This window comes from Polypterus senegalus, chromosome 12, assembly GCF_016835505.1.
Source record: "Polypterus senegalus isolate Bchr_013 chromosome 12, ASM1683550v1, whole genome shotgun sequence".
Classification (NCBI taxonomy): domain Eukaryota; kingdom Metazoa; phylum Chordata; class Cladistia; order Polypteriformes; family Polypteridae; genus Polypterus; species Polypterus senegalus.
The window spans coordinates 12,906,872-13,113,785 of record NC_053165.1 but is presented as its reverse complement, the minus strand read 5'-3'; the positions used below and the strand labels follow the sequence as shown (position 1 = coordinate 13,113,785).

Sequence of the window (206,914 nt, the reverse complement as noted above, 5' to 3'; positions counted from 1 at the left end):
ATTAAAAAAATGACCCCCTTTCTCTGTGCCCGTCGATCCTTGACAGAAACCCGGATGGTACTTCGTTTCGTTAAACGAGCAAGGGTATTGAACTTCAGGATACACTCTTCGTGCATTTACGTGAAAGGTGACTGGGTGCTCGTTCGTGATCCCATTTTCCTCTGCAACCCTCAGTGGCCAAATCTTAATCTCCGGTACGAAACACACACGAAATAAAAGGCAAATCAAATGGTGGAGGATTGAACGCACTCTGTGTGGGAAACGGCGATGAATCCGGTCGCACAGTTCTCATTGATGAAAGAAAAAAAATGGACCTCAGGCGAATAAGGCTGCCTTCTTGCTATCCTGAAGAATTTAGAAACACGACTCCGACTCACCAAGGGGGGAGCACCCAGAGAACCACAAGCCCATATACCGCAACCCCCTGTCTCCTCTCGGGGATTCGCCTCAGTGTTTCCAACTTCTGGGTGGCTACCGACAAACAGCGGACGTCCCAGGGTGATGTCTGATCGCGCTGTATTCTTAGGTGTAGATAGCCGAGCTCTTGCCTTCTGCTTCTCTTACTCTCTCTCCCTTTTTTTTCTTTTCTCGGTCCGCCGTTCCCCTTAAAACGAAAGGTTTCCCGCGGAATTTCAAGCTTAGTTGTCATAGCAACATGACGCCTGCACTAAGCAGCTGAACTCATAGGCAGGAATCCTTACTGTGCGGGGTCCTACCAGACTTGGTCGTCCACAATAATGCCTGAAGGGATATTCTTTTGTCAAACTCCCGAGCACATAATAAATACAGTGACTGTCAGTCCAGAAAGCCAACCCGCTTGTAGTGTTATGTAGGCATTGCTACAACCTGTATAAACCTGTAGGTGTGACACAGTGAGGGATTGTTGTCCACTCGTGTCTTTGATTCACACGCAAGTACGCAGCAGCCAGAAGTAGAAAACGGTGGAAGCAGCCACAGAAGTCAAACTTCCTGAGGCAAATGCGCGAGCGATCGCATTGATTTCTTCTCCTGGTTGAACTTCTTGTCAATGAGCTGAATGTCACCGTGTCATTAATGAATCTGATCTAATCTAAGCGCTACAGCCCAATTTCGACATACAGACGCCAGGCTTTGTTTCTGGCCATTGCAGATGGACGTTTAACCTTTCGTTTTTATACATCATTAGCCATCCCCGCGTTTTACCAAAGCAGAGCTCCAGCTGTGGACTCGCACACGTAAAACACCTTATCCCCAATTTATGTGTGCATGTAGACGCACTCCATGTTGGCACATTACAAAAGCGTTTTTCAAATGACGGTTCAATGATGAAACTGCTGCGATGGCCATTTGTCCCCACAAGCACGTCAGCACCCCACCAGTAAAACAAAGCCAAACTCCAGCCTTGCGTTCTGGTCAGGCTGAAGTCATTTTCACTCTCGATGGTGTGCGCCATCTCATCTAATTAACTGGCAAGTCAGCTACCAGGCCAAATGAACACCGATGGGCAAGTTGCTGGGCTTTCTACAGCTGTAATGTGACATTTTATTTCAAATATAATAACGCAATGTTAGAGCTGCAAGATTTACTTTGGAGGAGGTGCCAGCACCAGCTGAGCACAACAGTCTGCGCCATGGACAGTTGGAAACAAACGCCAACATGTCATCAGTGGAGCAATCGAGAAAAAGACGAGATTAAGGACAAACTAAATAAATGTATTGTGAAATGTGACAATACACAGAGATACGCGAGCAGAAATACTTAAGTGTCAGGAAATGTTACTGGAAATTAATGATTTATTTAATCAGTGACACGCCCACCACCTAACATTTGGCTTGTTCACTTGTCAGAGTCAAGAGGGTGGGCTCTGGCGAACACCACCGGTGAATCGTTGGCAGCGGGGCCGCGCACAGTTCACCCGAGACAAGCCAAGTGCTGTGTGTGTCAGCGGTAGGCACGAGTGCAAGAAAAATGGGGCCTGGATTACTGCACACAATAGCCGCCTGAATTCCAGAAACCCTGCCATCCTCCTCCTTCTCCCGAGTCCACAACAGACTGTGGCGTGGCTAGAATAATAAATGTAGCACCTGATAGCCTAAGTTTTATGCGCCATACTCTGAAGACCAAAGCACAGTATGCAGCGACAGAGACCGAACATTTCATTTGGCCCCAGAGAGAGTTGTTTTTACAGAAGCTCAACGAGGACATTTTATCCAAAAAACAAACAATAAGATCTCAAACGTACATTACAAAGAAAGGACTTCTGACTCGGCTAGAGATAAAAGGGTCAGCAGATCCCACCCTCTGAGCTCGCAGGCAAGTAAACACGAGAGTTTTCATCTCCAGCCGTATTTGCATGTGGGGTCACTGAAATAAACACGCCGAGAAACACAGCAAGATTTTCCCCACCCTGAAGATTTTTCTTGACACATTGAATTCCGGACGTGCACATCGCAGCGTTTGTTTCATTTTGTCCAAACATCGCTCCGTCCACACTTAACTAAAGTAACGAAGCCAACAGGTTCTAAAATGCACACATTTGGCGTTTACCTGCCAAGCACTCTCGCTATCTGTGCCCCCGGGGGATATGCACTCGTGCCACCTACAGCACATTCACCCTTTACCCCCATTTTGTTACATTGTTACGTTTCACTTTTTTTTGTCTCGAGTAACACAAATTCTGGGGTATTGAGTGTTGCTTGATAAGAAAAAACATGAAATGATTCTACCGTAAGGCTAACTAATAAACAATAAAACGTGTAACTCGGTAAGGGGTCCGACTCCTTTTGAAGGTGCTATTTGTACGTAAAGCGGAGGCCCAATGAGGACCCACAGTACCGCCTGCAAACTACCCAGCGTCCTTTTCACAGATGTGAACTCTCATTACAAATTAAATTGGAAGATGTACATTTGAACAAGTGGATTTAATAGAAATATCCAGTTTTAGACAATGAAAATATAAAAAACAAAATTAAAAATTGGTAGCAAATATTGCCACCTGTGAACAGATAGCTTAAAAAAATCGTCCCAACAGTAAGGCTGTACATTTTCCAATCACAAACTTTACAGATCCAAAAAAGGGAAGGGGGATGGCCACAAATAAAAATTCAAATATTGACTAACAAAACAAATATAAACCTCAAGTGGTTTGCAGGGAGTCCAGAAGTAACATTCCATAGAATCCAACCTGTGGACAAATCACTGGCTTTTCCAAGTCGGCCCCCCCCCAGGCTCATTTATAGTGCTTTGCGTAGGGTTTGGATGGTGTGATGTTACCATGCCAGTTTTCAGTCCAGCTCTCAGACGAGAAGTCATCTGGGAAGAAGTCATCTGTGAAGAATTCCTCACAGCCATGATGTCCACTAGCCCAGCCATGACCCGTGTTCTGTCTGAAGTAATGGCTGTTTCCACGGGTAGCCCATCCACGGTAAGCGCTACCTCTGCTGGAGGGTCCCGGGAGACTGAAACCACGTCCTCTATTATAACCTCGATAGGAAATTCCTCCACCTCTGCCACGTACACTTCCACCGTGATTTGGATGGCTTGGTCGTTCCCCTGCAGTTTTCTTTTTCTGTGTCTCAGAGGCAACGCGAGAACAAGCGGCAGGGTTTATTTTCGGAGCTAGAACTCTGGGAGTCGTCAGCTTTCTTTGTACATGTGGAGGCTTCATCTCCCGATTTCTTTGTCTCGGACAAAATCTTGGACTCCTCTTGGTTTGCAGAAACCCCAGATGAAGCATCTTTACAATCGCTCTGACTGGATGCCTTAGGTGTGTCCACAGTTGTGGAGGCAGAACTTGAGTCATGAAGACCATTAGGGCCTCCACCTTCTGCAGAGCGCATCTCATTTGAAATGTCAGGTGGCGTGGACACCGTTATCGACGGATCAATTCCTGTGGAAAGGAAGCTCTGACGAGTATTCACGCTGAAAGTACTGTATGCCAAGACCCCAGCAGAATTCTCATCATCTTCAGGATGACCCTCTTCCTGGGGCTGTAGTGTTTCACTACTCTGATTTTTCTGAGAACCACGTGAAAATATAGATATAGCAGACCTCAGAGCTTCCAGATCCAGACCGGAAGGTCTACGTTCCACAGATGCCAGCTGCCCATCTGATGTATTGGGCTTTCCACCTTTGAGCTCCACAGCCCTGGACAAGAGGGGCACATCTTCAGGCCCTGCCTTTGACTTGGCCTGTATGGGCACTGTACCAGCAAGCGTAACTGGCGGTGGTGGAGAGTCAGCTCTGTCCAGCATTTTGCTACAAACTTCAATCTGACAGGACTCTTCACTTGAATCTAAAGACATATCCTCTTCATTCTGCCTGGTCACGTGTAATCCATCTGGAACAGAAGACGTTACTAAGGTACACAATCCAAACTGCTTGGGACTAACATGACTTTAGCATGCATTACGGCTTTACACTCCTAAGTGTTTAATCAAAGCTGAATGATTTTTAAACACAAAACTAAATCTTACAACATGATAAACATAACTTAATATTTTCTATCATTTGCATTTCTCCAGCTCTTTAACTGCTGCTTTCCTTAAACTGAAATCTACTCAGAGCTTCCCTCCCTTCAATTAAATCCTTTCTGCTACTGAACCCTTGGTAGCTACTAGCAGAGCTGCGGTTTCTAAACTTACAAAGTTCACAGGAGAAACCCTGCCACTGCCCCTGTAAATTATAACATGAAGCCACAGTGAGCTGGTATGATTGTGGTACGCAGCATCTTGCTAATGATATCTTGCACTGAATCCTGAATTTATCATTTTGTTAAAGTTGTTACCATACATTGGTTCGCTTAGATGCCATGCTTCCAAGCTAACGGCCGAGCTGAAGACACCATTTCCTCAGTTTCAGGCACTAGAATAAAATATGCACAACCAATCACAAAACAACGCTAATTACCTCTTAAGGTAAAATATTCAGATGGAAGAGTCAGAACACTACACATTTAAAACAATCAAAAATAAACCTGAAAGGTTGCCTGTCCAGTGTGAACATTCTACTACATGAAGAAATTATTCCTCTCAAGCACCTTGACCTTGTCATTTGCATTACACAGAATGACTGCTTCAAAGTTCAGCAGTGATGCACACCCTGGGTTACCCTTTTCAACTGCTGCTCACCAATCCTCCACAAGTCCGGCCGATTTGATTGGCTGCATTACATGGACATTCAGGAACAAACTATTTGATTTAAAAATACAAAAACTACCTTTTAAAAGGAATACTCCACACAAAAATAATACTTTGATTTTAAATGTTACTTACCGAGGCTGAGGGCATTTTCACAGAAATCATTAATCCAGCGAATGTGCTGGAGATGTGAATAAAATCAAAGAGTGGGGATCCCCTTGGAATTTAGTGTGCCTTGTGAATATGTACATGAAATCTAAAAAGCAGGACAGCTGCTAAATTTGGGGACGCAATGCATACAAATGGGACATTTGGTCAACCAATACTTACTACATGTAGTTTACGGCACGGACCAAGAAAAAAAAAATTAATCTCATGTTTTCAAGGAGGACAAAAAGTACGATATAGACGCCAAACCGTGACCAATTATGTAGAATGACAAACGATGTGAAAAATGCTCATAACCAAAAAAAAAAAACAAACACACACCAGGGTTACTTGCGCTGCACATTTCACATGTCAATTATCCAGTCTTATGCTCAAAACATGCACAAGCTTTTCTGCTAAAGTATCGTTAAATGGGCGTGTCCAAAATTATCAGTGCAGGATTCTTGACCAACAAATGCAATGCCAGTGGGGCTTGGGTGATGCCGAGTGGAGGGTCTGGTCTTCAATTCAAAATGTCATTCCCATGAGGCTTTAGTTTTTGGTTTATTATGTGTCCCGATTTTTGCCCTAGTAATATTTTAGCATAAAAGCATGTACCTTAAAGCATGCAAATGGATTACCGGCATGTAGATTATGCAACACCAGTAACGTGAGACTGCACTCCACACCCCTCAACTCCAAACATTTTTCACATCATCGTTTGCTGCTATACGGCATTAGTCACCGTTAGCCTCTATTATACCAAACACTTTTTTCTCCATTCTGTACAAAATCATGAGATTAAAAATTTTTACAAATTACACTGGGTGAAGTAACATATAAAAAAAAAAAAAAACAAACAATTTTTGGATGAAGTATTCCTGTAAAATCCCAATTAAAAAACCATCAAATAAAACCCAGCTCTGAACAGGCAGATTGACATACACAGATTTTACAAGTATGCAACATATGCTGTCAGGGCTTGGCTGGGCTTACCTCATATGTGAGTTAGACTTGTTAGTAGATTGAAATAATTATAAACAAACAACAAAGAAAACAAACATTTTAGCTCCTCACCAAATTCATCTTGATGAATTCCATGAAGCAAATGCTGGTCTTCCACACTAGATTGGTTGAAACCTATAATGCTATGAAAATTTTGCATGAAGTCATCCATGCAAGCTACCACGATCCCATTGTTATTAAAGAGCTTAATAAATGTTTCATATCTTCTTTCTGTGAAGAGGAAATATAATAATAAACAAAGGCCAAAACACTGTTTGAAAATAAGTGTCCTTACAAAGCCACATATTATATGTACCTGTGAGAAACACAACATGTCTCTGCTGTATATTCTGGGCCTGCAATTTAATGAGACACTCCAGCTCGGGGGCTTGTCGGGCCTGAGAGTCGCATTCATGATAGGACAGGAAGTCCACCAAATGTTTCTTCTGATACGAGTTAAGCAATACCAGGATGTTCAATGCTTTTGAATTCATTCTGGTAAAATAAAAGCACACCTGTAATTTAAGTCCACTTGTTTCAATATTGTCTACTTACTTCATCCAAAAATGATATTGTTTAAATACGTATCTTCTTTGGGTAGCATTTTCTGTTATATAAAGTACACTTATTTTTTTTTTTCCTTTTGCTTTAACTTCCTAACACAGCCTACTATCAAGATTGTCTGCTTGATCACGGCAAAATTTGTCATTTTACAATACTATAAAACAAGACATATGTCTCATTATATGTTGTATATACCTTCACTCATTTTTACATTTTTGAAATCAAAACCAAATACAGTAAAGACTGGAAAATAATAAAATCAATGATAGAAAGTTTTTTTTCAATTAGCAAACAAACAAATCAAATACTACACAAATGACACATTTAAATAGTCAACAATATTCCAGCATGTGTTACAATTTATTGTATCTACAGGACATTTTTTTCCTTTGAAGTGGGATTACAGAAGGGATAAGCAAATTGTTCAAGGTCAATAGTGGGAATGCAAATAGCAAACATTCAGGCAATGTTTTCCAATGTTGAATGAAATGCATTTCACCCTGAGGTATTTACTTCTTCTTTACAGGACCTTGTGAATCTACACAAGTAACACAAATAAAGAGACTCCTGTGTAAAAAGATAGCTCATCTGGACTGCTTCTTTTTCCTTTTTTTGATTATAGACCAAGAACAATCTCCAGTTAAGGTACCATCATTCAGAAAGCTTGCCAAGTTACCTGAAATATCTGTTTGTCCAGTAGGTTAATAAAACTCATTGTCACGGATATAGACAGTGAGAAGCAGAACTGTTAATACCATTGGTTCCCAACCTGTTTCATCTCATTTACCCCACGGCAAATTTTCAAACGTTAACTTCTGTTCAGTAATTTGAGTATATACTTCTACTATAATAAAACCATGTACAAAAAGGAATGTTTTAAGATAATCCAACCAAATTTGGAATGTGAAAATGAAGAATAAGTAACAGGAAACCATAAAAATTCAAATTTACCATACTACTCACCTTCCAATCTCCTTCAATTTCTTTTGTGTTTTACAATGAATTTTCCATTGCCATTTACTATCTGGAGTATTCCATTCCTCTAGACACTTCAGAAAAGTCTTCAATTTTTCTGAAATTTGTAACAAATGATGTACTTTTGTATCAACAACAGTAACCCTGAAAAACTTGTATGTATAACAGACAGAACAAACCCTCACCCCATCAACAACATTGTATTTTTCATGGTGTAGGGGATGGATCATTCAACATTTCACAGTGTAAAGTGATCACAGTATCTCTCTTGATTACCTGGCAGCTGTATAACAGCAACATGGACTGCCAATACAGAGTGTTTACGAAGCTGGGACAGAATCCCGACTCGGATACTTACCAATGGTGATAACGTCTAGATTAAGGACAGAATCATCCGAAACAATAAAACCGCCAGAAACAAAGAGCTCGTTGTAGGTGTGATTTTTAACATCATCCAGGCTGTCCACGCCAGCAAAATTGACAGAAGGCAACTTCTTCAAAGATACTAATGCTGGAATCTGTAGGAAAAGAATAAAATATGCAAACTAAAGCTAGAAATTTGCAAATATATTGCTGCTGTCTTCCTTACAAAATTACTTATTTCAAAGAAAACATTTTCATACCCAGCACAATGCTAAGACATGCAATAAGGTAAATACTTTCATTACCGTATGTATGTGAGCAGCAATGTCTTCATTCCGAATTATGATCAGTAGCTTATCTAGATTTCCGTTTACTTCTAAATACTGATGTGGATTACATTCTGCATTTCCTAACCGCATGAGATACTCCTGAGAAAAACAATTGGGTGGGGTTTGGAGGGGGAAAAAAGATTTTCATTCACATAGTACCACAGGGTTTGGCGGACCACAACTGTGTGAACAAAATATTTTCGCTAAATGTAGAATATTTTTCAAAGCAAGTGTTTATATTCTTCAAATTCAGGCAGCTAGCTTGGATTTGGCGATATACTGTAAAAACTTGTACATAACTAAAACAGGTCTGCATGACAACAGTACAATTACAGAAATTTGAAATACATCCCTGAAATAACTGACAAAAAAAGAAAAGCTGAAAGTAGTTTACCTTTATTTCAGTACATACAGTGCTTTCCTCTCTTTCATGGATGTAAAACTTCACTGTATTTTTTTGAACATCTTTAATAATTTTTACAAGACTAGAGAAGACCTCTGGCTTTAGTTGACTTATCAAGTTACTTATAGAGGCTGGAGCCTGAATTGCAAAGGAATTTTGAGGATCACCCCCCGATTCCGCCAACTGTGGATGATAATCATAGTTGCTGGAAGCAGAAGACGCAGATTCTTTTGACAGAGAATCCAAAGTCAACATGTTAAATGTAGTATCGGCTGATCTTTCATTAAAGTGTTCCGATTTTTCCAAAAAGTCTAGATGGGATGGTCCCAAAACTTCTTGAGGACTTCTAGGCCCATATTTGACAGAATCTGATTGAGTTCTGTTAGATTCTGATGGTTCATCAGACGGATTTCCTAAATTAGGATAAGTCTTGGCTTTTTCACTTTCAACCAAGTCATGAATTTTCTTTTGCAGGCTATTTACATATTTTTCAACATAAATATGCTTAAACTGGGAATGTAAACGATTAGAAAATCTTTTCAGCTGAAGTTTACTGGAAATGACCGACTCTGAATTGTATGGTATATTTTCACAACTTAACAGTCCTTGAATTTTTGAACAAAATTCATCAAACTCTTCATGCAACATATTCTGTGTATTCTTCGGTTCCGAATGTTGATTTTTGAGGGTATCAGAGGGATGCTGCACAGTTTCCGTGTCAGCTTGGCATTTCTCTTGAAAGCTGTCATTATTTTGTAATGGTAAGGAAGCAGAGGGTTGATTAAATTTGTCCGGAGAAAAGTTAACAGGCTGCCTGTGGTGAATTCTTGGATCATCAGGATGGGCCTCTTGTATCAAATGATAAGACAGCTGCTCAGGATGAGACTTAAGGCCTGGAGAAAACAAAGAAAACATTTAAAAGAGAAGTTAATTTAAAAATACATCATGTACATGAATGTGGTTATTGTAATGTAATTTAGATGTTCAATATACACTATATTTGTAATATGGACTAAGAGTGCATGTAACAATTAGAAAAAAAAATGCATATCTATAACCTAATGCAGAAAAAAATTAGGATAAGTACTAAATATTGAAGAAGTTTACAGATTTACTCTCTTAAATATGTTATGTACTCAATCTGAACTAGGAGTGGGCAGTACAACCTAAGATACAAATCACAGTGTAGCTGGCAATTTTGAAAGTTTTTCTAAATACTGTAAATAATGTATTTGTACATGCCCCTCAGCTTTAAACACAGACACACCTCCTCTTATCCATTGAAATGTTTATCAATGCTCTGCCACTCAAGTAGATTCGACTGCAGATTTTTACCTCTCTTAAACCGATAAAAGTACAAATCTGTTTTCTTGCTTGCTTGCTCTCTTCTCTCACTCACTCACCATCAAGCAAACACAGTACTAGACAAGGCTTCCTCCTGTACTGTCTTGTTTGCATCAACTCACCAATCAGGATGATCCACTTAGCATTCTGGGTCATTTTCTTAGAGGTTGACTCACTTATTACACAAAGCTCACATGCAAATCTGTACAGAACACACTAATACATCAACACAAAATCTGAAATGGTTTTCTTTCTTTAAGTCCATACCAGAAGAAGAATTTCATCTGGTTTGCCAGATCAACCGTTATATCGCTAACTACTACTACTACTTTGAACTTCGTGCAATTAAAACCATCTTCATCTGTGTAAAATTGTGATTGAGAAGTTTTGGACTGCATACTCATGTATTAAGATATATTTATGATCACAAACATTTTCCCTGTGTGCTTCACCATTAAAAAAAAAAACAAAAAAAAAAACAAAAAAACAGGGCACTAGATCTTAGACAATAAACATTTAATTAATGAAGGGGGAGGAATGCCCCTATGATCCTTACCAGTAATTGGAATTAATTTCCAAATCATTTCTCCCTCTCCTACATGTTCAGAAAAAAATTCTCTATGATGTGTTTGCTCCAGCTGTGTGCTTGAACAGGGACTGAATCCCTCAAAACTGCTAATGCTTCCAGCTGCCTCCTATGAAAATAGTTCAAAGTGCAGTTAAGCAAAGTTAGATTTAAAAACTGCCCCAAAAGCATTCACTTTAAAATATGAAAATATATAAAAACAATTAAAATCAATCGTTTCTAATCACATCACTGTACAACAACATTTTACAGAATGAGTTTTTTTGTTGTGTGCAATGGACTGCCTGTGTCACCTTGGTGCTAAAAAACCTTCCAAAGGTATCGATATTAACTCCTTATATACTGTGCTATCCTGGTAGTACAGAGCTGCTGTGGTGTTAAGGAGTGCGATTTGAAAAGCTTAAAATCAAACAAGGATATGGAAGATTACTGATCAGAACAATTATCTTTACTTTTTTTTTTATTAAATAAAATTTGGTTCATTGCTATCTTTAAAGCCTTGTTATACATTACTATTCCTTGTATAAAATGATTCACCCTATGAATGCTATTAAAACCATCACAATTGCAAGGTCTCAGATGTTTTACCTCAACATTTTCAGTCTTTGTACTTCTTTCATAGATGTTTGAATCTTCCCCCAAAGTCAGTCTCATGTTCGATTCAGTTGCACAGGATACATTTGTGGTTTCATAAGGAACTGCAGCATCATTCTTGGTCACATTTGCAGAACAATTTTCATAACACAATTCAGCTGACATTTCACAAGAGTCATCCCTAGAAAACTCCACTGGCTTGTCTATACTGGAATCTGTGGCAGACGCTGATGCTCCAGTGCTTGCTAAGGTGTCCAGAAGCAGCTTCAAGAGGGCTTGTGTGTCTGCTGTGACCAAATCTGAAGTATCCTGCTTCCTCACATTAGCATTTTGGTGATTAACAACAGAGGTAATAGGATCTGGAAACTGCTCCTCAACTCCTTTAAATAAATAGAAAAATAAACATTGTTTTATATTTCCAAATCATGCATCCTTCATCTGTCACACAATCTGGCAGACAGTAAAATGTAGATTTCTACAATGCTATAATTCTAAAGTGCTGGCTTTAAGTGGCCAAAAGTGACCTCTTGTGTACTCAAGTATGTGAATTATACTATTAAAGCATTTGTGTTGTTTCATGGCAAAATCAAGTATGCAATCTCTGATTTCCTAACGCTACATACATAACAATAAGCCTTTGGAGACTTGTTCTCGCCTAGTCAACGTGCAGCACAACCAGTCTCCTTTACAGTAAGAGGATGGGAATTTGCCAACCTTCAGCACAGTCAGCAGAAAAAAAAAATGCTTGCTACAGTAGAGAATCAAAGAGAAATAAAGCAGAATCACTACTACTTCAGATTGCTAACTCCCATAGCTTTTGCTATCAATTCATTGCGAAAAAAAATTTACACCTGGGCATGCTTTGATGTTTGTGGCTGTCAATCAGAGGCAAGCAGTTAGGAAAGCTGTCGACCATTTCTCTTCTGGTTCATGACAATGACGAAACGCTCACACAGTATGGGTCGTTAATGGCTAATCTGTGAAACTGCATATTCACAGAGAGGTCATACAAAACCCTCTTCTTCAAACATGGCCCTGCGGGACTTCACCAGTCTGAAAGTACTATCACTGTGGAGCCAATTTTACAAGAGGTAATATGACACATATTTGAATGGTACGGGAGACAATGGGATGCAGTCTCAAAACATAATAAATTTACTGCAGCAATGGTTAGCCCAGCTCAATGTACACAGGCAAAAAAGCAATAGCAAAATCTAAACTCACTTCTATAAGCACCCTGAAAACAGAACAAAGGCTGTTTTACAGGAGCTCAGAAATAATTATCTTTACTCGACAGGTCTGACTTCACTAAGGCAGCCTTAAAATGGGATAAAATGTACAAAATTTGAGTTGTCCATTATTCCAAAGGCAACTAACTCTCTCAAATTGCTGTTACATGGGGTAGCATCCTGCTACAAATAAAATTCAGGCCCTGGGGGGGTGCTAATGAGTCTACCACACGCCGTTCACTTCTGCAAACAAAACCAGTGCCCATATTTACCAAATGGCTCAACAATCTCAGAGTGAAGCAATTTTGGTCCTACTCTTAGGTAGATTTTTGGCATTTGGTACACTAAGGAGTTAATGTTCTTAAAAATATTGAAATCAAGCACTGTACTTCAATACTCATTTTTAATGGTATCGATTCTACAGCCTACATTACGAATATGGCTTGAGTTGCAACCCTGTTTCCATCCACTCACAAATGTTAATAAGATGGCAGTTTCAACAGTGTTGGAGCCTTCACCAGCATGCTCAACTGACAAAGAAGGGCAACCAGAGTGGTGTCCGGAAATACGCTTTATAGCAAATGGGGACAGCAAACCATGCAAGCCTGTTGACAGGGCTGTAGAGTGGGAGTCAGAAGCAATTATTGGGTTAGTGAAGACGTACAGCGTCCACAGCCTTGAGCCTGTATGCAAGCGAGTCAATACAAAAAATGGAAAAATATATTTCTAGATTACAGAAACATATAAACTACTGCATTTGAAGTAGGGATGTGACATTCATTTTTTTCTACAGGTTGTAACCTTTTTTGTAGCTAAACATCTGATGAATCTAGACTGGGGCTTCAACTGTGTTTACTTGTGGGTCACTTTTACTGTGTGCTGCTCATTCAGAGGCAACACTATATATCAATATGGTGCCCTGTCAGTCCCTTGATTTTTTAAATCCTTGCTGTAGAGCCTGCTGCAGTAACAGATTACTTTGTATTATTTTTTTTACGTGCCATTTTAAAATTATATTTTGTCACTTATTATAATTTAACTTTTCAGTGCTCAACTGCATAAACAATGGCACTACCCCCTGTGTGCTCATATACTTCCAGCTGTGCTTCAGGTCAAGTAGGGGAGCATGCACTGGTACAGTGTGTTGCCGCACCCACTACACGACAAACAACTCGGGATCCTGGTTTGCAACCCCCCAGGCAGACGCACGGTCCAGTCCTACCCTCTGGAAATGACCCTCTATCTGCCACAGCCAGGTGTTACATGGTGACGGTCCCCAACACTGAGGATCTTAAGAGCCGGATCACCCTCAGGGAAACGCGCCACATGACTGTAGTGCCGTAACTGACGCTCCCTCACAGGTCACTGGATAGTGTCCATGTCTCACAACCATATAGCAAGACAGACAGCACCAGGACTCTAAAGACTTGAACCTTTGTCCTTTTGCATAGATATTGGGAGCGCCACACACCCCTTTCCAGCAACCTCATGACACATCCCCCCCACATGGTCTTCCAATCCATCTATTGACTTCACAGGAAGAGTCACCAGAGGCATGAATGTCACTGCCAAGGTACTGTAAGTAAACCTCTCAACAAGGTCAACACTCTCTCCGCAAACAGACACAACTGCTGATGGCTGTGTCCAAGAGGTCATTAATGGCCTGGATCTTGTTTTTTATCAGGACACTCGCAAGCTCAGACACTCAGACTCCTCACTCAGTCTCTCGAGTGTCCCGATCAGAGCCTCCATCGACTCCGTGAAGATCACAGCATCGTCAGCCAAATCAAGATCTGTGAATCTTTTTTCACCAACAGATGCCCCACGGCTGCTGGACCTCACGACGTTGCCCAACACCCAGTCCATACAAGTACTGAACAGAGTAGGTGCAGAAAAGACCCCTGACGAATCCCAGAATCAAGTGGGAAAAACGCAGAGGTCCTGCCTCCACTCTGCACAGCACTCACAGTATCGGTGTACAGGCTGGCCATGATTTTCAGCAACCTCAAGGGGATCCCGCAAACCCTCAGGATGTCCCAAGGGCAGCTCAATCAACTGAGTCTCTGTGCTTCAGAGAGTGTATTTAGTACAACAGAGCTCAACAGCAGCCAAATAAAGCATACAGTGGTCTCACAGACACGCTAGTCTATCTTGCAATAAATAAATAAATAAATAAAATAAAAATAAATAAAATAAAATTTGGAACTTTCAAAGACATCCTAGTTTACTTAACACAAAAATGCCAGGTGCACAATTTGTATTTATCCAATCTTTATGTGTGTTACTGGTCAGTTTTGTATGCTGCTTTTCTTAAATATTGTTTCCAAAAGACCATATTAATGTTTTTATTAAGCTGAATGTTTATTTAATGTTTGTTTTAAATTTGTATGTATGCCGCTTACAAAAGATTGCAAAAATTGTTCAGCAGACACTATACCGCCAACAGTGAAAGAGCGATTTAAAAACGGAGATTTTACATTTTGTAAATATAAAAATTCCAAGTTGTGTTTAAGTACTACTGAAACACTGATCAGCTTTTTACTGCCGTAGTTAATTGTAAAAAGCATAAATGACATCTCCATATAATTAAATCTGATACGCCAACATAAAATTCTGACAGTTGAAATAGTATATGTATTTGAAGTTTAGAAATTAGCTCAAAACAGCATTCAGGTAAGGAAAGCCTTTACAGTATACTAAGGTATCACTGAAATGAGTAGGAGAGTTAAAAGCAGCAGACATATTTCAAAAGGACTCCACGGTTAAGTGTGCTTTAAGGCATTATTTAAGTACACAGAGTTTCTATGCTAAGTGCACACATTCTCTTCTCACATAAAAGCACTGACCTCTATCCTGGCCATTCTCAGCTGATGAAGACCTCATGTACTTGACAACATTTTCAGTGGTGTTATTTTCCAACTTTCTTTTAAGTCCTCTCATGCTACTGGATTCATCCATGTCCAATTCATCTCCTTCACCAATACATTTTTTTCTAATTTGAATTAAATTAATCAGTTCTTTAAGCTTTTCAGGGTCATAATCAGCAGTTAAACCACTTTTCTGTACAGGATGTGTGTGCTCTGAGCCATTTTCCTTGGTAGGTTTTTCACTTTCACATTTTCCTTCCGAGCCCTCCCAGTCTGAGATTGGACTGTACTCCTGAGTTTTATTCAGACTTTCCAGGATTTCTATGGCTCTTGCTTTAGGAAGCAGGTAACTGTCAGGATCACATATATATGAATGTAAGGCGGTGTCAATATTGGTCTTGATTCTTGGCGCAGAGAATAAAAACCTTCGGTCATCCAGTTTCTGTTCATATTCATACATCACAAACTCCCGTATTTTGCTCCTTACACCTTCTAGTCGGCTCTTCAAATATTCATGTGCATTCCTGTCCACCCCAGTATTCAGTGGTACTGATGTGTTGGTACGAGTCTTTATTAAACCAAAATGAAGAGCTGGGACAAAAGTCTTAAGATTTGGCATGCCCATCTCAGTATCATCAGGTAACCGGGGAACTACTGCACTGTTTCCTGTACAACCACAAAGAAAGTTCATGATGAATGTAATTTATGACACCAAAGCAAACACATTATATTAAAAGTAGACAAAGCGAACACTTGCCACATTTCTGAATATTTTTGCTCTCCTGAAACATGAACAGCACATGGAGATCCCTTGGCTTTGTGCTTTTGGTATCTGCAATCAAAACAAAACACACTATTGATAAATCATCTTGAAGAACTCGGGTCTTGCAAACTTCTCTGTGCGGGCAGACTACACCTACCATTCTGAATTGTCATTTGGGCAGAGGAAATCACAAACAGAAATCCTTTGTCATCCAAAGATTTAATAAGCACCTGTGCAACACAGACAAGTCAATTCAATATCAGAGACAAAAGAAAGATGCACAAAAAAGGCCACACACTTACCAGTCAAATAAGTGCCGAGCAAACAATATCCTAAGATTAAATGAACTCTCTAAAAGGTCTTACTTTCACAAAGGGAGATTTCTGTTTCTTTCAAACTGTATTTGGTCACTTCATAACTATTTTTATGAAGGATTTCTGAATTATCAATTTAATCATACAAAAGATTACCTGAAATAACATTTGAAATAAGTACGGAGAAGAAACAACATTTTAGAAACTGGTATAATCTTCAACTTAATTTAAGTAAATAAAAATCAATTACAAAAACCTTCTACGTGTAATAGACAAGGTTTGGTAAGGATTAATATAGTAGAGATTAATATAATAGACCAATCTATTAGGATCCTAATGAATTGTAATGGAAAGTAACAATCGTCACTTGAATTAAACATAAGCCAGGTTAAGATAAATTCAGTAAACTATAGAACAGTTCCAAAAATCTATAACCTAGACTTTCTGAATTGGGTTACACAAAAAAAAAAAAATAAATAAATTTGTATCTCTCACCAGAAGTTAAAATAATACTACACAGATAGTCATAAAAAACACAGCTAAAGTAACAGATAAAAACATGTTTGGTTGGAGTATTCTTTTACAAATCAAGAGCTAGGCAGAGGTTTATTATAGTAAAAACTGATTGCAAAATGTACTTTTTTTATCCAAGTGGAAAAACCATATCTGTACTTAAAACATGCCTTAACAGATTATTGTCAATCACTGGGTACTTTAAGTGTGCCAAATATCCCATTTATTCTTGTTCTACATTCAAGTTTACAACTATGACAGGAATAGAGATTTAACGCAGAATAGCAGTAGGAATGCAAAAAAAAAAACAAAAAAACAGTGTATTACTGGGCAAAATTTGTATTTGCGGACATGCACATTTTCATAAACTGATTCTTGCACCTTAAATTAAGCATTTAGCAGTACATTTATCATCATCTTTTATGTCTTCAATTAATATTTTGCTTATATAATTGAAGCTTTATGATTTAACTGCTGATTTAGCAAAGAAAACTTTTACAATAAGGCCTGAAAAAAATGTGTGGTCTTCAAGAAAAGTAAAACAATGTGGTATATGCAACTCAAACATTGTTATATATAAAAAAAAATTGACTAAATAATAAAAAAAAAAAAAAATTATATAGTACTTTAATAAAATTCCAATTAAATCACAATATTATAAAAAAAAAAAAAAAAAAGTGTTAAAAGGACACGTTTCCCCATACTGCATTGCTAATTTGTTTCTGAAAATTCCTTTGGAAGATGAGTTTTCATAATTAATGAAAATTCCATTCATTTAAAAGATACACATTTAAGAGTTCCTGTGCTCGAGAAAACAACTTCAAGCAACTTCATAACAAGTGACAAAATGAATTTACTAAAAATATGAAGTCGTGGTGTCACAATCACTCCTAACCCATTAACAGCTGTGTTCGGTGTACTCGCAGATGGGCTTAAATTGAAGAAGGGCAAACTGGAATGGCCTTTACCTCACTACTTGCATGTACACTTATCTTGCTAAACTGGAAAAATCCCACCTCACCTTTTTTTAAGTCAGTGGGTAACTGATGATCTCAATATTTGTAATTGGAAAAAAACTAATTCTCACTTATAGGATCTGTTCAAAACTTGTTTAAAATATGGCAAGATCTAATTAATAACATTTTAGAATATGCATATACTGTATATCAGGGAAAAGGATACTCTTCCTTCCTTGCTGATTTTGAAGATTTACTCAGGTTGTTGGCTCCTTCTCCTTGGTGGGGGTTGAATTTTGGTTTGTCAGGTTTGACTTGAATGTATGGAATGTTATTTGCTTTACATAAAACCAATAAAAATGGAAAAAAAATAAGTTGTGTAGTTTGGCATCACCTTATAGTCAGTGGGGATGTCATACTTGCCAACTGCAGTTGCTGATCTTGTCACTGCACCTCATCAGGTTACATGACTATGAATTGCTGGGCATACGAAATTATGTGACTGCATAACGAATTTCCAGCACAATTTCCCATTTCCAGAGTATTGTGAGCTCGCTCCTTTTTCTCTGACAACCAATAAATAACATGCACCAAATGGAGCTGGTGCCCATGCCAAGGGTTTACAGGCACATTGAGTTCAGCTGCAATCTCAGCCCTTTCCCTTACTATTGTGGTATGAAAAACATGAGACATCACACAGAAAAGTGTTTCTACCTGCTGCATTATGTGCATTGTATTTCGGGGTGGGTGCTTATTAGTTTTCAGCTCTCAGGCACACACAGCTCATCCCCAAAGACATTTGGGGGCATGTTGCAAACTAGCTGGAGCAAGTCACTAAGTATTTCACACGATGTACCTGGAGATCAAAGAAACGTGCCACAACTGCCTCCAACTTGCCAAGATTATGTAAATGAAGTCTACAACTGAAAATCACTGGCAAAGTCGTGGAATGTGGTGTGGCCTTTAGTCATCAAAATAAACTGTAATAAGGAAATACAGTAATCCCTCGCTACTTTGCGGTTCACTTTTTGCGGATTCACGACTTCGCGGGTTTTTAAATATAGTAGTAGTATTTCCTAGTCTAAGAACAACAAAACAAGTTCGGCGACTAAGTGCGTTGTAACACGGGCTGTGATTGGTACGTGGGAGGGAGACAACAAATCACAGCTTCCCACTTTCTAATCGGGCCTGTGATTGGTGCTTTGACTGATGCCCAGCTCCCACAGCACCTCCCCTTGTCTCTCTGTCACGGCCATTTCGCTTCAAGCTTTCTCGCCAAGCGGTTTACTTTACACTGTACTGTGTGTGATTTTATTATGGTTTCTTTGTGTTGAACTTCGCTTCAATTTTCACCCCCTGCAATGGCTCCCAAACATGCTCCTTCTTCCAAGGCTGGTGCTAAGCATAAACGGCAACGAAGAATGATGGCGATCGCTGAGAAGGTGAAACTTCTGGATATGTTGAAGGAATAGAGAACATTCGCGGCTGTGGCTGCAGACTGGCTAAGGATCTGCAAGAGCAGTCACAGGAATGGGACGACGATATGGTTCAATCGGTCCAATTTTGCAACAAGGTCGACGACGTCATGACCGCCTACAAGCTGCTCTTCGACCGGAAAAAGAACCAGCGGCAGCAACTGCATAGATACGTGTACTTCACTATACAGTAACTGTAAACTTATCTACCGATTTCATATTGCTTAACAGTTGTCCCTGATATTAATAGAGACAAGGGTGAGTTGTAAACAGTACAGGGAGGGTTTAAAAACATCCAAATACACATTAATTAAATAAATATGGTGTCCCTACTTCGCGGAAATTCAGTTATTGCGGCCGGCCTTGGAACCTATCTCCCACGATAAACGAGGGATTACTGTAATTTAAAATTATTGTTTAATAAGGTGGTGTGTTTCTGTGCTTTACTTCTTCAAATTTCATATTGAAAGGAAAGGCCATTCAGATAATGTGAAAGCACAGTACCTGAACACCACACAAGTTGACTGAACCAAACCACATGAACACAGCATCAGCTGTGAGAATGACTGACACTGTGATTGTGTCTCCAGATACTGTTCATTCCAAAAACTGTACTTGGAATGGCCTTGAAGATGATAGAGACTTGGGGCTAGTGCAATGCATCTGAAAACTGTCCTAATCTTGGTCTTCGTTACTAACTATAAAAATGAACCTTTATTGAGGCTCATAAGACAGAAAAGTGTAATAAATTTCTCCATATATCTAAGTGATTGTTTCCAAGTCAAGGGAAGCCCGTATTTCTATTTATTTTTAATACATTATTTTAACTAAGTATCTAACATTTTCTTCAAAATGAATTATCCATTACATATTTTTAGTATTATCCTGGGTGGCATTAATTACATGTTGAAAAATATAATGATTTACTTAAAGGGCATTTTAGTATATTCTTCTTGTTCTGCTTTAGAAAACTATATAAGAACATGATAAATTAGAAATACAAAACTGGCTAACTTTGTTTTTTTTCTAATTTCTTGTACTCTTGCAGTTCACCATAGAGATCCATTATTTCTCATTCTGAGATGTATTATTTTACACAGGCAACATGTTAAAAAAAAAAACAAAAAAAACACGTTGGCATACTTGAATGTTCCCCATATATTTGCCTTTATGTGAAATTAACTTACCGCCTTTTCTTTCTCTAGTTTCTGAATTATGCCTAAGAGATTGGTCCCAGATTTACTTTTTTCTTTCAGCTCAAAGAGGCTGCAATACATCCCACTTTTCATCACTGCAATAAAAGCACAACTTTTTATGTAATATGCAACACATTTTTCCTGAATACATCTGAACACTGTATTTACCTTCTCTTGAACCAAAATATGTGTCCTTGTAAAAGAGTACTATTGGCACCTGCCTCTTAACCTGTTCAAGACTCATTGCTGTACCAAGCTCAAGCATCTGGGGTCTAAAACAAACAAACAAACAAAAAAAGTACACTTCAATGGTTTACTAATTACATATGCAACATTTGGAAACTACTGTAACATTCTTAGAACTCTGCTCAATTAGAATCTCACTTTTCAAAGTAACTGCTTTGTAAATCAAGTTTTACAATCAAAATTGTATTTGGCAACAACAAATCTGCTGTGGGGCTGTTAAAATAACCAAAAGTGAGGATTCAGATACTCATTTGTTTAAAACAGGCAGGTGAACAGCAGCCTTAAAATAAATGCACCACTTGAAAACACTGCTATTCACAATGGGATTTTTTGTGTGCAAAAAGTGATACAGCTGTGGGTGACATATCCCACTAAGTTGGGTTTTTCTCAGCTACAACATCACTATTCAAAATTCCTGAATACTTGCTAAGATAAAAAAATGTACTTCCAACCTGTCATGCAAGATATTTAATAAAATTTTCATACTTAAATTATCAATTTAAGTACTCAATGAGGTATAACATTTTGAAATTCTATGCAGCTTTTCAGAATATTACTCCCTTCAAATAGTTATTTATTGAAACATTATAGTCGCATTAATATAAGTACATTAAAAGCCAAGTAATGGTTGACAATAAGAATGCAGAGCATTGCAACTAGCAATTGCATCTATCACTGCATACCTAAATAAAGAAATTATGCCATCTGCCTGTCAAATTTTGTAATACTGGAAATTGTGACCTCTGGATACCAGAGGAGAACAATATTTGTTGAAAAATGTCCTCTACATTACCCAAAAAAATCAAACCTTATAGCCCCAAGTCTGCAACTGTATATGATCTGCCATTTGGAATCTTGAGGGATGCATACTGGTCAGATTCTCCGTCCCCCTGTATTAACATCAATGCTATTCATTATTTGCAGGCTCACCAAAAGCTCCATTTTGCCTTAGTTGGTCAATATCTATGGAAGAACACAACAGCATACATCCCAAACAGCTCACTTCTCCTTGGACAGAGCTGAGAAAAAAGAGCTGGATGCTTCTCTCCCATTCACACTATAGATAGGCCAGGCCTTGTCCACAAGGCTATCCTTTGTTAAGGCTCTTAGAAGATCAAATATGACGCCAGAATTATGAAACCAATTTGGCTAAAGCTGTTCATGCAGCAGGACAATGCTATTTTCACCTGGCTGAACAGGTTTGTGACTTATAAAACCTTGGCGTAAACATAAATTAGGATGGTGATTTTGTACGAAAGCATAAACTGAGGTATGTATATTACGTTTGACCGACTGAGATGTAGTACTGTAATCCTCTTTTGATATCATAAAATATGCTCATTTACACTGTGGGGACTACCTGATTAATCAATACAATTTCCTGTGCAGTTTACTTTATAAGATTTAGGAGGAAAGAGAAATTATTAAAAATCTAAGCAAAAGATATAAAAACAATGCAGTTAGTACAAAACAAGCACTGGCGTTAAAAACAGTACATGTTAAATAGGGTGAACATCTCCTTTCATATCAAAGACGTCTAATATTAATAAAGAACTTTATTACTCTAACTTACGATGTGTAAATTGAAACAACCATTGATATGCAGAATCTAAGCTAGAATTCAGGGAAGATACAGCTGGGTCGGCTTCCAAGAGTACTGAAAACACAATTTTAAGCATAGCCTTTTAAAATGCAACACTATGCTCAGTAGACAAGAGGTTGATCTTCTACCAAGTAACTTACTAATAGAAGCATGAATGAGTGTCATATGTGTTCCTTAAAGTTGAATCACATGTTTATGATTAAAAAAATGACCACTTACAGTTTAAAAGGAAGAAACGGTTGGGAGGCAGACTTAATGTAAGCATGACACAAAGGAACACCCTTATTCAGAAGCTGACCACTCCAAACTGTATAGCTGCCTTTTTCTACAAAAAACCCAAAAAAATGATTAAAAAAAATCAAAACTTAAAGTTTGTTTACACAGCTCCAGACATTAATGCTCAACAAATGCACTTACCTGTAATCCCATCAGAGCTGTTGCTGATTGATCTGTAAGAAAAAACAAAAAAATCAATGTTAAAAAGAGATCACATTCAAATTAATGAAAGCTTGGCTATTAAATTCGCATACCTTGCTGGAGGCAAGGGCTTCAGCACTGGTGTATTTTCTTTATCCACATACATAAAAGACACCACAGCATAAGGGCATATATGTCTTGGTCGCTTCTTTATTTCATCAAAAGCATATTCATAGAAGTAGAGCTGTTAAATTAAGACAATGTGTTAAATAAGTCATATGATTTTTTTAAAATTTTTTTTTTAATTTGTTAAGGTATACTGTAAATAGGGGGGAAGGGGGAAAATGCTCTTACATCAGTTTCACATATGAATATCACACCATGGGCCAGTGAAAAAATAATAAAAAACAAATCAAAAACTTGTTTATAACATATTTTAACACTGGAAACCAGAAAAGTACTGTTATTGGAACCACAAGTATAAAACTGGTTTTGAGGAAGCTGATTACTACTTAAGTGATCATTCTAATCCCGGACTCACAGGGTCTGCTGGTTTACCTCCTCAAAATTCTCTTAATTTCCCATGTACTACATACTTGCTCCTTATGATAGATATGAAAAATTAACTGTGGGACTGGACAGGGGTTTTGAGGGCTAAGGACCACTCAAGCAGTAAGAAACATCTTTCGTAAATCACTGCATAGACCTCAACTGCCCATCATTTAAACAAATTAAAGCCTCTTTAGCTTGCTAGAAAAATACTACAGTATGCTTACACTTTTCTCACATTCATCAAATGTTTTGTAAACTTACAGAAAAATTGGAATGATGATATTAACAATCTAATTATAATTCTACTCTAAGGAAGACAATACACATTCACATCTTACCCTTTGAAAAATTACATTTATTGTGAAAAATGTATAGCACATTTCTGTGAAGTTCTCCATGACAATAGAAATGATCACAAACAATGTCTAGGACTACACTTTTCTAAGACAGTTTTATGGTTGTTACTTGAGTGGATTACACAATCCCACTCTATAAATGGGGTCTACTTGACAAGAGCAGCAAAGTCTTAATTATGTTAAATCTCTCCTGCAATAGTACTGTACATTATATGGTCATTTAAGTGGAAAACAAATAATTTTCTTACCTTGAGAAAAGTCTATATCAATTGTAAATTGTGCTTTTCATTTTGGTTATTATGTATTACAACCTTTATTTTTAAATTGTGCTTGATGTCTTTCCAATGGAAGTTATCCACTTTAAGACACTGTAAACAGAAAGGAAAAAACTCCATGCAGCACCTTCAAAGCCAGGTCATACAGCCAAATAAACCCATGTAAAGACATGTAAACCTATGTAAAAACTACAGGTTAAGAAATTAACAATGCATTGATACTTATCAATATCTGAAATGTAATTTTCCCTTCTATTGGTGCACTGTAATGAAGTCAGTTAAGTAAGGATTAGGTTTTTTGTGAAAAACAAACATTTGTTAAGTCTGTGCACCTGGACGGAGGCAGCAAATCTTTGCTACCCTAAAACAAAATAATCCACCACTTATCTAAAGGATATTTCATGACATGATGACAGATGCACTTGATAATAACATTTAGGCTTCAAATGCCATTATTTGGAAAAGTAGCTTCACTTTATGTAACACCTCCTACACAATGCAGAGATGTTTCATTGTAATTAATGACTTGGCTTCTTAGGTGCAGCATTTAGATTTCACCACTCTACAAACAGTGTGTTAAAGACTCTCACAGATTCAATAATGAGTTTAGGCCAAGTTCAAGAACATACTGAAAAGTGGGAATTCATTTCTCACAGAGACATTTCTCAAAATACAAAATATATTAGAAATGCAAAACAATATACCACAAAACTCATAAACAAGTGCCTCTTGAGATTTCCTTCAAAAAACAAAACTATACAACGGACTAAAGAAAATGCTAATTTTTGGTGGTGGTAGACAACTATGGCCAATGCATTTGTAAGCTGGCAAAATCAAAGATGTAACAGAACAAAATGAAAAATACCTGAGTCAGTTCGAAGGCTCTGTAGGACAGCAATGATGTCACTCTGGAAGAGTTTTTGGAAACATGACAGTCGAATCTTGGTGTTGGATCCAAAATATTTTTAGACATATTTTCATATATACTCTTTACTCTTCCCTGGGGACATATGGGGAAAATATTGTGAACATAACATAACAACTTTGACTTGTAACATCCTTATGAAATATTAGTGCAAATAAATGTTACCTTGATAACTTTAAATATTATTATTTCCCCAACTGTTCCAACATCAAATGGATTCATCTGCAGTAAGTCTGCGTGCTTACACACATAAACACCTAAACAGGACAAAATAAATCATAATTGAGTAAATTATACAGATACCTTGCTTACCCCCAAGTGTTTTTTTGTATTATTGTGCCAAAATTACATATCCAAAAATGAACAGCTACAATTCTGCTAATGTAATAAAGGAGCTTCATGTGAGTGAAAAATAATGTGTATTAAAATTCCAGTTTTTAAAAAGAGTCTTAATATGAACAAAAATCTTTGGTTCACACCAATATAAATAAAAAATAAAAAAAAAAGACATTTCAGGAATTTCTCTCCAAAATAAAAATATTTTACAATAACCAAGAGAGTTTATGATGCACAGCCTTGAAATCCATTTTCTTTTGCACACAACGTGTTTCAGTTTTTTGGAAACATTTAGTTTCTTGCACCTCAACTATAGCTCAAAACAAATACAGGTAAGTCCCCTGGTTACGGACATCCGACCTACGACATACGAACGGGGCCGCAGCTGTGACGCATGCGCCTCAGTAACTGCCGCTCCGTCATCTTCAGGCTGGGGACGATGCAAGTGGTGACTGGAGGGGGGCGATTTTACTGCTTGCGCAGTGTAGCGTCCCTTGGGTGGCTCCCAGCGGCAAGCGGTTTCACTACCCATCCACCACACACGGCTACTTGTTCATTCTCGGTGGGCGGCTGGTAATGCTGCAAGTGGTGACCCGGTTGTGGCTGAACGGAGGCCACTGAGGGTGAACGGGGTGGCGGGGGTAGCATTGTAGTGTGCCTCGGATGGCTGCGTGTTGAATGGGTGCGGCACACACTGCAGGCAGCATACTGTAGTGGAGGTGACTGAGGTGGGCTGGTGATGAACCGCCCCTCGCTGCCCCCATTCATTCTCAATAGCAAGCCTGCTCGTACTGTCACGCACATAGCAGGAAGTTGCCTCTTGTCAGTACAGGGTGGTCCAGATCTAATTATGCAGATCCAGATCGTCTGGATGACTTTGATTTATGTGGGGACGATTCCAGTCCGGCACAAAGACGATTCTTCATGTCATCAGTTCGCACACTTCTCGATGGTCTAGGATTTTTTGGGTGATTTTCTGTGTAATAAACTGAATAAGTTATAGTGTAATGAAAATTGCAGGATTAGATCTGGACCACCCTATGCATCAGACATGTTGACGACTGATGCCTTCCTGCTGTGATAGTGTGTAAAGTGCTGTGCAGAAGAGCTCATCTTAACCTTTTGTCTTCACCCTTCAAGAATGTCTCTGAAACACAAATCTGATGCAAGTGCTGGTGATATAGTAAAGAAGAGAAAAACCATCACCATTGAAAATAAAGTAGAAATAATAAAAAGGTCAGAAAGAGGTGAAATTCCATCATTCATTGGCAGAGCACTTGGTTACAGTTGGTCAACATTAGCATTTATTAAAATAATGTACCTGTTCCGACTTACATACAAATTCAACTTAATTACAAACCTACAGCCCCTATCTCGTACATAACCCGGGGACTGCCTGTATTGCAGTTGCAGTTACATTTTTATTTTTTAGAGAACAAAAAATACATACATATATACTAGGGCTGCAACGATTAGTTGACGTAATTGACGACGTCGTCTATAAAAAAATCTTTGACACAGATTTTTTTTTTTTTATTGTCGACACGTCATAAACAGAACCTTCAATAGAGACTCCAGTCAGAAAGAACCACATTGGTTTTTGGAACTGCAATGCAGTACATGAACGTCTGGGGGCAGTATCATTTGTTATTGTTTGTCAAGACTGCACACAGTCCTACCAACAAAGAACAACGTCTGAGGAGAAGAAGAATGTAGAGGAAAATAAACGTGGTTGCAATGGCGAGTTGGATAGAGGATGGGGAAGGAGATGAAAAAAATTGAGACAGAAACTTTCTAAAGTGTGGGAGCACTTCACAAAAAAGAAAAAATGTTGAATGCAGATTATGCAAATCGGAGCTTTCTTTTCACGGCAGCACCACCGCAATGCATGAGCATCTGAAACGCAAGCATCCTGGAGCTGTGATGCCACCGTCTCTTAGGTTTAAGTTTAAGCGAGTAAAGTTAGTGTCACATGTTAACGTCGATGTTTGTACTATAATGTGTACTGTATATCATGGTTTCGACAAGGATAGTTAACCCTTAAACCAACACATACTTGGGGGTTAATGCACCCCTGGACTCCAAATACTTTTTAGCTGCACTTTTATGTAAACGTCACAATTCACAAAGAAAATGTGAAATTTTAATGGAACATGTATTTTTTTTTCATGCAAAGAGCATCACAATTACTGCAACACTTACTTTACACACTGCAAATGAACTGCAAAAACTACTGTAACAATCTATTATATGTTCAAGGTGCAACTGAAGCCATTGATGAAATTTAGTAAATCAAAGAGCCAACTGCACTTGAAATGGCCACACACACACACACACACAGTGGTAAACGGTGATGACTGTAGGCTCATCTAGTGCAGTGGCTGAATACCAGACAGTGGTGCTGCAGTTCTGCCGGGGCCAGCAGTGGTCGTGAACTGGCTGCACAACGAATATACGGCACTGAATGATCAGCTCCGGCGTGCTGGCAAATTGCTCTGTGAAGCAAATATAGCTGGTTGCTGGTTTCAATGAATATACATCCCCAAATGTACTCGCCCCCTGCGTTCTGGCAAATTGCACTGAGACACGACTATAGCTGCTTGCAGCAATGAATGAATATACATCGCCGAATATACTCGGCTCCAGCCTGCTTCCAAATTGCACCGTGAAACAACTTTAGCCGGTTGTGGAGTTCAGTGAATGTACGCCGCTGCATATACTCAGCTTCGGCCTGCTTCTAAATTGCACTGGAAACTGACTCTAGCTGGTTGCGGCGTTCAACGAATGTACTTTTCCGAATATACTCTGCTCCAGCATGCTGCCAGTAATTAGCTTGTTACATATTTTAGTCCGTCATTCTTTTATATTGGCATAATATTGTACATGATGTGATAAACTAAAACACTTTTCCGTGACTAATTGGGGGGGAAAAAAAATTGAACGATTAGTCGACTACCAAAATAATCATTAGTTGCAGCCCTAATATATACACACATAAACATGTATATAAACACACACACACACACACTTTATACTGTAGGTGTAAGTCTGCTCTAGTAGTTAATGTCAAAGACATAAACAAGAGCATAAGAACATATTTAATCTCACCAGCTCACGAACTGCTGGTGAACAAATGCACTCTGTGACCTAGATAATGAATCACTTAGTCTTTTGCAAACAGCTTAAGAAGCAGCAGTTTCTCACAAAAGACAATATTTTAGATAACACTTTGTCTGCACAATCATAAAGTGCTTTGGGTCAAAGGCAGAACAAGTTTTATAAATTGAAACAAAGTTTTCTTAATACATTCAGTGTTCAGTGACGTTTGAGAAAGACAGTGGGAGACAAGATGAACAACGCTCATCTCCTTTAAGGTTTGGAACTCTTCTAGAAAAGTAACTCCTACTCCAATTGCAGCTTTGCTCACAAACCCAGCAAAGTCATTTGCCAAATAACATGCAAGTCCCTATAAAACTACAAAAGGAATTTGTCAACTCCTTACATTTATCAGTTGAGAATGATTCCTTTAGTTTCAGACATAATCTCCCCCAAAACCATACTGATCTTTCATGTAAAGATATACAGATAAGACTCCAGCTGCTGAAGTAAAGCCAAGAATGCTGCTGAAGTAAAGCCAAGAATCCACTAAACAGACTACAAAAATAAACTCATGCTAGTGACAATTAAGATAACTGGAGGTTAGATAAAGCTTAACATACCCATTGAAGGCTTTCCCAGTATTGTTATTCTAGAATGGCCAACGCAGAGTCCTTTTTCACAAATCACATTAATCTGCATAAAAAAAGAATGTAATTAGGCTAAAAAGTATTCAGTACCTTTGCTTAGGAACAATATAAAAGAAACTCTGCAAAGTTCACCTTTACAAAGTAAATGTGCATGGTAAAAAAAAAATCATTAAAATAAGCAACAAAATGTACACATTTAATACTACATTCTACTTTATTCATACATGAAAAACAAACCTACAAAAAAACGCTACTTCGTCACACGTGGTACACCTGTAATGCATGATGGATGCACGGTTGCTAAAGACACACGTCGGAGGGTGGAAAAGGGCACACATTCCACTGTCCCTTTCTATGTGTAATGCACAAAAATCACTTGTGATTGTTTAAATGTTAAACAGACATTAAGATACAAGATAACTTGTGAACTAATGGGCCAATAATTATCTTGGTCTTATTCAAAATTTTAAGACCTAATATGTTCTGAAAATTAAAAAAAAAAAAAAATCATGTAGCTGCAATCTGGTGGACAGAAATATCTTTTGTAATTAAAGCACAACCCCTACAAGCCCATCCACTGATAATTCACCAGAACACGGTACATACACTTGCTTATGAATTCTGAACCAGCAAGTCCTTATGTCTGTAAATTTAGGATGTAGAGTTTACTGTTTACATCTATCCTTTTGCATCATTTTATTATTGGACAGTAGGTCCACATGTTTCTCTACCAATTACTTGTTTTGCAGATGCCTTCTTTCAAAACATCTTAAATCAGATCTGCAACATCAGCCTGAGTGTTTAATTAGGAAATTACCAAGTTAATAAACAATACAAACAAACTTAAGGTAAAAAAACAAGTAGTATGGGCTATTCAAAAATGAAAACTTGTAATATAAAAATAAAAACACACCTAGTGGAAGATATAGTGGACATTTAACAGGGTAAAATATTTATATTGAATGAATGATATTTACCTACTCTATTTGTTTTGCTTTTATCAAAATCACTATATAACAAATGTATCTTTAACATGGGGAGAAATAGACAGAGAACACAGCAAAAACACTATACTAATGTTGTTATGCTTGAATGGCTATAACATTTTACACCTGCACCATCTTCATTTTGAAATGAAAATCTGAAGTGTTCTTTATGCATGTTTACATTCACTACCAGTGATGTCACATCACTGCTTTAAAGGATTTTTCCACCTAAAAATGGTATATTTTTCATGTTACTTACCCAATGTAGCTGGTAGTGATGGCAGAGAAAATGTTTTCTCTCATGTTTTCATAAAACGTTAATAATCCACATGTCTGTCAAGTCATCTAGGCACATACTCAAAAAGGAAAACTTGTATTTTTTGCCAAAATATTGTTAAATACCACTGGAAAATGGAAGTAATCTTCAAACAGTAAGCCCAGTCAATTCAAAAGCACAGTTTCATGTAAAGGGGCTTCCCGTTTGTTGGTTATTTTAATTTTTGTAGTTAGTTTAATTACAGAGGTTATAGGTGGGACTCAAAAAACTGATGTTGCCGATTAGTTGCACTGATCTGCAGCTGTCATAGACAAGAACTAAAATGGCCATTTACGAATATTAAATGCAAAAAAAAATCACTGGGGTTTTCCCCCTATTTTTTCACAGTCAAATTAAATTTACAGTATGGTTGGATTGTTCTTGGCCTCAGGGCATAGAGATTGATTAATTAGTGAGAACCATTTTTTCTTAGGTTGTCTATAAATAAACAAGAATTTCTAATCAATGTATGAATAAATATTTATGCATAATATGAATATTCATCTGTGGTGGGCTGGCACCCTGCCCGGGGTTTGTTTCCTGCCTTGTGCCCTGTGTTGGCTGGGATTGGCTCCAGCAGACCCCGTGACCCTGTAGTTAGGATATAGCGGGTTGGATAATGGATGGATGGATGAATATTCATACTTTAGTTTTTGGCTCAAAAATACATAAAAGTTATTAAGAAAGATCTCTCATCTTTCAAACTGTAAATTTGTATTTTTCTTAACACTGACAATAAAGGGTCAATTGACTATTTCACATTATATCTTTTTTTCCCCTCTTTGAAGCAATCAAACAAATTGCAAGTTTAAATGGTTACTCTCTAAGAACCACACTGATTTAAAAGATAACATGACAATTATCAATTGGAGTAGGTGTTCAACCCAGGATTGAACATGTTTAGTCTCACTGCACAATGATTTGGTGCTTGAGGCATCTTAAAACCATGAACACTGATAGCTTCCCAACTCTCCAAATATATTTTAAACATTGTAATAACAACAAGAATGATCAATGAGATGTAAACAGGAAAAACAGTTTCTATCTCTGTGCATGTGACAATAAAACAAATACTGTAAATAAATAGTATAAAGATACAATGTAGAGCTGCACAAGAACATGAAGCAACGACACTCAAGCTACACATTCTTTACAGCATTCATTTCAAAATAAGTAAAGGATATCTAAATAAGTGTGTCACTTAAAAAGTTGCTGTTTACTAACGTATATAAAATGCTAATTATTTTGTAGGATCTTCAATGATTTCCAAAGCAATGCATGCCACATTTAAATTACCTTTGCAGTTTTTTTTCCCCCTACAAGCTAAATGCATCTGCTGTGTTAAGTGTATCCTATAATTACTTCTGTAGAAAGGAAGAAAAGAGATGAAATACATGTGTACATTAAATGCACAAATAAAATTATTTTTGTCCATTGTTTGGTAAAAAGTTATTTGTTCCCCACACCCAGTCCTTTAATAAACCTTAACATTCAAACAATCATGAAGCATCTTTTGTTGGTTTAGAACACCTAAATATAACAGCAATATTCTGTAGACTGTTAGCATGTTGTTCTAGTAAATGTTCAGATAGAAACAGCTATTCCTTTTAATGACCCACCTTTGAACGATCAGCTAGCCAAAAAGCATAGGACTCTACAAGCTCCTTCTCTGAACGGCCATCTTGTTTCATCTCTCTTTTCTTTTCAACAAACTGTAGTTAGAGGAAACCTGAATGTCAATAAAGGTCAAAAGCAAACAGCTACGAATTCTATAACCAGAGGACAGCACTTTTACCTCTTTTTCCAATAGCTCACTGTGAATCAAACTAGCTTTTTTATAGGAGAACTTAGAAGCTGATGATGAATCTAAATAGGAAGAGTTCATGATCTTGACAATCTCTTCAAATTCTCTGGACTCCAGGGATACTGGCTGGAACAAAGCTGAAAAGCAAGCAAGCAGAAATGTTAAAACACAATATATGCTTTTAAAAAATACACATGAACCATTTGTAAAGCAATACAACATATACAAATCATATAAAAACTTTCTATATTAAATACAATCCCAAGTCTTGTAACGTAAATATTTATATTTACTACTTATTCAAGGTCACAGTTAGTTGGTATAGACTTAAATAGGCCACACTGTGTAATAAACAATACTAAAAGACACTAATCACGGCTCAAAGCAGACTATTTGAACAATCTTAAAATTGCAAATTTTTCAAAAACCTAGACACCAATACACTTGAGCTCATGTAAAACCTAAATAATTTGCTTGATGATTTATTTTTCTGAAGAAAATATTGTATAACTGAAAAATATAAATAAATAAAACTGCAAACTAACACACACCTAAATCTGGACAGATTTTCCATAAGTGCAACCATAAAATCTGGTATAATAAGAGAGAAGCCCTGGGCTATCATTTATTTCTGATTTTAAGTTCTGAAAAAGTTTCAGTGTATGACAACACTCAAATAAAAATATGATTTAAAGTCACCAGCATAAACAAAGACTAAATTTTAGGGGATTTTTTATTTTAAGACCATATAAACAAAAACTCTGCACATTTACAGTGATGTTTCTATTTTGACCAACATAAAAGGAGCTCAATGTCAGCAAGTGCTTTGCATTCCTCCTTCTAACCACTACTTAAGTGCAGACAGAATTAATGAGAATACCATAAAATAAACTGACAAGGATTTGTAAATGGTGGTGTAACTGAAGGCTCATATTTTAAAATCGGTCCATTGAGATGTGTACACAATGCTTCTAAGTTTGGTATCGGAGAAACACTGCACTGGAAAAGGGGCAAGGTAAATGAAATGCAATCATATGCAGTATGCCTGTTAGGTAACGAAGAGATGGGCCTTACATATGACCCAGGCTTGCAGTTCAGAATTGTTTACAATATGTTGAAAAAATAAAGAACCATATTTACTCATTCACATATAAATACAAAAGAAAAATTCCCCAAAAAACACTTGTCAAAAACTAAGCAGCAGCTTATCTTGCCAACACCTATTATATATGTTGATCTAAAAACGGATTTATTACAGTGCTAGAGTCTATCTAATAAAACTTAGCAAAAGAAAATTAAAAATAATTTAAAACGTAATTACACTTCTGAGACAACTGAAAGAGTAGAAGATACTGGTCTACTATATATTCTCATACACCTAGCATTACATATTAATTTTATATAAAAAAAAAAAAAAGCTTTCCATGATTACATCACAAAATATTCAAATCAAAAATTCAAATAAATATACCTGCTAAACTTAACATTTTGTTCATTAGCTGCATTTATCTCTTTTTTGCCTAATGAAATGCAGTTATTATTAGGGAATCCATTCCCGGACATTTTTCATTCCGATGTTCCCGACAATGAAACTGCTGTAATTCCCGGGAAAACGGGAACAGCCAAGCTCGCATATAGCGTGTAAATGTGTAAAAATCGATCAAGAAATAACAGTTATAGTTGAAAATAATTAAGGTGGCGCCACTGCCGCAGCTTGCACTTCAGACAATAGCTTTGAACAGCAACTTGAAATTGCAATGTGTCAGTCTGTTGCATCCGCATTATCTATGCCAAGAAACTTGCCATCACAGAATGATGACAAGAAACTGGATGCATGAGTAAAAGCTGAAATGGTGGTGTTTCAGAGCAACGGCAAGCGTGGGCATTGTTTAGAACAAGTGCATCAGTATCTGACGATTGTGCCACCTACTTCAGTGAGGCAGAGCGTGCTTTCTCAGCAGCTGGCGTACTTCTGCACGAAGGTGTGCTCTAGCCTGGATGACTGCACGCTGGACACAACAATAATAATAATTCATTACATTTATATAGCGCTTTTCTCAGTACTCAAAGTGTTATCCACTGAGGGAGGAAACGGGAATTGAACACACAATCTTCCACACTCTCTTTATTGCAAAGCAGCAGCACTACCACTGCGCCACCAGTGAGGACGTTGTGCTTTCTACACTCTTATTACCACAACTAAAGATACATGTACTTGTATGACAGCATGAACTGCTTGTAGATAAGGTTAGTCTTTTATTTGTGTCAACATATTGCAGTAGTTTTATTAAAAATAAGTGTTGGTCATTCTAAAACCGTTCAAATGCGAGATGCCCGTGCACTGTGTCATCCCCGGGAGCCCAGGATTCCTGGGAATGAAATGCGGGATTCCCGAATTCCCGGGAATGGATAAACCCTTCCGGGAATGGATTCCCTAGTTATTATACACCTTATACAGTCAAGTGGAGAAGGATCCTTGAAACACAAAAATCATTAAAAAATGGATTAGTTTTATAGAATTCAAAATCGGAAAAAATAGTAAAAGCTAGCAAATAAAAACGAGAGGCAAGAAAACTAATGTGCCAATTTAGTTTTAAAACTACCTCTGCAAAAGATGAGAACTGCTCAACTTTCTGGTTTCTTGTATAAATAATTCCAAGTAAAGCCTTTCACTGAATATATAACAATGTATAGATTTTACTTTGAAAGACTACAGGTATGCCTAGAAAACAGTAAGTTGCAATTAGGGAGCAAAGGGCAAAGTGTCTTTTAATGTATGGGGAAAAAAAATCAGATATATACTGAAAAAAATTGCTTTGGATTAATTCATGTATTTTTTGGTGCCTAATTCAAAAATGAAAATAATTTTTCTCTATCACATAATGCGTTTTTTAGAAAACACATTCTATCTGTTATAGATTTTAATTGTTTTTGCACTTTAATATTAATATTTAATAATCTGTATGAAATTAATTGAGTTGAGTAATCTATGTTTAAAGCAAAACAGTTATTTTTTTTTTTTTTTAACTACTTACTACAAATGAGTACTGTTGGTTCATATATGGGGTCCTGAAAGCTGTGCATTGACAGCAGTCAGGGCATTCAAAATTTCCACTGATTTTCTGCGAGTTAAATAGCAGAGCGAAGAATTTACATTGGCGTCAGAAGGTATGGCCAGCTTGAAAAAAAGCTACAGCGTGGTGGATGCAGATAATGTGTTGCTGTTTCATATTAAGCTTGGTTTAATGAAGCAGCTTATCAAAGCGTTATCAAAAGATGGAGCACGTTTTACGTATTTGTGCTGGAAGTTTCTGGGGTTGTCGAAGGCCAAATTGAAAGATGACATTTGTTGCTGGACCTGATATTCAAAACTGATTTCTGATGCCGAATGAACAACCTGGAATGAGTGGCTTGGGTATCATTCAAAGAAGCAACTTCCAAGTTTTTAAGTTACAATAAAGATCTAAATTATAACAAAAAAATAAAAAAAATCACAATGTTCTTAAGTTTAAGGAATCGAATTGCAACTCAAAGTTCATTTTTTGGATTTGCATTTTGAATTTTTCTCTGACTGGTGAGTGAAGAGCAAGGTAAAAACTTCTATCAGGATATCAAGTACATGGAAAGAAGGTTCCAGGGATAATGGGATGTCAGTATGACGGTAAACTATTTCTGTGCGATTCATAGAGACATACCAGAAAAAATGTGAAAACGAGGGACCAACAAAGAAAGTTTTGGATCCCAAAAAAAAAAAAAAACTACAAAAAGGTATATGCAAGTCAATGAATAGGCATTGTTTTTCTTTACATATTTTTACAAATATTAAACTGACTAAATATTTACATGATAAATTGATTTACAGCTATATTGTATACATAAAAAAATTGTGGTTTGTTAACTTTCTTTTAAATATTGTACTTACATATGTTGTGATGGAAACTTTCTAACTATACATTTTTTGTGTTAATGAATGCAAATCGAAATAAATTCACAATTAAAACATTTTTGAGGAGTTTAATTTTGCACACCAGTTTAATGTATCAACTGGTTAGGGTTGAGGGGGGACAACTTATGACCATGTTTAATTTCACCTAGCTGGAAGTCATGTACAGAACGTGCTAATGCCCAGAGAGTGAAGTAGGAAAATGTGATGTCACAAATGGCAACTCTGAATACAGCACAGTTCCTTTCTAGTGATAGAATGTAAACATGAAGGTGGCCTACATATTCCTTATGTAAAAATCTAATTTCATAAGCCTGGTTTGCCTGTTTAGTTGCTCGCATGTCACTTATGGGAATTCCCACCTATGGGAGGGGGATGAGTAATTTTGTAGCTTATTCAGTTTGGATTTTTTTTTTTTGGACTGAAACCAGTTCATGTCATTCTGCCTTGCCTATTCCATATGTACTAGCAACCTGATACATTCTGCTTTCTCAGATTTCACAAGAATTTAAAAAAACAAACTGCTTTTGTAAAATTAAAACTGATTCAAATAGATTCCTTACCCAAAGCCTTTTGGATAAGAAAAACAACATTCACCAGAGTATCAACATACAAAGTAATTAAAGCATCATTTGAGGGTTCAGTATAAATTGAAATGCTTGCAGAACTTTCATCTATCCCAAAAAAATTTGTGTGTTAAGTAGGTTACTAACTGTCATCCCAATGGTAATATAAACATGTAGTCAATATTTAAAAGTCTAATTATCTATATGATTAACAAACATTTTAGTATGTATAGTAATACATTATGAAAAAGGATTCAACTACTGTACATGTAAACTAATCAAAGGGTACTGGATCTACATCTGACATTGTGCTTTATTGTGAAAATGTATATTAATTGTTGTAAATCTGGATTATCCCATTTACCTAAGGTGATTTACAATACTACAATATGTATGTTTCACACAACTTTTCTACAAATGATACATGTAGGGGATTAAGTTACTTGCTCAGAGACAGGGATTAAACGTGCAGTTTTTGTATTTTTAAGGTTCATTGCCTTGGTTACTTTAGTACTATCTAATGGCCTGTATGCACTGCAAGATGCTCTCTAGCCACTTATCCATTCAATCAAAGTTGATGCAATACTCCAGTTCCCTTGAGGTTAGTGGTGCTTCCATCTATCACAGCACACACTATCCCAGACTTAGCAACAAATGCTATGCTGCAAGCTCACTTATGTTAACATGCCAGACACCTGTTCACCTTGGAGACCTACTTTAAATTCAAATAAAACACGCACATATTAATAACAACCACATACAAAGTACTTAAATATGGGGTCCATGGTCCAAACACACCTAATGAATTCCCATATGTCAACAATCCCCTAATGAGAAGAATAATTTGATTATTTGCGGTTTTGCTTCTCTGCTGCGGAGTACTCTTCATGAAGCATTACATTTAGAATTCATGTATTTTTTTAATTTAACTTTACAAAAAGCAACTATGATATTCCCTTATTCATATTGAGACTTCAAAGAAAATTTCTACTTTATGTGATAACAAAATTCTGTCAACTGTGGCTTTTGCACCAAAAGTCATTTTTCATATTTGCCAACCCTTTTGCTATGCACATGAAAAAGACCTAAATTTCCTATGTAAATAGCACATCTATGTTGGCTTCTTAAAAGGAGACACTCCGCTATCACAAGTGCAAGACTACATCAAAAAATGTTTTGACCCTCAAGTCTCTTATAGATAATATTAAGAACTGGACTGTTCACATAGAAGGGGTCTAATGGACGTCTCAGCCCTGTGGCTACTAAACTTCAGCAGTGGCATGTAAATTAAATAATTTAAAAGCATGGTTTAGAAATATGCAGTTTAGCAATGAATATTCCATCTGTCTGCCCACTCCCAAAAATCACTTATCTTCAAAGAAAGTCCTTTAAAATGTACACTTAGTATTACAATTGCTATTTTCACATTATGGATCACTATAATCACTAGTTCCAGTAAATGTTTCTTAATTTTAGACACTAAATGACAACACAATTTAATTTCGGTGACCCAACTTTACCTTAAAAACCCAAATTTTATTATAAAACACATGACATCCAGAGCATTAATAAAGGTTACATGAAATGGTGCTTCTTCGTGCACAAAAATATAGGCACACTTTATGAAAACTGCAACAATGCTCATAAGATTAGTGCTGCTCCCTGACAGATTTGGGATTTTTGAGTTCAGTATAGAGGACATTTATTGCTAATTGCATACTGCCGCATTCTTATCACGTGTTTTACACAGGAACTCTTTATTTTCTCATCACAGGTCTGTGTTTTACCAGTTGATTCTAATATTATCTGGTACGAGCATGTGTATGGGTATGTATCTATAAGTATGCCCTGTAATGGACTGTCATAAAATCCAGGATTAGTTACTCAACACACCCAGTTCTAGTCAGATATACTATTTATGACATGATGAGGGGATCTAATAAAGGAGCATGTAAAAAAATACAAAGAACTGGCATATTTTGTACTTTAATGGCAAATGAAAAGAAATAACTAAATAGAGCTGGATGCATTTGAACGTACCCTCCTTTTCACGCTTCAGATACTTTAAAAGTACACAGTAGCTAGGAACAATGTGAACCAAAATACCAACTAAGAATTCAGATAAAAAGGTTTCTCTTCTACTGAAATAATTTCTAATACAGAAAAAGGTGATTCTATATTTAATATGGCTGATAGAGCAAAGTTTCACTCAAAGACTATTCAGTGTTGCAGTTTTTGATTTTAAACTGTGTAAAACAAATCCCTTAAAAAAACAACTTTATCTATAAAAATATTAAATGTTCTCAGTAACACAGCTTTTTTTTATGGCTCCTTACAGATGTCTTAGGTGATGTCCAAGGTGAAAATGAAACAAGTGCTGTCAAAGATGGACTCTTATAGCGCAAAACCTACAATCTGCAAATGTAGAATTGTCTTCCAAACCTATGTAAATATGCCCTGCTTGTAAGACTAAACGGACCTAAACATTTACATAGTTCAAAACTGAATACAGACAGATTTGCATTGAAATATAAGCTACAATAAACCTCAGTTTCCAAGCCCAACAAAAGACACGGGACAGAATTACAAAAAAAAAGCAACACCTAAGATAGTACAACTTCACACGTCTAGCCCTGTGGCCTACTGATTTCATTCTCAACCTTGCACAATTTTTTTCTGTAATTTTCTGACGATAATCAAACAATGTAATGTTTCATGGAGGACCACCATAACAAACTGTAGTAAGGTCTCAAGACGAATAAAAACAAAATAATTTTTTAAAATGGCACAAATGAATTGAACTGAAATACCAGAAACAATAAATATAATAAAATATGCCCCCACCCCCACCCGATAACTACACTTTAAATATTAATGCTAAATGTAGCCACGCTTTAAAGAATTTTCACCTACAGCACACACTGCAAAGAATACTGCAACCAAACCACTTCAGAGCCATGTAGAGTCTTTGACCACCCCAAAAAAAAAGATTTATTGCTAGTTATTAGACAGAAAGTGCATAGTTTTACTTTCTGTATTTTTTTAAGAAAGAGCTGTATGTACAGTGTCTGCTTCCGAAATAAACACAAAAATAAAATCCCTAACCCTAATCAAAACATCTAGTTCTTAACCACTGAACCAATTAAATACTGTTAGGGTGTGTGGTTCATGAAATAAACTGTGTACAGTCTCCAGCATGATGGTTAGTTTAACTGTTAAGGAAAATTGGTTACAACTACTGATCCAGTCAGTTAAGCCACAGAACCCAACACTACTCAGTGCCCACTTCATTTAGCATTTTATTTTCAATATGGCGCATGACATGGCAAACCGTTAATAATTAACCAATACGATTTGTTCAACTGTTAAGAAAAACTGGTTCAATTGCCGATCCAGTCATTAATCCCCAGAATCCAACACCAACTGCCTATTTCATTTGGCATTTCATTTCCAATATCCCTGCATAATTTGTTATGCATTAAGTAATAGGTCTCGGCATGCAAGAAAAAAGTTATGTTATAAAAACTATGCATTAAAAGCCTGAATACTTTGTGAAATTCCATAAACAAATGTCCAAAATAATGTTGAGACCTAAACATTTGGAAAGTGTTATTTTTGTCTATACAACTTGGCTGTATATGTACAGTTCTTAATTAAAAAAGAAATGCGTAACATTTGGCTAAAACGTGTATTAACCACCATCTATGCTACAACTTTAATGGTGAAAAACAAGATTGATACTATTAACAACTAGCCTCAGCCTTATGTATTTCCTTCAGACATATGTAGTGTTTTACAAGCAGAAAGAATCGGAGATGAGTTTCAAAATATTTAAAATTTTGTAGAACCTCTATAAAAATATAAAGATGCTTGTATTTACATTCTCTTTTTAACTATTCAAGGAAATTATTTTAAAATATGACTAAGTCTACATTAAAACTGCAATCTGAATGGAACCTAAATCCCCATAAATGCCTTGGGCTCAACACTTGATAGGCCACTTTAAAGGAACTACTGTTTATTACTGTATTTTACAGTATATTGATGACTTAGATTTGCATAGCACCAAACTCGGATGAACCCACAATGAGATTTGTATTCAAGCTTTCAAACATCCTGCAGAAAAAATAATTGACAACACAGCCATTTTGCAAAAAACATTAAATAAAATCCTACTTGTTTTCAGCAGAGAGTGAGCTTTATTGCAGGAAACTTGGGCGGTGGGGGGTTGTGGTGAGGGTTTGGTAATCAATGGTTAATATTGCTGATATACAGTACTAGGAAACAAGGTGTGAATCCTTGTTCCACAACTGTATAGCTGGTATATTTTCCCAGTGGTTAGATATCTTGCTGGTATTCCAATGTCAATCACATTTCCAATAAATGGATGTAAATATAAAACAAGGAGTGAACCCGTGTTCCCCAACTGTGTACAATTTGTACATTCTCCCAATGCTTACATAAGATATTTCACTGGTACTCCAATGACCACATCCAATTTCCAATATATGGATGTATATATAAAGGATTAAAAATCGGACTCATGTAGGTAGGTGGTTGTGTACAAAACCGTGCACTGCAATAGACTTGCATCCTATCCAGGGATTGTTGTGTCTCATAACTACTGTTACAACTGCTCCACCCAAACAGCAAATGAAAAAACAGTCTTTGTAATATGAACGGGTCCAAATTACATAATGCAAATAGGAAGAATTGACTGCTGCTGTTGTTCAATACATTAGGCAAATAAATCTAAATTTATACGGGAACAAATGCACATAACATTTAAAGGAAAGAACCTCTGAAATGCTTATGTAGGGAAATCTAAACTTGAACAATAAATACAATTAAAAACTTCTAGGTCATAAACATATCTTTAAATTATTAATGTTGTGCCAGTAACTAAAATATTTAACCAGAAAAGTTGCCATTCTATTATGGCCCACATACTGTACAAGTACAGCTACACAATGCAAAAAAAGCACCCAAACAGGAAGGGACTCTGACGTGCTTGTAGTTCTTTTTACATTGGGTGCAAATTTGAAAATCCAAAAACTGCACATAACTGAACTGGCTTCCTTTGCTTAGGTACCAAGTATCGCTGGTGGAATGCAACTGAAGCATAAATGATATGCGGTAATAAAAATTCAAAAGTATAAAGCTGAATGTGGATACTAATAAACAAATGGAACGCTGTCACATTTCAAGTCATGTACGTGTCTTTTTTTCTTTTTGGTAACGTGAAGCGTTCTTGTTTAATCCGTAATTAGTTTGCATGTGAACGGAGCGAATCGGTTTCTGCACAGTTCAAATTTTACCCAACGGTATTTTACATCGATGGAGGCTTGGGCTTGAAAACTAATGAATTAAAGAGATGTGGGTCTGGGAAGGGAAAAAGTCGCATTCCAGAAGTCTAACTGCGAAACCACAGATTCGTATTTATACATCTGCTCGGTGTTGTTATGGCGACTAAGGGGTGAAGGTGGGCGCACGTTTGTGCTAAAACTTCAGCCACAATGTCCACGGCGATGGGCGCAAAACTGTTCACGGATGTGGTCGGGAACTTAAAGCCAAACATGTGAAGTTATATCTTTTACGGTGGACACTGTCATAACACGATCGTCGTCCTGAGCTGGCGGGTCCTCTTCACACCGTCCTCACGTGGAGTTCCTGCAGCGCCGCTTACCTTCCGAGCGCTGCAACACGCGTGCCGCTCGAACTAACTGTTACACTTTCAGAAAAGATGGGGCTGCCCAGGAGAAGGACAGAGGTAGTGGGAGCCACCTTCAGCGGCTCACTGACTCGCTTACAGACAGATGAAGCGACTGTTTGCTAGAAACAAACATTTGATATATTTTTTTTTTATTAGGAAGAGTGAATCTACAACCTTTCCTTTCTTTGTTCTTCAGGGGAATGTGGAAGTTTCTCCTTGTCTGCTCTTCGGTAGATTTCATGAAAGTCGGGGATTTGTCACTGCCCTTCGGCTCCGACGAGCCGCTACTCGGTCGCCGTTCTGTAGCGTCTTGTGCCGTTCCTGCCGCAGGTCCTTCTTGACATCCAGTCCGTTCGCCATCTTGTTTGGATGCGCGCAACATGCCTCGCGCTACGTGCTTGGGCAGATCGTTGTTATCCGCCGCGGCGTTTTTGTCGCGGCCCTGTCGCTCCCCCTTGGGCTCTTGGTGTTCATTCTGCATGCTGCTAGCCATCTTCATTCACGGAGAGCTGCTTCGGCTCGGGGTTTGAAGCGAGATACTCTCTTTACACTTTCCTCCTCAGCCGGCCACCGCCATTCTCCAGGTCTGACGCACTACTCCGCACTGCCTGCCTGACGTGCCGTGCGCTACGCGCCCTGCCTCCCCTCACCATTTATCACTTGCGCGCGCTCGCCTACCCGCCCCTCCTGCGGAAGGCCAACTGCACGTGCGCAGTGCCAGCGCGGGCCGGCTGGCTGGTCGGTTACGCGACACACTTTGAAAGCAACGTCAGCGCCGGTTGATGGTATACAGGGCAGCACCAGAGGTTCCACTAGGTTTGTAAGAAACTAACTACAAAACTTTTTAACACATCAGATATTCTGGTTAACGTTTTCCCCTGTTAAAACTAACACTGCAATGAAATGTTGCTTAATCTACACCTCGGACAGCCAACGGTGTTACCGAATTGATGGATGTCCTTGGGAATGTTGCTTGGCTTACGTACAGCATGCATGGCTAAAGAAGTACATTTTAGAATTTCGCGTGTATATCACGTGAAACAGTAAGTACACCCTGTTTAAGATCAATGACTTTAAATTTGAACCTATGAACATGATATGCTGTCCTCATCCACATAGGGACTCAAACAGTTCTGTGTTCTTTGACTCTTTTGTCCATCCTCTGTGCGAACGGCTGTCGCAGTAAATTTGAAAACTAATTCATCTTAAAATCTGCTGATGACTCAGTGATTCTTAGCCTACTGAATGAAAATGAAACCAGTCATGGTCCAGTAGAAGATGATTTTTCTTAAATGGTGTGTTGAGTCTTTTTTTAAACCTAAATGTTATAAAAACCTAGGAAAAAAATACCATTCAACCACAAGAAACAATCATTAAAAATCTGGCAGTAGAGACTGTTGACAGTTATATAAAAAAAGTGTGAGTTAGCATAAGCATTGCTAATTTGGGGTGATCGTAAGAAATGTAATGATTAACTTTATGAGGAATAAGTACATAGTAAATGAAAATAGTTGTGTTCACTATTTGAAATATTAATACGTGTGCTTCAATGTAAAAGTTTAAAGTGTAAATATTCTCAATTGTAATCGAAATTTGTCATTTGTTGCCCCCATGATAGAGGTCTATAGAGGGCTAGATCCCCAATAAAGGATCAAAAAATAACATATTTATAATCAATCAGTCAGTCATTCTCCAATATATCCTAACACAGGGTCATGGGGGTCTGCTGGAGCCAATCCCAGCCAGCACAGGGCGCAAGGCAGGAACAAACCCCGGGCAGGGCACCAGCCCACCGCAGTATTTATAATCACTGACCTTGAAATACTCTCAACAAGGGGTCCCCAACTCCGGTCCAAGAGGGCCCCAGTGGCTGCAGGTTTTCATTCGAACCCTTTTCTTAATTAGTGACCTGTTTTTGCTGCTAATTAACTCCTTTTAAATTAATTTTAATGACTTGTTTTTTAAGACTTGGTTCCCAGAATTTCTTCATTGTTCCTCTGAATTGTTTCATTTCTTTCCTGAAATAGAACTCAAAACAGAAATTAAAATGTGAAGTGAGTGAGCCAGCAGGAGACAAACTAATTAAGGGCCTGAAACTTCAACCAATTTCACTGCAACCAGTTGCTTAATTAGGTGCTGACTCTTGTCATTAATTAAACCCGTTCTTTAATTCCATGGCTTGTTCCTGCTCTCATTGTGTAATGGCAAACATTTTCGAAATTGTTGATTTTCTCTTTCTAAGAGCGCTGTTAAAGTGTTTTGGGGACCTTAGCAGATGAACCTTCATCTTTCTTTATTTTCAGATATTGTATCTCATTATTGTTTGTCTGCTGATTAAGGAAAATGAAACAAGGGGTCTGAGTCTTCAAGAGCAAGTCAGTTAAAATTAATTCAGAAGAAGTTAATCAGCAGCAAAAACAGGTCACCAATTAAGAAAAGGGTTAGAATGAAAACCTGCAGTCACTGGGGCCCTCTAGGATCGGTGTTGGGGACCTCTGGTCTAAAATGATACCCCACATGCTTGTGTTGGAAATTCGTCATTTTTAACCTTCTGTGAGTGGCTCTTAGAGGGTTACAACCACCAGTAAAAAAATCAAATATGCAGAATATTAAATTTATAATTAATTGGTAATCTCAAAATAGCTTTAAATGACACTCCATGTGCCTATTTTACAGATCCTTATTTTTATGGAGTAAATTTGACCCCTTCTATCCCACTTTGCATTCCCCAGGTCTCAATAGTGCACTATTCAGTCAAAATATTATTTTTGTCAATGTGTCCAATGTGCTTTTTTTTTTTTAATTTGTGTGAGGTCATGTCTTTTCAGATTTTAAAGGCATGAGGAATTCAGCTTCATGTTTGTGAGGTCAAACTTTCATTAAACATGTATGTAACTTTTAAAAAGTTTGAATGTTTATGTCTGAGTTAATGGTTTGATCATGTGGCATATAATGTCCACCAAAATCAGACCTCCTGCATCCCAACAACATTGGGTAACCTTTCAAACAGAAACTGGATATCATTCTCTTGATTATCTTCTGGTTTTGGGGTCAAAATGATAGATGCATGTTTCATTCACAGTAAACAATAGTCAAAAGAGATTTCTCTCTTACCTTAGGCTCATAATAGGTGAGCAAATTTGAATACATCTGTTTTTTCAGGCTCACTTCACTGAACCCAAAGTGCACTTATGCTTGAATATTATTATGTTTAGTAGGACATTGCAGATTAACCACAAAATAAGTTGCAGATATTTCCTGTTTATTTTGACTAATGTATAGAAAGTGTTGCAAACTTTATTTCTGCAGTGCTTTTGGATAAATCTTACCTAAGGAACAAATAACAAACAACTGGCTTAACTTTTAGATTTTTATTGAACAAACATAAACCAAAATGCTAAGCCATTTGTGAAAAAGTTTGCACATCTCACAATTCAGTAGTTATAGAACCTCGTTTAGCAGCAAATCTTGAAATACTTATTTTCTGTTTATCATTTTATCACATGATGTCAAAGGGATTTTTGGCCCACTCTTACTTACAACACTCCTTCAGTTCACTGGCATTTGAGGACACTTGTTTATGCACAGTTCTCTTATTGTTTGTTCCTAACAAAATAAAAGTCCCATTTGCTGACTAGCAAAGGCTTGGCCAAAGAACCAGATCTGTTCCACTGTGGACTGGCAATGCTCAATGCTAAAAAAAAACAAAACAAAAATTAATAAGATATTTTGGAAGTTCAGTTAAAGAGAGTAAAATCAAAGAAACCCTTCTTCAGAGAGTTCATTAAGAAATTTCTAATAGTTACCCTGAAAATAAAATGTGGAAAGTCATGAGGATAACATTCCTGATTTATGGCCTACAGCTTATTAAGCAAAACACTTCCACTCTTCTGTACTGTCATTTAATACTGAATTTGTCAATGGTTAACAAAATAAGTATGCTTTATAAAGTGGTTAAATAAGTTAAATAAACATTAGACAAGCAAGAAAATACAATTAAAAAGTAATAATGAAGCATACTCTTTATTGTATTTTACATATACTTTATTAAATTAAGGTTAAAAGTAAAGAAGCATTGAAGATTAATTACAGTAAAAAATGTCTTTAGCACAGTGTTGCTTTTAGACTAAAGAGATACTAAAAGTATATCATGAGTTAACACATTTGTCCAGAGGTGACACATAGAAAGAAGGTTATTGAATACGTTCCACAATAGAAAACTGAAGATATATACAGTATATAGACTCATATATTCTTCATATTGTATTTTACTGTGCCTGAGTAAGTAAGACAAAAATCTTTTTAACATTAATTGGGTCAGAATCTTAAATTTGACTTGTTTCAGAGGTTCAGGCGGGAGTGCCAACCCAGGGGTTTAATTGAAGGGTAAAGCAGGGCTTGGGACATGAACTACAGGATGACACGAACGTTAGGCCTAGAGAAGTTTATCATACCTAATAAAGCCCCATCACTAGATGCTAAGCCCAGAGGTCTAAAATTGCAGGAGGAATCGTACAAACCTCTCGTTCCGATGCCCAAGAAAGGAAGATGGAAAATATGGGTGGCCTCCCAGGCTTGGCTCAAGATGCCATGGCGTCTAAAAGGAGTTGGAGGTTGGACTTTGACTTACTGATTTTAAAACCTCAATTCACATCTTTTTGCTGCTATGTGTACAGCAATTGTCTGTTGCATGATCTGGCTTTTGCAATTAAAGAGATTGATTCACATATTTCTCTAGAACATTCTGGTATAAAGATGAGTTCAGGGTTTACTAAATGTCTGCAAAGATTTCCAGGTCATGAGGCTGCAAATCAACCCCCATTCATCACACCTCCATCACCATGCTTGGTGTTTGATATGAATTTACTGTGGTTTTCATCAAACATGATCTTTTAGGTCTCTTCTGTTTAGAGGAAATTGCTTCAGAATTCTTATGCTTTATTCAGATGCAGATTTACAAACTTAAGTCATTCTGTCATATTTTTGGAGAGAGATGGAACTTTCTCCTGGTTAACCCCTCAATGTAAGCCATAATTATACGAATTCAGTTGTTTTCAAATGGATGTGATATATAATATTTATCATGTTGAGAGTTAAGCTGATTTTATTATGGAAATGATGGTTATTTTGCAACTTTCAGAACACCATATGGTCTGATTTCTAGGTGAATTTGCTGGGACACCCACTCTGGGGAAGACAGTTACCAGTTTCACGTTTTCTTCATTTGTAAATAATCCTTTTCACTCTAGAATTATGAACTTATTTTTTTAAATGTCCTTCGAGTGCTTCCCAGATTGAGAAGCTGCAGCAGTTGCTTTACTGAGATCTTAACAGATGTCTTTTGGAATGTCATTACTATAAACTTGAATCCTGAAGAAAGATGATAGCTTGCACTTCTGTGAGGACTAAAGAGTACCAGGAATTTGTTTTGACCCCTGTGTCAGATTCATATTACACATCCCCCAACGCAATACTGGCCTTTTGTGGTGGATAGAAATAATACTGCTGTAAATATCATAAGACATGCAGGCTCAGTGGTGGTGTTTTTGGGGCTGGATGCCCTTTAATAGTCAACAGTTTTCTAGTGTTCATATGTTATGTAATATTAAGGACAAATGTGTAACATGCTGTGCAGAGATACCCTTAAATAGACAAGGCTCAAAATGTTCCAGTTACTGTACTCTGGTTTCCTCATTGTACTGTTTTCATTTTTCTCCATATGCCGCTGGCAGAGGTCAGTCTTTAAATCTTGAAACATTGCACTATTTTCTCCCCTTCTCTTCAAACATTTTTATGTTCTTTGTCTCACCTTACTAAGCCAGTCTTCTCATTGCACGCTGCTCTGTACACTGTGTATAGGCCTCTGCTAGTATATTCTGTCTGGCCACATCATCTCCTATCAACCTACGTCTCATCATAGAATACTAGTATCTAGTTTATACACAAGCTATACATCAAACTTTGTGAACATTATGTTGTAGTACTTGGTATTAACACTAGTTGCTGCCTCTGTCCCCTAAATGTCCCTTGTGCTGTCCCCCCTACATATTTTTGGAACAGACCTCCTGTTTCTTCCTTCTGTTATGTTCTCTCTAATTTTCTTTGCTTAACCCTTTCCTTTGATAGCCCTCTTTCACCCCACATTATTCACGTGCTGGACCTTTTTACTCTCCCTCTCGCTACAATACAGCAGAGGCTTTACTCCATGGGCACCGTGGTGGCATAGTTGCCTCTAGCATTTTACTTATAGCTCTCTGTCTTTTTCTGTTATTTTCTGGAAATCCTCTTTCTATAACCAGTTGTTCGTTAAACTTTATTTTTCATGGATTAACAAGTCGTTCATTTATAGATCAGAGATTGGCTGTCTTCTCTCCAGCTGGTTAGGGATTGGGTGACTAGTATGCGGTGACTTTAGGCTTTTATATTTCTTTAAGACTTTCCCCTTAGCTTTTTAATTTCTGGCTTGTTGGTGGGGCTGCTACTGTTTCTCATGGCTGTCCTGAGACATTATTTTTTCTCTTATTCTTGTTCTGATTGCACTGTACATGGCTGGAATGTGTTTAAAGTTTATTTTTTATATATTCACTTTAAAAAAGAAATATAAGATTTATTAACTCTGTTTGCATAATACAATAAAAATGTTCACAGGAAATGTGTAAGGCTTCACTTTGTGAGCAAATACAGGGGAATACCTGAACAGATGAAATGGGATTTTTATACATGGAATTTGTTGACTGGGTTAGAATAGGCAAGCCACTGTAACTAAGATTACATTTCTGTTACATGACGTCATGCATGGACCTCTGGGCTTTCTGGAGGCCCAAGGTGGGCACTGTGATGTCAAGGAACTTCATTTATCATCGGAGCTCATATATTAGCAGTGATTTACCTTTAATTTCCAGATAAAGGAAATGTAAGATTTACTTTTTTCTTTATTTTGCATGAGTGTCATGGTAACCCTATATGTTGTCATTTTTTGTACGTGTCCAAGCTTTTTCTATACGTAGTCATTGATACAAAATCAGTTCATTTTATTTTGTGTTCCTCCTTCTGAAACAACTTTTTTTTCCAGTATACAGCAGTTCCTAACTACATTTTTTTTAAATCTTATTTTCTTGCAGCTCCATTCTGTTTAAAATTCTTTACATTTCTCCATTGTCATCCACTGTCTTTCAGCCTCATGTTCATGCCATACACATTCCAAAAGATAATCACATTTCTAAAAGAAAAGCAGAGAAACGTGCTGGGAATCAGAAAGAGAAAATGTAACAAACCAAGAAGGAACCTGAGACCTGGTAGGGGCCATATTGGAGGCATGCTGGATGGTCTGTTAAGGGTTCTGCTGGTTTGAATCACTACCTCTTGCTTATGTATCCTAGCTTACTGCTTAATTTTTGTCTGTTCATGAGGTTTTTCTTACTTTTTTCCCTCTTGAGAAGTTTGGTAGATAACACATACAACACCTGTTAAAGTGAAGTAATCCTACTGGCTGCCAGAAAGTATATGTACAATACAGTATAAAAACATTACAGTAATCAAAAGTAACACTTTGTCTCTAATAAGCAGATCTTTGTGATTAGTTAAAGGCGAGTGACATTAAAATAGACAAGTGGACTCTTCAGGGGATAAGCTTGTGTGATAATAAAATCCCAAATGAAAAATACAGCACCTTTTGGAGTATTAGTTGAACACAATTAGCCACATATTCCAATGTACTTTGAGTAATAGCTTAATAATTTACTCCCAAAACCTATATCTTTGAAATCCCTGAATGTACACATCTAAAACCACTCTCCCAAATCCTGCAGGAAATTATAATTTGGGTAAACAAATGTTTCTTATACAGTTGGTCCTGGCAGAATAGGTCCTGTTTTAACCAACTACACTTTTATCTGGAAAATCTAAATTTTTTTTAATAAAAACCAAAAAAACATTCATGTCTCCATTTTTACTCACTCTTATTTCAGTCTGAGCTAGAAGCAAGGGATACAAGTGAATAAATATCCTGATGAAAATACCACCAAAAGAAGCTTGAAAGTGCTTATTTAATGTGGCTCTAAAATAAACCTAATAGTTCCCCTACTATCATTATCTACACCCACTTTCTCAAATTCAGGGTTGTGGATCTAAAAACCCGTGAAACCTTTTTCTGCTACACATTAAACCGTAGAGTTTTTCTTGGTGGCAAAAGTTTTTAATCTCAAATTGCGTGTTATTTGTCTATCAGATTAAAATATATTCTCTGTACTTTCTTCATAAGAAAAAAACCTGCCAAGAACACTACTGGTCACCTGTTTCAGGCTGTGGCAAAGGCCTGTGATCATGGACAAACACTTGGGACTTTTAGAAATATGTGCAAAGCTTGAGAGAGGCTTCATTCTGCAGCAATCCTGAAGAAGCAAAATGCTAGTGGTTAGCTAAAACACATACAAAGCAAGGTGCATTGCAGCTACAGTGCTGAACATGAGGGCAGTAGGAATAAATAAAAAGGTTTGTCTCAGCTCTTCATTTCTCATTTCACTTTCACAAAACAACACAATCAAATACTGCTCTCCAGTTTCCGGCAATTGGCTTGTTCCATCTGTTCACCGTCGGCACTCATTTCACTAGTGTCCATGCTACAGTCTGATTCGCTGTCTGATCGTTCCATTTGGCTGGGAAGTGATGTGTCCTTGGCTGTTCTGCTGCAGCCTAGTGAGGATATGAGTGGTTCACCTGGACAGTCAGTCATCTCCTGTGTATTTTCACAGTCTTGTAGGGAGGAGTCTTTTGCTTGTCGGATGCAGTTGAGCCATTGCTGCTTGTTGAATGAGTCACTGGCTTGGAACAAATATGACTGGTTTTGGAAGCCACTTCTGTATGTCACCCGAAAGAAATTTCTACCTGTTATTAAGAAAAGAAATAAATTCTGTAGAAGCCATCTGCAAAAGTAAGGGACTGTATTGAAGTAGATTTAAATTAGGGTTATAAATATTAAAACATTTCTTGTGATGCATAGACATTTAAGTTAAGTTTATTCCAAATTTTTAAAATTGAAAATTCAATGCATGAGTATACCTAACTTCTTCCAAGGATGTGACTATCCTGCCAAGGCATGAGAGAAACAATCCTGAGACAAAATTTTATCGCCACAAGATCCTTAGCCATCTTGGCCAGGGTGTTTGTCTCTCTCAAGTCGCAATCACAAAAACAATAAATCTCACTTCTGTGAGGCAAGTTTAGACAAAATCTTCCACCCCATACAGATAAGTGCAGACAAAGACCAAACCCATTTCTTTGGAGCTGTGAAGCAGCAGCTGTAAACACTGCGCCACTATGCTTTCCAAAATGCACTTATAGCAGCAACTCTTAAATACGTACTTATGCATTTCACTTTGGTAGAAACAGCTTTTAATGTTTAATGTTCAACTGTAATACTGTAAAGCAATTACAGACCTGCTCCCATTGAAAATTAGCTTTGCGCACAACAACCAACACAAGCTACCAGATTTTTTAAAAGGCCAAAAGATAGCCAAAAGATCCTGGAACTGTGAGGGTACCAGCACTAGCTGCTTTTGCTGGTTAAAATATTTGTTGAAAAAATGTTTTTCAATCACAGTAATAAAGCTAAAATACAACAAGACAAAAAAGGTTGTGAAAAATCTGTGTTGGTAGTATATTTTTGGTTTAAATAATGTTTTTTTTCCAATACGAAATTACAAAAACGAGGGCTCACGAAGAAAAAATTACAATTTTTCATTATTACAATTCCTTATACTCCTCTGAGTGTAAAGAAGGTAAACCTCAAGCTGTATTTTAATAAAATACAAAAATGACAGTCTTTTCATGCAGAAGAGGCCGATAAACATCTGAGTCCTTCAGAAACACAAGATGACATAAATTTACTAAAAAGTGGAAAAACTGCAAACCAGGATGACCTCTATAGTTTTGTAAAACGTCTTTAACTCATTTGGCCCTGTTATTGTTAATGGTGTTTACAGAAGCAAACTGAAAATAAAATTCTATCCAAAATGTTATGCTAGTTGTCAATTACTGTCTTTCCTAAGGAAAAATTAAGACTTGCTGCAATGTACTTCATACAGACCAACTCCACTCCTGAATAATGATGTTAAGATACTGGCAAAGGTTCTAGCTACAATATTCAAGAATGTGCTTCCCTCTATCTTATTACAGGCACAAAGTGGATTTATTAAAGATAGATACTGCAGTCCTCAGCACTTGTTTAATACACATACTGTAATATACATACTGTATCTACAGGATTTGGCTTGGATGCAGAAAAAGCCTTTGATGAAACTGAATGTGGTTACCTATTTAAGGGTACTGTGCTAATTTGTTTGGACTACATTTTGCTACGCTAATCCAGAAACCTCAGTTAGATTAAAACATGCAGTCAGACAAGGGTGACCATTATTCATTATCATCTACTGATTTTTCTATAACCTTTAAAGAACATATGAACTTTTGAAAGTATGACTTTGTGACCAAATATGGAAAGAAATGAAACAAGACAAGTAAGCCTTAAACAGAAGTTTCTTTAAACAAGACATTTTCTTTGTAATATCATTTTTTTCTTTTTTTGTGTTAACTGTTTGCTTTGAATTTTACAACAGTTTTTGTGCTGCTGATGTTCTAGTTTGTTTAAGCAGGATCGTTTCTTTCACCCCGATCATCTGCACCTATGTTACACATTTGCCATCTTTGCCTTTGTGCTTTAAATAACTTGCACTCTAGAATCCAATGTTTTTTGTAATTGCCACTGAACCATTAGCTATTCATTTTCGAAAGCAATCAGAGATAAAGGGGCTCATTAAAGAAGGGCTTGAACAGAAAATATTTTGTTATGCTTATGATATCTGAGGCCCACAATTATCTCTACCTTAAGTTTCAAAGTTACTAAGAGAAACTCACAATATCTCTGGATTCAGAATGAGTCTGAATAAAATTATGCTTCTTCCAGTGAATTCCCTGACATGTCAGACCAGACTAGATAACACTTTAATACTTTATAACAAGATGCTAATGGATATTAGCTTATGTTAGCTGGGAGATTTGTTACAGTTATAATGAATATCAAATATCAATATCTCAAAGCTCCTTTTTGTGGAGCATTCCTATATACTTCAGCAAATCTTTCTTTAGGAAGATGGAATCAATTTTAACATCATTTATCTCTAGCTCAAAATGGCGACTCATCAATGAGGTGACTCTACAGAAATCTAATGCAGAATGTGGCATGGAACTGCCTTTAACTTTAGCTTTTACTACTGGGCTGCAGTTATTTACACAATAAAATGTTTCAACATAGGTAGAAAGCCACAAATCTGCACCTGCTTGGTTTTAATGGAGAATAAGTCCTGTTCTAATTCTTCTTTGTCTTCAGTCAATACTAATTATCATCAGTTTACCAGCAACCCATTTGTCTAACACTTATTTAATATATGGAACCAATACAGATCATATTTTGAAGTAGAGAAGCTCTTATTAGTTGCTCTTATATATCTTAATCACTTAATAAACTCTATGCACATGTTTAACATATGGAAAACATTTGGAATTGTGACATTTGGCCATCTTTATATATTCATAATCCATTTGCATCTTTTGAACTATTGAACACCAAATTTCATCCTCCAGCTACACATTTTGTTCTTCTGTACAAAACAGAAACTTTAATAAAGGCAAACTAACCAACTTCCCATGCCTCTCCCCCCATATCTATCTTTGAGTTGATATTGGCTAGTCCAGATGAAGATTCATACAGCCTTCTTAGAGTATGTAAAAATGTTTCAAGCCTTTAATGACCATAGGGAATGATGAGAAAGGGATCTCTTGATTAAACTTTTTGGAAAAGGAATGAAACTCAGCCATTAGTAGAATACTGTATATTCTAGTTCAATATGCACCAAGCATACTGTAATTCAGCTAAAAGTTGTTTATGGATCACATATATCATGTATAAAATTGCTTTAAATGCATCCGTTTGTAAGTGTTGTCATCATGCTCCTGCACTTATGTTTTGGAAATGCCTTACTTTTAAAATGTTTTGGCAGAAATGTTTGAATAACTTTGGACTTAAAATCACTTCTTGCTCATCAATGGCTGTGTTTGGAGTACTACCAGATGGGTTTCAATTATAGTAAAAGAAAATGGTTTTAATATCCTATGCCACATTACTAGCATTTAGACATACTTTACTCAATTTGAAGAATCCTAGTCCACTATAACTGAGTGAGAAAATGTCTTAAAATATTATCTCAAATTGCAAAATCAAGTACTCTTTAAAGAGGTGGTTTTTATTTCAAAACACGGCAAGGACTGCTTGAACTAAACTTTCTCACTCTACTTTCTGTTTGATTATACTGTATGTAAAGAATTATTTTAGATGGGGCTCTCTATTCAGATTGCTGTTTTCTTCTATAAAGCATACTGTTGTATTTGCTATATTAATTTTATTTATTTGATTGAGTTGTATTCTGTTGTAATAATTTATTTTAGTTAGACAACTTCAAAAAATACTTAAGTCTGGTATTGTGAAACCTTTTAAGATGGCCCCAGACAACTCATAAAACACATACAGTAATCATTTAGATGCCACAGTCTTTTAAAGAACAGGTTATCAGACTATATATAGCCTGTGTACCACAGAAGCTTCCATTCACCTCCACTGTCAATAAACCATGATAATGAAGCCATCAGGATAATAAAGATAAAGCCAAATCTGGATAGGACAACAGTCTATCAGAGAGGACACTCACATGTATAAACCTGTTCTCAACTTTGACAGTCCAATTTATCACCTCCAATTAACCTAAAAAGCACAACTTTCTGTGAATTATTAGAAAGAAGCATATGTACATATATACACATTTTCACATTTATTTAATTCGATTTAGTGTTGCTAATGGGGGGTAGGTGAAGGGCAGAGTGTGTCCTTGCATCCTCAAGGGTAAGTCAGAGACCAAACATGGATGGAACTTCATACCATTTCAGGAAAAACTCACATGTACACATCCACACTCCTTCACGGTGAGCCAATTTAGTGTAACCAATTAACCTAATTTACACAAATTTTTGTGAATTATTTTCTGGAAAGAAGCAAGTTTCTTTTTTCTTTATCTTTAGTTGAATTTATTAAAAGTGTGTAACATTCCATACAATCAAGTCAAACTTAACAAAACTGAATTCAATTCAACCCCCACCCATGACAAAGAGAGGAAGGCCAACAGCCAGCCAACAGCCAAGTAAAAACTTTTGAGAGTAGTAAAGAGAGAAAGGAGTCTTTCTCCCCAATAAAAATGCTTATTCTAAAATGTTATTGATTAGCTCCTGACGACTTTTATAAAAGTTTTCAACAGAAAGATAAAAAGAATTGCAATATTATATCATGTTAACTGTTTTAAAAATTCTTTTCAACACCTTCATGTCGGCACTTTAAATTCAAGGCACTGCATTCATTGCATATGTAAAAATAACATTCAGTTCTGTCAATCCATGTTTATGCTGTACTTACTCCTCTCGTTGTTGCTGAAGGCTCCCCTGATTGAGCCACCTACTCGTATTTCACCATCTTGAAGGTCTTCCCAGCAAAGATCTCTGACAGGTAGTGGCTGTCGGTAGAGCTGGTAAAAGAGCTGTTCATTCAGGGTGGTGGTCCTGGTAACAACTAAGACATCTTGGAACAGGAAAACATGGAGCTTCTAAAAGCAGGTGAGGAGAGTCGCATTGTGAGGTTTGCTTAATTAAACAGAAAATATCTTTATAGCCCAGATCAGTGGTTCTCATTATTTTATGAACAGAACCACATAGCACTTTTTTGTAGTGTCATTTTTCCTACATTTTTCAGAACACCAAATGTAAAAAAAAAAACACTATATTTTTACAAATTTGTGGTCTTTTTTGTGCAAAATGGCAAATATCAAGCTTATGTTGCAAATGTCTTGTAAACGTTTGGGATGTTCATGAGCAGACCCTGAACACTGAATTATACTCAGACTGCAGGGAAAATGGATTTAGAGAGGCACTATCACACACATTTAAAAACACAAAAGGCAAAACAACAAACACTAAACAACAGGTCTGACTGTTATTTACATTTCTGCATCTGCATAGTTTTCTGCTCCCTCCATGACCTATTTTGTGAGGCATGCCTTGCTTCTAGGCTTCTACTCCAAGACTCTTTTTAGAAGTATTTTAAGGGATGACACAGAAGTACTTCCAGTGGTTCACTCGAGCTCCTGATAAGCACTTCTAGGTCATCCATAACGTCTTCACAGGAGCTTAGCTTCTCTCCAGGACACCCATGGCAGACACAGATGTCTTTGTCTCTTCTGCTGGCCCCATCCTTCTAAAGGGACAGGTTTCAAAGACATGACTTGGGGCATCCTTCCAATGGGAATGCAACCACCTAATTCTCTGGAGGATTAGACTGGGCAGGAGGTTGGCATCTTATTAATGGAATGTTACAGACCTTCACATAATGTGGCCCAATGCCTACCATTCGCTTACACTCACCTATATGTCACAGAGCTAGCTGTGATGGATGGCCGGCTTCATGTTCTGGCCCTCACCCCCATTCCGCCAGGAGGAGTTCTCCTGACAGCATGGACGGGCCCTGAATTCCAGCAGGGCCTCATGGACTATGTAGTTTTTATGCACAGCCCTGCTGGATATCCTGGGGACCACTGGGAGGCCCGTGGACTCATATAACCTGGAAGTGCGTCATAATCCTGTGACAGGAAGAAACAACATGCTTCCGGGGTGAAGATACGGACTATTTACCCTGGCCCGGAAGGAATAAGGACTTGTGGACTGCTAGGCCGGAACACCTCCGGGTCAGGGGGTATAAAAGGACTCTGGGAAAGCCCAGACACTGAGCTGAGCTGGGAGGAAGGGTAGCTAAGTGTCTGGGAGAGGAGGAGTGTTGCTTAATTATTGTATGAATAGTGTAGAGGGGAAGGTGCTTGGTGCACTGCATTATAAAAGAATAAAAGAGTCTTGGACTTTTACTTGGTGTTTGGAGTGGTACCTGAGGGTTCAAGAGGTGGATCAGAACCTCTACTGCTACATAGCTTATATGTAGATATCTCATTTGTAGGTGGGATATCCAATTTATCCATTTCTAAATCAACCCAGAATAGGGCTGTGCGTTTAATGTTGACACTAGCATTGTTCTTAATGTGACTGTTAAATTAATGCCACCAGTGACAAATGTTTGTTGTTAAGCAGTAGTATGCCACATAGAGCCATACACAGGCAGGACAAAGTTGAAAGGTGTGTATGCATGCATGTCTGTACCACTGTACCTGCTTACTAGACAAGTGTCTTTTTGGAGTTAATAATAACATTTCTGGATCTCCTTATATTTATATTTTTAAGTATTATGTCATCAAGGAAGGGTATTTTAATTTTATTACACAACTTATAGTAAGTAATTTTGGCAGTGATTTAAAGGAATGTTGCTTTGGTTTAGTGGACAACACCTCCTTATTTCTTAAGAGTGCAAAGTTGTGAGCTCATATCACTAAAGGGGATGGATGGTTTACAGTCAGGGTGGCAGATGCCTGCTATATCTTATAGCTACAGGTCTTAAAAATGTTAGGGTGGAAATTTGAAAAACTTACAGCTCCTCTGTTATTTTTCAGCTCCCCATGACAGATGAGAACTCGTGAGTCTTCAATGAGCTGGTGTCTCTGGCTGTCTTCAAGGTATACTAACCGCTCCTTATAATACTGACACTCAGACTCCCCAGTTTTTACATTGATTTCTGCCACAATTCTCTGAACAATGTTAATCTGTAGAAAGATTATAATATTTGTTTTATTAGCACTGTACAATTTCTACTAATACTGTCAGATCCGCTTTAAGTAGGGGTTTGTAAATGAATTATTTTCACATTTACAGAGCACAGTAATATTTTTGTTTGCTTGTGCTAATAAACAAACAAACAGGACGAGGAAACTGACAAGTGGAAAAAATGAAGAGGAAGAAGAAGAAATTATACATGAATTATAATGTAGAAAAAATAGTAAATATGTGAATAATTATGTTGGAGTAAAGAAAAAACAGATGGAAGAATATCTTGAATTATTAGCACAACTTCAAAAGAGAAAAGAGTTAACAGAGAAAGCAAAACTAGAAAACAGTAACATATTCTTAAATTTATAATTCAGACCCCTCCCAAAACTGTCTTTCTTCACTTCATCCCATTCCATGAGTATTTACTCCCAGTCATTTGCAGACTTTCTGCTTTGGATCACTTCAGTGGTCAAGGTCACATTTCAAGAACACTGACCAGTAACTTTTTTTGCTGCTCAACAGACTCATGAATATCCAGCCTACTGAATGTCTCATGTCTGCAGTTTAATGGGAAGTGTCAGTTCAATGCTGCTCTGCACCAAACATGATTATTCCTTCTGTATCTTATTAATTGGAAAGAAAGTGTAGGGATGACCCCAAAAGGAATTCAAGAACAAAAATGCAGAATGCCTTGATAACCACTAGAGGTCAGCCTTGCTTTAGTAATCCAGGGTGTCAATAGATAAACAGCTATGCTCTCTTTAATTTAATTTTTCAGTGATGAAAGTCTGTCTCAGGCTATATAATAGGGTAGTAGAGGCATATCATCAGTGCTGTACTTTTTATTATTTATTTGAAATTCTTCACTCCTATTAGACCAAATACACACTATTAGACCATAAGCACACATTAACTGGATATTTAAAAATGCAAGCCAAAGTTTGGCCTTTAATTATGTAAAAACTAGACACCTCTCATCTCATCTGTTTCTAAAAAACACTTAATTCAAGTCAATGTCGTGGGGGGTGCCGGCACCTATCCCAGAAGTACTTGGGAGCAAGGCAGGAAATAGGATTAGACAGGGTGCACACTCACACTTGAACAGGAGCAAATTCAGAGTCAATTAGCCTTAACTTTGAGGATGTGGAAGGAATACCTAGAGGATGACCCAAGCAGAAAAGGGGAGAACATGCAAATTCTACATGTACAATATCCTGGGTGCAGGATTCAGGCTCAGGATTCTGCATTTGTGAGGAAGCAGCACCACTGCTACCGTAGAAAATGGCACAGTTCTTGAAAAATGTATTAGCACATGAATATTACAAACCTTATTATGTTTGTGAGGGCATGTTCACCCTGAAATGCTTTACATGTGTAAGAACATAAAAGAATTCATTCAGTTGTCTGTTTGTTGAAAATGCTTAGTGCATTACAGATTGGGTGGAAACTAGAGACTGCACTGGGAACACAAGGTGTAAGACAGAAACTAAGAGAATGATATGGTAGTCCATTAGAGGTGAGACAAATACTCACCTACACTTAGTCATGCCAGGCCAATTACATTTAGCATGCTTGACTTTGAAATGTGACATGGACACCCAGGGCAAAACCATTTTGGCATGGACAGAACACTCAAAGTTAAGGCTGTCAGCCAGCAATGCTAAACATATACAGGCTTTCAGAAGTGTGCTTTGAAATGCATATCAATACTGGAGTAAACAATGTAGAACTTGCTTACAAAAAATAAGCAAATATAAAAATGTTACCACCTCCACAAGTTCTTATTGATTTCAGCCCGCAAGTTTATATGTGTATATGGGAAGCATACAGTATATTGATTGCATCCTAAAGATAAAACCATGAGGGTACCACTGAGCAATTAAAGAGTTCTGCAGGTTGCATATATGTTGAGAGAGAAATCTGAACTGGCCAGAGAGATCATTTGCAAAAAAGTTGGAACAGAGTCAGGGCCCTTCAGGGAAAATAAACCCTTTATGTTTATGGCTAGTGGCAATGCCACAGCTAACCAAGACAATATAGATAAAGGATTTGCAGATAATTAAGAAAGAAAAAGTTAATGAGAGGCAGGAAGGATAAACAGAAAATGGGGAAACAGAAAAAGCCACATCAGTTAATACAGCGCATAGGGCAAGCATGTCCACATCTGTCCAAATATGGTTATGGGTTTTTTTGTTTTGTGTTTATTCGGTTATTTATTTTCCATTTCCCATCTTTTTAATAATTTGGATCTTCTTTGTGACATTCATCTAACATGAAGCAGAAGCTAGGGGATGGTCTTTAAACAAGTTATCAGTTTTTCACCAAAAGTTATGAATCTGTCAGTCATGAGTTTAGGATATTCACCATCTATAAACACAGAAATCAAATAAAAAGTGTGCCTCACCGCTTCTTCAAGGTGCTGCTGGTCTGGGTTCTCAGTAGGAGTGTGTCTGAGAATCTCTTTCAGGAGCAGTGGATATTTTACCAAGCGGCTCCGTGGGATGTCTAAGAAATTCCAAAGATCTAATTTCCGACTGAATGGGGACTCCAAGCAACGCTGTAGGAAATCCTGAACACGATGGTCTTGTTTCTTGTGGTCCAAAAGAGCCTTAGCAGCTACCTGATTGCTGCAGTAGCTGTCATAGGAGTTTAAACAAGGCAACTTGAAAAAGGAAGGAGAAAAAAGAATCTTTGTAAACTGTTATAGCTCTTGTTAACTAGATTTACAAAAATTTGACATACTATATTTATGTTATACGCGATTTTTAACATAACATTTTCAAACCTGCTTAATCCAATTCAGGGTCATAAGAGACAGAAGGCAATCCTGGAAGCATCAGGCAGAAGGCAGGAACTTAGACAGTGCACCAGCCCACTACTGGGTCCACAAACGTACATTTTCATCCAACACTCATACTTGGGTTTTAAAATTTTGTGTTTCACATTTTTGACTGATGCCTTTCTCCAAGGCACCTTACAAGATTTATGATATAATTGGTTACATTTTGTTTTTAAAGGTCAAGTGACTTGCTCATAGTCACACAGTATCCATAGTGGGATTTGAACCCACAACACAGGGTTTGAAGTCCAAAGCCACTACACCACACTGTCTGTCTACAAACCCTTGTTTTTACAGTAATCTAGTTAAATAAGACTGAATATTATACTTTAATAGTTTCTCCCTGGATTAAAGTTGTCAGCTTTAGACCAGAGCTACCTTATTTATTGCCAAACCAGACTGATTTGCTAGGAAGAACTGAACTTGAGTCCTTCCACCCATGATTCAAAATGGAAAGGTGGGGTGAATGAGTGAGACACAAGCACATTTACGAAAGGTTGAGGCATGTCTATTACAGATTAAATGGTTAATTTTCAATAGTTTAATATAAACTAACATTTAATAATAAAAGAATAAAAGTTTAATACAAACTGTCTATTTTCTGTCGCAATTTTTTGTTGTAGGTAGCATTTTTGTTTCATTTATAGTATGTGTACATTGACTGTCAAGGCAAAGCAACACCAGCCCTCTGAAAAAAAAACACACAGTTTTACAAGTTGTTCTGAATTCATGCTTGTATATAATTTTTCTGCCTTCAGTATATTTTTGTTGTATGTTTCTTTAACCATTTTCCATAATTCTGAATATAAAGATTTCAGTTATTCAGTTATGTTTTATGTATTTGCATTTTGGTATGGTGTACACTAAAAGAATTAATTGTTTTTTATATCACAACACCATCTTGTTTTTGTTATAGGCACCGTTATTTTGTGCAAGGAAATGAGTAAAAGTTGCTAGGTAACAGGAGCTGGAGGTTGCACTGAGTGATGTCATTGGAGCAGCAATGTTGGTAAGCCGACCACTCAGTACATTCGCTTTTCCAGGTTTGACTATTTCTTGTACTGTTGCAAGTGTTCAAGTTTCAGGTTAATTGGGTATGAATTTACTTTAGCTTCTGTTTATGCTTTGGGTTTAGACAATTCTTAGTCTTGTTTTCCTGGTTTTTAATAATGCTCATTTATTGACATTTGATTCTGACCCATTTTTTAAATTTTTCCTGTGGTCTTCTGTTTTTCAGCTATTGGCAGAACACCAGTCAATCTTGGTCAAGTGTTTCTAGTCTGAAGGAAAAGTGAAATGTCACTTATGACATTCATTATTGACCATTTTCCTTATGTCTTTCATACAACAATGTCAAAAAAACCTTCCTTACTAATTTTGTTTTGCAATGTAGCCTAAAATGACAAATTTGCCCTGTATTTTAGCCACTTAAGTGTGTCTAGCAGAATATATCTATTAATTCCATTAGCTCCACAGAAGTACCTATTGATGAAAATGTGATTCTGGTCTACCCTGATATACTGGCACATATTATGAGCCAACATTGGAGAGCGAGAGAATGAATGAAACAGAACTCATTGCTGTATTGAAGCAAAGAGCCTTCTGTTCTCCAAAAAGAGAATGAAGCTTAAATTATTGCAGCCATTTGCTTAAAATGTATCAAAAATGATATAAGGATGTCAACTGTCCTCTCACAATAAAAATCAGGCAGTGTGGAGGCAAAGTGATCAGGAAATTGAAGAAGAAAAGCGAAATAATTAACAGGCAGAGGTTAAAACCCAGAAACTCAGATATAATGAAACTGCTAAAGCCCAAAATTCTAAACAGAAATCTGAGTAAAGTGTATGCAAAAATCAGCTTCCTTTAAGTCTTCACTGTTATTAACACCTCAAAATTTTTTGCTTGAATACACAATCTGAAATTTGTACTGCAAGGTCAACATGGCTTTTGGTGATGACATCACACTATGCTACTTCCAGAAGTCATGTCACATGGTAGATAGATAGACAGTTACTTTACTAATCCCCAATGGGAAATTCACATACTCCAGCAGCAGCATACTGATAAAAACAATATTAATTAAATAGTGATAAAAATGCAGTGCAAGTTAAAAAATGCAGGGTGGAGAGTGGAGAGTGGTGGCAACACAAACAAATTGTTAACAACAGAGACGCCTTTCCCCAAAATGGAAGTTCCCACGATAACCAAAATGGTTTAGAAAAGGGAAATGTTAATTATGTGAATTTCCCCTTGGGATTAATAAAGTATCTATCTATCTATCTATCTATCTATCTATCTATCTATCTATCTATCTATCTATCTATCTATCTATCTATCTATCTATCTATCTATCTATCTATCTATCTATCAAACATGATGAAAAATATTATTGCTATGAAAATTACAGGGCCAGAAATGGAAATTAGAGTGTATAAGACTCCAAAATAAAGACATTGTTAGATCCCATAAAAAGGCAATTGAGATTAGAGGGATAAGTCAGTTTCACCTCACAAAGAAATTTGAAATTGACACAAATGTACTGTCATAACCTGCCGTATTTTACACTTTTTTCGATTCCACTAAAATCTCACTTTTATCATCACCAACTCCTCCTCAGCCTCAAAATGGTCTGATTTGTGATTTTTCCAAACAAGAAGCCCGAAACCAACAACAATATACCCAACACAGTAATATTAATTTATTAAACAAAAAATTATAAAGAATAAAGCCTAAAATTGTCAATAAACAATTGCTTAAGGATTAAAAAAATAAAAAGAAGAGTAAATAAAAAAAACTCCTATAAAATACTAATCTGGAAAAATAAACACAAAGAATTCTTCAAAACTGAGTCAAGAAGAAAATGACAAATTAAAGGAAATTAAAAAAAAATCTAAAATCCAAAATGTTAATCATTACCCATAATTGAAAGATAAGATTCAATCTCTCTAAATTTGTTTTTTTTTTTATAATCCAGAGTCTGGGATCCTGCTGATAGTTTGCAGCCATCCTAAATTGTGGTACTCGAATGATGTCATGAATTGAACATCTGGAAGTCACCTGGCAGCAATCAGATGTGGTGACTAACTACAATACGGCAGAGCAAAAGTAAAATTATCCAATTTGAGGATGCAAGTGACATCACAAAAATAATTCCATAATACAACAGCACGGTAAAAAAACAGAATAAATGGGCAAAGTATAGCAAAATGGAATATGGTAACTTCACATTCAATTAATTCAACACTCTACAGTCCTAACTGACGAAGGCTGGGTTGTGGAAATGGGATAAAAACAAAATGTAGATGTTATGATCTCCTGGGAGAACACAGAGGCCCAGAAATGATTAGAAGAAAAGGAAAAATTAACTACACTAACATATCAGCCCAGATACTGAGGTCACTGAGGCCAAAGTTACCTGATAGGCCTACAAAAAACTCTTACTTGACACAACCATTTGCTATGAATTTAGTTTGTTTTAGCTTCTGTGCTTCTGGCTCCCTTCTCTTTAAGTGCAGACCACTCAATTTACTTCAAAGATTATTTCTTGTTCAATTTGGCTTTTTGGAATTCATGACCTTTGCTTGTTCTATGATTAGAGTTGTAAAGTTAAGAGCAAAACCTACTTTACTAGGATGACTGGTCTTGACCTTTAATTCTCTCAGTTTTACATTTAACTTTGTCTTCTTTATTAACAGCTTTCTTTTTGTTCTCTGTATTTTCATTTCTTTGCTAGTTTCTATTTACAGTGTTCCTGTCCTTCTAAAATATATTTAGTTGTTTTTGTTCTCCATTATTTGTAATTCTTATTTTGTTATTAATTATTAACTAGGAGGCTGGTCACCTCGTTTGCCAACCCCCGGGGTGGGTGCTGGGCACCCACTATCTCGTGGCTGAGCTGCTCGAAGGGTTTCAGGGCACTCCTCTAATAGATAAAGTGATTGTATTTAAAGAGATGGTATATAGAAGAGTATGTGGGGTATGGGAGGTGCTTAGTTATTATAGATAGAAAAATCAGTTACTGGAGTATTTCACTACAACTGTCTGTTTTAAATACCGATAAAAAAAGTAAAAAGAAAAAGTAAAAACGTAAAATGTAACAAAATGTAATAAAAAGTATCTAAAAAATTAAATTACATTAACACCTCATCAAAAACAGTGTTATGAATTATTTTATCCTCTAACTTACATTTTATAAACATTGTTTTTTTGCATTTCTGTTCACATATTGTTTGGGATATTTTTCTCTTTTCATTTATGGGACGATTCTCTTTGTTCGTGATGTTTATTATATGCAGCTCTTTTTTGTTCATTTTCTTTTTTTGACGTTATTTATCAGCTCTTACCGCTCTTTTTCTATCGTGATCTAAAATTCGATTTTCTTGAATAAATAATTTGCTTTTTTGTCTTGCCATTATAACTGACAGCGTTGAAGAGCGAGTTAGAACTGAGAGTGTCACAGGGTGGTACGGAGAGAGGACGTGAACTGCAGAAGTAATGATTGGGTGAGCAGTGTGGAGGGGAGTGGTCAAGGCTGAATATTGCAGACACAACAGAAAACTTTTTTTTAATATACTAGACAGACAATTGTTAAATAAATATTAAATATTTTCTTGTGGACATTTGGTACATTCAGATCTGTATTGGTGTATTTGGAACTCTGTCACATACTTTGCCTTTCCTTCTCTTTTAATGTTCACTTCTTGTTAATTATTTTTCTTTACTTTCTCTTAAGACTGAGCCTAAAGGGGCAGGGCCTCCAGTCATTGTGAATTCCTCAGTTGTCCCCTAAGATCCAATGAAAGAGGATGTTACAGAGTCATTTGTTTGCTGAGGAGTTAATATAATAAGATGTTCCTATGTAGTGGCTATCTACTTATAGTAAGTTTTAGTGTAGTGTAGTTTTTTTGTGTTTGCGAATAGAGGTGCTTAGCCTTTTGGTGAGCTTCTTTGGTGTTTTGGATTTATTGGACTGATTTTAAGATGTTGAGTTTTGGTTAGTATCGGGAATTGTGGTTTAATTGTGCTGTTGCATGTATTGTTAATTAATGACAAATCATTTCTGCTGAGTTTTTGCTCTTTCCTTATTGTATTTAATACACTTTTATAATTGTTTTTTATTATTACTTCCCTTTTTATTACTTTATTATACCCAATTTTATTTGTAAATTTTATTTTTAATAAAGATTAATTTAATAATGTAATTCAATTCACTTATTGCTTTTTGGATGTTACAGCCAAGTTAAAATGGTATTCATTGGTCTCTTTGTGGTTTGGGATTTTTTAAGTTTTAGTGTGAAATTCCAAAGAGGCAACCACAACAAGACCCAAAATCTCATATTTGTAAAAAATTTCCTTACCCAGCGTATCAGGATGTCTCCAACGTGTTCCGTTGATCCATTTGATTTCCTGGCCTGTCGAAGACGGCTAAGCAGGTCTGTATAAAACATAAGTTAAGATTTCAGGAATGAAATGAAACATTTCAAATATTTCTAAATTTTCATAATGTATTTAGAAAATAATTAAGTTGATGCTACAAGCTGTGTGAAGGACTTTAATTACAGGAAGTCATTTAGTTATTCTCCATTCAAATGTTGTATACTAATTCTGATACTATTCACTCCTCAGTTCCTCCATTTTTTACCCCATTTAGTTCAATGTACTTTTATAACAGGGCGAAGCATATCCCAGAAATATTGGATGTAGCAGGAATCAATTTCCATCAAAGAGTGATTAGCATTAGCCTGCAATTGGACTGCAGGAACCAGCATACTGTGGTCCCATCTTGCCTTCCTTCATTAAAAAGTGCCGCTGCGGCGTTAAAACATTCTCTTTGTTTTCATTAGAGTTTTCTCCCCACATTTCATTAAAACTGTCTGTTCTAAGTTGTCAGGGTATGGGTGGCTACATGGGTTGTTTGCCTTAGTGTACCCTAGACATACAAAATGCATGCAATGATAACATGTACTGTAGATTGTGTCCTACCAAGCAGACTTGTTAATCTAGCTGCCATAACACATCAGATATGATGCTATGCTGCTAGGTCAACTTCATATCTTCGCCCTACTTCATAATACCTTTAGGAACTGCATGGCAGACTAATGGTTTGAGCTGCTATTTTACAGATCCGGTGTCCTGAGCTTATATCTTATCTTTGTCAGTGTGGAGTTTACATGGTCTTCCCAGATCTTTATGGGTTTTCATCCAAATACTTTGGAGACTACTAAAGGAGTTACCTGCATTTCAGTACTTAGATCAAGTTAACTGTGTTCGACAGACTAAGCTAATTTTCATTTTATTTTCATTGCTTACTATGTTTAGCACTTTTTTTCTGTAGAAACAATGCTTTATGTTCTGAGGCACAAAGAAGCTGGTTTGAAGATTATAAAATGAATGAATGTTCAAAAGGTTTATACAGATGATGTTGAACACAGAAAATAAAAATTACTGTGACCCTGAGAAAGACAATAATATTAATTATAGAAGATAAGTGTCATGGCTGCAAAGGAGGACCAAGAGCACTTTGATGTTTTGGAAACTGTTTTGGCAGAAGCCTTTTTTCCTCTAAGTTGAAAAGATCTAACATTTCCCTATTTGAAATGCTTCTTAGATTTATTTTGTCTTGGACGGCTGGCTGTTAGATGATCTTTGTTTCATCTTTGACTGTTTAAACGTATGATTAATACCTCTTCCTCACTGCCTAAGGGACCTGGGACTGATCACATTTGGCATGGAGTTTATGTTTTTATGTTTTCGCCACATATCAAAGATATGTGTGTTAGGCTAACTGCTTTAGCATGGGTTCCTGTACCTGGTAATGGACTGGTATATCAAGCCAGTTTGATTCCTGCACTGTACCACATGTTGCCAGGATAGTTCAGAGCAAAGGTATCAATCTCAGATTTCTTCTTTTGTGTTCATTTTGAGTAATTTGCTTTTTGCGATTCAGAAACCTCGTGTTTCCAGAATATGCCAATATTAAAATACAAAGTGATTCAACAGAGTACCAGATAACTTGATCCCATTTGTACTTTTGTGGCCACCAAACAATATGCAGTTCAATAAATTTTGTTAGAAGAACAAAATTGAAGGCCTGAGTTATTTTTTCTGAGCCATGAAATGTGTTGAAGGAGTGCTCAAGAAAAATAAAATAAACAGTTTTGAAAATGCCTGGTGAGAGAACCAACAAGCTATAAAATTAAATATTGTATTTATTTAACATCAAGAGTTGGCTTCTAATTAAGAAACTGGCCGGAGAAAAAATAGTGTCCCTCAAGGAAATTTATTTGAGACCCATGAATTAGCTGGTCATCTGCTGACTTATGTTGCATCTCACTTTTGTTTGGCAGCTACTTAAGAAAAAATGAAACAATTATAAGTTGTAAATCCTAAAGCAACTTAATTCAAATGAAGTCTGTTACCTTAGTAGCACTAATTTGCTACTAATTAATTAAATTTGTTTGTTAGTAATTAATTAAATATTTGGGATGAAAGCCTTCAGGATATGAGTTTGACATTCCTGGCCCAGAGTCTCCATACAGTCCTCTGGGGCTCAAACTGAGCTCAACAATAGACAGAAGTGTAATGGCATATTAAAGGGATATTTAATTCTAATTTAAAGCTACCACTTTAAAAACTGTAGGTATGAAAGCTGGCAGACCTCTGAGCCAGGATGTCTAACACCTGGCCAGGTGCATACTCATAGTGTCACCATAGCAACAAGCTTTTAGGAAAGCCTTTGTTCTAAGAAAATATGTGAACAACTTTATGAAACCTGAGCACGGTGCCAATAAAATATATACAGCCTTGAAGGCAGGCGGGAAATGTTCTCTGCCAACTAAGGAGCTGAGCTTAAAAGTATAAAATCATGGCTTCTCCTCATCTGGCTTATACTTCAAAACATAAAAGCACCTCACTTCTTTTTTTCATCTCAAAAATATGATATGGGATGGCACTGCCCACAAAAGGATGCAAACAGCATAGAGACAGATGATGAATGTTTTTTCATTGGGTGATATTTTTTTAACTAGGGGAAATTTTTGAACCACAAACAGGAGACGATGGGTTTACAGTTCTTGGTAAAAGTAACTAAGCTAATTCCTGAAGACCTTATTTTGAAATATATGAAGGGGAAGCGACTGAAAGAGAATATCTTTTATATGGAGTGGCCAAATGAAACTGCAAATGCAGCAGAACAGTCATTGACAGTGTGTTCCTGAGGGTGCTAGGTGATTTATCACAGTGGATTTAGTTTGGCTTTTTTAACACTGATCAACAGAAAAAAGACTTTTTAATGTCAAAATGAAAACACATCTCTGCAAAGTGGTTGAAATTCATTACAAATATATAAAGCACAAAATAATCAATCACATTAAGTGTTCAAAACCTTCGAGTCAGTATATAGTAGATGCACCTTTGGCAGCCATGACAGACTTGAGTCTGTGTGGATAGGGCTCTCTTTAACAGCTTTGACAGGGAAAGATGGCGTCAAAATTCTAACTTTTTGAGAGATGTCTGTTAGTGTATTCATGCATGTGTGTGTAGGAGGTTGTGAGTTTTTGAAAAGTTGGTACAGGCATTAGCTCTGTTAAGAATTAGATACATTGAATTTGAACTAAGTCATGTGCTAGACATGACATTATTTTTTTAAACTTGGAGTGCAGGCCAGATATATGACCAGAGTTACACAAACTGTTGGCTGTAGGAATCCAAGCTAAAAGTCCTGACCTTTGGCAAATATGCCACACAGTTTTACTTGTGGCAGTGCAACCAATCATTTAAATTCTGAAAAAGATAAGTAAGTGACAGTAATCTGAATGTGGGCTTTGCACATAAGCGAATAAGTAGTATTGGTGGTATGGCAGGAATAAGACAACTGCATCTGTCCATTATCAGACCCATTTACTGTATTTCAGTTCATTGTCACAAAAGCATCTTATCTTTGCAGGAACCAACTCATGATAGCATATCACTATGTCATATGGCATATTACCTACACTTACTCATGCCAAGTTATTCAAAAGTTGCCAGTTACCCTTACATGCATGTCTTTGGGATCAGGGAGAAAAAAAAACTGGGTAGACATATTATGAAATATACATGAAAACATAATATACTCAGAGACCATTTTAGCCCTACATTCCTGAGGTGGGGTAGTAATGAGGTAATAACAGGCAAGGACTTTCAGTGGAGAAGTATGACGAAGAAGCACTATGGGGATTATTACAACATAAGATACAGTATCATTCTCAATTTGATTCAGGTTCACATCGAGTCAGAACGTATCCCAATACCATTGGGTGCAGCAAATCAGGTGATACAGAAAACATTCAGAAACACATCCAACCCCATTCACATGGAGCAAACAGAGCCACAAATCAACCTCACAGGGCAACCCAGTAGAACAGTGGGTGGCGCTGCCACTTAATCAGTCCAGCATCATGGGTTTGAATTCCACACTCTGAAATTGTTTGTTAAGTTAATTAGTGACTCTAAATTAGACTGTGAGTGTGGTTGTGCGAGTCATTGGTTTCTGTGATAGACAGCCACTCTGTTCAGTGCCGTTTTTCATTTTGGACTTAATGCTACTGGAAAAGGCAATCCGTCTATGAACCTGAATTGGAATAAGCATGCTGTGTTTTGTTATGATAAATTATGCTAACATTCACATTTTTGAGATGTAGGAGGAAGGCCAGAGTATATAGACACAAAGATAAAATGTAAACTCCACCCAGACAATCATCTGGACTTGTGAAGCAGCAGCAATAACGACTGACCAACATGCTGCCTGAATATCATTCATGCACTTGTGAGTAGCCTGATTTGTCAGAGTCACAAATGTTACCTTCATGAAGTGGAATAAGAGAATCCAGTGTGCCGAAAATCTGATTGAGTTCCTGTTCAGTCATAATCGACAACTTGAGCATGGGGTCACGATAAGCCTGTGTAGAAAAAGAGGCAGCCATTAAAGTAAAGGAAGGAAATGATGATTTTTCATACCACAAGCTCCTGTGTGACTTATATCAGACTATCAGACATGCTAGGAAGTACATGTGCTGCACTTATATAATGCCTTACTTTCTAAAATGCAGGTGAAAAACTGCAAAAGTGTTTTGCAGAATGACAGCAGCCATACCCAATGCTGCAGCACTGGGCTCAATCAAGTAAATATCCCTGGATGGGGAGCAAATGTGCCACAGGGCACACTCATTCACACATCATGTCCACACATGCCATATTGAATAAATTAGGAATCACCAACTAACATGACATGCATCTTTGAGATTTGGGAGGAAAATGAGAGTGTTCAGAGAAAAACCAGCACACACACACGGATAGAGCATGTAAACCACACTCTGTGTACATCCATGTCTCTAGAAATAATGCCACCCAGGACTGATTCCCTTCAAGTTAAATACATTGTCTAAATACATTGTCTTTAACCTTAGCCCGCTTGAATTATGCTAGGTATTATGTTTGAAACCTCACACTTTAAAATAAAACCATTTGATTTTACCAAGTACATTACCTTCTTAGCCAGCTTCAGATCTTCAATCAAGTCTTGCTCTCCCTGGGCGAGTTCAAAAATTGCCTGCAGGAAAGAAATGAACAGCACACACTTGTAAAAGTCTCGTTGTTGGGAGGCCGACTTCCCACTATTAATGCTACTGAAATGTTGTCATTGAATGGCCCAGCCATATTATCTAAGACATCAAGGGTTCTTTGAGTATTACTTAATGACTACATGAATGGTTTTACCCCTTATGTGGTGTATGTAACGATTTTGCACCATCAATGGTCTTTAGAAGCCATAGCTTTAAAAGCAGTCGGGCACCTATAATGCCAGTCATGGTAACAAATGAAAAAAAGAAACTTCTTTAAACCCTTTTAAGCTGATAGTTTGTTTTAAGAACTTACTTTAATTTTGTCCGTTATAATTCAAATTCATGTGTTGAATTTTTACCAGACAAGCCATATTGTAGCAATGGTCCAAGTAAAGGCTAGTTAAAGGCAATACAGGATGGTATGTAAAGTCCCCAAATCAGTTTGGTTCTGACAGTATCTCTGGAGGGCAGCAATCATATTTTTTGCAGTCTGAGGTGTTTCAAGGATATACAGTAAGCACAATGGATGTCAATCCTTCAAGCCACATGGACACCCCCACATAGTTTTCAACATTATTATGAAATCAGTATATCAGAAACAACACTTTGAAAGTTGTACTCCCATACAATGTGAGAAGTTTAATAACTTCTTTCTCCCTGTCACATTATGATACATTGATTCTTTCTGATATTTTTTAATATGTTTTCATTTCCTAATGTAAAGTGCCTAGCCAGAATGTTACTGTATGATGTTAAAAAAGATGCACATTCTGGTGTCATTAAACAAATGGCATTGGTCTATTAAATGGCATGGCGAGGGGTGGTTTAGTGATTTTATTATTACATTATTGAAAGTTAAAGTTACATTGAGTGTTAGGATGCAGTAAAACAAGTGGGGTGTACCTTGAGATTTATTTTGAATTTTTGTTTTTTCTTCTCCAGCTGCTGTAAATTAGGCAGTGGTTTACACTATCTTGAAATGGAATGATGTGGACTATGCTCCAGCATGACAACTCTGTGCAATATATCTTTCAGTTGTGTTTTACCCGGCACTAGGAGATAATGACAGTTAATAGTTATTGACTTTCGCTGTTTTTTTCAATGATCTTTGAGAAAAACTCTGACTAACTCATATATTATGTACTTATACATAAACGGTATGTACATATACATATACATTGTCAGAAATGTTTATTTAGTGAGTACTTCTCAGAACTTTATGATAGAAGAGACTGAGGGGAAAAAGGAGGATTGCACAGTTACTGACATACTTTCCTTTTAGATCGTTAGAGTGGAGGAGAACACGCCTGAAAATGACTGACCTCACTTCCACTAAACCACTAAATATAAGGAAGACTGCCACAGGAAATAGAGGAGCATTGTTAGAACTGGCGACAGACAGAGCAGGCCACTCCCTGAAGCCCATGACACTTTGGCTGCAAGTGTCATGATTAGGATTTTTTTTTTATATATATATAAATTTCCCTTGGTCGTTAAAAATCATCAAGGCCCCTTTTTACAGATTTTGAAGGTCAGGGAACGTTTTGATTACATATTGTTTGTGCCTGATGTGATTTTCACAATGCTGAAAATTATTAATGCCTCTCCTGAAATGACATTTAGTTTTTCGCATGGGCACCATCACGTTTACCATTTATGTTGATTGGTTACTTTGTCATTTCTATGCTGGGCCAAGCCAATGTGTGCAACGTGTGACATCACCGAGTCAACAGATTTAAGATCACTGTCATACACAGTTTTTCCATGATAGGTTTCCTTCATTGACCTTTGCTTGCATTTATTTTTGTTTCTGAATCCCTGGTTTCAAAGTTCTTGCTCTGCTTTTTGACTGTGTTTATCATTTAACGATTTATGTATTTTTTTCAAATTTTTGATTTTCAATCTCCCACACTGTTTCCTGCTTATGATTCTTGTTTCATGTCCTGAGCTAGTTTGCTTAATCATTTGGTTTTCTGCTTTTGAGTTGCTGCTTGCTATTTTATTTTTTGACATCTTGTGATTCTGTTTCCACTTAACAACTGCTGCCTCCTTGTGCATTTAGCACAACAACGTGAATTAAATGGGGTTTATCCTAGCTTGGACACCAAACCTTTGACCTTTTTATTACAGATACATATACATTGTCACATACACATGGACTGTCTGTCTCTTCTAGGGCCTGATGTAAAAGGTATTTGTGGGAAAGACGTAGTGGTATTGGTGGTGGTTACAGGTGAACAACCTTAATGAAATGCCACCACACAGACACTGGTACAAATTATGCTTTTTTGATCTTTTCAAAAAAGAAGGTTCAAATTCATTGTGAGGTGGAAATGAGTGATACAGAACATATATTTTTAAAGGGCAAGAACTTAGAATAAGGATTGTATAACTAAGTGTTATGTGGGAGGCAAGGGAAGAGGTGTGCAGTAAGCACGTCCTGACTTCAGAAATGCAGAAGCAAAGAAAGGTGAGCCTGTTAATAACGTGGTCTCATGTGAATGTCAAGACACTGTTAAAATTCTATTGCAGTTCTCTCCATCTGAACCCATGGCTCAAGCAGGTTTCAGTACTACTTCACTGCTTATTATTGCGTGTAACTGTGATGTTTGATTTTATGTCAATTAGATATTATTGCCCCCTGTATTTGTTAAAAGCTCCAGTGGGAAAAAACAGTCCTTGTGAATGCATATTTTTGGTCAGAAGAGTTGTCCTTTTATGACAATTTGCAATGTTCATGTAATAATTTAAAAAAGGGACTGTGTTCAATTTTGTATACGGCAAAACATACTGGAGAAATGGCCTAAGTACCCTTTAGCTGTTACAAATATGTATTCAGACCAATTAGCTTGGCATTTTTCTGGTGTACTAAAATAGTAGTTCTTACAAAAGAACCTCTCTGTTATGTATTATCTTTCTGCAATAGACATCATTGCAAGATGCTTTAAAAGCAATGGGCCAGCATACAACTGTTTGCATATGCTGTTTGTTTCACAGACTCGGGATAAATGGCTTGCATATTGAGTCACATGCAGAGACTGAAGGGACAAACCTTGTGGTTTAAAGTCTGGTTCCGTAGTTACTAGGCCTCACTGCCTCCAAAGATTTTCTGTGTATTCTAAACCCTATTCAATGATATATTCATGTTTCTCCACTGCCCTATTAATTGTAGTTTTAATGTTGCATGAAAGGTTCACACTTGAAACAAATGGCTCTTTTAAGTAAAAAAGTAGCTAAGTGAGTTAAAACAAAGCTGGTTAGACTTTCTTGTATATTACCTCGAGTTAATGTACCATCGAAATGCCGCAGCAGCAAAATGTTGAAGTCATGAATCTGCCCTGGTAGGGGCACAGCTCTGCCATGGGACATACTCATGATTACTGGTACATTATAATGTTGGTCTGAGGCCCAGGATAACTGATTGCTATCTTTGGCTTTTGGAATACTGTGCTGGGTCGTATTTCTGTTTAAGAAATTGTTCATCTACTGAAATATTGTGTTTCTAAGTTAGTCTTTACATGCAAACTTCTCAACTTGCATACACCTATACCCAGGTTCACTGTGCAGCCATAACACCACAGCAAAGCTTACTTCTTGTCGTTTGATTTCCTTAGATGTCAGCACCTGGTTGACACGAACATCGAACGTTTCACTCCATAGCTTACTGTCCCGCCTTTTTGTGACTGCAGGGGGTGCATTCCGAGACCAAGGCTTGGGTGCCAGAAGTTCAGTTCGGCTTTCATTTCGAAAGCTAATGGAGCGCTGTGAAGACAGAAACATTTGTCAATCACTTATGCAGATATTTGGGCTGATTGCTTTACAAATACATTAAAAATAATGTGTGTGCCTAAAAACACTGGCTAACTGTGGTTCCTGATCATCACTCATTTCTTCTCCTTCTTCTTCTCTCAGTAATCACAATGAAGTCATTATGTCTAAGGAAAAAGAGTCAGCATGAGCTCTTAAGTCATAAACACCATAATGTGCCTATAATCCATAAAGTGAATTCATCCTATTGTTTCAGAAGGAGGACTCTTCTCAACTACAAAGAGTTCCTCTGAGCATTCCACCCATCTTTCACAGGGTTTAGAGTACATCTGAACACACCCATAAACCTAAATGCTTGGGAACTGTGTACTGGGACTTGCAGGACGTCTGTGTTTAATAGTTTATAGTGATGGCATTAAGTAAAAACAACATAATACTGGAAGGAGTTCTTGAACTGAGTATGTGTATTAAAATTCTAAATTGAGCTTTCTTCACCCCAAACCTTAATATCCATTTAATCTGTCTCCTATAGTTCTTTAACAATTGACTGTGTGAGAAAAGCTACAGCTGTTGATTAATTCAAGTAAAGTGCATGGTCTGACGAAATACTATAATCAATCCATTTTCTTTACCCCATTATGAATTCAAGAGAAGCAATGAGTGCAAGGCATAAGCACACCCAGTTGTTGGTGTCAGCTCCTTACAGATCACTTTTACACTTTCAGTTTCAGGTTGTCTGACAGTCAATGGTATGCATTTGTTTCGTGGGAGAAGGAAAATTCCCTAAAGAAACCTGTGTAAATGTGGAAAGAGCATAAAATTGCTCAGAATTTATCTCTGATTTGAGGCAGTATGGATAAATATAGACCCACATAGCTACATTTTACATAACAATATTAACCCTTCCAACCATCTATCTAGTTTCAAACGTGCTTAATCAAACTTACATAATATGCTCATCTATCCGTACATTTATCGTAGCATAACCATCACCCACCTCAGGGTCATAGGAACAGGAGGCTATCCTGGCAATATGGGACATAAGAAAATAATCTGTCTCATATAATATAACATAAGATAACATTCGCAAACCTGCTTTATCCAATTCAGGTCAAAAGTCAAATATAATATAATATAATAATTTTCTAACCTGATTAATCCAGACCAGCTAGCACAGGATGCAAGGTAGGAAGAAACTCTGGACAGGGCAAGCACACACAATTTGATTTCAACAATTCACCTAAACTGTATGTCTTTAGACAGTTAGAGGAAACTGGAGCCTCTGGATTAAACCCATGTAAACACAGGAAGAACATGCAAACTCCACGCAGGGAGGAACTGGGACACAAACCCTTGTCTGCTTACTGTGAGGCAGAGGTGCTACCACTGTGCCACTGTGTCGTCCATAATATAATATAATATAATATAATATAATATAATATAATATAATATAATATAATATAATATAAATGGGGCGGCACGGTGGCGCAGTGGTAGCGCTGCTGCCTCGCAGTTAGGAGACCTGGGTTCGCTTCCCAGGTCCTCCCTGCGGAGTTTGCATGTTCTCCTGTCTGCGTGGGTTTCCTCCGGCGCCCGGTTTCCTCCCACAAGCCAAAGACATGCAGGTTAGGTGGATTGGCGATTCTAAATTGGCCCTAGTGTGTGTCCTGCGGTGGGTTGGCACCCTGCCCAGGATTGGTTCCTGCCTTGTGCCCTGTGTTGGCTGGGATTGGCTCCAGCAGACCCCCGTGACCCTGTGTTCGGATTCAGCGGGTTAGAAAATGGATGGATGGATGGATATTTATTCATTTATTTTCAAAAGCTGTAATTGTGCCATCCTAAAACAATATAACATAAAAATGAACATGACAGTCATTAAATGGGTAGTTCTTAGGCCTGGGAATACCAAGGGCCTAGTTTCACACTCTTCTCTTTCTTCTCGTTCTTTTGAATAATTTTGATTCCTCTCATATCACAAAAATGTGCATTATATAGTAATTGAGATAGTGAGGGCTGAGTGGTCTTTTGGACTTGGAACCCCTGCAGATTTTGTTTTTTTCTCCAGCCTAATTGGAGTTTTTTTTTGTTTATTCTGTCCTCCTGGCCATCCAACCTTACCTTTTTTGTTACATACTTTATAATATTATTGCCTAATATTGTTTATTTATGTTTTATATATTAACTTTTTATTTCATCTGGTAAAGCACTGTGAGCTACATTGTTTGTATGAAAATGTGCTATATAAATAAATGCTGTTGTATTAGCAAGAGTGGATGTCAGTTTCAATGTGTCCTGATGACAGATATCCTGCCCAAGCTTGTTTCAGCCAGGCTCATAATACTTCTTGATAAGACACTGACTGTCAGATTACTGAAATAGTATGCCAATAAAGCTGTTTTTTTTTGTAAATAACTATATAAAGGTTGTGGTAAAACCTCTTATTAAGAACTTTGTCAGAGTGGAAATTTTAAGTCATACGCAGATTTAGCAAACAATATGTGTTTACCCTGCATGCAGTATGATGTTGTCCTCTTTGATCTTATTTTGTATATTCCAAATAAATTCAATATATACTGTACATTTAGTAATTAAAAAGGCACATGAAATATTAGGTTCTATGATAAAAACTGGTGAATATACTGTAAATCAAGGGACATTATGCTTAGACTATATAATACACTAGTAAGCAGCACATGAAGGAGAGGACAACACCCAAGTGCATCCTGAGACTTAATGACATGTCCTACTCTAATAGGCTTTAAAAATAGACCTATATAGTTTTGAGCAGAGGAGACTGTCAGGGGACCATCAATAAAGTAAATCCTGCTGAATTCTTTTGACTAAATGGCAAATCATATACACTGGGACTCTAGTGAAAGTTCAGGAGAGGTGCATTCAAGACTAAAGCCAGGAAGCACTTCTTTATAAAAAAAGAGTTACAGGAGTCTGGAAAATACTACTGAGTCATGCAGAAACTAAGATGTTGGGACTGCTATTAGTTAAACAAACAAACTTGATGGACTGAATTGTCTCCTCTCATTTGTTACATTTTTATGTTTATATGCATTGTGTATTTGTGTATATATATATATTTATAGATAGATAGATATACACACACACACTGTAACTGTATATGTATATAATATAAATATATTCTGTATATACAGTATGTTTAGTGATGCAGATTCAATGTCCTGGAAAAGTCACTTACCTGCAGTGTCTGGCTAATCCGCTTTAGTGGTGTTGCCCGTACTGGAGCAATGAGACTTGCTAAGGACGCTACCCTGGACAGAGGCTTGGCCCGTTTGCTAAGGGGCTCCTGCAAAAAGTGAAAAAAACAGCTAAGGTGCTGCCAAGGGCTACAACCAAAGAAATAATGAAAAATAGCAGGCAATTGAGAATCAGAGTTTGTCCATTTGCAAATAAACTGAGGCAAAGATTGAAGTCTAAGATGCTTGCTTACAATCAGATGCACTCTGTTGTGACATGAGGCAATTACTCCCCTGGCAGTGTGAAACATATACCAGATGCTTCTTTCTCTTTGTAGTTGTGGCATTAATATTCAACTACAATATTCAAGCCCTCTTGTAGCCCTATTTTTTACATGCTGTTCTTGGATATCAACCACCTCGAAAATATTGTAGGTTGGCCTAGATCCTTAAGATAAAGTACCTGATGCTTCTCTGTTTCAACATCTCTGAACCCAGTAGCCATCTTTCATCACTGTTGGATGCCACTAGCGTCACTCAATCTCACCAAGTCCTTTATGTTTTTCTCTCTGTTGGTGCACACTCTGCATCTCAGACACCTGCAGCCTTTTCTCTCATGATACTCACTCAGCATCGTCTGACATTATTACTGTCTGTTCATCCTGTCTCACCTCTCTGATGTTTCTAAGTGCTCACAGCATCTGCTGCCTACTCCTGTCCAGGCAGAGTATATCAGAGAGATGTGGAATAACTGCAGGTTGGCCAGCACAGTCACTCGTAATATACAGACACATGTATGTAGCATAAGGTGACTGATGGCAGGTAGTATGAGACCTCTCTGAGATAAAGCTGGGTCCTTTATGGGAGGAATGGCATCATAAAAAGTTAGGCCTGCTACAATGTGCTTTAAAGCTCCCACTCCTGTTCCATACAGGTTGCTCCATGGGTATTCAATAATGTAAAATTTTAATCAGTTGCTTTGGACTCTCCTTTGAAGGCCTTAAAATGCTCCCATGTCCCCAGTGCCTGTGGTCATTTATAGTCTGTCCCAACACACTCAGAGCCATGTAGCTGTTATTTTCACGACTACTTCTTTGTGCACTTGGCAATAGGAGATGAGAGGTGACAAAGTGATATCAGTTAATATCATTTATTAGGTTACTTAGCTGCATTTTGAAATCTTTCCTCTCTCACTCTTTTGGTCAATTGGATTGAAAGCTAACAGTGCCACAAGACAGCACTAAGAGAGAAAAACGATAACACTCTATAACCGCAACCAACAGGCAAAATGAAACATAGTCCAACATGTTAAATACTCTGAAATGCAATGCATATTTGTGTAATACATTTATTTTTTTGCATGATTTTTCCATTTCGTAATTAAAAAGAAATGACTCACATGGTTCACTTCCTTTCAATATGAGACGCAATGAACCATGTTGCATTTCTTTCCAAGATCATGCATTTACTGTGACAAAATGAAATGGAATTAAATGACTAATCTTCATCAACCGTAGGGATAAAAGGTGTTTCAATCACGACTGTATGTTCTCTCAGTGATAAACATGGCAAACAGGGAGTTGGTGTGGGGATGCCCAGTTCTTCAGGCTGCAGAGAGGTGCCTATCCCACCAGCATTCAACACAAAGCAGGAGACAACGCTGGTCAGACTGGAAGTACATCATAGAGCCCTTTCACAAACAATGACATTGGGAAAATTTAGAGTTGCAAAATCTACCTAACATACTTGTCTTTAGGAGTACCTGGAAAAAAATTCTACTTAAAGGGAGAATTTGCAGACTCCACATAAACACATATGATGACCAGGTGCAGGATTAGACCATGGGAGGCTGGATTCATGAGGTAACCATGCTAACCATTGGCTCATCATGTCACCTTATTAATAAGACATGCTATTAAAGTTATTATCATAATATTAATAATAATAATAAAAAGAAGAAAAAGAATTAGGAAAATACAACACAATAGAACAATCTCATACTCGATTACTCCAGTTCAGTGTAAAACACAGTAGTACTGGGTACATGGCAAGAAACAGTCTAGGGCTAGGAATCAGTCAATCAATAGGACTACTTCAATTTAGTGTTATCAGTTAACATAATGTGCTCAGGTCTGAGAGATGTGGGATTAAATCCAGAATAAACATGAAGACTCCATACGGATAACAACCATATGGGGAATTTGAAACAAGGCTATTGAATCAATATGGGAGCAAAACATGAGAACCTTGGGAAGAACCCAAAAATGCAAACACAGGGAGAACATGTAAACTCCACACATACATAACCTAGGAAGTGGGATCAAAGGCAACAATGCTACCAACTTCATCACTGTGCTTCTTTCCTAGTAAGATATACAATTGGTGTTATATAATAATAATAATAATAATAATAATAATAATAATAATAATAATAAAAACAGAAAAACCCAACATAACATTCACAAACCTGTTTTTATTTATTTATTTTTTTACATTTGGCATTATTATCAATAACTAGAAAACACTCCAGCCTCCAGTCCTCAAAGAATTGCAGTTAATGCACCTCCCATGAAACACAGCACCTCGGGTTACTCTGCCCATGGTGGTGCTACCTTTGTTGTGCCCTAACGGTGTGTATGACCGTCTTTCACATGCTGAATGTATGACTTGCATTTGCGATGAAGTATTCAGTCATGGCCACACTACTGCTTGCCTTGAGAAGGACCCAAAGCCCAGTCACGCAATGGAAGAAGCCTGACCCTTCATTTCTTTGGTAGTGTACTGTATATCTTTCTAAGAAACCTGCCTCTTCAGTTCTTTGGTAGTGTACTTTATGTCTTTCTGTTTCACTCAGTGCATATGACTTGCATTTGCGAGGAAAACGATCAGTCTTCCTGTCCAATGTGCCTCAATGACAGCACAGGTTGCTGAGATTCTTTTCCTGTCAGCAGTGACGCATACTTACATTGCTGGTCTTTTTCAGTTAGCCAGGGTGTGTGGAAGTGCTTGCTGTGAGGAAGACCTGAAGCCCAGTTATGCAGGTGAGATAGACTGCACCTCCAATTCTTGGGTCATGTTACACGTATCACATCTTAAGCTCTCGAATTAAGACCAAGGTCAAGGTTCAAGGCTCAGTGGTTTGACATAGTATTTTATATACAGTATGTGTATCCACCTTAATTAAAGATTAAGTGTCTGTGTTTCTGCTTGTCTGTCCGTCCAGTTGCTACGTCTCTGTTACTCCAAAAGATGGAGCAACAAAAACATTTTTAATGATAAAATGCATTGCATTTTTCATTCCAATAGATAGCACATCACAAACGTTAACAATGCTTTTTAAGAATACCATTCTAAATGGCATGTTATAGAGACAAATGCCTTGTGTGGTGAACTGCAAACGCTGTGGTCTACATTGATTACTTAGATACCAACCTGTCTTAGATGGGCAGCACAGCTAGGAAATAGATAATAATAACAGTAATGTTGAGAAGGAAAATCAGATAAACAAGCATCCATAAATTAATAACATTTATAGGATAGCATAAAATTCTTAAAGCCGTTATCTATTTATCTATTATTGCAAATATGCTTGATTAATTTATTTTATTATACACCCAAAGTGCAAAAGACTATTAACAAAAATAAACTTGATCATGGAGAAAGTAAACTGCTTGGAGCCTGTGACGCTTAGCAATTTAAATTTATAAAGTCCAGTCCAAATGGCCACACAGTCTTTCTTGGGCATTCTGATTTGTTATACATTATCCAAGTGACTATGTGTTGGGAAGTCATGGAGGTCTGATGATGCTGGAGGCACTGAAAAGATATTGTACTTCAAGCCAGTGAAACATTCTGTAGGACTGCTAGGAAAGTTAAAGATCTAAAATCTTAATCCTAGTCTCAGTAATTCACTATGCATTAATAAACATTACGCTAGTCACTATTATTTAATTGACTGATCAACACTGACTCTATTGTATTAAATAAAAGTGAAACAATAACACCTCATGTCTAAAGTGTTGGGGATCCTCCCAATCACTCTGCTCAAAGTTACACACGTGAACAGGGAATTTGAGTTTCTGTTTCCATGTAAAAAAATAATGTTGGCATTTGAAGACCAGAGAGCTTTAGGGAAATGCCAACTAAGACTCACAAAACCTGTCTATACATCTATAGTTCTGAAAGAAGAAAAGTGAAACACCAAGTCCTCAGCACAGAATCAAACCTCAACTCCATGTCCCTGACCTTCAGTAGGATCAGTAAGATGGAAGTCCCAATAATAATGTCATCAGTGGCATTGAGGCAGTGCATAATGAGAAGAAACAAGGTGCAGAATTCCAGAGTATTACTTTTGTGACTAGTATCACCTTAGCTTTAAACTGACAAACCCAACGTTTGCAGAGTGACCTGCACATCATGACCCTGACAACAGCCCTACCATGTGAGGCATTCCAGGCAAACAAATGCAGCCGGCCTTTCATTAAACAACTTGCTTGGATAAGTGCCAGCAGAGACAGGGTTGGGACTGTGAGACTACTTGGTACTGTACTGCAGGGGGTGCCGTTTAGTATGGCCTCCACCAACACCCCTCCTCCAAGCTTCTATCCCGATTTGTACTCGGGAAATAAAAAGAGAAAACCTTTCAGACAGTATCATGGCTTGGCCCAATGGGAGGCATCCGGTGTCCAGGTTTCCTGAAGGCCATTGGAGTCTCCCTTCCTGCTTCAAAAAACCTTCAGCTGACTTTAGACAAAACTCTCGCAAACTGTAAGTCACTGCCAAATCTGTTGCTTACAAGCAGATGTGTGCATGAGGGGTGGAGCTACCCCCCCTGGAATGCCGTCTACGGTACCTACCTCTTCTTCTGTAGCGGCCTGAGGGTCCACGGTGCAGGGGCCCCTCTTAGTGGCCAGGTGAATAGGGTAATCCTTCGCTACCATGGTGGCTGCTTGTCTGCTCCCGCTGAGCTCTATGGCAGCAGTTCTCGTAGATGCAGCTGCTCGGTGAGTAAGCCAGCTGGCAGAGGAGATCACACAAGTGAGACGAAGGAGGGACTGGCAGAGGAAGGGGGATGGGAAGCACATGCCTCACACTCTCCTTCTATTTCTCTCTCTCTCTCTCTCTCTCTCTCTCTCACACACACACATACTCTAACTGTGTGTCACTCGCTTAACCTTCAAACTAAATTCCTACAGACCATGTAACCTGAAGGTGGCATCCTATAGATTTCCATTAACTGCCAGATTGTTTAGTTCCAAATGTTGACTAGTGAAAACTTGACAGGTGGCCACTAGGTACAGTAGCTGATCCTCTCACTTTTGGGTAAAAATGTTGCACACTCATCTGTGAGAAGTTGGGAAAGCAGGGGGATGGAGGAACATCTTTAAATGATACTGAAGGCAGTGTGATGGCCAAGAGAAAGAAGAGTGGGAGCATGTGGGTGAGTGAGGAGCACTATACCTGAGGACTGTATATCCATTTGAGGAGGTGTGCATAGCAATATGCCCATCTTGCTGTTCACTTGTCTGTGCAAATGTGTCAGTGCCGCTGTGCATCTTTGGTGAACAGCCTACATCTTCTTTGTTGTATTAAGAAGCATCCAGCTACTCTCATTTCCATCTCAGGTCTGACTTGTTTTAATCCAATTTCTCTATGAGCGGTTCAGAGACATCATGTGACCACAGAGCTGCTTTTTTAGCAGCACTCACTTCCTAATCTCCATTTTGGAGTATTCTTTCATGAGAAAGTCAACTTCTTATACACTTGGCAGGTATGCATCCAAGGAAATCTCCAGTGTTGGGTAATATCCACAGAATTTGGCAACAGTATCAGGGTGCAAATCTCTCCCAAGGACTTCAGAACCACAAGATACCAAATTAGGTGACCCAGCATAGGTGTACCAGTCAGTGATTAAGGATATCGCTAGTGTACACTGTTGGACTGACTTATAGGATTTGGTTTTACAAGCATTATCTAGCATATTAGCAACGGTCTCAGGTCATCTTCTGATAGGATGGCCTCATAATTTCTCTAAATTTGTTTGTCAAGTATGTCAGCATCTATGAGCAGACCCCCCAAGTATGAAAGAGAAAGCCGCCTTTGAAGAGTTGCTTCAAACACAAAATGGAGTGCACTGCCTTTTTCACCTGCTGGGATCAAACCAGCTCCTGCTTTGTGGCTCACAGCTACAACAGAGGGTGGTTTCTAACTCTTGCACCCTTTATCCGCCTGTCTCACTGTAATGAAAGGCTTTGATGCTGCTTGTAATGCTGCATGGCCATCTCCATCTGTCCTTTACATTAGGTGTGTCTTATACCTGGCAGGTTGCTCGGAGGCTCAGTGACTATCCCAGTACAGCTCCATGGAGAAGACACCCTTCAAAGGCCATCATCATTGATGGTGATGAGCAGCTGAGCACTTTGCCCCAGGCTTTTTTTCAAAGAATCCGCCCTAAAAATCAGCTGTATGGCCCATGTGATTGCAGGAATGCTGGTTATTTAGTTGGGGGAGTTTTTCAAAGACTCTTGGTTTGGAAACTTGTAAGATGAAATATCCATTGCATTGTTCTTTATGTTATTATTTGTTATTATTATTATTGTTATTTTATCCATTTAAAAAAGTGTTAGTCTGTGAAATGGCGCAGGGAAGTGAAATGCAATACTGTATGAGCCAGCGCTACAGGCATCCCCCAACCTCTGCAGTGTAATTATATGCTGTGCCTGCTGCATAAAACCACATCCATGTTACTGGCTTGAGTATCAAGTGTGACTAAATAGGCCTGTTGTATGACTTTAACTACATAAATGTCAACTGAATCCCCATTCCTTTAAAAATAAACTTCTGAAGGTATTTACAAGACATGTATGTGTCAGGTTGAATATAGTGTGCTCAAGTCTGATTCAGCGGAATGAAATATGGGCTATCAATAACAGTGTTTTTATACATTTTATGTGTTTTTATTTTATATTATGTAAACAAAGGGGTTGCATAGTGTGCATGTAAATGAATCCTGTAGTGGAATGTCTCCTGCCTTGTACCTGATGCCTTTGAGAGAGAAGCTCCAGCCTCCCCCTGTCACCCTGACTTAAATTAAGCAGGTTTTATAATGTTACATTATGTAATTATTTTCAGCCACAGTGTCACTGTCTACTGTATATAACCTGCCTGAAAGGATTTCATATTGGTGGAAATGTAGAGTGTGCATGTTTTCCCTGCATCAGTGTTGGTTTTCTGTGGGTAATCTATTCCTCTTTACAAGGCACATTTAGATGGGCACTGTATAAGTGAGTGTGCCCTGCAGTGGACTGTCATCCCATCCAGGGTTGGTTCTCTTGCACCCAGTGCTGCCAGGCAATGACATCTCATGACTCTAAATTAGATAAGGGGGTTAGAAAATGGATATTAAAAAAGGTAAATCTACAAGGAAGGGCAGTTGTGAGCTATAATGTCCATGTCATTTTTTATGTGTTTGCATAAAATGAGAAAGCACTTATTGTTGCATATATCTGTCTCTCCATCTATCTGTCTCCAGAAAATGTCTCAGTTCCACGATTGACTCACATATTTCATTAAAATGTGGTACAGTTATTCTTCAAAGAACGTTGTTGAGAAACTTGAATTTTAGTTGCAATATCTCGAACAGAGCACTCCAGACACATTTTTGTCGTGTGAAAAATTTTCAAAATTGTCATTTTCAAACAGTGAAAGCCAATGATAGACCAATCTACTCTTTCAAATTTACCTTAACAGAAATTAGTTCATCTTGTATGTTTTCCTCTTTCACTTGTCTGATAGGTGATCATGTCAGTAGAACAAATTCCCAATACAGGTTCTTCAAACGGCAGCAGTGTTTCATATGTGGCTGGGAAGTCCCCATCACCTCGGCTGCTTGCCTGTGTATAAACTGACATTAACATCGATTTTAACTCTAAGTATATGTCTGTTTACAGGGTGCCCAACTCTGATTCTGGAGGGCTACCATGACTACAGGTTTTTCTTCCTACCAGTTTTTTCATCACTGACCGATTTCTGCTATTAAATGGCTTCTTTTCCATTCATTTTAATTGCCGTGCTTTTAAAATTTGGTAATCTGAATTGATTCTTTTTTCCTTAAATGGCAGCCAAACAAAAATGAAATGTGAAGCTAACTTGGAGCTTCAAACTCCAACCAATTTCACTTCAACCAGTTTCTTACTTAGAAGCTAATTGATTCTTGTTGTTAACTAAAACTGTTATTTAACTCCATGGCTTGTTGGTGCTCGCATTCTGCCACAGCAGACATTTTCAAAATGGTTGATTCTTTTTTCTAAGAGCACTGTCAAAATGTTTTGACGACCTAAGCAGATCAACATTACTAAAATCTTCACCTTTCTTTATTTTCAGATATTCTATGATGGACACGGATTGCTGGTCATGTGTTGGCTCACTTTGTATGATATTATTGTTTGGCCGCTAAATTGAGGAAAAAGCAAACAGGTGAAGTTTCTGAGTCTTAAATAGCAATCAATTAAAAATAAGGCAAAAGAATTTAATTAGCAGCAAAAACTGGTCACTAATTAAGAAAATGGTCTGAATGAATACCTGCAGCCACTTTAGGCCTCCAGGATCGGAGGTGGACACCCCTGGCTTGGGGGTTTTAGAACCCAAGGATTGTGAAAAATTACATTTATTTTTTCCTACAAGATGTTCTGAGAATGTTAAAAGTTTACAGCGTTATGCTGCAACAAAATCTTGATTTTTATATGGGTTGCCACCATTTCATGTGTCGCAGTGTCAAGATGTGACTCCCAGTTGTTGGGGGCATAATCGTGAAGGTTGTGGCATCCAATGTCATTGTCATGACAGGTTAAAAGCTGCTGCTTACGTCCATGTCTCACTTTTTTGTGGACTGTGATGAGAGATGTCCGTGGTGATGCATGCTTTTGACATAAAAATGGAGTGCTTGGGCTTTGGAGGGGTGTAGATGTGCAAGGTAATGTAACAAAATGGCTCTGGAGGTTGATGGGGTGATCGGCTTATCGTACAATCACATGCAAATGGGTGTGGTTCACTTGATTGCCTCATTAGCGCTCTGGGGTTGGTTATTAGTGCACCTGCTTCCCTAGCAGTATAAAGGAAGCTTGAGCAGAAAACAGGGGGACAGAAAAATGAAAAGGGAAAATGAAAGACAGGGAGGCTAATGTGAATAATGTGTTATTTTAATATTTATTGTTGGTGATAGGGCACTACACTATATTTCACTGTTGTGAAAATAAAAACATTTGTGCACTTTACAACAACCCTTTCTGTCTTTAGTGTCCTCATTGCCAGACTGATCTCAGTTCATTACTATCGACAGATCCATTTTCAAGAAGTTAGGCGGCTGCAGTCAACTTGGACCGTCACATGGATAATCCCTATATTAGCATGCGATTATTTTGGTGATAATAACTTTTTGGGTTTAGAACTCTGATCTTGTGGGTTGTTTTTAAGCTCAGTTTTTGGTTAGTGATTTAAACTAGATGATTAGCTTGACTTATGGTTCTGTTTATGTTTAATCTCCTCATCCTTATCAATAAAAATCTTGATTGTCTTGTTCAGCCAGAAATGGTTTAAGAAACATGAACTACAATGAGCCATAAACCCTCCATAACCAAGAACTAACAATAAAACTTTGATTGATGCAATTTTTTACATCACTTAAGCTGAAAACTGGTGTCAATGAAAGCTACTTGAGTCACCACAAGGCTATTTGGGCTCTATTTTTAACAACATGATATTGCAGAATTACCTTAAAAATGATGGAGTGAGCTGTAGCTGGTCAGCCAGAATTTCACTTGGCAAGTGCCCTAGAGATGTTGTCGCAGGTATGGGGCTTAAAGCTACTTTAAACTCCTAGACAAGCTGAGTTTGGATTCGGTGCAAGGGCTCACCTGGCTCATCAAGACACTTCTCCCATTTGCCAGCAAAGGTTATGGCATCTAACGTCATTGTCGTGACAGGTTGAAAGGTTCGGGATGACGTCCATGTCTCACTTTTTTGTGGCTTGTGATGAGAGAGGTCCATGGCAGTGGATGATTTTAACATAAAAACTGAGTGCTGGGGCTTCTCAGAATGAGTGAGCTCTAGCAGGTCAGCCAGAAGTGCATATGGCGAGTGCCCCAGAAGTGCCTCAGGTATTTGACTTAAAGCTGATGTAAACTCAGAGGTAAGTTGAGTTTGGATTTAGGGCAAGGGCTCCTCTTGCAGTAAGATGAGAAGAAGAGGCTGTAAGAGGAAGGGTTAAAGATGTTGTGAGAAGTGTTTAAAATACTGTAGTATGATGGATGGGATCTGGTACCTTAAAATTAATCCAATAAAAATAAGCGGTAAAGATGTAAGCTGGTTAAGGATACATTTTTCACAAATATAAGAAGGTTTTTCTACACAGACAACCATAGATATGTGCAGTAAGTTACAAAGTAGTGTGGAAGAGAGTACAGTAGTACTCTGGGGACCTTCAGATCTCAAATTGATGTTTTTTTTTTGTAGAAGCTATGTGAATAGGAATTGATGAGGTATGTTGGGCCAAGTGGCTTGTCCTCATTAATATCATTCTTATGTTCTTAGGATTCTGAGTTTGGTAGGTGGGCAGGCACCCCAGTGGGTAGAAAGAGACTTTCCTACTAGCTAGCCCTAGAGAGGCATATTGTTTTTACTTTCTGTGGTCCTTTTCCACCTTCTTATTTTCTTCTAATACATGTTTTGATATTAATATCCTCCCCTTTATTATGTGTTTGGGAATTGCGTAAGTGTATTCATGCCCAGGAATATGGGTTCACTGAAAGTAAAATATAGAAAAAATGCTGTAGTGATACCTTGGTGAAATTTAGAAATTTGTATTTTTTATAGGTTAAGTGACCTGTTTGAGTTCATACAGTGAGTAATACAGAGATTGAATCAATTATGTTACACTTTAAGGTCCAGTTCCTTAGCCAACAGAATAATGTGCCAGCTAAACATATCAGGTCTGCAGTTTTTTATTTTTACATAAGCATGTCTTCTACTAACTACATTTTCTGCTTTTTCAAAGACAATTAGGATTGGGCTAGAGTTAATGGATAATCAATTACTACTGTAGTAAACTCATTCTATGAGCAATTACCAAAATTAACGTACTGCCCTTTATATATCTGTGAATCATAAGAGATTCCTTAGAAGTCAATGCATTACTGATAATAAACTTAACAAATGATTTCAATAGGTTTAGGAGACACAGTACAAATACACACTGATCCATCCCTATAAGATTGAACACTCTGGTAAAGATCATGCAATGGTCTGATAAGGTATTAAAACTTGAGTCATCCTGTTGTGCGAACAGTGGGGAGTGCCCAAAGTTATTGTGAGTTAACCAGGAGATGAAACAAAAGACCAAATATATGGTTGGAGACATGCCAAAGTCAAAGTCAGAAAAGCAGAAACATTAACACCAGGGGCCTCATGTATAACGCCGTGCGTAGAACTCGCACTATAACATGGCGTAAGCACAAAAGCCGAAATGTGCTTACGCACAGAAAAATCCAGATGCAGGAATCTGTGCGTACTCCAACTTCCACATCCTTCCGCTACATAAATCCCGATCAGCGTGAAAACTAACGCTCGTGCACGCGCATTATGTAACGCCCCAAATCCTCCCAGAATTACGCCTCTTTGAATATGCAAATCAATATAAATCACCCTTAAGCTCAGCCTTCTGTGAAAAGACAATGGGAAAAGCACGGGGGAAAATATAAGAATTTCAGCGAATACCAAGTGGAGGCAAAGGAAAAATATACTATTTGTTTAATTAAACCGTGGTATAATCAACAAAAGGAAGTTGATCGAGTGACATAGCGTGTTGGAGAAACTTGAAAGCTCAGATATCAGTCGCCGTGAAAAGGCGAGTCGTAGCCTACCGCCTGAGTGTCATATGAAAGCTTTTAGGGTACAGAGAAAAAAAAGGCACAGTGGGGAAAAAAAGCACGAAATGTCAACTTCAATCTCGAAATTTCCACTTTATTCACGTAGTTTATTTTGTCATTAAAGTAGAACATCATAAACGTCATCTTAAAATCATTTACTTACCCAGTTTCTCAAATCACATCGTAATTAAAGTAGCACGTTAAATGCTTTGTTTTGTATTTGATCTTCTATGTGATCTATGTGTGTGAATCACTACTTGCTTTTAAACCGCTCTCTTCCTCCGACTGTACACATAATCCATTACATTCGTGATATTACAGCTCTCTGAATAACTAAAATACTGAGATGTATACGTGATATCATTAAGAGTTAAAGCACGTTATTAAACATGGGTTTTACAGCGCAGCGATTGTGCACGACCATCGATGAAATTATTTATTGCAGCAGTATCAGGGGCGGCTCTAGGTTTGTGGTGGCACTGGGCAGAAAAAGAATCGGTGGCTCCTTCGCCCGCCAATGTCAGTGAGGTAGCTTATGCACGGCGGATGGCCACGTACGTTGCAGACACTAGCCGCCTCGTGCTCATGACACAAGCATTTAACTTTTGTCGAAATTTGCCGCTGCATTTTTAGCTGTGTCGTTATTTTCTCTTTCTGTTTTATATTCAATATGTATTGGCGTGGCCGCCCATACAGTTCTTGCTTTTCTTTCTCCAAGTAACCGATTGCCACACAATCAGCTCTGTAATAGATGTTAAGCCATCTGTAAACTTAGAGCACTGCATTCTTTAAAAAGTTTAAGGAACACTGAAATATCTTCGTAGTACATGTTTAATTATTCTATCCTTCACGCCAGTCCCAGTGAAGAATATAGATTATTTAAATGAAGTTAAAGTTTTACCTGTATACTATAATAAACATATTTTGCTGCATTTCATCTTAAAAGTGATATTGTCATCATATGTAAATACGTGCTTTATAAAGTGGCTCAGGTTGTGCAATATTATAACTGTAGTACAAGTTTACAGTGAGGTAATTGTACTTATAAGTACAAACAGTTCTACAAGGAGCAGTGATTGAGTGCGTTTATAGTTCTTGGGATGAAACTTTTTCTGAACCTCGAGGTCCGTACAGGAAAGGCTTTAAAACGTTTTGTCGATGCTGTATACCGATAATTCTCTTTCCGAACAGCTGCTGCTGTGATTCACACTCAGATACAGTGATATAAATACTCCAAGTGGTGCAGTGAGAGTAATATGGAAAAAGATGATCCGCTGTGCCAACTCCTAACGGGAGCAGCTGAAAGAAGAAGGTGCAGTGAGAGTAACAACGCTAAAGCAGTTATGGTATTTGGAATACTATGGCTATTCCCTGGACCATTATATTGTTACAAGTTAATTACAATCAGATGCGTTACACTAATAAACAATATGCGGTTAGTTTCAGTGTATTTATAAAGCCGCATCAGGAAAATAAAGAGTAACCACACAGGAACAGTAGCACTGCTTTGACGCTGGGTGCCGCCAGTCTGCAAAACTGAGCAGAGAACTTGCGTACGACAAGGTATGAGGTACCATACCGGAAAAGTGCCTGGCTTTACGCCAAGTGTAGGTTTTACACATCGCGATTTAAACGTGGAAAAGTTCTTACGCAACATTTCTGTGCGTACGCACCGTTTATACATGAGGCCCCAGGTCAAGAGCAAACTGAAAGCCAAAGGACAACACCAGGGTCGAAGTCAAGAGATATAGGATTCTAACACTAGTCCTAATTGAATAGAAAGATATCTAATACTAAGAAGTCTTTTTATTTGTAAAGCTTATCCGCAAAGGCATACTGATCACAGCATGTGCCGGCCACCATATTTATACAAGGGCTGGATGATGTTGCAGATTGCAGTGGCTGCAAGATGTGGTCTGTGACCGGTGAACACAATGGCGTCCCATAAGAAAATAAAGAAAATGTTAAAAATGTAATGGCACAAACCAAAATCAGAGAAGAATAAACGTAAAAAAATACAAATTCTACACATACAAAACCTCCAAACTAAAGCAAGAATGTATTTAAAAGGGCCTTCTTAAGTAACAAAATGAATAAACAAAACTATGCATTTACAACACATGCAAGAAATCATGCACATGATCACAGGTTAGCTAAACGAAAGTCAAAGCACAGCTTCTGTTTACCCCCTAAAATTATTCATCTCATACATCTGAAGCATTGATCGCACACAGATTACAGATACAACTCCTATCCCTACTGTGGTATGTTCTTTGTGACATCTGCATATACTACCCATGTTCATGTATACTTCTTTCCACCATCAAGAAACACACAATACTCAGTTTCATGGGTTCCTTTAAATTTTTTTCAATGTGAATCAGTGTGCCATTTTGTGGGCAAGCACCTGATACAATGTGGCTTGTTTTTGGGATAGGTTGTAGCTCACTGTAAATATGTTCTTGAAAATAGGGCACTGAAAATAAATGAATGAATTTAATGAACATTCATCCATCCATCCATTCTCCAACCCGCTGAATCCGAACACAGGGTCATGGGGGTCTGCCGGAGCCAATCCTTGATTCATTAAATATTTTTTTTGGTTCCATAGCACATAGAGAGTGGGGACAGTTAAAATGTTTAGGTTCAAGTGACACCAGCATCAGATCTTAAAAAACAGATCATTATAACCTATATTGGGGTTTATCTAGCATTGGAAATGAAAAATGTTGTCTGGGAAAAAGGATAGGGACCAGCATGTGCAAGTAAGTCTTTCTCCATACTTTGTACACATGGCAAAGAGGACCCTATAAACCTCTGTTGTTGTGGAAGAGAAGCAGGAATATTTTCAAAGTCAAAGTGCAAGTGCTAGAATGAAAAGTGTTTCAAATGTTTTGGCAGAGAGACATTGTCATTAAAAACCTAATCCAGGTCTTAAGAATCACCAAGGATTTTCAAAAAAGGTATTGTGTCAGATAAATTCTGTTAGACATGTGAACTTCAAATAAAGGATTCTGTTGAAAACCGAGTAGAAGTGAAGCTTGCAAGCATTTCTGATCTAAGAAGCCAGTATGGAACAAAATGTCTGGATATACAATATACCCAGCTTTCATTTAAGTAGAGATTCTGGGAAACATAAAAGGAAATACAGAGTAAAGTGACTTGACAATTGCTTGATGCAAATGCAATTACTTTAGTAGGAGAAGGCACAGTGGGCTCCTATAAAGACCATTGTAGGAGAATCATATATTATAGGAAGACAGCTGCTCATTGCAAAGGAACAAAGAAGCTTCTGATTATACGTGCAACATGTAATGACTGAGGCTTTGTGATAGATTACTCCTGTCACAGTGTCCGTCGAGTGGAATTGTTATAGGGCAGAGCATCCTGTGGAACAAAATTCACTTACAACTGGTCTTGTTTGTGAAAATTTCTACACAATATATTTTCTTAGTCTACGTTACGCTAAAGGTGATCTGCTTCCTCTCTCAGCTGTGCTGGATTGTGAGCTCATTCTCAAGCAGCACCGGGTGGGCAGAAAGCATGGCAGGCCAGACAGAAGCCAGGTTTTATGAAAAGAAACATAGAGGGAGGGTACCCAACAACAAGAGACCATCTGACACTGTAACTGAATTTTCCACAATTTGTCCTGAGCAGTAACTTTATGGAGGACACTTGGGTTGTACTGTCAAACCTCAGTCGTTTTACTCATTTAGTGTAGCCAGCCCACATGCTCTGATAATAAGTAAAAAAAATAGTGTCAATGGCCATTCTGTACTTACCAATTCTAAACTCTTCACACATTATCACTTTTAATTTGAGTCAAATAAATTTTAATCAGTCCAAAGATGAAATTTACAAATAATAATGCAGCTGACTCAGGGTACATGGTTTTGTTTTGTACTTTTAAGTTACAGTTACTTCCCAGGAACTAAAGAAATATTTACAAAATCTAACTTACTAGTCTTGTTTTTAGATTATCTCCTCAAAACAACTTGCTCTCTTGCTCAGATAAATAACTGATACACATCATATAAACTGAGTTGCTTTTTTCTTTCATGACCCCATGTTTTTTTTTAAGCACACGTTTAAAGCACGTTTTTGAAAATAATCTAACCTCACATCAGGCAGGGAATACAGAATATAAGATCTACTATTTACAGATTACCCAGAGAAGCACAAGTCAATAAGAAAGACCAGCTGTTCCACAAAGCTCGTCTTACATCCGAACATTGAACTCGCTGAAAACATTCCCAACAGAAAAGAGGGAAAATCTTATAGAAACGAAAATCTAGTAATCTGTTTCTCAGTTCCACTTCACATAAAAATATTTGAGCAGAACTAAAAGACTTCAAAGCTTTTCTGTCCTGATGAAAACTAAATGGCGACCTCTGCTGGATCAGCCTGTTTCAACAGTCTCAATTCAAATCCAAAGTCAACAGGGGGTCACACAAGTGTGATGCAATTGGACAGAGCTGACATCTCCCTGAGCCGAGCATGCATCCAATTCAGGGATGTGAGCTCAGGTCCTAGAAGCTGCTCCACCCTTATTAATAATAATTTATTACATTTATATAGTGCTTTTCTCACTACTTAAAGCACTACCACCCTTCTACTGTGGTGGTGGAAGTGAACCCTTTGTAGCCAATGGCGCACGGTGGTTGTGAGAGGATGATGCCAATTATTCACTTGTACACTTTGTTCCAGCACCCCACACATGATGCCTGTTGCACAAGCATTACTACGGGTGCACATTCACATCTGTGAGGCTTGATAAACCTATATAACACATTCAAACTTGCCTAATCTAATTCTTTGGTTACAAGGAGTCAACGTCTGTTCTGTTAGTACTGAGTAAAAGACAGGGACCATACCTGGATGAGGCACAAGATCATTGCAGGTCCCACTTACACACACATTCAGAGTTGGTTACAAACTTAGCCAGTATGTCTTTGGGATGGATGAAGAAGACCATAATATACAGAGAAACATGTAGACACAGAGAATACAGCATATACAAACAGCACACAGACATTGGATTTGAAATTAGGAAGCTGGATTCATGAGCAAACAGTACTAACCAATGCACCAACTTGCCATATACTTCATAACTTGTATAAATCAAACTAAACTCATACTGCAAACACATCCATCCATCCATCCATTTTCTAACCCGCTGAATCCGAATACAGGGTCACGGGGGTCTGCTGGAGCCAATCCCAGCCAACACAGGGCACAAGGCAGGAACCAATCCTGGGCAGGGTGCCAACCCACCACAGGACACACACAAACACACCCACACACCAAGCACACACTAGGGCCAATTTAGAATCGCCAATCCACCTAACCTGCATGTCTTTGGATTGTGGGAGGAAACCGGAGCGCCCGGAGGAAACACACGCAGACACGGGAGAACATGCAAACTCCACGCAGGGAGGACCCGGGAAGCGAACCCGGGTCTCCTAACTGCGAGGCAGCAGCGCTACCACTGCGCCACCGTGCCGCCCACTGCAAACACACAACTTATTAAAATGATGCATCAGTGACAACCACTGAGTTCATTTACATATGGCAGCCTCTGCATTGCTCTGAGAAACCCTTCTATGAAATGTAACATAACATAATTTAACATGACTTTACATGATGCAGCATGGCATGACATAGCATTCTCAAATACAATTGACCCAGGGTCAGGGTCAAGGGTAGCCAGAGCCTGTCTCAGGTACAAGGTAGGAACCAACTCTGGACTGGATGCCAATATACTAAATACGTAAATTATTGTTGAAATAAAATAAACACTAACAAGGGACACTTCCTGAACTGTCATCATTAAATCATCCATCCATCCATTTTCTAACCCGCTGAATCCGAATACAGGGTCACGGGGGTCTGCTGGAGCCAATCCCAGGGCACAAGGCAGGAACCAATCCTGGGCAGGGTGCCAACCCACCGCAAGACACACACAAACACCAAGCACACACTAGGGCCAATTTAGAATCGCCAATCCACCTAACCTGCATGTCTTTGGATTGTGAGAGGAAACCGGAGCGCCCGGAGGAAACCCACGCAGACACAGGGAGAACATGCAAACTCCACGCAGAGAGGACCCGGGAAGCGAACCCAGGTCTCCTAACTGCGAGGCAGCAGCGCCACCGTGCCGCCTCATTAAATCATTTACCTTACAAACCATTTGCCTAGAACTCCATCCCATGAGATCTTTAATCATAGAACTGAGCTGAATGAGCAGATAAATGGACAGACGAGTGACAGTGACATCCTATTAAATTTGACAGAATTGCATATGCTATGTGGCACTTAACATCCTTGTGACCCTCTACTCTCAGTTGAGTATTTATAAATGAAATGAAGAATAATTATAACGTTTGCTTACAAATTTGCTGTTTCATCAGAGGTTTTTTAATCTTTCCCTTATGCTATTTGTTGGTTACCCTTCTCATGCTAGTATTCAGCATTGAATGGAGTTTAATATCTGCCTTGGGCTGCATTCCCAAAAAACGTGATCCAGACGTAATAAGAACCCTAATGATCTGTAAATTTCAGATAGCCTCTGAATATGTGTGGTGCACAAAAGGAAAAGGATGCTGCCCCTCAACAAGGACACACCCTGTCCCTTTCTAAAATGGATGTTCACACGAGGTTTCCCTGAGACAGTTGACTTTCCCTTAACCACTGACATTTTGTGGCACTAAGGGATTGTCATTATTAGGAGGGATTCTAACTAAGAGATGTTCAGCAATACTGCAGGAAATGTTAGCGTCATACCTCAGTCAACCAAATATGCCAAATGTTTGAACCTGTGGTTCTTCATGGGCTGAGCAGGATTGTTATTATGACAACATGTGATCACAACAGGGTAAACTTACCTTTTCATAGTGTTATTAAACATATACAAAATTGTTAGGATCCATTTATGCCAATGGTTTTGAAACTAATTTATTTTATTGTGTTTTGAAACAAATCTTTACCTTTATGTGTATGCATTATCTAATTCATAATTTGTAGTAATTGCATTTTACCTGTGAACTTGCATTCAGTGAAGAGCACTAAATGAAAATAAACTGAATCAAACCAATTTCAATGTCCTAAAGCTGGTGGTACATTTCACATCTTCTAATCAGAGGGGCTGTCAAACATGACTGTAGTCGCTGATCTCGTCACCTGAGTAAGTCAGATTACACTACTAGAAATTGCAGGCAATGACAAATTAATTGATTTCATAACAAATTTCCAGCGCAGTTTCATATTTCCAGAGTGTCACAAGCTTACCCATTTTCTGACAGCCAGTTAACCTGCTGTGTGCCAAAGTCGACGCTGTATACTGTAAATGCTTTCCAGGTATAACAAATTCAACCACAATCTCACCCTTTTTGTTCTTTTTTCTATTCTGTCATGGTATGTAAAACGCAAAAATGAGACAAATAAGACTCTCGTCTGTTTATGAGGTCCAAAACACCTGTGTCTCTTATTCATTATAGGTAGATTACAGTATATGTATTGTACTTCTGGCTAAGCTCTAATTGGTTGTTAGTTCTCACATAAGTCTGCAACTATGACTTAAAACTGAATTAAACTGGTGAGTATTATGATGGTTGGACTGAGTTGCTGGGTTTGTCACACTAAATGACTGCCAATCACAAGAATACACTGTGGTTGCCTCCAACTCGCTAAGATGATGTAAATGAAGTCTGTGATTGAAAAAAAGTTGGAAAAGTTGTATAATGTGTGTAATGTGACAGGGCATTAAGCCAGCTCACATTTAGCAGGTGAATTTGCCTCAACGTGGTAGGAGGACATTGATCTTTTGATCAAAGATCAAAAAGTGACAAAAAGCCGCTTGCCATTTATCACTGTGGTAAATTTTCTGACACCACCCACTTAAAACTCTAAAAGGCAGAAGGATCATAAGCTCCCATATACCCATTCTGAAGATCAAGACTACGTAAGCCTTTGTCATTTTGCTTGGAGGCAGGTTTCTGGATTCTCTCAACACTCATTTGGACATCACCATTATGGAGGCCCTTGTCAAACTCTGCCACTCTCCCAGGAGCAGGTAAAACGTGGGTGGGCACTTGATGCCAAAGGAGACAGCCCCAGTCACCTTGAATTTTGAGTTAAAAAAAGTGGTAAGCATAGTTATATTTGACCAGTGGGCCATAGGTGCTGGTTAGCAACACAAATCAGATAGCATGATTAATCAATTGGACTTGAGAAGGCAAAAAGATGCCGCAACAAGACTTTTTCTCACTCCTTTCTTACTATATTCTCATTTGCTTTTCAGACTGTTTCAAGATGATACATATTGACAAAAGGAGCACTACCAAAGAAAATTGGATTGACTGATGGATTATACTAGGAAGACCAGAGATGACACAATCCTATTCAGCATGAACTCTGCCTTTCATCTATAAATGTGGCCCTTTACACGAGGAATTAACATTCTTTTTGGTGATTCAATAATTACATTGTTAAAAAAATGAATCACTTAGACGGCATTCTGTGAAAGTTAGAAACAAATATGTACTGTGGCTACATACTATATAACACAAGTGTAAATGCAAATATGTTTTCTGTTCACATACAACAGGCATGTGCGCAAAATCTGATTTGGTCTTGAAGTGGGAAAGGTGATTTTCATTCTCTCTGGACACAAGGCAGACATTGGAGGTACAATTTAGTGCCAGTTGTAAATGTAATCTGGCAAAACTATACATATAATCTAGTGCAAAATGAATTTTAATGGCAAGTGTGAAGGGGGCTCATTTATTGATACACGTACTGGCTACATACTCGTACATAACATGAAAACAACAGTGAACCTGCCTACACAAAGGTCAGAGGTAATAGGAAATTTCTGCACGGCGCTCACTTACTCTATTACTCTATTACAAAAAAATGGATGGATGGGACAGATATGTGATGAATAGGAGTTGACATCAGCCATTGCAAAGGCCTGTAATCACTACCAGACAGCAGCCATAGAAGAAGCTGCCTCTCGTCTAGCATCCTGCTTTCCATGACACTCACAACGCTTTCCCAGCAAATGAAAGGCAGGAAGCAGGAAGTGCGTTAGCGTGCAGGAGAGCTTCGTAAATGCTGCGCTATTTCAGGATGATCGGGTGGAGTCTGCCCTCCAGAGCACATTTCCTTCCCGGTCCTTCTCAAGAAAAACATTGAAAAGAAGAAACAAACTCGCGTTGCTAAGGAGCCAAAAGAAGAGGTGCACCTTGTTAAAGCGGGAAACCAAAAAAAAAAGCATCATGTTGAGAGTGGGTAGTGTGGTGGTGCATTGCTTCATGCTACTGCCTCAAATCTTCAGGAGACTGGGTTTACATCCAAATCATGTTTGTGTGGTGTCTGAATGTTCTCCCTTTGTCTATGTAAAGTTTCCTTCCACATCCTAATGACTTGTGTGATTGCCTGATTCAATTAAGCTTGTACAGTGTACTTCACTGAATATAGGCTAAGTGAGCTTGCACAGGTGTGCTGCTATAGCACAGTGTAAGACACAGTTAAAACATTCATGACTTCCAAACATAACGACTTGCCCTGTTTTACTGTTTGTTTGACATAGGTTAAGTGCCATTTTATTAGCACAAACAAATTTCAATATGAGCTCATCATGTATGAGATATGGTGAGTTGATGGAGGAGAAAAAAAAAAACCCAAAAACACCAGTCACCAACGTTACGGCAGAAAATACATCACCAGTCAATTATAACAAGCAAAATGACAGATCTGGTGACCAAGCCCAATTGGCACCTACTGCTTGGCATTCAGTTCTTCAAGCCCAATTGTGGGTATATTTGTGTTTCTTGCAATGGTGCCAGCTCTAGGGTTCACGTCTGCTTGCACTTGGTTTTGAGGCTTTTTAAATGTTTCTAGGTAACTTTCCTATTTTTTAACGCACTTTGGAAGTTAGTCTTGGCTGCCACCAGTCACTTATCACTGTTGTAACTTTTCTAATACAACCCACTTAAAACGCTAAAAGCCAGAAGGATCATAAGACCCTATATACCCATACTGAAAATCAAGATCAAGTTAGTCTTTGCTGTTTTGTTTCAAGGCAGGTTTCTAGACTCTCTCGGCCACTTTCACAGGAGCTGGTAAAACCTGGTGGGCACTTGATGCCAGAGGAGACAGTTCCAGTCACCTCATAGAGTGGTTTAAAAAGATGGTAAGAGAAGTTGTATTTCACTGGTGGGCCCTATGTGGTAGTTAACAACACAAATCAGATAGCAGAATAAGTTGCTTGGACAGAAGAAGGTGAATAATGCCATAAGATGTTTACTCACTCCTTTGTTACTATATTCTTGTTTGTTTTGCAAACTTTCAAAGAAGGTACTTGTTTTCAAATGAAAAAATAGCAAAGAAATCCCTCAATCCTGTTGTAGAAATTGATCAGCACACAAACGTTATGACTCTGCTCTGTATCAATATGTGTCTCCTTTTACACCTGGTTTTAAAATTCTTTTTTGGTGATCCAATCATTAAAGTGTTAAAAAAATAATTACTTCCACTGCATTCTGAGGTAGGTAGAAACAGAGAGCGACCACATATTGTATACCACACGCGTAAATACAAATATGTTTTCTGTTTACATACAACAGGCATATACTATAAGCAGAATCTGATTTGGGGAAAGTGAATTTGACTGACATTTGAAGCACAATTTAATGACAGGGTTTAAACGTAATTCTGCAGATTTTTATGTTATTTTACCTGAAATTGTGTTACAGCACTCAGGGAAGAGTGGTATGCAAAAATAAGTAGGAACTGACTTTTGTGACATTTATCACAATGAGACCTTGCTGTAATCTGTTCACACATCCCAGCTTTCTGTCATCTTATACTGTGGCACGAAGAACCTTCTGCATTATTTATTTTATTAACAGACAAAACAAATCTATTTATAAAGTGCCTTTTATAGAAAACAGCATTCCTGGGAACTTTATAAGTACAGAAACATCTTATAACCATTGACGCTTTTCTTCAGGGTCAGAAGTAAGAAGCAAACTGCTACAGTTTTGGTTTAGAGTCAACTTTTGTACCTGTTCTGACACAATGCCAGTCTCATTTGCTCCTATAAGTGTAATAATTGGCATATGACTTTTACATAGGAGGTAAAACATTAGACTAAAGCTATACCATTTTTTCCCCCTGGCCAAGTGTCCCCCATCCAGTATGGTTGCCCATTTGTCATTGTTTTCTATAAAATGTTTCATAGCATTCTTGTAGCTTTAGCACAGAGAGAGAGTGCAGCCGCCAGATGGCCTTGCACACTACAACAATCCTGATGTATTTAAACAGCCTGACACCTCATTCTAAAACTTCTTAGTGGTCTCTTTGTCCCTACTCTGTCCTCAAAAAAAGACAAAGGTTCACTTCACCACAGTTCTTCCAATACTTATGACCACTTCCCCTCGACATACATAACCTTTTCCTTAAAAAATCAGCATGTCTACCATACAGAGTTAATTTTGAGTCAGCTTTCACATAAAGAAGGTCAAGAAGAAGCATTGGGTGCTACTTACGCCAGGCTCCAGGCTGCAGAGGCTGAAGGAATCCTCATCCCTCTTCTGCGTCCGCTTTTTCTGTCAGAGAGCAAATAGATATCAGAAGTGTGAGTGGTTTGCCCGTGTTGCACCCCTCCCTGCATCATCAGACCACCACACTAACACTTACATACCCCTCATTTTCAGTCTCTCCCTAAAACGCAAAGCTGGCCATGCATGGACCTTTCAAGAACTTGCTCTGTACCGGGTATGAATTGTGCACCTCATTAACAGGACTATTCCCTGGCATAAATGAGATAAAAAAACACTTGTAGCCCAAGCCTGTGGTGGCTCCCATATCACACAAAAGTGGGGTGGGTGTCCTAAAATGGGTATACCACTTGAGGCCCCCCCAAAAAAGAAGGCATTGTATTTATATAACATTTTTCAAGACACTCAAAGCACTTTAAATAGAGAGGAGGGAGCCACTTCAACCAGCACCAGTGTGCAGCATCCACTTGGATGATGCAACTGCCGCCATTTTACACAAGTACACACACCGCACATCAGTTATTAGCTGGTGAAGGGATGAGAGAGAAAGTTAGCCAGTTAGAGATGGGGTGTGGTTAGGAGGCCAAAATGAGTAGGCCATGGATGGGCAATTTACCCAGGACATTGTGAAACACCCTGCCCTTTACAAAATATGCCAAGGATTTTTTTATAACTATAGAGAGTCAGGACCTTGATTTTACATCTCATCTGAAGGTCACTGCCATTTTTGCAGCACAATTTCTCAGTTGTTGTGCTGGTATATTGGGAACCACAATTAAACCACAGGTTAAGTAACCCTTACTGGGCTAACCAACATCTCTGCGAGCAGCAACCCAAGATTTTTCTAGATCTAGGTCTCCTATCCAAGTACTGGCCAGGCCCAAACATGCTTAGCTTCAGGTAGATTACCTGTTCAGAAGTGCATGTGGTATAGCAGCTGGCAAAAAAAGGTTAGAAACTGACCTGCTTACTATGATGGGAGAAGCGGGATCAAGCAAAACATATTGTAAAATAACAACATCCTTGGCTGGCTTAATCTAACTATAGTTACAGGAAGCCGGAAGCCTATTTTGGCAGCATTGATTGAAAGGTAGGAGCCAACCCTGCATAGGACACCAGTTCATCCGAGGGCTCACTGACACGCACCCATTGGGCCAATTTACAAAAACTCAAGTGTTTGTGAATGTGGGTGGAAACCCCATGCAGCTGCAGGGAGAACATGCTGACTCCAGAAAGAGAGCAACCAGTCATGGGCTTTGAACCCAGGCGTTTGTGGTTGCAAACACACTGCTCTTATTCGTTATACTCCTGTATTGAGTAATACAAACACAATGCGATAAGCATGTTCAGCTTCTATGCTGTCATTAGTAGTGATGCTAATTCATCATTTTAATATTTCTCAGATGTTGTTTTTCAGCATGGCCTGTGACTTCAGCACAGGTTACTGCAGGGTTAATAAATGAAGGAGGTTTTTATTACAGCATTTTCACTTGGCTACCATATACTTGGAGCTAAAAGAAACTGCAATTGCTTGGAATGAATTCACATTGATTTCAAGTGCCTTTGTTAGGGGAACTCCTTTGAGATCTCAGTGGAACTTTAATGTGGCAGGCAGGCCATTGTGGTGCTTCTAGTTTTTTTTTTCTGTAATGTTTTATTTACAAGGATCTATTAATCTACTCCTGGAATAAATCTGAAAGAGGAAGATTTATTGCAACTTTGTGCATAAAGTTTTCATTTATAGGGGATGCCCTCTTTTCAAAGCTGGTCTAATTTGCCATTAGACTGGCGATTGCTGTCACAGCAGTATCAGTCTGTTTGACCTGACAGTATGAATTTCACGTTAAAAAATAGCATAACACAACATTCTCAAACCTTCTTAATCCAGTTCAAGATCAGTGGGGGACAGAGAATATTCCAACAGCATCGGATGCAAAACAGATACCAGCCCATTACAGGGCACTGAAACAGTCTCAGAAAGGGCCAGTTTGAAATGCGTTGGTTAACCTAAGACATGTTTTCAGGGGTATGGTATGTTATCAGGTGTACCCAAAAGACATCCCACAACAATGTGGGAAGAACATGAAAGCACCACATGGACTCGATTCCAGTGTGATGGAACTGTGAGGGACCATTGCTAAATGTGCCACCCCTTGAAGAAAATATATGCGCCAACTTTGGTTACGCTGCCACTGGCAATGGCTTGACAGTCGAAACCTGCATAGCATAACTAAAATGAAGGTGAACCTGTACCAAGTATTTTATAAATATTGTATTTTATTATTTTTAGAAATGTATTTTGTGTTTAATGATCTTGATTTACATGGTAGCCGTGCAGTGGTTAGTGATCCAGTTTCATGTGTCCAGTGTTCTAGGTTCAAGTGACATACTCCGTTATTGCCTACGTTGAGCATGTGTATTCTCCCTGTGTCTTTATGGATTTTCATCCCACATGCCCAAAGTTGTGCAGTTTTGGTTAACTGGTGTCCAGCATTTTGCACCACTTCTATATTCATTGGCCTCTGTTTTATATGACACCTTTTGTGCGACCAGATTAGTCTTGCCTTATGGTTGGACAGGTTTGATTATTAACATTTGACTATTAACATTAAATGCACATAGTGTTAGTGTTATATTCTTCAGGATGCCTTATTCAGAAGTCACTTGCTCTATTTTTTTATGAGCCCGCAACGGACTGTGCCCATCAAAAATGACCTTGTTGCTTTTAAAGGTTACTCTAATTCCTGTCTATATAGCTCCTTTTATGTTGACCAGTTAGAATTACACAATGCAAAAGGAATAGAGGTACATATTCCCTTAAATGGCACACTTATGAGAATTCAGAGAAAGACAAAGTAATCAACAGCGAGTCACCTCAGACAAAAGAAACCCAGGAAAATCATAAATAAAGGTGGTTGTTTGTGCTGAGGTCTGTTTCAACACAAAGAAATGACAAAACAGCTCTGAAAAAATAGAGATGCACAGGAAGCAAGAACTGATCATACATTATTGGTGCTGAAGGAAGCCAACAAGGTGTTACTCTCATTCTGGTAGCATTGCTACTGGTTTTGCTTTTAGTTCACAATCTAAATTACAAAGCATCAAAATGCCGCAAAACAAGCTACTCAGGATGTGGTCAGGACGTCTCTCTTTCGTCTGCGTGACATCGTACCTCAAAGTGTGACAGTGGGTCTTGATGTGGAAGAGGGCCAACCTTGAGCTTTCACAGTAAAGACATGTACTTTCTTCCTCTCAGAAGTGGGATGATCAGGTTTCCCCTGAGGTGTCCCATTACGGATCATGGAAGGTCGTCTCATTGTTAAGTGGAGCTTGACCTGGATGGTCCTTCTGTCATCTAATTCAGTTGAGCTTTAGAGCAGACAATCACAGAGTGTGCTATGACCCACAGGTAACACTCCAGGTTTGTAGGCCTGGCCCGCCATCCTTTAGTTAACCCATTATACCAGCAGGCTTTCTTCTTGAGATGGTACAGGATGCCACCGGGTCTTGTCACACTTTGGCTCCGACTGCTCAAACGTGACAAAATACCGCAAGTTCACATCCTGTTCAAACAGCAGCTGTCGACATGCCGTAAAAGAAGGCTTTGGGCTCTTAATATTCTGAACTTGTCAGTCCACCGAGTGTACCCCCACTCCCCACCTCCCCCACCAGTCGACACCCTGGCATACTCACCTTGAGGTACGCAAACAGACAACACCACACCATAAGGGCTGAGCGGCGGCGGCGGCACGACAGCCTCCTCACTGCGCTGCGCCGCTTTGTGCTGCAGTGCTTGCCGTCCGTCCTGCTGCTCCTTCAGCTAAACAGGATGTGCAGGGGAAGTCAGCACAGGAGCCTGTGCTCTTAGGGACGGAGTCGTCTAGTGTGCATGAGAGTGTGATGTGATCATTGAGTCACATTGACTTGCAGAAGTTCTCATTGTGACCGCAGCTGGCCTATAAACACAACACTGTTTTGCCACATGATTAAAATCCATATACAGGTACGTCAGATGACAACCAGAGATTGCTCCTTTTATTTGTCCCGTTTTCCTTTTATCTATACTCAACACAACAATAGCCATCTATTTCTTCACATGCTGTGTCTAATAAATGGGGACACTGCTTAGTGGCCACTTTATTAGGTACACATGTCTAGCACTGGATAGGACCAGGGTGGGGTTTACCTCATATTGAGACACAGGCAAGAAGGATTTCTGGGCCCTTAACCCCACTGCCCTATAGCCCCCCCGCCAAGTCATATCACATAAAAAGAATTTTACTAATAAAAAGGTACACAACAATCTAGTAATACATTGTTTAGGGAGTGATGAGAAGCAGTGCCTGTATAATATTATTTTTAGAACAATAATTACTATTATAATTGAATAATCAAAGTAATTTCTGGAATATCTCCATTGCTAATGCCTATATCAAGCCTAGGCCAAAATATAGGGCAGTTTTATTTGGTGCATAAGTGTAAAGAATTTCCTCACTATGTGACATGTATGTAAAATGGCTGCTTTCTGTTATTTTAAGCATTGTATTGTTTTACATGTAAAGTCTGCAGGATTTTGTGTAGTAGTGTTTATAGAATGACAACATGATCACGGTGATTACCTTGTCCATTTACTACAAGTGGTGTACGTCTTCATTCAGTTTGGTGTACTTCTGCATTTTCTTTGTGTGTATATTTTGTAAGTTGTGTGTGTTTGGTATAGCAATGTAAATCATATGTCGTTATATTTTGTTTGTCTAACCAGCGTTATATCTGTTCTGTTATGGTGGATAGTTTTGTCTGTCAGTATAGTTCTGCCCCAGCATAGTTTTTGGGTATTGTTTCCTAGTACTGTGGTGGGGCTGAGCGTTCTTAGAACATGGTGTGTATGCATCTACTAGTTTGTGTTGCAGTGCCAGTTCTTGATGTCTAATGTTTGTCATCTGATGGTGTCTGCACATGTCATCTGTCTGTGTTAGTATGTTACAGCCTGATGTGATGTGTTGGATTGTTTCTTGTTCCTTGTGGCAGTATCTTCATGCACTGTCTGTAATGTTAGCGTCCTTCAGAACATATTTTCTGCAGTTTCTCTTGTTTATAACTTGATCTTGTTTGGCTAACATAAACACTTCTAACTCACCAAACACATCACCATGGCTTAGCCTGCTGTTTGATGCAATCTTATCCATGCAAGGCTGATCTTTGTTGTAGTTCATGAGGATATCTGTTATACAATATTGACTGGGTTGATGCTTGTGTTTTACATTTTGTGGATTTTGTGTACTCTGTGATGTTACCTGTAGTATGGAGGTTAAGTGGTGTGTAGATTGTGTCTGCGGGAACTATTGTTCTATATAGTGTTAATGCACAATGTTCAATGTGGAAGAATTTTCTTAATCAGTGTGTTGTATAAATTATGTATATCTCTGAGACCCCTTCCTCCCACAGCACAGGGAATGGTGAGTCATTCTGTGGTTGCTTTGCGGTGCTGTTATTTGTTTTGTGTGACTTGTGTTTGTGTTTTCCTTTGGAGCTGTTGTAAGTCTGTTTATGACCAATGTATAACTCTGAAGGATTATATGAGTGGTATTGGTATAGTGTAGGTATTGATGGCTTTAATTATGTGGTTTTCACATAGGTGTGTTTGTGAAAAACGTGAGGTATATTATTGTGTAAGAGTATTTAAAATTTTTTTACTAGGTTTGTCCTGGTGAAACCCAAGGTATTTGTATACTTCTCTTACTGCTATGGCCACAATTTGGCTGACATTTTAGGTGTATACCCATCTTCTTTAATGATTCCCCTTTCTACGTTAATTGTTTTACATTTACCCAGTCTTAACTTCATGTGTATGTCTTGTGAATATGTTTTGATTATTAACAGCAATTGTTGTAACTGTTTGTTTGTTCCTGCATACATCTTTATGGTATCCATATAGAATAGATGTGATAGGGTATAATGTTAGTGTTGGTTTTTGACTTCATATCCATATTGTGTGTTATTTAATCTGTTTGATAATGGTTTGAGAGTGAGAAAAAACCAGAGTGGGCTAAGTGAGTCTCCCTGGAAGATGCCTGATCGTCTTGGTATTGAGTCTGTGGGTATTGAGGTGTTCCTGATACTTACAGATAGTGTTGTTCTTCAGTGCCCCATTAGTGCTTGTAGGCAGTGTATGAATATGGGCAGTATCTTGTTTAAAAGTAATATTTATACTAGTCATTATTATTATTATTGTTGTTGTTGTTGTTAAAATCCCATACCCTAGTTGTTTATGCACAGATCATAGTAGCTACTCTAAAAAAAAAAAAGTTTTGACTCATCTCTCACTCTACAGGATCTTCCTCCTCATCTTCCTCACTGAAAACTCCTCAATGACATCTTCTTAATCCAAGGATACTGTGATGCTGTTCTCAATGAGTAGTAGAGCAAAGATATTTAGCTTGTGCTCCCTTATTGGTAAGCTCTGCTAATTTTGTCACCTTCTTCATAACAGAGAAGGACTATTCTACTAGGAACTGAGAGGTTTCAGTAATTTTATGAGCCATTTTAATGTTTAGGCAGACTTGTCAAAGTCTAGATTTGAGACCAGGGAGGCAAAGTGGCAAAATCTACTGGCAAAGTCCTCATTAAGATCCTAATGGTAGTGAATCCTCAAATTTTCTGCAGGTGAATGAATGTCACATTTGCTCATGAACTGAAGCTCACACAGCAACATAAATGTACTCTGTTTTCATTTGCCAAAAAGGATGGCTGCTAATTAAGCTCCTGCTTACAGTCCTATATTTCGTGGTACAGGCAGAAAAGTCTCCAGTATTTTGGTTGGGTTTGTTAATACTGAAGTATTTGTTGGGTCTCCTAAGAACAGCTTTGTAGACCTTCATCTGAACTTGATCTTGATGGTGTGCTGTGTATTTGCTCTTGGACTTGTGTGATTTTAAACAGCTGTGAAGCTTCAGATGTAGGAATGACCGATGCCAAATCCATTTGTTCAGGCGCATTGTCGTTGCTGTTACAGTCTACTTTACTAGTAGTACAAGTATAAAATACTGATGGACGCACAGCATTTTTTTTAAAATATTTTTTTTTATCTTTTAAGCAGGCAATACCACAAAGCTTTTGCTTTGCAATATTAATCTTTAAATGTATAGGATAAAAAGTGACATCACTAATGTGACGTAATTGCCCCCAAAAGTTTTGGCTACATAGGCATATGCCTAATTTGCTTTTGTATAAATCTGGTGTTTAAAAAATCTTTAGGGATGTTGGACGAATAGCATCATGTAGTTACTCCAGACTTTCTGACCACACCTTAACACAGGGCAGTACAGTGGCACAGTGGTAGCGCTGCCGCCTCTCAGTAAGGAGACCAGGGTTCATGTGTTTGGGTCTTCTCTGCGTGGAGTTTGTATGTTCTCCCTGTGTCGCCGTTGGTTTCCTCCAGCTCTCCAAAAACACGCAGGTTAGGTGAACTGGCAATGCTAAACTGGTCCTAGTGTGTGTGGTTATTCACCCTACAATGGACTGGCACTCTAATCCAGGATTTGTTCCTGCTTTGTTCCCAATACTAGCTGGGATAGACGCCAGCTATAACCATGACCCTGGTCTGGATTAAGCAGGTTAGACCAGGAGTTCCCAAACTTTTTTTTGCAGCAGACCCCTTTACCAAAACACTTTTAAAACCATTGACCCCCTAGTCACATGCAACGGTTTTTCATGTCCACACTTGATTTGATAAGTTTTTTTAAGACAATGCACAGACATGTTTGTGCTACATGTATTTTCATGCATTCTTACATGTGACTCTTTTAATGACCCATTTTACCTTTTCGTTCACAAGTTTAGTATGTAATGTGTTTTTATCAAAAAAGTGTTTTTTTTTTTTAATTATTTTGCTTCATAAATAGGTACCTATTGGAATCATAGATATTTTGAAGTAACAAACAAATAGCAGTAGTAAGGGGGTCTATTTTTGCTGTCGTCGACCCCCAAATTTTTTTTATTGAAACTATCGACCCCTAGAAAGTTCAAATCGGCCCCAGGGGGTCAATATAGACCACTTTGGGAAGCCTTGGGTTAGACAATGACATTACATGACCTTAATACACTGAACCCACTATTTCACCTCAAGGGACTGAGGATTGAGCACCTTTCGAATACAATGCAGACATTAGCATATTGTGGAAGTAGGTGGAGATGATGCTTGCTTACTGACAGTCATTTTCCTGATAAGATGATAAGATTTGTGGTCTCTCTATATTAAATGAATACTCCACCTAAAAAATGTATTTTTATATGTTACGCCATGTAAGTTGTAGTAATACCTGAGAAAAAAATTTAATTTCATGTTTTCATGCAGAATGGAGAATACATTTTTTAATAGATAGATAGATAGATACTTTATTAATCCCAAGGGGAAATTCACATAATCCAGCAGCAGTATACTGATACAAAGAAACAATATTAAATTAAATAGTAATAAAAATGAAAAGAATTAAAATAAAATTAATGTTCGCATTTACTCCCCCGGGTGGAATTGAAGAGTCGCATAGTGTGGTGGAGGAACGATCTCCTCAGTCTGTCAGTGGAGCAGGACGGTGACAAAAGTCTGTCACTGAAGCTACTCCTCTGCCTGGAGATGACACTGTTAAGTGGATGCAGTGGATTATTCATGATTGACAGGAAAAGTCCTTGATTAGTTTCCTGTACTCCTCCTCCTGCCCACTCCTGATGCAGCCCAAAATAGCAGTGTCATCAGTGAACTTTTGCACGTGGCAGGACTCCGAGTCATATTGGAAGTCTGATGTATGTTGGCTGAACAGGACTGGAGAAAGTCCAGTCCCCTGCGGTGCCCCTGTATTGCTGCACACAATGTCAGACCTGCAGTTCCCAAGACGCACATATTGAGGTCTGTCTGTAAGATAGTCCACAATCCATGCCACAAGGTGTGAGTCTACTCCCATCTCAGTCAGCTTATCCCTTAGGAGCAGAGGTTGGATGGTGTTGAAGGCGCTAGAGAAGTCCAGAAACATAATTCTTACAGCACCACTGCCTCTGTCCAGGTGGGAGAGGGATCGATGTAGAACGGACATCTATGCTGACCAACGCTGAACAACAGCAAGCGCTAACAAAAAGGCCATGAAAAAAAAATCTCATGTTACCTACAACGCATAATCCACATTTAAAGCCAACACGTCATGAGCTCCACTTCCAAAAAAACACTTTCATATATAAAATCGAACTAGCTCAGATGCGACCGAACATTTGAATTGAAGACCCGCGTTCCCGGCTAATTCACTGGTGAAGTGTCCAGCCCTGTAAAATCTTATTCATTAGCAAACATTGAGCTTCACGTGCTATCAAGAAACACCATGCACTAAGAGATATCCTAACTACAGGGTCACGGGGGTCTGCTGGAGCCAATCCCAGCCAACACAGGGCGCAAGGCAGGAAACAAACCCCAGGCAGGGCGCCAGCCTACCGCAGATACGTAAATATAGTGATGGAAAAGACAGAGAGAGAGAGAGAAGTTGGGAGTATGCGCTGATAGCACGTTGCCGCACCCATCACACGTCGAACCACCTGGATTGGGACCCGAGAGAAGCTGGTGACACCTTATCGCCACATTGAAACAGTGAGTTTTTTTTTTTTTACGGTGGCTGGAGTACCAATCCTGTTACCAATCCCCAAGTTTTCTCAGTAAATTGGAGGGCCTGCTTGCATGGCTGGGTGCAGATTAAAGTCATACCCAGGACGAAGCAATTGGAGGTTAAGGTCCTTGATCAAGAGTCCAACGGATTAGAGTCATTTAACTAATCTGAATAATCAACATAGACCTCAGCCTTAACGTTTGCAGTGCGCCATTCAATATGTCTTTGTTATATGCCATTTAGTACAGGACTTGTAGATACAGCGTTGATGTTTGTGATGCTCCATCTATTGGAATGACAAACGCAACGCGATTTATTACGAAAAGTGTTTGATACGCCATCTTTTGGAATGAATTAGACATAACAATCGGACGACAAACATACACTTTTATTTTTATTAAGGCAGATGAGTGATGTAAGATTTTTTCATGAGCATTTTGATTTTCTTTGTACTGTCCAGTCCAGTGTCGGTCAACATAAACGCCTGTTCTAATACACGCATTGTTATTTCTGTTCTGCTTGGAAACATGAGACTAAAACGTTTAGTCGGCCGTCACTACAAACTTTTTTAATTGAAGACTACCTCCAAGGAAATGCTGAGCACTGTCCTCGTCGCCCAGCAGATGGCGCTGTTGGCCAAAAATTAAATAGAAGAAAGGTACTGTACTGTATAGATAGATAGATAGATAGATACTTTATTAATCCCAAGGGGAAATTCACATAATCCAGCAGCAGTATACTGATACAAAGAAACAATATTAAATTAAATAGTAATAAAAATGAAAAGAATTAAAATAAAATTAATGTTCACATTTACTCCCCCGGGTGGAATTGAAGAGTCGCATAGTGTGGGGGAGGAATGATCTCTTTAGTCTGTCAGTGGAACAGGACAGTGACAAAAGTCTGTCACTGAAGCTACTCCTCTGCCTGGAGATGATCCTGTTAAGTGGATGCAGTGGATTCTCCATGATTGACAGGAGTTTGCTTAGTGCCCGTCGCTCTGTCACAGATGTTAAACTGTCCAACTTTAATCCTACAATGGAGCCTGCCTTCTTAACAAGTTTGTCCAGGTGTGAGGCGTCTTTCATCTTTATGCTGCCACCCCAGCACACCACCGCGTAGAAGAGGGCATTCGCCACAACCGTCTGGTAGAACATCTGCAGCATCTTACTGCAGATGTTGAAGGATGCCAACCTTCTCAGAAAGTATATTCTGCTCTGAGCTTTCTTACATAGAGCATCAGTATTGGCAGTCCAGTCCAATTTGTCATCCAGCTGCACTCCCAGATATTTATAGGTCTGCACCCTCTGCACAGTCACCTCTGATGATCACAGGGTCCATGAGGGGCCTGGGCCTCCTAAAATCCACCACCAGCTCCTTGGTCTTGTTGGTGTTAAGGTGTAAGTGGTTTGAGTCGCACCATTTAACAAAGTCTTTGATTAACTTTCTGTACTCCTCCTCCTGTCCACACCTGATGCAGCCCACAATAGCAGTGTCATCAGCGAACTTTTGCACGTGGCAGGAATACTCGTTACAGCCATTCCTCCATATGATTCCTTAGCCTGTCCTGTATGATACCTTTTCCTAACTTTAATTTCTGATTAATTGATCTCTTTCCTGCTCTCATTTGCTCGGGAGTTGTTTTTCCTGTTACTGTCAAATATGTAATGTATATTTAATCTTTTCTTAAATACTTTGTGTTTTTATATTTTCTGTGGATAGCTAATAATTTCCATCCTAAAAACAGATTACAAAAGAGATGCTTGTTATGCAAAATTAATTTTTGGGTATATAGTATACATATAAGGAGTACAGTGAAATTCTCACTTGCACATATAAACAACATTAATCAAATGGGCAGCTTGCGTTGTGATATCCAGTGCTACACAGGTTGCATGAAGACTTGTTTGCTTTGCTCGAAGAATTCTGACCCATCTTCTATAACTTAATATGAAAGTGATGTTCTCCATTGTCTAAAATTGGTTAGTCAGTCAGTCATTATCCAACCTGCTATATCCTAACACAGGGTCACGGGGGTCTGCTGGAGCCAATCCCGGGAAACACTGGGTGCAAGGCAGGAACAAATCTCTGGGCAGGGCGCCAGTCCACCGAAGGGCACACACCCACACACCAAGCACACATTAGGGCCAATTTAGGATCGCCAGTGCATCTAACGTGCATGTCTTTGGACTGTGGGAGGAAACCCACGCAGGCAGGACCTGGGAAACGAACCCAGGCTTTCTAACTGCGAGGCGCTACTACTGTGCCACTCTGTCTGAAACTAGAAGAATCAAATTATATTTGCAAAGATATACACAGAATTTGGTAAGAGTGAATAAATATAATTCTATAGTAATCATTCATTTGCTATTTTATTGTAGGCGAAGAACCATGTAGAGGGGTCTAGCTTATGGTATAGATCTCTAAGTCAAGTGGAGGCCAAGTGTTGACTTTGATGGATTTTTCTCCTGAACATATTATTGCTGTTCTGTTTTTGATTGAATTGTGTTTTGTTATTGTGTTTAATTATTTAAATTAAAAACAGAATAGTCCTATTTATGCATAACAGAAATATAAATTCATTAAGACATTTTTTGACTTGTCACTCTTCACCCAACTCTCCATTCATTCTCCTTCCTTTGGTCAGGGCTACCAGATTTTGTAACAGTACTTAACAGTACAAAATGGCCTCATGGAGGAATGCTACTTATTTGCAACATCGTTGAAAACAGATCAAACATGAAAATCGATGTGACCACAAGACTCTGCTTCATAGTGAGTACTCTCTTTTCATTAACAAAGAAGGTTTTTCTTCATTTTTGTAATTCTTAAGATGTATTTGAGCATGGCTATTGTTTTATTTAACATTTCTTGAGCTTCTGTAAAAAGCTAAATTTCCCTCTTGGGACAAATAAAGATATATCTATTACAAAGTGCCTATCTGAAGATTAGTTTGACACAATCAGATAGATAGATAGATACTTTATTAATCCCAAGGGGAAATTCACATACACCAGCAGCAGCATACTGATAAAGAACAATATTAAAGAGTGATAACAATGAAATTATCCCGAATAACGAAAGACAACTCAACTTGAATGTTTCCAATGATATGTTGTGGTGATCTGAGCGTTTTTTTTGTAAATATTGTGGAAATGAAGCAACTGTTGTTCATAGTTTAAACATCTTTAGCCACTGTTGAGTGCAGTATGCATTGTTCACCATCTAGGAAACAATCAGCTTCAAGTGGACACAAAGGCAGACTTCTTCAAGCAACACCAGGGTTTCCAGTATGGAGTCAAACATGCCCCAAAAAGTCACAGCAGTCCGTCTGATTACATTTTTATTAAAAATAAGGTATCTCTTATATATAAAACAGAATGCAAAAGATTGCTCAATATCCCAGGCACTAAAATGGAGACGAACAAAATGGCAGCATTGCCCTCTGGAGTCACTGGGCATCACAATATGCTCTCAGCCACATATTCTCATCGTGGGCTGCTTTTTTGTTCCAGACTTAATGCAATACAAATGTTAGACATATTGCTTTAAATTACTGTCATGCAGCTGAATCTTTAGCAATAAATTAAAACTGACAAAAAGCAGTACATGTGAGCTTCTACCACTTGTGGTATTGTCTAAAAGTATACAAATTTAAGATATAAAAACTCTTATTCTAAAACGGTTTTATGTTACTTCAATGCTACACCTCCAAATAAACTTAATTGTTAACAAAGAAACAAGCTGGCTTAGAGTCAGTCATGGTCACCCTTCAAGTCAGCTGTAACTTGTCATCTTTATGCCACTCATGGGACTGGGTCATTGACTTCATCCAGCCAGAGTGGCACTCATTTACCCCTGCTGTGAATGCTACTCTCCCCTAAGCTTGAAATGGTGGCATCTCTTGGGCCTCAGACAGTCTAGGAGCCAAAGCCAAGCAGGTCCCAGAAGGTTAGATGTGCTTTCTCATGAGTGCTGCTTTCATAGATCGCACATTTGATATCGTGCCACATGTGGCCCACAGTCAGACAAATAAAATTTACACATGGATGTGGACCATGGAAACCGAGCACTAATGAGGACTGCATTTTTGTAAAGAAGGGTGAGGGCTGAACTAAGAGAGTCAACAGTGACCATCTTTCATTATTTTTCTAGCCGCCTTCTTAAAACTTCAACACTGGAACCCAAGTGGAGTGTGGAAAGAGAGAAGCTGTCTGCTAAGACCCCATTCCCAACAATCCTGATAGTGCACCATTGCATTGTTCTACTCGATGAAGATTTTGGTGTTCAGATAATTTCAGGCACTTTGTGGACACTGCCACAGCACACAGGTTATTGGGTGAGTAGCCAATGTGGAAATTCACTGAGCCGAGTACTGCCAGCTGTTCCAGTGCAGCACATTTGGCTATTATGTGACATTTCTAGTGTCTGTTTGACTTTAGTTACTTGGATGGCAAACATGGCCACATACTATTATTTGCCAGGTACCAGGCAGGCAACGTACAGATACCAGTTTGTGAAGGCTGTCTTCTGCATTTCCCATTTTTCTTGAGTTTGACAGAGGTTTTTGGTGATGGCCTGCTTTGACAACACTGAAGTAAACCGCAACTAGAAGCACAGCCAGCAACCATCCCTTTGAAAAAGGCCTGCATGGTACCAAAAGCAGCTTCTTGTCTTCTGGTAATGTAATCACATATAATAGAGATTCCATGTATTGTGCTTCAGAATTGCAGACCTGAGGAACAATGACTGGTCAAGATGAGCAAAGTCAACACTCCAGAAAAAGCACACAAGTGTCCAGGCCCCAACCATGTCCTTCTAGGTCAATGCCTAGTGACCACTGTCTGTTTTTAATGAAACTAAAACATAAGCAAGTGGATGTAAAGTAAAAAAAAAAAAAGTGTTGAGTCTAAAAAACAGACCCCACTGAGTCATTGTAGTCCACAGGTTCAAGGTCACAAGGGTGGAGGAGGGGGGGACTGGCAGGCTGGTGAGCAGCTAAAGTGGCAATGCTTATGAACGAAGTGGGCAAAGCACTACAATGGGGCCACAGTTGGCAGTCCTGTACTTGCCACATGAATGTGATGAAGCTCTGCTTTACAAGCAGATGGGATAGCTTGGTGAGCAGTGGTCAGTGTTGGTGGCTCCTCATCTCCTGCAATACAAATAGGAAAAAAAAAAATTAACCAGCTTCTGAAAGGAATGCCATTCACACATCTGAACAGTTAACTACGGCTTGACATACACGGAAACAGGATTTGTACATTAAAGAGTTAATAATGTTTTACATTTGTTAAAAGATGATGTCCAAGCAGTGTGCTTAAAATACATCATGATAATCAGAGGTGCCTTTAGTGCTCTATTGTTGGCTGAACAATGAAATCTTCACTTTGATACTGTGTAACATGTACAATGGGAAATCAAAAACAACCCACACTTTTGTGATAATGTCCCCAAGCACATGTAGAATCATAAACCGGAAAGTACAAGTCTCATGGGATACTAGTTGGTCAAGAGTCCTGTCTTCAGTTCAAAAGGTGATTCACATGAGGCTTCCGCTTTCCCATTTATGATTTGCTCTGTTTCTTCCAGAATTCACTATTTAACAATATTGTAACAAAAAACTTGCATTTTGCATACAACTGGATCCATATGTGATGTAATTCGCCTACTTAAAGGAGTACTCCACCCAAAAATATATTTTTTATGTTACTTGTAGTTTGTAGTGGTGACCAAGATTTTTTTTTTTTAATCTCATGTTTTAGTGAAGAAAGGACATAACGTTTCTGATAGAATGAGACCCAACAGTGACCAATGCTGTGTATTCAGCAAAAATCCATGCGGAAAAGGGGAAAAAAAAATCTCATGTTACTTGTGTTGCATAATCCACATATGCTTGCTAATGTGAAAACCACATGCTATTTAACTAAGCTATTTTTTAAATACTGTATATACTTCTGGAAAAATCAGCACGCATCATAAACAAGAGAACAAAGCTTTGTGGGATTGCCTTTTTGAACTAAAGACAGAACTCTTGACCAATGAATGATGGAGAGAGGTGGCTCAATTCAAAAAGGCAAATATTTTTGGGTGGAGTATTTCTTTAAGAGCACAGATGGCAGAAGCAGGTCATGTCAAGGGCTAAGGAGTCTAAAATGAAAAGAAACACCAAACAATGACCTTCTTCTGAATTTATACTTTAGCCCATTTTCATCACAAGCCTAGTAATGGGCACTGAGTGATTTATAACACCATAACATGCTTTAAAATTTCATTTTACAGCTTCATGGGGTCCAAAGGGTTAATTATGGACCTCCTCCATCTTGCACCCCCAACTTGCCTACGAGATAAGGATACAGTATAGTACAATTGTTCATGTACGTTCAGTTTTTTAAATAATTTTTAGTTTTACAGGCATTCTGCCAGGTGGCTTCAGCCCAAATTCTCCTAAAAACAGGTGAGCCCAACAGGATATAAGAAAGGGGAGGTGTGGACAAGAAGAAACCACCTGGTATGCACACAGGTGTGGGCGCTGCCTGCGAGTCTGACTTTAACACATCTGCTTTCTCCCAACCAGTTCATCATTCCAAGTGTTTCTTCATTTCAGATGAGCAGCATGTCAAGTTTGCTGCAGTATGTATGTAACGCTGACAACAGATTGCTGCTGCCCTGCTTTACTAAAGCAACAAGTGGGCGTATTTTAAGAAAACATGAAAGAGCTGCCATCACAACTCTGGTAAGTAAGCAAATAACAGTTGTCCAGTGAGTCTCTTCAGATAGCACCACCATGCCCCTGCAGAGACCTGCATAGGTCACCTTATTGTCGCTGCTTGGCTCCCACCTTGTTCTTGTGTCAGTACTTAATTAATGTCCTGAGATTTTTTTTTTCCATTAAATGGAGGAAAAGCATTTTTAGGCAGAATGGGATACACAATCCTGAGTAAATCATAAGGCATGCTTATGCTCACATACTCTGTCTCGATATTCAGTTTCACTGAGACAAATTCTAAGCATTCATTTTCTAAACCCTCTTTTTCAGACCTGGAGAACTGTGTACAGTTGTTAGCGTCCAAATTACAAAAAAGATGTAGGAGCCCTAGAAAATGTTCAGAAGTAAGCATCTATATGATTACAGAACTTTGAACTATGAGGTGTGATTAACGGAGTTGAACTTTTCCAGTTTAAGCAAACAGAAATTAAGAGGGGGCATGATTGAAGTGATTAAACCTATGAAGGGAATTGGTGCAGTGGATCCCAATTTTTACTTTAAAATGAACATTGGGACACAGTTGGAAACCTGTTAAGGGCAGATTTGCACAAATGTTAGAAAAGATTTCCTCTCCCAGAGAACCATAGACACATGGATTGCATTACCAAATAAAGCGATGGATTGTAGGATGTTAGGGATCTTGACTTGATGTTATTTTGAAGAATCTAGGGTAATAGAATTTGTGAGCTTGTTAGGCTAAATGGCCTGTTCTCATTAAAACTGTTCTAATATTCTACTTCTGCTTTTAAGGGTGCTGGCAAATCTTCAGGCAGTGTTGCAGTATTAGGTAAAGGTTGAATATCCAGAGCAAAGTGAAACAAGGCCATGAGTGGCCTACAGCATACTTCCCCAGCCCAGCCCATCTTTCCAAAACCATCTAGTCACATAATCCATTGCACTTCAAAATGAGTTCACATTGGTACTACACTGTGTGCACAATTATTAGGCAAGTGAGTATTTTGACCATATCATCATTTTTAATGCGTATATTCCAACTCCAAGCTGTATTAACTTGAATGCTTATTGGATTTAAGCACGTCAGGTGATGTGTATTTGTGTAATGAGGGAGGGTGTGGCCTAAGGAGATCAACACCCTATATCAAGGTGTGCAGAATTATTAGGCAGCTAGTTTTCCTCAGGCAAAATGGGCCAAAAAAGAGATTTAACTGACTCTGAAAAGTCAAAAATTGTAAAAAGTCTTTCAGAGGGATGCAGCACTTTTGGAATTGCTAAGATATTGGTGTGTGATCACAGAACCATCAAACATTTTGTTGCAAATAGTCAACAGGGTCGCAAGAAACGTGTTGAGAACAAAAGACGCAAATTAGCTGCCAAAGATTTGAGAAGAATCAAACGTGAAGCTACCAGGAACCCATTATCCTCCAGTACTTTCATATTCCAGAGCTGCAACCTACCTGGAGTGCCCAGAAGTACAAGGTGTTCAGTGCTCAAAGACATGGCCAAGGTAAGGAGGGCTGAAACCCAACCACCACTGAACAAGAAACATAAGTTGAAACGCCAAAACTGGGCCAAGAAATATCTGAAGACAGATTTTTTCAAAGGTTTTATGGACCGATGAGATGAGAGTGACTCTTGATGGACCAGATGGATGGACCTGTGGATCAGTAATGGGCACAGAGCTCCACTCCAACGTGGAGGTGGGGTACTGGTATGAGCTGGTATTTTTAAAGATGAGCTAGTTGGACCTTTTGCATTGAAGATGAACTCAAAATCAACTCCCAAACCTACTGCCAGTTTTTCGAAGACACTTTCTTCAAACAGTGATACAGGAAAAAGACCATGATTTTTATGCAGGCCAATGCTCCATCACTTGCATAGAAGTTCTCCACTGCGTGGCCAGCCAGTAAAGGCCTTAAAGATGAAGGAATAATGACATGGCCCCCCTTCCTCATCTGACCTAAACCCTATCGAGAACTTGTGGGCACTTCTTAAACGCTAGATTTACGGGGGAGAAAAACAATACACCTCTGTGAAGAGTGTCTGGGAGGCTGTAGTCACTGCTCCACAAAAAGCTGATCGTCAACAGATCAAGAAACTGACAGACTCCATGAATGGAAAAAGGCTTATGACTGTTGTTGGAAAGAAGGGTGGCTCTATTGGTCATTGATTGACTGATTTATTTTTTTTGAAATGTCAGAGATGTTTATTTGTAAATTTTGAGGTGTTTGTTTATTATTCTCACTATAACAGATGAAAAGAAACAAGTGAGATGGGAAAATTTTCATTTTTCCTTTAGTTGCATAATAAATCTGCACACTAATAGTTGCCTAATAATTGTGCGCACATATGTATTCCCCTGATGATGTTCACACTCACATTTCCGTTGTGAAACATTCAGGTTTCAGGTTTATTAACATTTTGGATTGACTGATAGCACTGTGTTTGTTCCATATTAAAATTAATCCTCAAAAATACAACTTGCCTAATAATTCTGCACTCCCTGTATAGGGCAGCCCTGCAATGACCGACCGTCAGCACTCTGACCCAGTAGTGGTGGAGCACTTGTCATTTCAATGCTATCAAAGATTGCCTGAAGGTTAGTGAGAAATTTCACAGAATAATGGACAAGTGTTGCAGGTTGTATATCTATTAAACCGGATGTACAACTGACTACATGAATGCACGCTCACACTCTTTTAAAGTAGGCACGTTGTCTTACCCAAGCCAGAAGATGAGGACACACTATCCGTGACAGACAAGGTCTCCACCTGGTCTGTAGACAGTCCCTCCATTAATGGGATAGAGAGCTCAGAGGATGGCACAGAAGAGTCATAGATCCCAGAGTCTCTGGGCATGTCTGAAGGTCCTGCAGACTCCATGACATGAAGCACCGCTCCGGCCTCGACCTCCCTGTGGGCATTCACATGCTGTACCAGACAGCAGGCGGCAGAGTTCACAACAGGAATGATGTTGATGGTCCTCTTGAGTGGGAAACCTCCTTCAGGTGGCTGTTTGAATTCCACCTCATTCAGGACCAGACCACTGTCAGGCACCTCCTGGACAGGCTCCGGCTTCAAGAATCCAAGGGCCGGGACTGGCTGCAACTGCTTTTCAAACCAGTCAGGCTCCTGCTCAATGTATTGGTGCATGTTGCAAATAGCCACGTAGAGGGAGCGGCCTGCTTTACTCCGAAAGTAGTTCCGCTTGCTGATATGGACAGGACAAGGCTCAGCATCAGGGAGACTAACATCTCGTGAGTGGAGCCGAGAGTATAGCTGAGGCAAATGATCCATTAGTTTGTACTTTGTGGCAAGATCCAGTATTGCTGGGATATCGCTCTCTCTGGAATAATCGAAATAGACAGCGATGAACTTGGAAAGGTCGTTGGAGTTCTGCCGAGCCTGGCGTATTCTCTCAGCAATTAGTGAAACGGCTACCACGAAGAGATCCCCTGGGCACATGCGCCTACTGCTGCTGTCCTTCTGCTTGCGGGTTTTCTTCTCCACAAAATACTTCATTCCTTTGGAGCAGACGGTAATGATGAAATGGGCCTCGCTGATCTGTCGACTCACCCACTCCATCTGGCCCTCTCTGCACATCTCTAAATGCTCCCACAAGTCAAGAGCCACCTGCAACAACAAAACACAAGGTGAAATGAAAATGTGCCCATCATATCTGATCACACGTGTGCCACTACAAAACAGCCACTTGAATAGTATGAAAAGTAGCAGAGGCAGTAAAATGTGCTTGCAAATATACAGTACACATGAGCACACAAACTGGCACATCTAATGTAGGCACACGAACGCTCTCCCATGCCACACGTAAGATTTATATTTAGACTGGCACATCCACACACATGCTGCCAATGTAAAAGCACACATTCCTATTCACATTCACATGCTTCCCCAAGGAGATATAGCATCTCCAGCAACTGAAAACAAGGTCTCATCATATCTTTCCATATCTTAGGAAATATGCTTGGCCTGATAAGGTGGAGTTTTAAAAATTCACAAACAAAACAAGTCTAAAATATTTACTTATTGGTGCTAGAATTACAGTGTCTATAAAAAAAAAATGACTCACCCTTTGGAACTTTTCACAATTTATTGATAGATAACATTGTCACAGTGAATTTATTTTTGACGGCGATCAAAAGAAAATGACTTTAAGGTCATGTAATGCAAGTGAAAGCAGAAATCTGCAAAGTGATCTAAATAATTACAAATCTAAAGTACAAAATAAATGATTCTCGTGGGGCCAGACATAATTATCTAGACAAGAGAACATGTCTGGGGACACCTTTGTAAACGTTTTGTACTTTATAGCAACAAAATGTGCCACTGAAAAGGCAACTCTCACAAGGTTTCTTCCTAAATTCTTCCCTAATTTCCTCCAGTTTGTGCACTTCAAATGGCTGGGTTCGCAGTGTCCAGTTTCTCTTTGTGTATTAGACAAATATGCAAAATAACTATGGAAAGACAGGGAGAAAAAGAAACGACAGAAGACACTGAGAGAAAACAGAAAGCTAAAATTTGCCATTATCATTTCAAGAGCTCAGTAACAAATGTTGACTGAAGCTTAATGTTAAAAATGCTGTGGTCAGTTTGACTAAAGCATTATCACATGATGTAACAGCTCCAAATAGTACTGTGGTCTATATGTCTATAGACATGTGTGTCAGGGAATCATCTTCCAGGCTCATCTTAGGCATGTAATACCCTTGCCAATGCCACAGTAGCTGTTGCAACTGACGCCAATGGCATTTCGTATCTACAGTGTAATGAGACCCCCATTAGACCTGGACATGCCCCTTATTTGATCAAAAGCTTACCTGAGAATGGATCTCCAAAATTAAGACCTGCTCTACCAAGCCTCTAATGTATTCTTTAAGTTGTTTATTATTTTCTGTTTTACACCATCAGTATGGCATGTTTGGCATTTTATCTAATTACACAATAATGTTAACTTTATTTGAATTATTCATTTAGATGTACAGTCAGCTGGTTGATGGTGTGCAGCCCCAACCATGGTTCTGCTGGAGTTTTGTCAGTGTCATTAGGTACATTTACTGTTTCAAGATTATTAAGTACCAAAAACGTTACCTCCTGTAGTTCTTTAAGAACTTGCTGAAAGGAGTACTTCACCCAAAAAGTATATTTTTTATACTTACCCCATGAGGTTTGTAGTGATGCAAAATGCATGCATTTTTAAAAACAATATTGTTCAATAAGTAACTGGAAAATGAAACTGGTCCACAAAACAGGATGCCCCTTCACACGGTGTCATTCTTTTGAACTGAAAATAGCACTCTTAAGCAATGAATTAGGGGGAGAGATGCGTCTTCAATTCAAAAGCATGACCCCATATGAATGTCTTTTTCGGTTGATCAACATCAAAAAATCCCCGAGGTTACATCCACTTTTATTCAATGTTGTATAACAATAAAATATGAAAAGTTCCTGGGGGTGAATAGTTTTCAAAGGTACTGTTTTCAGCGAGGGATACAGGAAAAGATGGAGAAACCAATTGGCAGCAAGAGATGGGGCACATTCTTACCTCACAGCCACAGAAGTCTTGCAGGAAGTAAGCAAAGCTCTGGATGACACTGAGGTGTTTCTGGCCATCCTTGCTAGAGTAGCAAATAAAGACTTTGGGCCTTGGCCACGGTCTGTCAACATGAAGAGATGTTGTGTGTGTAGATGATTCCGAACTTTCCTCATCCAGATGGGAGTAGATGTTCTCTAAAAGTAAAGATGAAATGTGATTTAGTCAGGTGCATCAGCCACCAATCACCATAAATGTGGCAGAGTCAAATTTATCAGAGAAGGTTATTCTGAATGTAAAATTCTAGATGATGCTGGTGTTGGTTTTTTGTAGTTTTTAGCAAATTCTGGCAGTTATTAGTTTCTCAGTTAGTTTTTTATGTTTATATTTTGCCTCCTGCGTGCCAGCAATTTTGTGGATTTGCCAATGTGTACATAAGTGGCACTGCTTGCATTTCTCGTCTGAACCTGAAACGTTTTAAGGTATAGTCTGGATCACTTGCAAAGAGAAAAAATATTTGATGTATCTGCTTTACTTACAAGGTCAGGATGTCGACTTCTGCTCATGTTCTGGTGTAGGGCTGAGAGAGGGCCCTGATCTGCAGTTAATAACATTTTATGTTTCTAAACTTGGCCTTTTCTTCACCATGATTTTTCCAAGCGTCTTTAATAACTAACGCCAAACAAGGGATGCATGTTGTCACCACATTTTGTAATCAATAATAAAATCCTTTAATCCATTAATAACTGTTAATCGTTGAAAAGAGATACCCCACTTAATGATACAAAAAATAATTCAAGGAGAACTCTCCTAGAAAGGTTTTAATTTTGCATTACTGTACATATATGAGAATTTCTTTTAATGCTAATAGAAAAAGTGTCTTAAATGGTCTCTATAATACTGGAATTTAGTGTAGTTAGTAAACTCGTGAAATTCACAGATCATATTAAACTTGAAGGGACAGTCGATACTGAGGAGGCAGCAAAAACAAACAATTTCAAATATTCACAACCAAGCATACAAACATAAAATATATACTATAAAATATTCAGAATGGGGCAAGCACTTAGAAAAGGCAGCTTAACTCTTTCGGGGCTGATGTCGACTTTTGTCAAAAGAAGGAGTTGACGATGGTAATCAGCTGTAAACGGTGACAAAACCAAGTGTTATGTCTTAGTTGGACTCTCGTTGACTGAAGGAATGTTAGATTCATTGATTTGATCGAGATTTCCTGCACTGACATGAGTAGCAAGGCGCAAACAACAGCAAAAATGGGACTGACGTCTGGCGAGAGATCAAAGCGAATGCGTAAAGCAAAATACTCCATGGACGACATTTTGCCTATTATCTCTGAACTGGACTATGACTTGTCGGACTTCGATTTTGATACAGATGATCGAAAACCAATGTGAGGTTCCAGCTTCAGCTGATTGGTCCCCAGCTAATCGTTGTACTGACAATGTTCGCCAGGGAGGACTGCCACTTAACAATGATAAGAGATAGAAACCAGATTGTAATGCACTGCGACCGTGACCGCTGCTGCTTTCCCAGCCACGTGAAGACAGCCTGGCAGCAAGCCTGCCGCACATTCTTGGCAAACTGGCAGCCACAGCATGCAGCAACAGACATTTTATGTAGATTTCTGTGTAAAACCATTGCTTTTCAGAAACTGTTTTTTGTAAAAAATATTCAGCCCTCAAAGAGTTAATGTAGAAAAGTGCTGCATGTGTGCCAAAGGTACATCAATTATAAATACAACATGGGAGACACTTTCCTACTAGAAGAAACCTCTAACAAAAAGGATTTAGGGGTTTATGTTGACACAACGGGCGGCACGGTGGCGCAGTGGTAGCGCTGCTGCCTCGCAGTTAGGAGACCCGGGTTCGCTTCCCGGGACCTCCCTGCGTGGAGTTTGCATGTTCTCCCGTGTCTGCGTGGGTTTCCTCCGGTTGCTCGGTTTCCTCCCACAATCCAAAGACATGCAGGTTAGGTGGATTGGCGATTCTAAATTGGCCCTAGTGTGTGCTTGGTGTGTGGGTGTGTTTGTGTGTGTCCTGCGGTGGGTTGGCACCCTGCCCAGGATTGGTTCCTGCCTTGTGCCCTGTGTTGGCTGGGATTGGCTCCTGCCGACCCCCGTGACCCTGTGTTCGGATTCAGCGGGTTAGAAAATGGATGGATGGATGGATGTTGACACAACATTTTCATCATCTAAGCAATGTGCAAATGCGATTAAAAAGGCAAATAAAATGTTAGATTTGAGCATAAATCAAGGGACGTTATGATTAGACCATATAATGTAATAGTGAGACGGCATCTGAATTATTGTGTGCAATTCTGGTCGCAATGCTTAAAAAAAAAGACATGGCAGCACATGAAGCTCTGCAGAGAAGAGCAACCAAGTGAATTCTGGGACTTAAAGGCATGCTCTATTCTGACAGGCTCAGAGAAGTAAACTGATTTAGTCTTAACCAGAGGAGGCTGCGATGGGACCTACATGACATCTTCAAAATTCATGAAGACACTAATAAAGTAGAATTCTTTCAACTAAATGGTGAATAATGCACTTGAGGACACCCATAGACATTAAGGGGAAGTGAACTTAAGACTGCCTATCGGTCATAACCCTTCATGGCAGCAGGGTGCCCGTCTGCAATGTGAGCTTTTCAGTCAGATAATGGTTAACACTGAAAGCCTGCATGGATTCTGTGAGCATTATATTGAAATTGAATTTATTGGAGCATCCTCCCCACTCTCTGGGTCTAAAGTTAAGTTAACATGGGATGAGATGGGACAATTTTTTCAGTCATCTACTACAAGACAATATAAACAACAGCGTGACACAATGGATTCAACATGGACCAGAAGCTCTGTTCCAAATTTTACACTTTCTTAGCTCTATATGTACTGTGTATCTATAAGCTGTATGCATAATCCTTGAGCTACTTAGCAGAATAAAGCGTGGAAATACCTTAAGCAGATAATGTGAATCCCAATACTCCCCATACTCCTACCTTGCTGCTTCTTCCGACACATGACAGTGAAGAGAGTGGCAAATGCAGAGATGACAACCAGGGGGACGGTGATGGCCACAGCTCTGATTGGACCAGCCCAGGAAGAATGTGCTGGAAAAATAAAGTAGTTGCATTTAGTGTCAACTGACAGCAGCAAGAAACCAGACAGCAGTGTTTTACGGACTTTACCTTGGTTCACCTTGAACATGCTGCTTTTTCTAGTGGTGTTGGTGTTATCAGCCAGCTGCAACACAAAAGACAGTCATGTCATACTCCACTTATTAAACTGGTAACACCAAGCACGAGGATATCACTAACAGAAATGTTTCGCTCAATGCTCCTTAAATCCACCGCTACTTATCCCTGCACCATTATTACTGACAGCCACTGGAACACTATGAATTGGGCAACCTTCCAGCCCCAAATATTTTTCCATGGCTAGCCTTTAGAGCTATAGTCATTAATGTTTGGTGCACTAATACGTCGAGCCTCTCCTTGGTGGTCAAATCCATGACCATAGCTTGGCCCTTACCTCTATTGTGTATATCCCTGGTGACACGTCATAAAGGGTACAAGTGGTGACGTCAGTGCTGTATTCCTGCAGATACACACAACAGATTCCGAAGTCAGTCAAAACATTTAATCCAAAAGCAGCTCCTTCCAATGCTTTCTGGCCGAGTCAACTCTCAGCCAATTACACACACATTAATCCTCAGATCCTACCGTTCTACAGGCCTTTTGCTTGAAAACATCTTCATGTTCCATTTTATAATGCAGATAATAGAAATTAAAGCCAAAGGTGGAAGGGGCATGGTCAAAGGTGACGTGCAGGTTGGGACCATCCTGAGAAATACTCATGTTCTTTGGCCTCCACACTGTAAAGCAAAAGTATGGTTAGTCAATTACCAGGTGTCCATACAATAACTTTGGCCTGTCACTCTCTCTGCCATGCTGAAATTTTAGAGTAGGAACTTACATGGTTTGCACGCAAGACTGTCGGCCTGCAGCAACACATCGCAAGCTGTGTGAAAGGAAGAAAATGGAGATATAGCTTAAAAAGTTGTGCCAGCTTACCCCCTCTGTCTACAAAGATAGCAAGTTTCTTTAGTATGTCAGTGGTAGCCACAGTTGAACTTTGGTAGTTACGTTTTCCTGGGTAGGGTAGCTTTTTATTTGATCCTTTGAAGCTTGGTTTTAACTGCCAAGTGGATTTAGTTTTAAGAAAACTGACTTTTTCTAGGATGAACTGGTGTGCCATCCAGGTGCTGCCAAGATAGCACCTAGCCCCTGTGACCTTGAGCTGAAATTAGTAGGTTGGATTGTGAATAGATGCCCTGTTGAATTTTAACAGGGATGTGCTGAAGCTTTCTACATTCGTAACCAACAGGAACTAAAAGTGGATCTTCAGGGCAGTGCCATAGGGGAACCGTTTTAAAATATCCAAGTCGAGATTCCAGAAAGAACCTTTATTTATTTACACCTGTAACAGGTTCCATAAGTAAAACATGAAGAGATGATAACAGACTTGTGAAATACCAATGGGCTAATGACTTTAAAAGGACTATTTTTGTTGATGGCAACTCTGCTGTTGTTACATCATGACAGCCTGACAACCAATTGTAGTGCTGCATTTGATTTTTGAAAACAAAATAAGGTTATATTCATACTGCAGTTCCAGTTCCACCAATATGTGACACAGATGTGGGGCCTCATTTATAAAAACTTTGCATGGAAATTATGCACACCCTGAAATGCATGCACAAAAAAAAAATCAGATGTATAAAACCTGACGTTCACACATTTCTATGCAATTTACTGCTTATAAATCACAGTCACATTATAAATATGTGTACATGAATATTCCTCGAATCCCACACTGAAACATCCATTTATGCAACGTGCTAATCAACCTCATACATGAGCAATCACAATGCTGCAGAACTTCATTGGCCAGGTGGGTGGCATCTCCCTCCTGATGCATTGTGGCCCTGCCACCAGTATCTGGGTATGTTCTGCAATGGAGAGTAGAAGATCACGTGTGACATTATAGCACCTCTCGCTCTACACTCTGAGGGCACAAAGGCATCATGGTCTGAGCAGGTAGCCAGTATCACCTGGCACATGTAATAACATAATTACTGTTACAATGAATAGTACAGGCCAATATGAAACACTGAGGGTTCAGCCAGTTACCTTACCAATAAGCCAGGCAACATGTACAGCAACGTCATGTCAGTGAAAGCTACTTTGCCTCAAAATAAATCATGGGTTGACCCAGGCCACTGAGACATGACGTTTGTCAGCCATTAAAAAGAGCAGCAGCCCCAGCACTGACCCCTGGGGGCCACCACTTTCAACAGCCCCTAATTCAGATAATATCCCCTGTACCTTAATCCTTTGCTTCCTGTGTTTGAGTCAGTTTTGAACCCATTTACACAACTACACAGGGTAGCTGTAATCTTCTTCCATTTTATATTAGTTTCAGACAATACATTTCTGGGTAATTATACCAAGAGTAAATGTACACAATAAGTAGTGGAAGGGATTCAACCTATAAAGACACTAATAATGTACTTATAAACCGGATTAATGCTTTCAAACTTCTAGCTTGTATTTCTAGTCTAAGCTGTATTTTATACAGTAGATATGTTTTATGTGCTTTTGGGTTGAACTTGAATTGGCAATGACAAGTGTGTTCTGAGATATTTGAGGTATGTAAGACACACGTCTGCAGTGGGCTGGCACCCTGCCTGGGGTTTGTTTCCTGCCTTGCGCCCTGTGTTGGCTGCAGACCCCCGTGACCCATGTAGTTAGGATATAGCGGGTTGGATAATGGATGGATGGAAGGCACACGTTTTGAGGTAATGTAGTTATGATCACTGTTCATGGTGACATGTTGCCACTAATTATCAGAATCATTAAAGAATTTCACTCTACTCTGCACATGTGACAGTAATGCCTCCATAAATGTATAACCCTTTGTCTCACCATTTTTAGCCTCTAGAGGGGTATTGTGTCAAGGACATTTTATAATGTGGGACGTAATAAATCAAGTTCGGGTAGTTTTAGAGTTTAGATGAGGAGGCATTTATTTCTTAGCCTAATCAGTTAATCTTACAAGCACTATACAGCATCATTTTCAAATCTGAAAAGATCCAAATGGATGTCTAAATTACACCACCAAGGAAATGACTCAAAAGATTCAGAAAAGAAAAAAAAAAAGCCCAAACACACCCCCAATCCAACACTCATTATTAACCACACCCCATAATACGGCCACTTACGTTTTGTCCTGAAGGCATGAGAAGTGTAGCTGCTCTCATTCTTAATGGAGGGGAAAGGCACAATTGTCACCAGATAGTCTGTCTCAAATTTCAGGTTTGGAAAAGGCTGTGTTTCCATTTTCTGAGAACAAATTAAACAAAAGCAGTTTTCATTAATGCATCTTACTCTCTGTTCACATCAAGCTGCTTGTATTCATCGCTTTGTGAAGGGCTAGTTATGATAGGAACTGTATAAAATGAATACTGTTTGATGAATTACTCCCAATGGGCGGCACGGTGGCGCAGTGGTAGCGCTGCTGCCTCGCAGTTAGGAGACCTGGGTTCGCTTCCCGGGTCCTCCCTGCGTGGAGTTTGCATGTTCTCCCCGTGTCTGCGTGGGTTTCCTCCGGGCGCTCCAGTTTCCTCCCACAATCCAAAGACATGCAGGTTAGGTGGATTGGCGATTCTAAATTGGCCCTAGTGTGTGCTTGGCGTGTGGGTGTGTTTGTGTGTGTCCTGCGGTGGGTTGGCACCCTGCCCAGGATTGGTTCCTGCCTTGTGCCCTGTGTTGGCTGGGATTGGCTCCAGCAGACCCCCGTGACCCTGTATTCGGATTCAGCGGGTTGGAAAATGGATGGATGGATGGAAATTACTCCCATACAGTATATTACGGTGGGTGTTCAATTACAAATTTAAGAGAACTGTTAGCCGCAAGAGAAAGTAAGCTTGCTAAAATATACCTGCACATACAGGCCTCCTTCTCCAGCCATTGCTGTGACCCATCTGTATGACAGTTAGCTAAGGTTTCTAGTGGAAAATAGCAATGTGGCAGGATTTTCTCTCTTAACCCAGCCTTTCAATCTAAGACTGACTCCCTGTTTTACCATTAGTTCACAAGGTAAACTGTAAAGAGTGAGAGTGTGCATGAGTGGTAAGACACCAGTCTCCAACCCATTAGACTCCAACCCACTCCAACCCTGAATTGCATTAGGCATTTTTTGGGAATGTCATGTCAGGTCCATGCTTCAGGCTGTTTAGGGAGAAGGACTATGAAACTGCCGTGACATGACTGGATGTCCGTAGTTCCTGCCACAGTTTCCGTAAAGCTTTCACTGACTTGATTTTTTGTATTGCATTCTCATTTGCTTTATAAAGCAGCTTGTGGGAGTGGTAAATTAAAAAAAGCCTAGATGGGTTTCTGTTGCCAGGGATTGTTAAACACAGTCACACTGGTCTCTTACATCACCTTTAAGGCAACCATGTCTGAGTCTCTACTTTTACATTCATTATGTGATACCTGGAAACTCTGGGGAGTCAGCACTTACTTGTGTTTTTACACGCTTAGTAAATCTGGGCACTGGGCACGTGTTTGGAATGATCTGTCCTCCACATAAGCACACTACATTCTGCAGAGTCCTCATTGCCAATATTATCTGGAGATAAGCAGCCATAGGCTTGTACTCACCACAGTCCTGAAGGTGTAGTTTAGCTGCCTCGGCTCTTTCAGTAGGAGACGCTGGCACTGCTTGCCCTCCTGATTTTTTTCTTCTAGAATTACCCGGAATCCTCTTACGTGTTCAATTCCTAAATAGGGGAAGAAGAGGCTCAGCCATGCCAGTGTTGATAATCTACACCACTATCTTTCTCTTTTCTTTGACATCTAATGATCCAATTTAAGGCTATCAGACATACTGTACAGTATATGATGTGGTGAATTTAGTTATGTTTATTTTGGAATGGCACTCTTCACTGGGTGCAGGCTCAGAGTGCTGTAACAAGTTCAAAGGTAACATAAAATTACAAGCTTTACAAATTACTAATTACTGTACATAATACATTCACATAAAGATACAGATTTGTTTAAACACACAGTTAAATCAATATTCATCTTGGGTTCTGGTTTGTTCAGCTCTTACTAACTGGTTAACACCAGCGTGTGGTTCAATTTTCTGATTCTTCTATTTCTGGGACCAAAACACGAAGACTAGTTTTATACAGTGCCTTTCATTAGTGAACATTTCATGGTGTTTTAGAATTACAGAGTTTATAGGTTTGTAGAGTAATTACTGTCACATTTTTGGTGAATGTACAAGTCCAAAACTGGCTTATGTAGGGTTGACAGACACTACCTGTTATGATGTTGTATTTGCAAAGTGAAAGAAACAGACCAATGGAAGATGTTGCTTTTAAGTGAGTTAAATTAATTGCTAACTTTTAGACATTTATTCGACCCCACTGTATAACAACTCTGGCTATTTTTGCCTTTCATGCCAAATTTTTGGGCAGTTTTTTTAGTTTTAATAAATCGACTTTACATCTTCTTTATTTTTACTGCCCCCTTTACATGGGACCAATGCTGTTAGAACACATAGTGCCTCATACTTTTCAGTTAATGTTTCATTTCATTCTTGCTTTGTTTTGTCGTTGTGTTTTCCATGCTCTGTTCTTTTTTATTTTAATAAAATACTTCTTCTAGGGCGGCACGGTGGCGCAGTGGTAGTGCTGCTGCCTCACAGTTAGGAGACCTGTGGTTCACTTCCCGGGTCCTCCCTGCGTGGAGTTTGCATGTTCTCCCCGTGTCTGCGTGGGTTTCCTCCGGGCGCTCTGGTTTCCTCCCACAATCCTAAGACATGCAGGTTAGGTGGATTTGTGATTCTAAATTGGCCCTAGTGTGTGCTTGGTGTTTGTGTGTGTCCTGCGGTGGGTTGGCACCCTGTCCAGGATTGGTTCCTGCCTTGTGCCCTGTGTTGGCTGGGATTGGCTCCAGCAGACCCCCGTGACCCTGTATTCGGATTCAGCGGGTTAGAAAATGGATGGATGGATGGATACTTCTTCTGTTTTGGACTTCCACAATACACCATTCTCCGAGTGATTTTTCCATTCCCTTTTACTTGAGTACCACGCAAGCACATACAAGTAACACAATATCAACAACTCCTTATCATTGCCATCTCTATTGGTACTTCCCTACAACATGGTGCCTACATGCTCAAAATTCACATGCGGGTTTATCATTATAATGGTGGACTATACCCATTTCAATTGTCTTTTATTTGAGGACCGGAGGTCTGCGTGTTCCACTAGTAACACTTAAATAACTTTGCAATAAACAAATGATCTCTGGCTCCTGAGCCTTCTCAGCTGACTTAAATAACCAAAGGGAGGGGCCAGGAGTAATGATACTGGGGTGGCCCCGCCTGCTGAGGTGCCACCTGCAAAATACATTGCATATAAGAGAATGTGATTTTACACATGGAAACATAATAATATATAAACAGAAGACTATTAACAAAAATAAATAACTACAAAAAGACATATAGAGAGCATAAATAGAGGCCAGGGAACACACACAGGTAGACACATAACAGTTTGTATATTCAAAAAAGAAAAAAGTAAAGCTAATCCCCATTCTGAAAAAAGCAAAAGAAAGTTAGAAACACTGCATTTAGGGCACAGGTGACAAAATCTACACAGGTAAAACATTGTGCCCTCAACCTTAGTTTTTTTTTTTTCCAGTGTGGGAATAACCTTTACTCTTTTTCCCCCCAGCGTCATCCAATGTTACTTTTAATGTATGTCATTGTAGTCACTGTTTGTGTTGCATTCATTGCCTGTTGTTTCTATTATACGGCTGCTGTCAGTATGTTCTAGCTCCATTATGTTTTATACACATGACAATAAATTTGAACTTGAAATGGCTTAGCCACTAAAGAGGGGGTGGGGGGGCATAACGGCTGCCCTAAAGCAATAGTGAAAGGTAAGAAAGTGCCTTGTAGACCCACATGTACAACAGAGGTCATACACTGCTACCCATACTTGGCAAACATGCACACCAGACCTGGCCTCACATTGGAGGAAATGCTCTCGGGAACAAAAAGAATATCTAAATTCAACATAAAGATCATTTATGTTCAGCACTGCACTGGCTGCAGGTTTGATGAGGTTAAAGAACAGCACACTGTCCCTATTTATTGCATACTGAACAGAGGTGGTTGCATAAAATCATTTTTGGCTGATAATTATGATTAGGAAGAGATTACCTAAAATGTGCTTTTTATTGGTACTTCATGACCATGCCAGACTAACAGAATCTCAGAAGTGTGGTGAACTGGGTCACAGATGGCTAGTTAATTGGTTGCCAGACTGTCTTTGCCTGACTGAGAGAGGATGAAATTGTAATAATAATGATGACAAGGAACTAGCGATAAGAGCAGGAGTTGAAGAATTCCAGAGCAAACAATCTGCTCTTATGTCCAAGCAGCAGGTCAGTCCAGAGCCACACGTGGCTGTGATTGAAGTGAGGATTACGTGCTGCTCTGTTTTTCACTTTATCAGAGAAACTATCAGAAAAGGGGGATTAGGAGTCGTGCTCTAGTCGGTTGTGGAGGTGCCGGAAGAAATGGAATAATGAACACCTGTAGTCGAATTCCATGTGCTTGCCAGTGCCAGTTAGTCATCGCTTCACCTTTAATTACTCAGCTCCGCCAATGCATTCCTTTCCAGTCCCTTTGCCACAGCTCTAAAAGTTCAAAGACCGTCCCAGTGAAACTCAGTGCCCACCCCCTCCTCAAGATCGTATCGTGCCTACCCAGGAAGAAGGTAGACAGAAGCAGCTCGACCAGTTCTCCTCCAAAATAAAGTGATCTGTTTGTTCTTGCCTGTACTGGGGCGGGAGCATGAGGGAGGCTTGGACCCATCTTCAGCTCAGCACTCCATAGCAATGCCCAGACTTGCTGCAACAGCACAGATTAACCTGAACGCAGGCACAAAACAGGCCTTCTTTGTCCTGTGCGGGTGATGGAGGGCTTCATATTACCTGTTCAATGGGACTGCAGCACATGAAAGCAAAGGATCTCTCCACTGCACATTCCTCCAGGAAAACATCAAAAAGGCTCATTTGGGAGCTGTCCGACACAAAATCTGAGCGAATACAACAAGGTGCAGGAAACCTGAGCCAACAATCATTACAAAGACAGAAATTGGGGGCTTGCAGGAGAGAGAGAGAATGATACCCGCGCTCTGCGTAGTCATATCCTCTCCTGTGATCCAGTTTCAACATCTTTAGAAAATATTTATGTGCCGAGTCCACAATGCCACTACTGGATGATTATTAGTCTAAGGTCCAAAATGTGAGAGAGATTAGTTAACCACTTGGACATATTTAATGCAATTCCCTTTTTATGTGCATTCACATAAAATGTGGAAAAACATCCATTGTCGTCCCCTCATCAGTCTGTCTGTTTGTCCACATAAGACAACTTGAGTCCCAGTGGACCGATTTTTATTGAAATTTGGCACTCTTTTTCTTCAAGAAAATATGTCTGAAAAGTTCTAGTTTTATTAAAATAGAAGGCGTTGTACAAACTTATGAATTATCAAAAACTAGTATTGAAAAACTCATCAAAGAAATACTCTGTGTGACTTTGATTATGGATTACTTTGAGTTTACCTTGAAGAGGTCACTCCTGCTTATATATTTAGTATAGCCTTTTTTATTTGACTAGTAACCATTTCTGTCGACAAAATAGATCATAAGAGTCGCATGTATGCAGCAGCGGCATTCACCTGAATGTACTGCCTGTTAAAATCAGTGGCGCCATTGGCTTGTGTGAACCTCTGCCGCACAAAGTCACGTCACCTGCCACTTGAAGTTGGCCAGTCCAGCCACTGTGATGAGCTGCTGTATCTAAGCAGGCTTTAGCATCTCCAAACCATCTATATTAAATTGACTGATGATTCTTAAAGGATCCTGTTTTGTCATTGGGGTGTTTTGTCATAGGTTACACTACAGTGGCACCTATAATATCCCCTGTTAAACTCTACCCGTTTATCTATTACCCAGGTGTCAGGCTGCGGTGTTTTATTGTCAATAATCACAAACAGTTCAAACCAGGACTGACTGTATGTGTCATTAATCATTAACCTACTCAGAAACGGTAAACCGAGTATACAGCAATCAAGCAGGAGAGCAGGTACTACATTTTATTCACTCATTATACATCTTAAATGTCCTTAATTCCCAAAATGTGCCTAAAGCTGAAGCAAAGTGATTACATATGGGTGTGGCATTTGCCCCAAATACAACCTGGATGCATAGCACTGCTTCTCGTGAAAGGCTAGACACCTAGTATGTCTAGTGCTCAAATGGAAGATCTTCTTGTGTTATGTAGTGAGCAATTACAATTGCTGGGATAGAACCCAGACTGTCATTTGCTGTGGTATTTGTGCATTTTTCTCACTTTGTTGCATTTTAGGACCAATAATGGAGTAATTGCTAGATGCTAACTAACCCCAAACATTCTCTTGTTTTACTAGTGCATAAGTTTATCAGTATTGTATTATTTGTCTAATCAATACATGCATAAGATGCACAGCACATAATTATTAACAGTCCATCCCTATATCAGCCCGATCAGGATGTGTTATGAGTGTTTTCTGTGGTTGGCTGATGTGCTGTTTTGGGTTTGGTTCTAGCCTGGCTTTCAGTTCCACAAGGATAGTATCCAGCTTGCTATGAGTTGGTACTGGAAAATGGGAAAAAAAAAGATGGGTTGCTAGTTACTAGTCTACTGAAAGAACTTGCTTCATTGCTTTACTTCCAATATATTATGACATGTGATCTGAAGACTTGAGTAAACCTTCCATGGCCACACTAATTATAATATATGTGACTATGCCACATAAGCAGATGCTTACCCAGGGGACTTGGTGTCCAGTGGATGGTTGCAAACACTTGATTCTCACAAGCGTACTGGCTAATATTCACATTGTTGACTCCTTCGATTGCGTACTTCCCGGTTCCACTCAAGTTCACTGAGCAGTCTGCAAAACAAAAGGTGCAATGTTAAAATAACACATTTGGAAAATGATTCTGCATGAATACGAGACCCTAAGCAGCACCTTCCAATCACAAACACACCCAGAAGACCCCAAAAGCCTTACATATATCACTTAAAGAAAGAGACTTTAACTACGGAGAAGCAGGCCCAAGCTGTGACTGGTGAAAAAGCTGTCCAATATAACAGTTGTCTGGTAGCAAACATGGATAATGTGCAGTGGCACGCAGTCTAGCAGAAGGTGTCATGTCCAAAGTCTGCCAATTTTTAGTCAAAGTAACTTTGTAATTCCAGCCATCCATCCATTTTCTAACCCGCTGAATCCGAATACAGGGTCACGGGGGTCTGCTGGAGCCAATCCCAGCCAACACAGGGCACAAGGCAGGAACCAATCCTGGACAGGGTGCCAACCCACCGCAGGACACACACAAACACACCAAGCACACACTATGGCCAATTTAGAATCGCCAATCCACCTAACCTGCATGTCTTTGGATTGTGGGAGGAAACCCACGCAGACACGGGGAGAACATGCAAACTCCACGCAGGGAGGACCCGGGAAGCGAACCTGAGTCTCCTAACTGCGAGGCATCAGCGCTACCACTGCGCCACCGTGCCGCCCACTTTGTAATTCAAAATGGTAAAAATCACTTGTTAGCTGGTGTGTAGCACAAAAAGCCAGTTCATTCAATTCTCTACCTATAGATGAAATGTTAAAACACATTTTGACATCTGTCCTGTTAGCGAGTAACAAGGGGTTAACTGGGCGCCAGTAAAGGTTGGTATCCCTGGTGAAAAACTTGAGAGATGAAACAAGTGTTGGTCTGAAGGCTTTCAGAGAAAAGCAAACTATTGCCCAATGTCTCCATGTTAAATTGAAAAAAATGATAGGACAATTGCAGACTGGAGCCACAAGGCGGCAGCAGCATAAAGAACCTCCAGGAGGTTCACAATAGTCACGGTCACAAAGGTCGGGAAAAGAGTTTGAAAGTAGCTGAGGTGGGGAGAAATTGTGAAAAGCTGAGAGATTCCAAGGGTGCTCCTGTCACCAACTGCCCCAATTCGAGAGGTGGGGACCATCAAATGATGCAGAACGGTCCTTTGGAGCATCAGGCTGTACCGTGAAGAGGAAGTCACAGTACTAAGGATGCTCACCTACCATATACATTTACTAATACGCCTGCTGTGCTAAAGTCTTCCGGAATGTTTAACAATCGACTCAAGGCCTTCATTTGCATTTTCTGGGAATGCGCAGTAATCAATATGATGTCAAATAAATGGCGGTTACAGATTTAGGAGAGGCACCTATGGCGTTCACTTGCAAATTATAAGAGCCAAAGCTTACCACCAGGCAGAGTGTATATAATCAGTCCATAATCACTGTGAAATTTATATAGTGCCTTTCATAAACTGCACCAGTACTCCCAGTATTCCAGGGACCTCCAGAGATCAGTCAACGTAATAGGAGAGAAGGCCTACAAATACCTGGAGATCCATCTGGACAGTATCCTGGAATTTGGTGAGCAATAAAGATATATTGTAAAAACTGGCCCACAGTGAGCCCCTCAGGTGCTTTACTGTCTATGACAAGCAGCTGGACATATTCTCCTAGTCAAAAGTGGCAAGATGATACCAAAACTGGAGATTATTATGATCACTACACCATGGTGAGCTAAGGGCTGCTACCGGGGCCCTTGTTTATACCCAACCATCTGACCATAGAACACCTTCTTCCATTGTGCCTGCCTTCACTTCGTCAGTTATAATTAGAAGCTGTATTTCTTTAGATTATATCTTTATTATTATATTGTGTGTTTAGTTCTGGGTCCTGCACTTATGTAGTAGTTTTTACTGTTTTGCACTACAGTTTATGCTCTGTGCTGCCGCTACAGTAGGTGAGGAGGAGTTTCTCTCACATCTATCTATTGCACATAGTGCCATATGCATTTGTATATCTAATATAGTGAATTTCCTTTTGTATACCTTTCATAACTATGTTTTGTGTTTAAGCTATATAATATCGTGCCTTTCATAGCTATAACTCTATATATACTCTATGTATACTCTATATATACAGTGGATTCAGAAAGTCTTCAGACCCCTTCATGTTCTGCACATTTTATTGTGTTGTAGATTTCATTTCAAGTGGATACATTCAGCATTTTTGCCAATGAATCTACTCTCAATAACCTATAACAACAAATTGAAAACTATCTTCACAACGGTTTTCAAATGTACTTAAAATCCAAAACTGAAATCTCTCATTCATATCAGTATTCAGACCCTTTGCTATAGCACTCCAAATTGTGGTCAAGTGCATTCGGTTTGCTTGAATTCTCCTTAAGATGTTTCTAGAACTTGACTAGAGTTAACCTGTGGCCAACTGAATTGACTGAACACTGCTTAGAAAGGCACATGTGTACCTTCTGTAAATAAGGTCCCACAATTCACACTGCATGTCTGGAAAAACACCAAACCATGTAGACCCCTGCAATCAAATTGTGGCAGACAGGGTAAAATAGATAGATAGATAGATAGATACTTTATTAATCCCAAGGGGAAATTCACCATTTCTAACTATTTAAGTGTCCCCAGGAGTATAGTGACAGCAATGAATGTGACACAGAAAAACTTTGGAACCACTAGAATTCTTCCTAGAGATGGCCACCTGGTCTAACAGAGTAACCGGGCAAGAAAGGTCAGGGAGATGACCAAGAATCCAACAGTCACACTAACAGAGGTTCAGAAATCATCTGCTGAGATAGCAGAACCTGTTGGATGGATGACAATCTCAGCAGGACTCTCTCAATCAGGCATTTATGGTTGAATAACTAGAGGGAAGCTACTCTTGAGTAAAAGGTATATGACAGCCCACCACCTGGAGTTTGCCAAACAAAATTTAAAGGACTCTAAGAGCTGAGGAAAAAGATTCTCTGGTCTAATGAGCCAAAAATTGAACTTTTTTTGGGGCAAAACTCCAAACACTATGTCTGGTGAAGTTCAGGCACTGCTCATCGCTGGTCTAATGCTGTCCCCATGGTGAAGCATGGTGGTGACAGTGCCATGTTATGGGGTGCATGGACAGGGAGAGTGGTCAGAATTTATGGAGAGACAAATGCAGCCAAATGTAGAAAGCGAAGAAAACCTGCTCCAGAGCGACCATTCACGTTTCATTAAAACATGTTTTCATTTTGTCATTATGGGTTACCTAGTTTAGGTTTATGCGCAAAAATGCATGTAAAATGAAATCTACAGTGCAACACAGTAAAGCGGGTACAAAGTGAAGGGGTCTGAACACTTTCTAAATCTAATGTATTTTACATATATAAAATATGGTGCCTATCATAGCTTTCTGCTTCTGTAATGTACTGTAGTGCCTTTTACAGATGCGTAAAATTAATTGCTGCAGTGTTGCAGAAGGAGCTTCTGTGATGCAAGAAAAATTTCAGACTTGTCTGACAATAAAGTGTTATTATCATATTATCATTATTATTATATCTATACAGTATTTATCTAATATGGTACATTTCATAGCTATCACACTGACAGTTTACAAAACAAAAAAGGAGGAGGAATGTCTGACAATCTATAAGCAAATGTGGCCCAAGCACTTTACAAGTGTCACCATCAAAGTGGGATCTAAATCTCTGTGTGGTGCCTTTTCTCTTATGATTGGTTTACATGGCAATGTATGATCTATTGTGCAAAAAGGAGATCAGCCTGCCATTCAAATAAAGATGACCTGGTGGCCATTAAATGGGAAAGGTGTTTCCTGACCCAGAGCACCAATGCCGCTCCATTGCCAACTGTAATTGTTGACAGCCAATGTCCTTTTAGCCAAACAGCCCCAGTTTTGTAGTTTAATTATCATTGCCTACAACCTTGCTACATTTACTCAAACAAAATTACCCCCTTGTATTATAATTTTGTCGAAGAGCTCTTTTTGTCACAAACCTCTGTTTTCCAATTTTCTCCTCAATCACATAGTCACACCACTTTTGGCTGTGAAATGTTCATCATATATTGTGAATTTTGCCTGTGATCACCATCAGCCATGTCCTTCAGATAATATAATTTAACCCCTAGTATTCTGTGATGTTCACATTACCATCATCATCTAATTCCTGATTTTAGGTAGGTCTTGTGGCCTTGGAACCCCTGCAGATTTTTTTTTTCTCCAGCCCTCTGCAGTTTTTTTTTTGTCCTCCTGGCCATCGGACCTTACTTTATTCTTTGTTACTTAGTATTGCCTAATCTTATTTTTATTATTAACTTTTCTTTCTTTATTTTTTAAAGCACTTTGATTTACATCATTTGCATGAAAACATGCTCTATAAATAAATGTTGTTGTTGTTGTCTGATACCACATCGGCCACTTGATACAATCTGGCACCTTTTAAGGCTGTTCCCCATCGCCGTCTAAGGCATATATGGTCAATTTCATTGTACAGGTCTATGTGCCAACCAATGAAGCAGATAAAGCAGCAAAAGACGAGTTTTACGATACATTGCAAGCCACCATGGATGAGATCCCAAGACAAGACCTCAAATGTGTCATTGGATGTATGAATGCCCAATTCGGTTGTAAACATGAGGAAACCATTGGCCCGTTTGCAATCCCTGATTGGCTGTTGGACAATGGGGAACAGTTAGTCTCTTTCTGTGAGCACAATGATCTCTGGGTCAGTAACACCTTCTTTCAGCATAAGCTGATTCACAAGAGAATGCAGTGTTTGCCAAATGGATGCACATTTAATTAATTCACCATTTTTATGATGGAAGTCAAAAGTAGATTTTCAGTCCAAACTTCAAACTTATCTCAAAGCTAATCAGATTCCCACAATCCTTTGCACGAAGAAGTCTTTCCTGGCTTCAACCTTAAATTCATTTCCACACAGTTCCCACTGGGTGTCCTCAATTACATAAATCTATATTTAACTGAAATAATTCTTTTGGACCCACTTTAGGGATGCCTTTGAGAATTTTGAAGGCCTGGAGAAGATCTGCATTCAGCCTTCTTTGCTTCAAACTAAACGGGTTTGATTCCCTTGGCCTGTTGGAGTCAGATATGGCCATTGTTCCAGGGGTGTACTGTTGTGTTCTCAGCCAACCTAGAGCCTGCATACCATCACATGAATGTGCAACACTACTTAACATGGGCCGCTGGTAGTTGTTCATCTCTGTTTGTCTGCTGTCTCCCTCACACAAAGCCAGCTGCTCCCTATAAGCCACTGTCTCACACCACAATGTTGTAGATGATATCAGAACAATTATGACACGAGCAGGCAATTTAACCCAAGTAGCTCATCAATCCTATTTTCCCAAAATGCCATTAAGTCAAGTCTTAAAGGTCCTCAAAGCATCACTATCTGCCACAATACGTGGCAAATTATTTGGGCGTCTACCGATAACAGATATGAAGCCACAAGGGAGGCACCGCGGTGGATGCCTCCTCTTCTTAGATATGCCATGTCACTTTAATGATCAATGTTCTGTGACCCGACATTTGCGTGATAAACATTGAACGCCGACAAAATAGCGCCGATTAAAACGCGCCATCAAAATTGCGCTGACAAAAATCACACAGACAAAATCGCGCCGACAAAATCACGAAAGTTTCATTAAATATGAATTACTAGTTTAAAGCATATATAATAATGTTTATTTTAGAAGTCAATATTATGAGACACGGCACGCAGATAGTCCTTAAGGTCACTGCCTGCATATGTAGGAAGAATTGCAGCAAGATGTCTTGATAGTTGAGCGTATTTAGACTTGCTGGCTGCCTGACTGCTGATAATTCTGCTTTGTATACGACGCGTTATGCCAACCCTCGACTGAGCTATTTGTTCAAGGCATACCATCAGCAGTTATAACAGTTATAACCTAGCACATAATGTGTACATAATGCGCACGTATGCGTCCCACTCTCTTGGCCTCTCTTGCGATTTTGTCGGCACGCATTTGTCGAAAACAAGTTAGCGGGTTTGTCGGCGCTCATTTGTCCGTTGCGGTTTTGTCGGCACTCATATGTCTATCGCGCTTTTGTCAGTGAACCCAATGTTCAAAAAGAAAGAAACACCAAAACTTACTTTCATATCGGAAAGCAATGAATCCAGCACTTCCACGATTCTTGTTTCCAGACCAAACGCCACCCTGAAAACAAAGAGCAAAAAAAGATCATGAAATGAAACTGCACGGAGGCAACCTAGGGGCAAAGCAACAGCATGGAGCACCCTTGGCAGCACCATGTCACACGTACCCTATGCGCTTTACTTTTAAAAACAAACTATAAATTTAAATATGAAACCATCTTCTTGAGATTATGAAATGCTATCAGAATTTAATGAACTACTAAATCCAAAACATGTAGAAAATCATCCCCAAAGTATAACATATGAAATGGGAATAAATTCACTGGCTTTGTTATCAGCTTTCTATAGTGAGCTGAATGTCTATCGGAGTACAGGTAGAAGAAAGCTAAATTCTGGAACATGCACAGTTTCAAGTCAGTTCTTCAGTATGGACACCTGGGCACTACTATCAGGTGGGGAAATGGACATTTAAATTAGCTGTAAAGACCTCAGTATAAAAATACACCCATCAAAGGGGACTCAAAGGGCACCTCTACCAGCAGGTGAAGCAGTAATTTGACATTGAGTAACATAACATAGCACAACAGAGCATAACATAATACAGCTCAAAATAACACTATATAATATACTATAGTATAAAACAGAACAACACAGTTTAACAACATAGCACAAAACACAGTATAACACACTATAACATAATGTAGCACAAAACATCACAACACATTATAATATAATGTAACATATCACAACACAAGATAGTAAAAAATAAAATACAGTATAACACAGCACAAAATAGCAAAAATCAATATATTACAACAAAATATAGTTAGTATAGTTAGAACAACACAACATAACATAGCACAATACAACACATATAGCAGAAAATAGCACAACACAACATACAGTAATAAAGTACAAAACTGCACAACACATTATAAATATAATGTAACATAATATTGCACAGCATAGCACAACACACCACAATATAACATAACATAGAACAAAACAAAATACAGTATAACACAGCACAAAACAGAAACAACAACACATTATAACAAAATATAAGATAGCATAGCACAAAACACACAACTCAATATAACATAACAGCACAACACAATATAACAATATAGTACAAAATAACACAGTATAACAAAATATAACAACATCACACAAAAAGCACAACACAGCACAAAAGAGCACAATACAACATACAGTATAACATAACATTTATTTCTATAGCACATTTTCATACAAATGTAGCTCAAAGTGCTTTACATGATGAAGAAAAAAAAAAAAAAGACAAAATAACAATTAAAATAAGAGAACACTAAATATCATAAAATAAAAGTAAGGTCCAATGGCCAGGGAGGACAGAAAAAAAAATAAAAAACTTCAGACGGCTGGAGAAAAAAATAAAATCTGCATGGGTTCCAGGCCACGAGACCACCCAGCCTCCTCTAGGCATTCTACCCAACATAAATGACCTCAATCAGTCCCCCTGGTATTCAGGGTTCTCATGGAAGGTCTTGATGATGATGGTCATGTGGACTTCTGGTTTTTAATCCATCAATGTAAGGACAGCACAGTGCTTTGATTAGGTGGTGTATATATAGTATAATGGCGCTTTTCCACTGCATAGCACGGCACGACACGGTTCAGTTCAGCTCACTTTTGGGCTGTTTTCCACTGGGAACAGTACCTGCTCCTTTTTTTAGTACCACCTCAGCCGAGGTTCCAAACGCCGAACCGTTACCAAAACGTGACGTGTAAACTCTGCTGGTCACTGATTGGCCGGAGAAAATCGTCATTACTGCCTCACTGGCCATTCTTTTCTTTAAAGGTACACACACGCGGAAGTTTGTGTCCCGTCTCTCCATCGCTGGACGCAGTTTGTTGCATAAGTGGATGAATGTTTCTTCAGACATTCGAAAGTTCTCCAGCCACTGAGTGTTTGTAAAACCGGGAACAATCACATCACACCACTCTGAAGCACGGTTAAATGTCCAAACAGATGGTCTGTTGCGGCGACTTTTTTGCAAAATGTGGAAGATCTGTAATATACAGAATCAGCATTTTAATGTTACACTGGCAGTTAAGTTCATTTTATGCTTTGGAACAGTGATAAAAGTTAGCTAGTGATGTGCTTTTTTTTAGATGCTTACCCTTGCGCGTCGTCGAGCTAAAGTGTTGTCGTTGTCTGCGTGTTGTTGTAAAAGTTCCACGGTGTCACGGCAGTAGAGGCGGCGCAACTCTAACGACACGTGAATAATCCCGCCCACTCTAAAGCGGTACTAAACTGCAGTCGAAACGCAAACCGAGCTGAACTGAGCCGAACCAAGGTGAGCTGTACTGAACCATGCTGTGCCGTACTATGCAGTGGAAAAGTGCCATAACATAACACAAATTAGCACAACACAACGTTACATAAATATAATACAACATAACATTCTTAATCCCCCCATTCTGACACATTTAATCTAGTTTAGGATCATGGGGGCCACAGCCTATTCCGGCTGCGCTGGGTACAAGGCGGGTACCAGTCCTTTCCATTGAGCACTTCTGCACACACCCACACCTACTCACACTGAGCCAAGTTAGATTTGCTCAAAACAGTCTGGACGCAGACCGTTAGCAGCAGGCTTCTTTGTGCTGCTGTCACCACAGGACCCTGTGACATCATTCAGGGACCTGTGGCTAAAGCTGATAGTGACGCATGTTTGGAAGGTCCGCCTTCTATTAGAAATGGAAGTGACGTTAATATTCAGTGCTTTTGAATGCCATTAATTTTTGTTTATTAGGTGTCATTACCTGAACTTTTGTAGAGTGTGTGTCAAAACCATCTCAAGTTGCCAAACTTGTTATGGTATGTATCAAAGTATAACAACATCTGATTGTATTATATGTGTTATCTACTGTATGTGTTAAATTTGGGAAGCACGGTGGCAAAGTGCCTCGTAACAAGGAGGCTGGAGTTTAAGTCCTGGGTACACCCTGCATGGAGTTTGTATGTTTTCTCTGTGTGTACGTGGGTTTCCTTTGGAGCTTCTGATTTCCTTCGACACTCCACAGACATACAGCTTAGGTGCCAGGAAAAGCTCCAGCCCCCCACATCCCTGAACTTGATTAAGTGGGTTTGAGAATATTATATGTTATCTTGCCTAGCCTGGTTGATTCTGCAATGACTTGATTGGTTCCACCCTCTCTGAACCCACGCCAGCTGACCTCCATGAGCACACATTGCTATACTGACCTGAACATCTCATCTTATTTTTACAGCTTCTGCAGGCAACCAGCTGTCTTTAGTTAAGTTTGCTGTTTTTATGAAATCTCCTAATTCACCTCATTACTGCTCAGCTTGTTTTTGATGTTTATGTCTCCGCCTGTTTTGTGATGGACATGCACACAATTCGAGCAAATAGCTGAGCCAGCGGCTTCATAAGAAGACAAGGCTGAGAAACCAGCAAGTCGTGATCTGCTGGGTAGACTTCAGCTGCAATCAACTTTTCAGCATCTACCTCAATGACACACACAACAACAGGAAGGAAAGGGAAAAAAAAAAAAAATAAGGACAGACCATAAGAAGTCTTCTGAAAAGTTCAGCCGTGCCCGGCATCTCTTCATTTTCTACGCTTGCCTGCCACTGTACCCTGGCTCATTATGAGCACAATTTGGTGAAAGTGTTTCCAGTCGAGCAGAGAGCACTGAATACTAATCTGCTCGCCCGAGGGAAGGACCTTCATTCCAGCCTAATTAGAACGGCACATTTGTTGGGCTTATGTGCCCCAACGCAGCTCTCAACCAGCCCCCCCCAATCCCGCCTTTTTCTTCTCCGGTCCAATAGGAGCAGCGACCCCAAGTCTCTTTAGATGGCTGTTGCCTGGGGTTTTCCATAAAATTCGGCTCTCCTGATGTGGAGTCAGCAGTTGAGACTTAATTGATGAGATGTGTTGGAAGAGACTCAGGAAAACAGCCATTCCTTATGAGGGAAAGGTTTCAGCGCTCCTAAGAGACCTGAGGAGGACAGGGCGCAAGCTCTGCAGGGACTCGGCATGCAGAAAGAAAGGAACTTTCAACAGAACGACTTATAAACACCAGTCCAGTGATCCAAAGTCCCCAGGAATGCATGAGAAATGTTCCTCAAAAAACAATGAACAACAAATATAAACAGATGCTCAAAAATAAGGGGAACACTTAACATTTTTTAAAACTCAGAAACCCTTACTCTCTGAGGGTTAAGCTCCTGACTTTATCTGATAAGGAAGCAGCACATAGGACTGGAAAAAACACTGTGTAGCTACACCATATTCACCCATAAATGGCAGATCTATAGATTCCAGCTAAACTAACCTGCATTTTTTGGGATGTGGTAGAAAATGAGAGCAGCTGGAGAAAACCCTGATGGACTGGATGGTGTGACAGATAGGGAGCGTTGTCATCCCCTTGAACCCTTGGACCAGACGCCAGACACCAGATGAAAGTCCAATAATTTTCTTTATTTGGACAAAACAGTGCACAAAGCACCCTCCACTCCACAATACTCATAAACTAATACACAATACAATTCTCAGTAATCAATACTACAAACAATCCTTCACTTTCCCAGACGCGTTGTCCCCTGCCACCCACCTCAGCTTGCCCGTCTGGGATCTCTCACAGTCTCTTATAGTTCTTGACCCGGAAGTGCTTCTGATCCCTCAGTCCATGCGATTTCCTAGCACTTCCGGGTCAGATGAAAACTCTTCTTTTTCATCCCGGAAGTACGTCATTTCCTCTGTCGCTGTGCCTAAGACGTACTTTCAGGTTATAGGGGAAATAAACATCTCTGAGCCTCCCTGCAGTGTCTCCTGGCGGCCCCGACATTATCCAGCAGGGTTGTGTACTAAAACTACATAGTCCATGATGCCCTGCTGGAATTCGGGGCATCTCCATGTCGCAGGGAGGGCTCCCTCTGGCGTCCTGAGGGTATTGGCCGGGATGAATGGCCGGCCATAGTCCACAATGGCTACACAAATACTTTCAGATATATAGCGGATTTAGAAAGTATTCAGACCCCTTCACTTTCTGTGCTCTTTATTGTGTTGTAGATTTAATTTTAAATGGATGCATTTGTCTTTTTTACTTATCAATCTATACTCAATAGCCCATAATGACAAAGTAAATATATGTTTTCAGAGCTTTTTGCAAATTTATTAAAAATCAAACAAATTGAAATCTTTCATTCATACAAGTATTTAGACTCTTTGTTGTGGCACTCCAAATTGTGGTCAGATGCGTCCTGTTTGCTTTAATTCTCCTTGAGATGTGTCCAGAACTTAACTGGAGTCCACCTGTGGCAAACTGAATTGATTAAACACCATGTAGGAATGTATACACCTGTGTTTCACGCACACTCACTTAGCATGTTTACATGTGCGTCAATAACCTGATTATTCACGGACATTTCTGAAATGCCATGTAAACCCTTATTCTGGTTAGGGAAATCAAGCTATTGGCCTCAGAGAAACCCCAATTAAAAGAGGTAGATTTCTCTGCGAATAACGTTTAACTGGTTTGCTCTTAAGGATTTTGTAGTCTGTGAATGTCTGTTGTGTGCGCTGTCAGCCTGCACACATACAGTACTTGTTTTGTACAAGCTGTCAGCAGTCACTGGTGAAAGCATCCACAAGATAAACCTCCAGAGAAATTTGTTCGGGTGATCTCATTATTCCTTTTCCTGGGTGAAATAATCTCAATAATTCAATATTTCAGGAATTGCTAAATTTATGTTGATGAGCTGAAAGTACAGCACTAAACTTAGCAACACGATCTCGAGAACAGCAGGGTAACATTTAGAAAGTAACCTGTGTTACATCGTCCGATTACTTTTTAAAGTGACAAGTAACCTAACGCATATCTTACTGAAGTAAAAATACCTGCGTTGTTATTATTCCAGCAGCACTGGATGTGAGGCAAGAAGTAAAATCGTGTGCTGCATGCAATCCGGTAACAGAAACCTATAAATAAAAGCGTCAATTTGACTAAACACATTTATAAAACACAAGAAAACGATCACAGGCATTGTGCTACTTTTGTAATTCTTGGTGGCCGATGACAACATTTAACTTTTTTTTGAGCAGTTTATGGATACCAGAGCATTTTCACAAAGGAAACAACTCCAGAAGATTACTTATGCATGTGAACGTGGGTTATTAAGAAACAAGGTTTGTGCCTTAACCGGGTTATTCACCTTAACATGATTATATGTGTGCATGTAAATGCACTAATTTTATTTTTTATTTTTTTATTTACCTTTATTTAACCAGGCAAAACAGATTAAGAACATGTTTCTTATTTGCTAACTAAATGCTAACAGATGCATAAAATCAAGCACTGATTGACAAACATTGGCAAAAATGGGTTGTACTGAAGAGCTCAGTGAATTTAACCATGGCACTGTCATAGGACGTCACCTTTATCAGTACTTGAATTGTCTGCTCTGCTAGATCTGCCTGGTCAATGTTAAGTGTTATTATTGTGAAGTAGAAGGTTCAAGGAGCAACACCAGCATATCCATAAAATAGTAGACCACACAAATTCACAAAGAGAGTGGCTAGTACTGAAGTGCAAAGTGCAAAAAAATGCTCTCTGTGGTATCACTCACAGCAGAGTTACAAACTGCCCATGGAAACATCAGGAACATTTGTTAAAACTGTTTATCATTCAGTTTTTATGCGTCAATGTATCTTCTACTATATACCATGTGTTTTATGGGCGGGTCCCCAAGAGGCGGGGCAACCTGCCAATCACCATCATGGGACAACCCTCAGCCCTTAAGTCCTCAGCAGTTCAATTAAATGCACTTGGTGGCATTGGGGAGTTCTAGTAATCATTGTAATTGTACCTTTTTTTTTTTAGACTAACTGGATTTTTGAAGCCTTGCTCTGTCTTTTGACCTCTCTTCTGGATTTATGTTTCTGAGACTTGCATGCCTTGTTTCAGGCAACTACTTTTGCCTGCTGCGTTCTGTTGCTTGTTTCATTTTTTTTTTTCATTTCATTTTTTTTTTGCACCTAAAATCTGGAATAGCCTGCCAATAGGAATTCGCCAGGCTGATACAGTAGAGCACTTTAAAACACTGTTGAAAACACATTACTTTAACATGGCCTTTTTATAACTTCATTTTAACTTAATCCTGATACTCTATATGTTCAATCTCCTCAAAATAACTATTCATGGTGGCTCTAAAATCGGTACTGACCCCTACTCTCTTTTCTGTTTCTTTTTCCGGCCTGCGCCACCACCACCTACTCAAAGCTTCATGATGCTCTAACAATGATGGACGGATTAAAAGGAAGAAGTCTACGTGACCATCATCATCATCAAGCCCTTTCGTGAGAACCCTAAATCCAAAGAGGACTGTTTCATTTATGTTAGGTAGAATGCCCAGAGGGGACTGGGCGGTCTCATGGTCTGGAATCCCTACAGATTTTATTTTTCTCCAGCCTTCTGGAGTTTTTTTGTTTTTCTGTCCCCCCTGGCCATTGAACCTTACTCTTATTCGATGTTAATGTTGATTTATTTTGTTTTATAATTGTGTCTTTCATTTTTCTATTCTTTAATATGTAAAGCACTTTGAGCTACTGTTTGTATGAAAATGTGCTATATAAATAAATGTTGTTGTTGTTGTATTACAAACTGAGGTTTGTTGGGATTTCCCCCTCTAATGGGCATTTTGAGTTATTTTTGGTCTTTTTTTTTTGGCTTAGGAACCCCAAGTTCATGGCACTCTTCCCCTTATTATTCACATTTATCCCACTAACCTTGTGGTACTTTTTCCAGAGGGATTTAGACAACAAGGTTTCACGAACTGGAAGCAAAATTGAACATCAGGTAAACTGATTTGTGTTTTCTGTTCAATAAAATGAAGTTAATTACGGTGCCAGAGAGTGGTGACCCGTTTCAGTTGGCTGAACATGCAAGTATGAAGTTCACTAAACTCTGTGCACTTCACAATATTATGCCAGTTAGCTATTCATTGGATTGGATATTTTTTAGATTTTCTCCACTTTCCTTATGTTTTTAATGCTTGAATATATACAGTACAGTATGTCTCACATTTATTGCATTTGTTGTTTGATTATGAAATATAGTTTGTTTTTTCTCATGTGGCAGTCAAAGTATTATTTTTCAGTTTGTTTTATAAATTTGGATTAATATATTCATAATGAGCTTTTTCTAAGTGTCTTTAATTATAATTTATTATGGAATTCGTTTATTTAGTTCAATAAAGATTAATTACTTAATTTTCTTTTACCATTTGTATTATTCTATTTAGGCACTTAAGGTGGTGATTGCTGTATGTGTGCATTAGGATTCACTAGTATTATTCTAAAGAGGCAATGGCCATTGGTTTGAAACTTGCCTTGATTTTATTTGCACCAAGCGTAACTGGAACTACAAGTCGGGGGGTCTGCACATTATCTTCATGTATGCCCAGGGCTTTCCTTAAATCTGAAAGTCTTTGTGTTTTTCACTTGTGGAACCAGACATCTCCTACTGCCACTTTGGGAAGCTGTACATCTTTAATAGCCCAGCACTGCTCGAGTGCAAGTGATGCACTCATTAGAATTTTGTGTAGATTTACTTGTGGTTGGAAAGAACCACAATAGGAAATCAGATTTCCTCGGTCACCATTCAGTGATTCAAATATCATTATCATGCAGTCCTGGAAAGAAATGCATCACTGTAACAGTGGAACTAAGTCTCAAAGGAGGATTCTTTGTTAACAGGAATGCAAGTTGTACCCATTGTTAGCACAAAAATGCTTACATTGGAAAACCTTTAAGAACAGTGGTCTCCATGGACCGGAGTTCAATTTCTAGCCCAGTCACAGTCCATGTTCTATCCCTGTCTATTTCATTTTCCTTAGTTAGGTTAATTTCCAAGTGCAGGAGTGTGTATGTGTGTTTGCACTCCACAGCAGACTCCATCTCTCCTCCACAGTTGGTTCCTGTATTGCATCCAGTGCTGCCAGAATAGGTACTGGTTTCCCTCGGCCCTGGTTAGAAAATGGAGGGACACACAGCCCACTTCAGTTACATGCGTTACATTCGGATGAATTTAAAGACACTGGATCTTATACTATACTCTACTCTATACTCTATACTCTTAAACAGGATGGTTCTTTAATAGCAATTTATGCTTCTTTACTGGGTTGTGTGGTTCCTTATAGAACTAGTGATTGACAAGGCACCATTTCATTCTGGGCAGGGATCCTTACATGTGAAGTTGGTTCTTTGTGCTTTGAACAAACTTCTCAATATGTGGGAAGAAAAGGAAAGTCTTTAATGTATGGTTATCTACCTAGCAGGACACTAACAGATTAAGAAACCCTGGACATAGCCTGTGTTATTGTATGCAACAAGAGTCCTTTTAAAATCAGGAGCCATTGGTATTTCACAAATCTATTACCATCTGTTTGGTTGGCTATTTACTGGACAGAGTCAGTTATGGATCTGAATTAAGGGTTCTTTCTGGATCCTTCAAGGGGACAGGTCTTTTGGGACCTAAAAATGGTTCCAATATGGCATCTCTCTGAAGACCCACTTAGGCACCCTCATTTGTAAGAGAGTAGGGATGGTATTTTTATTAGCCTCTGTTGTATCGCTTATTGTGGCTGTCACATCAGCACTGATAACTGCACAATGTTTTGTTTCGGCCACAATTGGTTTGCTGACTTATGTATGTTGTGCCTTTTTTTGTGGAATTGATTATTTTGGAACTATTATTTTTCATGTGTTCTTTCTAAGTTTGTCATTTTATTAGCATTGCTTTGTTTATTGATTTAGTATAAATTGCAAATGAATCCGAGTTCATGACACTTTGATCCTTAAAAAGAACAGAATATAATCAAACATAAAGGAACCCAGAATGAGTGTCCTGTGTGGCAGAAAATACAGCAGAGAGAAAACAAGCCAATTACCACAACATACACTTTGATGCATCTTCTACATCAGTGTTTTTCAACCTTTTCGCTGGAGTGGAACCCTGCGCGAATGGTTACCTTGCTCACGGAACCCAATTATCCACCAGTATGTCCTGTATCATTTGGACTTTTTCGGCAGAACCCTTGGGTTCCCAGGAACCCCGGTTGAAAAACACTGTTCTACATAATTAAGGACAAAACACTGGAACATTAGAAACATTTAGATGAGAACAGGACATTTAGCCCATCAAAGCTCACTTAATTTTTCCAAAATAACATCAAGTCGAGTTTTGAAAGTCTCTGAAGTCCTGCTGTCTACCACACTACTTGGTCACTTATAAAAACTCCCTAATATTATATATATATAAATATATATATATATATATATATAATATATATATATAATATATATATATATATATATATAAATATATATATATAAATATATATATATATATATATATAAATATATATATATATATATATATAAATATATATATATATATATATATATATATATATATATATATATAAATATATATATATATATATATATATATATATATATAGCGGTGGGTTGGCACCTGCCCGAGATTGGTTCCTGCCTTGTGCCCTGTGTTGGCTGGGATTGGCTCCAGCAGACCCCGTGACCCTGTATTAGGAATTAGTGGGTTAGGAAATGGATGGATGGATATCTCTCTCTCTCTCTCTCTCTCTCTCTCTCTCTCTCTCTCTCTCTCTCTCTCTCTCTCTCTCTCTCTCTCTCTCTCTCTCTCTCTCTCTCTCTCTCTCTCTCTCTCTCTCTCTCTATATATATATATATATATATATATATATATAGAGAGAGAGAGAGAGAGAGAGAGAGAGAGAGAGATATATATATATATATATATATATATATATATATATATATATATATATATATATATATAGATATATATATATATATAGATAGTTATATAGAGATATATATATAGATAGATATATCTCTATATATATATATATATATCTCTCTCATATATATATATATATATATATATATATATATATATATATATATATCCTTAACAAGTTTCCAGCTGTGTCTCCATGTTCTTCTTGAACTAAGTTTAAAGACACCATCTTGATCCACTCTATTAAGTCCCTTCATAATTTTAAACGCTTCAGTCATGTCTCCTCTTAATCTTCTTCTCCTTTAACTGAAAAGGCTCAGCTCTTTTAAAATCTTTCCTCATAATTCATCCCCTGCTGCCCTGGAATCAGCCTAGTGGCTCTTCTCTGGATTTTTCTAGTGCTGCTATGTCCTTTTTGTAGCCTGGAGACCAAAACTGCACATAATACTCCAGATAAGGCCTCACCAGTGTGTTAGTAAAGCTTGAGTACATCCTCCTGTGACTTGTACTCCACACCTCAGGGTGCTAAATAACCTCACATTCTGTTAGCCTTCTTAATGGCTTCTGATCACTACCTGGACGTTGACAGTGTGGAGTCCACTGCAATTCCTAAATCCTTCTCATAAGCTGTATGTTCAATTTTCTGACCGCCCATTGTGTATTCAAACCTCACATTTTTACTTCCTATGTATAATACTTTACATTTACTGCCATTAAATTTCATCTGCCACAAGTGTGCCCAAGCTTGTACCTATACTGTACGTTTCATACAATTAATGCATAGGCCATCAGCCACACTGCGGTTTTTGATGTTACTGGAAAAATGACTTGAATCACTTCACCTGCCAAGTTGGCAACCGCAAAGCTCCACAGTTTGTACTATACCGAGAAAGAAACTGCATTACCATAAATTTCACTGAAGAAAGGCACTATATCATCATTTTTTGAGAGGCATGGAGGCACAGAGAGGCAAGCAGATATTCTACTGTGACAGACACTCGGCCTGCTCAGCCCAGAGGCTCCTGGCCAGAGGAGCACTGTGATGCAGATGACTTTTCCGTATGTTCTCTCTTTAAAGAATGCAGCTTCCCTCTCAATCGTTCATCCAGAAACTCCAGCCGTCAACATTTATAGCTCCAGAGGGAAGGCACGAGCAGACTGCATGCCAACAGCATCTGTCCCATACACCCAGCTCATTGAGAGACAATGCCACATCTCCCTCTTCAGTGATGTCATCAAGAACATGCTAGCGCCCCCACCAGCAGGGAGGCAGACACATCACACAGGAGAGGTACAAATTACGTGAACGTAAAACTGCCTTTCAGTGCTCCCCTCAGCTCCCCTTAATTCTCAGATCCATAGAGACCTTGCAGACACAGTGCAGAGTCCTTAGCTGCCTCTGTGCTTGGAATTCTTGGAACTGCTCAGAAACTTCAAAACCCTGACAAGTCTCTCAGGAGAAAAGCAGAAGTGTTACAGTTTCATTGTGACCGATGGCCGCTTAAGTTGAAGCCAGCAAGTCGATAGAAAGAAAAAAAAAAAATAAATAAAGGGCATTAATACAGGAACCATTCACAGCCACGCCACACACCGACGGCCAGAAAAGAAAGCATAAGAGACAGATGGAATGTCCAGAGCCAGAATGATATTTCCTACTCGTCACAAACCTGGCCGTCTCCTCCAGACACGACATCTGCTGCACGCATTTGGTCCACACACAGCTCGGCTTATGTGAAGTATAAGCCAACATGCTGGATCGCTTTTTTTTTTTTTTTTTTCTTCACTGACCACTTCTTTTTTTGCCCTTTTTATATTGTGATCCGCTTCCAGGCAGAGCCCTAGATTACCTCTAAATTCCTAATAATTTCATAGTGCTCAAGTATAAGCTATCCCGCTTTAATCATGTCGCTCTGATACAGCCCATTCAGGCAGCCTTGCAGAGCGGCACACATGTGGCTCTTATTAGCACACATCTGTCTCCAGTTTTACACTCTTGCATGGAAGTTCTCGAAGACAATTGCCTTTGTGTCCTGCCTGCTGGAGAATTAATACAAATTAAATGCAGTTTGGTCTAAAATAAGAATCAAGGCAACAAATAAAGGAATGTTAATAGACGAGGCAACATTAAGGCTGGCACTGACCGTATCTTCCGATTATGCCTTTAGCAGCTGCAGGAGGAAGACGCACTGAAGGACGCTTGTTCCAAAGTGGTGTTAGGGTTACTAGGAGGTGAGGTTCAAAATTCCCTAAATTAGCCTTTAAAAGGAGGAGTCAGAAGGTTCAACATGGCTCTGGCCTTACAATGGGTTGTGGTTTACACAAACTATAGTTTATTAAAAAAATCTGTCACTGGGGTCACGCAACCTTCTTCATACTTTGATCTCTTTCCTCTCATCCAGATTTATAAAGAGCACCAGTGCTTACCTGACAGAAGTAAAACATGGCACATATCTCTTTTACGTGTGGTAGACTGAAGCAGTATTAAACACTTTTTATATACATGTTTTTGTCTATTTTATGTTGTTTTTTGACCTGAAGATTCAATTTTTGAGGTTTACACTAACAAAAGTTTTAGAACACCTCAGTTTTTCTTCACATTTAATAAGATGAAATGCAATGAGTGACCTAAAATGGTGAAAAGGTCGGCGGTAAACTGCCAGAGGTTTAAATTTTAAAGTTTAAGTTAGCAAAAACTGAATAAAAGGAAATTTCGCAATATTATAAATGGGCCTTCATCAGGGAACAACTGATTGGGTGCAATCTATAGATGACCTGCAGCAATTAAGTAAATTAGGCCTTGCAAGTAATTTGAACCGGTGTCCCAAATTCTGTTGATTACTTAAAAACCCTCTGTCTAGTTGGAACAACAACAACATTTATTTCTATAGCACATTTTCATACACAAAAATGTAGCTCAAAGTGCTTTACATAATGAAGAATAGAAAAATAAAGGACACAGTAAGAAAATAAAATAAGTCAACATTAATCAACATAGAATAAGAGTAAGGTCCGATGGCCAGGGTGGACAGAAAAAACAAAACAAAAAAAAAAACTCCAGACGGCTGGAGAAAAAAATAAAAATCCAGACCATGAGACCACCCAATCCCCTCTGGGCAACACACTGTGTCACTACACCCTCTGATGTACTACTTGGACAATATTCCAATGATAATGGCAAGAAAATGGCAATTAACAAATGGAATGAGACAGAGCATTAATACCTTTAGAAGTTTAGGCCTTTCATTTATAAAAAAAATCAGAGTGCCAGTGAGTCCAGTGGCTTCCTACACAATCCAATGGCAACTGGACACAGAAAAGAAACTCTGATAGGAGGAGATCTGTCAGACCCAAAGTCACCACCCAATCAGAAGACAGGTTCCAGAGGGTCACCTGCTTGTGTGATGGGCACCTCACAGCTTCAAGCCCAGTTTAACAGTGCAGGTCGAAAAAAGCAAGTGCCACTTTGCACTGTGAAGAGGAGACTTTGTGCTGCAGAGTTGACGGGGTGACAGGCAGGAAGAAAGCCTTTCCTTAAAGGACAAAATAGGGCCTCGAAACAGTGACTGTGGACTACTGCAGAATGGAAGAAAGTCTTATAGGCCGATGAATCAACATTTGAAAATTTCGGATCATCACTGATGCAGAGTGTTTGTGCGCCATCGAGTTGGCGACAGGGTGGTTTCTCAGTGTGTGTCACCAGCTGTCAAAAATGGAGGAGGAATGGTCTGGAGTTATTTTGGTAGAGGTTGGTAACTTGAACAGAGTGACTGGCATTCTGAGTCAAAAGGGTTACCACAACATTTTGCAGCACCATGCAGTACCTTCTAGTCTACATCTAGTAGGTCAGGGGTTCATCCTACAGCAAGACAATGAACCAAAACATACCCCTAGGCGAAGTCAGAACTAGACATTAAACTGCGTGCATTTCCATAAAAACTGAAGTGTTCTAAAATTTTTGACCGGTAGTGTATAGAAATAAAAGGCACTATATAATAGATAGTATCATGCATTTGTATTGGAGGACCTCTTCGCAGGCTCAGTCGAGGTATGTAATATCTCACTGAGATGAGAGGGGGCACTGTCACTAACATTGTCATCTTTTTTTGTGCACAGTGACAAGAAGCTTCCCAGTAAGAGCATTTGATCCCGCCACTTCTGGTCCTGTCGCCATAAAACCCTGTGCATCCTGAAAGGAGGCATCAGATAGATAGATAGATATTACTTATCTTGGTTTTAATTCTGTTAGAATTACAGTTATACATACAGTTATATGAAAAAGTTTGGGAGCCCCTCTTAATTCTTTTGATTTTTTTTTATCATTGGCTGAGCTTTCAAAGTAGCAACTTCCTTTTAATAGATGACATGCCTTATGAAACAGTAGGAGTTCAGCAGTGACATTAAGTTTATTGAATTAATAGAAAATATGCAATATGCATCATCACAAAATTAGACAGGTGCATAAATTTGGGCACCCCAACAGAGATATGACATCAATACTTAGTTGAGCCTCCTTTTGCTCCTTTGAGCCTCCAGACGCTGTCCTCCTATAGCTTTTGATGAGTGTCTGGATTCTGGACGGAGGTATTTCTGACTATTCTTCCACACAAAATCTCTCCAGTTCAGTTCAATGTGATGAGCATGGACAGCCTGCTTCAAATCATCCCATAGACTTTCGATGATATTCAAGTCATGGGACTGTGACGGCCATTCTAGAACATTGTACTTCTCCCTCTGCATGAATGCCTTTGTAGATTTCGAACTGTGTTTTGTTTCATTGTCTTGTTGGAATATCCAACCCCTGCGTAACTTCAACTTTGTGACTGATGCTTGAACATTATCCTGAAGAATTTGTTGATATTGTGTTGAATTCATCCGACCCTCGACTTTAACAAAAGCCCCAGTGTGATCGCTTTTTGTTGCCTTCCCCTAAACCATGATACTGAGCAATCTGTTTTCAGATCTTTGGAGAGTTGCTTTGAGGATCCCATGCTGTTACTCTTCAGAAGAGAGTCAAAGGGGGGCACAACTTGCAATTGACCCCCTTAAATACCTTTGACCACTCGTGATTGGACACTCCTGTCTATGACGTTCAAGGCTTAACGAGCTCATCCAACCAAGTAATCAGCATTGAGCAGTGACAGGCATTCAAATCAGCACAATCACAAGGGGACCCACATTTTTGCACAGTCAGTTTTTCACATTTGATTTAATTTCATACGACTAAATACTGCGTCACTAAAAATCTTTATTCAGAAAACACCGCAGTACTCAGATGTTCCTAGGAAATGAAAGACATACCACTGGTATCTTTTGTGTTGAAAGTAGAGTTAATTATTATGCAGACTGAGAGGGTTTCCCAAACTTTTTCATATGACTGTACATATGGTATATGTAGGGAAAGTGACAGAGCTTTGGGTCATTACCTGCCCATAAATTTTGTTTTATTAAACAAAAAAGAAACCATAAGTGAACGTTAATGAAAATGACTTGTAAATGAAAGCTAAATGTTTCCACAGGGTGGATGATGACCTGCTCTTGCCACACCCACCCTGCTGTTCATGTCGCAACTCAGGTGGGCTTTCATTACCTTTTTCCCTACCTGGGTACTGTTCTGCCAGATTATGTAAAGTCATGTAAGTAAAAATAATTGCTGGTGGACTCGAGGAAGAAATGTTATTGAAAGTCAAACAGCTGGATTCAGAAGCCAAAAAGCCAAAAAGGACTCAACCATCAACACCCAAAACACTATTCCAAAAAATCTTAATTGAAAATGCATACACCAAAGTCCTGTCTTTCAAACACTGGCTACATGCATTTTGATTTTATTTGAGTGTAGAAGAATGGATGCAAAAAGAGTAGTGGAAGCTCAGTTAAGAAGTGAGGTGATGATTAGTGAGCAGCAGTATGGTTTCATGCCAAGAAAGAGCACCACAGATGCGATGTTTGCTCTGAGGATGTTGATGGAGAAGTTTAGAGAAGGCCAGAAGGAGTTGCATTGCGTCTTTGTGGACCTGGAGAAAGCATATGACAGTGTGCCTCGAGAGGAGCTGTGATATTGTATGAGGAAGTCGGGAGTGGCAGAGGAGTATCTAAGAGTTGTACAGGATATGTACGAGGGAAGTGTGAAACTGGTGAGGTCTGCGGTAGGAGCGACAGATGCATTCAAGTTGGAGGTGGGATTACATCAGGGATCGGCTCTGAGCTCTTTCTTATTTGCAATGGTGATGGACAGGTTGACAGACGAGATTAGACAGGAGTTCCTGTGGACTATGATGTTTGCTGATGACATTGTGATCTGTAGCGATAGTAGGGGGCAGGTTGTGGAGACCCTGGAGAGGTGGAAATATGAGGAGGAGAGGAGAGGAATGAAGGTCAGTAGGAACAAGACAGGATACATGTGTGTAAATGAGAGGGAGGTCAGTGGAATGGTGAGGATTCAAGGATTAGAGTTGGCGAAGGTGGAGGAGTTTAAATACTTGGGATCAACAATACAGAATAATGGGGATTGTGGAAGAGAGGTGAAGAAGAGAGTGCAGGGCAGGGTGGAGAAGAGTGTCAGGAGTGATTTGTGACAGATGGGTATCAGCAAGAGTGAAAAGGAAGGTCTACAGGACGGTAGTGAGAGCAGCTGTGGTATATGGACTGGCGACGGTGGCACTGACCAGAAAGCAGGAGACAGAGCTGGAGGTGACAGAGTTAAAGATGCTAAGATTTGCACTGGGTGTGAAAGGGATGGATAGGATCAGAAATGAGTATATTTGAGGGTCAGCTCAAGTTGGACAGTTGGGAGACAAAGTCAGAGAGGCGAGATTGCATTGGTTTGGACATGTGCAGAGGAGAGATGCTGGGTATATTGGGAGAAGGATTCTAGGGATAGAGCTGCCAGGGAAGAGAAAAAGAGGAAGGCCTAAGAAAAGGTTTATGGATGTGGTGAGAGAGGACATGCATGTGATGGGTGTAACAGAACAAGATGGAGAAGACAGAAAGATATGGAAGAAGATGATCCGCTGTGGTGACCCCTAACGGGAGCAGCCGAAAGAAGAAGAAGAAGAAGGATGGATGCAAAACACAGTGTGATGCTGGCTAAAGTGCCATGTAAACTGACATCATCCTCTGCAACTTCAGGCCTTCACGGGTAAAGATAGCGCAAATTGGAGGTATTGTATTCAAATACCGAAAACTCTGGATCCTGTGAAGTGACATGACTAAGACAAAACTTCTTATTTCTCATGTTCACAAGAAAATATCCCATGCTCATAATATAGTTTCATATGGCATGAGAAAATTTTACGTGCTTGTGAGATGTTCTGGTGTGCGTATGGAAAACATTTGCATGAAAATCCTCTTAGGAGCTCGGTAAAAACCAGAATGGAGTTACTGAAAAACAAAAATAAAGATAAAATTGAACCCTAAATACAAAACATAGTGACAAGTGACTAGCAAGGACAATAACATTCCAAAATCCCTACAGTAGGCTCCTTTTGCCTGGTAGTCCTGTGGATCGCTCCATGTCCAGAATCACAAAGCCAAATCCTGTGGTGCTTAGCCATTTAAACCTGTGACTTGCTTGTGATCATTACGCGGTCAGATCATCTCACTCAGTGGCAGGTTCATGTGTGGTCGCCCATTTGACAAACTGATGAAGAACGAGGCTGTTTACTCAGTGGCCCCAGTGAGTACTGGGCAAACACACAGTGCCTAGCTAGATACTTGGGTCACGGTGTGGCGTAGTGGTGAAGACTTTGGAGTTTAAACGTTAAGGTTACGGGTTCAACTCCCACTGCTGCTACTGTGTGACTATCAGCATGTCACTTCACCTGCCTGTGCTGCAACTGGAAAAACAAAAGAACTGCAACCAATCAGTCACCTTGGATAAAGGCATCAGCCAAATAATAAGTAATAATAACAACAACAACAACCGTTTTTAGTGTGGTCATTGGTGGTATCCGAGGGCAGTTATGCAGGCACTCCAGTCCAAATCATCCCAGAGCTGAAGTCTTTTTATCCCCATAATTATAAGCCTACTCCACTATGAGCTTCATCTGAATTTGTTTAAGGCTGCCACTTTCCAACTTTCCAGAGAGGCGACGTGCTGCCGCCAACAACATTCTACCTTGAAAACTCAAATTTCATTGAAGACCCTTATAAGGGGTGGGTGTGATTATAGATAAGCAATTGAAGCAGTAAGGAATGTCAGAGCACACATCCACTAACAAAGCCCATCTTATTCACGTCTCAGGCGTGTCCTGTCGTTGCTTTTCTTTTTAGAGCCGCAGGGCTCTTCAAAGCGGACATGAAGCCGATTGCTATCATCACAAATCCTGTCCTTGGGGCCTGATGCTTTCCACTCCATCAGGCGTCCCTTTTTGCCAGCCATGAAATGCCATTCATGCACTAATGTGGTGGGGCTAGACGTTTGCCGAGAAAATGGATGCATTTTACCCTGTTGAGACGTGTAGTACCCTGCTCATCCAGTGTTCGTTGGTTTTTAGCAAAATGATCCCAAGAGAAACGTTTGCCTCAATTTCCATTTTATGTTTTTTCTCAGCCTACTCTGCTTTATGGAATGTTTATCCTCGAAAAGACAACATGTAATTCTATTATAAAAAGATCTGCCCCTTAATCTGGGATTGACATTTGAACTTCTTGCCCTTTCATTTTCCCTCAAGCTAGCCCAGAATTGTAATCTTTATGCAATTTTCATTAAACTTAAACTGCTGCACAAACAGAATTGCACATGCGGAGCGGGTCATGAATTCCAACATAAAACAATGTGACATTGGCAGGGTTTAGTGTTGGCTACAGGTACAGTAAACTTCAAACCAGCAAGCAGCCCAATTCTCATTTAGGACAGCATTTCCACCTCCTGCTATAGCTGACAATAATGGTACAGTATGTAGCTGCATATACAACAAAGCCGTGACTGCTACTTGTTGACCGACGTCTTTTACGGCACTACATCGAAACGCAGCACAAATTCCAACCCACAATGCTGCTCACTGACTCAGAGTCCAAAGCCCATTACCCCTTCCAAGGCTGACATTATCTACATGACTCTATTCTACACAAAAAACAACACTGTCCTCATTGACCGCAAGACCCAAATGTGAAGGTACAGTTCACTGGTTCAGCTTTATAATTTTATTTATATATATATATATATATATATATATATATATATATATATATATATATATATATATATATATATATATATATATATATATATATATATATATATATATAAACTGCTCAAAAAATTAAAGGAACACTTTGAAAACACATCAGATCTCAATGGGAAAAAGAAATCCTCCTGGATATCTATACTGATATAGACTGGGTAATGTGTTAGGAGCGAAAGGATGCCACATCGTTTGATGGAAATGAAAATGATCAACCTACAGAGCCCTGAATTCAAAGGCGCCCAAAAATCAGAGTGAAAAATTATGTGGCAGGCTAGTCCATTTTGCCCAAATTTAATTGCAGCAACTCAAATTGTACGCAGCACTTTGTATGGCCCCTGTGTTCTTGTATACATGCCTGACAACATCGGTGCATGCTTCTAATGAGATGACAGATGGTGTTGTGGGGATCTCCTCCCAGATCTGGACCAGGGCATCACTGAGCTCCTGGACAGTCTGAGGTGCAACCTGGTGGCATTGGATGGACCAAAACATAATGTCCCAGAGGTGTTCTATTGGATTTAGGTCAGGAAAGTGTGGTGGCCAGTCAATGGTATCAATTCCTTCATCCTCCAGGAACTGCCTGCATACTCTCACCACATGAGGCCAGGAATTGTCGTGCACCAGGAGCCACTGTACCAGCATAGGGTCTGACAATGGGTCCAAGGATTTCATCCTGATACCTAATGGCAGCCAAGGTGCCTTTGTCAAGCCTGTAGCGGTCTGTGTGACCCTCCATGGATATGCCTCCCCAGACAATCATTAACCCACCACCAAACTGCTCATGCTGAATGATGTTACAGGCAGCATAATGTTCTCCATGGCTTCTCCAGACCCTTTCACTTCTGTCACGTGCTCAGGGTGAACCTGCTCTCATCTGTAAAAGCACAGGGCACCAGTGGTGCATCTGCCAATTCTGGTATTCTATGGCGAATGCCAATCGAGCTGCATGCTGCTGGGCAGTGAGCTCAGGGCCCATTAGAGGACATGGGGCCCTTGGGTCACCCTCATGAAGTCTTTCTGGTTGTTTGGTCAGAGACATTCACACCAGTGGCCTGCTGGAGGTCATTTTGTAGGGCTCTGGCAGTGCTCATCCTGTTCCTCCTTGCCCAAAGGAGCAGATACTGGTCCTGCTGATGGGTTATGGACCTTCTATGGCCCTCTCCAGCTCTCCTAGAGTAACTGCTTGTCTCCTAGAATCTCCTCCATGCCCTTGAGACTGTGCAGGGAGACACGTATTGATGTGCCATCCTGGAGAAGTTGGACTACCTGTGCAACCTCTGTAGGGTCCAGGTATCGCCTCATGCTACCAGTAGTGACACTGACTGTAGCCAAATGCAAAACTAGTGAAGAAACAGTCAGAAAAGATGAGGAGGGAAAAATGTCAGTGGCCTCCACCTGTTAAACCATTCCTGTTTTGGGGGTCATCTCATTGTTGCCCCTCTAGTGCATCTGTTGTTAATTTCATTAACACCACAGCAGCTGAAACTGATTAACAACCCCCTCTGCTACTTAACTGACCAGATTAATATCCCAGAAATTTCATTGACTTTATGCTATACTCTGATTCAAAAGTGTTCCTTTAATTCTTTTGAGCAGTATATATATATATATGTTTACTTTTACCTCTAAGCTATTAGTATTATGATATGACAACAGCTAAATTCAAGAAATATTTCTTTCTTGCACTTAAGTTTTATAGAAAGATGAGGACATCTGTTGTGAGGAGTGAAGGCATCTTGGGTGACAAATGGAGATTTACACCTGACACCTTCCATCTTCACGCAGACAGAGTTTAGATGGCTGCCATAGACTCTGGGCATGCTGTACTGTGCTCTTTGGTTTGGAAGTCTGGCAAGGGGAGGATGCACACTGTGGGGGAGCATTTAAGTTAACATCAGGGTAGTTCAGGCATCCAAGATTTTGGATTCTGTGAGAAATCTTTGTTGCGGCATTAGTTAGTATCAAATCAATTCACAGAGTCAGGATTTTATATGCTTTTGACTAATAGTTTGCTTTTGTGTTTTTGGATTTTTCTATTTTAGGTTCCTCCAGAGCAACCACCCACAAAACACATGGTGAATAGAAGAAGGTACTTACACATCAGGAAACTATATGACAGTTATATAAATAAAGAGATATCCGAATCCCAGACGGGGTGGGGAGTTTGGCTGAAACATAACAACTCCTTTTTACAAAATAAAAATGGGGATCGGTAATATAGGCATGTGGGGTGTCGTTTTATGCTATTTGAGGTTTCTGATTATGTTTTTAATATCTGAATTTTTTACCATTTGTCCTCACTTTAAGGGCTAGTCCAAGCTGGTTAAAAATGACAAATTTCAAACATAAGCATGTGGGGTATCGTTTTAGACTATTTCAAGTTCAGTGATTATGAATGTAATGTTATTTTTGATTTTTCTCTATTACAATTGAGAATATTTAGGTTTTAAACTGCGGTGGGCTGGCGCACTGCCCGGGGTTTGTTTCCTGCCTTGCGCCCCGTGTTGGCTGGGATTGACTCCAGCAGACCCCCGTGACCCTGTAGTTAGGATATAGTGGGTTGGATAATTGATGGATGCACAGATTTTAAACATTTAAACTGAAACACACATAATATTTAATATTTAAAAATTTGAAGTAACTATTCTTCTTTATTATGTACTTGTACCTCATGAAGTAGATCATTACATTTCTTATGAACACCTCAAATTAGGGTGATTTACACTAACTCTGATTTTTCCCCCCTTCATATTTTTTTTTTGTCCATTTTAGAACACCACCCATCAAACTGCCCTCCTTCCAAACTCCTGCAAGTAGTCGACTGATCACCTTTATGATCTTGTGCCCACACCCACTTCATTGTATCCCAGCTCCTCTCACCATCTGTGCACTCCTGACTCACGAATTGCCAGCATGAGACATTTACGGCTGCGTTAAACAACCTGTGGGCCATGGCAGCATTGCAGGTGGACTGTGGCCAACCCATGCATATATCACCTCGCCACCAATTCCATGACAACAACAACAACATTTATTTCTATTGCACATTTTCATACAAACAGTAGCTCAAAGTGCTTTACATATTAAAGAATAGAAAAATGAAAGACACAATTATAAAACAAAATAAATCAACATTAATTAACATCGAATAAGAGTAAAGGTTCAATGGCCAGGGGGGACAGAAAAAACAAAAAAACTCCAGACGGCTGGAGAGAAAATAAAATCTGTAGGGATTCCAGACCATGAGACCACCCAGTCCTCTCTGGGCACGACGACTGCGCTCAGTTTGTAGCAGTAACCTTGTAGGTCAATCGTGGCTGACATAGGACGAAACGTCATCCACCAGTCCAACGATGGTGCTCGATTCGCAGCACCAGCAGCAGAGGTAGATTGTAGCCAACCCTGGATGAACTCCCCAACCCCAGCTCTGACAATTGTGCTCAATTCACCAAGGAGGACCACCCAACTCGGCCTGTTAAACTCACAGATGAGGACTCTTCTCTCCCAAGGTGGGTTATGAGGACACTGGCATGTGAACTCATGACACCACAAAGTTTGGGAAACACTGCTCTACAGTTTGTCACCAGCAGCATAACTCCTTTACAAATGCTAGGCCACAAAGGCAAAGCAGCGATGTTCCCATCATTGTCTTGCACTCACTACTCCATTATTTTCACTCGTGTGGCCACCAGCAATGTTGCAGGCAATGCAGCAGGTGGTGTGCATCCGGGATAACTGAAAAGTGCGTGTGCATTCACAAAGGCCGTAGCATAATATTAGTGTCAGGCATGCAGATGACAATTATTAGACAGCTCGGTTACTTTGGCCATGTGAGACATGCCGACATTATAAAAGCGGTCTGTGCATCTCCACGGGGGAAAAGGGTGGAACAGAGAAACTGGAAAAGGTGAAGAGTTCGAATCTGCTATGCAAGGTCCTAGAGATGAATCTTGTGAGGTTGATGCAGCACTGGAAGAGGTCTGAGTAGGTGACGCTATGGGGCGTTTTGAGGAACTTGTTCGTGTTCATTGGCTTTCTGAAGCATGTGGTGTATCATAGATCCTCTCCTGCTTGTAACTATTGTTCCAATATTCCAAGTATACAGGGGCAAAATTTCACTGTACACAGAACTAAATTCTGCGATTAGTTACCCCTCCTACCCCAAAACATTAAACTTAAGACTGATTTAACTTTTTTTTTTTTTTTTTACTTAACGCTGACACCCCATCTAGGGTGTCCAATGACCTACATTTGGGTTGTAGCCTCCATGCTAAGAGACAGTGACCAAGAGTTTTCCACCAAGAACATGAATACTTTACAACTACTGGACCACAAAAGAACACCAGCTTTGTACCCACTACCACCATCTTGCCTTGCCCAAATATTTTTCACCCATGTGCCCAGCACAAGTGCACCACCAGCCAACTAAAGCTCAGACCTGCATGTAGTCACTTAGAGCACCAAATTGCCTTCTCTCATCCCCTGAACTGCCTGCAAGTTGCCTCCACCATGACTACTGCTAAAGCACGCCAGCAGACATTTCTCAGACTACATCTCCAAAACCAGAAATTCAAGTCATTTGATTTATGTCTTCATAAAAAGAACACGTCTTTAACTCCGCCTTTAATTTCTGACTGATCTTAAATCAGTATAACAAAGTGTCTTTAAGCTTCATGAACATTCGTTGTTAATGCTGAAGAGCTTGTCAGATCTGATCCTAGTCATTGATGAAATTTTTGCATAAAATCTCCATTTCTCCTTTAATCAGTGGTTGTAGATCAAATCCTGGTACCCACTTCTAATGATTTAGAAGACTTCTATATAAAATCTCCACATTGCCCATTGATAGTGGTACCCCCTCAAACCCCTGTGTTAGTGGTGAAAAACTGACTTCAACTTAGCAAATCATAACTGGCCCTGGTCTTTGCCAGAACCTTTGTATAAAATCTCCTGTGTCCCAGTGGATAGTGGCTCCCCGGTGTTAACAAAGAAGAACCGACATTAGCTTAGCTTATCAAATTTAGTCCTGGTTATTGACAAGAATTCTGTTATGGGGTCTTCTGGTGACTACCAGTCACTTTAATAAAATACAGTAATGCCCCTAACTTTGGGTTGTAGGTGCAGAGGTACTAAATGCATGTCAGCAGGCAGGTCCACCATCAAGAGGGACACTTAGAAGAAGCAGCTCATTCTGTGAATGCTGGGACAATCCAGGCAGGGCCAGTGGCTCATGTCCGATTTTGTGTTTTAATGAAAACCAGCAGCCCACTGTGAGCTCAGCTTAGGCCTCCGCATGCCTGTATTGCTGGAAAGCAGGCCCTTTGTCAAAGGTACAAGAGTAACAAATGCGCCTGTTATAGCCTTTGTGCTTTAAAAGAGTCACGCGTGAGCAGACTTCATCCATGACCGAAGGCTCAGAGTCATCATGAGAGGCAAGAGGCAGCGAGGACAAAGAAAAACCTGATAAGAGGACTTAAAAAATGAATGGATGAAGTGGAGGACGGCAGTTACTTTAAAATCCAACTCAGTTCAGTTAAATGTATTATATAGCAGCATTCAATAAATACAGGCTTAGAGCTACATGTACTGAATGTACACCTGCAATAACTGGACAAGTGGGACACAAGTACATACATTTATGTATGGAAAAAGCTGGCATTTGCTAAAAAATCTAATAATGGGTATTTACGTTTGGAAAAGCTTTTGTATATCTTCTTATGATTCTGTCTGTGACCAGAGATCTTCCAGGAAAAGAAATTTGAAGTTTCAAGGTAAGGAAGTTCTACTCACTAGTAGTGATGAGCAAACTCCGCTCATTTCGCTTTGCCTCGACAGAAGTGCGGAAAGGTTCAGGAATCACGGCAAAACTCCGCGAGATGCATCGACGTCAATAGAGAAGAAGAAACCGAGCTAGTTCTGAATGGATTACAATGGTGTTTTAATTGTCCCTGAGGACTAGCGAGGCATCGGTCAGCTATGCTGGACCGACATACTGTATAAGGCAGCAGTGCTAACCACTGTGATAAAATTATTCTCAAGAGTTCTCTCTCTTCTCACTAACTAATGTGCTCTTGGACTATTCGGAGCCCCAATTTATTACATGTCACCTTCCAAACTTCAGTGTGTCTACTTGGGTTTCTGGTTGGACTATTTGGAAAAACGCAAGGTTGCTGTTCCTTTATTACTTGGTCTATAAAAAAAAAAAAAGCAAGATAAACTGCATTTTTTTTGTGTAACTAAAGAACAAAATATACATATTAAATGTTTATCACTTTGCTCCAAATGCAATTCGACAAAAAAAAAAATATAGCATTTTGAGCTTACCAGGTTCATACATTTTACGTGAAAGGTCAGCTTTACATCACAATTCGGACAATTCAGATAGCTTTGTTTTGTCCAAATTGTAATTTTGAGTTTACCGCGCTTTCACATGGTGTTTCCGACTCAACAACATGGATTTATCGTCTATCCTAGAGCACATGACTGCAGGAAATCTGAAGAATCGTGTTTAGCCCTACATTAGGATTTCATTTTGTTCGATTTCTTGTTGTTTGATTTTTGTCCCAGTGACATCACTGCATCGCCATTTGTGTGTCCATGTTATTTTTTTTGTGCCCTGGTATTTCTGCTGCTCAAGTCATGGAATTTGGCTAGGCCGTGTTATGTGCCTATGTACTATACGCTGCATTGCCATACACAGCAAAGTCTCAACTTTGATCAAACTATGGGAAGACTCTCATGAGTGACTCAAACAAAAAGAAAATCGAATGAAGAAAGAACAACTGGATTTGACTTGAGGTTTTGTTCAAATCTTTGCCTTATTAGCATGTCTTTATGTCATAAACAGATTGAAGTACTATTTATGATTTCTCCTGTGGTCCCCGGCCGGGCCAGGAGGACGAGAGGAGGGCTTGGGCCTCCTCCACACCGCGAGGGGGCGTCCGTCCTGGTTCTGTTGGGGACCACGGGTCGAGGGCTTGGAAGCCCAGCCCTGTAGGGACCCGTGGCCACCGCCAGGCGGCGCCCTGATGCCGGTGTATCCCGTACGGTCCTCGGCTGGGGCTGGAGCCCGGCCGGGACGCCATGGAGGGCCAGAGGAGGCGAGTGCCTCCTCCAGACAGAGTGGGCGTCCGTCCTGGTTAGGCAGGGGGCCTCGGGTACAGGGCATGGAAGCCCAGCCCTGTAGGGACCCATGGGCACCGCCAGGCGGCGCCCCTGTGCCTAATTATCCCGGGAGCCCGGCACTTCCGCCACACCAGGAAGTGCCGGGGGGAAGACTTTGTGTGGCGCCCGGAGAGCTGCCAGGAAGATGCAGATGCCGGAAACACCTGGGGCTCATCCGGGGGCGTTATATAAGGGGCCGCCTCCCTCCAGTGATTGGTGGAAGTCGGGAGGAAGTGGACTGAGCGAGAGGAAGGACTGGAGGCGGCCAGGAAGGCACAAGAGACTGTGGGCCTGGACTTTGGGAAATCGGTGCGAGAAGGCACTGGGGGTGCACGTGAGCAAAAACTGTGTAAATAGTGTATATAAATAAATGGTGTGTGGAGAAAATATGCTGTCCGTCTGTCTGTGCCGGGGCCAGCGTTCACACTCCATATCAGCTTATCTAAACGATCTCAACTGTTCTCCTAAAAGAAACTTTATATTCTCTGCTGCTTGCTAAAATAATAGATTCTTTAGGGCTTCCTGTTTGTTCCATCAAACACATTACAATGGAGACGTGACCAAGCCACCTCTGAATGCTGTTAGTTAATTTAAAATGATCTTCTTAATGTAGAATGCTAGCGTGCCAACATGAGTTAGCAAAGTGGAGATTTTGTAAAGAGATCTTGTAAAGCTCCAGTGCTAAATGTTATCAGTATAAGTATGCGGCACAGCTTCTGGCCCAAGCACTGATCTTGTCACTTCTTGTTAGAAGCAGGGGTTACCTGCATGTGCTTCCAAGCAGCCGATTCAAGACGCAGTGCCCATGTCTTGTTTTCAACCAGCCTTTTCAGGTCACCCCACTAGCTTTTAAGAGCAGAACACATGGAGTTTCACCTAAAGAGTAGTCAATGGGTGAACCCAGTGCTGATGATTCAAAACAAAAAAGCGCATCTTGTTTTCACCAGCCAAGACGGTGAACGTCACTTTTTAGGTCTCTCCATTGGCTCCTGGTAGCAACACATATTAAGTGCAAACACTTGGTGCTTGCCTGCAGTAGTCAATGGGTCAGCACTTATGTAAACTCATAAAAATAAAGGTGCCCGAGTGACTGTCCAGTGTGGTGCAATAGAGCAGGGGTGTCCAACTCTGGTCCTGGTGGGTCGGAGTGGCTGCAGGTTTTCATTCTAACCCTTATCCTAATCAGCGAGCTAGGTTCACTTCTAATAAACTCCCTTTCCCTTCATTTTAATAGCCCGGTTTTTAAGGATTCAGTCCTCTGAATTGATTCCTTTCTTCATTAAATGGCAGCCAAACAGAAATGAGATGTGAAACAAACCAACAGATGACCAGCTAAATTGGAATGTCAAACTCCAGCCAATGTCACTCAAACCAGAAGCCAATTCTTACTGCTATAAAGCCGTTATTGAATATCATGACGTGTTGCTGCTCTCATTCTGCCACAGCAGACTGTTGATTTTCCGTTTTTGTTTTCTAAGACTACCATCAAGATGTTTTGGTGGCCTGAGCAGACCAACACAACTGGGACCTTCACCTTTCTTTATTTTCAGGTTAGCTGGCCATGTAGCGGATTGTTTTGTGTCTCATTATTGCTTGGCTGCTCATTAAGGAAAAATAGACAACTAAGGGGTCTGAGTCACGTCAATTAAAACTAACGCAAAACAAGTTAATCAGTAGCAAAAATGGCTCACTAATTAAGAAGAGGGTTAGAATGAAAACATGCAGCCACTGTGGCCCACCAGGACTGGAGTTGGACACCCCTGCAATAGAGGATCCATGTTTGGTTCTCAAAAGACTCATCCAAATGTAGGTTCCAGAAAGAACCCTTTATTTATACAGTGAATAACCATGACTAGAAGGTAACAGATCTGTGAAATACCAACAGAGTCATGACTTTAAAAGGACTCTCACTGCACACAACACACACTAAGTCCGAGTTTTCTTAATTTGTTAGTGTCCTGGTGGTAGCCTACCATCCATTAAAGATTTCAGTGTTTTCTATATGTGTGGAAATTCTTCAAAGCACAAAGAACCAACATCATATGCAAAGAACTTGTCTCATTATGAAATGGTGCTCTGTCAAGCAACAGGAACCACACAACCCAGTAAAAAAAACCATAAAGTGCCAATAAAGAAGCAGTATTTTAAGAGTGTATATGTACTGTAGATGCTCATGAGGTCCTGCGCTCCTTCTCGCCCACTCAGGTCTGCTTCTTAATGATGTATGGTGACACCACCTCTACGTAGCATCAAATCTCAATCCAGACTCTTTTCATGGGAAAGAGCTAACCATTTCCATCTGAACTACTGACTCCCTCGCGGTGTACAAGAAGAGTTTTGAAGATTCTTTTAGTCAGTGAAGATCTTTCTAATTATGGTTTTGATGCTACGTTTTTTTTTAGCTAAGAAATACGTAACTAGTTGTGCGATTTTCTCTTTTATCTAGAGCAGGGGTTTCCAACTCCGATCCTAGAGGTCCGCAGTGGCTGCTTGAGTTCCTTCCTGCCACTTTCTTCATCAGGGATCGATTTCTGCTGTTAATTGACTTCTATTCCCTTCATTTTAATTGCCATGTTTTTAAAGACTCCCTCTTCTGAATGATTTCTGTTCCTTAAATGAACATACAAACATGAGACGTGAAGTGAACCAACAGATGACCAGCTAACTCCAACCCATTTCTCTCTAACCAGTTTCTTAATTAGAAGACGATTCTAGTTTTTAATTAAACCTGCTATTTGCCTGCATGGCTTGCTGGTGTTCTCATTCTGCCAGAGCAGACATTTTCTTTTTTTATATAAGAGAACCATCCAAATGTTTTATGGACCTGAGCAGATCAACATTACTGAGACCTTCACCTTTCTTTGTTTTCAAACTAGCTACGTGTGGTCTTTGGGACAAAAATCAACCCAAAGACTCCCTAGCAGTTTTACTACATTTGTGAACTTGGAGAGGTGTCAGCTAACTCTCAAGAATTACTCAAGGCAAAGGACGTGGACCCACCTGTGCTTGCGGCCCAACTGGCTTTCGTAAGAAGATACAGTAATCCCCTGCTACTTCGCGGTTCACTTTTCGCGGATTCACGACTTCGCAGGTTTTTAAATATAGTACAGTAGTAGTATTTCCTAGTCCAAGAACAACAAAACAAGTTCGGTGACTAAGTGCGTTGTAACACGGGCTGTGATTGGTACATGGGAGGGAAACGACAAATCACAGCTTCCCGCTTTCTAATCGGGTGCTTTGACTGATGCCCAGTTCCCACAGCACCTCCCCTTGTCTCTCTGTCGCGGCCATTTTGCTTCAAGCTTTCTCGCACAGCGGTTTACTTTACACTGTACGGAGTGTGATTTTTTTGTGGTTTCTTTGCGTTGAACTTTGCTTCAATTTTCACCCCCTGCAATGGCTCCCAAACGTGCTCCTTCTTCCAAGGCTGGTGCTGAGCCTAAACGCCGTTCGATCGGTCCAATTTTGCAACAAGGTCGACGACGTCATGACTGCCTACAAGCTTCTCTTCGACCGGAAAAAGAAGCAGCGGCAGCCACTGCCGATCACAATGTTTTTGCAGCCTCGCAAAAAAGAGCCAGTTCCTACTACTACTACTATGGATACACCTTCGGAAACCGTGGAAGAGGTGCCCCAGGAAATGTTAGGTAGGTCCCTGTTATTAATAGAGTAGGGTGGGTTGTAAACAGTACAGGGAGGGTTTAAAAACGTCCAAATACACGTTAAATAATTAAATAAATATGGTGTTCCTACTTCGCGGAAATTCAGTGGCCGGCCTTGGAACCTATCTCCCGCGATAAACGAGGGATTACTGTACTTGCGATACCGTATCTTAGTCGTATCTCGTGGCAATATGAGTCCTATTGATCTTTGGTCTCAAGAAAATACCTCCAGATAGAAAATGTTTTTAGAGAAAACTTCAAGCCTTGCCCTCCATTACTGAGGTGTTTCACTTGCACATTTTTGAGCCACGGAATTTGCTTCGTTTCGACGTTGTCTCTCTTCATCTGTGCCATTAACACGACATTGTTGCGCGGCCACATTTGCTGCACACAGGTCTTGCGTAGTGAGAAGTGAGGTGCATGTAAGAACCGAAAAAAATTAAAAGTGCACGCATGTATCATCTAATGGCTGTGGTTGAACGTGAGCAGAACGGATTGCTCCATACACACACGGGTCTTTTGTTTATACATGTCTAATAGTGTAGGATGGACACAGCCAGCTGGTGATGTGTTGGCTCATTTTGTGTCTCATTAAGGAAAAAAACAATTAAGGGGTCTGTATCTTAAATATCAAGTCAATTACAAATAAGGCAACAGAAGTTAATTAGCAGAACTGGTCACTTTTTAAGAAAAGGGTTAGAATGAAACCATGTAGCCTGTGGCCCACCAGGATTGGAGTTGGCCATCCCTGGTCTTGAACTCTTCACATGTGATGGTAACCTAGTTTCAAAACAGTTAACAGACAGATGTTTGACCTCTTTTGTAAGTGTTTCCTGCAGAGGCATTAGTTCTTTTAAAATTGTGGCATATTAAATAATTAAACAATATCGTAATATACCAGAAAAGGCGATATCCCTCCCATCGTGATTACGGCGGTACAAGAATCACATAAGAAAAAATATCTTTCAGCTTACATTTACTGACGGTTAACGCGGTTACAGACGGAGAGGCGCATGGACAGACTTAATCCAGGTGGGAAATCTGGATCAACACAGTCAGCCATTTTCTCGTCACCACGCTGGGAGGTTTTTCTTCGAGCTTTGTCGATTCCGCCTCTAAGGGTCTGACTGTTGTCCAAGCCTTTATAATGTCATGCGTCACTTGCTGGTCTTCTCCGTCTCCAAACAAGGGCTGAATTCCTCCCCCACAAAATACAGAAATATCATAGTGCTTACATGCCGATTCTCATTCTCCCAATAAGGAAAGAAGATTTGTGCTGATAGAGGACAGAAATACACTAACCTGTGTTTAAGCTGACTATACAAGCCTCCAGTTGTCTCTGGCTATCTACTCCAATGCTTGGCTAGCAATTCTAACTGCTGAGCCCCTGTGTGCCACAGTTAACATGCACATGTGAATAAAACTCATAACAGTATTGTCCAGATATAGTGACATAAAGAAAAATGTAGTATTACAGATAAAAGCTACGTGAATAAATGTAAATGTATTCGAAAATGTAAAAACAGCTTTTCAACGTAGACACTGTGGGCACCAATATCAGCTTGGGAAGCAGAGATTTTGTACAGAGTCTCGTCCAATGCCAGAAATGGATTGTATCAGCAAATTTAACAATGGTTCTTTCACATGGTCACAGGGAGGCGCCACTATCAGCAGATTTTATAAGGACGTCCGGTCACTCGCCATAACTGTATACCAGAAGTCAACACGGACACAAGGGAGACACAGATGGAGAAGTAAGAGATTTTACGCAGATAATACTGTATGTCTTCCTTTGCAGCCCACAAGACCCTTCCAGTATCAGTGAGCCACGGGAGACCGTGGACATCATAAAGCCTTACCTCAGCCTCGGCCATCCCCCCAACCCCAGTCCGACGATCAGACCTACAGCAGAGCGTGTGTGTTTAACGTGATTATAGCTCTCAGGTCAGGCAGCTGTCGGAGCCCCTCATTAATTACAAGGCTTGTTTCCGCGATCTGATTTCCATCATGATGTGGCAGGTCCTAAAATCGTGCCCGCTTGTCGGCATAGGAAATGAGTCTCGTTCAAAGCAGAGGAGCTCTTCCTGCACTTTGAACTACTTAAAACCGATTGGCTCCCAAATCCTTTTCACGACGGCATAACACCTTGATCGCAGCTCTGAAAAACATGACGCGTTAGGGCTCTCTGCAGGCTGCTGTGCTCTTTAGGAACATTTCTCACCTCCCCAAATAAAATAAAAGGGGGGCGGTGAACCACACAAAAGAGGCGGCAGGATTCACATCTAATAATGCAGTCTGGTGACTTTCTTAAATTGCCGAGCAGCCAGGCAGGGATTTTCCCACAGAGGCGCACAAAAAGGCCCTTGGAAGCAACTGGCCGGATGGCTGACTCTGAATAACCTGAAAGATACTTCAGAAATATGGTTGTGCTCGCACATCAGGTGCCCACTGATTGTGTTCATCATTTCTTTCTGACAAGATGTCACAAAAAAAAAAAAAAAAAATAGGAGAGGAAAAACGCCTTAACCAGGCCCCAAACAACAAGCAGAGGCTCAGCGCTGCCTGAAGCCAACAGTCACAAACTAAGCTTTAAATGGAGGAGCAAGGGAACCCCAGCACGAGATCTTACTGAGCCGAGACCCTGCTACAGATAGCTGTAGTCTTGTCCAAGCTGGAGATTATTCATTATTTGTCAATCGAGGCACAAAGTGAAAAGCAGCATGCTGCAGTCAGACTGAGCAAAAGTAAGCCGTATCTGTCCTGCCAGCCGTTAGGAAAACCCAATCAAAAAAATGTAGTGCCGTATATAAGAGACTAGCTCCTGTCCCGAATCTAATGCTTCCAGGATAGCCTATGGCTCACTGTGACCCTCAATTAAATTAGGCCAGTACAAGAAATGGATGAAAAGGAGAGTTAAAAAGCAAGCCGGAAGGCACGCAGTGTAATACTCCTGTGATATGAAATCCATTGTCTTCTCACCTGCCAGGCAGTATTGGCAGTTACGTCACCTTTTATAGGCAAGACAATGCCGGATGAATAAGCCACAAAGTAAACGCCCAGGCTTGTATTATGAGGTCTGAGCAGCTGCATGGCGGCACAATGGTTAGTGCTGTTGCCTTACAGCTCCAGGAACCGGTGTGCGACTGCCAGCTTAGTCACTACCTATGAGGAGATTACACATTTTCTCCAAGTTCGCATGGGCTTTTTACAGATACTCTTAATATGTGAAATGTGAATGCATTTTAATTCTAATTTAATTGACAATTTTACAATGGTCCTGTACAAGTGCATATGGGAGGGCACTCTGCACCCGGGGTTGACTTATGCCTTGTGTCTAATTCTGCATCATCCTTGTAATGGAAGGCATGACTTAATCGAGTCAGTCCTTCTTTATGGAGCCGAGACCTGGAGGATGACAGTTATGACCATTAAGAAAACATTCGTCAACATATGTCTGCGAGGGATCCTCCAGATACACTGGCCTAACACCATCAGCAACAATGACCTTTGGCAGAGGAGGGTGTGAACCCCCGCCCCTCAGAAAGACCTCCCACCAACATCTGCAGTCGCTCCCTGACCTGGAATCCCCAAGGCAAAAGGAAGAGAGGAAGGTCAAGGAACACGTGGCGCCAGGACCTACTGGAAGACGCCAGGACCTACTGGAAGACGCCAGGACCTACTGGAAGACGCCAGGACCTACTGGAAGACGCCAGGACCTACTGGAAGACGCCATGACGATGGGCCTCACTTGAGGAATCTGGAAAGAAAGGCACAGGACAGAGAATCCTGGAGGTTTTCTTGTTGGTGGCCTGTGCCCCTGGAGGCGTAGAAGGCATAAGTAAGTAAGTAAGATTTCATGAAATTGACAGTTAGTTAGTGTAGCTTTCTCTCTACTTTGTGCCCACTTGTTTCTACCTGCAGACACAGTGCTCCCACAGCACAACTGACTTGTTCCTTTTCCATGTGCTCTACCAGATTATTGATCTGTCATCTTTTGAAATTTTGGTCCATCTGTTAAAAACATTCACTTTAAGCCAAAATTAAGAATGGAACCCTGCTGCTCCATAATGTGTGAGCCACACTACATCTACTGTGTTGTAGGTTTCAAAACACAACTGTACCTACCTAACTCACCCCTGTAAGGTTAGGCAAAATTAAACTGGCATCCTGGCTAGGACGGTGGCTGTTCGCTTTCCTCTCAGGGGAGGCCATTATAACGGAAGGACAGACAGAGACTTCCTCCCGGGCTCACGGTATGCTGGGGAGCAGCATCCCTCTGGTAAGGCTGCCGTTTGGACACCCGCAGGGTGAGCTGCAGGAGACTGGTGGGAAGCCCTGTAGGGGTCCTTGGGTGCCAGGGTCCCCTGTGAGTGACTTTTGTGATTTCACCACATTTTGCCTCCAAAAAACCAGGGAGCCATAATTTAAACTCAATCTTGGGGATACATCCTGCTGGCATTTCAAGAAGTGGCCATCCCAGGTGTCACTGCACTTCTGTATTATAATAATTTACATTTGCTTCATTGGTTACGCCACTCAGATTCACTGTTCAGCACTTGCGTCCTTCATAGAAATGTCCTGTGGTCAAGTATGCTGTGAAATCTACTGTGTAAAATAAAGATGGTATTATATACACCCGCCAATACAGCGTGTCTCCCAAGTCACATACATGAGGTCAATCATTTGATTCTTTACAAATCAACAGCCATCACGCTGATGTCCCGAAAATTTTGTGTGCCAGCAGATGAGGTCCAAAAGGTAGCTTGAAGGACACATTTAAATCACACACACTTTACAGTGGTTCACACTTATGGGCAAAATGTTTCTTTGACAAGGTGTCTTATAATAGTGCTAAATATGTAATGCACTTTATAAAAAAGCAGCAACTCTTTAACATGATATTGTTAAGCACAAAGATGCCCAATTTAATAAGATAAATTTGAATATATGTTTACCAACAACCCTGGATTAAGTGGGCTTGAGAACATTATGTTAGGATGTATTGTATGTTCACCAGTTATCAATGTCTCTCCTTAAATAATAAAAGCAGATATTTAAGAACTATTACATAAATTAAAAGCTGCTATTATGTAGAAGGTTAATGGGCCAATTAAATGTCATAAGAACTTTAATAGTACATCCACTCCACTCATTTGTGCACCACATTTGAGCAGGTGGGCTGAGGGTAATACCCTACATTAGCGTTTCACAACCTTTCTGGTGTCACGACCCACTTTTTCTCATGGCAATGTGCTTGCGACCCATGGGGGGGCTCTGCGTGAATTTAGATCGACTGTCTGAGTGGAGGGAGTGGGAAGTCGGCACGATCATCCACTGGGTGGGTGGGTGTCTAGGAGTCCCACGTGATCACCAGAGCTTCAGAGTGTTAGATGAATCAAGCACGTTCATCAACGCTATTCCTCCTTGGTGAATCGAGCATGATCATCAGAGCGGGGAATGGAGAGGTCGTCCAGGATCACCCGCGATCCACCTGCGATACTGCGGGTGTGAATGGAGTGTGACCGTCAGAGCGGGTGAGCGCAGCGTGCAAGGTTTTGTCTGTAGGTCGGCCATGGCCCACCTGCAATGCCGCCATGGCCCACAGGTTGGGAAACGCTGCCCGATATAGTGATATTAGCTGGACCATCTTCACAACTTATATGATAGCTGCAATCAAAGCAACCCCACTTTAAATATTTCTTCATTTCTCATTTTTAAAATGTTTTATCAATCATCATCATATTAGTAATATGATATTCGATACTCAATACTGCCAAAGGGGATTACAGCTACCCTAAATAAAGCCAATAAGTTCAGCACAAATGTGCCAGTGTTACACTTTTGCAGTGGTCATAGACAATACTCATGGATGTCACACGATCACTCCTGCTGCACTTTTCACAAGACAATGCAGAAGAAGTACACAAAAAAAAAACAACTTTTGTCCTGCACTTTGTTACTCTGCTGTCATCCATCCTTGTTTTCTTTGGCATGAGGGGACTGCGTAAGGCGCTTACCCTGTGGTCTGAATGTGGATCCCAATGCCCCAGTGCAGTGACGGGGACACGGTGCTGTAAAAATGGCAGCGTCCTTCAGATGAGATGTAAAACCTAGGCCAAGACTTACTATGGTCTCGAAAGATCCCTGGGCATCCTTCGTAAAGAGTACGGTGTACCCCAGTGTTCAGGCTAAATTACCCACCATGGCCTAGTCATTCTGTCCCCCTAATCATCCCCTGTCTCTACTTGGCTATCCCTCTCACCCCTTCATCACCTAACAGCTAATGTGTGGTGAGCGTAGTGGCGCAAAAATGGCTGCCGTCACATCATCCAGGTGGGTGCTGCACATTAGTGGTGGTTGAAGTGGCTCCCCACTCACTATGAAAATCACTTTGTAATAGGAAAAGAGCTATATACTGTAAATGTATAAAGAATGATTATTATTTCTTCTTTCTGTAGTTCTATAGCTTTCAAGAAATAAGTCTTTATTTTATATAACACCTTTTAATGCCTTATCCACTAGGTCACAGTACCAGCCATAGTTGAGACTAACTTACTCCATCCATCCATCCATTTTCTAACCCGCTGAATCCGAATACAGGGTCACGGGGGTCTGCTGGAGCCAATCCCAGCCAACACAGGGCACAAGGCAGGAACCAATCCTGGGCAGGGTGCCAACCCACCGCAGGACACACACAAACACCAAGCACACACTAGGGCCAATTTTAGAATCGCCAATCCACCTAACCTGCATGTCTTTGGATTGTGGGAGGAAACCGGAGCGCCCGGAGGAAACCCACGCAGACACGGGAGAACATGCAAACTCCACGCAGGGAGGACCCGGGAAGCGAACCCGGGTCTCCTAACTGCGAGGCAGCAGCGTTACCATTGTGCCACCGTGCCGCCCCTAACTTACTCCAACTAATACAAAATTGTTTGTTAGTTATGGTAATCACAACTTAAAGACACATGATATACTATATGGTGGTCCACAAGGCTCTATCCTGGGTCCGCTGCTCTTCTTAATCTACATGCTTCCATCAGGTCAGATTATCTCAGGTTACAACGTGAGCTACCACAGCTATGCTGATGACACACAGCTGTACTTATCAATAGCACCTGATGACTCTGACTCTTTCGATACACTAACACAATGTCTGACTGGTATTTCTGAATGGATGAATAGTAATTTTCTCAAACTAAAAGAGAAAACTGAAATTTTAGTAATTGGCAATAATGGATTCAATGAGGTTATCGGAAATAAACTTGATGCATTAGGATTAAAAGTTAAGACGGAAGTAAAAAACTTAGGGGTAACTGTTGACTGTAATCTGAATTTTAAATCGCATATTCATCAGACCACTAGGACAGCATTTTTTCACTTAAGAAACACAGCAAAAGTTAGAACTCTTATATCACTGAAGGATGCGGAGAAATTCACGCTTTTGTTTTGTTACTGTAACGCACTCCTCTCAGGACCACCCAAAAAAGACATAAATCACTTGCAACGAGTGCAGAATGCAGCTGCTAGAATCCTAACTAGGAAAAGAAAATCCGAACACATTTCTCCAGTTTTGATGTCACTACACTGGTTACCTGTGTCATTCAGAATTGACTTTAAAATACTGCTTATGGTTTATAAAGCCTTAAATAATCTCATTCCATCTTATATATTGGAATGTCTGACACCTTATATTCCTAATTGTAACCTTAGATCTTCAAATGAGTGTCTCCTTAGAATTCCAAGAACAAAACTTAAAAGAAGTGGTGAGGCGGGGCCTTCTGCTGTTATGCACCTAAAATCTGGAATAGCCTGCCAATAGGAATTCACCAGGCTGATACAGTAGAGCACTTTAAAACACTGCTGAAAACACATTACTTTAACAGGGCCTTCTCATAACTTCACTTTAACTTAATCCTGATACTCTGTATGTTCAATTCTTCATAATAACTATTCACAGTGGCTCCAAAATCCGTACTGACCCCTACTCTCTCTTCTGTTTCTTTTTCTGTTTTCTTTGTGGTGGCGGCCTGCGCCACCTCCACCTACTCAAAGCATCATGATGCACCAACATTGATGGACTGAAAGCCAGAAGTCTACGTGACCATCATCATCAGGTCCTTCCATGAAAACCCTAAATACAAAGAGGACTGTTTGACTTATGTTAGGTAGATTGCCCAGAGGGGACTGGGCGGTCTCTTGGTCTGGAACCCCTACAGATTTTATTTTTTTTCTCCAGCTTTTGGAGTTTTTTTTTTCTGTCCACCCTGGCCATCGGACCTTACTTATTCTATGTTAATTAATGTTGACTTATGTTTATTTTTTATTGTGTCTTCTATTTTTCTATTCTTCATTTTGTAAAGCACTTTGAGCTACATTTTTTTTGTATGAATATGTGCTATAGAAATAAATGTTGATTGATTGATTGATTGATAAAACAGTAGAAATGATTCTTTAAAATGACCTCCGGGCTGAAGGTAGTCAAGCTGACATTTTTTTTGTAAAAAACCCTCAAATAAAATAGTGTACTACAGTCCCAGGTAGACAAAGTGACTACTCCCAGCATGTCTATAACAGGGCTGACAGTTCAGCCACAGGGGCATCAGCTGTCAACCCACAATAATGGAAATTATGCAGAGGGTAGGAAGGGCATCGAGCTTACGAGCACCACAGGTACATCGGCAGTCAACCCACAGTCATGGAAAATAAGTGGAGGGTGTGAAGTACATAAAGCCTCTGTGCAGCGCAGACCCATCTGGAAGTCAACCTACAGTCGTGGAAAACACTGAATGGTGGGAGGGAAAGGGAGCCTAATGGCTGACCTACAGGAAGTACTCGAGCAGTGAAACTGGCTTAGAAGAGACCACCTGAAGAATCCACGGAGAGAAGTCAGAAGACAGAACCTTCTTTGCCACCCCACTCTGGGGTGTATAAAACATGAAGTCTACACTTACTTCCATTAGTCCAAAAGAGGTGCAACACATGTGGCTTCAATGTTACTCCAACTTTTATCTACCAAACCCAAGTCAGAGTCATGTGGATGGCAGGAATTTGTCTAGTGTGCTAAAAACAGTGCCCTCATATGTGACAATACCAATTTAAACCTTTTGAACTAACAAGTTACAAAGATGGAGCTAAAATGCTGAATATCAATATATAAAGGCTCAGCATTTTAAGCACATTAGCTGGACAAAAAAAGGGGTTGCCAGTGTTAGCACTCATTACATCCTGCTGCATGGCGCACTGTACCACTGAAACAAATGTCACTGGCATCACGGGGCTTGTCACCTGTGAGTGTGGGGCATTGCCTCCTGTGCGCCATTTGAATCCTGCACTGCTGGATGCAAAGTCTACAAACAACAGGATGTGACAGGCAGCATCGGGAAATTGATTGCCCTGGCGACTGTGTCCGATGTCTAGCCTCTGGCATTGAATGTTGTGCGCTGGTAATAATTAGCAATCCTGGGTTACGCTTGGTACAGCTTCAGGCTTTAGTTGCTTTCTAGCAAGCACTTGTTGCTCTGCCCACCATCGCGTGGTATAGATTCTGGTACTGGTGGGCAGAATCAGGCAATCACAGCATTGCCAGCATTAATTAAGTTTAGGGGTTGCGTTGACCAACACTTTAAAATTTTGGGGTGACATCTAGTTTCAGTTGTTCTGGATTAGACACTCGTGGGACAAGCCTTTGTGTCCAGTGTCTGGCTACTAGAACTGGCTGTGGTGTTTGGTACGAACACTGGGTTTAGCCTGTAGCACATGGCATACACAGCGCTGCTAAGATCCCTTCCCTTGTACCATAGTTCCAATCCTGGGTATCATTGGACACTGTTTAATGAGTTGGGAATACATTTGTTTGGTTGCCATGCCAGTTATCTTACATCCACTGGCAGCACTGCTAAGATAATACTAGCACTAGATCTAGGCATGAGTTGTGGCAGACCAAGGAGGGGACTAACAACCTGACAGCCACTCTGGCTGAACTCCAGAGAACTTGTGTGGATATGGGAGAAACGTCCAGAAGGACCATTACCACCATAACACTCCACATTTGCTAAAAATGTTTGTGATGTGCTCTCTGTTGGACTGACAAATGCAATGCATTTTATTACTAAGGATGTCTGTGATGTGCCATCTTTTGGAATGACAGAGACAAAGGAACAGATGGGCACACAGAAGCTTATCCCTTTATTAAGGTGGATCGGATATTGTGTCTTGTGAACTGGAAGTTCTGTGTATGGTTTCTGTCATGTGCACCACAAGTTCTGGTGAAAGCCTTGCTTACGACTCTTCGGCTCACGTCAGGACCGCAGTAGACACCAGCTTATTTTTTTTTTTTTTGTTCTGCTTAGACAACACTGCCCTCTGCGTCAGGTGAGATCAAAACTTGCCGACACGAAGCTTCTCTTCGGCTAACTGCCTGCATTTTGTGGTCAGATTGTTTACATCCTGTTCACCTGCAGGGACAGGCATCCTAAAGTGTGGCGCAGTGCCACCCGGCCGCCATCATTCCTTATGTTATTTAGCAAGAACTCTACAGGCTAATACTATACAAGACGGACAAAAATATTCACAAAGGGAGGGAGTCGCATCCATATTGGAGAAAAAGCAGAACACGATATGTGCTGTGAAAGACAAGAATTGATATGTTACAGGTCTTCGAGACAAACTGGGCAAAGGAAAAAAGGAGAGGCGAGGAATGAGAAGTGACAAGGATACGTTTGTTTTAAAGATGATTTATGGTCTGTTCTCCGCATGGCCAATGAGGGGCTATGTGACTAAAGAGCTTGTTGGGCACAGTTTCAATCTCCAGCACTGGCTCAAGCTGTACATGTGCATTTGGTCGATCCTAAAAGGAGCTATATGAATTCACGATTGGTCCCCCCCAAGCCCCCCAGTGCCAGGACCCAAACTCACTCTCTCTTTACGTGTAATCGGTGCCTTTAGAAAGCATTCAGACCTCCTCACTGTTAAAACATTTGGTTTTGTTGCAGCCTTCTGCTAAAATCATTGAAATGCGTTTCTTCTCTCGTCAAGCAACACTCAATACACCAGAAAGGCAAAGACAAAAAACGGGATTTTAGACATTTTAGCAAAAAAAAACACTCAACCCCCACAGCATGATGCTGCCACCATAAGGCAGAGTGGTGGCTAAGGATCTGCACTGGCCATTGGAAGGTTGCTGGTTCGAATCCCGTAAATGCCATCAGGGACTCTGCTCTGTCGGGGCCCTTGAGCAAGGCCTTTATCCTGCAGTTGCCGAGTGCTTTGAGGAAATGCAGAGAATTTAATTTTATTTATAATGCTTCACCATTAGAACGGTTGTACCGCACAGGTGATGGACCGTGCTTGGTTTCCTCCAGACATGACACTTAGAATTGAAGCCACATACATGAACTTTGCATTCATTCGACCAGAGAATCTTCTTTCTCATAGTCTGAGAGTCCTTCGGGTGCCTCTTTGTCAAACTCCAAATGGACTTTCATGCATCATCTGGCTATTCTGCCATTAAGCCCAGATGGGTGGAGTGTTGTAGTGGTGATGGTCCTTCTGGAAGTTTCTCCCATCTCCACACTGGTTCTCTGTAGCTCAGCTAAGAGTGACTATCAGGTTCTTGGTCACTTCCCTTTACCAAGGCCCTTGTCCCACTGATTATTCAGTTTGGCCAGCTCTAGGAGAGTCATTGTTGTTCCAAATGTTTTGCATTTAAAAATTATGGAGGCCACAGCGCTCTTGATAACCTTTACAATTTTTTGTAGCCTTTCCCAGACGTGAACCTAGAGCAAGTCTCTAAGCTGTGCAGGTAATTCTTTCAACCCCATGGCTTGGTATTTGCTCAGCTGTGGACCTTCTACAGCACGGGTGTCAAACTCCAGGCCTGGTGGGCCGCAGTGGCTGCAGGTTTTCTTTCTGACCCTTTTTCCTAATCAGTGTCCAGTTTTCACTGCTGATTATCTTCTTTTCCCTTCATTTTAATAGTCCTGTTTTTAAGGATTAAGTCTTCTGAATTGATTCTTTTCTTCATTAAATGGCAGCCACACAGAAATGAGACGAGCCAACAGATGACCAGCTAAATTGGGGCTTCAAACTCCAACCAGTTCCTTAATGAGAAGCCGATTCTTGCTGGTAATTAAACCCGTTATTCAATTCCATGGCTTCTTGCTGCTCTCTTTGTGCCACAGCAGACATTTCCAAAACTGTTGATATTCTGTTTTTTTTCTAAGAACTCCTAAAACGTTTTGGTCACCTGAGGGATCAACCTTACTGAGACCTTCATCTTTATTTTCAGATTTGGTTTGATGGGTACAGGTGAGCTGGTCATGTCCTGCTTGTTTTAGGTCTCATTACTGTCCGGCTGCTAATTAAGGAAAAAAACAACTAAGGGGTCTGAGTTAAGCTAATTAAAGCAAAGGCTAAAGAAGTTAATTAGCATCAAAAACTGGTTACTAATGAAGAAGATGGTTAGAATGAAAACCTGCAGCCACTGCGGCCCTCCAGGCCTGGAGTTCGACCCCCCTGTTCTACAGACAGGTGTCTACCTAATCCTACTCAGTGCTTTCTACTGAATTGACCACACGTGGACTCCACTCAAGGCACAGAAACAGCTCAACGATGATCAAGAGAAAGACGATGCACTCGAGCCAGATTAGCAAAAAGGTCTGTATACTTGCAACAATGTGAGAATTCTGTTTATTAGAAAATTGAAAAAAACTTTCTATAATCTTGTTTTTTATTTGTCAATTTGGGTTATCAAGTGTTGTCTGGTGGGGGGGAATAAATAAATGTAAATGAGTTTAGCATAAACGTGCAACAAAACAAAATGTGAAAATGTAAAGGTGTCTGAAAACCTTCTGAAGGCACTAAATATGAGAGTTTGGGTCACTTATTGATGGGCCAGTAGTGATTTATTAAAACTCCTAAGCTCTACACACACACCTCCATGCATACACATACATTCTTAAACTGCCGACTCACAGTAAGGAGACCAGGGTTCATATCCTGGTCCTTCCCTGTATGGAGTCTGCATGTGGGTTTCCTCCCGCTGTCCAAAGACACGCAGGTTGTGTGAAGTGGCCATCCTAAATTGGCCAGTGTGCTTGGTGTGTGTGTGTTTGCCCTGAAATGGACCAGCGCCCTGCCCAGGGTCTGTTCTTGCTTTGCACCCTATCCCACCTAGGATAGGCTTCAGCAGATCCCAGCAACCCGGTTCAGGACTAAGCGGGCTACAAAATGAATGACTGCCTGAACTTTGTAAAATACCAATCGGCTCCTAATTTTAACAGGACTATTACTACATACCGCAACACCAACTGTGTTCAGATTCTCTTGATCTGCTGTACCCTGCCAGGTAGCCTACTAGACATTAACAATTTCGGTTTTGTCCCCATTTTAGGGACCTTTTGAAAATTCAAAGAACCAGCTTCATGTGCAAAGATCCCATCCCAGAATGAATTTTTTTTTTGTCAAGCAATGCGTCTACGAGGAAGCACACAACCCAGTAAAGTGCCATTAAAGAACCAGTATTTTTACATATAGGACCAAGACATACTGAAGGCATTTCTAATCACACAAGTCTGCAGCATACTACTTTACAACCATAAAGAGTGATACTAAGTGGCCTGAAAATACAGGACCTTTCAGCTTTAAGCCCCCTTCCCCTCCTCTCCCCCTCTCCGTCTATCTGTCCAGCGGCAATCCACATGAGTGACAGGAGAGGGAAGTGGCCTGTGGTCTCAAGAGGAAATGCCAGGGAGCTTTAATTGAGCAAATAGCCGTTCACTTCCTATGGGAGAGCACTTCAAAGGCAGATGTGCACCCCTGAGGACAAAGAGCCAGAACAGCAATCAGTCACTGGGGGGTTGACCAGAGATAGGCTATTCATTCAAGTGTGACCCTCACCCCCACTAAAGAAAATTCAAACAAGGGCTAACGAGATGACATTAAAGTAACAAAGGGGTGTAAAATAGTAGTTCAAGTGACATTCATTGCGTTCCGCTAAAATGTGCAGGGCACCCCGAATTGGCCAGCTCGTCTAGATAACCTTTAGCTCCCACAGTGAACTCTTGAAAACCAGAGTGGTGCTACCTAAACTCAACCCCATTCCAGCCCTAACCCAGTGGCTCCACATTCCTGTCTGGACTTTTCGGCTTTACGTCAAGAACGGAAACAAGCCATATAAAAAGTGGGACCCCCGCCCACACCCCTCTTAAACATGCCATCCAGCTGTTGCACACCTGGCCGACTGCCAGGTGAATTCTTAATTTGGGCACAGTGAATTGCTCGTCATTCCTCTCCCACCTTGTTGTATGGTAACCCAGCTCCCTCAAAATGCCCACCCCACATCTCCCCACTTTACCTTGAGTCCGCATGCTTCAAATGCCGCCTTCTTCGTCCCAGCTGCGTACAGGGCTCCAGTAGTGTGGACAAGTGCAGAGAAGTATAAAAGGAAATCGAGAAGGTGGACTCTGAGTGCCATCGTACGAGCAGCAGTCCAACCTGCCGCCAAATGGGATTGAGGGCTCCACTCCGCCCCCGTTCAGAGTGAAATTAACTGCTAAAAGGAGGCACCGTCGGATCAACGCACACACTTCGTTCCTCCGGCTTTCAGTTCTAGTAGGACTGCTCGTAAAAGTAAGAAAAAGGGGAAAAAAAAGTTTTTGTATAGAAATCCCAGTTACAGATCTGCCTTAAGCGTCGACTTTCGGAACCTCCGATACTCCGCGGATACCATGCGTCGTGTGCTGAGGAGTCGCAACAGAACTCGTCTGTCTGGGCTGCCAGCTGCCCGATCACTGGCTCGGAGGTTCCACGGGGGCGGAGCGAAAACTGTGACTGGGCGGGGTGTCGGCTTCTTATATCACAGCTCGGCGCTGACGAATGGGCGTGAAATTTAACGTGAAAAAATGTAAATCAGCCGAGATTAATAATGCAAATTTTTAAACGGAAACAGAATAATACAAAATTATATCGGTAATATGTAAAATATGTAGGTTTTTTTTTACAATATATGTTAACTATTTAACCAGTAACTGTCAAACGTGACAATTTTACGACTGCAAAAAGAATGGATATTTTCATCATTTTACATTTTAGAAAGAAACTGAATACCGTTTCACGCAAAAAACGTGTTATCCAGATATAGTGAAACTGGTAAACAGTGCAGGGTGATACACAGACTACTACTTTCACTTTTCTGGTGCCCCAGATCTGAAAACTTTTTTATTACATAGTACTGTAGGTCAAGTAAACGACAATATGGCAACACCACGGAGAGCAAACTACACGGTGTGACATCTGGTAATAAATGATTTCACTGATTAGAGAACTGGCATTTTATGGATGTATTCTATATTCATCACCATCTTGATGATCATTTTAAGGCTGTGAAGTATAACGTGTTATTTTCTTAAACTGCAATTAAATAAGCAAAGAAAGAGTGCAATCGCTTTAATGCGTTCGTAAGAATTATTTATGAACGCTTTGAAATCACTTCTTTTTTTTATCCGGCGCATCCCGAATCCCCAGTACCCCCCAGGTATGATACACTATTCGACTCTTCTTGCAGCTAGACGCCGAGCACCCACCCCAATTTTTTGGCTGTTTTTAAAGTCTTTTTGGATCATATTTTGTGCAGGAAATTACGTCCTTATGATAAAGAGCAGGCGGTGGCGTAGTGGGTAGCGCTGATGCCTCGCAGTTAGAAGACTCGGGTTTGCTCCCCGGGTCCTCCCTGCGTGGAGTTTGCATGTTCTCCGGTTTCCTCCCAAATACATGCGGGTAAAATTGTGCTTTGTGTGCGCGCCCTGTGGCCCCGGGTTTGTTTCCTGCCTTCCGCCCTGTGTTGGGATACAGCGGGATGGATGATAAAGAGCAAACCATTAGGTGTCTTTATCAAAAATGATTAGAAGGGCTCGGAGTTGTGCAGGTCACATCATCCGATCTCAGGAGTTCATCCGCTGATGGGATTCGAGGGGCCAAAGTTACTCTTCTTCACAAAAATTCGAAAAAATGAGAATGGGTAATATGGTGGTGTCGTTTTATACTATGTCAAGGTTGCTGATCGCGATATTTGATTTTTTAGATAGTTAAAAATGACAGATTTCAAACATAAGCATATGGAGTGCACGTGTATGTCAATGTTATTGATTACGAACATGATGTTATTTTCGACTTTTGACCGATTACTAGGGATCTAGTAGCCCTCTGTGGACCTCTATCAGAGGAGAGAAAATTAAAAATTCCTGTTACAATCGAAATATTTACGACTTTAACCGTTTACATTAAAGCGCACATTTAAGTATGTCAAATAATTGTCAAAACTTTTCTTGTTTATTTTGTACTTCTGTCTCATGAAGTAAAGAGTTACATTTTTATGAACACCCCGCATTCGGATGGCTTATGGTAATTCAGATGTTTTATTATTTATTTAGCGTGAACCTTTAGTCAAGGTGACTTATAAAGCAAGTTATAATATATACAAGAGTGACTAGCTACAGTTTAATAGGTACAAACAGTATGTCCATCAATTCATAATGTGATGATAGGTTTCATGTACTGCGCTGGCCAATCCAGGGTCGGAGGGCACATACATGCGCATCAGTGCAAAGCAGGAAGCTGATGAGGAAATGCGAGCAGCCCATCGTAGGGCACAGTCAGGCAAAGTCACTTACACAGAGTCAGACTGGAGTCTCCAACCAGCATGTTTATGAGATGTGGGAGGAAACTTCAGTAACCTGCGAAAAAAATAAAAAAAACAACCTACAGCAACACGGAGAGAAAAAGTGCAGAATCCACACCACGCTCAGATTTCTGCATAGGCTAACTAGAGTGCAGCCCAGTGCCTCGTAATTCATGAAAATGTTTGGATAAATATATAGTCTTTTTTTTTTTTCAAAGAAGAACTGCTGTTGCTAAACTGGATACTCGTAACCCCTTTGCTGTTATTCCTGAGGCAACTGGTCTGCCGCCAGTCTCCCACACCACCCACTGTGAAAGAAAAATGAGACTTAGGGGTCACATAGTCATTTAGGGGTAATATACAGTGGTGTGAAAAACTATTTGCCCCCTTCCTGATTTCTTATTCTTTTGCATGTTTGTCACACAAAATGTTTCTGATCATCAAACACATTTAACCATTAGTCAAATATAACACAAGTAAACACAAAATGCAGTTTTAAATGATGGTTTTATTATTTAGGGAGAAAAAATCCAAACCTACATGGCCCTGTGTGAAAAAGTAATTGCCCCCTTGTTAAAAAATCACCTAACTGTGGTGTATCACACCTGAGTTCAATTTCCTGATTACTGCCACACCTGTTTCAATCAAGAAATCACTTCAATAGGAGCTGCCTGACACAGAGAAGTAGACCAAAAGCACCTCAAAAGCTAGACATCATGCCAAGATCCAAAGAAATTCAGGAACAAATGAGAACACAAGTAATTGAGATCTATCAGTCTGGTAAAGGTTATAAAGCCATTTCTAAAGCTTTGGGACTCCAGTGAACCACAGTGAGAGCCATTATCCACAAATGGCAAAAACATGGAACAGTGGTGAACCTTCCCAGGAGTGGCCGGCCGACCAAAATTACCCCAAGAGCGCAGAGACGACTCATCCGAGAGGTCACAAAAGACCCCAGGACAACGTCTAAAGAACTGCAGGCCTCACTTGCCTCCATTAAGGTCAGTGTTCACGACTCCACCATAAGAAAGAGACTGGGCAAAACGGCCTGCATGGCAGATTTCCAAGATGCAAACCACTGTTAAGCAAAAAGAACATTAGGGCTCGTCTCAATTTTGCTACGAAACATCTCAATGATTGCCAAGACTTTTGGGAAAATACCTTGTGGACTGATGAGACAAAAGTTGAACTTTTTGGAAGGCAAATGTCCCGTTACATCTGGCGTAAAAGGAACACAGCATTTCAGAAAAAGAACATCATAGCAACAGTAAAATATGGTGGTGGTAGTGTGATGGTCTGGGGTTGTTTTGCTGCTTCAGGACCTGGAAGGCTTGCTGTGATAGATGGAACCATGAATTCTACTGTCTACCAAAAAATCCTGAAGGAGAATGTCCGGCCATCTGTTCGTCAACTCAAGCTGAAGCGATCTTGGGTGCTTCAACAGGACAATGACCCAAAACACACCAGCAAATCCACCTCTGAATGGCTGAAGAAAACCAAAATGAAGACTTTGGAGTGGCCTAGTCAAAGTCCTGACCTGAATCCAATTGAGATGCTATGGCAGGACCTTAAAAAGGCGGTTCATGCTAGAAAACCCTCAAATAAAGCTGAATTACAACAATTCTGCAAAGATGAGTGGGCTACAATTCCTCCAGAGCGCTGTAAAAGACTCATTGCAAGTTATCGCAAACGCTTGATTGCAGTTATTGCTGCTAAGGGTGGCCCAACCAGTTATTAGGTTCAGGGGGCAATTACTTTTTCACACAGGGCCAAGTAGGTTTGGATTTTTTTTCTCCCTAAATAATAAAACCATCATTTAAAACTGCATTTTGTGTTTACTTGTGTTATATTTGACTAATGGTTAAATGTGTCTGATGATCAGAAACATTTTGTGTGACAAACATGCAAAAGAATAAGAAATCAGGAAGGGGGCAAATAGTTTTTCACACCACTGTAGTTATTGCACATAAAGTGTTTTGGTATCCTTTCCACATTAACATATAGCATCTATCTTAGAAGTACTGTACTATGAAAAGGTTAATAAATATCAGAAACATGTTCAAGCAGATCAGGAAACCAGATTTTGGTCAAATGAACAACAAAGAACAAGAGGATCCTGGGTAATGGTTCAAGGGGTTGGCTGACTATCATGTACCCAGTAAGACTTGACAGATGTCACGCACACAGGAACTCAAGAAATATTGAAAAGTATTGTAAGGACCAAGAATGGAGCAGAAATGAGTCTTTTATTGGGAGGAGGGGTTATGAAAGCTGGTTAATGCTCTCCACTAAAACACCACACAACATTTAGCCAATCAGAGTGAATGTAAGCTAGTCAACCAATCAGGGTAAGCTTTAATTCAGCACTGTTATGTAAATTCAGTTATTTATAAATATAGCTCTCTGTCTTTACTTTGTGACCATTCTATCAAAAGCTGCTGTAATGATGGAGCGTTGCCATTTTTATAATCAGAAACAAGTGACACAGTGGACAGCTTTCTCCTGCCTGGTTCTTTGGCTTGATTATTAATAGATATGCAGTATACTATATTTAAGATAACAATTTTTACAACAGCACACTGCTGCCAAGGAACTGCAAGTAAAGATTCTCACTTTAATATTTGACTTGACGGACGTTCTCGGCTGAGGGATCAATCGCCGTTCTTGTGTTGTGAGGTGATGGCTGTCAAGTATAACTTTAAGCTTGGGCATTGTATATTCTATGTTTGTCTCTCTGTATTCCCCATCATCTTAGATGCTGTTTCCATGCTTGGTGTGTTCGTTTGTCTTCATTGTGCAGGTTTGCCCACCATACTGACTCACACAAATTGGCCCATCCACATTAAGGCACATTTATACGACAATCAAGTGAAAGCCCAAACAGGTGAGCTCAGCTTAACTAATTCTGGGACTTCTAAATCCAAATGGCTGCACCAGTGAGGATTTAAGGGGATGAATAGTTACTGTATGTGATCAATTATTCAGTGTTTTATATTTGTAATTAATTTAGGCCAGTTTGGAGTGATCTGTTTTCACTTTGACATTAAAGATTCTTTTTCTGCTAATCGTGTCACAAAAGCCAAATTAAGTCCACTGTGATGTATAACAAAAAAATGTGAAAACATCTAAGGGGGTAAATACTTTTTATAGGTACCATAACCATACATTTTTATCACACTGATGTATTTGATTCTGTAATATCTGTACAAAAACATTTTTTTATTATTTTTTTTAATTTTATTAATTTTATTGCAATCATTCCATACAAATCAATTTTTACAAAAAGTAAAATTAAGAACAAGTCGATCCCCACCCCTGAGAGAGAGAGCAAGGCAAACGACGTAAAATTTAAGGCTTTTAAACATACCTAAATTAATAAGCTCGATAAGCCAATAGAGATGAATGGAGAAGACAAAGAAATACAGAAAAAATTGCTTCCTCTGTGCTTTAAGAGCTTGTACAAAAACATTTTTTAATTGTAATTGAGTTTATACAGTTAATTTAATGTGCTTTGATGTTGATTTTGCACAATGAATTTAAGATATTTACCTTTAATCCTTCTGCCCCCAGACTACACCTCACCACGTTTGTATCCTCTTTATATGGCCTTACACTGTAATAACAAAACCTTATTAAAATGGAAAGTTTTCACCACTTTCTCCTTTAATTTTCATGACCTCATTTTGTGTTAAATGTTCACAATTGGACCTCCAGAAGAACACAAAACATTTCTCTGCATTTGATTGATTACACTTCTAGGAGGTAGAAGCACTGCCGCCAAGTAATTTAACATGGGAACAGTTATTGTACTTAATAAGCGCATTTTTGTTTCTAATGCTGGTTGTACTTTCCGTGCCACTCTGTCTTTTTCCGTTTCTTCCTGGTTTTCTTTCTTTGTTTATTTTTGTGATTGATTCTCATTAGTTATCCAGTTCTTTCGATTCATTTCCTTATGGACCTGTGAAGGAAAGTTTGACAAGTCTGGACTCCGATTTCTGGCAGGAATGCACGGTTGCCTGCTATTCGGATGTGTCCTCCTCAGATGTTTTCAGGATGTGTTTGAGGTGGTAAGCACTTTGGATTGTGCAAAACTACATACAAAAAAATTCTTCAGCTCTCATTGTCTGCCTCCTTCTTGTGTATCTGCCACCATATGTCAGGACAGATGTAAAGCACATGTAGCAGGGAGGCTTGAAAGACTTTGGCCGTTCTGTGAGATACTCAAACGATTTGCTGCTGTAGCTGTTTTAGACAAACCTGCTGGTAAAGGACGGCCTTAGTGAGTTGCTGCCAATAACTTGGTCTCAATTTGCAAAGCTGCCTTTCCTGATTGTTTGAGTCTTTCTCTGAGTTTTTCTTTTTGTACTGTCTAATCACCCTACGTTTATAATATAATAATAATAATAATAATATAATAATTTATAATAGGCTCTATTGTAGGAGCAAAGTTATCTGTGGCAGAGCGATGGGCATTAAGCAAACTCCTGTCAATCATTAAGACTCCACTGCATCCACTGAACAGGATCAACTCCAGACAGAGGAGCAGCTTCAGCGACAGACTGAGGAGACCCCACACTATGCGACTCTTCAATTCCACCTGGGGGAGTAAATGCTAACATTACTCAAAGTTATTGTCTGCTTTTTTATTTTTATTTTTTTCATTTTTCATTTTTATTACTATTTAATTTAATATTGTTTCTTTGTATCAGTATGCTGCTGCTGGATTATGTGAATTTCCCCTTGGGATTAATAAAGTATCTATCTATCTATCTATCTATCTATCTATCTATTTATCTATCCCTTCCTACTATACTATCTATCTATCTATCTTATATAGTGCCTTTTCTATCTATCTATCTATCTATCTATCTATCCCTTCCTACTATACTATCTATCTATCTATCTATCTTATATAGTGCCTTTTCTATCTATCTATCTATCTATCTATCTATCTATCTATCTATCTATCTATCTATCTATCTATCTATCTATCTATTTCAGGATGATGACACAGATTTTTATGGTCTATGATGCACCATCAACAACTACAGTTTTTTAGTTCAGATATCCCAGAGACAAAGAGTGGAGTTTGCAGATTTTTAGGGTTTGTGGTACACTAGTTCAAGATTTAGACTTAAAACAGAAGGCTGGTGTGCCACTCTGTGTAAACCCATCTGTGCACCAATTGTTAAAGTGCATGTAAACGATTGTATTATATCTTCATCTTCTACAATGTCTTGGCTTAAGGCCTCTGCCAAGTGTGAAATGATAATAATGTTCTTCCCATATCTACAGTGGATTCAGAGAGTATTCAAACCACTTGACTTTTTGCACATCTTGTTGTGTTGTAGGCTTATTTTTGAATGGATACATGTGCCATTTTTTGCCTATCAATCTTCACTTTAAAATAAAAAAAAGAAACCATTTTGTGATCAGTGAAATTTGCCCCAATTGGAAGCTCTAGGAAGAGAGCTGTTTAGTGTAGACAGTATATTAAGCCCCATGTCATCTTCAACCTTGTCGCAGGGCCAATGCTGTGACTCAATAGGCAGCAATGTTCTGAGGCTGAAGGGCTGACATCTTAGAGTCAAGGCTGGGGGGCTGCCTATTAAATAAGGCCAGTTAAATCCCATTGAGGCATTCTTTGTGTCATTTGAGCTATACAGAAATAAATTGTTGTTCTTGTCTTGATCGTGTACACAAAGTTTATGTAACACTGGCAAAAGCAGCTTTTTCATCTAAAACTGCAGCTAATTTGGAATACGATTTCATTGCCCCATGTTGATTACATCTTCTTCCTCAGTAACATACTTGTAGCTCATCGTGCATTGTGTTTAGCCATGTTGAATTTCCAGAAGAAACTCTACCCTCTTTCATTTTGAGAATTTTGTAACTCTTAAAGGGTACACAATATTGATCAAATCTTTTAGGCCTAATCTTACTTTTTACCTCTAAAAACTCTGCTCAGTGAGTTTCAATGGCTTGTAAAACAACATCCATCCATTATCCAACCCGCTATATCCTAACTACAGGGTCACGGGGGTCCGCTGGAGCCAATCCCAGGGCGCAGGGCATTAAACAAACACCGGGCAGGGTGCCAGTCCACCGCAGGGTGCGCACACACACACCAAGCACAATTTAGGATCGCCAATCCACCTAACCTGCATGTCTTTGGACTGTGGGAGGAAACCCACGCAGACACGGAGAGAACATGCAAACTCCACAAAGGGAGGACCCGGGAAGTGAACCACAGGTCTCCTAACTGCGAGGCAGCAGCGCTACCCACTGTGCCACTGTGCCACCCTGTAAAATGACATATAAAACAAATGGTACTATTTCACAAATCTGTAGTTGAAAGGAAACTTTGTTTCACCAATAACTACTTATTACTATGTATTCTGTGACGTTAATTTTTACAACCTACAGAGTGATAATCGGGCTGCCAGACAAACTCGATGTCAACATGCTGTGTGTTGGCCAAGCATGGAAATAGGAATTTCATTGCGCTGTACACATAACTATAAATCTGGAATAAACTGCCGATACTACATTTTCTTCCAAATTGTTTTAAAATGCTAACACTGTTGTACACTTGCAAATCATTACTAAGTGTGACTGAAATAAGCCATAATGACACCCGATTTTTTCCTGCACGGTGAACAACTGAACGCCGCATTAATAACTTTACTGTTCGTTGTGAGTAAACATTTGTTCCAGTCCATTTTATGACTCTACATTTCTCATTTTAGTCTTTGATGCCAATACAGCATCATGATTTGCAACAATTTTAAATCAACGTTTTCATGCACACACATAATTGTGTCAAGGCTCATAACCCGATTTACCCTGAAACCTGATTTCTTAATAATCTGCATTTACATGCACAAGTAATCTTTTGCAGGTCTCCTTCAGCAAAATACTCTGACATCATTAATCTGTGCAAAAAAAGAGTTCAACGTCACCATCAGCCACCGTGAATCAGAAAATAGACATGACGCCTGTGTTCATTTTCTTCTGTCTTATAAATATGTTTCGTCAAATCGACGCTTTATTTATCGGTTTCTGTTACCGGAATGCACGTAGCAAACTATTTTGTGTAATTGAGTCCTGCAAAGGGCTGGCATACCGCTACACATACTTCTTGCCTCACATCCAGTGCTGCTGGTATAATAACAATGCAGGTATTTTTTATTCATTAAGATATATGTTTGGTTACACGTCACTTTAAAAATAAATTAGACTCCATAACACAAGTTTCTTTCAATGTGTTACCCTACTAGCTGCTGAGCCTGCCCTGTACATTTACTGTATCTTATCAACATAAATTTAGCAATTTCTGAAATATTGAGATTGTTTATTTCAGCCAGAAGAAGGAATAATGCGAACAAACGCCTGAACATTTGCCTAAATCAGATTTTTGTGACTAACCAGGCTGTTGAAGTGCATGTAAATGTGCTAAGTGAGTGAGTCAACTTTATATCATTTTTATAACATTATTAAATATCGACTCTGGTACTGTCTCCTGTAATTATACAGAATCCTGCAGGGATGTCTGTGATCTCCAGTTCCACCTACTACTGATGCTTTACATGATGCATGGCTTGAATGGATAGCAAAAAAGGAGAAGAACAACTCATTTTGGGTAAGAATTTATTGGTCTTGACTCTGTGCGTTAGTGGGTGCTGAGGTGGACTGGCGCCCTCTGCTGGTTGATTCCTGCATTGCGCGTCTTGCTGTTCTATAGGCAGCGGCACCCTACAATCCTGAATTGCATGAAATGCTTAGAAAATGAATGAATGAATTAATGAAATTTGAGATATGTGCGACACAAATTACTGTCAATTGTTCCATAATAGCTTAAACAACTTCTCAGCAGTACGTGTACGAATTTAATAGGTAACAGAGAAGAGAGACAGAGCTTCCTAGTGCATATTTTCTTTTCCTAACAAAGTACATAGTCATACGTTAGATAGATAGATAGATAGATAGATAGATAGATAGATAGATAGAACTTTATTTGTTCCCAGGGGGGAACTTGGCTTTTTACAGAAGTGCTTTAAATGAATAAATACATACACGGTTAGATAAAGTAAATGAATAAATATACACACTCACTTTGGTCAGAACACACACTGGAGTTACTATACAGTCGCTACTGCTATTTTAAGCTGACTACATTCAAAAGGCCGAAACAAAAAACATTCTTAGCAAAGTTTCAGTAGTAGGCGGCACGGTGGCGCTGCTGCCTCGCAGTTTGGAGACCCGGGTTCGCTTCCCGGGTCCTCCCTGCGTGGAGTTTGCATGTTCTCCCCGTGTCTGCGTGGGTTTCCTCCGGGCGCTCCGGTTTCGATCCAGTCCAAAGACATGCGGGTTAGGTGGATTGGCGATTCTAAATTGGCCCTAGTGTGTGCTTGGTGTGTGTCCTGCGGTGGGTTGGCACCCTGCCCAGGATTGGTTCCTGCCTTGTGCCCAGTGTTGGCTGGGATTGGCTCCAGCAGACCCCCGTGACCCTGTCTTCGGATTCAGCGGGTTAGAAAATGGATGGATGGATGGATTTCAGTAGTGGATACAAGTACGTTCGTTCCCTGCAATCTCATACGCTTACTAGCAGACCAGCCCCGCTCTAATTTAAAGGAGGAATAAAATGATCCACAATGGTCTGTTAGCGCCATCTGCTGGAAGGAGAATTTACAACCTATTGACTTTAGCTGTGAATCACAGAAGAAATATACAGTATGGGGAGACAAATCCGGTGACCTGACTTTCAGGTTTGCTCAGTCTCTGTCTGCTTTCAGCTGAAGCCCCCAACGTGTTTTTTTTTCTGCACCCCACGTGACACATGGACACCGTCCTGCACGTAATGACTGTTTTCTTATTTATATTACTGTGCACCTTTTCCATGCGCACCTGTTTCCTCCCACAGTCCAAAGACATGCAGGTTAGGTACATTGGCGATCCTAAATTGTTCCTAGTGTGTGTACGTGTCCTGCAGTGGGCTGGCGCCCTGCCCGGGATTTGTTCCTGCCTTGCGCCCTGTGTTGGTTGTGATTGGCTCCAGCAGACCCCCGTGACCCTGTGTTAGGATATAGCGGGTTAGAAAATGACGGACTGACCTTTTCCATGCTCAAAGCGGTTACTTATTCTCTCCTATCTGTATTTGTTTTCAGCCAGATACTTATTTAGACAGCTTGTTGAAACGAGGTACTTATTCTGCGGGACAATATTCGACAACGTATATACTGATTTGCAACATTAATATCGATCCATTATTTGGAAAATAAAAAAGACACATTCTGCACCTGCGCGGACACAAATGAGTTGCATCATGCTGGACCGCCTTCATTTCACAGTTTTGTGACTATAGTACTAGGGTGTTGTACCGTGTTAGCCATTATGAATGTAGTGAGAAGTCAAGCAAAATGGCACCTTTTATTAGCGAACTAAAAAAATTACAATATGCCAGCTTTCGCGGCCTGAGTTGCCTCGAAAGCTTTCATATTGCAATATTTTTAGTTAGCCAATAAAAGGTGTCATTTTGCCTGACTTCTTACTACAGTTTTGTGACAAGATAGTTGCTTTCGTTAAACTGAAGTTACTTAGTGAAGGTGTAACTACTTGTAGGTCAGATTGGCTGGCAAAGCTGACACATTCCATATCGAATACATGAGATTTACTGCGCTGCTTAATGGCCACTGGAAAGGATTAAGTCAAGCTGAGCCCCCTTAATTGTCACAGTTTTGACGAAGCACAGACTCCTTTCTTAACATGCTTTGGAGTCTTGCCTGACCCACCACGTGGGTTGCATCCGTTTCGGTGAAGCGTTTCCGCGCGACCCTCAGTGTAGAAGATGGTAGATGCGGCCGGAGTGACTTACTCAATGCGCGTCTGATGAGAGGGGAGCCCGGTGAGATAAGTTCCAGTACCCACGCTGTTACTTTTCAGTTGATCACAGTTCATTGTTGTTCTGAGTTTCTTGTTTTGTGTTCTTTATAAAAATTACATATGAAGGCTTTGGTAATACAACGTATTTTATGTAGAGCGCCCTTTACTGAGTACCTGCGCAGAGCGCAGTGAACAATGCTCGGTTAATATGGATTACGCCACGGGTCCTGGAGGGACGCAGTGGCTGCAGGTTTTCATTCTGACTATCTTCTTCATTAGTGACCAGTTTTTGCAGCTAATTTTTTGCCTCAGTTTTAATTAACTTGTATCAGACCCCTTAGTCGTCTCTTTTTTTCTTTAATTAGTAGCCAAATAATAATGAGACACAAAATGAGCCGCCACATGACCACCTCACCTGCGCCCATCACACATTATCTAAAAATAAAGAAAGGTGACGGTCTTGGTATGGCTGATTGCTCAGGTCACCAAAACATCAAAAAATCAACAATTTTGGAAATGTCTGCTGTGGCAGAATGAGAGCAGCAACAAGCCATTGGATTAAATAACGGGTTTAATTACCATCAAGAATAGGCTTCTCATTAAGAAATTGTTTTAGCTGGTCATCTGTTGGCTCGTTTCACATTTCATTTCATTTCGGCTGCCATTTAATGAAGAAAGGAATCAATTCAAGGGACTGAATCCTTAAAATCATGGCTATTCAAATGAAGGGAAAAGAAGTTAATTAGCAGTGAAAACTGTGATTAGGAAAAGGGTCAGAATGAAAACTTGCAGCCACTGCAGCCGTCCAGGCCTAGAGTTTGACACCCTTGGCTTACACTAATGACTAAATACATAAATACAGAGTTGTAAAAACACACAGAGAACAAACTATAGAAAGTGACTAAACAGAAATGCAAACAACCATAACACCATTATGTGGAGTGTTGTTTGGTGCTATTTCGAGGTTGCTAATATTATCATATTTTTGATACCTGATTCTTTACCGGTGGTCTTAGACCCCTTAGAGCCACTGCCAGAAAGCGATAGATGACAAATTTCAAACATACTGCAAAAAATGCATATTCAAAAAGTTTAAGCTAGAGTTGTTTTGCTTTTATTTAGCAAAAAAAAAAAAAATCTGCCAATAGGGTAAGCAACATTTACTTTGTAAGATTTCTTAAAGCTAAATAATTGTAAGTACAAATATCTTGGTATGTCAGTAATTCTTACAATAAGGAAAACAAGACTCAATGTCATGATATAAATACTTTTCACTATTTCATTCTTGCATTCGCATGTGGGGTATCCTGTTAGGCTATTTCAAAGTCAGATATTACGCATATGATGTTGTTTTTGATTGTTTAATCTTTACTAGGGGTCTAATCCTCTGGTGCAAAATGACAAGTGTATATTACATTCGACAATTGTTTGATTTTAAGCTTTAAATTGAAGCGCACATTTTCAGATTTAGAATATTCGACGCAACTATCCTAGTTTATTATGCACTTCTACGTCATGAAGTATACGTTTCTTTTTAACGCCCCGAATGAATTCCTTTTTAATTACTTTGTCTGTGCGCTCGATTCTGAATGAAGCGCTCGTCCTGTTAAACATTCCCGGATGTGAATCTCTCCAGGGGATGGCGTGGGCGTGGCGCTTGTGCCTTCTCCTCATGTCTGCGTGTTTATTTTTTTTTTTTGTCTTTCTTTCACTGCTCCAGTTTTATTCATCTTCAAAGTACGGAAGCGTATTAGGGCCACGGTGAAAAAAAAAATACGGACACAGTGAAGAAAAAAAAACAACTAAATGTCGAGATTAAAGTCGACATGTTGACTTTATAATCGACATTTCCACTTTAATCTCGACCCGTATGACGGGAATAAAGTCGACATGCTGACTTTATTCCCGTAGTTTGTCATTAAAGTAGAACATTGTAAACTAAACTTCATCTTAAAATGAATATTTAATTTAGTAGATCTTCTCAAACCCCGTCATAAATTATGTAGCGCATGAAATGCTTTGTGTTAAGCGTTCCCCGTGCCATATTAATCATTACCTGCTTCTTAAACTGATTTCCTCTGCGATCACCACACAGAGTACATTAATTTCATGATATTCCTGCGCTCTGAACATTTACAATGCTAAGATAAATACGTGATATCATTTTCATGATGAGATGCATTAACTAATCATGGGGGGCATGGTGGCGTAGAGGTTGCACTGCCGCCTGGCAGCAAGGGGGTCCCAGGTGTACCCTGCCTTGAGTTTGCATGTTTTCCTGGTGGGTTTACTCGGCGTGCTTCAGTTTTCTTTCAAAGTCATGTAGGCAGTGGAGTTTTGTTATACTATATTGACTCTGGGGTATGTGTGTGCTCGTATTCACCATGCAATGAGCTGGCGTCCCGTTCAGAATTTGTTCCTGCCTGGCACACGATGCTTTTTGGGATGGGCGCAGCCATGAATGGATGGTATATTTAAAAATGTATAACCCAAGATTTTTTAAAGTTCTGAACACACCGTGGTCTAAGTTTATAACTGGTTTTAATTTCACAAAGACGTTTATCGTGTGGTGATTGGTTATGTAGAGAAAAGAAAAAGGAAGGATAGGAACTGGAGGTTTGGTACATCACACATGCAATAAAGAAAGCCCGCTGAGATGAACATCCATTGAATTCTGTGTTCGTGTCTCCGATCACCAGATCACGAACCCAACATTTACACAATATTTTAGTTAAACCTTTGCGATACCCATTCATACATCCAGTTTTCTGGAGCCTCGTCACACCTGCCATAAAGTTCTCTACACTGAACATACACCTGGAGACCCCTTACTGCGAGGGAGCAGCACTACCGCCTCACTACCGTGCATGTTTCATACCTGCTTTAATGCATTTCATCATGAAAATGATATCAAGTACCTTAGCACTGTAAATGTCCAGAGAGCAGGAATATCATGAAGTGAATGGATTCTGTGCGGTGATCGCTGTCTGCGCCTCCTCACAGTGCAAGAGGAAGTCAGTTTAAGAAGCGCAGTGATTAACAACTGGGTCGGGGAAAACTTAACACAAAGCATTTAATGTGCTGCATTAACTTATGACGGGGTTTGAGAAAATCTAGTAAATTAAATATTTATTTTAAGATGAAGTTTCATTTACGACATTCTAATGACAAAATAAACTACGAGAATAAAGTGGAAATGTCAACTTTAATCTTGACATAAACGGCGAGAATAAAGTCAACATGTCGACTTTATTCTCGTCATAAACGTCGAGATTAAAGTGGAAATGTCGAGAATAAAGTCAACATGTCGACTTTAATCTCGACATTTAGTTTTTTGGTTTTTTTTTTTTCTTCACTGTGGCCCTTCCATATCAAAGAGATGCGTGTGTAAAGGGAACCTATACGAGTGAGTGGCCCAATGGATGGACTCTCGTCCCGTCCAGGGCCGGTCCCTGCCTTGAGCGCGATGGACCTTGAATGAAATGGAGTTGGTGTCCAGTGATAACGTCACGTTATGTCACAAGAGTCCGCCAGGCTAGGTGTGAGATGCGGGCGAGGCTGCTCGTGTTCGCACTGTTAAGTGCTTTGGAGTTGCCCGGAAGACACGCATTATCATGGATAAAGAGACGCCACTTATTGCCTCCTCCAAGGTATTGTCCCATTTAATACTGATAGATTAAGCTAAAGCCAGCAGGTTAAACCACTTGGGAGCTATAATCCGACAAAACAAACTCGTTTCCTCTGAATGCAAACATACAGAGGCACACACAATAGAAACCTATTAGAGGAATTCAATCAGGGTGCTGAAGAGCTGAATCGGCTCGTTGGTCCGGAAACATCGCGGCCAGGAGGTCAGTTCATCGACTCGTACGGGGAGAGCAGGAATGGCTGGTAAAGCTCGTTATATAAATGTACGGTAGAAACGTTAGGCTGTATTTCATACAGCGTCTTTTATAAACGTGCACACTTTGTGGACACCTGACCATCAAGCCTATATGTGCTTGTTGGACATCCCATTCCAAAACCATTAATATGGAGATGCCCCCTCCACTCTTCTTCCCACAAGGTTTTGGTGTGTGTCTGTGGGAATTTGTGTCCATTCAGCCAAAAGAACATTTGAAGTCAGGTACTGATGTTGGATGAAAAGAACTGGCTTGCAATCGACCTTCTAATTCATCCCAAAGATGTTGAGTAGAGCTGAGGTTAGAGCTCTACGCAGGTCACTCGAGTAATTCCATGTCGGTATTGATGGGGCTTTGTGCACGGGGGCACACTCATGCTGGAACATAAAAGGGCCTTCACAAACCATAGGCACACAGTTGGAAGTGTACAATTGTCTAAAATTTCTGTAGCATTAAAAATACCCTTCACTGGAAGTAAGAGCGTCTAGCCTGGCAAACCCTGACGTTATCCCCCCTCCACCAGACTTTACAGTAGGCACTATGCAGTTGAGAAGGTATCATTCTCCTGCCAATCCCAGACTGGACCATCAGACTGGCAGATAGTAAAGAGTGAGTCATCACTAACACGTGTCCACTGCTCCAGAGTCCAGTGGCGGTGAGCCTTACACCACTTCAGCCAACACTTGGCATTGCATGTAGTTCTGTTAGGTTTGTGTGGCTGCTTGGCCATGGGGACTGTAAGGGACAGCCGGCAGTTTATCCCGGTCGGGACGCCCCAGTAAGGAAGGATGGGGGCAGCTTATCAAGGACACTGCCTTGCCCAGGATGATAGATGGCAGCTTCCCTGTACTTCAGCGATGCCCGTAGGGCACTATGGGACTTGGAGTTCGGCAGCACAGCCCTGCTGGGTATTGTGGGTGGTGCCAGGAGACGCTGCAGGGAGACTGGGGAGTCCCTACTGTTTACATAACCCGGAAGTACTTCAAAGTCACGGGGATGGAAGCACAGAAGTACATTCGGGCTGAAGAAATTGACCCGGAAGTGTTGACAAGTCACTTGGACGGAAGGACAGAAGCACTTCTGGGTCAAGGACTGTTTAAAGGACTGCTGTGAACCCAGCAAGCGAGCCGGATGTGGGAGGTAGAGGACAGGGCATGCTGGGAGGTGTGAAAGAGAAATTAGGAATTCTTATTGCTTTATGGTTGTGTTTATTGTGGCTGTGGTGCTTTGAAAGCACTATTTTGAAGAAGAAAAATATTAAAAGGCTTCTTAGTGCTTTTAACGTGTGTCCTGCATCTGTCTGTTGGGAATAAGGTGGGCATCATTGCCACCTAGCGTCCACTTACTTACTGTACAAAGCTGAGTGGTGGATAGTCTTTGTGCTGATGTTACTTCCAGTGGCAGTTTGGAACTCTGTTGTGAGTGATGCCACAGAAGACTGGTGATTTTTACACACTCTGTGCTTCAGCAATGTGAGTTTGTGTGGTCTGCCACTTCATGGCTGAGCTAGCATTGCTCCTTGATGATTCCTCTTCACAATAGCAGGGAAGATCTAGCAAAGCACAAATTTCACATACTGACGTGTGGCAAGGATGGCATCTATGGCAGTGCCACATTTAAAGTCACTGAGCTCTTCAGTACGACCCCATGTTTGTCAAAGGAGATTTCATGGCTGTGTGCCTGATGTGGTCCACTTGCTAACCATGAAGCACCTGAACTGAATCATTTGGAGGGGGTCCAGATACCTTGGATCATGTAGCGCTGTTTTGCTTAAGTGCAGAAGAGCCAAGGAGATGGGCACTCTGTGGCCACCTATCAGCAACAGTCTATGAAATAACTGCTGACATATTAAATTATTTACTACTCTGATGTGTACCATGTTGGGTTGGTGCTCATTATTTGCTTTTCGATGTTATTATAAATGAAGTTAACTGTAGTTGTCCAGAAATGAGCTTTGAAGTGTGTTATAGACAAGGTGTTGCCAGCAATTCACCCTTATGTGTCATTAATAGTGGCCGTGGATTGCAGAAGCATAAATGGCCATCATCCCCATTAATGATGTAGCACAATGGGCACAGTAATCACATGTGCATGACTAATTTACAGTGTCATTTTTTATTCAAACTTACATATAAAGTCAATTCACTGAAGAGCATAAAAGGTCAGGTCAGGTCAGGTTGGGGTGCACACCACCCACTACACCACAAAACAGCTCGGGATCCCAGTAGGCAACC

The 206,914-nt window shown here is 39.7% G+C and overlaps 3 protein-coding genes across 8 annotated transcripts; all 3 read right to left on the bottom strand.

Annotated features, from left to right (window-relative positions):
- Nucleotides 1-3,058: 3,058 nt before the first annotated feature.
- tasora (transcription activation suppressor a) lies at nt 3,059-43,167 on the bottom strand. 4 transcript variants are annotated; one of them, XM_039773098.1, is made up of 24 exons: nt 42,699-43,167; nt 32,294-32,439; nt 32,118-32,210; nt 29,170-29,242; nt 25,280-25,371; nt 25,055-25,189; nt 23,120-23,250; nt 23,007-23,038; nt 22,809-22,914; nt 20,909-21,012; nt 20,732-20,835; nt 16,444-16,516; nt 16,281-16,355; nt 15,503-16,189; nt 11,422-11,807; nt 10,804-10,942; nt 8,895-9,796; nt 8,477-8,599; nt 8,167-8,326; nt 7,797-7,905; nt 6,586-6,764; nt 6,342-6,500; nt 4,771-4,842; nt 4,230-4,318 (listed from the first exon to the last, which is right to left on the bottom strand). In XM_039773098.1, exons 1-23 carry the CDS (start codon nt 43,021-43,023, stop codon nt 4,781-4,783), a joined length of 4,395 nt encoding a protein of 1,464 aa, XP_039629032.1. In that variant the 5' UTR covers nt 43,024-43,167; the 3' UTR covers nt 4,230-4,318; nt 4,771-4,780. The 4 variants fall into 4 exon arrangements, with proteins under 4 accessions (XP_039629030.1, XP_039629033.1, XP_039629031.1 ...); XM_039773096.1 differs by lacking the exon at nt 4,771-4,842 and having other exon boundaries at nt 3,059-4,318; XM_039773097.1 differs by having other exon boundaries at nt 4,214-4,842.
- Nucleotides 43,168-45,880: 2,713 nt separating this feature from the next.
- On the bottom strand, nt 45,881-106,037 carry arhgef3 (Rho guanine nucleotide exchange factor (GEF) 3). 3 transcript variants are annotated; one of them, XM_039770725.1, is made up of 11 exons: nt 105,918-106,037; nt 102,213-102,272; nt 78,742-78,849; nt 75,354-75,524; nt 71,687-71,749; nt 71,003-71,099; nt 66,519-66,595; nt 60,727-60,984; nt 58,148-58,318; nt 56,038-56,224; nt 45,881-46,218 (listed from the first exon to the last, which is right to left on the bottom strand). In XM_039770725.1, the coding sequence occupies exons 1-11, from the start codon at nt 105,948-105,950 to the stop codon at nt 46,118-46,120; spliced, it is 1,326 nt and encodes a 441-aa protein (XP_039626659.1). In that variant the 5' UTR covers nt 105,951-106,037; the 3' UTR covers nt 45,881-46,117. The 3 variants fall into 3 exon arrangements, with proteins under 3 accessions (XP_039626659.1, XP_039626660.1, XP_039626658.1); XM_039770726.1 differs by lacking the exon at nt 45,881-46,218 and adding an exon at nt 49,539-51,407; XM_039770724.1 differs by lacking the exons at nt 45,881-46,218; nt 102,213-102,272; nt 105,918-106,037 and adding exons at nt 49,539-51,407; nt 83,596-83,787.
- Nucleotides 106,038-115,194: 9,157 nt separating this feature from the next.
- Nucleotides 115,195-189,020, bottom strand: il17rd (interleukin 17 receptor D). Its single transcript, XM_039770986.1, has 13 exons — nt 188,575-189,020; nt 143,348-143,411; nt 137,116-137,241; nt 131,885-132,003; nt 130,441-130,561; nt 128,133-128,177; nt 127,880-128,031; nt 127,689-127,754; nt 127,346-127,400; nt 127,157-127,267; nt 124,158-124,342; nt 121,318-122,227; nt 115,195-117,023 (listed from the first exon to the last, which is right to left on the bottom strand). Exons 1-13 carry the CDS (start codon nt 188,692-188,694, stop codon nt 116,905-116,907), a joined length of 2,193 nt encoding a protein of 730 aa, XP_039626920.1. The 5' UTR covers nt 188,695-189,020; the 3' UTR covers nt 115,195-116,904.
- Nucleotides 189,021-206,914: the final 17,894 nt, after the last annotated feature.

Bases quoted from the DNA above. Each gene is read 5' to 3' on its own strand.
- tasora (XM_039773096.1), bottom strand. From the start codon at position 43,023: ATGAAGATGGCTAGCAGCATGCAGAATGAACACCAAGAGCCCAAGGGG. The intron at 32,211-32,293 runs GTAAAAGTGCTG...CTCTAACTACAG, and splicing joins GTGAGCTATTGGAAAAAGAG to TTTGTTGAAAAGAAAAGAGA. The intron at 22,915-23,006 runs GTAAGTGCATTT...GGTTTTTTGTAG, and splicing joins CAGCTCTGATGGGATTACAG to AAAAAGGCAGCTATACAGTT.
- arhgef3 (XM_039770726.1), bottom strand. From the start codon at position 105,950: ATGGTGTGGTGTTGTCTGTTTGCGTACCTCAAG. The intron at 102,273-105,917 runs GTGAGTATGCCA...GCTCTCTGACAG, and splicing joins GTCTGTTTGCGTACCTCAAG to AAAAAGCGGACGCAGAAGAG. The intron at 51,408-56,037 runs GTAAGTACAGCA...TCTTAATAACAG, and splicing joins CTTCAGCAACAACGAGAGGA to GTAGAAATTTCTTTCGGGTG.
- il17rd (XM_039770986.1), bottom strand. From the start codon at position 188,694: ATGGCACTCAGAGTCCACCTTCTCGATTTCCTTTTATACTTCTCTGCA. The intron at 132,004-137,115 runs GTAAGCATCTGC...TCCCCTATTTAG, and splicing joins CTGGACACCAAGTCCCCTGG to GAATTGAACACGTAAGAGGA. The intron at 128,178-130,440 runs GTAAGTGGCCGT...CCTTTCACACAG, and splicing joins TCATGCCTTCAGGACAAAAC to CTTGCGATGTGTTGCTGCAG.